Source organism: Gambusia affinis, linkage group LG24 (assembly GCF_019740435.1).
Source record: "Gambusia affinis linkage group LG24, SWU_Gaff_1.0, whole genome shotgun sequence".
Lineage (NCBI taxonomy): Eukaryota > Metazoa > Chordata > Actinopteri > Cyprinodontiformes > Poeciliidae > Gambusia > Gambusia affinis.
Genome location: NC_057891.1, coordinates 10,589,674 through 10,837,126, shown reverse-complemented (window position 1 = coordinate 10,837,126; position 247,453 = coordinate 10,589,674). Strand labels below are relative to the sequence as shown.

At 41.5% G+C, this 247,453-nt stretch overlaps 10 protein-coding genes across 22 annotated transcripts; 7 read left to right on the top strand and 3 right to left on the bottom strand.

Moving 5' to 3' along the window:
• Positions 1 to 20,257: 20,257 nt before the first annotated feature.
• Positions 20,258 to 25,461, top strand: igfbp5a (insulin-like growth factor binding protein 5a). The gene is made up of 4 exons (XM_044110388.1): positions 20,258 to 20,977; positions 24,642 to 24,805; positions 24,912 to 25,022; positions 25,112 to 25,461. Exons 1-4 carry the CDS (start codon positions 20,644 to 20,646, stop codon positions 25,247 to 25,249), a joined length of 747 nt encoding a protein of 248 aa, XP_043966323.1. The 5' UTR covers positions 20,258 to 20,643; the 3' UTR covers positions 25,250 to 25,461.
• A 1,821-nt stretch (positions 25,462 to 27,282) lies between these two features.
• Positions 27,283 to 42,036, bottom strand: igfbp2a (insulin-like growth factor binding protein 2a). 2 transcript variants are annotated; one of them, XM_044110386.1, is made up of 4 exons: positions 41,532 to 42,036; positions 32,041 to 32,222; positions 30,358 to 30,498; positions 27,283 to 29,030 (listed from the first exon to the last, which is right to left on the bottom strand). In XM_044110386.1, the coding sequence occupies exons 1-4, from the start codon at positions 41,923 to 41,925 to the stop codon at positions 28,878 to 28,880; spliced, it is 870 nt and encodes a 289-aa protein (XP_043966321.1). In that variant the 5' UTR covers positions 41,926 to 42,036; the 3' UTR covers positions 27,283 to 28,877. The 2 variants fall into 2 exon arrangements, with proteins under 2 accessions (XP_043966321.1, XP_043966322.1); XM_044110387.1 differs by having other exon boundaries at positions 32,065 to 32,222; positions 41,532 to 41,995.
• A 5,280-nt stretch (positions 42,037 to 47,316) lies between these two features.
• Positions 47,317 to 69,042, top strand: LOC122827500 (serine/threonine kinase 11 interacting protein). The gene is made up of 26 exons (XM_044110507.1): positions 47,317 to 47,485; positions 47,736 to 47,803; positions 48,622 to 48,824; positions 49,483 to 49,557; positions 50,134 to 50,229; positions 50,302 to 50,409; positions 50,496 to 50,567; positions 50,651 to 50,780; positions 50,972 to 51,075; positions 51,148 to 51,237; positions 51,313 to 51,354; positions 51,545 to 51,715; positions 51,790 to 51,871; positions 51,950 to 52,393; positions 52,605 to 52,816; positions 53,242 to 53,352; positions 53,492 to 53,695; positions 54,349 to 54,564; positions 54,643 to 54,898; positions 57,871 to 57,980; positions 58,506 to 58,603; positions 59,651 to 59,829; positions 64,393 to 64,477; positions 65,503 to 65,585; positions 67,604 to 67,824; positions 68,017 to 69,042. Exons 2-26 carry the CDS (start codon positions 47,737 to 47,739, stop codon positions 68,155 to 68,157), a joined length of 3,600 nt encoding a protein of 1,199 aa, XP_043966442.1. The 5' UTR covers positions 47,317 to 47,485; position 47,736; the 3' UTR covers positions 68,158 to 69,042.
• A 6,033-nt stretch (positions 69,043 to 75,075) lies between these two features.
• LOC122827364 (gap junction gamma-1 protein-like) lies at positions 75,076 to 83,715 on the top strand. 2 transcript variants are annotated; one of them, XM_044110183.1, is made up of 5 exons: positions 75,076 to 75,568; positions 80,922 to 81,193; positions 81,275 to 81,500; positions 81,754 to 82,431; positions 82,655 to 83,715. In XM_044110183.1, exons 2-5 carry the CDS (start codon positions 80,954 to 80,956, stop codon positions 82,666 to 82,668), a joined length of 1,158 nt encoding a protein of 385 aa, XP_043966118.1. In that variant the 5' UTR covers positions 75,076 to 75,568; positions 80,922 to 80,953; the 3' UTR covers positions 82,669 to 83,715. The 2 variants fall into 2 exon arrangements, with proteins under 2 accessions (XP_043966118.1, XP_043966117.1); XM_044110182.1 differs by having other exon boundaries at positions 75,275 to 75,772.
• A 299-nt stretch (positions 83,716 to 84,014) lies between these two features.
• On the bottom strand, positions 84,015 to 89,382 carry inha (inhibin subunit alpha). 3 transcript variants are annotated; one of them, XM_044109493.1, is made up of 3 exons: positions 89,294 to 89,382; positions 85,399 to 85,653; positions 84,016 to 84,948 (listed from the first exon to the last, which is right to left on the bottom strand). In XM_044109493.1, the coding sequence occupies exons 2-3, from the start codon at positions 85,631 to 85,633 to the stop codon at positions 84,206 to 84,208; spliced, it is 978 nt and encodes a 325-aa protein (XP_043965428.1). In that variant the 5' UTR covers positions 85,634 to 85,653; positions 89,294 to 89,382; the 3' UTR covers positions 84,016 to 84,205. The 3 variants fall into 3 exon arrangements, with proteins under 3 accessions (XP_043965427.1, XP_043965428.1, XP_043965426.1); XM_044109492.1 differs by lacking the exon at positions 89,294 to 89,382 and having other exon boundaries at positions 84,015 to 84,945; positions 85,399 to 85,868; XM_044109491.1 differs by lacking the exon at positions 89,294 to 89,382 and having other exon boundaries at positions 84,017 to 84,948; positions 85,399 to 85,865.
• Positions 88,011 to 131,669, top strand: LOC122827018 (striated muscle preferentially expressed protein kinase-like). 9 transcript variants are annotated; one of them, XM_044109483.1, is made up of 43 exons: positions 88,011 to 88,377; positions 88,696 to 88,793; positions 89,894 to 90,439; positions 103,369 to 103,467; positions 104,763 to 104,913; positions 105,806 to 106,591; positions 107,163 to 107,608; positions 108,355 to 108,498; positions 108,668 to 108,850; positions 110,255 to 110,418; positions 110,915 to 111,003; positions 111,118 to 111,293; positions 111,395 to 111,578; positions 111,921 to 111,994; positions 112,097 to 112,255; positions 112,407 to 112,596; positions 113,556 to 113,785; positions 113,865 to 113,984; positions 114,060 to 114,164; positions 114,382 to 114,588; positions 114,668 to 114,791; positions 115,494 to 115,666; positions 115,748 to 115,860; positions 115,937 to 116,105; positions 116,399 to 116,498; positions 118,052 to 118,252; positions 118,590 to 118,647; positions 118,732 to 118,809; positions 119,208 to 119,380; positions 119,467 to 119,493; positions 119,574 to 119,726; positions 120,693 to 120,735; positions 120,827 to 120,892; positions 121,198 to 123,787; positions 123,878 to 124,048; positions 125,758 to 125,880; positions 127,267 to 127,431; positions 127,699 to 128,266; positions 128,599 to 128,838; positions 128,909 to 129,132; positions 129,216 to 129,291; positions 129,659 to 129,808; positions 129,901 to 131,669. In XM_044109483.1, exons 3-43 carry the CDS (start codon positions 90,058 to 90,060, stop codon positions 130,136 to 130,138), a joined length of 9,912 nt encoding a protein of 3,303 aa, XP_043965418.1. In that variant the 5' UTR covers positions 88,011 to 88,377; positions 88,696 to 88,793; positions 89,894 to 90,057; the 3' UTR covers positions 130,139 to 131,669. The 9 variants fall into 9 exon arrangements, with proteins under 9 accessions (XP_043965418.1, XP_043965416.1, XP_043965417.1 ...); XM_044109481.1 differs by having other exon boundaries at positions 111,921 to 112,255; XM_044109486.1 differs by lacking the exons at positions 88,011 to 88,377; positions 88,696 to 88,793; positions 89,894 to 90,439 and adding exons at positions 97,799 to 98,091; positions 100,405 to 100,447; positions 101,262 to 101,291 and having other exon boundaries at positions 111,921 to 112,255.
• Positions 131,670 to 133,088: 1,419 nt separating this feature from the next.
• Positions 133,089 to 145,495, top strand: ctdsp1 (CTD (carboxy-terminal domain, RNA polymerase II, polypeptide A) small phosphatase 1). The gene is made up of 7 exons (XM_044110186.1): positions 133,089 to 133,792; positions 141,133 to 141,281; positions 141,359 to 141,454; positions 142,364 to 142,420; positions 142,778 to 142,870; positions 143,831 to 144,016; positions 144,106 to 145,495. Exons 1-7 carry the CDS (start codon positions 133,582 to 133,584, stop codon positions 144,232 to 144,234), a joined length of 921 nt encoding a protein of 306 aa, XP_043966121.1. The 5' UTR covers positions 133,089 to 133,581; the 3' UTR covers positions 144,235 to 145,495.
• Positions 145,496 to 145,947: 452 nt separating this feature from the next.
• On the bottom strand, positions 145,948 to 162,255 carry obsl1a (obscurin like cytoskeletal adaptor 1a). Its single transcript, XM_044110185.1, has 25 exons — positions 161,938 to 162,255; positions 159,791 to 161,038; positions 158,424 to 158,693; positions 158,081 to 158,341; positions 156,623 to 156,928; positions 156,270 to 156,536; positions 155,925 to 156,200; positions 155,716 to 155,830; positions 154,618 to 154,778; positions 154,247 to 154,519; positions 153,887 to 154,162; positions 153,524 to 153,799; positions 153,174 to 153,449; positions 152,816 to 153,091; positions 152,455 to 152,724; positions 152,103 to 152,369; positions 151,759 to 152,028; positions 151,410 to 151,676; positions 150,447 to 150,713; positions 150,215 to 150,327; positions 149,985 to 150,138; positions 149,727 to 149,888; positions 149,552 to 149,656; positions 149,187 to 149,453; positions 145,948 to 149,079 (listed from the first exon to the last, which is right to left on the bottom strand). The coding sequence occupies exons 2-25, from the start codon at positions 160,950 to 160,952 to the stop codon at positions 148,802 to 148,804; spliced, it is 6,615 nt and encodes a 2,204-aa protein (XP_043966120.1). The 5' UTR covers positions 160,953 to 161,038; positions 161,938 to 162,255; the 3' UTR covers positions 145,948 to 148,801.
• Positions 162,256 to 182,722: 20,467 nt separating this feature from the next.
• On the top strand, positions 182,723 to 194,169 carry LOC122827368 (sodium/potassium-transporting ATPase subunit alpha-1). Its single transcript, XM_044110187.1, has 23 exons — positions 182,723 to 182,901; positions 183,152 to 183,265; positions 186,184 to 186,243; positions 186,853 to 186,954; positions 187,070 to 187,171; positions 187,256 to 187,369; positions 187,447 to 187,581; positions 187,740 to 187,857; positions 187,994 to 188,262; positions 188,349 to 188,657; positions 188,966 to 189,100; positions 189,373 to 189,565; positions 189,638 to 189,813; positions 189,898 to 190,034; positions 190,323 to 190,473; positions 190,557 to 190,725; positions 190,805 to 190,959; positions 191,041 to 191,164; positions 191,249 to 191,394; positions 191,490 to 191,620; positions 192,533 to 192,634; positions 193,138 to 193,229; positions 193,973 to 194,169. Exons 1-23 carry the CDS (start codon positions 182,890 to 182,892, stop codon positions 193,999 to 194,001), a joined length of 3,075 nt encoding a protein of 1,024 aa, XP_043966122.1. The 5' UTR covers positions 182,723 to 182,889; the 3' UTR covers positions 194,002 to 194,169.
• Positions 194,170 to 198,256: 4,087 nt separating this feature from the next.
• On the top strand, positions 198,257 to 218,986 carry LOC122827365 (sodium/potassium-transporting ATPase subunit alpha-1). Its single transcript, XM_044110184.1, has 22 exons — positions 198,257 to 198,485; positions 209,499 to 209,612; positions 209,975 to 210,034; positions 211,221 to 211,322; positions 211,399 to 211,500; positions 211,568 to 211,681; positions 211,758 to 211,892; positions 212,513 to 212,630; positions 212,710 to 212,978; positions 213,065 to 213,373; positions 214,479 to 214,613; positions 214,734 to 215,105; positions 215,186 to 215,322; positions 215,475 to 215,625; positions 216,249 to 216,417; positions 216,495 to 216,649; positions 216,731 to 216,854; positions 217,343 to 217,488; positions 217,580 to 217,710; positions 217,801 to 217,902; positions 218,448 to 218,539; positions 218,622 to 218,986. Exons 1-22 carry the CDS (start codon positions 198,474 to 198,476, stop codon positions 218,648 to 218,650), a joined length of 3,078 nt encoding a protein of 1,025 aa, XP_043966119.1. The 5' UTR covers positions 198,257 to 198,473; the 3' UTR covers positions 218,651 to 218,986.
• Positions 218,987 to 247,453: the final 28,467 nt, after the last annotated feature.

Genomic DNA, 247,453 nt, shown 5'->3' with positions numbered 1-247,453 from the left:
ACAGCCCCCAAACCTCAACCTGTGGGGTGATCTAAAGATTAGAGAGACTGTGCCAAAAGATCTGGTCAAAAGTCGCGCTTTTCAAGTTCTTAAATGTTTAGACAAAAATGTTTAGTTGGATGATATACAACTAAATTAAAGTATCCATTTCTGTGAGGACATACCAGAGGCTCCAGCAGTAGCTCTATCAAGACGTTGGGAATGTCCATCCTCAAGTGTTAGATATGGGTCTTCTTCTAACACCTGACGCTAATGATTGTGTTTTCTCTTCAGCCTATCACTGCATTTGGAAGACCTTACAAATAAATGTCCAAGAAATTAGACATCTTCATGCTAGGAGGTCCTTGACGACTGGAGTTGTCCGACCAGAAACCTTAGCTAGGCGCGGCGGCATCTGGATGTTAAGTAAGAGGTTTTGGAATTGAGCTTTGAGTGGGATATTATATTTTGACCAATATGGTGGCTTCCAAGTCTTCAACAATTAAAGTTAAAGCAAGAGGAATCCTTAAGACATTTTATTGCTGGCATAGGTGACAGCTCAGCACTTCTCTATCATTTAAAACACACCCGACTTCCGGTGAGCTTCACTGGCGTAGCTTCCTTCACACATCCCGTCCGCCACAGCCTCGTTAACGATTGGGTGAAAAGAAAAAAAAATCAAATGTTTAAAACTTCAATAGAGCCCACGCCTCCAGGAAGCAGTCATTTAAGTCCAGGTCGTCTGGACGAAGCAAAGTGAACAAGATAGGATAGACTGAAAGCATCTTAACTGAGCAGTTTGTCTGTTTTCATAAAAATCTAGGAATGCGTTTACTTAAAATCTGCCTTCCCCCACTTTTACTAAAGTTCACGAACCCACTAACTTTGTGAATACAAGGTGTATCCTATAAAAGAGAACACACCTCAGATTTGTTCCCTGTTTCGTAACACACCCGATGAACCATGACAGACTCCGTCACGGTTCGTCGGAGCCGAACAGTCTGCCGGAGGTCTCACCCAGGTATGACCTTCCCACACAGAGCAGACTCCTTCGTTTTGGAAAAACCTGACCCCTGAACAGTCGGATGTCACTGGACTGTAAACATTCAAACACGGGGAAAAATTCCCTTCGTCTGCTTATCAAATGGAAAATCAACCTGCCTGTTTAGGTTTGTGCTCCATCTCCGTCACTCACTTCCCAAAGAGACCTGACGACGTATTTGTTCAATAGATAGGAGTCACAGATGTAATCTCTCAGAACAGAACAGAAGGGGCTGGACACTTGTGAGCCTTGATGCTTTTTACACACTTACAGAGATTCTTGGGATTTTGATTTTTGTCTGTGCACTCCTGATGGAAAACAGAAGTCTTTTAGGAAATTATTCAAAGTCAATTAGTGATGCAACTGGGGCTGTTTGAGCCAGAGATAATCTTCTCAGGAGAAGTCCTGATTTAGCCCGTTTGCTTCGAGAGAAAAAAACAACAAAAAAAACACTCCCGCTTCCTGTCACATCCACATCTGACCAACTCACAACTCCTGAGGGTTTCCTTAGGTTAACAGAGCCGGGGTCAGGTTTGTTATGAGTGGAAACTGGGCTTCTCCACATGTCGGTCAGGAAGAAGCCGTCGACTCCTCGAGCCACCTGCTCTCCAGCCACAACAGGCTCTGCGAGGCTCGCCCAGTCCCCTGCAACAGCTCACCGACTCCCTTTTAGCTTCACGCTCGTGTGAAATCTCTCCACAACAGTGAATGTGCATTGGAGTTTCGTCAGCTCCTTTTGTGTGTGCGAGTCTGCTTGTCCAGACACATTTTCAGTTTGACATGCAGGGATTCAGATCTGATCCTACACCCAGCAGGACCAGGTTTGTGAGCCTGGGCAGAGTCGCCGAGGCTTCCCAGCCAAAGCGAAGACTCGGAGCTGGAAGGAAATGTTGAGGTTTCACTGCAGACCTCGACCCACAACAACAGTCCCAACACCAAACATGAATGTGAGTTGGTATGATGCAGATTTTGATACCATTTGTCTTGTGAGGAACAAGAAGTAAGGAGAAACATCTGAAAATGTTTTTCTTTACACAGGAGACCTGGCAGACTAGCACCCCATTCAGGGATTTTAAAGCACTCTGAAACAGGTCAGCATTCAGGTAGATGTTGTCATATCTTCTATGTGTGCTCTTATGTTTTCCTTTCTACGTTTGTAAACGGTAAGGTAGACACCAGGCTGGTTAATAGTTTTATCTTTTTAATTATTATTATAGTTTAGTTTTATTTCATTGTGATTTTTTGGTTTATCAAACTCAGTTGGGTTTAGATTTTAGAGTGGGTTTTTATTAGATATTATTAGTTAAATATTGCTTAGCTTTCGTTTAAGTTTCATTAGTTATAGTAGTAGTCAAATTAGAGTCACTCTGGGGTGAATATTTTCCTCTGTACAGTCTGAGTCACTTTAATTCCCTTCAGATGCTTGTAAGAACATCCTTTAAGAGATGAAATTCTTGCGGCACTTTTTGTCCTATAAATAATTTCCATCAACACAATTTGTAAAAATCCCTCCCAACGCATCAAGATTAAAAGAAAACCGTTCGCTCTTGCATTCAGGTGGACAGAAACTCTCGTTTGAGGCAAAACCCTGGATGTGAACCCGGACTAACCTCACTTCCGAGTCGAGTCGGTGAGCACACCTGACAAGCACAAGCAGTCATCGTTTTGGATCATCGCAACACAGTCCCTGCATTGTATTTCCAAAGTTAATAATTACTGTTCTTTGAAACGGGATTTGCTGGGGATTTTTTTTCTCAAAAAGAAGGCAGAGATAATTGCCATCATGAATGAATATGACCACCACGTTTAAGTCTCTCTGTTTAAGGCAGCCCAGATTCCATTACACAATCATTATTTAGTCTGCGAATTTTGCCAACGCCAATAAAAATCGAGACGATCTCATCCGAGGGTGGAACAAACACTTCTCGTTGCAATCACAGGGAAATGATGATGCCAGAGAATTGCGAACCGTCTGTCTTCACACACCTCCAGGTCTCCTCCGATTTCTGCTGTTTTAAAGGATCGCTTTTGAAATTAAAACCAGCTATCCCGTTTTTTTCATGAACTACGCCTGCTGTCTTATTCAAATTTTTCAAAAACAAATGAGAATCTCGTAAATCTTTTCATTTTAGAGAAGCTGTCTTGCAAAGGGCATGATATTTTTATTCCTAAGAAAATATAGCCTAAAACATTTTTGCTTTTTTTTTTTTTTGTCCTTTGCCAATTACATTTTTCACCTATTTGAACTAAAACAACACAAATCTGAAAAAGATACTAACATGAATCAGTGTAGAAAACTAGGTGGGGAAGCTAAAAATTCATTCAAGTTTAAAGGAGGCATCTCGAACAATAACTGCCATCTAGTGGTCAATTTGGAAATATCAATGCAAGATCTTCTAAGAATTTATCACATAAGTTGGGACTAAACTGCTTGTAAAGAGTACTATGTTTCTCTAAGGCAACATAGTGCTATGCACTGAATTCACCAGCAGAAATGATGAGAAACCAATTAAAAACTGAATGTCCAAAAACAAAAACAAAAAATGTATGTACAAATATGTTAACTCATTCTTTCAGTCAACTTTTAAGTGTCTAATAACTTAAGTAAACATTTTCTCATCCTGCCCATGTCACCTAGTTCAGTTCTAATTATAAACGGTCATAAATTACGCTTGCCTCGTGAACATGGGTTAGGGTTAGGGTTAGGGAAAATCTGACAATTTTCTATAAAGCTACAGATTTATAAAAGTGACATTAGGCTACCAGCTGTCAGTTATTTGACAGGGATGCAGCCATGTTGGGTGTTCAATTGTCTTGATTTTTGGCCCGAATACATTGCCATCGAATTCCAGTTTAATACCCAATTTGTGGTCTGAACTTACAGACACAGGGTTCATTCATTAAGCATGTTGCATTACTCAATGAAAATCACTTCTCTTTTGGAAAAAGCTTCCGCTAAACTAAAAACTGGCAAAAGCTCTTCAAGCCAGCGATCTCAGCAGCTGCCAAAGTCCCAGATGAATCAGCGCCGTTGGTCATCAAAGCCTGTCAGCGAAACAAACTCCTGCCGTGGCATGGAAACCAAACACACTCACAGAGGCTTGCGTCTGCAAAAATCAACACACTCACGCCCCAACTAGGCTTGGAAAGGAGGTATACGTATGTATATATATATATATAAAAAAAGCATAATTCAACTTTTCTCTCAACAGCAACTGTCAAGACATCCCCTTGAGGGAAACACTCAACCAACAACTGCACCTACAGGTGTCAACACTGAAAGAGTTTTATTCAGTAGCTCCCAGCTGCGAAAGATAATAAGCAGAAAGAAGTGAGAAGGGGAGGCACATTTCTATTTTTTTTCTTTTCTTTTTTTTTTTTAAAGCTGCTGGAGAAAAAGGAAAAATACAGTTGTTGCCCGTTGGATCCCAGTGGGCTTCGAAAAGCCAAACGCTGGAGGAAGATGGCTCAGTCGACTTAAAGTAAGAGCAGATGTAGCTTCGACAAAGAGAATATAAACAGCTAGAGAACCTGAGGTCGAATGCTGAAATAACAGAAAAGAAATGGATAGCAGGTGAACGTAGCATTGTGAGGAAAAGTGGACACAATCCCAAAACACAAAATCTTACAGAGCATTTCCGGTCTAGTTCCCGGTATCTTAGAAGAGTTGAAATAAGACAAAACTAACTCAGAACTTTTCAGGAAGATACAAGAAATTGCTTCAACTCTATAATTCCTTAATATTGGGTTGTCTTGGTAATATTAGCTTTATATAAGTCTATTGGGCTTTTTGCCTCTTCTTGTAGTGTTGTTATTTTTTAAATATCTGCGAGCTGTTTCACAGACATTTACTAAACTACACGCCTCTGTATTACTGAACATTTTCATATAAGTTCGTTTTGTCTTATTTCAAGTGTATTTAGATATTATCCCATAAACTGGACCAAAAACACTTTTTGTGATTTTTGTGTTTTCTCTGTATTTTGGTTATTTATTAAAGATAGACATCAAAAAATGCAAAAATGGTCTGAAAATAAACTGATTAAACGGATTAAGCATTGAAGTAAAAGTCTTGAAACCGGGTATAGATGAACATGGAAATATGAATGTGATCCTACATATCAATAGAACCAAATGGTGGTTCAGTTGGGAGTCTGAAAGCATTGATTTGTCGAGATGTGGCCTCAAGTTTAGCTCACATCTTCCTGATTTAAATAAGAAAGTTTGTGTCTTCTTTATTCTTTATTCCCGCTCCGTTCCATGTTGAATTTAGCCAGTGACGATGCCCAGACTGAGCTGCTAGCTCGCTCACGCAGCTGCTTATGGCCAATTCTGCAAAGTCACTTACGCACATAGTCTGTCTGCAATGTAAGCAAAGAAATCCGGTGTAAATAAAGGAGTCTTAACACATCTCCCCATGGAAGAGCTGGTATAAACAGGAGGTTAACACAATAATACATGAGAAAAAAAACAAAAACAAACAAACTGGCTTAAGGGACACGTTTGTTCTAAGAGCAGGCCAGGCGGAAAATATTTGGAACCAATTTCAAGTTTGTCATCATTTCCGAGGAATGTTCCGGGTGTCCAGTAAGCATCGTGTGAGGCGGGTGGAAATCACAGGCTTCAACGCATCAGCAGCTCCCTGACGGCTGGGTGGGAATGCTTTTTTTTTTTTTTGGTGTGTCTTCTCCAGAAGCATTTGGATAAAGTGGCTGCCAACGGAGACGTTGATGACGGAGACTGAAAAGTGCTTATGGCGGACACGAAAAGTCGGCACACCACTGTTAAATTAGAAGGATTTTTCTTTTCATATGTAAAAAAAAAATAATAATAAATTTATAATGCGACGTAACAATGTCAGGGTCTTCGGTTGTTTGAATTGTTTTGGGGTTTGTTAATTATTTCTGTGCTCCTATGTGTCTTTTCTTTCATTTCTGTTTTACCTTAGCTCAGTCCTTTATTTACTTCAGTTTTATTAAGTTTCATATGTCGAGTTTTTTGTTAATGTTAAATTCAACTAGTTACACATTTTGTGTACTCTACCTCGCCCGCTGGGCCGTTGTCTCTCTCTCCCTTCAGACCTGCAAACCGTTTCAAATCATCCATCTGTTCCTTGTTCAGTAATTAGCCTCCCCAGTATCTATACAGTATATGTAACTCTTTCTCAGTCACTCCTGTTGTGTTCTTGTCTTTGTGTTCACCTGGCTCTTTAGTTCCATTAAACCTTCACCATCATGTGGGTTCACTTCAACATGACCCATATATTGTTTTTACATTTTCTACTATTCAAATGTTCTATTTTTATTTATTTGTTTATTTATTTGTTTTACTGTAACAATCTATTTAACGATTAAAGTTTCTCGTTATGACGAGACGCTTCCGTTCACAAAAAACGTATTTTGTACCGTCGTAGTGAGAGCGCTGATCTTTTATCTCTGATCTGCTCTAACTGGATCTGTGGGCCTGTGTTAGGCGTGACAGTTCTACAAGGCATCTGTTTGCTTTGGATACTGGCGTTGGTGCAAACCTTTAGCACAAAGGATAATATTTCCTCGTAATTAATTGTATGTCGCTCCACCGCTCACCGGAGGAAGGAAGCTGTTTGGAGAGCAGAGAGCAGTGGAAACTCTGTTTCACTGGCCTGGTTGAGTGGAATCAGCTGGATGGATTTTGTCAGGAAGAAGTGCCGGGTGTTAGTGAGAGTTTGCGGCCACTAAAGAGATGCTTATTCAAAAGGAAGCTGCCATAAATCCACAGTATTTGTTTTCAAAATCCCGCTGATGTTCTGTTCTGGACCGTACAATCCCAATGCAGAACCCAAACCAATCAGATCTCCAGTCATGTTGATTGCTTAACATTACCAGCTTTAAATATCGGACAATGAGAAATTTCAGTCTCAGTAGATTTCAGAAAAAAGGAATTTAGCCAAACAAATCAGTGGAGAAACGACCTGTCCACATTTGAAATGATTGGATACGATCTTAAGCAATCGCTAAAGTTTAGCCGTGATGCACGTAATGCGCTAGCTTCACTATGAAGAAAGCTATTTTTGTTAGTTGCGACCTTAGTGCCGAGCTGAACATCATCTTTGCCAGCAGTAAAATATATTCAACATTCCTCCTGCTCTGACTTTAACCGGTCGATATTTTTAATCATTTCCAACGAAAACTGATTGTCTTTGCCGTTGCCAAACTACAAACGAAAATGGACGTTGTTGTTCACGACTCCTTCTGTTCAGTCAAAGTTCACCCTGAAAAACGGAGCACGGTGGCAGAAATCGATGTAGCTGTTGTAATTTGTACTCAGCTGTCCAGAAGAGTTTGATCGCTGATTTAAACAGGGCGCTAACGCATTTTGTACACGATTACCAGAGTTCTGCTGCCGTACTTTCTGTAATCCACTCCTGTTGTCAGAGGGTTGAATAATCTGACATCCTCTCCACGGTCAAGTGCGCCACTCGAATTGGCCCCAAAAATAGTGCCAGCAGCATAATCCCTGAGATATTACAGTGCCAAAAGCAGTAATCCCGGGAAGCTTTAAGGCTATTGCTTTCACATGTACAAAAACAGAAAAGATTAAAGTTTGACTCAAAGCGACTCCACGGCAAAACTGCAAACGTTCAGGCGTCTCCGTATGGTACTCGTCTTATGCAGGCCCAAAACCAGAGTCTGTGTGTTCACGCTGCAGCCATTTCCATCAACTCCTGAGTCTGATTAGAAGAGCTTCCTCTCTGTCAAGCAGTGTGGCTCAGACCCAACGTGTGGCGTGTTAAATCAGGACTACTGTGGGTAATAAGACATGCCACTGACAGCTTTGTGAAAGGTTCCAGTTCGCCTGAGGAAAGAGGCTGATTGTAACCTCTGTAACTCTATTTTTAAGAGTATTTGAAGTATTCACAAATTTCCTCTTCTACACAGTACGATTAATACGTACGCTCATCCTGGTCTTTGGGTCTGTGGTTGTGACTTTCTAGCACTCAAAATCACCAAGTTTTGTGGTGCTACTTTAGAGATATTTATAAGGAATTTTGCACTATTTTTTTTTCCAGGTACTTTTTTCGGCTCTAGTGGCATTTATTTGAAAGTGCTACGACAGGAAAGTAGGTAATGAGAGAGAGGGAAGACACGTGGCGAAGGTCACCAGCTCGGGTTTCGAACCTGCAACGGCCGCATCCAGGACTGAGAGACTTTATTCAATCGTACCTCACACAAGCAGCTTGTTAATTTTGGTTAATAGAAACTTGACTTGAAGAGAATAATGCACCCTTATCTTTTAAAACAAACTTCTTATTCACAGTGTTTGACCCAGTGCGAGTTGCTCTTCAAAATGAATAAATGACTTCCATATTGAATGCGTTATGTACAGAGGAAACAAAAAGTTGAGCTTGACATTTCTGCCAAATGTGGATCAATAAACTAAGATTCGTCTAATTGAACTTCAGACAAATTGCTGTGGGAGAGTTATAGGTCAATCTCCAAATATTAATCAGCAAAGTGATTAAAAAAGCAGTTATTTTAATGTTTCTATAGCTGCTTTACAACAACCAACTACGTTAATGTTTTTGCACTAGGTCGGACCATTTCCTCCAATTGCAATACTGCAATTTCGTATTGCTGAAATGTACTACACAAGTAGTAAAACGGCCTTTCCTCATGTAGCGCTCACGCTTCCTCACACAGCTAATGCCAAATACTGCAAAGAACAAAGTTTCTTCTATCCAGGACATTTGATGCCTCATGAGAAATCTAGAGCGGAGCTTTTTTCCAAGAACTAACCACGCCCACATTGAAGTTCTGACCAATCGCGCAAAACGTTGTTGGAAAACCTTCTGCCCAGATGATGATGTCAGGAACAAGCTGCAAGAACAAAATGATCATTCTGTTGTTTCAGGCGTGACGGAGAGAGAGAGGAAACGTCTTTCAGCATCAAGTTTCAATAGATGCAGACCGCCAGTAGTTGCCATGGAAATTTCTTCTTGATAATCACAACATTATCAGTGTAAACATTGAAATTGCTCCATCTTAGAATCTGAGACAAGTCCACTGACACCATCCATCCAATCTGACTGAAGTTGATGGGCAAATGAGCAAAACGCTTTCGGGTTGTATAGATGAGAAGGTAAATGGGATCGAACAGATACGAAGAGAGCAACACGTTTCTTTTGTTTGCATTCCAGCCAGGTGACTGCAGTCATTTTGCACATTTGGAAGAATTATCATCAGGGCGCAATCGCCGCATCTTGACGCCCAGAAAATGCAGAAGTGATGATCTCTGCATTTCTGATAGGAATCTGCGACGCTCGTGGAAACTTTTCCATTCGCCCACTTGTTGTGTTGCCCTGGGCTTCTCCTCTTCAAGGACAATAAGTGACGCAAATATGCTTTAGTTTGTGCTACCATCGCTTCTTCTATCGCCTTCTGGCACGGTATCATATAAAACCTTGAAGACGGGGTGCAAAACAAGAACTGGTGTTTATACAAGTTCGCACAAGAGCGCGAATGTAACATAATTGATGCTGGAAGACATGAAAAGGAAAGCTTGAAGGGTTTTTAGGAGGTATTAGAGGCGCGTGTGTGTCTGCCATGATGAGTCAGGGCAAAGTCTCGGCTTTATTTGCATCTTCAGCAAAAGCAATTTTACTGTGGGGCAGATTCTGTTTTCTGCGTAAACAAAATGAAACCCCTCTTTTAGTATTACAGCCCTTAAAAGGCAAAAGTATCAAAAGTGACATATTTCCTTCTTGATTAAAAGTTACAGAGAGGTGTGTGAGCAGGATTTCCACGAATGATTTTTGTCCTAGATTACAAAGGTTTAATTTAGACAAGAACGGAACTGAATGATTCCATTATATGCTTGTTTTATTGCTCTACAGCTCTGAGATCAAAAGTTGGAATTCTGCAAGGGAAAAAAAAGAAGAAAAAAAACATTCTGAGAAAGTAAAAATTTTGAAGAAAAAAACCGATACAAATTCTGGAAAGAGCAATTCTGAGAAGAAAAAAAAATTGTCAAAATCTTGAGAAAAATTCTGGAAAAAAAAAATGTCCAAATTCTGAGGAAACGGTCAAAAATTCTGACTTTTTGATCTCAGAAAATAAAAAATAAAACTTATTTTTTTAGTGGTCATAATCTTCTTCCACATTCTGCCAAATTCTATCAATGTGAAATAATACAGAGAGAGAGAGATTGCCAAGAAACCACTTCTGTATTGATGTATACAAAATACATTTGTCAGTTTGTGCAGCACTTTGTAAGTTTTGTGGAATGTCACTTAATATCTATTTGTATTCAAACTGGGTTGTTTGTTTTTTTGTCTGAATAGCACTTTGTAAGTTTTATAGAATTTTATGTAACTTTTCTTTGTATTAATATAATCTTAGAGCAGAGAGAGAGAGCACAGATGTACGTTCAAGGTCTTCCCTCGACTCTCAGTACGTCTGTTGCAATTAGTCACACGCCTGAAGCAAAACACATACACACTTTTCGCATCACATTCCGATGACTTCATGTGTACAGGAGGTGGCTGACCCACAGTATTAGCTGAAGGCCCCAGTAGATTGCGGTGTGTCCTGCCTAATGCTCGGGGTGTACATGTCCAAAACGGTGAAAATATAATTCTCCTCTTTCTGTGTTTACGCTGCAGGAAAGAGTCCCTGGTTTACTCGTGCAAGTGTTGCAATCTTTTGAACAATCATCTGTTCGCTTGTTGTTTACTTACCATGAAGGTTTCAGGCTTTCTTTCCAAAAAACAAACAAAAAAAAGAAAGTTTCTTTTGAAAAACAAGAGAGAATGAGGAGAGGAAGTGGAACTGCTGCGGAAGTAATCCCGCTAACAGGTCACACAGCATAAGGAATAACCAAAACCTCAACACGGACGCTGAACGTTATTCAAATTAAAGTTAACAAAACAGTCAAGTAAATTAGTGCTTTCAAATTTATCAGGAAAAATTGTTTAGGGGACGATGAGTGTGCTAAATATTTTAACAGCAATAAATACCAACAGAAAATTAGCTTTGCTATTAACTGTTTGTTCCAGTTGTTTCACCTTTTCCTGACATTATGTCTTTGATTTTGTGTGTGTGTGTGTGTGTGTGTGTGTGTGTGTGTGTGTGTGTGGTTTGGATAAACGCAATCCCTCTTCTTTGAGTCTTGCGACCCTCAAAGCACTAAAAGATCACGTGGAAGAAAAGTGGAATGATTTAAGCTGGTTTAAGTGATTTTTACGAGGGCTGGTATGAAAACTGTCAGGAAGAGAAAAACACACACAGGAACAACTAAAGGAGCGTTTTCCTAAAACAGTCTTATTTGACAAGTTTTCACATTTAAATCTCTGCAGAAATATTTTTGTATCTACAGGTGTGTATTTATGATCCATTAGTGGGGATTGTTATTTGTATTATTATTTATGTTTTTTTGAAGAATAAGAAGAAGTAAACGAGAGGAAGCAAGTCTCTGGCACCGCGTAGCTGCAGTTATACAAACGAAGGCGTTAGTTTAGTCTGCTGGAGTCACAGTAGCCCCAAAGACCACAGCGGGACTTATTCTGGGAAAGACCCTTTACAGAAGCTCAACCATCACTTATTGCATTGTGCTGCGACGCCAGCTGGACCGAAACAAAAGGGAAGCAGCTTAACCACAGCTTCGGCGTGTCCGGGCCCCGGACGAGGGCCCGAAGGCTCCAGGCTGTAAATCAGAGCGATTCCTCGGAGAGTGTGTGCGTCCCCCCCCCGCCCACCACTCCCCTCGCTCCAAATTCATCCATCGTTCCTCGGGAGATGTTCTGCATGCCGATCTCATACGAGCAGAAACCGCAGATTCTGAGAAAGCACTTTCGCATGAGTGATGACGGTGTCGCCGCTGCCAGGTCTCTTGTTTTCCTGGAAATGCTTTTTTTTTTCCCCGCTGTTTTTCCGGCGTAGCCACAATGGAGTTAAGGGCTAGTTTAAGCAAAGCCTGATTTTTATTTATTTATTGTAGTCGACATTTATCAGTAATCACTGTGCACGTTGAAGTGCGACCACAAATGTCATTGTTTTTGGATTTTTGGATTTTTTTGGGGGGGGGAGAGGGGGTTTCCTGGAAATGCAGGAGTTAAATTCCTGATGGGAGTTGGTGAAAACCCTCTCAAGGAAAAGTTCGGCTAAATCTGTCTGGCTGAGAGATGTCATTCTTTTTCATAAAAACTCAGCTATTGCCTCATGACTTGGGCTGCTTTTTTTATTTATATATTTATTTATTTAATTTTAATATTTCAGATCTACAGAAACATAAAAAGATGACAGAACCACCATAGCGGAGGAACGCCACGGCTTGTTCAGCATCTGATCCATCAAGCAAAGTCTGGAAAAATTGATTTGTTTTCCAGCTTTTCAGAAATTAGTGTCTGAAATGATTTATATTATATTTATATTATATTCGCTACTCTATTTTTACTAAATCTTAACAAAACATATCAAAAAAGTAGAAAAACAGCAAGTAAGTAGTATTGACGTTATTGACGTTTATCATTTGATAAACCAACACAAAGTGTGACCCAACTGCAAACCTGCCAGCCAATTTCTGTGGAGGTAGGAGAGCAGGACCTCTGGAGGAGCTGCATAGATCCATGACTCAGGTGGGAGAATTTATAGACAGTACAGGTCCATAAATCTAGGTTTGGTGGAAGAACAGCAGAAAGAAAGCCAGAGGAAGTCAGTATTGAAATCTAGGACGTCCTTTAGCTCCGCGTTGCCAGTAGAGACGTACAATAGAAGACCTGCAGGTGGAACGGCATTGAAAGGTGCTGCTAAAAGGTATTGACTCAGGCAGCGAAGATCAAACAGGATACAGATTCTCCACTTTTTATGTGTCAAATCTATCACTGGTGGATTTACAGCAAAAGCCCCAAGAATCCCCCGATTCTTAATAAATGTGTATGGACTTGATTTTTAGGCCTTTTGATGATTGATGAGCTCACGGCACAGTCACAGCTTACTGTAAGCAGCAAAGACGAGCAAACTGAAGAAAATGTGCTGATCCGGCAGGTTTTACCCTCCCCCAAAGTCAGACTCATTCATTTGGAGATAAAAAAAAAATCAATTCCCAGAATGCAGTCTGAGTTAAGGGAGAACAGCCGGGACAGACTGACTGAGTTTCTGAGTAATCCAAGAATGTCTGTCTTGGTGACAGCGACTGAAACTTGTATATGTTAACTTTTCCTCACATTGAAGGGGACGATCACTGAGGAAAATGTATGTTTCAGTTTGTTGCCTTACTGTCCCCCATGTTGTTATGTTACAACCATGAACTTCAGTATATCTTACAGCGATTCTACGGGATGGAACAACACGTAGAATTCTGTGGTAAAAAAGTAAGGGAAGTTAGGGATGGAAAACTTTTGCTAGTTTGACCTTTATGGTAGCATACCCTTGCTAGCTAGCTAGCAGCTGATGCTTGTTTTTAGTTAATGGTTGAAATGGGTAAATCCCAGGAGCTCAGGTCCACCTGCAGAAACTAAGGCTCTTTTAGGGGAAATTCCCAGGGGGGGAAAAAAGGATTTCATGGGTCATGACCAGACCGCCAGATTTCTACTGTATGTTCGGGAAGTGAAGTACTATCAAAGGAGATGAGTGGCTTTACGGCATCAATGATGCTATTGTGTGCAGGCTACAGTAAAGATAGGCAGCAAATCATTTGTCAGACAGAACTTCCCTCCACCAAAACTCCCCCGCTACTCGAAACCATCTGGCTGCGGTTCGTCTGATTCACCAAGTTGCTAAGATGACGCTGCACTTTTATTTCCACGATATGCACGTTTGGACTACAGAGGAAGATGAGGGTTGGAAAAAACTGCAGCAAAGGATGCATTTAATGAGGAGGGGGGAAGAGTGGGGAGTGATGGGAGGGGGGGTTACAGGAAGCAGAATGTGACGGGCCGTGTTGGTTAGGATCTGTGTGGTCCTGACAAAACCCAGGAATACAAGGCAAAATTCCAGAATTTTCCAGACTTCCATTTCTGAATTTCTCTAATTTTTTTTCCATTATATTCACTTCATTTTATAATAAAATGAATATAAAAATGACTATGAATTTAAATTACAATGACTCTACACTTTAAATATGAAACTGGATAAACGAAACAAAACAACAAAAACGGATTGACTGCCCCAACAGAGGGAAAGAAGGAAGGAGAGAAAGTGAAGAAAAAGTACACAAAGAAGCAAGAGAAGACGATGTTGACAGAATGAACAAAAGGAAAGAGACAATGAAGAATGAGGAAGGAATGAAGTAAAGATGGAAGGATGAAGGGACACAATGAGGCAGAAGGAGAGGAAGGAGGACAAGGAAGGAAAGCTAGAAGAAAACGAAAAGAACACAATGAAGGATAGTAGGACACAAGGAATGGTGGGAGGAAGCAAAGGACAAAAGGAAAGAAAAGAAGGACTTCAGTTATATATAACTTGAGTTATATTGGAAGTCAAAATATATTCAAAATTGCAATGTAGTTGCAAATTTCATTGGAAAGTACAAGAGTTTTGAATCCGAAGGTCCTAATCTAACAAGATAATGTATTACTTCCAACATAGAACATGTATGGTTCTGGTTGGTAAACCCGTGAAAGGACCGTACAACTTAATCTCCTCAGATATTCTCTTCACAAGGCCTATTTCCATGTCTGGATTACATTTCCCGTCATCTCTTCTCTTGTAATGTAGCACGTTGGCCCAACATCTAGGCAAATCAGAGAAATACGACACTTCTGAGCCGTTTCCCATAGATCGTATCGGTCCACCGAAGCATTTTGTGCTGAGCTTGCATCTCTTCTCTGCTTTTGATTAGCTGCACCGCTCAGGCGCCGTCCGAGTCGACTCGAGCTCCATTTCTCTCGCTGAGCAATTGTGACAGCGGCTTTAGCGTCTTTTGACAGATAATAAAGTAGGTCAGGAAATGAAAGCCAAGCTGCAGATAGAACAATGTCGGAGAACAGGGAGGGAATCAAAGACGAGAGGGCCGAGAGATTAAGGACTTGAAGATTATTGTTGGCATTAGAGCTCAGAGAAGAAAGTTTCCCATAAGAGTTTTTGAAACTTGATACAAACGCTCTTTTTATAGATTTGGATATTTCTCCCTGGAGGCTTTTTACTTTTCCTAAAACCCTGAGACTCTGACTGACTTTTCAAGCAATCAGCTGAAACTTGACGTACGCACACGTCTCTCAGCCCGTCGCATACATTCCATGCTTTTTTTTTTCTGGTGCCACAGAAGCTGAAACCAGCCCAGCCCCTGCAGGGTGGGGAGCGTGCAAGAAGCAGCAACATGACATCACTTGGCTGCTGGAAGTGTGTTTTAATTCACACTTTATTTCCTGGCTGTAAATCTTCTAACACTCTCCGCAGTCTATGGTGTTTACCTCAATAGTCCAGGGGAGTTGAGGCCATAATCAAAGAAGTTCTTGGAGTGTTTCCGGTAGTTGCTTGAGTTGTCTATGTCAGTAATGCTGGTAGCATTTCATTTCCCTTTTTCTCACAGTGTTGGAGGGACTTTCGAGAAACAACAACTAAAACATGACTTAACAAGTGTTGTAAAGGCGAATCTTACTCTTAAGGAGAGGAACTGTTGAGTAAATGTGGTAAGGTCTGTCCCTTTTTTGGAAGTATTTTGCGCAGTTTTTGCAGAAATGTGGAAATGTTAATCTTACGTACCTGCACTCACCTCTTGACTTTGACTTGCCTTTCCAGGAAGGATGCGGAACTTTGAGTTGGCATGACCCGTTAAAGAAATCAAGCTTAACTTTTCCTTGGCCCTCCAAGAAGTTTGACCTGACTTGGACTTGACCTTCAAAGATTCAACTGCTGACTTGGACTTTGAGCAATAGACTCAGAGCCTGATTTGGACTTTCCCCTTACAGACATAGGACTTTACTCTGGTTTGCCCCTAAGGGCCTTAAGATTTGAGTTAATGTCATGTTTACCTGCCCTTAAGCTAACACTCAGTGTTCCATTGAGGTTGCTCATATTTTCTGACAACAAAAGGAGCTGAACAGAAGAATGAACAAAAACTAGCGTGCATTGTAATGTAGGAAAGCCTTACCATTTCTACAAGAGTCTGTGTAGCTCAGGTCCAAACTAGACGATGAATCTCCAGCTGTTACCAGCTCAGCCACCCCCACACACACTGTATTGGCACATCCTCCAGGAAAACAGTAGACTGTAATAGATCATCTTGATGAGCCATCTTCTGGAGGTTCTCCAAGGGAAAGAAGTGGGAAATTTCTGCATAAAGTCCAAAGTGACTATCAGTGACATTTGTCCTTTTATTTAAAGCCCTTCTGGAAATTTTCAGGACAGCAAAACATGTCCTTAATCACTCCAAGCATAACAAGTGTGGCCCTTGACAGTATTAGCTATGTTGAAAAGAGTGATTGTGGAATAATCCAAGGCCTTTGTTCCTTAAGACCCAGGTGTTGCACCATTTGAAAGTTTGGTTCGGTTAAAGCAACAAAGTTATTTGGTTAACTTTTCCCACTCTGCAAACACACAGTGTTTATCTTCTTTGTTTGCATGTCACCATGTGAAATACTGGACTATCAATGAATAAATACAATATTTAACAAAGGCTGAGCTCAAACAACCTAGAAGTAAAAGTCAGGTTCTTATTTTTTAACGCCAAGATTTGAGCAAAAGCAAAACAATCTCAGTATTTTCTTAATGTCACACGTGACTCATTAGCACGCTAACGCTAGCAATGAAATTAGTTTGCTCAGCTGGGTGAGTCTAGAGAGCATTTTTGGCTATTTTGACAAAACTCACTGGACATCTGCTTGCTACTTTTGCTATATTCTCAACATATGGTGGACATAGTTACAATTACAAAGCACATTCACAACATAACTATAAATATGACTGTGAAGTGTGCTTTACAATGAAAGAAAGAAAGACAGAAAGAAAGAGTTACCTTCTCTGGTTATAGTGGGGTACAAAAAGAGAAGAAAGCATCCTTGAACTAAGGTTGAGCTCAGGTAACATTGGATTAAAATCTTGTGTTCAGAAGCGAAGATATTAGGTAACATTTCAACCCCGCAGCTAGCATATATGCACATATTAAATCTTAAGCTTGACTGCGGCAGAAATCCGAACCTTCCACACCTGCCTAGAGCAGCTTCCAGTACTTTAGCTGCATCTCTTCTGCTGGATGTAGTTAAAATATTTAGACCATAAATTCTCAGAGCAGCTGAGATCCAGATTAAAATTCCTGATTGGTTTGTTTCCAGGCTTTCTGAAGGCCTTTAAAATTCATTTCTCATACTTTCACTCTTTTATGTGAGCCTTTCCTCAACTTATTCTTGGTCTTTTAAAGATTTGTTATCATCGAATCTCGTCTTGTTTTTAATTCGTGCACACGAGAGCGGCGGAACAATCAGGTGTTAAACACCGAGCTTTTGTTTTTTCTTCTTTGTCACCTGTGACGTCCCTCGACACCCGATACGGCGTAAAGGTCAACGCCGAAGGCAAACAAGAGTTGAATGATCCGAAGAGAATTTGCCAACAAAATTTCAAAGAGGAAGCGAGGAAGAGAAACTTGAGTCGACAAAGGAATAAAAGCTTTAGTCTTGGTGGCTTTGAAAGGTCAGTTTCAGTGCTAATTGAAATTGCAAACACTGACTTCGGATTTTTACGCCAAGGTTAATTTACACAGCGATACAAGGTGCAGAACAATGTAAACAAACACAATTATAATCACGATTCTTTGTAGCAGAGTGAAGGACAGGTTCTAGACGGCCTGGGTCAACAGTTGAAGAAATGTGTTCTGGTCCGTGTAGAGACTGTTTGTTCGCAACACAAACAGGCTCATCATCTGAACCCCTCATATCTGCCAAAACACCAAGTGAATTACGAGCTCTCTCATGAGAGCGCGCCACTTATCTCACTGGACCTCACCAAGCCATAAAACCAGGTCAGTCTGAGTGCAGCTTGGGAGCCCGATCTGGAACTCCGAAGCGCGTCTTCAGAGAGCTCATTTGTTATCGTTGAGCTGGAATGTCTCAATGTTTAAAGCAGGAATACTTTGGCAGAACAGCGAACCAAATGATATCTGAGGGGAATTATAAAGCGCTCTTGTTTCCCAGGCAGGAACTCTCCCTCCACCCTGGAAGACACTGAGCATTTTTTAGTTAACCTTTACCAAACTGTAAGGACTGTTTGGGTTTTGTTTTTTTATGTTCACATAGTAGCCCACTGGAGCAAACCATCACAGGTGATATCAAGACTAATTCCAAACAGCATATTTTGAGAGCAAAGACTTGTGAAGATTGAGCTACAATAAAAGATGTATTGTAGAGGAGTTGAGGTGGCCATCTTGGTGAGGGACTGTTTCACCCCAAGTGTTCACCTTCAGTAAGCTTCAGTAGTGGGAATTCTAATCAGCTTATGCACTAGTAGTGGAGTTAATTTTTTGATTGGCACCTTAGATTTTTTTTTTTTGCAAACTTTGAAAACATTTAGCTTTCCCTTACTTGTGTTTTCGGGATAGATTCTGAAGCACTAATTGACTTGGCTTACTATTTTGTAGACTTGAGTTGCATGAATTTTGACATCTGTGTTTATGTTTTGATTATCGACTGTTAGGAATTCTACAAGTAGTCAAATGGATTCCTTCATACTCCTATACATTTCCTAAAATATATATAGAGGTCCTGTGAATGTAGCCCTAAGCATTCTGCTCTGCACCGTTTTCCTGGTTAAAATAGGTGGAGCTAAAATAGCAAAAGTGGCAAAAAGATTGAAGTTTTTGGCATCAGGGGAACAGCACTAGGTTGGTTTAAATCCTAGATTCTACTAAATCTTCTTTACACTCCAGAGTTACTTTCTGAGTACCTCAGGGCTCTGTGCTTGGCCCACTTTGCTTCCAGTTGGTACAATAATCATACAGAATGGGACACATTTGAACTATTATGCTGATTATGCATACTCAGCTGTATTTATCTGTAAATCCTGATTATCCTTGTCGTTTCGGTAGATTACTTGAAGACATAGAAATCTGGATGGCTTTTAAATACTGGCAAGACAGAAGCTGAGTTTTTGAAAAACAAACTTAGCCTGGCAATGATAAAGTTAAAGTCAGACTGGTTTTCTCTGCAATTTAGTTTGTTCCAACAAACTGTCTGTGTTATTTTTGGCCAGGACATGTCATTTAAATCCCACATTAAATAAGTTTTTAGGTTTTCCTTTTATTTTTTTTCCCACTCTCCTGAATATTCCCAAAGTTAGAAATATCCTGTCCAGGAAAGATGCTGATAAACTAGCTCATACTTTGTTACTTCAAGACTAAGCTACTGTAACTGTTTGCTACCAGGAAGTCCACGAAATGTGATTAAACACCTTCAGCTAATACATCAGAGATCTGATTGGTCAGAGCACTTCTCTGTTTACTGCTTTGCTAAATTATTATATCTAAATATTATTGCTGAAACAAGCAGGCTTTCTGACATACAGGTCAGAAATAAGAATAAAATAAAATAAAATAAAATAATAATTTAAACATGTTATCCAGTGGGTCCAAGAGGACTTTATTTTTAAATCTCTTTAATCTAAATCTGTTTTGATGCGCTTTGTCTTAATGTGTGGAGTTGCTAACTTGAGTTGCCTTTCACTGAAAAATAAAGTTGTCCATTCTTTATATCTGTCGGTGGAACCGACTCAGACTGTCTGTAGCGAACCGGGCATTTAGCAGAATGATAAAGTTAAAGTCAGACGTTTTCTCTGCATTTATGTGTTTTCCCCGCTATTGCAAGGACGATTATGAAAATATAAATAGAAACAGTTTTCCTAAAGTCAACAGCAGATTTTATTCACAAACCAGTGTATGAAAAAAAAAATTCTTGCCCATAATTTGTTAGTTAGGGGCAGCCAGACTAGTTTATTTTGCTAAATTATTATATTTGGCTAAATATTATTGCCGAGGGGCACAAGCAGGCTTTCTGACATACAGGTAGAAAAAATTAAATAAAATAAAACAAAATAAAATAATAATTTAAGGGCACTAGGGGCATCAAGGATAAAAGGGGCAGGGGCTCAAGTGCCCCCCCCGCCCCCCCAACCCCCTCTTGCACGTGCCTGGAAACACAGACAAGTCGCCTTCAGGAACATCATTCAGACCTGGAGGCGTGCCAGACCCCGCCCCGCTGAGAAATCAGCATCGCGAGCGCACGGAGTTGACAAGTGCGCCTCCCCCCTCTCTCCAAAACGTTGTTTGACAAGCCCATCTTTACAGGCTTCGCCGGAGGCAGTTTCTTAAAAAAAAAAAAAAAAAAGGCAAGCGCAAAGCCGCAGATTATACATTCTGCTCACAGTGCGGGTAAAACAACCTGCAGAGCCGCAGAGGGAGTCAGTGGGCTCCTCAGTTCAGGAGAGAAGCGGCGCTGGCTAAGCATCACTCTAAAGCTGTCTGGATAGTTTTGGAGGATTTTTATTTTCCATACTGACAGTTGGTTGTTGACGCATCAGGTGCACCTGCACCTTTCTCTCTGGATTCACAAAGGATTCCCTGCAACTCGCAGCTGATATTCTTCCACTCCACCAGCCTGCAGTTTTTTGTTTTTTGTTGTTTTTTTTAAATTTTATTTTCCTTCATAAGAGGAGAAGCGCACGATGCTGCTGGGAGTCCTCTTCCTGGCGGTTCCTCTGCTGAGCGTTGCCGCCGGCGGCGCGTCCTACGTGCCCTGCGAGCCGTGCGACCCGAAGGCCCTGTCCATGTGCCCGCCGGTGCCCGTGGGCTGCCAGCTGGTGAAAGAGCCCGGCTGCGGCTGCTGCCTGACGTGCGCCCTGGAGGAGGGCCGGGCGTGCGGTGTGTACACGGGGCCGTGCATGCGCGGGCTCCGCTGCCTGCCGAAGAGCGGAGAGGAGAAGCCGCTGCACGCGCTCCTGCACGGCCGGGGGGCGTGCGCCAACGAGAAGCTGTACAAGCTGCAGCATCCACCCAAAGGTACGAGACGTCACCGAGTCACGTTTTGCATTATAACTTAGAAAATAAAAAAAATTAATAAATGAAGGGATTACTACAGGGAAATTTAATTAACAACACAATTACATCATAATTGTGGATGGAGGGCTTGACATCTGTCATATTATCCAGAAGTCTATACTTATGTGACCTCATGAACTCTTTCAACAATCTGTGGCAAAGAGTGCAGATCACCTCGTCATCTTGGTCTAAAAGAGCTTATAGGGCTCCGAGCCGTAGAACAGAAGGTTTACATGACAGTGGCCCTCGCCCTGGGCAACATGGACGCCTTTAAAACAAGGGAGCAGATTACAGGTGGCGGCTCTTTCTCAATGGCAGAGTCATTGTGTCCGCAGGGGAGTGATGGGTGCAGCTTTTCATGCTGTAAAGTCATACTTTACTCAGCTCCCTTCCTTTCAGTTGTGTCCTCTCTTTCATCTAGCTTTTCCTCATCCACCAGCTGTGCCTTTCCTCACATCTGACCCCAACTTTTTTGTTCTCTCGGCATCAGAGCATCTTCTCCTCTTTCGCCTATCTGGCAACCGTCCCTCTTCATTCTTCCCCCGTCTTATTATTTTCCTCTTTCCATTCCCACGTCAACCTTCTCTGTTCTGGCTGATGGTTCTTGTTCCTGCACATTTTTTCTGGTTCTACACTGTACACTGTAAAAAAAAAAACCAACTAATTAAAATTAAAAAAAATTTAATTATAGCCAATAAAATCACCTCAGTTTTAATCAAGGGTATTATTTTACAAATCCAACGTCATAAAAGATGAACTCATTTATTTGTAACTCTGAAACCTTTGTTACATTTAAATGAATTTAGAAAATTTTTGTCTGGATTTCATTATTAATTCATATATCAAGTTATTAAAGGTTTAGAAATGCTAAATGTACGACATTAATTAGCTGAGAGACGAAGCAATTGCTAAATTGACATTGCTGGCAGGCTGAGCCTCTTAGGCAATCACCAATAAATGGCACATATTTGCTGCTGTTGTCAGTAAAAAGTATAAAGTACATAACTGAAATTTCTATTGAACTTTACCCAGTTTTGCGACAGGGCTAATGCTATTGTCAAACTCGCTAGCAGGCTAAACCTCGTTAGCTCCGGGGTAAGTCTTTAAACGGCACATCTTAACTTTAGTTGTCAGGTCAGAATCGATTTTAAAAGTTTGTATTAAGCTTGAACCAGTTCAGCAACAATGCTAAGGTCTAAAATCAAACTTGGTAACGAGCGAAGCCTATTAACGCTGAGGCAGCCATTGTAAGTTTATTCATAAAACCATGGCTGTATAAACTAACACAATATTTCATGACATTCTGTTCATTGTTGATTGAACCGACATCTTCAGTTTTCTGCTACTCTAAATATTGATCAAGGATTTGCTATCAGAATAAGTACAGCTTGATTGCAAGTTAAACATTAGCATTAAAACCATTGTTAAACTAGCTTAAGATATCAACCTTTTTTTTTTTTTTTTTTTTTTTAGGTTTTCATTCTTAATATACTTGAAAAAACTTATTGGCCTTAATGTTCTTTGCTGGACATGTTCAACATTTGACTAAACCAGCATCTTCAATTGTTTGCGAAGAATTGTGTTACCAACATGTCACATAACATCTAAACTAATATTCTTTATTGGATTTTTTTTTTAATTAATAATTAATATTAAACAACCTCCAAAAAAGATTTTCATAGTGCACAGTGGGAACATGAAGTAGCAAATGGACATTTTTTTGATTTTCTTTGAACCATTTTACCAGCTTTGCTGCCTTCCCCACACAATCCCCCTCCCTTCCTCTCACCGCTCTTTTGTTGGGCCTCGTCTTCTGTCATTCCACTCTTCTCCGTCCCTCCGCCCCTCTTCATATCAGGCTGTGCAGTGATTCAGCAGAACGCAGGCTGAGCGTGGGTTTACATATCCGCCGTCTGTCCGCCTGTAAGCCAGCTTTCCATTAGCTGCTGCAGTGCAGGGCTGTTGCTAAAAAACCCGAACCGGACCCAAATGAAGACTGAGGAATACTTCCTCAAACTAAAGGCACTTTAGGAGAAGTAGAAACCTAGCCAAAGTGCATGTTTGAAATTCAGATCATACACCAGCTGTCCTTTATTGCTCCAAACATGAATATTTAGTTGCATCTTTTAGTTGGATGGATTCCTTCCTATTTTCCAGATGTTAAATAAAAAACCTGAGCCAAAAATGGCCCCCCAAAAACCCCCAAAAAACTGGTTTTACGGCAGAAAGAGAGGGAAGAATGACAGATCAGTCAGTACAGGTCAGATTAAAGCAGCATGAGGATTAGCAAGTGAAGACTTGATTGGACTAACATTGGCTGATGACCTACCTCAGCAATTTCACCATGTGAAGGAAAAATGGGAATCATCACAGCAACGGGATGAATGACATCATTGGCCATTGTCATTGGCGGAGGGGGCTTGGTAGGTTTTAAGAGGCACATATTCAAGGAGGTCGTGGCCTTGTTTCATCACTCAGTTGGCTTAGTAGATTAGCGATAACGTCAGAGGTTGCCACATTGAAATGGAAGCGAGCGCGTGACACAGCAGTGGAAGTGGGCCAACCAGAGCTTAGGTCACCCTTCACAGCTAATGCTGGTGTCCAGGACTGTAAATCAAATGATGTGTCAGTTTTAAAAAGTCTCCGGGACAGAAAGCCACATCCACTCCGTCTGTGGTCGCCTGAATAGAGGGTGGGGACAATAAGGGAACGGGGCGAGTGCTGAGGTCTGTGTTCGACACCCCGACATTTTGAAAGAGGGATGAAAGAGGCAACGTATGCAAAGGTTTCTACGGGGGGGTGTGGGACCCAAAAATGGGTTATGGTTGCTTCTGGTGGTTTGCCACATGACAGGGGTAATAGTATGTTTGCACAGGCCTGGGTGCCCATCTGAGACTAAATGTCTAATTTAGGTCACTTGCTATAAAAGTTTTAAAAGCCCTGGTCTACATATACTCCAGACTGGCAGCCTGACTTGCCATAAATGTAGCCTCTGTCCTCTCTTATGTCAACACACTCAATCAGAAGCTGGCTTGTAGCCACTAACTGTGCTAAACAAGCATTTAGCTGCTGCAGTGAAATCGTCACCTTGTGTTGTGACGTTTCGAGATGGATACACTCCTGGCTCGTGGTTGCATGCATGACGTTTTGCTTTTTAATTTGAGTCTTTCTTAAGAGGTATAGCTCCAGATAGCAGGGCTCTAGATTTTCATCCGTCTTCAAGGTTGTCTTATGACCTAACGAATTTGAAGCCCAGGCTAATGACTAATATTACACCTCTGGGGGACAATTGGTGAAGGGTCTTTTAATCTTCATGAAGTCCCCTGACAAAATACCTGCCATTTTGGAGAAAACGTGTTTCTTTGTCGATATCAGTAATTCTGAGAAAATGAACCGTCAGCCAGACTGAAGCAGAGCTTTTGGCTAATATTATATTTCCTATTGTGTTCGCAAAACTACAACAGCAGGAATTTTTAAGCAACTTCTGTTTCAGTATCAGACTGTGACATATTTTAAAAGTGACAATGGATTTCATTGTAAACGTAGCTTCTAAGTTGATGAATGACTCCCCGTCTCTCTTGTGTGTCTTTCTTTCCAAACACAATATCACCGTGATGTGATACAGACCCAGTAGAAACGAAGGTGCCCCTATATGGAGATCACATCAGCAGTCGGAAGATTCACGCCATGAAGCTAGCCAAGGACCGTAAGAAGTATTTAGCCAGGCCTGGATCAAGCAACAACCGAGAGCTCCCGCCATCTGGCCTGGACAAGGCGGAGCCGGAATTCGTAAGTGGTGTGACGATGCAAAATATTATCGTGGCAAACTTGAACAGATTGTGAAGAATTTTAATGTAGTGTTTGGTTTTAACCTCCAAACGTTCTTTGCGTGCAGGGGCCTTGCAAAAGAGAACTTGATAATCTCATTCATGGAGCTTCTCGGGTCCTGAGCGTTTCTTTGTACGTACCCAACTGTGACAAAAAGGGATTCTTCAAGCGCAAGCAGGTTTGGATGCATCACTTAATGCTCTCAATTTCATTCAGTGACACAAAAGTGTGCAACCAGCCCAATCGGACTTCCTTTGTTTCTTGCAGTGTAAGCCGTCCCGCGGTCGGAAACGGGGCATCTGCTGGTGCGTGGACCGCTTTGGCAAAAAAATCCCAGGTAGCAACTCTGCGCGTGGAGAACTGCAGTGCAAAGACCTTGACGGTGTCAACAACAGCAACGAATGAGAGCAAAGCGCCTCCAGAGCCCAACTTCGTCTTCTTAAAACCTGCCAAACAAGCTAGCACACTTTATGACTGACAATCAGGAGAATATGGCACAAACACTTTTACTTTTTGTTGATTGTGATGGACTGCATTGTCTGTTGTAGAGAGGAGGCAAACTCTATATCCTATATCAAAGAGAAATATATATAGAGAGTTTTTATTTCGTTTATAAAGTCTGTTGCAGTTTTTTTTTTTTTTTTTTGAAATTATGAAAAAGGTGACAACACATATTCTAAATGTGGCTAACTATCAATATTTTTCAGCTGATTTTTCTGATATTGTTGAGAAGGGAGTGTGGTCACCGAAACTAGCAGACATCTGCTAAAATTGAATGAGTTTTGTTTTGATTAGCAGCTTTCCCGGGTGCAATATGATGAATATTTGGGAGTCACAAGATCCAGTTTTAAACGAGGGCAGAAAAACGTTCAAACAGAAAACATGCATACTTCAGTTTATACAGATGGCTCCTCTGGAGTGGTTTAAGTTGTGGTTAGATATTAGTTTCCCTAAAAACATACCAAACATAATCTGACTTAAACTCTACTTGATATTAACCATTATAGGAAAAGTGCTTCTGGAACATACCCTTAATTTGTTAGCTGTTTTTTTATATATATATGTAATTCAAGACATGCATCAATGAAAGATTTAGTGCTTTCGAGGCATAAGCAATATTTTGACTGATTATTATATAGATTGAATTCACACATTTTGGTTTGACAAGGTCGTTTAGGTCGTTTTAATTAGCATAAATGAAGTCTAGAGAATAGAAGCCGTTAGCATTAAACCGTCACCTCACTCTTTTCCATTTCTGTGCTAATTAGCTGACATATTGTAGAATTTTAGATTTTAATTCAACTGGCTTTCATAACTCAACAAATAATAATATTTAATTAGCTGTAACCCTTTTCTTATATTGTCTTTTAAAATTTCAACGCAAGAACTAGCAACCTGGTTGCCTAGCCTGGCATGATGACAGACAATAAACTGCTAGCTTGGTCTTGCTAATTAACAAATAGCCTGATATAAATTGTATGATCTTAAAATACATTAGCAACAGTTTAATTGATTGGCTGAGTTTCTTCATATCCTTCTTTCCCATGTGACCAAACTAGGGCTAGCAAGTCTTGGTGTTAGGCTAGCATGGAAACTGAAAAGAAACTGCCAACTGGGATTCAGTTTCAACACATAATTAACACATAAATAATTTGACTTTGTAGGAGAAAAAAAAATGTATTAGACTGAATGTCTTTAGCCAGGAAGTGAAATTTTAATACCCAAAGATTTGTTTTAAAAACTATCTTGGTCAGGTAATGAAATAGAACAGCATTAATACCTCTAAGCAGAGATGTGTGAACCTCTGCTTATGAAATATGCCTTTCGAAAAATAATACAAATAATTTTTTTAGATGATTCAATGCTTTGGCACATTAAAATATCACCCTATATAGTTTTTGAACTGAGCCATTCCATGACTAAGGCTACAGGCAGTCGTCATTCAGCGCCTTCAGTGTTAGGTTTCTATTTTAGAAGCATACCAAAATCACAACAAAATTCAGTAAATTATTGCAAAAATGCCCGAAAGCACAAACCAAGGGAAAATGTAGCTTGAATTAACCCGTTGTCTGGATAAATCTATTTGACTAATTTTACTTGCAATGTTGTGACTATTAATATTAGTCTGTTCAGTCTTTCAGTTTGACTTGGTGGCAGACCCAAGGACGCCGCTGCAACCATTAATTTCATGACTGGAGTGGTGAGCTGCACAGATCAACGCACTCACATGATATCAGGGAGGCCAGGACTGGGTTTGAAAAGAAGAAAAACTGCAGCGCTGGTACTGCATGAACCATAACATTCACTAATATCCTTTAGATAAAAACTCACCAGAAAATAAAGAAGAGCAAATAGTCGTAAGAGATGATACTTGCGGTCACTAGATGTTCTGTGCCACAATCAGGGAAAAGGTTGTTTTTTTTTCTTGTTTTTTTGTGTGTGTGTGTGTGTGTGTGTGTATGGGGGGGGGAAATAAGCAAAACGGACAAAACCTCAGTCATAAAAAAGCTCATTGTACTGTTAAACTTAGAATTCTTCCTATTTCAGGTTCTCGGAGCTGCATTCACTGTTTCTAAATGTATGTACAGAATGTTTGCATGCCCCATGAGTGTGTTTGTGTGTACTCCTCAACGTTAGGAAAAAAAAAAAAAAAAAAAAAAACATGCTCGCTCAGAGTGCATTTCCCATTAGAGCTCGCACACAAATTGTATGCAAAAGGCCCCGTCTCTCCATGTGGAGGGTCCGCACTGCCACCCCACATGCAAATCCGCAGGCGACTCGCTCCAAGGGTTCAACCGGGTCCCTCATCCCGCAGAGAGCAAGGTCGCAGGGTTTTTACGTAAATGAAGTGCCTTCTGCCCCAGACTGCTTTGAATCTAGATTTGCATGCGGAGCCATTGTGTGGTTGAATGAGGGAGGCCTGAGCAACATTTCCAAAAAGAAAATAATTTGTGGATGTGATTTGCTGACAAATTTGATCATCTTCCAGTCAAGTGCTGCTAAATATGTAATGACAAAGGACAGGATTGTGTTCTGTGGGTCCACTTTTATTCAAGTTCTTTCTTTTATTGTTGAAATTGCAATGTTTTAATATAGTTTCGGCTGTGTAGATAACTGAACAGAGTGGCACATCAGCCCATTTTTTCCTGATCAAACTTTTCTCTTTTGCAGTTGATTCAAGCTCATTTAAACGCAGAACGGTGACTTTATGAATACCACAGAAACTAAATAATTAATGTGAATTTTCTGATGGAGTATTTAACACACCTATAATTGATGTACTCATTTTTTTTCCCTTTTTTTTTTTAAAAAGTTAAATCACTATTTAATAAACTTCTTTTACTCACTAAAAAAAAAAAAAAAAAGCCTGGTTGCTCCTTCTGTGGGAAATTGTTAAGTCAGATGTTTAGTGTTTTGACAACAAAAATGTAATTTTCCATGTGGGCAGTATCCAGTTTCAACTGAAAAAGTCCCCAAAAAAAAAAAGAAAAGGGATCACTTTTTCTGGGTGTTGCAGAATTTCAAACAAACTCCACGCCAGAAACGTGAGTATTTTCTTCCACTCTTCAAACTTCAACAGCAGAGAATTACAGATTCAACAGGTTTCTACTTTATTTTTGCATTAGCACTCTATCACGCCAGATCCTTACTACTCGCTGTGCAATACAAATGAGGCATACCCAAAAACCTAGTCTGCAAAGCGAGAGCAACAGAAAGACACACGCTGAATGCTTCTCCATTCTTCCAAACAGTACAAAACACTGATAACAAAGCACTCTGAGCATTTGTTACAGATAGTACAGCACAACCACTGGCTCTAAAACACAACAAGAACGGGACAAACTTACTATAGTCTGCAGCAACAAGTTGATGACTATCATCTAAACCTTTTTTTATTTTTTAAGGAAGTTAAGATTTAAGATGTAACGGCCAATAAACACACTGCAGACACACACACACATATAGCTTATAGCTTACTCAGGTTGTTCCCAAGCACTTTACAGTTTAGTTTCTTTTTAAACTCTTGGCCACGTTAAATCTGGGTGGCGTCGGGCAGCTCCAGCTCGCTCAGGTACTGGCTGCAGTTGGGGTCACCCCTCACAGCCGGAGCTGACAGGATGCGTTGTCCGGTGTGGGGGTCCACGCACCAGCACTCTCCCCGCTGACCGTGGAGCGACATCTTGCACTGAAACAGAATTATTTATTCAGTTGGGGTTTTTTTGCAATTCTCTTTTATTGTTGTTAATCTTTTAATGAACCTGTTAAAAGCCACACTGACACCGCGTCCTCATAAATCCGCTGGCATACATGAAAAATTGTTTTAAGGTGACAGTTAAGAGGTTAAATAATATATATATATAAGAAACGGTTCTGAATATCCTAATATTATTTGAAAATGGCATCTGGAATCATTTTAGAATTACCAAATGAATTGAAATACTAAAAAGTTGTTTTATGTCCCCAATTTAATCCAAGAGGTGACACTTATATAGATGTATGAAATTCAATTATGCACATTTTTAATTACGTTACTGAAATGAATAAATCATTTTAAGTCAGAATCCAATTCAGTAAAAATACAGAACATGTATTTCGTTACATCATGTTGTTTTAAAATACTGGACAGCCCACAGCAGGAAAAATAAAATATGAAATGCTCTCAAAAGATGAATATGAATTTAAACTATAAAGAAATGACACATGAGTCACTAAATGTCCACTGTTTTACAAAATTCACTTTTGTTTTCTACAAAGAGTCCAAGAGCAAAATATAAGAAAGTAAATCTGAAAAACAGCCTGTTTCAAAAACCTCTAAATTGTTGCATCGCAATCTTGTTACCTAGCAACCCCCAAGGCCAAGGCCTACTTCATTAAGTTTATTCTGCTGGTTTTACCGCTACATAATGGCTGCTGGAACAGGAAAGAAAGCATCTTGCTGTCCATCGATTTTTTGATTTTTTTTCCCCCCCAGTCACATAGAACAGGACAGTGTTGCTTCATCTTATTATTGCTTACAATATACTTGCAGTATTGCCAAAGGAAGTTGTATTTGCACAAATCGGTTTCGGAAGGACCAACAAAACACGGCAAGATTTACCAAAATACTTTGACCGAAGAAAGGTTGTGTCCCTAATGTTCGTCACAAATGTCCAGATAATGTAAGTACTTCTGCGTTTTGTATTGTTGTTCAGCATCATCACTGCATGATCTGTTCCGGAGGTATGATCCATACCATCAGCTAATTTATGCATATGCTAACAGAAATACATCCATGGGGGGTATCCTTGTTCCTTTTCTTTAGTTCAATCTTTCTTGGCTTGTTTAAGGAAGCATAATAGTGGACCTTCAGTTTTCTTTCTACTATAAAATACATACACAATATTTAATAATTTATTATTTTTTCTCTTTTTTATTTCTGTTTATTTTATTTGATTCTTCTATGGGAAACCCCATCCACATAGGTTATTTCTTGTTAGCCCCTCTTATAGGCGGAAACCCAAAACATTAGTCACCTGTTTTGGGTTATACTGCCCCCTCTTGTCACAGTTGGGGATGTGCAGTGCATAGAGGTCCTCCAGAGGACCTCGGTTATCTCTGAAGGGCATCTTGGATATCCTCTCCAGGACCTGGTCGAGCTCCTGCTGACACTGAGTCTTAAGAATAAACAAGAACAGAGCAAAAACAAGAGTTTCAAGCCCAAACAGAGGCGTGCAGAGGTTTGTTGGTGCCACCAGCTTTCTGCGTTGTGGGGTTATAAAAGGTTTGCCTACAGGATGAAATGTTCAGAACAAAATGTTCAGTCAGCCCTAACCTCTGTGGTGTGTTCTGGCTTACTTTTAAATAATAATAATAATAATAATAATAATAACAAAAACAAACAAAATATGTTTTTCTTTTGTTTTTGTTTTTTAATTAAAATAGAAAACCTCATTAAAATAAATCCACCCCCATTCAAAACAAAGCTTATTCCAGGACACATCAACACCAGCCCAGGTTTGCCAAGCAATCTGAACACTTTTGACTATAAAAATCCCATATTAAACACACATCCACACAATATTGCTAAATGGCGTCCTGGTTTGCGCAAATTAAGTCTTAATTCTTGCCAGAAATTGTATAAAATCTTGCCAAAGACCTCTGCTTTACCTCCCACTCCCCTGCCAAGACTTGTTCTGTTCAAGATTTACCCTCTGAATTACTTTGTGATGGTGGAAAAATATAACATAGCTGGATGGAAGATTTAAAGAGTTGATTACAGAGCAGGTAGGCTGTGTGTATAATCAGTAAGTAGCTGCATTTAAATTAAAAGGAAGTCATTTGTATGAAATGTTGGCGAATTAGCAGGAATGCAATATAATTCCTGAAAGTTAAAGCATATTAAAATATATATATATTTTTTTTTTTACATGGAACAGTTTTTGTTTCCATATTCTTCTGTTTTGTAATATTTTCCAGTTCGTCATCAGCCCTAATTTGTTTTGTAAAGGAATGAAATACGATTGCTTTTGAAAGCCAGATGAATCATTTGTTGCTGCATCTGCAGCTTCCTCATTCTACCACCAGGTGGCGCAGCCTGTCCCTTTAACTTCAGACTTGTGAACTAACGCTTCCAGCTGGATATTAGGAAACATTGAGGGTGCATGCTATCTTTTTGTATCGGCTTTATTGAACTCTTGTGACCAGTGATTGGCTTTTGTTCAAGGGGTTGAATAATTTTGACGCTGGCGTATTAAACGTGAGATATATTGTTAGATTGGGACAAAATCCTAATATGAGTTTTATTTAACTGTAGTGTGTATCCACAGATACACCACCGTTTGAGGGGAAATTCACAGATTTCCTGCAAACAAGAAGTGTTATTGAAAGAAAAAATATGTAAATAAACAAATACTCATTTGTTAACTTTTTGTGCTAAGTTTATTTACAGTGAGTACTCTTATATAGTCCTATATTTTGCCAGTGAGCCTAAGTTTCTGTCAGGCTTCGCCGGTTTTGGGTGCAAATGTACACACACATGAAAAATAATGCCAAAATTATCTATGATTTCAAGTTACTTAAATAATTTTGATCAAATGATTACTAGTACTTAAGTAAAAGGAAACGTTCAAGAGCAGAAACACAATCATTTTTGTATATTGCCGACAGAAAGGTAAACGTAGCTCATCCCAGAGTCATCCTCCTCAGCAGACACTCACCTGTTTCGGACGAGTAGGTCTCACCTCTTCCACCTTGTTGGTCTTCATTTTCGTCTTCATCTCCTGCCTGTGCTGGCGTACGGCGCTCTCTTTGGGTCCCAGCCAGGCGGCGTCTTTGCTGGGCTTTCGGACGGTCGGGATCTCGCTCGCGTCCAGATCGGCCTGCAGCTCCAACGCCTCACCTTTGATCCAACACATCAGAACATGAGCACCTTCTGAATCTGAGATTTGTCTCTTATTACATTGTAATAAGCGATGCATAACCCTTTCTTCTCACTGTGTGACATTAAATCAGTTGCAAATGTCCTTTTTACTGAAAGGTTGAACTTTTCAATTGCAGAAGTTTACTGCTTACATTCCATCCTCAGCTGTTGCTGGCATTGCATCCGTTCAGTTGCTAAGCTACAGACACTCCAATGCCTTTGCAGCAATATCTGATGATTCTAATTATGCCTCACTCTCTGCTATACTTCCAGCGTTTCAACAGTTTCCCAGCTCAGGGAAAACAAGACGTTGTATTTGTTTTATGCAAATGTCTTGTATATCTCCAAAGCAAGAACTCCTCTGGGAAAATCCGATCACAATCTTGTTTGGGTTTTTTTTTCTGCTCTGAATATAACCCCCCCGAGTTTAGAGGCAACCTGTAACAAGGAAACATGAGAAAGTGTTGGCAGTAAGCTGAAGAAGTGGGATTTTCTGTGCCAGAAACTGATTTGACTGACTGACTGAACCCCCAAAAGCAGAAAAAAGGGCGAGTGTAGATATCAAGTTCTGCAGTATTAGAAGACAAATTCCACTGTGTTTTATTAACGAATAAGAAAGTATATTTGGAGGGAAGATAAGTGTTGGCATTGGAATATTCAAAAATTCAGGGCAATAGCATTCTTCGTTAGCACTAGCTTTCTTAGTGTTAGCATGATCACTGTAGCATTAGCGGGCCCCGTCGGCTCAACTAGCTAAATTCTGTTCTCTTTTCTTTCTTTGAAAGAATGTTCCACAGAAAACGCAGGTGGTGGTGTGGAACGGTATGGCACCTGCTAATGAGGACGTACTTACTTTTAGAGCTCAAACAAGTGACAATATTACTTTGAAACGCAGAACTACAAATAAGCTCTTATAATAAAAATATGCCTATGCAAGCAAAGAAGAGTAAATAATCATAAATTGATTTTAATTGATTAAGCCGTCTCCCCTTCCATAGTAATCAGCTGTGGATGTTAGTGTTAGCATGCTAATGTTGGCATTAGCATGCTAATGAGATCCACTGATCTCTGTGATTCTGTAGAACTGTATCTGCTCCAAGCTTCTCCAGATGTGTTTTCTTTCTTTCTCTCTTTTTTTTTTTTTTTTTGTCTTTTCAGGAAGAAGTTGCAAATTAAGTTAAAAGGTCGTCAGGTCAGATCCAGTTTGTTGTTTCTGACAACCAAGCAGACTTTGGCGTTCACAGAAAAAGGAGTGGAAGAGGAGGGTCTCCGTAAACCAGCTGATTTCATCAAGAAAGAAAAAAAAAAAATCCCAGTTGACACAAATTCTTCACATTGCCCGTTACAGCTCACTATAGCCGCGAGGAATAATATTTCAAAAAAGCAAATAAATGTGCCAGAACACCACTTGTTTTTGCTGAATCTTTGCAGGAGAGCATGCATTTTCGCCTACGCAGGGTTTCCCTGGGCACACAAACGGAAGATGGGAGGAAAGCCAGGACAGTAGAGAAGGTCAAACGTGAAGTGGATCGTTCAAAGCTATGTACGTCAAGTTCTAACATGCAGACTAGAGGGAGGAAAGTGAATGAAAACAAGTGTGTTTTAGCAGGAACGGTAGACTGGGGAGCCAATCTCCGAGCCCCGCAAGAGGTAAATGTGATGTCCGGTTTGGGATTAGGATTACAAAGCATCTAAGAGGGAATGGGAAAAAGGAAATTCCAAACTAAGCAATAACAAGGTGCTGGCGCCTTTCACCATCAAATTGATCTGGAGTTGTTGGACTTGAGTTCGCTCCATGACGCTCCACTGTGCTCTCTCTGGGATTTTTTGAAGACGTCTTGCAAAACAAAGAAAAGCGGGTGCAAAGGTCAATTGAAACCAAATGTGTCTTGACTTGCACATGTGCCTAGATCCACGTTTCGAGCAGATAAACACAAAGCATGCTCAAGCTGGGGTGCCTTTTGTTTTGCTAGCTTATGTAATCCTCGGAGTCACAAAGTGCACAACCTTCGACCCGTCTTTTCTGGGGAAACCCGACACGTCCAGTCAAGTGCGCACTTTCCAGACATGCTCACATGAACGCTTGGTGGCGAACAGCAACTAGCAACCATCCTGGGTGATTCTACGCAAACGGCACACAAACACAGAGGGTCAGGACCCCACGTTCAGGGGGCGTAAGGCCTCTGCAGAACAAGCTGCTTCACAGCAGTGGGCTGAGAATCAGCAAAGTCAACATAGCAGCAGGCCTACTGTCCAGTCTACTGCTTGACTTAATCCTCATACAAAGACCCGGAGAGACTTCCTTTCTGTATCTGATCCATTGTCGAATTCCCAGGTGGCACGTAGGCCAGAGGTGACACTGTCTGACTGTTCGGATTCTGGTCAACTTAGCAAATGGCAGACTTTCTTTTTCTCTAGACAATGTGACCGTTGGCATTCAGTTTCTAAGTCTTTGTGTCTGCCCATGACAACATAGAAATGGCTTGCAGAACATTTGTGCGTTAGAATTGTCTGTTAGAGTTGAGAGTTTATGGCTCCATCAGTTAGATTTCCGCCTCCTTTGCCTTCTTTTTGAAAGCAGAGGGGCTGGCTCCAGAACTCCCCCATTTTTTCACCCCATGTCTTTTTCTTGAATTATGAACATTGACCTTTACTGACTTAGGCAAGTGAGGTTTGCGGTGCTCTGGCTGTCATTCTTTTGTGATCTCCGGGATGGGTTATTGATGTGTTCCTGGAGTGATTTTAGTGGGGCAGCTTTGGGAAGGTCCACCACTGCTCCATGTATTTTGCATTTGCGGACAATGGCTCTCTATTATCATCACTGGAGAACTGCAAAACTGTAGAAATGTCTTTACAACGGTTTCCAGATAGATGACAACTGCTTTGATTCGCACATGTTACTGGATTTCTTTACATCAAGTCATGATGTGTTGCTTTTTGAGATCTCTCAGGCAACTTCATGTTGTCAAACAGGTCCAACTCAAGTGACAACTTCACTCTTCAGCTCAGGCAGCAATAAGACCTTGATGTGAAATTTCCCTAATAAATGAAATCGTAATTTTACGGGGTTTTTTAAACGTTTTTTGTTTAATTGGGTTATCTTTGTCCAACACTGGAATCTACTCTTGGATCTGAAATATTTAGGTGTCGCAAATAAGTAGCTTACTAGTCTTAGTGTTGCTAATGCTAATTTGCTAAAATAAGTAAAAATAAATCTATAAGGAGGCCAATAACTAGCATTCTCAATGAAATCTGCCTAAAAACCTTTGTATACTTGCATACTGGTAACTGGCCAAGTGAAAGAAAGTGGTGTCTGACCCCATCCGAGCCACTTTTTCTGACTCATAATCCTACTATAAATGCCATGATGGGACTTCATTTTTAAAAAATGATCATACGTCACAATTCCTCCAGCTTATGAGCATGCGATGAGAATAAAACCTGACTCCAAATTTCTTTTGTTCACAGTTTTCATAGATCACAAATTGTCTTTTATAGAACCTGCAGTGGCCATACAAGAAAGGTCCATGAAGGTGTGTTTAATTCTAATGCAGCCCAACCACCGTGAAAATACTGATAACATTCCCTTTTATGGGTGTCACCAACAAAATGAAGGTTTAATTCATATGAAAATTAATTCTCATGTATAGGTTTGATACATGTTTTACATTTTCAACTAGAGAGGAACAAATACAGCTCTACCTCAACAAAAATATTGAAATATTCTATAAGACTTGATCTCTTTTCCTTTGCAGCTGAGAGTTAAAGTGGATGGTAGGTCATGTTTTGGCGTGTTTGAGCTTGCTGCAAATGCTATGCTAATTTATGTCCTATACAATTGCCCTAGAGTTCATCTAGCGGTGCCTGCAGAGGTAGCTCAGCCCAGTCTTGGAAGCAGCTACAAAGATGCGTGCCAAAGCCTGCTTTTAGATGACGTTTGTGGGCCAAAAAGCCTTGGAGGTAAACATATTAGAACTCTGCTGTGCTTCTGTCTCTTGAAATAACTGCCAATAGGCCTTGTAAAAGGTTTGAAACCACAACAAATCAATGCAGCCATGCCTTGCAATGACACGTGACCTGTTTAACGCCTCAGAGGTGCTTAAAAACAGGAGTTAGATGATTCTCCAATGTTTGCTGGTTTCCATCCATCTACCAACTGACTTGGCCAGAGTCAAGTAGTCGTTTTAGCGTTGTACATTTCTGTTTTCTATGGATGTAAATTTAGAGTTTTATGAACTACTCATGTGCATAGAAAGGTTGATGGCGCTATATGTGATTAAATGCAGACTTTTAACTCTATAATTACTGAAATGGTTCATAAATAAATGGCAAACATTGCTTACTTTAGATTTGAAGCCAAAGCTAATTTTAGACACAGAGGGAAAATATTTTAGTTGTGTGTTAAAACAGCACACAACCCTAAAGAGAACATGGAATTAAGTCATAATTATTCATACACATTGATTAAAGTACTACATGGCATTTCTACAACATGAAGAAATGCTCAAACAGGCAACACTGGACAAATGAAATTGGTCCAAAATACACAGCAGGCGTGTAAAAATAATAACAAATGTCTCCAAAATAAAAAATGACACAAAACTAACAGGTGAAAGTGATATGTAAATAATAATTTTGTTTTAAACATAATGAAATATTATGTTTTAAAAGTTTAAAAGTCTTTTCTCAATAAAATAGGGGTGTGGGGGGAATCATCTTTTTAATGAAAAAACTAATAGATTTGTATTTTTTTCTTTAAAAACAAAATAAATACTTTTTTTAAAGAGGTCCTCTTTCTAAGTAGTATAACTCAACAAAGGTTTGACAAGTCTATTTACTTAATTTTGTTGTCTAACTCGAAGCTGGTTGTATAGCAAAAAGAAAAAAAAACATCAAAAATGTTTCTTTTTACTACAGTAATTCACAGTAATTCTGCCTAAAAAATAAAATAAAATAAAAAAAATAATTTTCCTGAACACTGCTGCTGGAGTTCTGACTAAAAACAGGAAACACTGGGTCCCTTTAAATTTAGACTAAAACCCCAGCTGTTTAGAGATGCTTTTGAACCAGACTAAATGAAATATTGACCAACATATTTGATGTGCGTGATTTTGGTTATGTTTGTTCAATTGTTGACTGTATGATATTTCCTTGAAACTCTGTCATTTTCGCTTTGAGCTGCCTTACTGCTGAAATGTGCTATTCAAATAAACTGGGTTGATTAAAGTTAGAAATGTCTGCTCATGTAGGTCGTGTCAGCTCACCTAGCAACTTGTTGCAACCACGTCAATATCAACAACTGAAACATAATCATTAGTGTTTTTGAATCTATTCTAACATTTTCAAGGTTGCCAGCCGACCCTTCCCGTCAGACTCTGTTTATTCGGTTTTAAGGAACCATCAAGCAACATGGACGGTGGGAAGTTATTTTGGTTCTCAATAGGACCGAGGAGATTCCTGGCGCAGAGGCGACTGTAGTCGACGCCTCGGGGGGAAGACGGCGCAAATACCCGTTTTTAGATGGGATTTTTGGGGATGGGTCAGGGGGATTATCCTGCTGCTATTTCAGGCCCGCCGGATCTGTCTGGACACCCTGCAGGTACACAGGAATGCCACATCTCAACGAGTGCGATACCAGTCGCTCAGGGCGCCGGTTGTTTTTAGCTCCCTTTTGTTTCTCCAGCTTTCCTTCTCCATGACAACTCTCTCCATAACAGCAAAACGTGGTGTTTTTCTTTCTCATTATCATCAACTCAAATGGACTCTAATCCCAGCTGGGCGAAAATGAACTCTGACAGAGGGCTGTTTTTAGGATCAGTCAGCAGTCGACATCAACTACACTGAGTTTTGGAAAATTTCAGTCTTTTTAAGTTGAAGTAATCTCTTCTGAAGTCTTGGTAAAGTTCTAGTCAAAACAACAGTTGGATCTGATAAAAAGCTAACCCTACTCGGATGTGGGTTTCCTTGGAAACCTAATATCAAACAATCTTTTGTATGAAGACAAAAAGCTGGTGTGAAACGTGTCTTTCTTTGCAAAGAAGGATGTTTCAGGATGAAAATTAATCCCAAACATTGTAACGAACCGACTTTTTATCCAAATGGGTTTAGTCATTTGTTGGTCCAAATTGAGGTATCAAAACAGAAAACATCTATTTCCTCACCTTAAATATAAGATCCTCCATAAATCTGAACAGTCATTTGTAAAGAGCCTAATCTATCCTGCAGTTTATTCAAACAAAATAGAGGCTATATAAAAATTGACTTTTTTTTTTTTTTTTTTGGCAAAACTGTGGGGAAATATTCAAAGAGGTACAGAAATATAAACCTCAGAAACTCTGCAGGAGAGCAGCATGTTGGCTTTCAACTCTTCCAATGACCGATGTAGTAAACATGAGCTTTTAAACTGTAATCTCTAATTGATAGCAGATATGCATATGAGTCAGAGGAACGTCATAAAATGCCTTATCAAGTAACAGCTCAAAGCAAAGTCAATACTAAATCCACAAAAATCTGACAAGTGTGGCACCAAAACCCGCTGCTTTTAGGCTAGTAGTGCGGTGGGTCTGGTTCCTTTAAAGTGTCAGATTTGCTGCATAACAGGAGAAAAGATTAAGACATTTTCCCTGCTGTCCAGTTGACCTGACTAAATGTCACGACAGCAGCTCTTCAAGAGAACTTGGGAAATGTGTTGCAACAACATTCACGTACCTTTAGGGATCAATAAGCTATTTTTAATTGAACCAATTGGAACTTTTGTTTTAAAGGTCGTCATCCTTTCCCAACGCGTGTCACACAATAGAGATTATTCACAGTGAGTAACGTTGGATCAATGCAAAACTAAGAAGAAAGACGATCTATGGCTGCTAAAAGAAATACGTCGATACAAAACCTATTATGTAAAAAGGATAAATTATTCAGTTTGAAACACAAAGTTCTTTACTTTCTAGAACTCTAAATCTAGTGCTCTGTATTTGCTTTCACTTGGTGGAAAAAGTAGCTGCTCTCTGTTCGGTTTTAGTTTTTAGAAACTACGTAGAACCTGTCTGACAACACAAAGCAGGCTAAAAGACCCAAAGCAATTTCTAATAAAGCTTCATATATTCCAATCACGGTGAAAGCTGCAATGCTCCGCTTGTGAAAGTAAATCTTGATAGGCCTCACCTTGACTCTCTGACAACAATTTTGAGTGCCACACCACCAGACAGGACATTTAAAAAAAAAAAAAAAAAAGCAGAGCAGCCTCTGGATGACCATAAAATCAAAAATGAAAGGTCTGCAGTAGGCTTTTTAAACAGGCTGTCCCTGCTGAAAAATCCCCCAGTGTGGCTGGATAAAACATTTCTGCCAGGAAGCGATTCGGTAATGTTCCTCCAGAGACTCATTACTTATTATTGCAAAGGCTTGACGGCAGACGTTCCTGCAAACGGCAGAGCCAGTTATTAAGTTTCAGGAGCTTTTTCCCCCTTGATAAGTACGACTGTCATTTGGAAACTTTGTCTATTTATTTACAGCATGGTAAGCGGACGCATAATATTTTGCAGAAATTCCTCATGTGGCCCACATATATGGATTAAACTATCACTTTGATCTTTTTTTTTTTTTATTTTTTAAATTTTTATTTTGAGCATCATCAGTCCAGGATCAGGGAAATTCTTAAATTCTTACATTGACTTCTTTCTTCAAGGAAATACTACACTGTATCACAGTGATCCAAACATCCACTAACCACTTATTTGTTACTGTTTGGGGATCGATAGAAGGGGAAGATGACTGATTATAGTTTTCTGTTGCTTTTATGGCATTTGCATGTGCCGTTAATCTCACAACTGAGAATACAAAGACTATTTTAAATGCATTCTATGGGACAGTGCTGCATTTTACCCTGCCCTAATGGCTTGACGATCTCCTGTGTTTTGATTGGTTGGCAGGGCGGTAGAAGGAGGCATCGTTCAGCTAAGAACCGCCACACTGGCTGCGTTGCGCTGGATTTTATTTTGTGGTATCAGACTAAATTAGCCTCAGTAATTTTAATATTTTGAATCATATTTCTCTTTTTTTTCTTTCCTGCCTTATTTATTGTTGGTCTAGAATAAAATGTGATGCACTGAAAATTTTCATAGCAACGTTACAAAATGTCAAAAAACGTTTAAGCGGTGTGAAGACTTTCTTAAGGCATTTTGAGCTACAATGCGACAATATGAAAGTTCTGTTTGCTTTCCTCTTTTATTTGATAGTCACTGAGAACTGTATAGATTAATTGAACTTTAGCAGAAGCTAATATTTATGGTCTTCCTTCTCTCGGCCAATCAGCAGCAAGAAAAATAAACGCCGCTCTTGGATTGGCTGCTTTTCAAGTATCGAGTAGCATTGCTAGCTAGCTATTTAAGCTGCATTTTCTTCAAATATTTTAGATATGCTAGACCAAAAAAAAATATAGATATAAAAAATCTGTGAATTAGCATATTTTTCTGCAACTAATTTGGGGTCATATTCCACTGAAAAATCTGAGAATGATTCCTTAGCAACATATATTTTTTTATCCATAATCTCGGGCCAGGTTGTGGTTCGCGGACAAACTGAAGGCTTCAAACCGTCGTTCCAAAGGTTTTTACTTCGGTGCGTCAAAGTAAATTTTGTTTTTCTATCACAAACATTTTTAATAAATTACACTTTCGTATTTTTTTGTACTATGTTCCAAGCTAGTTTTTCAGGTTTAGACCAGCATCTATAGATTAATGCAGTCACTGTCAACGGCTTCATCCGGCCAAAACTTAAGGTCCAGCTTTGCAAGCCTTGCAGCATTCCTGTTGCTGTCCCCTCCCTGTTCTCCCCCGTGGAAACATCAATATTTCAATGTTTTCTGTTTCGATCCAAGTACAACTTCAGAGAGTTTTTTTTCTTTCCTTCTCTCTTTCTTTAGCAAGCGACTTGTTCTCTGTTGTTGGGAGGGGAAAGGCTGGAGATCCAGCTGTTTTGGAGAACAGCTGAGATGACCTGGCTGAAGTGAACTCAACACATAATGGCATCTATTACATGGGTCCACAAACTAAAATGCATGCGACTAAACAGAAGTAGCTCTCCAAAACAGTTCTTAATTCATCATTTTAGTCATAAAACCGTGTTTTTATGTACAATATTGAACATTTATGAGTTATTATGCACTAACAGACATGAGCATGGTCACTGCACCTTATTATTGGACGGTTCATGACAGTGCAATCTGTCAATAGGCTGCAGTCTAGACAGTGTCATTAAAAATTGATTGAGGTTTTCAGTGAACTGACTGACCGCTGCTGTGCTCCCGCTGCTCCGGGCTGTAAGTGACCGTCTCCGTGTCCACTTTGCGCCGACACTGGCCCTGGCCTTGCACCAGTTGCTCCAGGGGAAGCTCCGAGTCGGGCGTCGGGTAGCACCGCAGACCGGTGGAGCACCTCGGGGTGTAGACGCCGCACGCCTCGCCCTCCTGCCGGGCGCACACAGGGCAGCACCCGCACCCCGGCTCCCGCACCATCTCCGCGCACGGCTCGGCGAGCTGCGGGCAGAGCGCCTGGCGCTCCGCGGTGCAGCCCGGGCAGCGGAACACCATCTCGGACAGGGAGGCGCCGGCGAAGGGCGCAGAGAGGAGCAGCAGGCTGCAGCCGGTGAACCACAGCATGGTTGGAAGCGTGCGGAGTTTGGACATGGTGTCGGGGCTGATCGGAGACAATCCCGACTGGAAAAAAAAAAAAGAGGCAAGAAATGTGAATGCGAACAGGTGAAGCCATGAATGGGAGGGCTGCTGGGTCCTACAAGTTCCCAGGTTTGGGATCTGCACACAAGTGGATGTTATTAGAGGGAACATTTCTCTTTATAGTTGGGATGATGGATAAAATGGTGGGGTTTTTAAATTTAGTTTAATATAGTTTTTTTTTTTTTTTTTTTTAAAGAGCAAACTATTTGAACTTGAATTTCAGTGAGGAGGATTCATCTGATACACCTACAGGAAATGGTGGCCAGTTTTACAGTTGAAGGAAACTGATGGAAGATTCACAAATTTTTGAAAAGTGTGGCATACCTTAGTATTCACCTGCTCTGAGTCAATAGTTTAAAGTTCCAGTCGAACATATACTGACTGAAATCGTTACCTGCTCCTCAAGAGCTTGACTTTGACTAGACCATTCCATCACACAACTTACACCACTTGAGCTTTCAGCGTTGGTGTTCCCATCATCAAGTCTTTTGCGTCTCCATCAATCTTCCCATCACTTCTTAGCATCTTCGACGCTGCCACTTCCACACGACTTAGGGGAAACTGTAAATATGAGTTTCTTTCAATTCTAATTGCTGCAGATTTGTGGCGTAAAATGATGCTGCCTCTACCGTGTTGGTCTCATCTGGTCAGTTGTTAGTCAGTGTTCCCTACGTATGAGCACACCACACATTTCAGATTTTTTATTTGTAAAAAGTTGCACATTTTCTTTCCGTTCCTATTTTTGCACCATGAATAGCTGGACTGGAGTAAAAAAAGAAAGAAAATGGTTTAAAAATAAGTATGATACATACCAGTAAGTATCTAGTGACATTTCATTTGGTGAAAGATATGAATTTTCTGACAAATATCCTAGGATCCCTTCCTGCAAATTTTAAACTGTCAGTACAGATTTGATGAAAAAAGAGGTGCAAAGTTGGCACCTCTTGAGTTTCAGTTTCATGCTGAAACTGAAACTGTCCAGCTCGCACGGTGCGCCCTGTTTGTCTCAATCAGCACCGCCCGCCTGCGCCGGCGCTGAGGACGCATAAGCAAACTAACAGGCTGAACAAAAAGACTGTGTCTGGCGCATTCCCTGTGTGGAAAGAACCCAAGGAGGCTCAAATGTCCATTCACGTTCAATTAAAAGCTGCCAGATTTCTCACACCTTTGTACAGTGATGCTACTGTGGACGTCCACAGTCACTTTTCCTATCGATCGGTGGGGCCAAGCCTCGAGGTTGTCGTGCCTGGCCACAAAACAAGCCCGTGTTAACCCCGTCCAGTGCCTGCACACTAATAGGTGTTTATCCGTGGGACCCAGGAATAGCTCTGGTATGTGAAACCTAACACCGCAGGTATAAATGCTGATTATTTGGTGTCGTGGCTGCACCCTGAGTTAACGTTATTTGGCCCAGCTCACATCTGCAGCTCACCTTGGGGGCCTTGGAGAGGGAGAAAGGTGTGAGTCAGGAGGATGCCTAGAGGGCTGTTTGCTCCTAAGAACCTCATATGTCATTTTGTGAAACCGTGGATGGAAAAGATGCAGGAGAGAAGGCCTGCTGTTTTATAAGTGTGAGCTGGAGGGGCGGTGAGGATTTGTGTCCAGGTTGGTCACTGGCTAATTAGACCCAACAGGCTGCGGGGTCTGTCAGTATATGCAGAGTAATTCCCACCAAGGTCATTTACTTAAATTCCTCCCAGTGGAATTGTTGAACAAACACAAACTCTGGATAAACTCCGCATTGATAGAGGAAGAGCGGAGGATTAGTGATGAATGGGGAACACTCACGGCACGTTTCCCGCATCATTCATAAAGGAAGCTTTTTATACGCAAGAGATTTTCAGTCTTCAAGATCACAATGTGTCATTTATGCGATGGATAAATTTTTTTTTTTGTAACATTTTTTTAATGCTTGTCAATGGTAAGGTTTAGACAAAGGGCTGTTCCATCTGTTCCCCTCCTAGTACTTAAGTCTTGGAATGTGGAGACATTGGGTTGCCACTGATGGAGGAATCTTCTTAAGGTGGATGTTTTTTGGTAGAAGAAAATCAATGTCCAGATCTAAGAATTTAAAAAACAAAATTACCCTCAAAGATTAGGTGGTAGTAAATTAAATAATAGCTACATTTAAATTCAATGAAGCTTGGCTAAAGTCATGCTAGGCTAAACATCTGTAGCTCATGGTTTGCTCTTTTTACACATTAGCAAAGTGGGCTTCTTTTCTTGTTGATTTTAATAATGAGACATGGACTCCACAAGACAGAACTAAAGAAAAAAAAATAATTATGAAAATTATTAAATCTAGCAAAAAAAATTGTTTTTAAGCAAAAAAAGGCTGGTTGTAGAAACTAGGTTACTGCAATTGAAAACTGGATTGTAATTCACAGTACACCTTAAAAACAAAACCACAGATCTTTTTGACATTACTTCTGCATTCACACAGGGCCTGTTGTCAAGAGCTGGAGTTGTCTTTAGATTTTCTCCCCGCTCTACATCGAAAACATCCGTCGCCATAGAAACCCACAACTCTGTATTTGATGAGTATCTTCCTTGTCTTCCCATATTAATCCACCTTCAGTTGATGGCAAGTTGTCAGCTAATTGCTAAACACTAACAGGGAGAACAGACTGACTCTGGCATTCAGTGTTGTCATAACATTTGTCTTCAATAGCACTAATACTTTATCAATGTGTTTATTAATGTTCACATTGAAATGCTACATTTATCCTGTGCCAGAGAAAGATAAACCAGGAGGGATTTATGAACAATTTAAATGCGTTTTAACCGGCTGCTTCCTGTAACAGCTAGCTGCACTCCAACAGTAATGCTAGCTTATGGAAATATGAAACGGACGTTAAAACTCGGTTTCAGTTGTATTCACTTTATGAAGGTATTAAATTAGCATTTTTTTTCATTTGGTCAGCAACAGTACAGGTTAGTCTGAATATTAAATATTTTTTATTTGAAAAGTGGACCACTGTCTATTATGGTTTCCATTGTGTGTATTAATCCTTATTCAGGCATATTTGCTATTTGAACTATTAAAATAGGTATTTGCAAGCCTTTGTAGCAGATTTAAAACTCATACTGTAGTTAAAACAAGAGTATTTCTAAATGACTATTTAATAAGTGCTTTATAAGGAATTATTACACCAACAACACACTAATTAGCATCTAACGAATGCTTTGCTATAAGGTAAAACAGCTATTTGACATAAATAAATTGCTTTTGACACTTCTCAGCCAAAAATACCCTCTCAGCTGAATTCCTCTGGGTGTGATCCAAACCACGGCAATTATTTTTTGACTTCTTTCTAGCCCTTGCCCTCTCAGTGGGCATTCCAAGGGTCAAAAATAGACCTTATTATCAGGACCAATTGGCATGGATTTGCTATGCTGCCTGACGTTGCAGCTTTGTCGTGATTCAAGATGCACATGAACCAATACAATCAAATATAATACAAACATCGCTAGCTCTTATCAAATGAGCTTGGGTCCAACAAACACTCATGTGCTCAGTCTGCCAAAGAATACGGTTCGTCTTTGTAGGCAGAGTCAAGGTTATGAATATTATTTGATTAGTGGGACACGATGAAACAAAGTTACAGACACAGCTGGACTGTCTGACTGTTTTGCGACTAAGTTGCTGTCAAAGCAAGTTTTCACATTTGCAAGCTGAATCCGGCAAAACCCGAGTCTCTTGAGTGACTTCATTGTGCTGCATCTCACTGGATGGAAATGTTTACCAAATTGCAGCGCATAAATCCTTACATGGAAATGTTCACTTCACAAGTCCCAAATGGAAACGCATGTGTATATACCCAAGTGTTTGTTTTCTGCCAAGCAACGGAGGCATGCGTAGAGCAGGAGACTTTATTTAGCTTTTTTCTTGCTGATGTTGATCACTGTGAGGTGTCCGTTATGAAACCACATTGTTACGTTTCAACCAATAAAAGTGAAATGAAGGCCTGTGGAAACAACTCTCTTAATGAGTTTGCTTAATGCATAAGTCTGCAGATTTGGAGCGCAGACGTTTGAAACATGGTGGATTCCAGATTTTTATTCCCCCAATTACTATTACCCATGCTGAAAATGGTAGAGAACCCAAATTTACATTTTTCAGTCCAAGGAGGGGAGAAAGGCTAGGAATGATTGTAAATTTTTAGAATAATTGTTTTAGCAAGAATTAATGACATCCCTCTTGTAAAAAAAAGACCTTAAGTTATATTTTTGAAACCTTTAAATCAGTCATCATTAGGTTGTTCAGATTTAAATCCTGGCATATGACTGATGATTGAGCTTCTTTGCTCTTTGGATGGATGACTAAAGACATGTATGTGGATAAAGGAGAGGACGTCCATTGTTAAATATTGTGGAAGACCTGTGATGCTGTTTCTCTTTGGGGGATTTTGTTTAAAACAATTATTCTTTCATAGGTTTCCTTTCCCCACAAAGTAAACAGTTTATTTTATTATGTTCATATTTTTGGTGTGATGTTTTGCTTTTGAAATTAAAGAAGACTGCACAGCCCACTGTTAATAATGATGATGATGATGATAATGATGATGATGATGATTATTATTATTATTATTATTATTATTATTATTATTATTATTATTATTATTATTATTATTATTATTATTATTATTATTATTATTATTAAGTGTGTAGCCTTGTTGCTTAAGAAGACCCTCTGAATTTGAGAATTTGCATTAGCAAGTTGTGTTGATAGTTCGTCACTAGAGAGCGCCCCCAAATGGTCAATTTTGGAATGTCTTTTCATATTCGCCGGAAGAATATACTTTCATTCATCATGACATAAAAACAGTCATATTTATTTACCATTATTTTTTTAATCATTCATAAGATTGTACACATTCATTTCATGCTTCATATTCTCTGTTGACATTATTACATCGTGTCTAAGACTATTTCTGGATAGACGCTATTGTGGTCATGAAATAGATCATTATAATAAGTGATCGTGATACGAAATGTCAAGAAGTCTTTTTCCTGTTTGTTTGTTTTTTTCTAAATAATTTTGAACAAGTGCAACCATAATGCTTTGCAAAATTTGCAGAATCTGTTTTGTCGACTCAGAGAAGTTTCAGATCGTCCAACATTGTAAGGAAGTTAATTAAATAATTACTAAACAGACACTTTTTTGTAAATAATAATCCAGAGCAAATGTGCTTTGGTCTTGGCCATAGAAACTGGCACCAAAAAACAACTTCCAACTTCCGCCAGATTCTCGCGTAAAAGTTTTAAATCGTGGTATTTAGTAAATAAACGAAAATATATGGCGAGACTTTTGATACATCGGGGCCACCGTAGAAACTGTCTGCCTCCTAGTCATGTGATGTAGGGAGAAAAATATCAACATGACTGAGCTCTGTTTGTGAAAACGAGCATTAACAGCTGTGGCGTTTACGTGAAATATTATGAATTAGAGTCCACAACACTAAGTAACAACCGGATGTTAGCTCTTTGTTTTTCCGGTGTCACTGCACAGGTAAGCTATTTAGCTTAACTTCCGGAGAAAATAAATCAGCGGAGGTAACACAGTGTTAGCTCCTGAAGAAGTATGAATTGTTGAATATAGAATATTGAAGGTTACAGGTTTTTTAAAAAACAGATAGCGTTGTCAGTATGTACATTTACCGCTAAAACGTTATTAAGCAGCTACGAGGAAACAAACAGCAGGCTTGTTCTTGTCTGGGAGTTGTAGTCCTGATTTAAAAAGCTTGTTTAACATTTTACAGGATGTCTGTGGCTCCCCCAGGCCAGTACTCACTTGTGCACAGTTTGGCCACACTTCTTCGCAATAATGGTATGTTCAAATATTCAGTTTTGTATTTATTTTGTAATATTTTACAAAGCAGAGATAAAAATAATTTCACTTCAGCTCAGGTTATTTAAATCGACTCAATTCAGGCTGTGAGTCCAATCAAAACCATATGTTATAAGAAACTTCCTGCCGTGACGAGCTCACTTTAAAAGGTGGTTCGAAGCTTTGGCGAAACCTTTTACTTTTTATGAGAAAGATTTCAAAGTTGGGAACAAAACTAGCTCAGTCAATGGCTTCGCCCAAGAAAAGGGCAGACTAACAAAAGCAAAGCATAAAACCAGTAGTCCTTTCTGAGGGGGAAAACAAATAGAGTTGAGACAAAAGTGCAGCAGAAGCTTCTCACCGACTAGAGAAGAGACGGCTTAACACAACACTTGATAAGGGGTCCTTTCTGTGGAAAAGAACAAAACAAAAAAGAAACGTTTAACAGCTATTATAGTATCAGGACTACTTTCTATTGAAAAGCAAAACAGAGTAGACAATGTTAAGAGCAACAATTAAAAACACTAAGAAGCTCTGGGCCAGGAGTACTTTCTACAGCGACGAAGAACAAGGAGAATATACAAAGTTCTTAACAGAACTAGCTGCCATTTATGGCTCCATTCAGGAAAGAGACTCCACTGCAGCTATAGAAGCCCTGGTGCTGGGCGTACTTTCAACCCTGAACCCTACAGCTACGGAGATAGCTGAAGATTGATGATGCTGATTGTCGATTTCTTTACGCTTTAGTCAACACTTGTCATGAAGTTGTGATGATCTCTCTCTCCCTTTTCCTCTTTTCAATCACTTTTCCTCTGTAGGTGATGTTGTCCTGGATGGCAGCAGCACGCTGACCCTCCCCGCCTGCACCCTGCAGCAGCTCACCAGGCTCTTTGAGCAGTATTTGTTGTCCAGGAGCCAGCAGCATGGCTTCCTGGCGCTTCCTTCCCATCCGGCCGACACGTCCTCTCTGTTACAGCTGCAGTTCCTGTTCGATGTGTTGCAGAAGACGCTCTCTCTCAAGGTGAAGCCTTGAGCACAGTGGAGCATCTCTGAGGCCAGCCAGCTTCCATAAACTCTATATTTAACTTGGCCTTTGACTGGACCAAGTTACTATGAGACTGACTACAGCTGGGGTGAATTTATGAGGAAAAGCTCCCAAATCTGTCATGCTGTGGGCCAGCATATTAATGGTGTTTATTGATATTTAAGGGTTGAAATTAAATTTCGGGAATTTTATTTGACTTTTTACAGTTGAAAATGTTCTTTTGATATAGTATGCAAATTACTGTTTGCAGCCTTTTGTCAGATAAAGGTGTTTTATCTTTTTTAAAGTAACGAAGTGAGTTAATCCTGACTAATATTACTTCATCTGGTTGGGTCAAAGCACAGTCTGTCAATAGGCATGAGTGGGTCAGTGCTGTGCTGCCCCCTGGTGTTCAGTAAAATGTGACGATTTCAAGTGTTTGCTTTATTGAAAGTATAAGAACATAAACAAGCAGATATTTTTGCAAAAACATTTTTTCTGCAAGTAAAAGCAAACCTTCACCTCTTCTCTTGCTCATGTGGTTGAAGAACTAGATTCTTTTGATTTTTGTCTAAATTCTTGATTCTAGAGTAAAAGTCTGACATTAAGATGTAGATATTACCCTGTTGCTCACTTTATATTTCTGGAATTGCAGCTCATCCATCCGCCTGGAGTGAGGCTGGAGTCGGCAGTGAAAATCTTCCCTTTCAAGTCTCTCAAGTGTTTAGAGGTACAATCTGAGCTTTATTTTTTTTTTACACTTGCATGTAGTTCTTGTGCAAAAAGTTTACACACGCTTAATATGAATATTAAGAACAAAAAAAAAAAAACATCCAGATTGCGATTTGTAACTCGGGGAGGAAGCCCTTCATTTCTGGGACGCGTGAAGTAAAAATCGGAAGAGTTTATTAAATTTATGACGTCAGGTTTTGGTGTAAAGGAAACGAGCTTGAGCTTGAGAACGCCATCCCAACAGTGATGGTGTTGGAGGGTGGCACCGTCAAGTTGTGATGGCTCCCCGTTGGCGATTTACACAATAGTTGGCAAGAGGACTGAACATGATGTGGAGTTGTTGAAGTCAGATCAGCCAAATAAATTATAAATTGTAAAGTACCTTAACGGCAACAAAGTTAACGTTTCAGAACCAGTTCTGTCAGGAGGAATGGAGCAGAACTCCAGCAAACTGTTGTTTATAGAAGGAGGCAGCTGACCCAATTTAATTTATAGTATGATGTATAAGCCTTAAGAATTTAAGTAGAACTCTTGAAAGTTGTAGATGTATTTTTTTTTCCTTGTTCTCCTCCAGCTGAAGAGAATCCCAGCACACCTCCTTGAGGGACTCCGAGGAGTTTATTCCCAGCTTGAGGTCTTCACCTGCTCAAAGAGCCTCAACTCCCTGGAGGTACGTGGAGTTTGGATGGTCAGCTTCCCGTGTCCGTGTCCGTAGCAACTGTGTGTTTTGGCCTTTTCCCAGGAGCTGCTCTCTCTGTGTGGAGGTGACCTGAGCTCTGCGCTGACCTGGCTGGAGCTCCACACCCTGAACTTCAGCTACAACTCCATCGTCTGCCTCGACCAGTCACTAGTGAGAGCAAGCCGCCCTCACCTCTCTGTCCTTACTACTGCCAGCATCCTCGGTCACACTCCAACTGTTCCCCCTTTTTCTTGTAGAGTTTACTAAACGTCCTGAAATCCTTGGATCTGAGCCATAACAAGATTCAAGAGTGTGGAGAATTCCTAAAGGTAGAATTTTCTTTTCATTTTAGCATTTCTCCATTCCTTTTTAGAAGCTAATATATAATTGGGTTTTTTTGGGGTTTTTTTAGCCTCTGAGTGAGTTGGAACACTTAAACCTGGGATACAACTGCCTGCAGAGGGCGCCAACACTCGGGCCCAGCGCCAGGGCCAAGCTGCACACGCTCATCCTCAGGAACAACGAACTGGAAACCATTAACGGTAAAGAGTGCTGGCGTTACTCGTGGAGTCTCTTATCTAGCCCTGAAACTCAGGCGGCTCCGGCCAGACTGAGAGGCTGGCTGATGAGGTCACAGAGCCCATTCAGGGCGGTGATGTCATACGAGAAATAAAAATAAACCACCTTGTTTTTCAGCTCTTCAGTTTTGTTTCTGTTCCCTGTTTTCGTGCAGGTGTGGAGCAGTTGTCCTCTCTCCGGCATTTAGACCTGGCCTACAACCTGCTGCTGGAGCACGCCCAGCTCGCCCCTCTCTCCCTGCTGCACGGCCTCACCAGCGTAAGGCGCTACTTTTATCCCCACAGCCTCATCCAGCCCCATGTCGGCTCATGCGATGAGGTGTCGTTGCAGCTAAACCTGGAGGGAAACCCGCTGTACTACCAGAAGAGCCACCGCACCTGCACCGTGCCACACCTGTCCCCGAAGGCTGTCAGCCTCAGAGTGAGACGCTGCCTGAAACTGAACCGTTTTTATTTTGCCGCATCATAAAAACTCATTTTTTGTGTCTGTTTCTAGATGAGGCTGGATGGAACCCCGCTGTCCTCCTCCGAGTTATCAGTAAGTCTGGGTGTTTGGCTGCAGCCGCAACATGTGCTTTTCAGGGATGGATTCTGTTTCCCTCTTGTTTTCTCTGGAGAGCAGTGGGACAGGACAGAATAGATATGTCCAAACGAACGGAGCAGAGGGCATTGTGTAGAAGAGAGTCAGAGTTCAGTGTGTTTCTGAGCAACGTTTCTCTGTTCTCCAGGTTCTACCCAAAGCAGGTCAGCTGATCATCCAGGTCCAGACGTCTGTGGCTCCAGCCAGCGATCCACCTGAACGCAGCAACCAGGAGCCGTCAAGTGGGGCGGGGGATTTGAGTGACAGCCTGACCACCGCCGAAGTTGGGATGTCCCGGTTTAGGAAGAAGAAGTCCAGAGTAAGAGTGAATCCAGGAGCCATTTTGAAAAGAAACAAACCCAACGACGATTGAAACTGTGTTTGGTGTTTCAGAGTAAGGTCAAAGTTCGGAGAGCCAGCATCTCGGAACCAAGTGATACTGATCACGAGCCCAGACCCTTCTCCTCTGCGCAGGGTTTGTAACTACCGTCTCTTCAGCAGCTACTGGAGAAATGTCTAACCCTCCCACTGTTTTCCGATGTCTCTCCACCAGACATCATTCTTCCTCACCAGCAGGAGATCGAGCGCATGTCCAGCTTCAGAGATCAGCTGGGGGAAGACTGGCTGAGATACCAGCACCATCTAGATGGAGGGGCTCCCACCACCATCAGCAGCCCATCCATCCCTCAGACTCTAACCAACGGCGTCAGCACCTCCATTACACCCAGTCATCCTGGGCCTGCTGTGGAGACCCCAGAGGTTCTCCCACCAGAGGAGACCAGCGTTTCTCTGCTGACCCCGGAGCCAAACGATCCGGAGACAGACTCCACGCTGCAATGGCTGAGTCTGAGCGCCCAGCAAACCGATTCCACTCTGGAGGCCAACACCGTGGACGGCCCGGTGAGGAAGCAGGAGCACCAGTCCAGCCCCGACTCCCAAAGGTCTGCCAGGGCGTTGAGTGGCGGTACCAACCCAGAAGAAGAAGATGAAATCGGAGGTAGGGAGAGAAACTCATTCGGGAATCTCTTCCACTTTCCACTGGGGTTTGTCTCTGACTCCTTTGTACTTTTTGAGACTAAAAGTCTTCTTCCAGCAGTGGCCTGTACAAGTTCACCAATATTGGAGTACAGCATCCTTCCAGCTTTATTCTAATTTGACAGAAAGTCTAATATTCAGCGGCTGTCTGGTTCTTCCCATCGTCTCTCCAGTTGACCTGTGTCGCCCCCTGTTGGTCGGCATCCTCCCCACCGGAGAGGAGGGTGACGGAGAAGGTCGGGAGGGGAAGAGGATGGAAGTGTTTCTGCGAGTGAAACAGGGCGTCCTGGTAGAGGTGGACCCGCAGCGCGGTGTGGAGATGTCCCGGCTGGAGCTGGACAGCCTGGCCCGGGTCCAGACCACACAGGCCATCTGGACCCCACAGGTGAGCCCACCACCGCTCCCACTCCGCCAATCCATCCTGAACCTCTGCTTCCCTCCAACGCCGTGCCGCGCGTCGCTTTGGTTTCCTCCATTATGACAAAACACTTTAACTCTCTCTGTTTTACAACTGTCTGAAGACTGGGATGATCTGGGAATGTCATCCCAGATCATTGCTACTTTCTACACGTGGAGAAATATGAAAAAAGAAAACAGAAGAACATTTGATTCTACACACCTTTGTGATAACCTTTAGAAAGACCTGATTTTTTTTGTAATATTTGTGTCTAATATTCAATGAATCAGGATGTTTAACTGAAACATCCAACCTTCAGAGTGATGTCCAATCACACGCCACCATCTCTGCAAACTTCTGTTGTCTTTCCTACCCGGCGTGGTCCCAACACGGCTCTGCTTTCGCCTCCTCAGGACGCCGCCGAGCTGTTTCCTGCTGTGGAGCTTCACTTCGACTATATTGCCAAGTCCAAACGGAGGCGGACCTACGTCCTGCTAGATGACGACCCCCATCAGGCAGCACAGGTTAATGCTCCTTACTCACGTGATCTGGATTTGTTTCTCTGACTCGTGTTTATGACCACATGTTCCAGAAGAGAAAATATGAGCTATTTGCGTTGTGCTCGGTGTACAGGCAGGAGTTTGATGAATCGTGTCCCTGCAGGTTTTGAGCGACATCCTGTCCGCTGTGCTGGAGGAGAACCAGCGGCGTGACTCTAAATCGGGTTCCGCCTCCTCCCGCCTGCAGTGCCTCCGCTGCAGGTCAGAGTTCAGCTCTCATCTGGCAGCTGGTGAAGAGGAGGACGGTGGGAGTAGAGTGGGAGTGATGCTGCTGAAACAACAACCTATAGCCAGTCCCTATCCCGAGGTCAGGCCAAAACAGGAAAAAACATTTAAAAAAACATGACGAACTGGCATAAAAGTCTTCAAGAAATTAAAGTAGTTGATAAAAGGTGTCCAGATCTGAGAAAAACTCATCAGCAACTTGTTGTCCAAGTTCATGCTGGATCTGGACATGGCAACCGTTGCTCTTGAACGTCTCTAAATCTGTCAGAAACAGTCAGGTTTTAATGTCCCCCCTCCCTCCCTCCCCCCGGTCCAGAAGCATCATGGGAAACTGTGGGATTTCAACTGTGTGTCTGTTGAAATCCCTGACAGCAGGCTTTGTGGTTCCAGCTGGAGATAAAGCCAAAGTCAAGGTCAGCGTGTGCGCCACAGTTCCGCTAAACAAAAAGCGTTGGAGCGAAGAATGCCTTCTACTGGCGGAATTCAAGGTTTCTCTTACAAAAGCTGGATTCTTACTCTTTTATAATATTTTCCTCAAACTAATGGGCAGAAACACTGCAAACAAATCTACTGAACAGAACAATAATAACTAAGGGTGGACCGGTTGGAGTTTACCGTTCTTTAAAAAGCCTGACCTGCCAATTGCGATTTTGGCTGACACCAATTCTTTTGTCTGAAATGTTGCTCAGAGTACATTTCAGTTCCACTTCTCAGTGGGACGCTGCTGATTGTTAGTGTTTGCCATGTCTCCAACGGGTTGCTCTGCTGTGTGTGTGTGTGTGTGTGTGTGCAGGAGCAGTGTGTGTTTGTCCAGAGTGTGGCAGTGACCATGTGGTCCAGGTGGCCCATCAGGCGGCGCCCTGCAGCAGTACGCCCATCAGCGGCTCGCCGCTTCTCGGACACGAACTACAGCCTCTGGATTTCCCACAGAGCGCCGGCAGTGCAGAGCAGGTCCTCCTCTCTAACACGCTACTCTCCTGTTCCACTTCCTGCTCTGATCTCTGTTTTTTTTTTTTTTTGTTTCTGCAGCTCGGTGAAGTGCAGCGCGTCGGCAGCAGCCTCCTCCTGCAGTCCGCCGCCGCCTCGCCGGAGCAGAGCTTCGTCACGGCCCAGGGAACCTCCTTTTTCATCGGCGACGCCCCGGACCGCACCGCCAGCCTCTGCTGCCACCCCGACAGCCAGGGAAAGGAGGAGCTGGCAGGAAGCTACCAGTACTCCGTCAGCGGCGCTACGCCCCCGCAAGCCCGATTTCCTGCCGAACCTGCGCCTCCGTCCGTCCCAAAGGGTCAGCCCTGATTTCACCTTTTAAGGAACCCTACTTTATCCATTTCGCTTCAAAAACGAAATTCTTTTGCAGGAAATAACGGTGCTTTTATTTTACTTATTTTTTTCATCTGTTAAACATGGAATCACTTTGATGTTTGAGAAAACATCTGGAATCATGAGTTAGTATGTTGTAGCATTCCTTCCTTCTCTAATGGAACCAATTCTTTAAGGAATAATCTCTGCCTGATGAACAGACAGACCTGAAAAATAATATTTTCTCAATTTCTGCTCAATTTTGAGGGGTTTTTTTTGTCCTTCCAGATTAGGTGGTACTTAATGTTGTTTCACAACATCAACTGATTCTGTAACATTTTTTCCAATATTAAGCAGTTCCAAATTCTCCTCAATAAATGACTCCTAATATTTTCTAATTCAAGAATCTTTTTTTTTTTTTTCTGAAAATTCCGCGACTCCATATTTTCGTCAATATTAAATTATTAAATGATTCCATATTTTCCTCAACAATGATTTCATTTTTACAGATTTTTTTTTGTTGTTCCCTAAACATTACATGATTTCATATTCTGTGTGCAGGTTACTCTTTTTACAACTTTATATTTTTTCTTAAGTAACAGCAGTATGACGGTTATTTCGGTGTTTATTTGGGGATTTAGAGAACCAGAATGTCCAGCTGTAGTTCGGTTGTTTGTTTTATTGCGGCTGTTGGAGCTGTTAAGGAAGCTGTGTAAGTTTTGCCAACTTTAATTATCCCCCCCCCAAAAAAAAGCAATTAAAGCTGCAAATGAAACGCGATAAAGCCAAAGTGCCAAACTCCTGGAGTTTGGCACTTTGGCACCGTCTTATCTCGCAAAACGAACAGCGGTGGGAAAGGCAATTAGACTTCAGACAAAGAAGCGTCTCGACGAGCAAATGGCTTCCATCAGGAACGACACAGATGTAAACAAACAAAAAAAAAAAACACATTTCTGAGGCTTGGAGAAACAACCAAAGCAGGTAATTGTTGCTTTGTGGGTCACATTCCTGCGTGATATTCCAGGGGGTTTTATTGGGGGTGAGCGCTGCTGTTCCTCCCTGAACGCTGGAGGACAGGATCCAAACGACACTGGAGGCGAGCGGGGCCGCATAGGGATCCTCAGAGGGTTCCGCCGCGTCGGACTCCCCGACATCTGTCTGCCATTTCTGGGACGAACCACACGGTAAATTCGCAACAAGACAGATTGGAGTCATTACTGAAAGTGATGGGGGGGAGGGATGAAAGCCGAGGAGTCCTAATGATAGCTTCTTTATCTTTTTTTGTTTTTAATTTGTAGTGCTGTAGTACAAGCAGTACCATATAATTTGTCCTTGTGAAGCCGCAGAGTCACTCTGAAGACGACTCATCACGCAGCCTCAATGAACTGTTTTATTGTGACTCAGAAAAGCCTGATTTCGTTCTTTCTTTTTTTTTCTTTTTTCTTTTTCGTGTTCTTTAGGTGGAGGTTTGCTCCTCCACCTTTAGAGGAACAGCTCTCTCCAGGTTCAAAAGGCCTTTTACGTCTGATCTTTCTGTGCTGTTTAAATCAAAGACTGCTGGCTTATTTTGGCCTCTGTGGGTCCCTGCCCTGTCATTTCTGATCAGCTGGAATCATTCATCACCGCTCAGATAACTTCTCTTGCCGATTTATTGCTCTTATATGCCTCTGGCTAATGCGGCGGCCTGCTGCAGTAAAATCTGGCTACAGTTTCACACACACACACACACACACACGCAAAAAAAAAATGAAATATGTAAGTAAGTGCTCCCAAACTGCAGCCCCAAATCTCTGCCTCAACTATTAATGGAAGATATCATTTGAGGGATTGGAGAAAAAGCGGTAAAAATCTGCTCATTCATTAGTCTTCTAGTTTATGGCTGGCTAAAAATACAAACCAGACGGCAGTTTTTAATAAAAAAAAAAAATTCCAGGATTTCTTTTGTATTTTTGATGGAAATTGAAGATGATTATAAAAATATGAGCTCGATTTTTTTTTTTTTTTTTTTTTTTTTTTTTTTTTTATGGCAAGTAGCAAAAATGATTCACCTGGATCATAGAAAACTGAAACTGTGCCTAGTTTGCTTCAGAAATCAAACATTTTGCTTCAGAAATCAAACATTTTGATTTCTGAAGCAAAATGTTCACATCTAAGGGTGCACTGATAAATCGGGCCCAATTTCCTTAATTTTGGGAGATCAGTGATCAGCCGATACTTCCATGTGAAGCCGATCTCATCTACCTCAACTAAGGTTCAGAAATCAGAATGTCTTCTATTGCTGTGCTGTCGGAGAGCACCCATATTTAGATTCTTTTTTTCCCCCAGATGTTCATTTGCGAGGTTAGACACTGATGTGGGACAAACTGAGCTGCTTTGCAGTCTCGGGTCTAATTCATCCCAAAGGTGTTAAGTTAGATTGAGATCAGGACTCAGTGAAATTTTTACCAAACCAAATTCGCAGAGGGCAACCCGTTCCCGACAGGTGTGATCATGTTTTGAGGATGGCAGTGGGAGGGTATTTAACGCAACAGAAAATGACCACGCTTCACTACAGCTTACAACAGCCTAATTAGTATTTTATGCCTCTCAGATAAGCCTATAGTCTAGGTATGTGATGAACTGTTTGATTTGTTGGTCAAGAACAAAGCGATTGTGCATAGGAAGAAAAAAAAAATGACTGGGCCTAACCCAGAGCCCTGTGGAACTCCATCCTTCCATTTAAGCCGTAATTAGAAGAATATGGCATTACTTTCACAGGTGGGAACCGCTAGCTAAAAAGTTAGTCATGGTAACCCTAGAGCGCTAACCATATGCATTACTTCAGCTAATGCTAAAGCGCTAAATTTCATCATTGCTGACATCCACCATGTGTCAGTGATGAGAGAAATATGCGTTTATTGGGAATGAATAAAAATCAAATATGATCAGATATTTACTTTTCTCCTGTCGTGTCTGTAGATGACTTGGATCTGTTGTCCGAGGACTACGAGTCCGTGGACCACCGGCTGAAGCTGTTCTTGGATGTGGAGGTCTTTGAAGAGGAAGAGGAGCTTCACTCTTTTCTCAAGGTCTGTGGGAGAACACACAGACAGGGAGCTTTCCTCTTTGAAAAGACGTTTTGTGTGAAAAAGGAAGAGTCGTAAGACATTGTCTTGAAGTTTCTTTTTAAATCCTCGCCACAGAACCCAAATGACTTCCAGACATCTGAAGCAGAAATATGGCAGCTCTGACTTTGAAAAGTCCTATTAATTATCTCTCAAATAGCTCAAAAGGTTCAGTTATAAAGCATGTTGGTCTGCCAGTCAGACAGCCTCTTTATAGCGACGAGGAACAAATCAGCAGATCTGGCCTCTGACAGCGACTGCGGTTTGTGTTATTTGGGGGAAACGGATGAAATAGCTTTTGAGAAAGCGGTGTCATCCGAAAATACAGATGTTAATAGTTTAGTGTTGAAATTATGGCTCAATGAGCCTTATTATGATGCTATCAGAAAAACAATATTCACCCAGAAAACAGCTGTCATTTATTGCCCTTTTTTTCCCCTCAAATATCCAATAACATCATGTTCCTCTTTAATTTCTTTGGATCCACAGATGTCGGCTGTAAAATATGGGGAACCAGGGGAGGTTCCCTCGCTGTTGGTTGTTTCCAACCAGCGGTTCTACTTTCTGGAAATGACATCAGACATGCAGTAAGTAAAGCAAAGTTTCTGCTTTGTTCTTTTTTTAAAACATGAAATGAGTAGAGCTCTGTTATTCCAAACATTCACCCCACTGTGAATTTTTAGGCCCGTTTTGCTGAGAATGCCAAACTTTCTATATGCTCCCTATTATTTGGGTAAATACTTGATTTGTAAATTGCATAGAGGACACATTTTTGGTAGTCATTAGCAAAGTTGGAGTTTATTAATTCACTTTTTCATTTCTAACTTTTTGTGGAACGTAACTCCGACTTGCATATCAGTATCTGAAAAAACAATTGTGGATTGCAAATCTGAAATATTGAGGAACGATGGTACCTAACCAATCGATAAATTGGCTCAACTTACTTAATATTGAGAAATCGGCGATCGGTTGATTCTCACATGAGAAGCAGATCTTACCTACTTCTACAAATGTCTGAAAATTATATCAAATGGGTTTCGGCCAAAATCGGAATCGGCAAGTTGGGTTTTCCGAATATTGGCGATCGGCCACAAAAGTGCAATCGGTGCACCCGTAATGAAAAGAAGCGCATTTTTTGCAGGCGGTCTCATGTGTTCACGGTTTGTCGCTAACCTGAACCTCTGCGAGAATATGGGGTCCAAGTTTAGAGATGACTTTTGTCTCATAAAGACAAAATGAATTCAAAAATGAGCAATCATTCATAAGGGGGCGCCACACTGCAGTTTACTTCAGTGACTTTCAGAGGGGAGAATCTTCCCACCCTCCATTCAGGATGAACACAGCGCAGCCTGGCCAGGTTTCTGGGTCACATCTTGAAAGCACATTGATCTCAAAACTCTCTCTCCCGCTCCTGTCTTTTCTTTTCTTCTGCGTCACAACAATAAGAAATGAATCCCTCGGATTTCAACACTTGATCCGATGCTTTTTTTTTCAGGATTTTCTCAGAATTACCCTCCCGTGTTCTTTAACAACAAATCCACACCTTAAAGTGTCAGATATTACATAAGGCTTTTTAATCGGCTCATCGGTTTGTTTCTTGCCCTGTCTGAAAGCGTGGTGTTTCCTCCCAGCAGAGGTCCGCTCACCGATTGGCTGCAGAAGAAGGACAGCTACCCAATCATGGAGCTCAGCTACCTGGAGGTGGGCCTGGGCTCCCAGAGCATCCACATGGAGTTCGCAGATGGAGGCGTGGCCTATACTCTCCTCGTCAGGGACAGCGTGCGCTGCAAGCGTTTCTTTGGCCTCCTAACAGGTAAAACCAAACGCTAATTCCAAAACCCGTGTTCTGCTGCTGTTAGAACAGCTTGTTCCCGCTGCAGAGACCCAACCTGCTCCGACGGCAGACTACCGCTGCAGCAAATGTGCTTCATGACGCAGGCGTCTGCCCCCGGCCCCTCGGCAGCAGTGGCATCACGCACACTGAGCCCGTCCTGCCCAGACTGGATTGTCTGGAGAGGGAGGAAAACTTTTTATTAGACAGTAGCGGGGGGAAGGACTCGGGCTTGGAATGTCTGTGGAAATATGGAAAGTTAGTGTGAAGGTTGGGGACAAAACAGGAAATCTCTGGAACCTATGGAAAAGTAATCTGACGTTTCTGAACGAAGCAAACATGGAAAACACAAACATACCGTGGGTTTCAAAAGTACACACACCCCTGTTAAGAGGTTAGAACTTTTTTTCCACCTTAAATGTAAAAAAATAAATAAATAAAACTCCGTCCAAGAATGAAAAACACTTCTAAGAAGAAATGTGTCACCAAGTGTAAAACTTGTGTTTAATAGGAGTCAGTAAACTTAAGTTGAGTTGAACAGGTTAGAGGTTACAACCTGTGCAACCTGAAATTATATTATACTGTATAATATTAATATAATTTTACCAACTTGATTGCTTTCCTTGATAAGTTGCAGTATAGAGTACAAAAAGTAGCAAAATATATTTTACACATTCTTTCTAAAAAAAAAAAAAGTAAAATGCATTTGAGGGGGGAAAAAAAAACAAAAAACCTCTAATAATTATGATTACATCACCATGAAACTTAATATACCGAAGATGAAAAAAAAAAAAAAAAATGGAGCAAACCGATTAATTAAGTAAAACAAAATAACAAAATCTACATGTTTTGGCAACCTTCTTTTACATTCAGGTGAAAAATGTATTTCAATTCAAACTTTTGTAATGAACTACTATTCAAAGAACTGAATGTTAATCTTTTTATATAAATACCCTGAAAAATAATTTAACTCCAGGTAAACATCAGTCACTTTATTAAGCTCTTTAAGCCCTTTTAAGTATTGCTAAACATGAGGGTGTTGCAGTGGCCTGTCTGTCTGTCTGTCTGTCTGTCTGAAAGCTTTTTAATATGCTGCCTCTCTGCCCAAGCAGAGACCAGAAGTCTCTGTCACTGAGGCTGATTACTAGCAGGCTGAATGTGATGGATGTCACTGAGGAGGTAGAGCGTGGCCTAAATGAAGGTAACATTAAGTCTGCAAGCCTATCCGGTTTTGCTTCCCACTTCCAACAAAACCAACTTTTCTTTTCTTCCCCTCCCTCTCTGCTGTGAGAGTCTAAATCCATAAACAGCTCATTTAGTTTCTTGTATTTCATTGTGGCTGAAAATGCTTCCAGATTGCCTTCAACAAGACCACAGAGGCTCTTGTTGAATTCTTGGTTACAAAAAAAAAAATCTCTAAGAGAATCACAGAGAAATCAGATGTTTCCGGTTCAAACGTCAGCTATATGTTGGTTTCTGAGATAGCCAAGTTGTTGTTACGGCGACGACTCTCTGTTCTGTCAGCCAGACGGACCCGAAATACAGCTGGTGAAAGGTTTCGCCAGAGGAAGTACAGAAACGCTTAACCAAAACAAGCCCCTGTCCCGTCGCCTAAATCAGCGGGCAAAGTTTGAGACCACAACTGGAATGACGGTGGACTCGCTGGCTAGAGAGGACGGAAAGGATGTGGTCGCAACCAGGACGGCTTTTTGGAGCCGGCAGCTCTGACGCAGCTTCAGCTGAAACCTGAGAGATAACACGTGGCACATGGGAGCTGCCGCCCAAAGAGAGCGGTTCATTATCGTTTATTTTTCTCTCATTTGGGGCAGTTTATTGCTCTTCACTCGAGTTTGTCTTGAGAGATTTGATGGATTCGTCCCATCAGAAACAGGCTTTCGGAGACCAGCTGACGTACAGAGTGGTGGTGTGATGTTTACTTTCCTGTGAAAATCATCAGGGGTGTTGGTGTTGATGCTGGAGGCAGCCGAGGGAGTCTGCAGCGTGACGCTCACCAGAGCCCCATCCAGACTCCAGTTGTTTGCCAGCTTGCTTCTAAACACTTTGTCCGCCTGTCGCCTTTGCTTATGCGTGATCCCAGTCTTGGATGGCACCTCGCTAACTGTCTGCGTGAACATGTTGTTCAATCTTCTAGTCAGTCCATCACTCGCTGCGTCATGTCAGCAGTGTGGGAGACTCTTCAAGTTGGAATCTTCAAGTGATTATATTTAGCCTGTCCACTGCCTTCCCTGTGAGATTCCTCTTGGGAACAAAAGTTCTCTCTTTCAGCACAGTCTGGTCTTTCTCCCCTTGATTCGGATTGTCTCCCATTCATTTTGACCTGGCCAATCAGTGAACAGAAAGAGAAGTTGTGAATGATGACGTTGGTTTTCTGAAGTAGCTGTAGTTTTAGCAAAGTCTGCGGAGGAAGTGAAGTCCCTGTTCGCCACTCTTCCAAATATTGAATTTACCTTTTCAGCTGCATCGTTTGGATCAGCTCTCCCTACTTCTGTCCTTGTTTTTCATTTTTACAATCATAAAATGTAAGAAAACAATAGCACACTATAATAGACCATAAAAACACATGTAAACATCTGACGCAAAACGGAACATGATATAGCATCTATGCTACATTATGATAAAATATAATAGTGCAGTATGATATAGTATTGTACAACACAACAGAATTATGCAATATATATATTTAAAAGTCCTTTTCTACTACAAAAATGACTCTTTCCTTCAGATCGTCGTCAGAAGATTAAAGCAGACCATGTTTTGCCACCGTCCCACTCCCCATCTCTCCCCCTTCATGCCCCTATACATTCCTTTTAAAATCTCATCCATTCAGCCTCTCTGCTGGAGATATCTCCTCCGCCCCGTATTGTTGATTCTTGTCACCCTTAATCTCACACCAACATTTGACGCCTGCTCGACGCGACCCAGCGGATCCTATTCGCCGCCGCATTTTTTTCCCACCCACGGACTCAATGGAGCCGAAACCCTACACCTGCAACTAGAGTTGGCTTTCTTGTTGGAGTTACAATAGCAGAAGGTCTGTGAGTCGGAGTGCCGCTTCTGTCTGCAGGCTCCCCCCGCCCTGTAAATGATGGGGTATGACGTTCCTTGATCTGCTTTCACACTCTGGTTTCGTTTCCTTGGCTTGTTCCCTCTTGCCGGGTTGGTGAATGTAAGCAGAGCTGAAATCTCTCACCTTAACCCGAATATCTCTTGAACATTAGTAGAGAGGTGTGTGTGACGTCAGTTGTTTGAGCTGCTCACTTTTCTGGCAAATCCATGAACCTTTAGATCTTTTCCAAAAGGAATGTGGGGCATTTTCTTTAAATTTCCTGTGGTTATTTAATAAATCTTTTGGTTTCTAGATACGTCCTTGGAGATCTCATACTTCAGGCCTTCCATTCTTTGGTTTTGGAATTGTTTTGGAATATTTGGTTGAGTGATGAATGCTCCATTGAGGACACAAAAGCACACACTCCGCTTTTCCACAATATTTAGAGAAGAATGTAAGTTTGATTTAGGGCTGCAGTTCATTACAGAGGATGGAAAATGAAATGAGGTCCAGATAGTGGCTGATCGCACAACAACAAACCCGATTGGCTTCAGAAGGCTACCAAATCCGGACATCTGAGTTCAGGCAGCTGAATGAGTTGGAAAGGAAAATCTGGGATGTCTTTGGAATTCTGGACAGAAAGCGATGTCACACAAATGCAAATATACATGTCTGCACATCTCTGAAACAGAACTTTATTTGTTATGTGGTGAGTTCTGCACACGATAACGAGACGTTGTACTGCATGTTTGAGTGTATGACCGTTGCTTTGTTTTTCTCAAAACGTCAAATCCTCAGAACCAAAGCCGTGTTGTTCTTGAAGCACAATGTGCAAACAGTAAAGGAATAGATTCCACTGACCTTTGAGCCTAAAAAAACATCATAATGATGAGAAGGTTGGTTGGTTGGGATGAATGGGTGGTCTGTGTAGGCATTGGTAGATCAGGCGTTACACTTAAATTAAGATTAATTCTAGTGGATCTAACCAGGAGGTGTTGCAAATACAAGTTCATAAGTTGCTTTGTGGCAGAAAGTTCTGGATGTAAATCTTGGTATGGGGTCAGACCAAGGTTCTAACTCTAACCCTTACATGGATTTAGCATGTCGATGTTCTCTCTGGGTACTCCCATATCTTCCCATAGTCCAACAGGAAATGGGGGGCTAGTCTGGGCAGAGAACTTCTTGACAACTACTGGTCCTGTCAAGACACCAGTAGTCTAACACTCCATAAATCTGTTCTCTGAAGAAAGCCGTTGTGGCAATAAATCAAATATGAAGTCTGGCTCGTGGTTTTCCATAAGCCAAGTCACTGTCATGATGCTTTTCTTCAATGGGAAAAGCAGAAGACGACGTCCCAGGACAGGACCAGGAGGAATGTCTTCAACGTTACATGAACTGGTTGAAATAGTTAAGGTTTGTAGCAAAGTGTGGATCTTCTTTTCAGGACCATGACAACTTTTTCTCGTTCTTCCCTCCAGGAATGGTCCGTGAGATGGCCCACAAATCTGAGAGCAGGCTGCAGTCCATCTCCACCACCAGGCTGTCCGCCCAGCACCACCTCTGGTATGCGTTTGCCAGCGCCGCCGTCTCTCGACTCTTATTTGTGTCAACGCCGAAAGATGTGGTGTGAACAGTGTCGCGCACATTTGTATGCGGTCAAGCCATGAAGGTTAAGGGGAGAAGTTCCAAAGCTGCGCATTTCTGACACATCTTTACTTGATTACAATCAGCTTTCTCAGACTCTGTTTGGTGAAACAGGCTCACTAAATTAGCTGGTAAACCACATCTTAATTGGTAACATGTGCCTCCCCTTGCAAATTACGCAGCATTTGCGTACCCTCCCCCCCACCGCCACCCCCGCGAGTAGTTTGTAATCGCCACCAATAATTTTTTTTACGCCTTTTAATTGTGGAGGGTTTTTTTTTTTTCCCCTCTGAAGCTTTTCTTGCCGTTCCTGTTTTTCCAAGAAGTGGGGGGGGGGGGTTTTATTTTAATCATAAAAGTATGATTTCAGGGAAGAAAAGTTCAACATCTCGTGACAATCGAAGGTTTTATTCCTGCTGACAGATTGTGTATACTCACAAAGCAGGCTTGACGGAAAGGTGTTTCATTTGATTCGAACACCCCCCTGACCCGTCTAGAGTTTCTGACAGGCGAGTTCCAGGCCCCGGTCCCGAGGAGCCCGTTGGAGCGTCCGCGTACAAACACACAACGGATGCCGGACATTTTTTTTTTCAGCTTCTCATCTGGTTTTAGCTCCTCGACTCAATAATCAAAAGGCGAAGTAAAAAAAAAAAAAAAAAAAAAAAAAAATGAAATAAGCCCAACCCAAACGTCTCCTTCATGTGTTCCCGAGGCAGCAAACCACAATGTCAAAACACACTTCCCAGTGTTTGCGCAACACACGTCCCGTCAGCCGTTATTATGTCAATTATCCCCTCTGTTCTGCAGTTAATGCGGAATTCATGCCGCGCCGCTTTGGTGCTGACATCTTCCTGACGTAGCAGCACCTGCCAGCTCCTCATCTTAGAACAGGAATCTGTGGGATGTGTGTGAATATTTATGATGCACTTCTTTTGATCTGTCAGGCCTCTGGTGTGCGAAGACATCCAGGCAGATGTGGAGGACGGACAGCTGCAGTTCTTCTACATCCTGGCTTTTGTCTGCCGAGGTGACTCCCCCCCTTCCCCTCTATCCTCCCCCCTCCAAACCTTTAACAATCTTCAGACAAAGCGCTCTGTCTCTGCCAGATATCTCCTCTGTTATCACTCAGAAAAATCTGCTTTCATCAGTGGCTTTTTTTTGTTGTACTTTTTCTGTTTCTGAGGCCCATTTGCAAGATGTTGGTTTGTTATGGGAACAGTGAGATTTCAGGACGCACGTCAAGTGCATCGACATGCAAGGTTTGCCTCTGGGTAAACCCCGTTGAATTAACTGCAGACGAGTACACAGTCCTGCCTCAACCGTCACAGGCATACATATATGCATTTTGGGCTCTTAATGATTTATTTGAACTGTTCTTTTTCCACGTTGCAACAATTCTATGACATAAACTGATCGGTCGGGTCGATAATGTGTGGGTGTGATGGATCCATCCAACACAGCCCTCTCATTCGTTCTCTCCATCCTCCCAGTCTCCAGGTTCCATAATTTAAATCCTGCCCACTGCAGAAATCCCTACCATAAACTCATAGTGAACTTTTCTATTTAATCTTTTGAACTCGGCTTCAAAACTCGTTAGAACTCTGGAAATTTGAGAGTGGAAACGTTGCGGAGCTTTGTCGTGAAAAATGCGTGGGAACCCAAAGGAACACGGAGAGGGGAAGAAAAAGTCCAGCTGGATGCACGCTGCGGTGATCCTTTGTAATCCTAAAATTGACTCAATAAAGAGGCTTACGAACCAAAAAAGGGTACATTATTTTATTTCCCTCCAACTTATGGCAGACAGAGCCAAAAAATATGGAAAACAGGAGGTGATTTGTGGCCAGCCGCTGACGTGAGCCGCCTGTCAGCAAGCCCCGCTGACCTTTGCCAATAAATGAGGCAGAAATACACTGTTTAGACTCAGCGGCTTGACAGATGACTGTATTTGCATGCATGTGGTTAGGGACCAAATGTGTCAGGGCTGTAGGGTGCACGGCAGCCCGCCGCACTCTGCCTGTCCGTGGAATTTCAGCTGGCTCCTGACACATCCCGACCTGCCTATTCCCAACACTGACATGCAACGCTAAAACTACGAGAGGAAGCTCTTGACGTCACCGACCCGTAACTGTTACTTCTAAAGAGGCTCGGGTATTCAAAGTTCCAATTTGGTTTTGCGTCTTGACACTCAAAATATGGCAGCAAGTGGAAGAGTAAGATTAAGAACTCCAACCGAAGAGAAAACATGGTAGATTTACACGTTTACTGTAATAAATATGCACGACTAGATGCTCTGATTCCTACTTAAGAGTAAAACACAACTTATTAGAATTGAAAATTGTAAATTCTCAAATTTTTCCATTTTGATTAGAAAGAAACCCTCAATTGTCAATTTTACACATTCTTTATTTGTTCGATATAGAGATTCGCAATTTTCCCTTTATCAACTGCATAGCGATCAAATACTGAAAAATCGCATTTTCCTTCTCCGTTAAATGCAGCAAAGGCTAAATCTCACACTACAGCAGATGTGCAAGTTCTTCCATGGACTTTAATGCACTTAAAGGTTGAATAAGCATTTGATTGTTAGAAATATGTGCTTGAAAGTTTTAGTTTAACTTTCTGCTGGATTTAAAACGTAATAAAACCCGGCTACGTGAATGCTTTGTACCAAATGAAATGTGATGTAACGATAAAATGTTGAATCTGGAAGGCCCATGCACTTTTGTTCAGTTGTTTAATTGGTATTCAAAAAAAATAAAAATGAAAAAAGTTCATTTTTAGTCAATGTAATATGCCTATTTTTTTGTATTCTTGACTTTATTCTGACGCTTCACAACCTTATTTGACTTTGATATTTGTTTTGTAGCAACTAGCGCAAAATTCTGTAAGCAAATAAGTTTTCTATTTCACATGAAGACTAATAGTAATTTTTAAAAAAATTTTCCATTTTTAATAATCAGTTAAAACAACCGAACAAAAGGTACAGGAATGGAAAATCTTTGCTTAACGCATCACTCCTACTTTGTTTAAAACTGTTTTCCGTAGAGGAGCTGTGGCTGCCTCAGACTGTGCTGGCCACCAGGGAAACCCTCTACCTGCTGGACGAAGATCACCAATGGAGGAAAAGCGTCTCGGCGGCTCCTGAGGACAGCCGGGCGCGCAGCGGGAGCGCCGCTGTCCTGGAAACTCTTCCGATCAGCTGCGTGAGCTCGGTGCTGCTGTGGGCCTCGGACCCGCTCAGGATGGACTTTAAGCTTTACGACGAGGTTAGTTCATCCTGAGAAGAAGACGACGGCCGCCGCTCTGACAGAGAGAAACGAGCATCCTCGCTTTAACTCTCAGTTCTTTCTCTTTTTTTTTATTTGGGTCGCCTTTCCGATTCGGTCGCTAATTTTCTTGAATTCTGGATGTTCTGAAAGCTCAAAGTCTGTGTTGTGTTCTCACGTGTCTCTCTGCAGACTGTGAAGCAGGAGAAGACGTGGTGCGTGCGCGCCGAGAGCGCCGAGCTCCTCCAGGGCCTGCTGTCCTGGGTCAGGGCGCAGTGGGAGGCCATGTTCGGAGTCAAGCTGCACATGAGTCTGCAAGACGAGCCGCCGTAATGGATCCAAACAAACGAAACAACAAAAAGCCAGAGTTTTTAGGCTTCAGTCCTGTGCGGGTTATCCAGCGAGTCTGCGTCTTTTGTTTTCTCTGCACTCTAGTCTGCTCCCATTACGCTTGTTGCTTCAAGCCAAGAGCTTGGAAATGATTGCACTCATTCATGTGGCACACAAGCCTGTAAAAAAAAAAAAAAAAAAAGGGAAAAAAAAAGCTGTGCTTGCATAATAATTTTTCCTCCAGGAAAACAAACAAACAAACAAAAACAAAAAAACCCCATCCCCAGTGGAGTTTTCTCCAGCTGAAATGAAGTGTGCCTTGTTTCTTTGTGAAGATGAGACGTCCTCGTTTCGGCGATGCGCCTAAATGCACGTCGTGTTTTCTGGATCACCTGTAGCGCTTCGCCAATATAGGTCAGGCTCCTCCGACTGGGATGAACGGCATTAAGGCTTTAAACGTGTCCAGCCGTCACGCGCTCAACACGGGGAACGGCTAAGGCTCTCGTCAAGCGAAACCTTTGACCCCAATTAGGGTCTTATAGTTGGTCTAAGTATAAATGGTCTTGTATACTGTTTAAAATGTAATCCACAGGTTTTCCAGATGTGTGAATTAAGAGTTTCTATAAAATAGATCAGCAGGAGAAATCTAACCTAGCTAAAATCTAACTTAATTTATGTTGATGATGCAGAATGCCCATTTATATTTTTGTATAAATGTATGATAAATGTGTTTACTTGGATATATAAAAAAGAAAAAAGTTGTCTTTGTGCGTGTTGTTGCAATTTTGATGAGTTCCTGTTGCAAATTTACAAAACAGACGCATTTTATTTATTGATGATCCTGCTGATGGACTCATGATGGCCAGATTGGGAAAAAAAAAAAAAAGATACCTGAAGCTGAAATTTCTCCAAAATTAAGTTCCTTTTATCGTCCTTCAACCGCAGATAAATCATCCCATGTTTTACATTTTAATAGGTTTACTCTTCGTTATTTGCATGTCTGCTCTTGCTTGCTGCGGTGTCTCAAAATATTAAGGAAGCCGAATTCCAAACTGGAATTTTTGTCTTCACTTGATACAACTTGTAAAGGTGGAGTTACTTTTGCCTGGTTGATGATGCTGAAACATTGAAGAGAGACCAAGACAACAAGAACCTTTCACTAGCCATTTTCCTCATATTCGATGCAACCTTCGTTTTTCGTTTGTTGCCTTTCCGCTAAGGTTTGGGATAAATTAGGGCAAGTAAGACTACGTTACCAAGACAGCAGGTCTTGATGTGAACGATTTATGACCCCTAAGTGACCCAGAGGTGAAGAACAACAACATGGACATCAAACAGTAGCGCTCTGTTTACAGAAGTGATAATAGATGCAGTCGATTTTTTTTGTTTTTGTTTTTTTTTCCCTGCGGAACATTGACAGGACCCTTCGTCTAGAAGTCTGTTTGTGTGTGTAGTCTAAACCAGAAGTGGTGAGACTTCAGCGACAGACTTTCTTCACAATTATCAGAATTGTGATAATATTTACGCCACATGTGGAAGTGGCACAAATCAGATTTTTTTTTTTTTGGGAAACACCGTGAAAACACCATAATTGGGCCATTCATACTGCCATAAAAATGTTTGATACGGGTGACTTTAGGCAAAACTTAAATTGGACTTGGGCTGCATTTGCCTTCTGTGTGAAAGTGGCAAGTTTGCATGTGACGCTAGGCCTTCCAGCTTTGGATAGGAAGCTAATAAACCTGAATGTATTCAATATCCTCTTAAATTTTCTACCAGTTGAACAACTGCAATAATTGTTTGAGAAAGTGACATTCAAACCTGGTTATTGCTAAAACTCAAGTCGTTAAACTCCTGGATCTTTTTTCAGGCGAGTTATCGCCACCAACTCAGTATGAGTTTATATGGTTTTGTAATTTTAAAAAAAAATATTTTTTTTGCTTTCCTCTGCTAAACTAAAAAATAAAAAAAATCCCTACACCCTAAAAGTTTTGGGGGAAACAATGAGTAACTAAAGGATCCACGAAACAGATCTTGGTTTCTGAGGTCAAAACACAACAAAGATGTTCTCTTTGGTCATTTAGTACAAAATGTTTTCCTTTTTACCAAGTTCAGTCCAGGCTCAGCTGTTTGAAGGCCATATTTGCCCAGTCTGTCGGTGTAAATATTTCTTAGGCTGAGCAGATGCCGCACACATGTTCCAGAAGACCAGGATCACCTTCAGTTCCAACCACGTGGTCGAGGACCCCCGTCCCCCCAGACCCCCGACCCCCCTTCCCCTCCTCGCTCCCACTCTCACCGTCCCTCCACAAACCAGTGAGCAGCAACACACAAATGACTGGTCGTTACTTACCCGCGACCGGCCTGGTTTCAATGTTCCCGGAGGTTTGATGCGCGCAATTAACAAGCGGCTCATTTTGCGGTCGATTTTTATCTCCGTGCAGGACCGAAGGTCGTCCACAGTTGAAGAACGCCGCTCTCCCCGCAGATGTGGATGTGTGCAGAAGACCAACACATTTCCACACCATAGTTGTTCTCCCAGGTTTCGCAGTGTTTCCTTTCACACCAGCGCTTTCATAAAACATTTCAACGTTTTTCCGCAATATTGGGTTTATGTTCTGGCGTACCAACAGGAAATGAAGGAAACCAAGAGGCTGCTATTGAGAGCTCTAGATTGTAATTGTTAGGAACATTTTTGTGTTATGATGTTTTGATTTTAACATTTGTGTTGTAGTTACAATATTTAGGCTTGAATTAGTTCCCATAGTTTATTCAGTGTTGTTCTTAGTCTCCTTCTTGAAGGCTAGACTTTGTGCATAAATGATCCTGTGTTCATTGTTAACTAGTCTTAGTGTAACCAGGTTGTATTTCTCTTTCGTTATAATTACACAAAATGTCTATTTTTGGTTATTTGTATTGTTCCTTACCAGACTGAAACACCTCTAAGACACTGTCATTGTTTTAACGGTGTTACTTCAAGATGGAAGCCCCTCCTTTTTCTTTCTTCTTCTGTGGTATTGTCTTTAAAATGTTAGTAAAACTAACATTTGTAAAACTAAGAGAAAATGTCACTGTAATGAGAAAAAAGCTTTAATAGTTCACCAGCTCAGTGAGTCCTTGTGGTTTTTTTCTTCAAAATAGACACACAATTGTTTTGAAGTCCTTCTGATAATAGTTTGAAAAAAGTGATATATAACTTCATAAAATGCTGGACATCCCTCATTTTTTGATTGCTGTGTGTAGCATTTCTCATAAAGTTACTACATCATTCTCCTATTATTACTACCTTGTTCAGGTAATATTTTGATTTTATTCTGAAAGTAGTACATCTTCATGTAGTACATCTTTCTCAAATTATGACTGTTCTCATTTCATGACTTAGTAGTAGTACGACAACTTTATTCTCGTATTATTATTACGACATTAACCTCATAATGTTATGACTTTATTCTCATACAACTTTTTGTCTTGATATGGCTATATTAAAGTGATTAGCTTGTCCCGATACGCCGTGATAGGTATCGGCGTATCGGGATACGCCGATACGCGTATCCCGATACGTTCTCTTTACCAAAATTTTTTTTCGTGCCCTTGTTGCCAGGTTTATGAGATATTTGCTTTTCGATGGATTATTTTTTTTTTTTTAACTCTTTTTGGACAAAATAGTATTTTTTTTCTTTGCATTTTTATTCTTGTGTCTCACTGTTCGACACACCAATTGAGAAGCAGACTGAGATCACTGAACCGTCCGAGTTGATTTGTAGCGTCTTCCAAATCAACACTGCAGAGCTCGTGCAAGCTTTGGCGAAAAACATCAGACACAGCAATGATCGTTTTCCTTCTTTGTTGAGAAAGTGTGTGAAGAGTGGAAATTACAGCCGTCTAACTGTGTTATTTTCCTACCTGAAAGAGAAAAAATAGCTCACATAAAACCAAGTTAATGGTGAAGCATACTGTACATCATTAATTCCGCTTTATGGCTCTGAACTGGCACCACTTTGTTCTCCCGCATGCCCACACTAAGCCATGCATTTCACAGTTTTATTGTCTTTCTCCATGTGGTAAGTGTTTCTTTTGTGTTTTCTGCTTTTTTTTTTATTGTTTTTGATTATCTAAATAACCGTTCCCGGGCCTCCGTCATCCGCCCAGGAACAAAGTGCAAGTGAGGAAATGCTGCATGGTTTTTTTGTTGTATTTTTTATTTATTTTTATTTATTTATTTTTTGATTTGGCTGGCTCTGGTGGAATTAACGATCCTAAAAACTCAGCATTGAAAAATCCATGAGTCAGACTGATTGCATGCTCCGAATTTGTCATTCACTTTTATGTTTTTAGGAGGAAATAAGCAATCTGGGCCGATACTAAATCATTACCGCAACGTGTGTTTGCTGTAAGGAGAGGCCGTGTACTGCACGGGTGGGCAAAAATCAAAAGTACCTCATATCAGTCAGTCCTGCCCTTAATGATGCAGCTAATATTCTCTCTGCAGGAGTGTAAGGAGGAATTTTTAAGCCCTTACAGAGCCTCACACGACCCTGTCAAGATCCCACAACCAATTTGTGGGCCTGTCGGCTCACAATTTCCCCCCTTTTTATTTTTTTTCCTTCTTCCATAGCTCTCAGCGTACTGATCCAAAGCCAAGGTCTGCAAACACAAAAGAGATGCAGGTGAATAAGTTCATGTCTCACTCAGAACTTATCAGAGAACAGAAGGATTGATGGCCCGACAGGAAGCGGGGCTGCTTGGCCCGGTGCAGACATCTGGCCTGGTTTGACTCCTTGCCCCCCTCCTCCAAACATTTCAGGTTCTTTTTCTCGGTCTGGAGCACTACAGCTGCGCCGTGCATGACAGTGAGAAATCTGTTGTTTTTGTTGAATGCCAGACTCAACCAGATTGTTGGACGGTGGAGCCTCCGCGTGTAAAAGCTGCAGTCACGCAGTCCTCCGTCAGACCGGTGGGCTGCCAAGCTGTGGTCCAACATCGGCTCCTCCGCATTCAGACTGATCAAATGTTACAGTATACAGCTGTTGTTCTCTGTGGAAAATTTTCTTATATGACGACTTTGGTTATCAATAGAAACAAATAGGCCTTATTAATCAAGGTCTGGCTGAACTTGATTAAAGCTTGTCTGGAGGAATTCTGACCCACTCTGCTGTTCAATTTGGCATGTTAAAGTTCATGTGACAGGATTGGACTTAAGTCTGGACTTTGACTGGGCTCATTTCTTTATTGAACATTGTCCTGCATGAGCTTGAAGTCGTGAACCGGTTCTTTTTCGCAGCCCTGTGTCACGATCTGTAGAGCTGGATGTAGAAGCTGTAAAGTTTTGATTAGTAAAACTGTAACGGGAGGTCCTGAACTCAACACTTCGTTGCTCAGACGGCATTGCACCATCACCGTTGTCTCATACGAGTCCCTGAATGAACTGTTGAAGGTTATGATATTTACGCTTTGAGTCAACTCCCCAAGCAATTTGGAAGCTGCAGTTTGTTGAATATTTTGTGCAGGCCATTAAAGCTGGAGGACAGATTGAATATTATACACAACTCTCACTGTGTGTAACTCTTTAAACACAGCAAAGCAACTCAACAGCCTCCACAGTTGCTATAAAGTTGAATCATAAATCCAAAAGTGAACATTACAACCTTCATAAAACCTGGATTTATTGGAGTGCTATTGCAGCCTGTGGATCCACGATGACGGCAATTAAGTGTATGTATTCGGACATTTTTTAAATAATAAAGCATAAGAGCAGTCTGTTCGGCATGCGCGGCGTTTCATTGGACAATTAATGTTGAGCTCAGGAACCTGCAGAAAAGAAAAAAAAACAAAAAACAGTGTGACAAAGCAAATGTAAAAATGACCACGGGAAGGGAAACCAAGGATTGTTAGCGAGAATTAGAAGTGGTGTTAAAAACAGGCCAAACTGCTATAAAATTAAAGGAATTTTATTTATTTTTTTAAAACCCAAAACAAAACATGAGACTCGAACTGAAAATATTTATTTACCAAAATCAAAGAACAAATACACTTAAAACCACCACAAATAAAACTTTTACAAGGAGATGGGCAGGAACAATAAATCAAGAAAAACGAGTTAAATTAGACAACCGAACATTAATAAAAACCAATAAATTACATGTAGTATTCTTTAAAGGAAGCTAGATATGAATAACTAAAACAAGACATCAACAATATGGTGAAGACTGTATTCTCTTGACAAACAAAATGAAAGAAAAATATTTGTGAAATCAATGAGACAACGAGGAATCTAACGTGGTAAAACGTTGCAGGACAGAAAAATTTAATAAATACAATTACAAAATTATGCAGCAGTAATGAGCAGACTGTTAAAAGAAAATGAAGTTGCTGGTTGTTGTCCATTTACAGAACCAAAAATATAGAAATGAGGTCATGTAGCTGCCTGTTTATAGCAGTGATGCTAGGAAAAAACCGTATTAGCTGTAGTGCTGTAGCAACATATGGGTAATAGCTAACTCGAAATCACAACTTTACATACAAGCTAGCATTAGCACTGCACCAGCTATTGGAAGTCAGAAAAGGTAAAACGCTATTGGGTGGCTGAGTCAAATAAAAAAATAATAATAAATAATAAATCTTCCGACTTTAAGTTAGCTTTAGCAGCATCACACAGCTAGTTGCTACAGAAACAAAGTGACTGTTTAAAATGAACTGTTGCTTTAAAACACAATCTATTTATTATTTATTGAAATTTGGATTAGGGCAAACATTTCGAAAAATAATGAATGCACTGCAGTTTATTTTCTGGGGGGGGGGGTTTATTTGGTCTTTTCCACCTATGTCCTACTTATAAGAAAAAAAAATATGTGTGGTTTATTTAGAAACCACAAATATTATTCAAAAATTTAAATTAATAAAGTTCTCTTGAATGCGTGTTTGTGGCGGTTTGGAAGCAAAAATGTTTGTCCTGCAGTTTGAAGCTTTTCAAACCCTCCAGTGTCCCAGATTGGAGACCTAAAGTGACACGGTGACACTTGCACTGCATCTTATGAAATATGTAATGGGATTCTGATGGTCCTTTTGTCACGAGGGCAGAACGGTAGTCAGTGTCGCGGATCTCAGGTTTCACTGGAGGGGCCTCCTCCTTCTTGAATGGGGCCGAGTTAGGTGGAGGAGGGAGAAGGAGGGCAGCGAGGAGCCTCGAGGAATCAAAAATCTCCCTTTTTGTCCTCTCGTTCGGGACCCCGACACATGGGGTCAGCGCGGGCCGCATGGGTTCTTAGTTTAGGCTGGCTCGGACGTCAATGAGAGAGAGAGAGAGGGAGAAAGAGAGAGAGAGAGCGAGAGTGAGCGCGAGCGAGCGTTAATTAGAAAAACCTGGTGAGGCAATTAAGTGAGAGGAGAGAAGTCGCGCGGAGCTGGGGCGCACACGGTGAGTGTTTGGCACCAACAAACTGTTTAGTTTCCTCCACTGCTCAAGTTGAAGCTCGCTGTGGCGTTTTAAGGTGTCGAAAGTTGACTTTTCACAGTTTGGATAGTTTTTAGTGGGATCGTATCACGTTTTTAGGGGTTTTATTAATTATTCTTCTTTTTTTTTTCGCGTGGCGAGTTCTGGAGCTACGCGTGTCGTAGAGCGGTGAGTGTATTCCAGTCTCAATGGAAAAAAAACGTACTGAATATTTTTCTTAGGTGACTGCGTGTCTAATTGGGGTGTATAATTACAAAAAACAACAACTATTTTTCTAAGTAGTGGCTTAAGCCAGCCTGGTACTTATGGTTGACTTTCCTCTTTTATGTCTGATTTTTTTTTCTTTTCTTTTTTGTTTCTCCCACTAAAGCTTGGCAGAACTTTGTTTTTCTCCTGGAATGCCACAATTTCCAAAACATCTAAGTCTGACTCAGCAAAGCGTGTTCATGCTTCTTGGAAGTTTTTTTTTTTCTCTCTCTTTTGTGCTTTTCAACTATTTTTTTTATTTTTATCGTGGCGTCTTTAAAACAGAGCAGTCACGAGAAGCTTAAAAAACTGTCTTTAGGATGAGTTTTGTGGATTTAAACGGAAAGTCGTGATGGCCATAGATTCCTGGGTTGCTGCTCAGACTGCATGAAAGGGATTTAAAGTGTCCTCTCTCTGCTCTGTGAACCCTAAGAATTCAAGCTTTCTGGTTTTGGTTAAGCAGGAATGTTAACTCGCCTTTTGCTTTGTCCAGATCTTTTGCCCAAATTTCTCCAGTCCGACCCCCACCCTTCTTGCATACCCACAATCTCCTGGAGCTGAGAGACTCCTGAAGCAGAAAAGCCATTAAATCACTGCCCACACTGGCAAATGAGCCACTCTGTGAGAAGTTTAGTTTGTGCTGGTGGGAGGCGGCTGCGTTTGCATTTACTCGAGACTTTTAGTCCTGTATTTTGGTGGATGGTGAGCTGCTGATGCTTCTGGAGGTAAGGGGGCTTTTTGCTCTTTTGGAGGGTAAACGTTAAGTGCGACACTTCTAAACAGACAAATATATTTATGAATCCAATGATTCTCCAGATGCAAGATGAAATCTCTCAAAAGAAAATGAACACATCCTTATCATCCAGCTTGTATCAAACTCAGACGGTTGAGTTCAAGGACTCCTAATTGATTTGCTTGACGGAACTGAGGTGAAAACTTCTGTTTCGTTGTAGATGACCTCAGTCATAAGGGTCATTGGAGTTGCTGAGATCCTCTAAAATCGACTTAAGTCTGAATATATTCATGCCCACGGTGTTGGACGTCCTGGACTGTTTTGATGTTGAGTAAACCTAGATTTTTGAATTAGTCTCGAGGTTTTGTGAGAGATCTAAACTCAAATCATTTGTTCCCCTATAAACTGCTGCCTTTGGCATGTGGTTTGTTTTTTTGTTTTTGTTTTTTGTGTGTGTGTGTTTTTATTGGAGGTGATTTGTGGGGAAGGTCACTGAGCCCCTGTTCTGTCTGAAGCTTCTGTTCTTTGGAAGTCTTGATGTGATATTTCATCAACCATTAGCTTGTTCTCTTGGCATATTCTCCTCTTAATCAGAAAACTACTTGTCCGTTTAATCTGCATCTCAAACTTTCTTTTTTTTTTTAGGTTCCAATATGTAGAAATTCTGCAGGTTCTCTCTGAGTTTTTTGCATGACAGAAATAAAGTGCAAGCCTCTGTGCACTCATTTGTCACCTTTTAGCTCTTGCTTTTGGCATGCTTTCCCTTTTTAATTGTATGGGTCACTAGAGGTGACAGGCTTTGGGGCTGTTCAAAACCTTTAAAAAAAAAAGATGCTTTTGGTCGGCATATTCTCCAAATAAAAATAGGCTTAATATCTGAGGTGTTTTTTTTTTTTTTCTTAAATGGAGGTTTAAAGAGAGGAGCTGTTTTGGTTGCTGCCAGAAAGGCTTTTAAATTTTATCCCTTACTAGCTGTGAGTAACCCAGCCATTCACAGTGAGTCAGATCAGGTCATTTGAGGCTAAATGCATGAACCACATGATTTTTTATTTATTTTTTTTTAAGTTTTTTTGACCAGTTTTAGGACAAGACAGCTACATATGTAGGATATAATCATATAGTCTGGGGAGCAAAGCAGATGGTGCTGTGCTTGTTTCTGTCTCCAAATTTTCTTTCAAGGTCATCAAGGTGCTGTTTGGTCAAACATCTATGCACGTTCCCACAAGCAAGACCCGGTATTTACTGGGGGCTTGTTTGACTTAATGACATGATGTCTCTGCAAGTAGGAGGCTTGTAGGTCTGGGCTTCAGAAGCCATAATTTCCACAGACTGTTTTCATTGCTTTAGTCTCCTGGAAGCTCAAGATTTTTTCAGCGTGCACCTCAGGTTCAGGCAAGTTGGTTTGGTCAATTCGTCATCTGAAGGTGGGAGTTTGTTACAGGGTGAACTTGACGAATGAAGCCTTTGTAGCTTGGCTTTTTTTGCAGTGACTCATTGAAACGTGGATATATTTTTTTTCTTTTTCTGAAAGGAAATCTTCATCCATGTTGGTGCCATTCATCTTGCATGGGAAGAGACATTGAACAAATTTTAGTTATTTTGAGAAGTTGTCTTCCACTAAACATGAATCACTCTTTCTGTAAAGTGAAGTATAAAAGTCCAAGCTGTTGTAGATCCTGGCCATGTTTAGGGTAATTTAATGACATCATTACAGAGCTGTGAGGTGGTAAATAAATTCCTGAGCGTGTTCATTGTTTCAGTACAATAATTCCTGCCGTCCAAATCCACAGCAGGTCTCCTGGCTGCAGTTTACTGGTGGGCTCTTGGATTTCTTTTGGGATTAAGCTTCGTATGCCAGTTAGTAGTGAGAATGTAGGTTTACCAAACTGCTACCAGAGGTTTTTATGCCCTAACCGACAAGATTAATCTGTTCAGTTTTATAGAACTTTGAGGAAAACAAAGCACTTGGCTTAATCTCTTATCAGTCATTGTTGTTCACTCCATGTACATTCTCTTTAAAAAAAAGAAAAAAAAGTGTTCAGACATGTAAAGCTCAAAGTTTGATGTTGTTTGGGGTATTTTATAACCCCAATTAAGGGTGTTTGAGTAATGGCATTGCTTATAAATCTAGCTGAGTAATGGTTGGGAACAAATTCTTTGCTCTGTTATTCATGTGGTCTATAAAGTGTTAGAAAATGGGGAGGGAAAACAACAATTTGTTTCCAAGTACTTCTGTTGTCCAACAAGACGATTAAAACCCCCAAATATTCAGATTTAAGTTTTATAGGCTGGCAAAACAAAGCCAGATTTCTCAGTTAAGGATCTTAAAAAATGTGTAGACAAATGGATTTTATTAGAATAATTTCCCAAGGCGTAATTTAGAAAAGCAACTTAAAACCAAAGACTGGGTGAAAATAACTCTCTCTCATAAACTTCAGGGGTTTCTCAAACTGAAAACTATCTGGAAACCTTCTGAAGCCAAGTTTTAGAAACTAACAATCTAAGTATAAGATCAGAGGTGAGCAGTAACCTCCAAAAACAAAAAGAATATACTAATGTATCAAAGCTATGTACACATTTCTAATTGGTTTCAGATTTGGAGTCTGGTCAGAACTGGAAATGAAATTATTGGGACTAAATTTAGTGACCAACTGCAATTGGTCCCTTGCAATTGAACCCCTTTTGATTCCAAGTAACTCGTGTCATAGGGCATGTGTAATGCTTAAAACCCAATACTCTTTTTCTGAGAATTAAACTATTGGGTGGCTTTTAACTTTTAAAACAAAATTCCTTGTTTTCTTTGTACAGTTCATACTTTAGTCTGAGCTGTTCTTCAAAGTATAAGGGGTGACAGTTTGGTAGAGAATGCATGGGTGGGGATGAGGCGTTAATTATGTAACTGAAAGGTTGTCATTGTCTTATTTACTCAAACTTCCATTATCCAATCGTACAAAACTGCAGACTTGTATAACCGCAGTCACCATTTTTATTATTTTTTTTTCAAAAGGTTTTATTGGCTCTGGGGGCCTTTATTCGATAATTAATTGACAAGAAAGTGGGTGAGGAGAGAAGGGGGAAGACATGCAGCAAAGGTTGCCAGGCCGGGAATCAAACCTGCGACGGCCACGTTGAGGACTAAGGCCTCCTTATGTGGGTTGTGCTTAACCCCTGCGCCACCACAGCACATCCCATAACTGCAGTCACCATTTTATTCTTTAACCTGAAAGTTAAAGAAACACTTTCAAGCTGAACTCAAATTATATTAATAGGGTTGAGAAGTCAGGGCTATGAGCTGGTCATGAGGCTCTCTTTTGGAATTCTGTACTGTGAGAATAGGCATTGTCCTCTTGGAGGACAGAATTCCTTCCCTAAGATATGAGATTATCATGTTGGGGAAATCTGTCTTGATCTTGCTGCAGTGAGTTCTTTGAATGATGAGCCTTGTGGTGTTTCCGACCGACGGGGATGCTCCAGATCATCATCCAGCCTACCAGCAATAGTGGCAAGTTCTTCATGGCTGGAAACCACAAGTGTTTAGCTCCATCTATGGTGCAATTGCAGTAGAAATAAACAGTGGTTCCAATGGTCTGAAATTTATTTTTCAATAACTGTTACAAATAGACTACAATAACACAATTTTCCTCTTATTTAAATTTATAGATACTTGCTCCTAATGTGAAATTAAGTATTGGCAACAAATTTGCTGAAGTGGTAGTTCTACATACTGGGCTAAAGAATACTTGAGTCTTATGGCCAGTTTCTCTACACCAGGCTGCTTTCATTAACGCTACCAAACTGCTTTATTAAGCCACTGGTGTCAGTGGTCTCACTTCCTTTGTGCTCAACAAATCTGGCACATGAAGTTTGGCTGCTTACCTCTGACTTGGAATTTCCAGTTTTATTAGAATATGAGCAATTTTCAGAATTTATCCAGCTCTGTTGCTAAGTAGACAAGTAGTATCAGGTCTGTTGAAATCCTAGCAATCCATCATTGTAGCAAAGGGGGGGGAGAGAGTCCAATTGCATGCTTTTTACTTTGAGAACCTTGGTATAAGTTCCCCTCATTTTTTTTTTTTGCATGGAAGTAATCAGATGAGTGAACATCTGTTAGGCATGTTAAATCTTGAGGTGTTGATACAAAGGTTTGACTTCAGAAAGAACAGTATGAATTAATTGCAGGAAGCATGTTGCATCAGCTCTATATGGGTTCATACTCTGTTCTCTCTTGCAATGTTATACACCTAAAGAAGGAAGCAGAACCTGCACAAAGCATGCTAAACATAGTTTTTTGTTAGAAAAGACCTGAATATTCTCATTAAAGCATTGTTTCTCCTTCAGATCTGACTTAGTGCTCTGGTTTCCTTGGCACCATGAGTTGGAGCTTCTTGACACGTCTGCTGGATGAAATCTCAAACCACTCCACCTTTGTGGGGAAGATCTGGCTGACTGTACTGATCATTTTCCGCATCGTGCTGACAGCCGTTGGTGGCGAAACCATCTACTATGATGAACAGAGCAAATTTGTTTGCAACACCCAACAGCCTGGATGTGAGAACGTTTGCTATGACGCATTTGCTCCGCTCTCACATGTCAGATTCTGGATCTTTCAGGTACCCTGTCAAATATAAAGGAGTTTTACTTGCTGCCGCCCCCCCACCCCCAACCCCCCTGATCTGTGCCTTTTCTTTCAGGTGATAATGATCACCACTCCCACAATCATGTACCTTGGCTTTGCCATGCACAAAATCGCTCGCATGGATGACATGGAGTACCGTCCCATTCGGAACAAGAAGAAGAGGATGCCTATAGTCAGCCGTGGAGCGGTTCGGGACTATGAAGAAGCAGAGGACAACGGAGAGGAGGATCCGATGATTGCTGAGGAAATTGAACCGGATAAGCCAGAAAAAAAAGAAAAAGGCAAGTCAAGAATGCATTTAAGGAGACTGAATACCTTCTTGATGGGAGGGAAGGTTTAGGGTAACTGGTTCGGCTGGTATAGTCGTCTTGCAATCCAAATGTTTGGGCTCAATTTTGATTTCCTCCTGGGCAACATCTTTGCAAATGTTTGAAGTTGGCTCCAGTGTGAAGTGCTTGGAGTTAACTAGAAAAGCATCAAATAAATTCAGTCTATTTACCATTTCTCTGCTTTTTTTTTTCTGTCACGGTGCAGAAACAAAGCACGATGGTCGACGACAGATTCTGCGTGATGGACTTATGAAAGTCTACGTATGCCAGTTGCTGTGGCGTTCTGCCTTTGAGATTGCATTCCTCTTTGGCCAGTACTTTCTCTATGGCTTTGAGGTGATCCCCTCCTACATCTGCACTCGCTCCCCATGTCCACACACGGTGGACTGCTTTGTGTCCCGACCTACTGAGAAAACCATCTTCCTGCTGGTGATGTACGTCGTGTCCTTCCTCTGCCTTTTCCTCACTGTCCTGGAAATCCTCCATTTGGGCGTCGGTGGCATCCGTGACACATTCCGCAGGCGTGCCATTCTTAATTCCCGGCGCACTCCACGTCCGCCTTCGACCCGCTCCTTACCCACAGCCCCGCCAGGATACCATGCCACCATGAAAAAGGAGAAGCTAAAAGGAGAGCTGAGGGACTTGCCAATGGGCGACTCGGGCAGAGAAAGCTTTGGAGACGAGGGTCCATCATCCAGGGAACTGGAGCGGCTGAGGAGGCATCTGAAGATGGCGCAGCAGCATCTGGATCTTGCATACCAGGCAGATGAAGGAAGCCCCTCACGCAGCAGCAGCCCTGAGGTGAATACAGCTGTACAGACAGCTGCTGAGCAGAACCGCCTTAACTTCGCACAAGAAAAGCAAGGAGAGTCGAGCGAGAAAGGTAATGATCACATGTTGAGCTGGATGAGTTGGACCAAGATCAGTTCTAAGACTGAGCACAATTGGCAAATGTATCGGGATAATTGTAAGACATTTTTATGTGCATAATTTCTATTCATAGAGTGAACACTGATTCAGAGGATGTAGCTTAGAAGAGCTAACTCTGAGTCCAGATTTGATGAAACTTAGTTACTGACTGTTTCTGTTTCTGTTCCTTCTCCCAGGAATACATGCCTGAGCGTGCTTCCTGCCTCAGATGTCTTGTCCTTCCATTCCTACTGGCCTTAAATGTTGGAACGGGAGGGAAGCACACATGAGGAAAGCAGTCGTACCACTGAGGGAGACCTAAGTGTGCGTTTGTGTGTGAATGTGTTTGTGTGAATGAAAGATTTGTGCCTTTCAGTATTGGTGGTCAGTGCAAAGCAAAGGAACTGCTGACAGAATCTGTGTGACGGTAAACTTGAAAGCCTGCCACTTGTGGAGTTTTTCTGCTTGCCAAACCTAGACTGTGCCTTCAATTAAGCCCTGATCTTTACACATATCCTGTTTATTTGTAGCCATGCAATAATCCTCATCCAGCTAAGACTTTAAAGTTCCAAACTCCTCTGGCTGAGCCAATAGTTTGTGCTTTCTTTTTCTCTCGTAAACTGCCACTGAATGTTGAGGCTTGTTGTTCTTGGATTCCTTAACGGCACAGCCTCAGGCTATGTCAATTGGACTCTGCAGTATCTTTTTTTCTCTTTGCAAGATTTTCTTAACCCATCCTGGCCAAGTCAACAGAACTGGTACATAGATGTGTGTGAAAGTCCAGTTGACCAAAATGTATACCTGGGCAATGCTTGAATCCTTAATTAATGGGAAATGTTTTTCATCTAAAATTTCATTTTAACAGCTTTACAAGTAGAACGTAGAAGAGTTCCTCCAGTGTGTTCAGAGAAGATGGATGTTTTCCTTTAAAGCTGCCAAACGGTCATCCTGATGAAACCGCTCTGAATGGACCAGAGTCATTTAACATGTTCAGTTCAATAAATTTCTGATCTGTAGCTTTAAGACTTCAAACCTTTCCATAGCTTCATAGTTACCTTCACAACCCTCGGCTGCAGACTGATTGTTCCTGTATGAAATCACTTCCCCTTTTTGCAAGAAACATTCCAATTTTGAATATGGTACTCCTTCTATGATTTATTCTTTGACTTTTTTCCTAATGCAAGTTTTGTAGATTTTTTTTTTCCTTTTGTAACTGTAGAGATTATTTTGTCAGAGTAAATAAATATATTTGAGTCAATTCTCTTGTCCCATAGTGTCCGTTTTTCTCTGGATAAACATCCAAATGTGTAAGTGGACCAGCTCACTTGTTGTGTTAAGTAGTTAAGTGAACTTTGGCCAACAAATTTTTTTTGACTGTTTTTAAAATTTGAAATGAAGCAAATAATGCCCTACAGTGACATCTAGTGGGCAGACGGGAGGAAAGCCACACAATTTACTTCTATTTGAATCAGGTAGTCAATATCCACAACCAAACTTCAGTAAAAATCACCATTATGAAATCATGTAAGCTATAAATAGGCCTGACAAATTTACTGTCCATGGAAAAAGACAGAAGTCTAAACATGGCATAAGCATTTTTTTGATTGACACCCATAAAAACTGAGAAACCTAAATATTTTGTTTATAAAGTACTTTTAATATTATCTTGTTCTGTCCAACCGGCCACTTTCCCCTTATAAAGTGACCGGCCAGACAAACCCCCATTCAGCCCGTCCTTCCCCTCATGTTCAGAAACAGGTACACTCCTCAGGTATGATGTTGGGCAGGGTCTCGTATTTGAACGAGTACCCGCCGTCAGACGTAGTGGTGATCCTTAGGGACCTCATGGTCCCCGGAACCGGCGCGCAGCACTGCGCCATGCCCAGCAGGGCGGCCGTCCGGCCCAAGGTCGAGCAGTTCCCGTGGCAGTAGAAGAAGGTGAGCACCTTGGGGTGAACAATCCAGCTGTCCCAGCCCAGCTCCTGGAAGCTGATCTCCACCTGCTCCCTGCGGCAGTCCCCGAGCTGGAGCTCTTCATGGGAGGGCCGCTGGAGGAGGCGGAGGGCAGCGGGGGACCAGGGGATGTTGACGGGGGCCGCTCTGGGGGAACGGACAGGCACTCTGGGCTGAAAGTGGAGATGGAGAAAAGGCGTCTTATCTGGGTTCGTCAGGTGGTGTTGACCTGCTGAGCTCTGGAGCTGCAGCAGAAAGGGGCCCTCAGCCATAAGAGCTAGTACGCTCTCGTCCAGGTCAAAGGTGGTCCAGCCGTCGGGGCTGAGCGCTGTGGGAGCCTGGGCCGCCTGGAGTCGCCGCTGCGCCAAAGTGAGCATGAACAGCAGCGAGGCGTTCACTGCTGGGCCGGCGTAGAACCAGAAGTGAGCTGACGATACTACGGTGTCCTGGAAGGGAATGGACGGCTGGAAGCGATACGACGGTGTACTGCTGCAGTTTCCTCTCGCTTCTGCATCAGCCAGGACGCAGGAGGCATCTGCTGGAGGAACGGAGGGAAGAAATCAAATAAATATCAGGCTTTTACTGACATCTGGTGGCCTGGTGTGGCATAACGGGTCTGAATACAAATCAGGCCTGTCTGAAAGTTTCATTCTTTCTACAAACATGGGAATATATCTGCTTTTCTGTTGAGACTTGATAGAAATGAACATAAAGCCACTGGATGCATGCAGCTGCCCACATGAACAAGCTCAAAGCCTTCTGGGAAAAGGAAAAACGGATCACTAAACACCAAATGATATAAATTTATACCCAATATTTATATCTGATTAAGCACAACCAAGATATCACAGAAAAGCTGTGAAGTTAGCAAATATTTAACATATTGATGAATTATTTTCTTCTGTATTTTAAAACTTCTGTTTCTTAACACTAAACTCAACATTTTGAGCTGGTAAATGTTTTCTAATAGAACATAAATAATTATCACCTGGACTTGGAAAGAGAATCACTTCGGATCTGTCTTGACCCGGTCTGAGTTGCTGACTGACCCGGACCACTCTGCTAGTCCTGGGGACCCTCGCCTGCCAATGCCTGGTCTCTGGCTTTGCTCCTTCCCGATTTGCTCTCTGTACAGCAAGTACCGGAGGCTCCAACAGGCCCAGACCTTCCAGAACCCGCTCCCTGAACCAGGACACCACCACCTCTCTTGGCAGCTTCTCCATACTGCAGACCTGGAGCAGACCTGGGATACAGAAAGCCCCCAGAATGAGGACAGACCAAGACACCATGTTGAATCTGTGAGACCGTCTCTGTTCACACGCTGTTGTTTGGGCTCCGATGCTATCTGTCTGCAGGCAGGAGCTTTCTGTCGCTAAATAGCAAAGAGTGGCCTTGAGCGATGAGAGGTTACACTGTGTTTACTTTTCAGCTGAGTTATTTCTTTTTAGATGTCTTCATCATCCTTTTACTGTATAATATTAGTAAGACTATTGCTTTAAGTATACATTTGATCACTTTTTAAAAAGTAAAAAAAAACAGATCCTATGTAGGTATTGTACAAAGGCTTTTCATTCCATTATCAGCTTTTTGAAATTCAGATTTCTTGCAATCTGGTTCAGGACACAATCTGCTGATAGAACATATTTTGTTTTTTGAACGTGAAACTATAATTTTTAGCGTCAATTTTAACATAATGTGCATTATAATTACAAAAAGTATCTGAGACAAAGTTCAAGTATATGGAAATGCTGGGAATAAGAGCTGTGAGTAAAATGTCCTTTGATGTGAGAATTAGTTAATGTTGCTGAACAGCGACCTTTGTGGTCATATTTGGAGTTGCACTCTGTCTCATATTCTTCCTTGACCTTTCACACCGGTCAGAAAAGAATGCAAAATACATATATATAATTAGATATATAAATAGATTAATGCTAAATTAGCGTCCTTTATCTGATACGGTGACATGGTTTTGTTTTAATTTTGAGAGGGTATTTTTTTTATCTTGGTGACGTTTGAACAAATCGCAAACCATGTCATTGGAGGATGGACACCAAATGAAGGTAATGCAAATTTGAAGTTTTCAAATTTTATATTACATACTGAAAGAATACTTATAGCCTTTCAAATACAGTTTTTTCTCTTAGTGTACAACAGGGATGCTTAGTGGCGGTGTCACTGATCTGGTGACAACCGCAACGTACTTTGTTTTGCATTACAAAATTGCGGTAATTTTCTATTATTTCTGAAAATAACCAGAAAGGTGGTTCGCCCAGGGCACCAAAGAGGCTAGGACTGCCTCTGGGTGGGTATGCTAATGGCTAAAATTGTAGTAATTTATGGTTAAAGCCCAACAAAACTACATGGGTTTTGCCAAAAATGAAAAAATAAAAAAATAAAAAAATGGTACTCTTAAAAACTACTATCCCCCATAAAGTCCAAAGACAAATCATGTCATTGTGGTTTTATTATTATCAATTATTATCAGGTGATTTTAGCTGTGGAAACTGAGCATAGCATAACTAATCAGAGGATATTTATTCTCAAGAAATGTCACACTGAAAACTATCGGAAATGCAATTTTTAACCCACACTCGTTGAAACATAATTTAAACATTCCTTAATGTTGAAATTTCATTTTGAACTTCGTGCCAACAATTATTTCTTCTGCTTACCCACCAGATGGCGCTACTTGTTCCTGTTCAGAGCGTGCAATATTTCTCACTTTTTACTTTTCTGTAAAGGTTCTTTACTACTGCAATAAATGTATAATGCTAAATAAAGCTATGCGTGGGCACATCACACACAAGTTTTTGTAAATTTTCTTAGTTTTTATTTAGTTATTCACAAAAGTAGTGAGGATACGTTAAGATACATTTAAAGGGTCCAACTCACCTAAACAAATGTAATATTTGGATGTATTTTTCATGCTGATGTTGCTTTGAAAGGCCAAACTGTATAAAGTGGGGGAAAAATATCTATAACACATTTACTGAGAAGGTGATGTTTGTGTCTATAGACACTTACCGGTAAGTGTGATTTTTCTAAATTTTAATATCTGATGATGGAAAAAAAAAAAATCCAACAAGATAACTAATAATAAGAGTTCAAATACTAAAAAATAATGGAAGTTTGTGGTTGGAATGCAATGAAACGTGAAAAAGTTGCAGTACTAACTGGTTGCTAATAATGGCTGTATCATAAATTATTGAGTGTTGTCCATTTATGTATCAAACTAGAAATGACAATTTTAATGGCAAGGAGGGAAAAACCATCCTAAGCTAAGTTATATCATTGTCCTACAGGATGAATCCCAAAGTCCTGTCTTTATTCTTAGGTTTTCTTTTTATAGAAACTCCAACTGTCCCACTTTGACTCTCTCCGCCTTCCACACACACACACGCACACACACACACACACACACACAGACCCCACATGTACTGTACATTGCCTGATAGTATTATCTAAAGGGCTTGGAAGTGTGTGTGTGTGTGCGTGTGTGTGTGTGTGTATGAGTGTGAGAATAGGTCATAAAAGGCAGTCCAAGAAATGTGACCTATATGTGCAGCTGTCGCCCCCAACCCAACGGAGGTTGGTGGGGGTGAAGAAGTAACACTGGAGGGAGATGGTTAACATGAGCTTATTTAACTACCTGGAAGCCTAAAAAGATTAAAAGTGTTGCTTTCAGGAAGCACTTAAAGGTGGAACAACATAAAGGCCTGAGCAGACTGACATTTAGTGAAAATGACCTCCCTCCCTTTCTGGGAGTTCTTCAGCAGGGTTAAAGCTGCTGAAGGGAACCATGGCAGTGGCTGCTAATGCTTCATGATCTAGGGTGGACTTACGCCGAAAGTCTGGGCTTGCTGAAGGACAAATGCTTTGAGATGAAATATTTGGCTCTTGTTACCCTAACTTGGACTTTGTGGGGATGTCCAAAGGAATTTCTTACAGCCTTTGTAGCAAAACGAAGGTAAGATTACTTTCTGATTACCATATTAGTAGAATGAGTATCTTTTGAACATGTCCGTATAATTTGCTGATAGTTGTTCTGTTCAGTTGTTGTCCTTGTGTTCTTCATTTTGACACAAACATAATATAGGATGGTTAATGTAAGGCTGCAAATAAAATAACTTTATTTCAATCGAGATATGTTTGTCGTAAACTATCACAGCAAACACTAAATGGGTTTCCAGTTTCCTCTAACCAAACAAGTTTACGCTAAAGGTTAAAAGGTTGAAAATCCACCTGTCAGGAGCTTGGACACCAGTCAGCCTATGTCTATTTGCAGTTTGCTACAGATCCTGTGCTGAAAGCCTGGAGGATGTTTGGAAAATGCAGAATGAAGATTAAATCACATGTTCAATGAGCTGAGCTTACTGTACTGAGGTCTGTATTCCATTGTAGACCTTTTCATAATTCCCTCCTTAGTTTGTGAGTTTACATTGTTACTGCTGTTGTAAAAGCAAGTTGGCTAACATTAGCAAGTTAGCTACAAGGCAAATAAACATACTTTATACTAAAACTAGTGTAAATGTCTAATGTCAAATCGGATAACACAACCTGCTTGCTGCTATTATTTCCAGCCGCATATTATTAACAAATTAAAACACACCTGGTTCGTTAAAATGTCAACATTAGCTAACCTGTTCAACTTAGCATGTTGCCAAGTGAACTATTATTTAATAACTCAATGTACGAGGCTAAAAGCATCATATATGCTCAAAAATTCTTGTGAATTATCTTTGAAGTCTGTTCCCCGAAATTCTGTGTTAAGAGAAGCATAAGTTTAAAAAAAAATGCTGCCAATGTCGGAAGGGCTAACACAAGCTGCTTGCTTGCTATTATTTCTAGCTACAGAATAACAAATTTTAATAGGTAATACTTACTAAAATGTCAACATTATCTAACCTTTTTACATTAGCATGTTGGCTAACAGTAGTAAGTTGGTTTGTATTTAAATACTTCATGTACAAGCTAAAAGCATTTTATATGCAAAAACTAGCAAAAATATTAACCTTAGCTAATCTAACATTATGTTGGCTCACCATAGCAACTTGCTGCTAAGTATTTACATATTACATTTACATTACTTATAGCATTTTGTGGTATGTTTCTATATTGCCAACACTAGCAAGTTGGCTAATTATTCAAACCTGGCTAAAAAGTTTGCTAAAATCATCTTGCATGCTAAAATTACCTAAAATCTCTATGTTAGCTAAAAGAAAATTTCCTAATGGCATCAGGAAAATAAAAAAAATGTAAAAAGAAATTTATAAATAATAATACAAAAAGTTAAATATAATAGTCAGACAAAAAAATAATCTACCAAACACAAACTTCCTTAGATCACTTGTAAATAATTTTGATTGTCAGGACTCAGAAGGAAGTTCACTTATTTAGACTGCGTGAGTAACCAGTCTCAGTTGACAAGTAATGTTGATTTATTACACAGTAAAGCCTGTGTATGTGTGTTTTGGTCATTGCAGCATCCGGTGTGTTGGTCCACGTTGAACACCTATAAAGACAAGCAGATGCCTAAAGCAGTGAAGTCTTCCAGAGGAGATGTTTAATAAATGCAGCTCATTTTTATGCCTCTGTCAATAACCAGAGAAGCGGGAAAGTTTGGAAGGAAGTTCCAAGGGAAATCAAAATGGCAGGCCGCTCACAGTCGAGTCCCTGTTCCACCATACCCTCCAAGAAGGCCAAAACCAAAGGCGCACAAAATCTCCAGAATCATGAAGGTGAATCTCAAGAAACGTCAGCTCCAGTTTTCATCCGCAAGCTCCGTAAGGCTGCAGTGGGAACAGGTTGTGATATCCGTCTCAGGGTGTCAGTGTCAGGACATCCTAAACCTTCGTTGACATGGTACCACAACGATGAGCTGATCTCCCCCGCAGAAGCTCATGATTCAGGTGGACTGTGGATCCGGGACTGCCGCACCAACGATGCTGGCCTGTACACCTGCGTGGCGTCCAATGACCTGGGAGAGGCAAGCTGTAGTGCAGTGTTGGCTGTTATGGACCTAGGTGAAGGTAAGCACTTTTTATTCTTAAGTAACAAATATTCCATAAAGATCTTTTTTTTAAAAAAAAAAACCCAACATAATCGCAGTTTGTAAAAGCAGACCTGGGTAAAATAAAAGGTAATTCAGGAGGGGATTTTAAAGCATATCGTCTGTGGCTCTGCCAGTAAGAGCTGACACACACACGGTCCAACTGGTCTACCACTCAACATCTCCACCTCTTTCTCTTTCATTCGACTCATTTGAATTTGGTACTAACAATCACCCCTTACATTCTGTCTTTAGCTGCCATTTTTAAGTACAGTAAAGCATTTAGACTCTTTCTTTTTTCCGCATTTTGTCAAACAACTTCAATGTATTTAATTGTAGAGACCTCAATAAGAGTCAAAGTATTTTGAGCATTTTGACAATCGCAGATTGGCAATCTCCGTCACAGATTGTCAATTAGGTTTATGCCTAGACTTTGACTAGGCCATTTAATGAAGTTTTCTTTCAGAAATGACGTATATGATCCACATTCCATCTTCCCATTAACTCAAACCAGGTTCCTTATGCTGAAGAAAAGCATCACAGCATGAGCCTGCCACCACCATGTTTATCTATGTGGATAAAATGCAGTGTTTTGCCCATGAAAGTGTGTTTTCCTACTTTGTGTTTGCCTGTTAAATGAAATCCTAATTTAATATAACTTTCATCTGAGTTCTGTTCTCTCAAAGGCAGTTTATTAAGTCTGTCCGTTTTCTCTTGTTGCTCTGAGCATTTTGGATAAAACTCTACCTTTTAATTTAACAGCCGGGGGACAGCTAAATCAATTTCCGAGGCTTTAGCTGTTTTCTTATCGTTCCAACCCCTGCCTGCCTCGTACTTCTCGCTCTTCTCCTTCTGCCTGTGGTTATTTATAGACTGGTATTTGCCGTGGCAGCTCCCGACGCTTGTGCTGTGGTGATATGTGTGGCCGCCGCCGTCCCCCCCTTCTCCGATGGCACGGAGGGACATAATTATAGCCTCCGTCACACTCCGTCACTATCAGCGTGACGAAAAAGAGACGGTGATGTTTGTTAGTGTATCTGCTGGGGTCGGGTTTGAAGAGCCGAGCATCGCTCACCGAGTCAGTCTGGGGATGAATGAGAGGTCATCTGTCAGTCTGGAAAAGTCTGGATGCTATTTTCCAGATTTAGACAGAAGATTCATACTTTCCTCTTTAGCTCTTAACCCTTCTCTTTCTATCCTGATCTCTATTTTTCACCCTTAAGTCCTTTCTTCATTATTTAATTCACTCTCTATTTCCTCGTGTCCTTCAAACCTCAAGCCATTCCTGCTCTTCCCCCTGTTCTTGTGACTTCCTTGAGTTCTTCTTACTGTCTTCCCTTTTATCCTTGTGTCCTTCTTTCTTCCTTAATTCTCTCCTACTTCCTTCTCTTGTGGCCTTCTTTTTTCCATTTCTTCCTACTGTCCTTCTTTTAGCCCTTTGTTTCTCAAGTCCACTGTTTTTGTGTCTTTCCTTCTCCCTTAAGGTATACTTACTGTTTTTGGTTCTGTCCTTGTGTTGTTTCTTCCTCAGTTCATTCCAACTGTCTTCCCTTATGTCCTTTCTTCCTTTTTTGAGCTCTTGTCTTTCCATCTTCTCCCTTCTTGAATCCCTCCTGCTGTCTTCTCTTGCCTTCTGACAAATTCCTAGAATTCTTTCTTCTTTTTGCACTCAGTCACTCCTTCCTTCTTTATTTCCGCCTGTCTTCCCTTCACATATATCACATATATTGTTAATAAATCGTAATCATTTACTATTTTAAAACTGGTGCATAGGATTAACATTTTGGAGCTGACAAAAGAAAGTTGAGAAATAGGAATGGGTACATGTGATATTAGTTTGCGCTGTCTTGACTACAGCAGTGTTGGAATCCCCACCAGGCCTTTGCCTTTTCACTCACCGTCGGACTTGAAGTCGACTCTTGAATCTATTTTCTGATAAGATGTGTGAATTCTTGAAGGGTGGCAGAGAGGGCTTGTTTCTGACGCGTCCAAGTCAGTAGGTTTCTGTGTGTCAACTTTTTGTTCTAGTAGCCGTCTCTGACAACGGCCCGAGGAGTTTCCCCCTGTCCTCACATTCAGCTGTAGATGTTTGAGGGGTTTATTGGCTGTGCAATCCACAGTATCTCATTGAGATCAAGAACTGTACGCTGATGTTTAATTTCTTCATTTTTAGCCAGTCTTTTGGCTCCCGGTCATGTTGGACGGTCCAGTTCTGCTTCAGTATTTACTTTCTCATATGAGACGGTAGATCGATGTGTCATCACACATCCTACCGCGAATCCTCAAGGTCACACAGGAATCTCTTTTTGTTAGTCTACTTGATTGGTCGCTCTCCAATCATTGGAGATGTGAAGAATGTGCCATTTGTAATTAAACCATGACTCTTCCAGCTCTATGCTTCACAGTTGGCTTGAGGCTTATGAATATCTAAACTACATACTGAATTATCACTCGTGTATTTGTCAATGTATCAAGAAATGTCTTCATCACTAGTTTTAATTCGACCAGCTATCACAGATTTGTTCATGAACTGCTTTAAGGCTTCTGTGCCACTCTTCATTTCTCTCAGCTTTCAGCTAAGGAGGACAGCAAACGGTTTGTGGGTCTAATCTGTGTGTGGGTGGGGGGTGTGCAGCCGGAGGGGTTGTACTACATCGGACCTGAAATAGACCGCTAACGCTTGCTGTGGGAGATGGGTCTTCAGGTGAGGGCAAGAAAAGAAGTCATGGAGGACAGCTTGAAGGAAAAACGGCCTTGAAGTAATTTGTAAAGGAAGTCACCAATGGACATAGCGGTTATTGTGGCGAGAAGGAGACAGAAGGTTTTGTCCTGTATGAGAAAAAGATGAGTCATGTTGCGGAAGGAGCTGCTAGATGCACGGAAGTCTTTGAGGAGCTCTGGTGAAGGCTTGAGTGGGCCAAGAAGCAAGAAACAGAGAGGTGAGTGGGATAGCAGTCAGATATTACCTCAGAGTTTTGGTTACTGGATACTATCAGAAAGTCTATTTACTTGTGAACTTTAGGAGCAATGGAAACGACTTGGAAATTCAGTCTTGGTCTGTTGTCCAAATTTGATTCAGGAAACACCATTTGTAGCTAGCAACAGCAGCACTTGAATGTGAGTATTTCCCTTCAATTACAGTTATGTGAAATGAAAAGTTTCAAGTTATTTGACTTTTCTTCCCCCAAAAAACATTCATTTTATTGAATCTCTCTTAGGATGCTAGAAATTATTATTTGCTACCAGCCTTGCTTACAAAGTCACCTTCGATTCTGGCATAGAAATGACCAATAGATGATTTTACATTCTGCAGACATTAAAGTAAAGTGGATTAAGGGCTGCAGCATGCCGAATAAGATCCTCAGCTGGGGTGAGGCAGCTGAGGCAACATCTGAAGCAAACGGTGTGTTTGTGTTGTGTTCTGGCGGTATATAGCCATCCACAGGAATCCTGGGGGATTGGATCAGGATTAGGTGGTAGCATCGGGTTGCACTGTCGCTGTCAACAGCAGCCTCCGTCATTCTGAGCTTCAAAGTTAGCTTTCACTTTATGTTGAGCTGAAGAACAGCGCTGGGTTTTCAGGGGTTGCGCTAAAAGAGTCCGCTTGATTGAAGGCAACAAATATGCGTTTGAATAATTGACCTTTCTTGAATATAAAAAGACTGCATCACTAAGTTACTTGTTTGCCCCAAACTCCTCCAAGCCAGCAGCAGCAATGAGCAGACACCCAGTCGAAGGGCACAACAGCCGAGCTCCTACGTGTGGCTGTGATCGCATAAAAGAGTGGGAGGTTCTTAAAGAGACAGAAGCCCAATTTTAAGGCGTCAAATTTCTCTTAAGTCATGTTTGATACATTCAGCATTTTCATAACTGAAGGTAACATAGTTACTTTTTTGTGTTCTAAAATTGAAAATACATAAAAGCTCCCCTTTCATTACTAATATATTTAATAGAAAGCAGAAAAAGCTGAAATACTTTGGCAAAATGCGATTTGATACGTTACTTCTAAGGCCACCAATCCAGGTGGATCGTTTATTTTCCTTAGCGCTGATTGGCTGGAAATAAGGAAGACTATGGATGCTAGTTTCTGTGGTAGAGCTAAGACTCTTATATTTATATATATTTAGTGTTTGAACTAAAAAAAAGAAAAGAAAAAAAAAACGCAGTCATGAAAGTGTTTAGAGGGAGTCCCAGGTATTCAGCTCTTCACCTGACCCCTCACCCCTCGACTGCACTGTAAACCTGATATGAATCAAACTATAAAAGCATTTTATTTGAAGGTGTGTGCATAAGACTGACGTGACACTGTCATAAACCTGACATAACATGACGAACATGAAGGAGTCTTCATGAATGTTTATGACTTTCGGTAAATAATGGCACTTTTAATGCAAAGTTGGCTCTTTATTGACTTTTAATGTAACTTTTATTGCAACTTTGCATTAAAAGCGCAAAGGGAAAAGTGACATAACAGCATGTTCACGACAGCTGTTATGTCATGTTTATGACAGTGTAATGTCAGTCTTATGCACACGCCTTCAAATAAAGTGTTACCACATTACTCAGTTGTGACTTACAAGTTAATTAAAAGGGAGAGTTTTGCATTTTTTTCCATTCTGTTGTATATTAAAAAGTTGTTAGAGCATGATTTATGTCACTGTAATGAAGAGATCTTCATTACTGGGACTATTTTACATATATGGGTTTGGGAGAGGCCATTGAAAGGACTAGGGGGGGAATTGTTTATGGGTTTTGTGGTGTTTATTTAAGGTGTAATGATAAAATGGAAAATATTTATAAAAAGTAAATAGAAGTATTATATTTAATAAAATGTATTTTATGTAAATAGGTGGAGATTGATTAAGGGATTCCCCTGTGAATTTAATATGGTTTGGTCTGTCACAGCTGGGACTATTTAAGACTGCAGTTTCAGCTGTGAAGGGTGTTGATGCTGTGTGAAAAATAAACTGCTGCTGTTCTCCACCTGACTCTGGCTCAAGACTCATACTCACTGAACAAAAATCCAACCGCTAAAGGTCGTCTTGTCACAGTCACTCTGCATGATTGGTGAATGAAGGAAAACACTATGAAAGCCAAAGCCATCTTGAATTTACAACACCTGCTTCCATCGGACCAATCATATTTCTGCTCAGAGGCGGTGATGTAACAGCAGCAGAATGTGTTTTGTGTTGCAGCGATTATGGCAGGCCTGCTGCTGATGAAGCTGCGTGTCAGGAAAGCATCCATCACAGTCGCTCCTCACAAAGCAATCCCCGACACTAAATCGATGGCTTTCCGTGAAGTCTGTGCCCTCCTTGTTGTTTTAAGCAAATGAAAGCGTGGCACCTGTCCGGACCGCTTTCAGGCTCGGTGCGTCTCCCCGGCCGGTTCTGCCTCCAAACAGCAGGCTTAGGGCTCGGCCGTCTTAAGTGCTGCTCTCAGATTCAGGGGATAATAAATGACATGCACCACAGACATCAAATTATTTTCTCTTAATGGCTGCCATTCCATGATATAATGTCAGAAACTGGTTAAAACTGGCTTGTTGTGGCTCAGAATCCGCCCTTTGCCGGCACATTAGTCTTTTATTGGCCGATGCCTGTGTTATGATGGGCTTATTGATTCAGGGGCGTTGGAACTGCTACTTGGGGGTGTATCCCATATCACGCATAAAGCATTGCTATTGATCGCTTGACTTTCTGCTGGAGTGAGTGGCTCTGGCTGGTGATGGATGGAGGAGGACGGAGGTGAGCAGGAGGAGGTTGGTTAAAATAACATTTGGAGACTGCAGCACGCTCCATCTGCAGGAGGATTCGGTGAATCCTTCAAATGAAAATCTGTTTCCAGGGAAAAAAGAGGCAGACAGGATGGAGTTAACGACCGGAGCAAACATGCGGGTCGGCAGAACGGCTCTTGATTCACGGTGGTGGGGGTAAATCTCACATTGATCCTGTGTTTACAAGACCATAAACGGAAACAGAAATCACTTGATCACGGCGGGAAACAACTTTGTTCAGCAAAGTGAAGTGAGCAGCGAATGGTGGAAGTTCTGAGTCGATAAACGGAGGGAGTCGTGCGATCTGAGCTGATAGACGGAGAGCACGGTGGGACGACAACCGTTTGGAGCACATATGCTGCTCTTATTACAAAAACCAGTTTTAGAGAAAGCATGTGTAACAAGAAAGGCCAAATCATCAATTTTGTTCTTACTGGGCTATGGATCAGAATTTGTATACTTAAGTAATACAAATTCAGCTTGTTTTCCTCATTAACAACAAGCTATCAACAACAATTTGTTTTCCACTTGAGAAAAAAGTTTGCACACCCTTCCCTTCTAATACTTAGAATTACTTCCCCCACCTCTGCAGACTTTGATTAGCATCCTGCAGCCTGCTTTCAGGGTGAACACAAACCTCAAGGATTTTATTGCCACTTTGTTTGACATACAACACAAAGTGGTTCATAGTTCCGCCTCACTGTGAAACCGGACCATGTTTCTTCTACCGGTGTCTTACTGTATGGGACATCTAGAGGTACTGAACATCAATCTTTAAATCCTCCTAAAGATTCTTAGTTGGATTCAGGACTTTGTCGTTCAAACACTGCTATTTTTTTCATTTTGTACTAATAAATCTACGAATAACACTCCTTTGGTATTATTCTGCCATCGTCTTGTCTCAATGTGGAGATTGTGAGTCCAGGATGATTCACAGTACTAGTTTTCCTCCATGTTGATTTGAGATGAACCCTAGATTCTTCTGTTTCTCACAACAATCCACCAGGAGTTTGGGACGGAATCTGCTTGGAATAATTGCGCGCTCCTCCAGCTGCCTCAGACCATCATCTTGTCACTAGTTAAAACTTAACAGAGAGGAAACATAGTAGATACTTATTTTAATGACTTCTGCTTTTTGCTGGACAGCAAACCCAGAGGAGAAGAGGATTTCAGAGGGAGCTGGTGAAGCGGTTTCTTTTGAATCTGTGATTGCTCGTATTTAGAAGGAATCTGTTTATCCCCCTTGATTCTCTGGTAATTCCCTTTTCCCGTTTCTGCTCTTTATCCCCGTCGTTCCGCCCTGCCACCCCACAAAAACACACCCCCGCGCTCCGGTGAATCCCAGTGTTCTGTGTCTCTCCTCTCTTCCTCCTCACATTTTCCCTCTTTCGTCAATGCAATCAAGAGAAGACCCGTGCACACACCAGGCTCTGATTTCCGCCTCCCCTTGCCCCCCCCTTCTTGTTTTAAGTGCGCTCTCGAACGAGGGAGAGCAGGCAGAAAGTGGGGGTCGATGGAGAAAGCAGCCCCCTACGTCACAGAGAGACGCTCCTCACAGATAAACACTCGGACACAAAGACACCAGCATCTCTGCTCTCACCGCCTCGCCTCCAGATCGGAGCAGAAACACACCCACGCACAAACACGCAGCCGCATCCTCCTTTATTTCATACCCCCTCCTCAAATCTTGATCTCTGTCGTTGTCGACCCTTGTGCAACACGCCGCAGCTTCTGATTTTCTTATCGTTTCCGAGGGAAGGTTGTTTTTGTGAACTGGAGCCACAGGTAACCTGATTTTGCTCGAAACGAGGCGCCACTTGAAGATGAAGAAGATCTGGTCCAAGAAAAGATTTCAGGTGAGTTTGCTTCATTATTTTTGGAGCAGTATCAATCAATCAACGCCGTGTTTTATAGATATTTTTTGCATATCTCTTAAAAGACATGCCACACCCATTTTCCTTATACGTGTGCTTTTAATCGAAAACAGAAGATTAAAGTAAATATGAATGGAAAGATTGCTTTTCGGAAAAGTTGCGGGAGTAAACGTAGACAGTTCTGAAGGGGAAAAGAAAAGCACAAGCGCTGAAACAGTGGATAAATATTGTGATCAGAAACGTCTCAGTTTAGGAACTGAAATTCAAGGTGAAGGTAGTTAACACCCCGCGCCATCCCCTTCAAAAGGACAGTCTGTCTCCGTGGTCTTAATTCCAAATTTCCTGCTTTATATTTTCCAACATGACGATATAAGCAGTCCTCAGAGATTTCTGCTACAATAATAACTAATTCATTTGCTCAGGTTTCACAAATTTGGGGCAGATGAAAAAGTGTGTCAGTAGGCTACGCTCTGTGGAGACATGGGAACCAGGCCAGCGATGCACAAGGATGAAGTGAGCAAAAGCGGTGGCTCAGGATGGTGCCGAAGCTCGCTTTGCTTCTTTATCAAGACTAAATGTGCTTTCTAGCTCTTATACCTCTTACCAGAATCTGGATTGCTCCCCCTACAATCCAAATACAAATGTTACCAAATCCGAGGCTGGGTTTTGCTGATATGATCCCTTTGGGATCACAACAAAACGGAACCGTGACAAAGACAGAAGCTTATAGGAGGATGTGTCAAACGGCAGTTAATCGAATTACTTGAAATGACTCAAAAAGCAGCAATCATTGGGATTGGAGTTGGGGGGGGGGAGATAAGTGCAAAGTGAGTCATTTCACTTCTGCTACTTTTGCTTTCTGTCCACTGAAAAGCAGTGAGTCATTCCGAGGAGCTCTCTGTGGAGCTGATTGACAGTCTGGCCAGAAAGGAATCTTTTCAGCTGCTTTATCAGCATGGCTGCTCTTTAAAAAAAAAACACATACAGCCTGGAGGACTGGGTACGCGTCTGCTTTATAGGGGCTCGTCTGATCTTTTTACAGTCAAATATTGTCATTGCAAATGGTTAGAATTTGAAGCTGCTAATACAACAGAGCTTGGACAAAGTATACAAAAAAAATTGCTAAAGAATTGTACCAGAATTGAAAATACATACATGAAAATAAATACAATCTAGTGTACCTCTGAGATCAGATTCATCCTTTCCTGTTGTTGCAGCTCCTAGAGTTTTAACTTTAAAAATTAAGTCAAATGAATCGTGTCAAATAAAAACCACAGTGCTGAAAAAGATTACGAATAACCAATGCCAACATTTTGGCATTGGTAACAGTTGTTTTTTTTTCAACTTGGTGCATAACCAGTAATATTTGGAGTAAGCTCAGAATCCAAGTATTTAATTATCCCAAATATTCTTTCACACAACTCTATCTGTGTTTAATCTGTAATCAGTGTTGAGTAATCTAGTCCAGGAGTGCCGTGTCTGTTTATTAATGCTAGCTAATTCTGGTAATCCCGGCACCAAAAAACGCATTGAAAATGACTCCCTCTTCTGTACTATAAAGTTTTCACAAATTTCTAAATGTGTTCAGAGTAGAATTCTGAAATTGTGAACACATGATGATCAAATGCAGTCCAGAGACTTTAAAGACTGTTAAATGACCTTTAAATAAGTGCTTAGAAAAGCTACAAAGCCGAAATCAATTTCAGTGTCATTTGTGGCCAACAGCTAGCCACTTGCGTTACTTTAACTCTGCTTTACAATTTATTTGTCACTTGTCACAGTTTTGTTTTTCTATCAAATGTAAAAAAACAACAACTATGCTACCACACAAAGCAATTTAAAAGTGGCAGATTCTGTTGCTAGCTAATGGGACCAGACATCCTCTTTTTTTTGTTAATTCTGTCAACACAAGCGAACAACAACAAGAACTACTTCTTTTGTGTCTTTAAAGTAATAGTTACGAACAAAGATAAAACACGGTGTTAATGTTAAATCACTCATTTTCACATTTAGTGCTTATAGTGCTAGCATACTTGTTAGCTAGCTTACTCTTGTAAGTTATAATGCTCGCTATAGTGCTAGCTTACCTGTAAGTACAAACACCTCATAGCTGACAGTGAGGAGTGGGGGAAAATTTTCCTCAGAGAGATGTCAAAAATGGTATACAGCTATATAAAAATAGAAATAACTGAATATTTCATGGTTTCTTCTTGTTTTCCACTACTGTAAATGGCAACATATTTTGTTCCAAGTAATTTGCTGAATAATACATTATGGTTTTGTGTGTTATTTCAGAGAACTGGGCATTCCACTCGGACATTTGGCAGATTCACCCATGGTGTGTTGTCAGTATGAGCTTATTCTCAGCACCTACAGTTTCTTTTCTTTTCCTTGAATATTTTTCTTTTGTTCTATTGGAAAACTGCTGTAGACCTTTGTTCTTCTCGGTTTAGCCTTCATCAGCATGTGTTTCCACTGATATTTACTCCAGCAATTATTATTTGGTATATGTAACTTGTTATTGCCTAAGTTTATTTGTACGTTTTGCTGTTTAACTGCACACAAGTGGGTTTTGTTATTGTACATCCACCCCCACAAAGTGGTATTTTTGTATCGCACTGCTGCCTCTTTGCAAAAGCACAATCCTCAAGTGGAAAACATCTATCCCTTCTGATTTGTGCCATAATATTTGGGAATGTTTGTGCAACTGATGACCCAAACCAAAAGCAGATACTTTATCTCCAAATCTCATTTAGAATCCAATCCAAGCTTTACAAATTTCCTTGTGTACTCAACGCTCTCTCTGCAATGTGTTTGACTTCATGATATTCAGACGGGTGGATCTACATACCCGGAGCCACAAAAGGCACACTCTCTAATGGTGATTGTTCTTTTCTTGTAGTCGTGCAGTGATCTAATCTGTATTTTGAGGCGCAATGAGGTGCAACCCATTTTGTGGTTGTCGTCCTCCTCCTCTCCCGCAGACTCTCTAACCAGTAAACATATCTGTCAGCCACCCAGCAGTTTGGCTGGTGATTTTTAGACTCTAATGGGTACGAAGAGGATTGGTCGTGTGGGTGAGAGAGATGCTGGTTTCCATAGTAACGGTGCTCTCCCGTCTGCCCTCTCTTGCTGCCACTATGGAAGCGAAGTTTTCCGCTCCTGCCGAAAGCAAAGCTATGGTAAACCTTACTGCCTCTAAATGTCTGCTGCTGCATCCATCCATCCATCCATTCATCCATCCATCCAGCCATCTATCCAGTTCTTTAGACCTTCTCTCTTTCTGCCTAGTCTGAATTCATACATTTTTATTTCTTTACTGTAGGCATGGGCCGGTTTGAGCAATAACAGTATAATTTTGCAGACTTATGGTCTGAAAACAAGTATTTTGAAAGCTATTCTAATTTCTTTTTTGGGGGTGGGGGAAAATGAAACAGTACCAGAATGTAGCTAAAATATTGCCAGTAATAGTTGTAATCCTTAATTGTTTATTGTACTGACAGACTAACTAACCTGTAACTTGTGGACAAAGTTTTTTTCTTACCATGGTTACCTACTATTATGGTATGTTTTCTTTATATCGTGGACTTAAAGAGCTTTATTATCACTGCTGATAAAGTATGAGCACATGTTGTTGCCATGAATATTTATCGATAATCTGCCATTCTGTTTTATGGAAAATCCCATTGGATGCCAGAGGAATTCATTTTTGCTTATTGACGTGCTCCTTTGTTACTTCAATAGAAATCAGCTGTCTTCAGTCAGTTGTCTTCAATAAGCCGTTTACTGCACTGACAGATGTGCTAATTATCGCAACTTGCAATTTGCTTTTTGTTGTAAAATAACATTAAGTATCTAAGAAGCTGATTGGCTAGTCAAGCTTGTCAGATCCTGGGCTGTTTTGGTGTTTTGATTATTTGTTTCTAGTTTTATTATTATTCTGTGTTACTTTGTCTCAAATCAGTTTGGTTTCTGTTTAACCTTAGTTCAGTTTTTCTTAATGATTCTGGTTTATTATGTTTATTTCTTGTGTCTAGTTATTCCTTGTTACTCGTGTGCTCTCTCTCGCCCCCTGTTCCACTTTCTCTCTCTCTCCTCTCACACATGCAAACTGTTAGCTAGTATTTAAGCCTTTCTCCTGCCAACAATCCTGGCCTGGCTGGTTCCGCCTGTCGAATCCTGTTCTGTCCCGTTTTCTTCCCTGTCAGTACTCTGCTTGCTTTCTGTTCCTGTTTTTGTTCTGCTGTGGCTCCCTACATTCCCTGTGAATTTTTTTTTGGTAAGTTTTCAGTTTTATCTTTAAAGAAAACTCAACATGAGCCATGCCGTCATTTTCTCTCTGCATTATCATCCACTTATCACACTTTGGTTCTACTCTAGTATGTAGTGTAATATTTTATCAATAGCTTTGTACTACTTTTCTTCAATGTTGTATAAAATAAAATAAAACACAGCAATGGAAGTCGAGGAAATTGATTTTAGTATGTTTATTTGTCGTTGCGGTTTCACTAATGAATCTGCAGTCAGATATTTCCTGTACCAACAGAATTGAACATCCTCACAATGCTAAGGTATTAGCAGATATTATTGAGAAACTGAATATCTGCAGCCATAGTTAACTGTATTTAGCTGAACATTTCAGCTATTTGCTGTTTAACTGTATTTAGTTGAATAGCTCTACTTATTTATTTGGGGTTTCTTTTGTAAAGTGAAATTCTGAGTAGCTGTTTTTAGCTAGTTAATTAAGCTAGCCTCCACTCCAGCAGCTAGCCTGCATTTAACTTTTTCAAATGTATTATTAGTGTTGCTAAAATGTTGGCACATAGTTAAATACTGAATATTTTTTCAGACTATGTTTACCACCCTGTCGGCTTTTAAACATTACAAGCCTGAAAAGTGACCTTAGCTGCTTTGATGTAGCCCTTCATTAAGCAGTTTATTTCAAATTTGATGATAGAACTTTCATTCTACCATCAGTTTAAAATCGTCAACATTTCACTTCTCAACTTTATGCTTTTTCTTCACATCTAATAAAATTCCAGTCTGTTTCACATTTACATGCATATATAAAATGTGAAGGCAAAACAAGTGTAATCTCTGCGTCTCGTCACTTCATGGTTACATCTGTTTATGGAGTCGTTACACAGTTTGGTACTCTTTCGAAGGAGCCATAAAAAACCCCAAGTGCTGCGATTTGTACTTTTTATTTCTAAGTTATTACCTGTGTGTAATGTTCTTGTTTTCGTCACACAATTTCAGACTCTGAGACGACAGAAGATGAAACCACTGAACCTCAGATGGAAACCAAGGAAGGGCCAGGGAGGCACCAAGACAAAGCCGGACGGAAAGGACCATCGGGTATTAAGTTGCTTTTAGCTCACTCTGACACTTTTGTTGATTTCCAACACTTTTTGAAATCAGACATCCAACATTTCAGCTTCCTTTCGGCGCTGCACGCTTAAATATTTATGGCTTCGATCCGCCATTGTTCGCAAAACGTTGCTCCAGACTGCAGTCTTTGATAATTTAACATCTCTGGGAACATTTTTTTATAGTCACATTCCTGAGGATTTATTGCCCTGCCAGAAGAGCAGCCAAAAGCACACTTGTACCAAATCATGCTTGAGTGTGGATTGATAGATTTAATGGAGGTTGTCACTGACATCTGTCGGGTGAAATCCGATATGCACTAATCCCTCGTGATGTGATGCAATGGTGTGGCACACTGCCCCAGTTTCCAACAGGCAGCAGCACTGTGTACGCATGTGTTCCTGCTGTAAGGAAAGTATGGTGATAAGGCAAAATGCAATTAGATAACAGATATTTGAAACCAACACTGTGCTGGTGTTCCTAAATTTGTATAAATCGCCACAAAATCTCTTGCAAAGATGAAAACACTCTCAGGAAGACGATTCGGTAATTTGCGAAAACTCAAAAAACACCTACAGTCCACTTCCGTCCAGGAAATTCAACGTCTGAATAGATTGGAGGTATTGACAGACTTAAAAATATTTCTCCCTCTTTCCCTGTGGGCCCCTTTCAAAAACAAGATGTGTGATTCATCTGACAGGAGAACTAAACGGATTTAAGCAGGTTTCTCATGCAGAAAAACCAAACAGTTTTGGCGATACGGTACTATTGCATTTCTGTCTCCGTTGCTCATCACTAAGCTGCCAATCCTCTCTTGATTTGTGACAGGGAGGCCATCTTTACACAAGGCCTTCCAGTTTCATTTGTTTTTTTAAAAATAAATCAATTGTTTGTTGCAGCCGGCCCGAATTAGTGTGTCAGTTTTGCACTGCAGCAGCACAACTCAGTTTATTAGAATTATTTTTGTATTGGACATTACAAAACATGTAATTCTTGAAAACTGTCCGCCTCAATAATAACACTAAGAGAGATTTTCAGCTCTGATTCTGAATAGCTATAACAAACAAAACAGCTAAATATGAAATTTAATCAGAGCAAACACTACCGCTTAATTATTTCTGATGATTGAATCCTTTAATTTATAACTAAGATCAACACGGAATGATTGGATTTAATGATTCCATTGGCCTGATTTTATATTCCTGTTTGTTGAGGACAATAATATTGATCTGAATTAAACCCAGACCTCAGTTTCCATCCAGTTTCTCGCTCTCTGACTGCAGGTGAAGGAGGACGGATGATGGACTATAACCCGGATGCTTCGGATCGCCGGGCCACGCTTCCCGGCACCTTCGACCCCGTGGTGGAGCGGGAGCTCCGGGCTTTGGGTTCCCGCCCGCCGGGGCCGCATTTGGACCCCACAAACCCAGCAAGGCAAGCCTTTGGCGGGGGCCCCGCCGAGGGTGTGGCCCCCGTCCGTCACCTGGGCGTGGAACCTCTAATCCGGGCGTCTCATGCTAACCTGGCCCGGCCCGTGCAGGGGTCAGAGGAAAGTGTCTCTGTCGGAAGCGACTACTATGGGAGCATGTTCAGCCTCTACAGAGGGAGAACATTTTCCATGCCTTTATAGCACATGGCTCTGTTTCCAAGATTCCACCAAAGGACTGGCCTCCAATCCCAAATTGACACTTTGCACAGTATTCTATCCTCCATCGATCCATTTGTTCCTTTCATTTCATTCTCTTGCCTTCATTTCGTTCTGATCACACTTTCCTTTGACTTGTCTGATTTGTGGTTTGATTTCATCTCATTTGAAGCTTATATCTCTGCTCATGCTGTACATATTAATCCAAGCCTTTAGGGAGGAAATGTTGTGCAACATTCGTGCTACTTGACTCATTTCTAACAGGTTAGGGCTTTTTAAAAACTGTGATTTTGCATGTTTTCTTGAGCAGCAGCTCACTTTTGGATTCTCTCTGGGTTTGCAGTGACATGCATGGTTTGCTGATATTAGCATGAATGTTTTCACGAGTCATCAGGCTCTTTCTCGGCATGATTTCAATCGTTTTTCTTGCTTTTTGGATGAGTTTAGGCTTAAAAATGTGTTTTTCTTTCTGGATTACTGTAAACACGTAGAAAGTCTGGTCTATCGTTTACTTCTTTTAAAATCTCACATTGCCGTGTTTTGACCGTGACATAAGACACATGGGACTTGAAATACTCAAACAGACATTTACCAGCATCGTCTCTGCTCCAACAAATCCGTAAAAACTGCTTGATCTCTAACTCCACAACTTCGTCTCCCCCCAAATCCTCACTCCTGTAGGAACAAAACTCCAGAGGAACCCTGGGAGTTCTCCTCTCATGTCCTCCCATCCTCTACCCAGCCAGCGTTAATCAAAAACCTTGACAAAGACAAAACTGAAGACCCCGAAGCATCTAAGACTTCTGGCACTGGCAACGTTATCATGACTCCGAAGCTGGCTCGTGCCGGACCCAAGATCTTTGACAAGGTGCGGGCCTTTGAGGAGCGAAGGAGTGTGGATCTGCCAGGAGGGGCGGCGTCCGTGGACTCGGATGACAGCGGAAAGAAGACAGGAGGCCCCAGCAAGGAGGAGGGGAAAGTCTTGCAGGGAGTAGCCCAAAAGAGAGCAGCATTCCAGCAGCGGGCCTCCTCGCTGGAGGACAAGACCACCTACTCCCAGAGGGTTCAGAGCTACCAGAACAAGTTTGCCGAGGAGCTCCAGAGGATCAAGAAACTTGTGGGGAAATCCAGCCTGAAGAAGGCGTACTCCACTGAGCAGCTGTCGCAGAAGGAAAGGATCCACTTGGGGAAAATAGAGCCCATTCCTCAGCATGTGGTGCGGAAGCTGGAGGCCAGGGAGCGGGCTCTGGAGGGGGAACGGGATGGGACACCCCAGGTCGCTGCACCGCTCCCCGGCGGACCTCTAGGCCATCGGAGGGAGAATCCTCGTTGGGACAATGTGGCTCAGACGGCTGGAGGCTCATCCCACGAAAGCTTTGGGAAAAGCTTGGTTACCAAGGAAACGGAAGCAGTTCACCAGTTGCCAGGACAACCACTGGCAACAGCAGCCAGGAAAAATCTAAACAGGTTAGAGCAGATTTAATGTTTTAATTATTATGCGTTTGTCTAATTACACTGTCCCTACCAAAAGTTTTCAAACCCTCTTTTGTCACAAACATCAGTTTATTTTGAGGTTATTTACTATGATCAACAGACAAAGACTATATTGGGTTTACGTCCGGGCTTTGTCTAGGCCTTTCCTACATATGCTTTGATCTAAACCGTTCTGTTGTAACTCTGACTACATATTTGTGGTCTGAAGAAGCTTCAAACAGGAAGACATGAATCCCCACAGGATGTTACTGCCAGCACCTTGTTTCATTACCTTGTTTCATAGTGGCAGCAATGTGTTCAGGGTTTTAGTTTTCCACCATATTTAATCTTTTGATTTCCTCACATTTTAAACCTTTTGTGTTTTTACAAACACAATTGTGTCCCGTGTTTGTAATTTGATCAACTGTGAGAAGTTAAAAGAATGGTACACTTTTGCGAGGCACTGAAGATGTTTTCTTTATAAAATCTCTCAAGCTGTAGTCGTGGGTATTGTTCTTCACGGTAGTAAGTGTTATGCAACCGTTTCTTCTTTCCATCCGCCCAGTGAAACTCTTCGGAGCTCACCAGCAGATGACAAGCACACACTTCTTCCCACTTCCTTCAAGTCTTCATCCTCCTCCAGAGATCCGGGAACACATTCGAGCACAGACACCAAGATGGAAAACAAATCACATCATGGATCCTCAAACCCAACTGGGAAGAGATCATCCCCTGTGCCGTCGGGGGAACCGCCATCCCAACATCCGCCCAAATGTAACCGGCCTTCGCTGGCGCTCCCTCCTGCAGTTAGCCCCTTATTGAAGAAGAGGAGGGCTGAGGCGGGACGGGTCTCTCTGGCTTTGAAAGTCACCATCCCCAACATCCTGGTGGAGGACGAGCCCATGGAGGAGGAAGGTCCAACAGACGACAACAAAGGCAAACACCGAACCGGACGAAGGGAAGGTCGAGTACGCAAAAACAAGCAAGGCCAGACAACGTCTGCAGAGGAAGGTAGGTCTTAATGAGACAGTTTAGTGTTTATCCAAATCCAGAACAGAAGTGTTTAAAATAAAAAAATCTCATTGGTATTGTCTCCCGAATATTCCAGTACAGAAATGGTAATGTTAGCCTCCTTTTCAAACACCAGGCCCATGACTGCAGAGGCTAGATTTTTAATGCCAATCCAAAAAAAACCTTCTTACCCTCTTCAGCTTAAATCTGGGATGTTTGTAGTTTCAAATGCCAACCTTGTCACTGCTGGTTAGATTTAGTGGTGGCCCCAACATGTTCCAACATCAAATAATGACGTAACTGGGTTTTAAAGAGCTCCAGTATGTCCCAAAGGAAGACGAGATGTCAAACCACTCCAGGTCAAGCAAATCAGAGCTTGAATGAGGTGTGAAGTTACTGGTACAGTCTCTAAAGTAATCCTGTGCTACTGCAGGTCTGAAGAGGTCAAAGTGTCAATAATTATAGAAATAGACAGTGGAATTGTCTCATGGTTGTGGTTTTGTTCACTAAGTCACAGAACGTAAGTGATAGAAAGGTGTAATTGGTGGAAGTAAATGTTGATGAAAAAGGATGAATGTGCATCTCTTGGGATGGACATGATCAAAATAGTGGTGTAGGTAAAGAGGCTGGGTATAATCTATTTTACTTAAAGGCCTCAAAACCCAAACTGCAACCAATTGAAAAAAAAAACAAAAACAAAACATTGACTCATTTTGGGACCAAATCTTCCTCTTTGTCTTCATGAGGCTCATCTGATGACTCCTACATGTCTGCTGATGAAGAACCAGGAGAGGGACCAAGGTTTGTTAAGCCTCTCCAGGACACCACGGCAACAGCTGGTTCAGAGGTCAAACTGGACTGCATCATCACTGGGAAGCCACCAATTACAGGTACCTCATGCTAACCCCAAACAACCATTCATCCACGTCATGTCATTTCTGCAAACAGAACAGGAAGATCATGAATATTCAAAAAAGTGTTTGCAAACGACAAAATGAGCCTCATTCATTGCACATTTCTGCAGATTCGATCACCCTGTTCATCACTTTTTCCCTTCAGTGACATGGAGGAAGAACAGCGTAGAGCTGCGCAGCAATGCTTTTCATACGCTCCAGACAGAAGGCGAGACGCACTCTCTGCTGATAAAGGAGCTAAGGGCGCATAACGCCGGATCGTACTGTGTCACAGCTGCCAACACGGCGGGCACCTCCTCCTGCAGAGCGACCCTCTCCATCCATCCGGGTGAGAACATAACAAAACAAAACAAAACAAAACAACAACAAAAACAAGGAACAGAAAGAGTGAGCACTCCTCTCTCTCTAAACATCCTGCCTTTTAAAAAAAACCCAAAAAAAAAAACCCTGACTTCGCCTCCTGCTCTGAATTTAAGAACACACCAAAGCTGTTCAGACGCTTTAAGGCAGCCTTGGCATTCAGAGTCACGATCAAACAAAACTTAATTCCTCTCAAGAAAGGATTTCTGCTGTAAATGTGCTGTCGGTAGACAATGTGTTCATGTTGTGAAGAGCTCGCACTGAGCGTTGATTGGGCTCATGAAAACGCAGCGTTTTGTCAACAAATGGAAGCGGCTCCAGGCCTCGGCTGCCATATTAGGCCAGTGGAGCCTGGCTTGCGGGGGTATTTATAGCCGGGCTCTTGTTCTCCCGGGTGATTGCCGTCTACTTCATGTCCCTCTGTGAGATCGCCGCTGAGATCAGGGAAGGTTTTCGCCACCTCAGATTTCACACTGCAGGCTTTGGTGTTGATGGAGCAGACGGACTATTTGCGGGGTTGTGCATCACCTTAGCTTGATGTCATATGAATTTTTTTTGGGGGGGGGGTTTTGTCTCGTCAAAATCCAGACCTAAATTGAAAATCTTGAATCGCAGAAGATCTAAAACGTTTTTGAAGTAGTATTCTATTTTTGTCCACTCTGCCCTGATTTCAGTGGGTTGGGTAACTTGGATGTGACAGAGCTGGGAAATAAAGGACAGAACAGATGATGAATGTGCAAAGGGATTGTTACAGTTGTATAAGAGATGGCAGCTTTACATAAATACTTGTGGGATTTATTCCCCGGTGCACAGACGCCTCTCAAACATCTGAGTCTAGGTAGGTAGTTTTATTCTTTCCTTTGTAATATTAACAATTCGACAGAATGCCCAACTACAGCATTTCACATCTAGAACCATCTCCTTTCAGGTTTAGGTGTGAATTTGTTTCTCGTCTAGCCTGAGCCAGCAGATCGTCCTGTTTTAGTCGTATTTTCCAGCTGTCACAATCCTGTCTTCCCCTTCGTTTCTCAATACGAAACCAACTGAGGGCGAAACTGAAATGGAATGTGTTGATGTCTCCAGGGAATCATTTCTGACAGCAGCAAAGCCCAAATAGAAAGGCGCTTGAAAACACGTTTTCAAGCCTTCGGAAGCAGAGGGAGTAAGGGAACGACTGGGTCAGGCATCGAGGGATTTATTGGTTTTCTGTTCAGCTTTTCCCATTTCCTAAGTGTGATGTTCATGCTCGCATCGTCTCAACAATGTCAGACTCAGCAGTTAAATGACGTAACCGTCTCCTGTAGAATTAATTGTCTAAATGTTTTCATTATATTTTCCATGTCACTTTATGACTATTATGTTTGTTTACCAGAACCCGGTCATGTGCAGCGTGGGAAATCACCTTCAGCGGTGGTGGTCAGCAGTCCAGTGCAGCCGGTTGACGAATATCTTAGTCCTCAGGAGGAGAAGATGGAGGTTGGAGACTCACCGTCCTTGAATAAAGGCATCTCCTCCAGGGAACCTCCCTCATTTCAGGTAAGAATTTGCATAAAAGTAAATCAACCCAAATCTTTCCAGTTTGTGGTTGGATGTAGAGCACAGAGAGTTGGGGGGGGAAAGGGTTCTCATGGGCAAGCAGCTGCAACCCAGACTTGCATCATCAACTCCGAGTATCAGATGCAGAGGTGTTGAGGACATCTCTGGCCTCTAGAGTAATGGAGATGAGTTTCTGCAGGGATGAATCATGTCTCTGTCTGGCTTTCCCAATGGATGAGTCTGGGGTTTGGCAGTCATCAGAAGAACAGAGCTGTCCTGACTGCATTGTGTCACATATCAAGTTTGGGGAAGGGGGTGGTGGGTGTGAATCTTTTTCAGGGCATTCTGGGTAAAGACAACCAAAATAGTGTCTACCTGCTTATCCTCGCTTCTCCCTCGTGTTGCCAAATGCATTCTTTTGTATTTGTGTCCTTCAATTCTGGGATGGAGTGGTTCTGAGCAGCCGTTCAGTTAACCATGGTCTGATCATTTAAAGGTGCCCCCTTGTGACCAGGCAGTGACCGAGGGTCAAGAGGTCGTTATAGCCGCAAAAATCCGAGGGCATCCCAAACCCATGGTGTTATGGTGAGACCCCTGCGTGATTTCTTCTGTCCAAACAAGGTCACGTCCATGTCATACACACACTCCTCCAAACACCGCCACATAAATGATTGTGGGAGCTGCTTTATGTTGACCCAGGCTGAAGGACAGAGCGGTGGTGAAGGCAGGGGGCCGCTTTGCTGTGCGAGAGATGGCAGACGGCACTTGTGAAATGAGAATCAGCGCCGCTCACAGGTCAGACACAGGACTGTATGTTTGTAAGCTCCACAGTGAGTGTGGCACCAAGCAGGTGGAGTGCAGAGTAGAAGTCAAGGGTGAGTAATAAAGCACTTTTTGATTCGGATTAGGTTGTGTGGATGTTTTCTTCCTACTGCTACATGCTTTTTTTTTCTTTTCTTTTTTTCTGAACGAGCAGCAGCTGCTCCGACAGAGCTCAGAATCACCAGAGCAGCTGAAGACGTAGCCGTAAAGGCTGGGGAGTCGGCCATCTTTGAGTGCCACATCGCCGGGCCACCAGATGTGGAGGTGGACTGGCTGTCTGATGGAAAGCTCATCCAGCCAGCGCTTCTCAACTGCAAGATGCATTTCGATGGAAAGCGGTGAGCTTGAATTTGGTGGAGACTTTTCTATGTTTGTTAAACTCTAGAAATAACGTAGCATATAACAGACTCTGCTGTTTCTGTGCTCTGATGAGCTGGTGCCAGAAAGGTGCCATTAAATTGATGAATATATTTGCGTGCAAAGTCACTATGGAGGATTAAATACGTCCATGGGTCAACAAAGCCAATCCTGTAGCCTTCTCAAAGCACAACTAACCCTGTAGCCATGCTAACAGGGGAAAAAAAAAAAGACAAAGTTGGTGTTCCCCCTGCTTTTGTCTCTGCCTTTTGAATTTTACAATTGGTCCAACACCCCCTGCCCTCCTCCCGGGGGATTTTTAGGTGTCGCCTAATGCTGAATTCAGTGCATGAGGATGACAGTGGGACGTACACCTGCAAACTGAGCACTGCCAAAGGTAAATCCCAAATGCTGATGAGGAGAGAGGAACTTAAAGAAGTACTTTTAGGAAAAAAACAAAAACAAAAAAAACATTTACCAAAACAACGTTTGCCTCCAGAGGAGCTGACCTCAAATGCAAACCTGAGAGTCGCTCCGTCCAGAGAACCTCTGTTCACTCGCAAACTGGACATCCTGGAGGTCATCGAAGGACGCACTGCACGCTTTGACTGTAAGGTGAGCGGATCACCTGCCCCGCGAGTCACATGGAGGCATTTTGGTAAGGAGCTTCAGATCGGTTGTGTGTTGTTGGAATTCCAAAATCCTGAACACTAAACAAGAAAAAAAGAAAGAACGAAAGAAAAAAACACCAACTTCTCATCAAAGGAAATGCTTTTTAAATGTTCTGTTTCTCTGCTAACTTCTGTCAGAGAAGCGAGTGGAAGAGAATGATAACATTCGCATCCTTCAAGAAGGAGGTCGCCACTCACTTGTCATCTCCCACGTTAGCAGCGACACGGAGGGTTTCTACACCGCAGTCGCTCAGAACGTTTACGGAAAGTCCGAATGCACTGCAGAGCTGTATGTGCTGGAATCACGGGCTGCCATCTCCTCCCACATGTAAGAGAAGTTACTCCCATATAATGCCTTATGCTACTGTACACACCCATTGAACTCCACAATTTCCAATGTATTTTTTTGGAATTTGCAATTTTAATAGATAGGAGCAATACATCGGTGGTTTCAATCGAAGCAGCGGTGGATACACTTCCACTAATCCACTAATAGCGGAGCTCATTCTTTTGTTTAGCGCGTTAGCGGTTTTGCTAACTTTGATAGCATTTTGCATTCTTAGCGTCTCCTAAATAAAAATTTTCCGGATAAATTCTAAAACGCTAACTTACTTGGCTATTTTGAAAACAAAAAAATGTTTTTGAAAAATAGTTTATATGAACAACCAGCACAATTAATTAAATCTTTCATGCAAAAACTCACATATATGAATTGCTTTGGGATGTGGTGGATAGCAACATTTTATAGCTTTAGCATTAGCTTATGCTAAATACCATGTTGTTATATGGCTTTAGCATTAGCTAAGCTAATGTTTATGACTACTGCTTTAAGGTTAGCAAAACTAACACTTCTGGTTAGCAGTGCCCACCACTGGATTAAATCATATATATGTGTTTGAATGGCCTAGTCAAAGCCATCACCTGAGAATCAGTTGCAAGCCGCTCTCCATCCGATCCAACTGAGGTTGAATTACTTTGCAGAGAGGAATGGGCAAAATGTAAAGTTTCTCAATTTAGAATAGAATAGAATACAATACAACTTTATTGTCATTGCACAACGAAGAGTAGTAAATCAATTGTGAATCAGGCAGAGATAAAATCCAGAAGAACTGCAGAGAAATGTGGTTTCATGTATTGTTTTCTCTTCCTCCTCACAATCAGAAAGTACCTCACATAAAATCCTCTAAATATACGTTGTAGCTATTACGTGAATAGCTAAATTGTTACGTCAGCTTTTTTGTTTTCGACTAAAGCAGTGAATTCATGTGATTTACAATCGTTCTCAAGGGCCAAGTTGGAGAAGATGCCATCCATCCCTGAGGAGCCTGAGGTTCTAGAAAACGAGTTGGAAAGGAGAACCATGCCGGATTTTGTCAAGCCTCTGGCGGATGTGGAAGTAATCGAAGGGAAGGAAGCCGTGCTGAAATGCAAAGTGTCCGGCCTGCCCTACCCAACCATCGCCTGGTACCACAATGGCAAACGCCTTGAGAGCAGCGAGGAGCGCAAAATGACTCAGCGTAAGCAGGCAACCAGATCACAAATCAATCAAAGGCCTCCATGAAGGAAGTAAGGAAGAAATTTGCTTGTGTTCTCCAGACAGGGATGTCCACAGTCTGGTCATCCAGGGCGCCTGCCACGCTCACGGGGGCGTCTATAAGGCGGTCATATCCAACAAAGTGGGCAAGTCGGCCTGCTACGCTCACCTATACGTTACGGGTAGGGAGGGTTCTGAAGTTCTGCTTGAAAGGTTTTCAGGATTTTTTTTCCTGATGTTTTGTTTATTTCGATCAGATATTGTTCCTGACCCTCCGGATGGTCCTCCGGTTATTGAGGCCATCACAGGGAAAACCATAACCCTCAGCTGGAAGCGACCAAAGAGGCTTGACCCTTCACTGGGTAGGTTCTTTACTCAGCATATTTCTAAGAACCGTTTTATCCAGGGAAGGAATGCCTATAAATATTTTACTACCACAAGTTTAGGTTTAAATTTAAGCTAGCTTCAGATTTCCAATTATATCCTGCATGTGTTTGATGTCTATATCTGGATCTTAAGCCCCTCACTGTCTTTGCCTGTCACCCAGATGACGTACATAAACAGCATTTGTGCTTGCAGATGCCAGCTCGTTGCTGTTCATGGTCCAGCAGCAGCCTCTGGGATCCATCCAGTGGTCTGTTGCGGCAACTAACCTGAAGGAGACAAATTACACTGTCACCTCCCTGTCCAAGGGAGTCCGTTACGCCTTCAGGGTCCTGACATCGACCGGGAAGACTCTGAGCAAACCATCCCCCTCCACTGATCTGGTCCAGCTGCTGGACAAAGGTACTACATCTGTTCCTGCTGCTGTCAAATCAGCTCTGAGAAGAAATACAACATGTTGTTCAACCCTCTCCTTCTCCAGGGCCATATTTGAGGAAGGCGCCAGTTATTCTGGACAAACCCGACATTGTGTTTGTGGTGGAGAACCAACCTGCTAACATCACTGTCACGCTGAACCACGTACATGCAGTGGTGACCTGGAAAAGGTTGGTTAAAACATAACCATGTGTTTCGTTAATGACGTTATGTATTAAATATATATCTGAGTTATTAGAAAACCCCTCCCGACCTCACTAATGACAAGGGTGTAAAGAAAATGGAAGGATAGATGGAGTTGTTAGAGAATGAGAGGTAGTTTCTTCATTTATTTTTCTATTGTCAGTTAAATATGTCTATTTTTAATAAAAGTTACATACCCCAGCTTTAACATGTTACAAGACATTTGGCTTCTTTGACATTGTGGACTAGTCATAGCAAATAGTTTTTTTTAATTATCATTTCTACCAGTGGCGGGTACCGCTAACTCAAATGTTAGCTGCGTTAATCCTAAAGCCCTATTCCTAAGAGCTAGCTCTGCTAATGCTAAAGCAAAACACGAGCTAAATTCTGTTCAAAGAATATCTGCCCTGGAGTTAATCTGAAACTTTTGATTCGGTTAATTTTGATATAACTCACATGTTCTAACTACAGTCTTAACTATAATCAACACAAATGTTGAACTTTATTTTCTGGATACAAAACCGTCAAGTGCTGTAAGATTTATATGGAAAAAAAAATTCAAGAGAGGTTTGGAAATGAGCAAAAGCCCTGAGGGAAACGTTTGTGCTAACAAGCTAATAGCTTTGCTAGCATCTCTTTGCGTCTTAGCGAAAGTAGAGGCGCTAAGAAAGCATCTCTGCTTCCTTCAGGAGGGGAGTTGCGTTGATTAACAGACTAGGTGTGTATGAGATGAGCATGCCAGACGACGATCAGCACACCCTGAGGATCCAGCGGGTCAGGACCTCTGACATTGGCCATCTGGTTGTCACCGCTAGCAACCAGTTTGGCAGCGACCTCTGCACAGTGCAGCTGGCCATGGCAGGTCAGCTACCTCCAGCATTTAATCAAGAAGTCAGAAAACATCCTGCACTGCAGCTGTTTACCTCTTTGTCTTCTTCCGTAGTTCTTCCTAAATTTGAATCTATCATGGAGGACGTGGATGTGCACGTGGGGGAAACTTTACGTCTGGCTGTGGTGGTGGAGGGGAAACCAGATCCAGATGTTCTGTGGTTTAAGGTAATATTTTTCCAAACCTTTCAATACATTTTGGCATCATCAACTCCAGTTCATCTTCCTTGTTGCTCTGCTGCAGGATGATCTCCTTCTCGCTGAGAGCAGCCACTTCACGTTTGTGTATGACGACCCGGAATGCTCCCTGGTCATCTTGAGCGCCAAGCAGGAGCACTCAGGCGTGTACACCTGCACCGCCAAGAACGTGGCCGGCTCCGTGTCCTGCAAGGCCGAGCTCACGGTTCACACAGGTGCACAGTCCCACGCTGAAACATGCTTGAAAACAAAACGGCATGATTTAAAAGCACAGAGATGCGTGAGATTTACAGCTTAGACGAGAGCCTGTCTTTGTGCTGCAGCAGATTCTACCCGTGTCAGCTAGTTGTTGTTGGAAATTGCTCTGTAAATCTGCTCCATATGGGAGAAAACCACAAGGTGTTCTGCAGCTATAATATGAAACCATCTGTCACTGCTCTGACACACACACACACACACTCGCATCCACACACACTGTATTAAACGCCTGTGTCTGTGCTTCACGCAGAGCGAAAAGCGGCAGCCGAGCCAGTGGAGGACGAGGGGACCATTCTGAGGAAGATGAGGCGTTTGACGGATTATTATGATGTTCACAAGGAGATAGGGAGGTGTGTGTGTGCGTATGTGTGTGTGTGCGTGTGTGTGGAGGTGCATAGCTCCCCTCAGACATGGCACTGGCATTAATAGTTGTGTGAGCGCTCAGGGTCGGCCTGAAGGGAGTGGGGGCTACATATGATGGTCGGAGAGGGGATGGGTTTGAACCTGCTTAACAACAGCAGACAGAAAGGGACATGACTCATCATCCTGTGTGGAGCGAATGCATTAGCTGGCAGATGATTTGTTTTGGTTCGTCTCGGTGGAGACGACTGTTTGCTGAGATTGGTGAGGCCTTTGAAAACGGAGAGCAGAACAAAGCCGATTTTCGACTAGCAAAAAAGGAGCAATGGCAACAAATTCAGGCAGTTTCTTACAAACAAATGAAATACAAAACAAAACATGATACTCTTTATGTTCCTTGAAAGGAAGAAAATATTTAAACATATATAGAAAAAGAGAAAAACTATGGATAGAATGAGCAAATTCTGTTGACAAAACCAGTTGAAATATCATAGCAAGGTGAAATGCATTACAATTCAGAACAAAGTTTATTAAATACCTTCTGAATTCTCAGCCGTAAGCTCCAGCTCCCTAAGCACTGCTGGGGTAAAAAAAAAATCAATAAAAATCATGTTCAAGATGCAACTGGCAAAAAAGATGCATTTGTCGATTCTCCCTTTCTAATGCCACCCTGGGCAACTGCCCATATAGCCTGAATCACAACCGACCATCACGTATCCAGTCAGCCTTCTCTCTTTGCCTCTTTGTATTTCCTAAATCCCAATTGCTGCCAAAATCAAGAAGTCACGTTGGAAAAACTCGGATTGACCTAATTGCTTTCAGGTTGTGATGTAATCAGCTGTTCTGCTTATGAAAGCCTTTGATTGGTCGGTTCTCAGCAAGCGGTTCCTCCTCCAGGTAGGAAGTTATATTTTGTAGAAGTTTATTGCTATAAAATTGATACGTCATGTCATTGTCTTTTTAAACAACATTTAGCTACTGTTAAAATTATTTATTTATTTCTTATTAGTAATAATCACATTGTCAAACATATTTAATGATTTTTTATCTTGAAACATTTGAAACGACAAGTGTAGAGAAAGCAAAGGAACATGTGGAGGTTGACAGTGTTTACATGTAGAAAAAGTAGTTTTTTTAATAAGAAAAACTGAACGTTAAATTCTACTTCAGTCACAAATAGTAAGAAAATGGGAAGTTAGTATCGATTCAACCAACATGTCGTCTTGAAAGAAGTTTAAGAAGTGTGAACAGTGGTGGAAAACTGAGGCAAAATATGGAACAAATACCAACTGAATCTATTACCAGTTTTTATGGGCTAGCCTGCACTCTGCTGCTTTACACACTGCAATCGTAGCATCTTAGCTTGCTAACTTTACACAGCAGAACTACTCTGACAGCAATTAGGAGTTAAAAGCTCCCATAGTTTTCAAGCCCTGAATTTTCAAGTTATTGCTCTTTTCTTGTGAGGAAGAGTGTAAGAGAGGTGCCAGCTCTGAGCGACTCTGTCCATCATCCGTCTCTAACTGATTCACCTCTGTAACAGGGGCGCCTTCTCCTATGTGAAGAGAGCGACGCTGAAGTCGGAAAAGGCGGATTTTGCGGCTAAATTCATCTCCGCCCGAGGAAAGAGGAAAGCTTTGGCCCTCAGGGAGATGGATCTGCTTTCTGAGCTGGACGACAACCACATCCTTTACTTCCATGATGCTTTTGAGAAGAAGAACATGGTGGTGCTCATCACAGAATTGTATCCTTTAATTACGACTTTGCGGCTCTTAATGTTGAGCTGCGTTTGGGGAGAACGTATTGAACATAGCTTCCATTTTACCTTTCAGAATCTTTCTGATTCACTCCAAAATAAAAGTGTGCTTAAATAATTCTGAAAAGGTTGGAGAGCATTGATTCTGATGCTCTCTGCAGTTCCCTGGAGGCATGAATGAAGCAGCCCAGCTTCTCTTCTCTGACTCATGGCTGCTGGGCGGAATTAGCAATAGATAGCAATGTGTGGGAGTGTTGCTCATTTGTAATTCTGCTCTCACAAAGTCGGCTCTCGGCTCAGGTTTTCCCTCAACTGTTGTTTGAAGATGTCACGAAGAAATGTTGGACAGGATGGCCAAGAAATCGACCGTCATGGAGAAGCTGGTTGGTGCTCCTCTGCTTGATGCACTGCAGGGACATTATGTAACACGACTTTACAGATGATCCCTTTTATCCTCCAACCTGCAGATTCGCAGCTGTGTCCAGCAGATTTTGGAGGGGCTTAGATATCTTCACCAAAAAAACATAGCTCACCTTGATGTGAAGGTATTGCGTCCCAAATGCTATTTATTGAGTCAGAAGTGTGGCACTCAGAATTGTTGTCTGAGGGCCAAGGCCAAGATTTACTTTCAGAAGTGGAGCATTACAGCTTTCATCATTGATATTTACATGTAAAACTTTATTAGAAATTCCTTTGTTTTTTGTATTTTTTTTTCAAATGGGGAAAAAAAAGGAGAAAAGAAATGTATAAGGGTGGGGAAAGGCTCAAAAGGAAAGAATAAGAAAAGCGTAGAGAGAAGACAATTCAGCACCATAGAAGTCTGCCTGTACGCCTGTAGAAAGAGAAAACAAAACCAAGAAACCACAGCAACAAATAATGTATACATATAGAATTTAGATAGCACTAACTGATCATAATATGTCTGCATTTAAATCCTCTTTAGCCTGAAAATATTTTAATGGCCAGTCCAGGTAGTGACCTCATCCGCATATGTGACTTTGGGAATGCCATCAAATTGGACACTTCAGAGGACTATTACTGCAAATACGGCACACCGGAGTATGTTGCTCCAGAGATCATTAACCAAACTCCAGTTTCCATGGCCACAGACATATGGTAAGCCAGCTGTCTCCGAATCCAGATAAATTACTCCTCACTCTGTTAGCATGATTAACATGTAATCCGCCTCCTGTTCCCCCTAGGCCTGTCGGAGTCATCACTTATCTCTGGTATGTTCTGGAGCTTCCAGTTTAGTCGTGAAATATGACAAATTCAGAGTAAAAGATCACCAAACGTCTTCTGATTCTAGTCTGACTGGGGTGTCTCCGTTTGCCGGTGAGAATGACAGAGCCACCGCGCTGAACATCAGGAACTACAACGTGGCGTTCGAGGAGGGCATGTTTTCAGAGCTCTGCAAAGAGGCCAAAGGATTCGTCATCAAGCTTCTGGTGGTGGACAGGCTGTGAGCATCTTGTAGCTCCAATCAGAGCCATCATAGAATTTGAGCCTTTACTATGCCGTTAAAGTCATACCTTGTATAATAGACTGTATAATACCGGTACAGTGGGCCCCTGTTTATTCACAGTATATTAATCGCAGACGTTTTGGTGGAAGCTAACTCCAAATCATTCGTGGAAATTTCACCTAGATTTGTTTTTGTCCACCATATCTAATATATTCAAAAGATAATGTTATCTGACATGCTATTGGCTGGTGTTTGCAAAACAACCAATCCAGGAGTGCACTGACTGGCTGTACCTCCAAGAGCAAATCAGAGAAGATATTAGCTTTTATTCTGTGCTGAGATTGTTTGCACAATTAATATCTTAGGCTGTATTTAGTGTTTGAACTATTAAAACAGGCAGTTAGAAGCGTCTTTAGAAGCGGGGGTTTGAACTGTTTGTGAAACTTTAGTTGTCTGCGGGGGCTGTTGTTAATAACCCCCACAAATATCAAGAGTCCTTCATATATACCTCTGATTTGCATGTAAAATAATACATGGTTTTAATTTTTTTTACATTAAAAGTGTGGTGTTCGTTTATATTCAGCCCCCTTTATTTGAATACTCTTAAATGAAATCCAGTACAAACAATTGCCTTCAAAAGTCAGCAAGTAAAAAGAGTCCAGCTGTTGGTGCTAAATCGATTGGATTGAACTAGTGCAATGGCCGAGTCAAAGTCCAAGCCAAAATCAATTTGAGAGTTTGTGGACATACTTGTTCACCGAAATCTTAATGTGTTGTGTCCATTTTACAATGGCTGGGCACTCAGTTTGTAAAGGTATGGCCCAAAAGATACACTCTGTTGATTCTGGTGGTCTGCAAGTGTGTATGATGCACTTTTCAGATTTTTTTGGAAACCTAAAATCATGCCCATTTTTCATTGCACCACAGTGTAAATAAACTCTGTCTTTATCATTCCTCTCTCAGGAGGCCAAATGCCATAGAGTGCCTTCGTCATCCTTGGTTCAAGGTGAGCCATTATTTTTAAAAATAATTCCTTTTATAAGACTTATTTATATTTTTGCTGAAAGTCAGTTACAATCCCCCTGTTTGCCTTGCAGTCACCTACAAATAAGAGCATTAGCACGGCTATGCTAAAGCAGGTTATTGCTAGAAGACGCTGGCAGGTAAGATGAATGTCAGATTGTTACATTTGTAAATCAATAATCCGGACATAAAGGTGGAATTGACATTAAAAAGAAACTTTTCTCTTCATTGAAGTTACTAGAATAATCACAACAAAGCCATGAATACTTCAGTGTCTCCACTAAGTTGTTTGTTTCACCCACAAATGCATTGTCCTTACGAATTTGAAGGGATATAAACTGTCCATTAGTATATGAGATTTATTTCCACAAAGACCAAACAGATGTGTTGTTGTTTAAAAACCAGATGTAATGATTCCAGATATTTTGTGTTGATTTTTTTCCAGCGTTCCCTTATCAGCTATAAATCCAAAATGGCATTACGGTCCATCCCAGAGCTCCTCAGCGACTCCTCCAGCCATGTTTCAATCGCTGTTGCTCGTCATTTGAAGGAAGGCTCCCCGCCTCCTTCTTCCTCGTCCGATTCAGACGCAGATGTGGACGAGCTTCCGTTTATTCCGATGCCGCTGTCCATGGTTTTCTCTGGATCCAGAGTCTCACTTAATGAGATCCCAGGGGACGAGGATGTCAGATGGCCAACCGTCTATGTTAATAGTATAAGGACAAAGGAAAATATGGATGTTGATGGTTCTACAGCAGAGGGGAATAAAAATATTACAGATGAAGTGGAAACTCAAAATGAGGAGAGAACAGGAAAGGCTAAACAAGAAGACCTGAAGAAAGGATCAAGCACAGAGTCTAATGAAGCACAGACAAGAGCTAGGAGGGCTACCATGAGGAGAGGCAGCTCTGCTGATTCAGCTCTGCTTCTCCACATAGACCCAGAGGAAGGAAATGCAAATGAAGACTCAGAGGCAGGTACGAAGAACCTAAAAAAGGCTGTTTCTATGGAACTGCCCAATCGCAGCCCAAGCCCAGGGGCTACAAAGTTAAGTCAGGAGGATTATACCTTAAAACTAGAGCTAATGAGGCAACGGCTGCTCAGGGGAGGAAGCGTTGATAAAAAAATGAGTGGCCTACGGGGGCCGCTGTTTGAAACCCTTGGCATAGATGAGGAAAGGCGGACGGGGTCCCTTGAGAGAAGTTTGAGAAGATCCAGAGCAGGACCCTCAACACTTACCAGAGCAGCATCTTCTGAAAGCTCAGGAGAAGACACACCAAATACCAAAGTTTTTTGTAAAAGTGTTTCCTTCTCACAGGGGGATTCAGAGCCCATGTCCCTGCACCGTAGGTTTGGAGCCCCCTTAGAGATCCCATCTGCTTCCACTGCTCAGACAGAAGGGAAGAAACTGCAGGAGGCAATTTCAATGTCTGCGCTGACTGAACAAGCAACACTGGAGTCTGAATCAACCTCACCTAAAGAAAAAGCTTCCTTCTCTCTCCCAGCAGCAGAAAAAATGGACCAAGAGCAAAACAATTGCAATGTGAAAGGTTCAGATATAGATGAAGCAACAGAGAAAAGGACCAAAGCAGATTCTGAAACATCCATTATTACTCCTAAAATTGTTATAGAAGAGAAAGAGAAAGAAAACAGCATGAATGAAAAGGTTGGAGTTTCTACACTATCTCAAACATCAACCAAGGGCCAATCAAAATCCCTCTCTGCTGCACACAAACCAAATGACTCAAAATCCTCAGATACATCTTCCTTACCTGAGCATCCAGCTGTATTTGCCAAAGTAGCAACAGAAGACAGACTTGCTGGTTCTCCTTCCTCGTCTTCAAACCCCGATCTTACCATCATCCCTCGCAAACCCGTTCTCAGAACAGACATCAAGGACATTGATTCAGTGGAAGTCTTTGAGGCCAAGTTTAAGAAGCGTGAGTCATCCTTAACCCGTGGCCTCCGCAAACTGACCAGAAACAAGTCTGAGGAGAAATCCCCAGTGTTGAGCCGAAAGACAGTTGAAGGGGGTGAGGACATTTACAGGCCAGGGCCGAGAGGGGCGCCACTTGAAATAGCATCCAAGGGAATTCCAGAGAAATCTAAATCTGTCCAAGACTTAAGAGAGGTAGATCAGGAAACAGGCCTTGGTCTGATTGGGAGGTTTTCATTGAAAGGCGAGAGGTCGACATCTACTGAGAAAAAGGAGGAAAAGCAACCAAATGTACAAGAAACTGCTGTAAGTAAGAGGGTTTCATGGGCTGTTGGTCGCAGTAAGTCTCTGGACACAAAGGATCTGGATGCTTCTGGAACAAGGAAGCAGTCTGAAGAGCGACAATCCGGGAAAGCTGAGGAGTCCTCGGTTTCTGCCATGAGACGAAAGTTTGAGTCCAAAGTGGCGGGAATCTCTGCAAAATTTAGGAGCCAATCTGAGGAGAGAAAGGCTAAAGAGGCCAGAGGTAGTCAGAAAGACCTTGAGCAAAAGGATCTCAACAAGGTCTCAGAATCCCCTGTTCTTGCAATACGTCACAAGTTTGAGAACAAAGTGGTGGGAATATCCTCAAAAATCCGCAGTCAGTCAGAAGAAAGGAAAGTAGATGGAGAGGGTAGGAACACACCTCTGTTTGCTCGGCACCGTCATTCCCACTCTGAAGGTCGTGGACTCAAAGGGATGGGTATCCCTGAAAATCAGCTGGCAAAACAAACCGGTGCTGCTGCATCGAAGGAATCCATTGAGTCCAACTCCAGCATCCATTCTGATAAAGCCTTGGAGAGTGACAGACGGTCGCGGTGGGACCGGTGGGGCTTAACCAGGACCAGGAGAGACAAAACTCCCTCCCAATCTGACTTACCCTCAACTGCACCCAAAGAGGAAGGTCTGACAAAAAGCCAGCAGTTCATCCGCTCTGCTTCAGACTTTGCTCCGGTGTTCCACATCAAACTAAAGGACCATGTCCTACTAGAGTGGGAAGCTGTGACTCTGAGTTGTCTTCCAGCTGGCAGTCCACTCCCACAGATTACCTGGATGAAGGGTAACCTTAACTCCAGAAGAGACCAATCTGTACAACTGAAATCCTTTCAAACAGTGAGACTGATTTCTTTCCCATTTTCCCACGTTCCAGATCGGAAACCGTTAGAGGTGACAGACAACCGGATCAAGCTGCTGAACCACCCAGATGGCAGGCAGCTTCTTACCATTCAGAAGTGCAGCCACAGAGACGCTGGGGTGTACGAATGCGTCGCTACCAACCCAATCGCTACCGTCACCACCTCCTGCACGCTTTCCATAGCTTGTAAGTGGTTCCTGTTTTCCCAAAGCTAGTGAAATACATTGTGTGGATATGCTACTAGGTTGGGGATTTGGAAATGCTAAAATGCATGCACGAGTTTGCAAATTACAACATGCTGAGCTTTCCTCACAGAGGAGCAATCCTCTCATTTACATTTCAAAGACATAGTCATTTTCCTAATGACACATTTTACATTATTGAATTTTAATTGCGCCGAGATTGGTATGAGTGCTAACAGCTGACAAGAATATTAATGGCAGCAGATTAGCTGTACGGAAGATTAACCTAATGGAGTTTTACTATTCCAATATTTAGCACCTAATTAGACCAAATCTGTTTTTGCTGTTGTATTGATGATGATTGAAATTATCTTCTGTGGCTCATATCCAAACAATAAACTACGGAAATTTGACTAAAACATAATGGTAGCATTTTAAGACAGGAAAATAATCAAGCTGATCAAAATACACTGTTGGCCTGATTACCATAAGTTAATGGTAATCATAACTTTTGTTTTCTTTTCTGATCCTACATAATCACTTAAGGATGATTTTATTGGGGAATTGGGCTGTTATATGAATTTTTTTTCCACAGATTTTTCTAACTTGTGCTGGATAAAGCAAATAACATAATTAATATGTCCGCAGAAGAAGAGGACAACAACAAGTAAAGCTTGATTTGCTCAGTGGCGGACGATAAAATTCCATCATTTCAGCAACCATACCTCTCCTCATGGCGTTCATGAACACCTCTGAAATTTCAGAACTACGTGGAAAAACATGGCAGATAAGCAAGAGCTCCTCTTGGTGGAGGTTCACAAAGACAAAACATCTTAATGATTTTGATATTATATATTACACACCTTTAGGTACACTAGGTGGTGTAACTTATGTTCCTGTTCTGACCAGCATTGGTACTCTAATGTGGCATTCTGATTCTTCTTTAGTTTCTCTGTTCCAGAGCAGAAGAAACTAAATACTGTCTCCACCTAGTCCTGAAAACTCTAAACAAGCAGCTCTCCGGTTAGCTGCAATCTTTATTGTCTCCAACAACTTTGAAATATATATTTGACTCACAAGTATTGATTGCCTTATAGTGATTCTTAAATATCCTTCATCTCTTTTATGTTCCTGCTGAGACCTGTTAACTTCATGTATAAATTTTGCTCTACAAATGAAATTGGCATCAGCCGAGGTTAAAGAACTTGCTAGCTCCTGAAATCTAGTAATTACTGCGGTACTTTTGAACTGTAGACTTATATTTATAAGGCTTATCTCTGAATAGTCTGTCCTTTGATGACTCATCAGGGTCTGCTTGTCTTAAATATTGACTGTTTTCACTATGTATGTGCCAGCAGAAAGAAAATAGGTTCCATTTAGAAATTGCAGAAAATGGCACTATTTTACTTTTTTTTTAAGGTCTTCTTGGCTCTAGTGGCCGTTATTTGAAAGTAGTTCAACAGAAAAGAGGGTAGTGAGAGAGGGGGAAGACATGCGGCAAACATTGCCAGGCAGAGAATCAAACCTGTGATCACCGACATTAGTGCTTTGCCCCTGCTCCACCACAGCACCCCAATATTGTCTGTTTTTATCACTCTTGCATAAAAGCTGCTAAAAATTAAGAAATGCTCATTGCCATTTTTAATAAATACTTGCCTGATTTGTCTGGTTTTTTATTTTTTCCTCCATCACTTCTCCCATTCTTCACTCAAGCTGTTCCAAAGCGACCCGGAACCCCTGAAGTAGCTCAGACTTACAACAACACGGCTCTGGTCCTGTGGAAGCCGTCGGACACAAACTCTCCCTGCAGCTACTCTCTGGAACGGAGAAGTGAAGGTGAGCGTGTCGGAAAAAAACCCTCCACGCAGCGTCTGGGATGAAACACCTGTTTTATTTGTGTCAGTAACATGGAGAGGGAGTAACGGTGAATCATTGGTGTTTGACAGGCTCTGAATATGAAGGATTCTGTTGGGAAATTAGCTCCCCGATCCATAAAGAGTATCTTAATGACATCCAATGAGTCAGCTTCCAAGTGGATAATGGTTTTAGCAGAGCTTTCTGCCTTCACTCTGCATCAGCGCTGGAGTGCACTCGTTACAGATACAGATACTTCATGGTTGCTAGGCAGAATGGAAGAGTCTGGAATGTGGTTTCAGCCTAATTTTATAAAATATTTCAAGTGGCATGTTTCTTCCCTTATGTCTCTTTATCTTCATGTTCTTTTCTTCTTTTTGACCTCCTGCCATCATCCTTGTGTACTTTCTTACTTCTTTGCTTATTTCATTACTCATGTTCTTACATCCTTCCATTTAAGTTGTCTCTTTTGTCCTCCCTTCTGTGTATCACTCCAACTTTATGTTATTTGACTTGTATTCCTCCTTTCTTCTTGTTTTGTTTCCTTCCATCCTTATCTTTGTGTCTCATTCAATTTTTCTCTCTTCTTATTCGCTGGCTTCCTTCTTCCTTGTTTCCTCCTCTCTTTCGTCTATGTTTTTTGATGCATTTCATTCTTGTTTCCTTTCCTTCCTTCCTTCCTTCCTTATTTTGTCCCTTCTGTCCTACCGTCCTTCTCAGTCGTTGCATTCTTTCCTTCTTTGTTTCATTTTCTTCCTCTTGTCTTTATGTCATTCTGTTGTTCCCTTTCATTTCGTCACTGTTTGTGTTCTCGTTTTCACGTCTTAGTATCATCCTTTCTATTTTTGTGTCCTTTCTTTCTTAATTTATTCTTTCCTTCCATCCTTTTCGTCCTTTTTGTCACCTATCTTCCTTCCGTTTTAGGTTCCATGTTTAAGCCCTGATGATTCTAAAAGTAGCTTCTGTAAATTCATACCAACTTTAGTATTTAATATTGTAAAATGTGCATAAATGTAAACACCTGAGAAGTCTGGAAATTAGTGTAAAAACATCTGGAATGTTTATGAACCCTGGATTCGGAGCAGAAGATGAAGTATTTAAACAGGTTTATTAAAAATGTCTTGGCCTCACAGTCATATTTGTGTTTAAAATGCTTTCATTTCATCTTAAGAGGAAATTAGACACTGTAACAGATGCTAAGCTAATTATTTACTTGCTAAGCATGCCAACGCTCCCACCTAGTGGCCATAATGCTAACTACAAGATGTTCTCCAAAACTTGATCTTCATTAATCTTTTGTTGAACTCATGCAGCTTGCTTTATTACTGCAAGTTTTTAAAAAAATTAATCTCTTGTGTTTTTCTGTAGCTGATTCTAACTGGGTAACTGTGGCCACTGGGATAGCTGATTGTTACTACAATGTCACGGACCTGCCACTAGGGGGGGCCATTAGGTTCAGAGTCTCCTGCGTCAGCAAGGCAGGACAAGGTCCTTACAGCAACTGCTCTGCTCCGGTCAGCCTGGACTCAACAGGTGGGTTTACGCCTTAATATAGGCAATCAATAATATAATTATTAATACAGGAATGATACAGGAATGAAAATGACAAATTAGAGTAATAACCATGACAACAGGTTATAATAAACAACTAAAGAAGGAACAATATGATGAAGTTATCCTCCATCTTCTCTCCTGTTTTATCAGTTTCCTGATGCAGACTGAGATATTAAATGCAGATGTAGTTTCCATAACATGAGGCCAATATCTCCCAGTGATGACTGTCTTGTATCTGTTGTGCAGACGAAGGAGCTTCACCTGCAGTCGCTGTAGTAAAAATAGTCCCAACTCCACCAGAACCAGCACTGAAACCTAACCCAGATGTCAAAGATACCTCCGCCTTCTCAACATCTCCTCCTCCTCCGTCTGGCCTGACCTCTGACCCTTCCACAGGTCCGCCATCACCGTCTGCTAGCATAACCCCAGAGGAAAAGCAAAGCAGCGCTCTGCCTTCCTCTAGCACAGTCAAAGCCTCTCCGTCCTTCATCTTGTTCAAGCCCCAGAGTCCGATAAACGTGGTGACCCCTATGACCCAGACCCCAACTCCTCTTGTAAGCCCGCCCTCTACCCCTACCAAACCTTTGGTTGCATCCGTACCCAGCTACGTCCCCACCACTGCCGCCACGGCACACGTGGCTCCCACCCCGGTGTCTTTTTCCCCACCAGTCCTCCAGGCCTCCAGCTTGAGCCCCATTGCAGAGGGCGCCAACACTCCGACCAGAAGCACCCCATCTGGACGCAACACGCCCTCTACTGCTCTGAGACAAGGAGTTCCACAGAAACCATACACCTTCCTGGATGAGAAGGCCAGGTTAGACAGAATCCAACGGCATCCAACTCTAATCAGGGGAAAAATTTGAATACTCCATGAAACACCCTCCAAATATTCATGTTTAATCTTATTTTTTATTTAGAAGTCAAATTTCTGTTCAGAAATACTTTATTTTTGTCAAATAGGAATTAAATGCGTTGTAACTCACATCGAAAGTTACAACACAACTCAAAGAGTTACAACTTTGAGTATGCCAAAGACATAAGAGTATGTCCAGAGAGTATGTCCAGTGGTATCTTAGGAGGACCACCTTTTGATCAGATTAGATTTGTAGCTCCTGTAGCTGAAGCTGCTGTGTTTCCTGTGTCCAGAGGTCGGTTTGGGGTAATCCGCGAGTGCAGGGAGAACGCCACCGGAAAGATCTACATGGCCAAAATCGTCCCCTATAGCCAGGAGAGCAAGCAGGAAGTGCTGAAGGAGTACGAAATCCTAAAGTCGCTTCACAATGAGAAGGTCATGGCTCTCCATGAGGCCTACATCACGCCACGGTACCTGGTGTTGGTGGCTGAATACTGCACTGGCAAAGAGCTGCTGTTCAGCCTCACTGACAGGTAGGAAGGAGAATATCAAGCTGAAGTTTCTAGACTCAGGCAGCTGTTGAAATGCTCCTTTCTTTTAAAGGTTTCGGTACTCAGAGGATGATGTAGTTGGCTACCTGGTTCAAATCCTCCAGGCGGTGGAGTACCTCCACAGCCGCAGAGTCCTTCATCTAGACCTCAGGCCTGAGAACATCCTGGTGACCAACCTTAACGTGGTTAGGATTGTAGACTTTGGCAGTGCTCAGAGTTTCAACCCCCTCAACCTGGAACCCCAGGGCACAAGAGCAGGAACCCTGGAATACATGGGTGAGGATCCATGTCACAACTCGTCTTCCACACTTCCAAACAAAAAGCACAGTTTGATTCTCAGACATCTTCCTCCTGTTAAGCTCCTGAGATGGTCAAAGGGGAAGTGGTCGGTCCTCCTGCTGACATTTGGACCGTTGGAGTCGTCACCTACATCATGTAAGTTTCATCACATCCTTAAAGTCATCATTTGCGTTCGGAAGGTCAGTCTGGATTCCTGATGTGCGAGATATGGAATAACTGTTTGTGGAGACGATCCACTGGACAGGTGGAACATTTTTTAATTCGGAATTTTCAAATCATCCATCAGCCCATCAATCTGTCCATCAGTTTGACTGACCATCTATTCATCCAACCATTTCATCCATTTTTAGACTGTCCCAGTACAGCTGTAGCTGTCCAGTGGCTTGCCACCATCAGTGTGTGAATGTTATTGACTCATTTCATTGTAAAGCTCATACGTACTTCACTGTTCTGTACTGTAGCTGCTGTCAAGCTTTTAATGTTGTTTGTTCTTTTCTCTCAGGCTTAGTGGTCGACTGCCCTTTGAAGATAAGGACCGTCGGCAGGTTGAATCTAAAATCCTCATGGCCAAGTTTGACCCTAGCAAACTCTACCCAAACGTTTCCCAAAGTGCCTCAGTTTTTCTCAAGAAGATGTTGAGCAGTTATCCATGGTGACTGCTCATTTATCCAACATAATGTGATGGGAAAAAAACAGTAGGATTTATGAGCATAAAGATCCTAAATTGCATTTGTGTGTTTTCAGGGCTCGACCAACCACGCGGGACTGCTTCACCCAGGCCTGGCTGCAGGACTCATACCTGATGAAGCTCCGGAGGCAGACGCTCACCTTCACCTCCAGCCGACTCAAGGAGTTCCTGGTGGAGCAGCAGAGCTGTCGCACAGAGCGCGCCACCAAGCACAAGGTGCTGCTGCGCACCTATCAGGGCTCGTCGCGCAGCCCGGCATCTGGCACCGCGCCACACCTACCCAGCCCCAAGTGAACACTGGGCAGGAGTCGCCCCAACAGAACCACTGCTGATACCAAGCACCGCGGGCAGACAGTTGGACCCTCACAGGGGTCCATGTGTTACAAATAAAAACTCAACAGGAGCTGCAGACCACAGAGAATACGTTCAACTCATAAACTCCTTGTAAACTGTTTTAAGACTTTTGGTTTTAGCTTCTTTGTCGTTTGTTAATTCTGACATTGCAGTTTAATTTGCCCTACATTTGATAACCAGTGGTGGGCACACTTCTACTAATGTGCTAACAGTGGAGCTCATTTTTCATTCAGCGATTTGCTAACCTAGAAAAGTGCACTTAGCTTTCCCTAAATTAATATTTACAAATCAGTTCTAAAGCACAAATTGATTTGGTTGTTGTGTAAACTTTCAGTGGAAAAGCGTTTGACCTCTGCTGCCAGTTCTGTTTCCTCTCCTAACATTCGTTTTCATTTTTGTTTTGCCAAATAACTTTAAAGCAAACGAGAAACATACAGGGACAAAATAATACGCAGCACAGAACAAGATAAAAGCATACATAAAAAATTTTAACTGAATTGTGGAACATGGAAATTATGTCCAAATTCCATTGGTTCTTGAGGATTGTCGTCTCTTGCTAACTTAAGTTGGTACTTTAGCATTAGCTTCCACTAAATACAATGTTGGTGTAGTGCATTAGCGGAACTAATCTTAATGATTAGGGCTATAGATTTAGCATAGCAAACTTTTCAGTTAGCGGTGCCCACCACTGTTGACTCCAAGATGCTTTCTTTTGTAGTTTTATCTTAAAAACACATTTTTGTCATGCAGTTTGGTGGTTATCGTCACGCTAGTCAATGTACCACTATTACAGCTGCTAACTTATTCTGCATTTTGTCTCATTTTAAAACACCAAAAATATATATAATTTTTCCCTTCTTTAAAATTATGTTTACTTTTTCCATGTTAATTTATTTGCATGTGTGTGCACATTTTTGAGTCACTTTTCGATGTAACTATAAGACGGAAAAGAAAAAAAAAACAAACTGAAATCAGGAAGATGCTTGTGGCTAACGTTGAGTCTAAAGGGAGACTGTTTATGGGGAATCTGTCGTACAGCTTCTTGCTCTGTGATCAACTCTAAATCGTGATCCAGCTTTGAACAGTAGATTTTCTATAAAGTGTAACGTGACTTTTAGTTGCCGTAGTTTGTCAGTATTACAAGTCAGTTGATCTGGTTGCTTCAATCTCGGTCGTCCAGGCAGTACCGCGGATAAGCGTCAAAAATGTTCATATTTCATGTGTGTCTTCATCAGCTGGTTGCAGTGTCTGGATATTACAAGAGGTAACTCATCCATACACACATTTTAGCAAATATACATGGAGTCATTGTCACATTAGAATGCCTCATGTATTGCTCTTATCAGTCCTTTTGTATGACTTTGGATGGTTCAAGATTTGTAAATGTACCCAATTGCGGTGTTTATATGTGGAAAAAGATGAAAATGTTTTTATGAGATCGTATGTAATAAAATATTCCTACATTTGAGAATATTATGTGTTTTGCTAAATGGGTTTGGGGTCTACGGAAGCCCAGAATGGCAAGGGAATATGATCTAAACGTTATTTTTCTCTGACCTTAGAAGTTATCCGGCAGTCATTTTCACATGCAGAAGCATAGAGTTAGCAATGCTATTAAGACACCACACAAATAACAAGGAGTAAAAATCATTCTCACTTACATTTGGTATGTTTTTCTACATTTTTTTTTTTGTCATTGGGTGCTGTAAGGAGGTGCGCATACTTGACTCCAATACCATGAATCTTAATACTAGTTTTCAGAAAATCTTTAGTGGCTTTTATGAGCATCTCTGTCCATAATTCATTCAAAAGACTGAACATCAGAGGTACTATGGTGGCCCATGGGTTAAGAACAACCCACATAAGGAGGCCTTAGTCCGCGTCATAGGTTCAATTCCTGGCTTGATGACCTTTGCTACATGCCTCTCCCCTTCTCTCTTTACCTACATTCCTGTCTTAGCACTTTCAAATAAAGGCCACTAGAGAGCCAAAAAAATCTTTAAAAAAAAAACAAAAACAAAAAAAAGACTAAACATCAACCAATAATGGCAATCTGCAGTGGTTTTAATGGTAAAGAAATGGATTTGTAAATAGATTGTGTAAAGGTAAGGGTGAAATTGGAATGCGTTGATATCGATGATTAGGGAAATTTGACTGCGAATACGCCATGAACTCAGCCGTGGGTGCCTTCTTGTGCCTGTCCAAAAACAAGTTTTTCTTCCTCGTTTGCCCCTCAGGACTGGATTGTTATTTTTAGAAAAATGCACAAGGTCAGTTGATAGGATTTTGTACAGCTATTGTATTTTATTTTTATTTTTATATATATATATATATATATATATATATATATATATATATATATATATATATATATATATATATATGTATATATATATATATATATATATATATATATATATATATATATATATATATATATGGATCAAAATCTAAATCTCCGAGGACTGTTATTTTATATATCTGAATTAGACTTGAGGAAGTTATGTGAAGAAAAGAGGTGTACCTGATATTGTGGCTAGTGCATGTATGTATATATTTTTTTTATTATTTCGCAGTTAAGTTTTTTTTCCCCCACAACATTATTAATCGTAAAGGGTACAAAGAAATTGTTATTTTTGCTCAAACATAACAAAAATATATATTGTTTTGCATACAATTTCTTTTTATTTATAAAAAAATACGGAAACTGTCTTTGTTGATGGTAAAGAAACTTTTTTATGACGCTCCCTTACTGCAGGCAGTTTCAAGGAGACCCGAGCTGGGCGTTCCTTAGCTGCTGCCACTTCAAAGGAAAAAAAAAAAGTTTTAAAACGTTTTGCTCTTGAGGCTGTTTTTAGAACCCATCTATAAAGTTGCAGCCTACAGCATCCTAAACATCAAAAAACCACTAGTCGTAACAACTGAACAGTGAACAAATTAGCTGCCTTTGAATACTTATCCTTTAGTTTCGACTTTTTACGTCACATTCACACTGTAACCTTCTGTCCCGAGCGCATTCTGCGCACTTTAACAAGTTTACACGGTAAATCATAGGCATATTATGAAGGCACATAGAGTATTTTGAATTTAAAAGAACACGGTGTTAACTTTTGGAGCAACTTTGTCCTGTTCAGGTTAAGGGACCGAGGCTAAATGTGTCGACGCGTCGAGGCGGAGTGTCGGTGACGGCGGTTCCCTCTTCCTGCGCCACTTTAAGTGGAAGAGGGGCGCCTTGAAACCTCCATGTTTGTATCTTGAAATTGCGAACGGAGTTGAGCACCATATTGAATCAAAGTTACCAACTCTTTAAAACAAATGTTTGGTAACTTTCTAACTTTCTACGTCAGCGGCTTAGCGAGTGGATCCTCCGGCAGTGCTAATGGATGCGCTTTAGGCGACTGCTTTGCCACTTTTCCGGCGCCTTTCAGTTTTGTTTTCGTACATGTTCAGTTCATGCAACGGCACCGGAGTCGGCGAAACAACCCATAAGTTTAAAGCGTGAGGTCCGGGACTCGGACGTGATGGACAATCCGTCCTCAGTAATCACCCAAGTGAGCCGGGATGAAGAGGGAAATAAAGCCGCATCAGAAAGGGGTGAGTGTCTTCATTTTTGTCCTCTGCTGTCATGTCAGGAAAAGTTTTTTTTTCCTTTTTTTTTTTTTTTTCTATTGCAGCTGCGTGGTCAGACTTCAACTTCCAAAACTGCCGTAATCTGCTTACGGCTCATTACAGACGGCTCTACTGCTCTCATTTCCCACGGAAAGAATAAAAAAAATAACTTGACGCAGTTGAACTGTGAAAGTTTGGTGGTTGTGTGGACAGAGATGATCGTTGCGGCCCTTTGGCCTCTGCTAAAAATGAAGGAAGTGACGTTCCCCACAGCTTGATCATACACATCAACCCAACCTGTCAAATGTTTTGCATCGGTATAATACTCTCTTTACAAAACAAATGCAGTAAAAAATAAAAAAAGTAAGAGTGCTGAAAAATATTATGAATAATAAGGAAAACAGTCAAATAAAAGTCATTATAACGCCATATTACTTTAAATAAATATAATGTTAATTACACACCATTAAAAATGCTTACTTCAGACCGCAAATAAATTCTGAAATACCATTAAATTCAATTTAATAAAAAAAATAAATAAAAATCTTGTGAAAGTTTTATAGCATATTGCCCTAACATTGTTGTTTAAACATGCAAATACTCTAGTTCATTTTAGTTCTGCAGTCTGATTTGACACATTTTATAATATGTATCATATTATCATAGACTTTTGCTCAACATTTCTGATCTCAAACGTTTTTAGTGAAACTACAGATATTCCAGATTTTTCTTTTCATTTCTACTTAAATTAAAGAGGTTTAAAAGTAATAAAAAAGTATTAAAATTCAGCATTTTTTTTTTCTGTTTTTGATGAGCAGTAATTATTTATATATAGTTTTAAGGTCTTATGCTAATGATTGGTATGGTTTCCATTAGTAACCATAAACATCAGTTTCTATGTGTAAGCTATTGCAGACTGAGACGAAGAAGAGTGGAAAATACAGTTTTCTCTTGTGGATATTTTTGTGGTTACAAAATTCAGATAAACCACATATTTCAATAATAGATATTCTTTTCTGCTTAATTCTATTTATTGTATTGTCAGATGAGCCGCTACATGCAATGCTGCCATGAAATGATACAGGTGCTAGCATCTCTGCTAACTTCTAGCCTTTCTTTATTTTTTTTTAATATTCCCACAACTGACCAGCCTGCTGAACTCTGTCTATAATGAGCAGACTTCTTCTGGGTATGAACTAGACTGGACAACATGTACATACACTGCTATGTAGTGTTTGTTACCTATGTGAAGTTACATACTCTACATGTAGCCACTATTGGTACATTGGTTAATCCATATATATTGGATTAACCATCCAAAAGTATTGAATTCAAGTTTTCCAATCACTTCCATACCTTCAATTAAGCTGGTTACCATCTTTAAAAAGCCTTACTTGCCAATTCCGATTTTGTCTGATGTTGATATTGAGCAGTGATGTTCATCAGGGCATTTGTCATTTTTGAACATTGCTGACCACCGTTTCAAAAAATTACGCTGTCATTTTTTGAATTACGCTGCATTAAAATACTCTAAATTCATTTTGGTACCCAGTCAAGTGTTTTAACACTATGATGGTAGAAAATGCCGCTATCAGTTTTAAAATGACCCATGTGGATTATGTCATTGGTCAATTGTGTTTCTACGACGATTAGAAAAATGGCTGATGAAGAAACAAATGTATTGCAATCAAACAAATCCATATTACTTTTAGCATACTTTTGATACTTGTACTTATTTCCATCATAAATATGCCTTTGCCTCTATCAAGGGGGCTAATAATTAGACGAATTTTATCTAATTATTCGTTGTATATGTTGATGTCACTAGCCGTAAAGCAGACGTTTCCTACACGCGTCATTGATCACGCCGAACAAATCATCCCACTTGTCCGACAGGACACGGACGCTTCCGATTTTCAGAATAAAACGTCCTCTTCATCGAGAATGACCGCACCAGCCCGTCGTTGGTTTCGGGCCCCGGTGTCGGCATTTGACCTGGTGGTTGTCTTAAAGGGTACAGTGGTGTGGAATGCAGCAGAAAATGTCTGGAGAGTACAATGTGCACATGAGAACTTTGTTTTTATTTGTAAATTTGAATGAAATTGCTCTAGTTTTATGTATTTAGTGACTGAAAAAAAAAGAGGGAGTTTTCATTTTCAAATTGTACCAATTTGGATCTTCACAACGTCAATCTTTTCAGGTAAACAGGAACACATAGACTTGCACGCCTGGATGAGTAGCGATGAGATAAACTCCCAGCAGAACAAAACGGCGTACTGTACCGCTCCAGTTGTCCCAGTTGAACATTAACTCCCGTCTGGGACAAGAAACTGTGCAGGTTACTGGATAACCCTACAGTCCCACAACAACGCTGGCATTTCAGCAGCAGATCAGACCTCCACCACAGAAGAAGAAGAGCATGTTTTGGCAATAAAGGACCAGGTGAAACATGAGCAGATGTTTAGTGGTGGTGTTTGCATGTGTGTGTGTGTGTGTGTGTGTGTGTGTGTGTGTGTGTGTGTGTGTGTGTGTGTGTGTTTCTTGTACATGTGGAGCAGCTGAATCTGTTATGTAACTTTTGCCCTGATGCATGTTGGGGAATGTTGGCTCGATGGCTTCCAGCCACTGGATGAAGCTTCATGTTGATATTTGAGCCTGAAATCCGAAGGAGACTTTTTATTTTTTTTACCCAGTTGACTGACATAAAGTTGACTGTTTGGAGAAATAAAATGACATTCTTGATAAACGGCTATACAGGAAATGCATCGTCGTTTTTAAAGAGCCACTCGTTGATTTGTGTTTTTTGGTTTCCCAATAAATCTCCGTCTTGCTGATATTTGTGGAGAATGAGTTTTCTAAAATAAAACTGTTGCTTTTAGTGCCATTTTGTTGCATAAAGATCTAGTTGTCTATTTTCTTTTCTTTTTTTTTTTCTTTTTTTTTTTTTTTTTTTTAAATACAACTTTGTGAGATCAAAGCAGTTCTGTCAGCATTTTAAAGCCTTCGCTGATGTTTTTAGCAGCTCACGTTGGGAAGATTAGATGAGCTGCAGGACTCAGCTGAAGTATCTGATGTCTGAAGTCGAGCATGAAGAGGCAGAAATATATATATAAAAATTAAATCATGAGGGGAAGACGTGGGTTATTACAGGGAAATGATGAGAGGCTTCAGTTATGCCGGGCTGAGGAAACCATTTAATCCAACCGAGAATTTTAATAACCAGAACACAATAACTGACTTCATAAAACAGATTTTGCGTTTAATGCACTGCTGTTAGTTAGTTACCCCTCGATAAAATCCATGTGCCTGCTCTTACAGGGCAACTAGTTTTATAAAAAAAAAAAAAGTGTACAAAGCATAAAAGTGAGCTCCTATGTAATTACTGAGTTTAGCTGCAGCAGGAGGCAGCTGATTAGCTTATCTGATGTATTGAAGTTTTTCTTGAATCAGATGTGAGATTATCTGTTAGCTCAAGCTGGATGAGAGGAAAAAAAAAAAAAAGTGTTGCAACGGCCCAGTCAAAGTCCAGGTCTCTGCATAGATGTAGTTTAGGTTATATTTATTTTTATTAATTGATTTATTTTTGGTTTTTTTTAAAAAAAAGGTAATTTATTAAGTAGGGATGCGGGGATATATCGACACTAACATATCGATGTTTGTCATTGATTAACATATCGGTTTTGCTGTGATAAGTAGTCAATAACATTTTTTTCCCACCTTTTTTATACAGTGATGCAGTGTGGAATTGTGGGTATTTTATCTGAAGTAATGTAGGCGATGTCATGAAATGTAGCAAAAATGTTCATAATACCGGTAAGCAGTAAGAGCAATATTCAGATATAGATATAGATGCATCCTCCGGTTGGCTGTTGGGATCCTTCCAGCCTCCTTGTCTCCTTGTCTCCTTGGCAGCAGCTCCATTTATTGTTCTGTAACCAGAGCGATTTTATTTTTTGTTTTAACTTGATTCTTTGATCTTTGTTGAAAACCACATGAGTTGTATTTTTTTAATTTTTTTTTTTAAGATTGTGTAAATGCTACAACATTTTATTTATTTATTTATTTTTTTCAAATAACAATTAGGAGACTTTTACTAGAAGAATTAGAGCAATATAGATGCAAATAAAGCCTTTAGCTGTTCCATGGCCTCTTGAAGTGGTTGGAGCTCATTGAAAGAGCTGAAGGCGAAACAAAGGGGCTTCTGGGTGGCATGTTGGACTTAAATTTGATACTTAACTCTGTTATGCAACACCTTGCTTTATACCACAACTTTATGCTCTCATGTATACTTGTTGGATGTTCTTCTGGAGAAAAAAAAAGCCATCCTGCACTTTTCTGACTTTCACTCTCCATCTGGTTTACAGTAAAAATAATGATAGCTGTGATTATTTCCTTTATTAATATTTTTGTTATCGCTGTTATTAGCTGTTGTCGTTCCATTAGTGTTGGATGTTACTCTTTGCTACGACAATAACGGCAATAATAGAAACATTTACCTGCATGTCGAGGTATGATTCTAGAGAACAGTGTTTGCAATATCAGCCAATCAGAACCAGAGCTTCCTCTGGCTCGATCAAAGATGTGAAGAGGCGAAAATGGGAGTTCTGCCTCATCTGGCTGCGTAACATTCCTGCAGCCACCTTCCTAAAGGGCGTCCCTTTGGTTCCACCAGAAGAGCTGCTAAGTGTCTCTCTGTGCTGCACTGGAAATATGCGTGGAGTTTATTTTTGTTCTGCAGCCATCTCAAATTGCAACAAGCTGATAAGCTGAGCAGGATGAGAAAACAGAAAGTGCTGATTTGTTCAGAATCAATGGAATATGGACTTCCTGTTTGTGTTTCACTTTTAACACATCAAAAGAATTAGGCTTAGCATCTGAGTTGACATTTTTTTCCCTTATATTTAGCTTTTTTTTTTGTTTTGTTTTGTTTTTTTTGCAGGTGAGGTAGTAGAGCATAGTATTGCAAAAGAAAGCAACAGAAAACCTGTATGCTCTCCAGATTTTTTAAGACGCGGAACAATATCACTGACGCTTGAATTTCTTGACCTGAAACCTTTGCTTCAGGTTTACCCATCAGTCGGAGGGGACACATGTTTTTCTTCCTCGTTCAACGCCTCCTGTACGTTCCGCTTCGCTACATGTTAGCGCTCGCTTTGTCATCTTCACAGGCCCCCGTTTTGTTTGGTTTTCTTTGTGAGTTCATTCATGCTCTGTGTTTTGCAGTCAGCACCCAGTTGGACATTTTTCTTGCAGAAAGGCATGTGATGGTGGTGGTGGGCGGGTGAGGCTGGAACACTGAAGAGAATTAAGACTCCTGAGAGCAAATAAGGCCTTGGGAGTGAAGCTGAAATCCTGAGGATATGAAGGAGTGAAATAAGAAAACATGTCTTCCTCTGTGTTTTTCCTATGACATAAGATGCTTTATCTGTTGCAAATTACACCTTTAATTGCTGTTTGGGGTAAAGAGGAAGCCGAATTTGCAGAAACATAGAAGAAACTGTTCATGACAAGGAAAACAAACTCTGAAATCATAGGACAGTAGCAGCATCGCTCCCCTTAAAAGCCGCTGGCAAGGAGCTTCCTCCCAGTGATACCCGTCTGTTTCCCCTTCCTGTTTTGGCCTGCGCGCGGCAGAGGCCGGTGGAGGGTCACACCGTTGGTTTGAATCCACAAATGGAGGGGGTGGAGGAGGGAAAGAAAGAGGCGTGAGAGCGCCACAACAGAGGTTTGTGTGTTAGTAACGCGGTCACGTCCGGATGGAACGAGAGAACAGAGATGGAAGCAAAGTCTGGTGTGAGGAAGAAAAGATTTTGGAGAAGTGTTTAACTACAGGGATGACAGGAGGAGGAATGAACTTTGTAACTAAGATAAGCGATTGTGACTTGAGACCGACAATACTCGGGCTTTAATTAGCGATAGATTCAATTAAAGACTTCCAAACTTTCTAACTTTGGGAGGGATGGAGGTCCGACTTTAGGCCCATAGACTTTTAACATGATACGAAGAAGAAACTACATTGGCATCTATTACATCTCCAGATTGTCCAGATTCCTGGGACTTCCATAGATCCCATGGGTCTTCTATTGGATTTAGGTCTGAGGTGGTCACAAGCGTCTGGAGAACCTGGTTTTAGCTTTTTATATTATAGAGTTCCAAACATTATTGATATTGGTTGTCTTGACTGTAGCAAGATGTCTTCACTGGGAGCTTGTTGGGAATGTAATTGCCATTCAGGGGCTACGTCCTTTTGAACGCCAACTATGTCACAGCAATGTGACGAAGGCTGTCTAAATTCAAAGTCTCCTTCCAATGTGTCCTCCTTTTTCCCCAGATGTGAAGGACCGGTCATATTCCAACTTATCCTAAGACTTATTGCAGGCCAAACAGAAGATTTGTGGGTGTGTGCTGGGTCTGAGAGAAAGGACTGTACCCTTCCCTTCCAAATTCAGGGAACTGTTCAGTGTCTGAATTTGGACAAAACCAAGAAATCTTCAGAGTGGAGGAAGCTAACAAGCTAGTCATATGGGCACTGATCATTTGGTCAATGGTTTGTCAAATCAACTGGTAAACAAACCTAGGCTGAAGACCAAGGTTTTACAATTGGGTTTGTGTTAATAATCCAATGAATATATTTTTTTAATCAAATAATGAAATTATGACATGTAGTTAAAACAGTGGACAAAATTCACCATTAAAGATCATGCACGTAATATCACTTAATGAATAATTTGTTGCTGATATTTAAGACTAAAGATTTTTGATTTGACATAAATCCAAGTCACGCCCCCAAAAGAGGGCGTGGTCTTGACGCGAGGGCTGAATCAATCCGTGGAAACTCAAGGCAGGTGTTTATTTGTGTCACAACTACCAAGTCTGTGAAGACAATTATTGAAATAAAAATTGAGCAATTTAACAATGGAACAACTATCATCACTGTCAGCCAAAAATAAGTTGCCTCAAACAAACAAGTCATGATGAGCGTCACATGACCTGAGGCCTACAAGAGGCAGCTTTTCTTTGTTTCTGCTTCCAGTTGGACAAAGGTTACCAGAGGGGAAGTTTTATTTTAGCCTAGAGTTGACTTCATAGTGGGCGTGTCTCTTGGTTTTTTCATCGAATACCCTAGTAACCGCAGCTCGCCTAACAATACCTCACTTATGACATTCACCACAAAGCATCAGAGAAGAATCAGACTTTTTATAATTTTTTTTAAGCAGAAAGTGGTTAAAATTAAGTAGTTGTGCCTCATTCCTTTTCAATGTGTTCATCTTCGTACAGTCCGGGAGGTTAAGACTGACTGTGTGAATTTCTATCTTTTCTTTCAGGCTCTTCTCCCTCCCTGTCATCTAAGAAGCCGCGAAGCAGAGGCCTGTTCTCCGGCCTGTTCTGCTGCCTCTGCCGGGACCAGCCTGAGCCCCCGCCCGTCAACAACAATGCCCCTCTCTTAGTGGAGGAGAATGGGACGGTCTCCAAGGTGTGCTTACTTCCTCCTTTGGTTGAACCAGAGAGGAAAGTGTTGGGTTTGCGGTCAACGTGTGTGTTTCTGTCCAGGTCAAGCCACTGCTGCCTCCGGTCAAGTCAAAAGACGCTGGGAAGATCTGTGTGGTGATAGACCTGGACGAGACGTTAGTTCACAGCTCTTTTAAGGTGAGTCACAGGTGGATTGTGGGTACAACCAAAATGTGACAATAACAAGGACTCTTGGGAAGAAATTGTTGCTGTCCATCAATGTGGGAATGGTTGTAAGGCCAAAATATCCCAAGTCCAAGGAACACATTTAACGTTTGCCAGTCTTCCCAGAAGTAGAACAAATCCACAAATCCACCCAAAGGTCTGACGGTGCAGAGCTCAGATCAGGTTCAAAGGTCAGACAGCAGGGTTAGAGACAGACCGGTGGAAACCTTCTGTTGCATAAACAAGTTGGACGTGAGACCTCTGTTCCACTTTAAGAGAAAACTAAATCTAACTACTCAGCAGAAATTTGTCATGTCAACTGCATCGTTCCTGCTTAGTCTGGAAAAGTCTGGAATTTGATTCAAGTGCTTTTTTTATGTGTGGATAACTGGAATAGGAATATTGAAAAATATTTGCTTTTGTAAACTTCTGTCTCTTCCCCTTTCTTTCTTCCTTATTCGTCTCCTTCCATGTGTCCTTCTTTCCTTCCCATGTCCTTTTCCTATGATTTTCATTCATTCATTTTTGTTGATTTGTTCCTTCTTTCCTTCCTTCCTGTCCCATCTCTTGACATATTCAGTCTTCTATTTTAGAGTGTTTGTATAAGCACCGTGACGTTTGCTAATTGCTTTTTTGCAATATCACAAAATGGCCTACAAAATGGAAACGTGAGTTTGGAAAAATAAACATGGGGACCATGTAGTGTGATGATCTTCCTGACTGTCGGTGAATTCCCATCGACTGACCGGCTGGTTCCTAAAAACCAGATCGACACCGTTCCATGCAAATATTTAGACAAAGTCTTTTTCATTCTCCAAAAGTCAATGCTATAGTCTTTACAGAGACGCTGGATGTTTAATTACTGTCTGTCTCTTTCGCCAGCCTGTGAACAATGCAGATTTCATCATTCCCGTGGAAATAGATGGAACCGTACACCAGGTAACGCCGCTCCGTCGTCTCCCCATGTCTCTGATTGGCTGAGTCTGCAGGTGTCGTCTTGAGTTCAAGTGACTGACGGAGCGGGATGCCGTGCCTCATGGCTCTGGGCCTGATTCAAGTAATCCAGGATAGGTTTGTTCAGACAAGCACAGCCTGTTCCGGATGACTTGGTTCAGGAACGCCGGCCTCAGACGCCGCCGACGCCGCCTTCAGGAGAACCTCACCGGCTCACATACGCTGTCTGACTGCCACCTATGCACATACCTCAATATTCAGCTTCAGATACAAGTCTGATGCTGCCCTCAGCTGCGTTTTCAGAGAAAAACGGGGCCGATTTGAGGATTCCTGTGTTTCCAGGTGTACGTCCTGAAGCGGCCGCACGTCGACGAGTTCCTGAAGAGGATGGGAGAGCTCTTCGAGTGCGTCCTGTTCACTGCCAGTTTAGCAAAGGTAACAGGAGGATCATCTGGTCATTTCTGCTCAGTAAATTAGAAGGTAATCCGTTGTGGAAAAGCCTGACCTTTGTCTGTTCTTGGAGTAAATAAAAACATGTCAGACTGTCAGGCGGTTGAACATTTGAAATTATGTTGTCAAACAAGAACAGGAAATATTTCTAAACGTTTGCAGGCAGAGGTGATGCAACATGGTGTAGAGTGACAGATTTCTAATCTGTGAAGACATCTGTGAAAACTCAAAACATTGCATGTTTTGAGTTTTCTTTCCACAGAATTTTGAGTTAACTTGTGACTATAATAAGGTAATGTACAAAAAAACTGCAGGGAGAAAGGATCTCCTGTAGCAGTCAGTCTTGCAATACATAACAAGAGGCCTCTGACTGAAGACTGTCATGATGTGTCCGTCATGACGTGCTATCAGCTATTCCAGACTAGCATGTCGTGTGTGACACTGCTAATTCCCCTCATTTGCTTTTGCCACACCTTTTTAAATCTGTCCGCTTGGACAGTTAGAGAGATGTCGGAGTAGGGGAAGTGATCCTCATCTGTCAAGATTTCTGCTTTGGCTTTTCATCTCATTCTTCAGTACAGTTTTGAAAAATAATTTGTTTACGCAAACATTTTGGAAAATGATTCTTTTCCCCTGGAGAGGTTAGCGTCTGCTGTAAATGTTTTTCCACTTTGCAGTTAGAGAGTGGGAACAGCTGAACATCGACCTTTGCTCCTGTCTTTCTGCCGTAGCGTTGTAAAATTCACTTTTCGGACAATAAGCAACTTCCACTTTGACGTCGTGTTAAATGACACGTTTGATTGTGGGAGAACTCACTCGGTTATATATTTAGTTTTATTGACACTTTTCCGAGATCACTGCCTGCTGCTCTGACGCGGGTTCATGCTAACACAAACCAAGCGTCGTTCAGCGGATCCTGTAAATCTGACCGTGTCGTTCCGACAGTACGCAGACCCCGTCTCTGACCTCCTGGACAAGTGGGGCGCGTTCCGCTGCCGCCTCTTTAGGGAGTCGTGCGTTTTCCACCGAGGCAATTACGTGAAGGACCTGAGTCGTCTGGGTCGGGATCTCAACAAAGTCATTATTGTGGACAACTCCCCCGCCTCCTACATCTTCCATCCCGACAACGCAGTGAGTGCACACACAGCCCTCGCTGTTCCTGGACATTTCATCCTGTTTTCCTACGACAGTTGCACATTCTCCATCTTCTCTCTGTAAAGGTTCCCGTTGCTTCTTGGTTCGACGACATGTCCGACACCGAGCTGCTGGACCTCATCCCGTTCTTCGAGAGGCTGAGCAAAGTGGACAACGTCTACACGGTCCTCAAGCAGCAAGGGACTCCGAGCTAACGCCGTTGAGGTCTTCAACTCGACGCCGTAGAACAAAACAGGAAGAGAGGAAAAAGCCGGACACACCAGCGAGGCCGGAGCTCCATCCATCACTGCCCACCAGAACACAACGCTGCTTCACAGCTGACAGAGCCTTCACCCTCCCAGTATCCGACCAGCTTCCTGACCGGCGCTGCCATCTTCTGGTCAAACACAGACAGGATGAATGAATGTTTAATGACGTTTCCACAGTGTAGACCACGAATCCTCCGGATTCCACCTGGGTACTGGACGCTGATTTCTCCATGGGATGCTCCTTTAAACTGATTTGAAAGGAATTTTTTTTTTTTTTTTTTGAAAGGTTTACATGAAAGCACACGTGTCCCATCCCAAGCAATGCATGTCGTTCACGTCTTCTAAGCACGTTGGACCAGTGTTCATTTGAACCACGTTTTTAGCGCTGTTTTGGAGTCACCAAGGCAGTGTTATAAAATAATCTCGTTCAAATTAGCTACAGTTTCAAATATTAAAACATAAGTAATTGGACAGCACTTTACTGTTTGATGTGTAGTCTATAGTGCAAACTGATGATTTTTGTGCGCAAATATTGTTTAGAAAATGGCATAAAAGTCCAAATTTGATATCTTTACGGTGTAATTCCCCACCGCTTCATGCTCTTAAACAGGCTAGAATTGTTCTGATTGAACCGGAGAAATAGCAGCTCTCATTGGTGGTCAGGTCGCTAAACGCCATGACCAATTGAGTTCAGAGGACCAGAACTGTCTTCCAAACCCCAACCCCGGGAAACCAGTCACTGTTAATGGTGCATCACAACTGTGTCGGGATTTGTTCCTTCGCTTTAAAGCCACGCACAAATCGTGAACTTTTTTTTTTTTTTTCCCTTCTTCTTTTTAACTTGGGTTTAACAGACTGTATTTAAAGTTCTGTTGTAGTGAAACAGTAGGCTTGAGATATTTACTTCCCTAAGCGGTACTTTGTAGCCTGGAGGCGAGTTTGTGACGTTGTCAGAAGATGCTTGTTTGGGGAGCGTAACGCCATCTGTTGCAACAAATGGTTTGGTTCAGTCCAGATTTAAGGCATAAATCCACCTTGACGCCGTTCAACACTATTGGTTCTGTTACTTGGCTGAAGTTCTTCATCTTCCGGACGTGAATGGATGTAATATTAACTGTATTAATGTAGCGCAGCCATGTTAACATTCTTTGAATTTGAAATATAATCACAGAAAATAACAACACCCACTCCTTAAGGTTTTCTTTTTTTTTTTTATATATATATATACATTATTGAGCGTTGCTAAAGGCATTGTGGGAAGTGTAGGAAATCACGATGTATACAATTGCTGACAAGGTAGAGCTGATTTAAGGCTGGAGTGTGTACCTTTTTCCCCCAATCTCAGCTTCTTGGAGATCAGTTTCCTGGTCTGTTGAGGTGAAGAGCAACACGGTCTCCAACAATCCACAGTTCCACGCTTGCGATGACAATGGCCTGTATTGACACTGATGAATGAAAACGGTGGGTTAGACTATGAGCCTGGGGTAGCAGGCTTTGGACGGGGGCAGGGAGATTTAAGAGCTATTGAATTATTTTTATATGTAATTAAAAACAAAAAAAACTTTTCAATCAAGTTAGCTTGTTGTTTTTTGAATACTTACCTATTTTTATTGCTTATTTCACCAAGGAGTGGTCATGTGATACAATATTTATAGTGTGTTTTCCAATCAACTCTTTTTCTTTTTTTTTTTTCTATGCAAGACTTGGTTGGATACCTTGTATATTGGTAGAATATGGATCAGAATCGTCCACAGATAACTGAAAATATAGTACCTTACTGTTTTAGGCACATAACAGGGTAACTGTTTTAAGATGTGTTTTTCCGTGTAAGCCATTGTCACGTGTGTTAGATTCAGAAATGACGCTGTTTTCAATTCATTGGCAAAGTATTTATAGGAACATGAAGTCGTTTGGTCATCTGATTACATTTGTGAGTATTGCATCACTATGGGGCCCATTTGCTGATACTGTACTTCTTACACATTAATAGATATGTATATGTTGTTTTGCACAGTAATAAAGCAAACAAATTTCATTAATATATATGGAATATTCATTTTACTGTACTCATGATTTAATAGATGTAACCTAATTTTTGACTTTTGTTGGTTTTCTCATGCCAAATAATGTATGACTGTATGTAATATTGCCATCTTTTTCTCTCTCTTCCATAAATGCTGATTGCAAGATGGTCCAAGTGCTACTTTGTAAAGCATTTTCTGTTCAAGAGGATCAGAGGATCAAAGAAATGTGTTTTAAAAATGGGATTCTGACGGTTTTCCAGCCTGAAATCTTTGCTTTTTCAGTCAGCTTTTCTTTCGATCTCTAAATACAAATATATACTGAAAATCAATCAGACGTCTACAGTTGTTGGGATTTATTGTCTGCATTAAAAACTACAGTTCTGGGTCGCAGTGTTCTGCACAATACAAGCAAAAAGCAATATGATGGCTAAAATGTCCAATAAAGGCAATTTTGTGGTAAATGAGCCAAATGTTTCATCAGTGTAGTTTTAGAAATGGCAATTCTGACAATATTGTTTAAAATAAGGATGAACTAAATTCCCTACTTTTCTATGTCTATGCTGTGTAACATAACTTTAAAAACACACACGCGGATATATATACATATATATCTGCGTGTGTGTGTGTTTATATATATTTCCTAAAATGAGAAAATTACTTGTTCTAACGATATAACGTTCCGTGAATTTATGTATTTGCTATAGTAGTTACTCGTCTGCATAAAGGGCGCGAGGAGTTACAGAAGCAGTGGTCAGGAAGGCAAACCTCTACTGAAGAAAGTTTTCAAATGTAATATAGTGAATATGTTATATAAATTGGGATGTTTTGTTTCAGACACGGATCTTGCGAGGTTGACCATTAACTGTCGGTGAAATTCTGCTCAAATAAATAAATAAATAAAAGTTCTGGCATCAAGCAGTCTGGGCTTTCTCCCCTTGACTAGGATTGTTTCCGGTCGATTTTTGGCAGGGCCACTCAGCGAACAGAAGGACAATGACGCAAATTTGTTGCGCCGTATTAGAATGTACTTTTAGAAATGGCAGCGGCCGAAGGGAACAAAGTTGTTCGGTCTGTTTTGGCCACGCTTCCAAATACTGAATTGACACGAACAGTTGCCTCCCTCGGATAGGCACTCTCTCTTTGCAGATGATGTTGGTTTACAGCTGGTAAGCTTCTTGGCGCCGAATTGGCGCATGCATCGGTCATGTTAGCAATTGGGTACAATTTCAAACCTCAACAGATTTTTCATTTGCAGCGTCGAGCAAAACCCCCTCCCCCCAGAACTTCTGGAGGAGAACCTCTGCAGGAAGCAAAGTGTAGTACAAGGGCTTGGTTTTCACCAGGCTAGGATCTTGGAAACCAGTAAGTGTTTTTTGCTTTAGTAAATATTTCAGCGCCCAAAACATCTGGTTTTAGCAGGTCAAATGAGTTAAATGCCGAAAACTATGAAGGCTGGAAGTTTAAATTCTCAGCTGGTAAACGGACGTTAGCAGTATCCCTGCACGCAACAAGTTTTAATGCTCTTTCTAATACATGCTTATTTCTTGAATCGTTATCTGAAAATCCAAATGAAAAATTAGGCTTCATTTTGACTCCATTTTAGTCCTCCAAAATACTAGAAATACTGCACATTCAGATATTAAATCTTAATTAAGAGTATGATTAGCATCTGTTTTGTCAAACTAGCAACTCTGATCTGTCAGCACTGAATAGAGACCAAGCAAGTCACAGTGGGACAGATGCATATTCATGCTAGTCAACATCCAAAACTATTAGATCAGTTGGTCTTGCATGGAAATGGATGTCAATGATATATTTTGTACAAATCCATTAACATGGCCCCAGGTTACCCTATGTGGATATAAACGTTTCAACTCTTCTGGAAGGGGTTCACAAGCTTTTTGGGAACGCATTAATGGGAGTATTGGGTGTGTTGTACTGATAAGGGATGTCCGGAGTTGGGAGTCCTTACAGAATTTGATCACTCATGTCTTCTGGCCTTGCTTTTTGCACTGGTATGCAGTCATGTCGGAAGCAAAGACTTTGAGTTCCAAACAGTTCCTAAAGAAGACATTTCTCTTAATGTTTTGGTAAGCATTAGTCTAAACAGTTCCTTTTGAAAAACAGGCAGTCAACGTTTTTACAATGTAGGCTTTAAAAACAGAGTAACTGCTTCAACGTTACATTAGGACTTTGGTGGTATTAGAAAGTGGCACTGGTGGAAAAACAATACTTATTGAGTTGCACCATCACCTTTTAACCTAATTGTTTTTCATTGAAATGTAATAATTTATTGTAAAATCAGCTAAAAATATTGAAATGTAAGTATTCTATTATAAAAATTGTATAATTACTGGCATAACTGTCTATTCTGTCTAGCCTCTCACCATTTGATAAAAACAGACGGAATAAGTGAGGGCCATCCAGTTATGCAGGGTTAGTTTGATTCCTGTTTGCTTTCTGCTTTCAAGAGACACTTTGTAGTCCTTCTACTTTCCAATCACAGTCAACGTGGCACTGCTTTTGACTTTGCCCAATGTGAACTTGACCGTCCCACTCATGTCCACGCTCGTGTCCCTCAGAGTGAGTTTGTGGACTGTCCCGTGGGCTTCCAGACGGACAGTAGGGCATGATTGAAGGGTCACTCCATTTAAAGTCCAAACCGGAGGTTTGTCGATGTCAACGGAGATTTCACACTGGAAAGAAGCTGACTCCGGCTCTGTGACCTGGACATTCTCAAGGTCTTTCACCATCACAAGAGCCTTGGCTGAAGCAGCGTAAACCATGTTACAGAAAAAAAAAAAATAATTATTCGGATGAAATTTGAGTGAAGAAAACCTGCCAAAAATGTATCTTGCTTTTCATCCAGCTTACCTTCAACCATCAGTTTTGCTTTGGATGTATGCTCTCCAACCTCAATACTGTAAATTCCCTCATCCTCCACAGCAACCTGGTGGATTACTAGTTTATGGGAACAGTCTTCTGTTATAATCTCCATCCTATCTGAAGAATGTAGTTCCTGTTTGCCTTTGTACCAGGTTGCACTGCAGCGAGGGGAGGAAACGGTGCATTCAAGGATCACTCGGTGGGTCTCCAGGGCTGTTCTGTCTCGCAGTGGTTTTACAATGGAAACTGGGAGCTCTGAAAATTGCAAAAAAAAAAAAAATTCAGATTTATAATGGGGAAAATATAAAGTTGGTGGCTTGAAGAAAGTAGGACGTTAATTGAAAAAAACTCACCTTCTACCTCAAGGTAGGCGGTTGACTTGACATCCCTTGCTACAAACTGAATATCTCCAGCATCCTCAGCTTTAACATTGCATATCAGCAGGAAGTGTTTGGGCCCTGGAAGGTGACACGTTTTAATTTCAGCTGGTGTAAAGCGAAAAAGTCAAATTGTAGTTTGATTTCTGACCTTCTGTGCGGATCTTTGTGGTGCTACTGGGCCTGATCTTGTGACCATTCTTGTACCACTCCCCAGCCACATCCTCCAGGGAGACCTCGCACATAAACACAGCGTTCTGGTCTTCCTGGATGTAAAGGTCCTCAAGATCCTGTACTATCTCCAACTTGTGCTCTGAGGGCAGTGATGAAATTGAAAAGAATGACCACTAGATGGAGACATTTGATTTTAAATGATTGAAGTGCTTCTACTGTTGGGAGTTAAATATACCATAAACTTCCAAAGAGCAGAAGGTGCTTATTTCGCCTGTGTCACATGTATAGGAACCAGAGTCAGCAACAGAGCATTGAAGGATCTGGCAGAACCGTTTTCGACCCATGGAATAGATTCGATGGTTCTTCCCTGGCTTCAGCTCGTCTCCGTTCTAAGTTGCAGAGGAAAGAAGACAATTATTTGCATACATAAATGATTCAAGTTGCTGTAAATTTGCCATTCTTTACCTTAAGCCATCTGACTTCAACGTTTTGTCTGGAAAATTCACACTCAAGAGTGACTGGAAATTCTTCTTCCACGCGAACATCAGCCAGTGGTTTCAGGATGGCCACAGGGGTCTCTGTCAATCAACATAATCTAATTAGCCTGTTGGCACCGAACCGTAGTAATTCCAAATAATTCTTTTGCAATTGTCACCTACTAAAAATAATAACCCAGACCTCTTTAGCTTGTATTTACCTTTAACTGTGAGCCTTGCAGTCGATCGCACTCCTTCAGCCGAGAAGGCGATGGTGCCTGTGTCCTCCAGAGTTAAGTTTGTCAGGGTAAGGCTGTGGACCAGCCCATTGATGCTCACCCTAAACTGATTGTTTGGCTTTACGCGGATGCCATCTTTCTGCCAGATGCCTTCCACGTCTGTATGGGAGAGCTCCACCTCAAAGGAGGCAGTCTCCCGTTCAAATGTTTCTTGATCCGTTAGGCCTTTACAGATGGAAATCTTTCGGGCTGGATTAGCGATACAGAGATGCAGCAAAAGGACAATGTTTTGTGGAATCATGTTAAGGAAATATAATAACGTTGAAATTGGGAATTTGAACTAACGTTTTGGCAAAGCGAACACGTGTTGCATCTTAAAAGCACTTAGCGTGTCACAGTCAACAATAGGGGTCTAAATTTAGACATTGTTGGGATTACAAAAATGCCTCTCCCAGCAGGAGTTTATTTTGATAGTGTTGCTCTGTACACACTGACATAATAGTCCGTCTGTGTTTTCACACTTGGAAGTCTGGCTGAGCTATTCTTAGTATCTTTTTGCTCTGTGACACACTGTAAAAAAAAACACCTTGCAATATGTGTGAAGAGACACCATTTCCAGAGAAGTGCAGTGAATATCAATATAAATAAATCCTGTCTAGTGTAATGGTTTCATTTCAGAGGAAAATTCTGCAACAAACATTTCTTTTGTGGCTTTTGTTTCCACTTTTCCAAGGTTAGCTCCTTATTGAATTACTAGTTTAAGTCAGGGATAGATAACTATAAGTAACAGCTGCATATCTAACAGTTATGGTTGCACTTTAGATATAATGTGTGCTTAAGAATCTATCTGGGTCTTTTATTTAAGGAGACTTTTTAGCCAAAGGCTAGGTAGGTTGGTAAGACAAATGGTAATTAGGTTTCCACATCTTGAAAATAACTACTTACGTTCTACATTCAGTTTGACCTGTGTCCGATCATGCAGGGTCTCACAGCGGTATGTTCCTCGGTCCGACAGGTTCAGGTTGTGAATAGTTAGGCTTCTTTTACAGCCATTCTGGGCCAGGGTATAACGAGGACCAGACTGGATGACCACCCCTTGCCTCATCCACTGAACCTCACCAGTCTCCAGGTTGATTTCTGTCTCTAGGGTAGCCTCTTCAAACTCTTCTGCTGTCACAGGTTCCATTTTCTTGGTGAACGTGATTTGAGCTTCTAAAACATTGTGAGAAGAAGCAAAACTGAAACTCACATTCAGCCTTTTTTAACATTTTATATAGGTTTCCTTTAGTCTTACCCTGAACTTTGAGACTAGCCTTGCTCACTTTTCCTTCAGCTTCTGCTGTGATCCTGGAACAGTCTATCATCTGGCACTTTTTAATCAGCAAGGTGTGGCACAATCCATTTTGACTTGCTTGGAAGCGATCCCCTAAAGTCATTGGTTCGTTGTCCATAAGCCAAAGCAAGGAAACATCCTCAGGAGAAACAACACATTTAAAGGTGGCATCTTCTCCTTCTAGCACAGTTGTGTTGTGAAGTTCGGTAAGAAACTCAACAACTCGAGGCACTGAAGAGAGAGTAGGCAGTGAATGACGCTGCTAACTTGCATGGGAAAGTCAGAAACACAAATTGAATACTTACTCTCCACTCTTAGCATTGCGGCGGTCCGATCATCTCTGGATTCACAGGCATACTGCCCCGCATCCTCATGAGTTAAACGATGGATGGTCAAGCTTCTCTCAACACCATCAGCTCGAATGGAGAATCTCCTGCTTCCAACTACTTCTATGCCATTCTTAAGCCATTGGACATCTGCTTTTGGTTTGCACACTTCACAGTGCAGTGTCACCATGCCGTCAGCATGAGCCACGGTGTCATGGAGAGGACGCACAAATTTTATCCTCATTTCTATGATGAAGAACATTTTATATATTTTTGGCTTTTTGGTTAATTTGAAGTTCTCTTCATATATTTTTTAAGTATTGACTGTTACCTTTCACTAGTAGACTGAAGTGCATCTGGTCAGTGTTGACATCACAGGTGTATTCACCAGCATCAGACCGCCTTAAAGGTTGGATGGTAAGACTCCGTTTATGGCCGTCCATGAGTTCTCGAAAGCGTTCCCCTTCAACTGGTGTCCAGTCTTTGAGCCAGCGTACAACCGCGCTTTCTTTGGACACATAGCTCATTAAAGTCACGCTCTCAGCTTCGTAACCTATGACAACCACATCATCTTCCTTGTTGACAAAAGTAACCGGAGGTTCTTTTTTGGGAAAGACGACACAAAGTCAGTTACTTTTGAAGATTTTTGCTATTCCCATAGACCCTAATAAGCTATGATCTGCAGTTTTTACCTTGAACACGGATTATGTTGACCATCTTGTCATTCACCGCATCACACACATACTTTCCAGAATCCGAGGGCTGGATGTTTGAAATAATAAGTTTTCTCAGACTTCCATAGCATTCAATGGTGGTACGGGAATCGCTGGTGAGAAGCCTGTCATTACAGTACCACTGGACTGGGGCATTAGCACGGGACAACTCACAGGCCAATATCAGGTCATCACCTCCCATCAATTCCTGGTAATCAGGGTCGCATGAGTTTCCTACAATGCTTACGGGAGGTTCTAAGGGCAAAAGAGTTTTCATATTGTGGATTTTTGCTATCTAATAATAGGGAAAAAAAGGCAATGGCTATTTGAATTTTACCTTCTACTTTAACGTGGAAGCTGATACTGTCATCCCCAACATCTAGGAAATATTCCCCTGAATCTTTAAGTTCTGCATTAAGGATTACCAGCGACCGGAATGCACCTTCCTCCTCTTCACAGAACCTTTCATCACCCTGAACTTGACAACCATCCTTGTACCATTTGCCGTTTCCATTAGCTGGAGAGAGCTCGCACTCAAGAACAATGTCATCTGAAACTAGAAACTTTAGATCTGTCTTGATCTCACACTTTCTCAAGATTTTCACAGGCGGCTCTGTGGAAATACAGACACAGTGGTTTAAAATAGTTTCATGGGTCGTAAAATATCAGTCAGTTTTTGCTTCTCACCTGAAACTTTCACCTGGAAATCAATTTTATCATCTGTAGCGTCACAAGTGTATTTCCCAGAATCGTTTGGAGTGGGAGAGTTGATGGTCAAACGACGAAAGATCCCATCTTCTGTGATTGCGATATTACTCCTTTGCTCTATTTCTTTGCCATTGAGTAGCCACTTGACATCTGCTGTTAGACGTGACACCTCAGTCTCTAGAACGATTGGTTTACCAGCAAAACATTCCAGTTTGTCTGGCAAGTTTTTGGGTCGACTTAGCATCACTGGTGGCTCTAAATAAATGTGACATAGTAAAAATAGGTTAAAAACGATTACCTCCAAGGTAGTACTTGCTTTGGACTAAGTATCTTTATGCTTACCTGTGATATTAACAAGAAAGGCAACTGAGTCATTTTCAGTGTCGCATATATACTCTCCTGTGTCACTGACAGTTGTTAAAGGTATAACTAGTCGTCGTTGGGCCCCATCTACTTCCAGTATCAAGTTGGGGCTCTCTTCTACCTCTAAACTATCTTTGTACCATCGAACTGGAGCATCTGCCTGGGACACTTCACAGCACAGTTCCAGTCTCTCTGGTGCAACGTGGGTGAGTTCCACCTCGGGTTCACAATGAGAGATGATTCTTACAGGAGGCTCTAAAGCGGGAAAGACATATTTAAAATATACTACTCAGATCTTTTTATTGGAATCTTTTTAATATATATTAATCACGGTTTTACCTGTAACAGTTATCTGGAAGAAGATAGAGTCTCCATCTGTTTCACAGACATACTCTCCACTATCCACTGCTGAGCCACAGTGAATGGTCAGCCTCCTGTAAGGACCCTCCGATCTTAGCTGCATATTGTCGCTTTCCTGCACCTCCTGACCATCCTTAAACCAACGGACCTTCCCATTGGACCGAGATAACTCGCACTGCAAGTTGATCTCCTCTGATAGGTAACATGTCATCACAACGTCATCTTTAGGTTCCACAATTGTCACTGGAGGCTCTGGGTTTTTGAAATAGACAAACGCACAAATTCAGTTTTCTCATCGGAGTGAACCAATTAATTTCATGTACAAAGGAAAGCAGCAGAAGTTGCCTTACCTCTGACATTGACTGTAAATTCTAAGCTGTTGTTCCCAGACTTGCAGGTGTAATGTCCAGCATCTGAAGCCTCTGCAGATCGGATGATTAGCCTCCTCATGGTACCCTCCACCTGCAGGGTAATGTTGTCACTAGCCCGAATCTCACAGCCATCTTTATACCTGGGAAATACATATGAAGCCAGATTTTACTAGACACACAACTTATTTTTGGTTGTTGGAAGTAAAATCAAATAAATGGTTTCTCGATTGTTTAAATTAGAAATGTTCTTGGATTTCAAAATTATTTTATATGCTATCTCTCTCCCTCTAGGAATTCTCCGATCAGATCACCGGTCGTACACCTTTTCCCAGAAATCGACCGATTATGATAGGTGGCTGATCAATTGGCACACCTCTAATGTAAAGTAATATATACATATATATTAGGGCTGTTGTAAAGAAATATTTTAGTAATCGCGTAATCTATTGATTATTCTTACGATTAATCGAGTAATTGGATAAAAAAACATTTTATAAAATAAAATATTGGTAAGTCTGGCATATCACCAGTGTTGCTATAGGATATCAATATCAGTCCAATTTTTCAGTTTTGAGCTTCCCTAATAGTTACTTTTTTTGTAGCTTAGAAAACTAACCTGTAACAATAATAGCTCACTTTCTAAGTTAACTTAAAGAAAAGTTATACAAAGATCTGAAATTATATTCAATTTAATAATAAAGAGGCAGGCTCACAAATACGCTTATAAAAAATGTCTGTCATCCAGCTTTTAGTTTATGTATTCATCTTGAATCTCAATGAGGTTTTTGCTTTCATTCTGTTCCCACAAAAACGCGTACAGAGAACTTCCCTTCTTCTTGAATGATATGATAGCTGTAGATGGTTATTATAGTTCTATATGATTGTTTGAACAGATGAATGTGATACTATCAGGCACTTGGAAATTGTACCCACAGATGAACCGAACTCTTGGAGGTACATAAGTATTTTCCTCAGTATGTTCAGATAATATTTTAACAACATTTTCTTGATGATGCACAATACAGACCACTAGCTGGGACTATATTATTGCAAGAGTTTACATTTTCAGTGACCTACCAAGCAGCTTCAGCGTCATCTCTGGAGACGTGGCAAAGCAGAACCACAGGGTCTAATTCCATGCTGTTCTTGTGAAGTTCCTCCTGAGAGGCTGGACTGAACTCTACTGGAGGTCCTGAGCAACATGAGATTAATGGATGAATTGTTACCGCTGCTGCAACAAAAAGGCAACTTGCTTCCTGAAAAACATTTGCTAGAAAGTAGACAACCTTCAACGTCCACGTTGAATTTGATGACATCCCCTGAAGTTTGACATGTGTAAACTCCGGAGTCAGATGCTTCAGCAGACTGTATCACAATCCTTCTCATCTTCCCGTCTGATTGGATGTTTAGCCCATCTCTCACTTGGAGTTTCTCACCATCTTTAAACCAGGTTACCTTAGCGAAAGGATGGGTGACCTCACAGTAGAGCACAATGGCGTCACCGGTTTCCACTCTCTTACTGCTTTCCAGGTCTGACAGAGGGATGAACTTGAATACAGCGGCTGCAGAGAAATGAACACATGAATTGGGAACCAACATGATGAATGAATATTACAGCCTTTTACACCTACGTTTAACCTTCAGCACAGCTGAATCCCTCACTCCATTGGCGATGAATGTGATTTCTGCTGCGTCATCAGCGGTTCCGGCTTCATGGATCACCAAAGAGTGCTTTGCTTGGTTCAACTGCACCGAATATCTTCCACCATGCTGCAGCTGGGAGCTGTTCAGAAACCAGGTTCCAACCATCGGTGCGGACAGTTCGATGGAGAATTGAGCGTCCTCTCCTTCCATCACCTCACACCCGTGGAGATGTTTATGAATCTTGGGCCCTGGGACTTAAAGTGTAACAATATATCAGCAATGCTATTCATTTATCTTTTTTACTGAAATATGTTACTACATTTTTAGGTATGCTGCTCACCCAGATGGACTACATTGGGGAACTCCACGTGGCCACTGCGTCCGTACTTATTGACGCAACACACCCGAAAACGATAGTCGCCTTCACACGGAACGCTGTCACCGGAAACTTCAGCAGAGGTGACGGTCTCCGAGGTGAAGCATTTCTGCCACTCCTGAGAACCAATCTCCTTTCTCTCAAGGACAAACATGGAGCGAGTGGTAGTCTGGCTGTTGGGCGCAGGCTCCCAGGAGAAGAGAGCACTGTTGGGTCGGTCTATGTCCATTTTGACACCCACAGGACAGATTGGCGGGCTGTGTCTGGTTGCTGTAGGACAGAGGAAAAACAGTACATTGTCTAGTGTTATAGTTCTGTACAGCAGGAACGGCATCCGTCGTTTTATTTTGCATACATAGATACCAGTTCCTCCCGTCTGTACGTCGCCAATAAATTGGTTATAAACATTTAATCATTTCATAATTCAGCGCATTTATATAACATACAGTGTTTTTTTTGTCACAAACTGTGTGTGTAGTATGATTCGTGTGCTCAGGAGCGATCATAAACGGCAGAGAACAGATTTGAGGTGAAACAGGGAGTTTTCTTGCGTCATGGCAGGAGGCACTCATGAGTAGTCATAGTTTTGTGACTCCTCAACTGCAGAGTAAGAGAGAGTAACAGCGAGCTAGCCACAGATTTATAAGTAAAGGTAAGACGGAAATAAAAAATTTTTTACTTAGTTTTTTTAATGAAATGTGTGTGTTGTGGGCAATAGTTTGTATGTGTAAAGAATTCAGTAAGGAAACAATCCACAAACTACTGTTAGATTAGCTAATAGCAGTAGCAGCTAATCTACGTATTAATTAATTACTTCTTAATTTCTTATTAATAAACAGTAAGCCTTAAACATACTACTGCATTAGACTGAATCTTCTGTTCTTTGTGCAAACTATTTGAATGTTTTTTAGTGTTTAATCCTAAAACAAAGTGGCATTGTTGTCAGTTGCTATGGCAATGAGTCTGTGTGTAGCTTGGCCTGTGCAGAGGGCAAGAAAGAAGTGGTTTTGAGTAGTACTTTGGTTTTTCCCCTTTGCTGTGGAGCATAGTACTAAATTAATACCTGTGTTTCCAAGTTTCATTGAGTTAACAAAATTGTGCTACGGCGGCAGCTTGGCTACGGATAACATGTAAAAGAATTGTCTTCTTGCCCTCCAGCTTCGTGCACACGCGCAGAATTTCCTTAGGTAAACCACACATGCAAAGTGTCTACATCTGTAAATCTGATTAAGTTAGTGCCTCACCAGCTATGAACCTCACCGCACGTCACTGATACATACTTGGCACAAATGGCAGAATATTTCTTCATAAAGTAAATATGCAAATTAAGGTTAAGATCTACATTAAGTTGATTTTTCCTTTAGTTCTTCATAAGTTCATTCCAACAGCAGGTCTAGCTAATTTTGCACGTGTAGACTGTACCTTTGACTTTGAGTCGTGAGGAGCTTTTAGATCTTCCTGCGACAAACGTCACAATCCCCGAGTCATGATAGGCCACGTTGACAAAAACCAGGATGTGGGTCTTGCCAAAAGCCTTGAGGATGGTCTGGTGTGTCTCGTGTAGCATCAGACCATCTTTGAACCAGTGGACCTCCATTTCATCATTCTCAACCTCGACGCAGAACGCTGCGTTCTCGCCTTCCAGCACCTCCAGTTTCCGAGGTAGTTTACGAACAATTGTGCCTGTACGTTCGAAAATGTCTTATTGTCCTTTCTTTGCTCATTTCATTCAAAAACAATGTGAATAACAATGTTTACATCCTACCTTTTACTGCTAGCTCGGCAATGCTCTTTGCTCCATCTGGCATCTCGCAAAGATAAACCCCATCGTCATCCATTCCAACATCATGGATGGTGAGTCTTCGCCTAGTCCCTTTCTGTTCCATCCCATACTTACTGCTAGGCATCAACCTCTGGTCCTCCAGGTACCAGGCAGTTGGGATCATCTCATCAGGCACCTCGCACTCCAGCACAGCGACATCCCTCTCTTTTACCTCCACGTCTTTTAATGGCCGTCTAAACCGCACTGCAGGCCCTGAGGAACAAAAGTAGTTTGTTCTGATTTTAGAATTTACATTATGGCGTCACATACAGTTTGGAAAAGTTGCAAACTGATAATATTTTTTGTCTGGATAAGAATGGAAAAAAAAAGAGATTGACCACCTAAATAATACAAATCAGAATTTTTACCAATGTAATGACTTTTTCCTGTGGCTTTGTACACCATGCCTTTATTTATTTGCAAAGTTTCCAGATGTAAGCAGTAACATGCAACTTGACTATAGTTTCAACTTAGGCACGTTGTCACTACATTTATATTTTCACACAAAAAAGTTGGAGTCACTAAGTCCGGCTTATTAAACATCAGTTATTGGCCAGAAAACTGGAATAGGTGCATTCCTTTTTCCAATTTTTATTATATAGATAAACCACTTTAATTTAAAACAGGTAATATCGGATCAATTCCTGACTGCTCCAGTAAATAGTTTTTATTTTTGATTTCATTGCAGCATGATTTAGTTTAATTCATTTGATTCCCTCCTAAATGGTTCTAAAAAAGCTACTCGGTTTATGGCTGTTTACTGTGTTGGGACTAACATTTTCCACTTACAATTTTTTTTTCTCTCTAAAGATCTCTTTCTGAAAAAATGCTAAAAATTGGGGAAGTTTCAAATTTGGACTATTCATGAACTCCAGTTTGGTTTGGTAATACAAAATTACCAAACCAAACTTTGGACTCCCCTGCTTTAGGTGTTTGAGGAATCAAATTGGTCATGTTTCTTAACATGTGTTTGCTAAATTCCCTCCCTGCAGATGTAATGCTGAGTGTTTTTTCATGTATGTAATTATTTTATATTTTAAAAATATCACTGTGTCCATGGTGTGTGCTATGTTTTCTCTTTTGGCCAATGGGCATAGAGCATGGCTTTGCCATCTTTCCAGTGATTCTTGTTTTAGGTTGTCTATACTTTCTCGGATGGTTTCATAGATTCAAATAAGATGACGTCTGAAATCCATTGAGTTGAGGGAAACGGTACCCACTTCAAATTAAATCCAGTGCATTTCCTTTTTAATCCCTCAAAGTTGTGACAATATGCAACACTATCCTAAATCCAAAAATATTTTACTCACCTTTCACAGTCAGGTGAACAGCACTCAGGGTGTTTCCCAGAGTGTTTGATGCGCCACATACATATAGCCCTGTATCCTGCATCTTACAGTAGAGAACCTTCAGCGTGTAGTAGCCTTCCCGATCCTCAAATACCAAGTGTCGTCTGTCGGGTTCCAAAGGAACCCCGTCTTTCTTCCAGATGATCTCTGGTTTGGGCTTGCCTGTTACAAAGCACCGAAACTTGGCATGCTTCCCCTCTGTCACTACAAACTTTTTGACTTTGGACGGGTTGATGGGCGGCTCCTCGACGAGTTTTGACAAACTGAACCGCCCGCCTCTTTGCTTGGGTGACCTCTGGCTGCCGACACAACTGTTGGATGACGTTTTACTCTCTTCTCGCTCTGGAATGGGCTCGACAAGAAGGACAGCTCCCGCCAAGGCCTCGCCATAAGAGTTCACGGCCTTGCAGGTGTACACGCCTTTGTCCGGCATGCGCGTTCTGTATATCTTGAGCTGAAACCAGCGCCCGTCTTGAATGCTCACACTGAAGTGAGAGTTCTCAAAGATATCATTGAGCTTCTTCCCATCTTTCTCCCAAGTCACCTCAGGCAAAGGTGTGCCCCAGATTTTACATGAGAAGGCGGCATCCTCTCCACGATCCACACGCAGGGACAAAGGCTTGATGAGGAATCTTGGTTTATCATTTGATGTTAAATCAATCTCTTTCCATTGATCATTTGCTTGATTCTTCCACTTGCAGTCTCTGTTCTTGTCCTTCTCTTTCTGCACCATATTGTAGCCATTTAGGGTTTCCCCAAAGTCCCCATTTTCCTTTATGCCATTACTGTTTGGTTGTGTCGATTCTCCATTATTGTCAAGAAGCTCTCCTTCCACTTTGAGTGAGGCTGCTGCGTAGGTTTCTCCTACGCTGTTTCTAGCCTTGCATATGTACTGACCAGCATCTTGTTGGGTAACTCCAGTAATGGTCAACAAGTATGAGTTTCCCTCCTCTGAGATTTTGTACCGGCCCTCAGACAGAATTTTAATGTTTTTACGTTCCCAGATGACATCCGGATGAGGGTCTCCACCAATTTGGCACCGTAGGGTTGCATCTGCCCCAAACTGCGCCACAACAGGGCGAGGATAGCCCAAAACACGAGGTGCACCTCCAAGAATATCCATGATAACGTCAACTGTTATGAAAGAGGTCTTGTCCAATTTTTTTGGGTTTTTGTCCCAGAAATTGTATCCTTATCTTCTGTGAGAAGCTGTTGGATAAACAAAACATACATTTTAGTAGAAAATCTACTTTTGTGAATGGAGCATAATTAAGGTTTTGTCACAAATCTAGGGAATGCCTTTTAGAAATGTGCTTCACAAAGAATAAAAGATATCCATAGCGGTTTACAAAAGGCTGAGTGCACCTAATGTAGCTAGTCGTCTTAAGTATTTTGAGTTGCATCACTTTTTAGTGGATTAGACTTTGTGGAAACGCAGTCGGCCCTTGGTTCTCCCACAGTTGGTGCTGTAGCTCATTGACGGTGTATTTATAAAGTACTCCAAAATAAGAAGCATGAGACCATGTGTCACAGTAAAAAAAAGGAAAAAAAAAAAAAGAGAAACTGTGGGGATCACATCTGCAGTGACTAGCTGAGTTATTGGTGTACTGATCATTAAAAACAGCTGGATGGGTTGGGTTGTTCATGTCCGTGTTTTCTAAGTTGTTGGGTGGTTTCTGTGTTGACTGCAAGGTTATTCCTCAACAGTGTCACTCTTTCCTAATGAAAATATCAATACATCTTTTCACAATTTTTGTTTTATTGAAATAGCATCACACTAAAAAAAAAAAAAAAAATCCAACATTTAATGCGAGTATATTTATTCAATGCTGTCTTGAGGGGGTTTTTTGTGTCTGTAAAGCAAACAATATTTAGTTCGTTCTTGAATAGTGGTTGAAAGCTGCACAAAATTGCTCAGATTGCTGCAAATTGCCTTATGGACACTCCTGCACTAAAGCACCAGTAGGCAGTGCTTTAGTGGGGTTTTTTTGTGTGACTGTAACACTTGTAAAGATTACAGCTAGCAATGTGAAATTTGTTACCTTTTTATTGGCAGACCAGAGTTCAACTGTTTCTTTTTGAACTGACAAAGAACATCCAAAACTTACCTGTCTCCAGTAGCTTCTTTCTGCTGTTTGCCTCCTGTTGAAAGCTTTTGCTCGTCTTTGGTCCTCGCTCAGCACACCTTCAGGTCACTTTAGCTTCTACATAAGAGACAAAAATAAACCTTCCATACACATATGTTGGGTCAAAGTCACAGTTGTCATTTCCCGCTCGCTTTTGTCTTTGTTGGTATGAGGTTGGAGGTGGCATAAAGGAAAATAAGCCTCTTTTCTTGTCTTATGTCGTGCACGCCTCAGCTCTGATTCAATCATTGTCCAACAGCTAAAGTGACAGAGGGATGGCCAGAATGGAAAGGGCCGTTAAATGCTTTTGCAGCTGCTGCCACTTGCAGGCCTCCCTCCTAAAAATAACAAACAGCTTTCATGACGCAGGGTCAGATAAAGTTAGGCTCTCCATTCAGAGACAACAGCCCACTAAAGATAGAGTCCTGCTTCGGATCACTCAGTTCAAAAGATATCCTTAGCTAAACATCAGAAGAGAAAGGACACCCCGCCTGCTGGACTTCCTTGTGACAGTAATCATAGATACACAGTCATTCGAAATCAATGAAGAAGAAGTTATGTTAAATACTGCTATGTTTATGAATGCTTGTTTTAATTCTAAACTATGTTTAGACATAGCTGCTTTTTCACTCATTTTCAATTTTCTGACTGTTTTCTGAAATGGTGATTGAATGTAAGTGTAAGTATTGCTTGTGGCCAAACCTGGCATTTGTCCCTAAGGTGTTTTCTCATTCTCATTGTAACCAACCATTGAGATTGACACGTTTTCAGGCTTCATCAGAGGGAAGGGTACATTCAGTGCTATCATCACTTGTGGTGGGATTCATACAACCGTAGTTACACATGTAACTTTCGTTTTAGACTGTGGGATAAAGCCAGAGTGCCTGGAGAGATGCCACGTATGTGAAGGGAGAACATGTGAAACTGCGGTCATACAGGAAGACCACAGGCTGAGGACATTCATTGATCAATTACAGGAATCCAAATGAGATCAGTTCAAAAACAGGTGAGGGAAACCAGATAAGATCAAATGAGTTTGGAAAATCGTTTTTGTCTTGGTGCAAGTTATCTATCTCTCCGTTTTCGCTGCAAGTGTCAGTACTTAAGCAGTTACCGTTTGTGTTCCTGGTGTTGATTAGTTCCTGCCTGCATTCTCAGACCATAGCTCTTTAGGCTATCGCTTCAAGAGTGTTTCAGACAGCGAAGCTGCTGATACGCACAGCAAACTGTCCATGGAGATCTTCAACCTTCAGTACAGGTCACATAACTTTACTCCATCTGGAAACATCCACTTAATCTAGTTGTCTTTAAAAAAAAAAAAACTTTTCAATGTTTTATTTTTTTTTAGGTTCTGTTTTATCTGTGGTGTTTAGATCAGCCGTTTGATGAACTACAATACAATACTAGCTCCATTTATGGTTTCTCTGTCATTCTCGGTCATGTCATGACTGTTTGCAGCTGTTCTGAGTGATGACTGCGTCATCGACAGATTGCGCTTTGTCCTGGGGTTGGCTTTCAGTTCGAAGAACTGAAGGGGATTAATAGACTATAGCATTCATGACTCACTTGTCAGTCAACTGGATCCCATTCATACAACAGCTAAAAATGAGACACATACAGTACAGACCAAAAGTTTGGACACAACTGTGTGTACTGCAAGTCATAGCACAAATAGTTGATTCTGAAAGGATTTCAGTTTTTTAAAAAAAATATTATTATTATTTTCAAGGTGCAAGTTTCAGATACACACAGGTTACAATCTTAGCATGGTTCATATCCCATAAAATAATTCTAAACCAATAAAAAAGAAAACAACTGACCCAAAACAATGCATGTCATTGTTTAGTTTTACAGTAGGATATCGCTTTAAGAAACAGACAAATTTAGCTTACTGAGAAAAGTCAAATTTTTGTGGCATGTTGTTACTTAAGTTTTGTCCTAAAGGGGCAACTAAATTTGGTTTGCCGTTCAAAAAAATAAAAATATGGGCAAATTCAAATCTCTGTAAATTGGAAAATGTAAATATTCATCTTTCATTTGCCATGTTTCTTTCCTTTTGATTTAACTTAGTAGTAAATAGCATCACAATCATCCACTGACTTTTACTCTTGGCAGACTGAAGCAAGGATGAGACACATCCTGTTTTTGTTGCTGAAAGAACACAAAAATATCTAGAGAAAAATGACCAGCCCAAAAAAGTTTAAATATTTTTCTTTTATTTAGCTGGGTGAACTTGTAAGTTTTTAAAATCTACAGTGATTTATAAAATCCATGTCGTACATTAAAACATTACATGTTTTGTTTATTGTTGAGCAGGGTTAAAAAATGAAATAGTTTTAGCAATTCTTCCTAAAATACAAATCTAACCTGTGCTGCTGTCGACCCAAGTTGACATTTTGGCCCATCTGGCAAGGTTGGAATTTTTAAAGAAAAAAAAAAAACTTCTAAAAAATTTGGACATTTGCCCTTTTCCTATATGCTCCATTAGATGGCGCTAAAGATTCACCATGGCTGAATCACTGAACCACAGATAACCAAACTAAGCTTGAGTGTTTGACCTCACAGCTTTATAATTCTGATATCACTGAAGGGGCAGCATGTACCAGTAAAACATTACACAGCCTAGACACTTAAATCTTTCTGTTGTGTAAAGTTAAAATGTTCCACAGCCAATTTTGAGAAATCCATTTATGGATTAATATTTAGAAGCCAAAATAAATCTGCGCTGAGAACATTAGTGTAGTTGAGGAACCTTTTCACAACTGGAGATAATCAGAGCTTCGTTTCTAAACTAAAATCCTTCGCAGCACCCCTACTGATCTGATGAGCTGTGAAAACGTTGTGGTCCTAGAACAAAGCCCCCCCCCAGGCCCCCCTGGGACCATTTTTGGCGTGTTCTGCTTCACGTACACTCAGGGACCGCCGGGCCCCGTTACTAAACGGAACTGGGATCACATGGCAGGAATCAAAGAGAATGGGGGGCCGGGGAACATGAAAAGCTACAGTGATAGAAGGACACAGAGATGGGAGACCAAAGAGCAAAATAAATTTTGTGGAGCGACCTCTGACATTTTAGCTCCGCAGGAGGAGGGCTTTGTTTTTTACAACATCTGTGTGGATGTGTGTGAAACACACTGGACTGTATGTGTTTATGTTGGGGGTTTTTTTCCTAAAAGTGATTTTTAGCTCAGATTCAACTTCCCCCTCACCCCAAGATTAAATTGGATTGTGTGATGCTCAAATAACTCTTTTACTAGGAAAAAAAGGGGTTTTTTGTCTATTTTTCTGACAGAATTGCTTAGATTTTTATTTTTTGGAAAATTTCCATTGTATGTGACCTTTTAGCAGTTGATTAATAACAATAAAGCATCCTCTAAGGATGTCAAAAAAATTGCTTTATTTATACAGGATTTCAATGCACCCTTTACTCCGTTAGCATAATTGTGAGGTTTGTTTCCTAATTTGGTCAAAAGTTTAATTAGTAGAAAAAGACGTACTGTAAAACGTGCTTGGTTTTGATTCTGCTGACATTCTGGACAGCTATAGCCATTTTCTTGTACAGTAATAGAAATAAAAAGACAAAACGGCTGGGCCCACAGTAGGTAATATCAAATGCTGTTCCAGGACCAGATTGCTATTCCCAAATTAGCTGCCTTACAGTCCTCGACTGTTTTATAAAAGATCTCTGCAGAGGGAGAAAGTCTACATCACAGCGCTGTATTAGCTAACAAACATGTTGCCCATCTGGAGAACAACTCTCAAATACAAACCCCCCCCCCAGCAAATACTTTGAAATTGTTTCTCAACATTTTGGGTGTTCTGTAGAAAATGAAAGCTTTTTAAGCGAAACCCCCCCCCCCAAAAAACAGCGTGAAGTACTTAACCACTTAGCAGCTAGTAATGCTAAAGCTAACATCAGTTTCAGAGATTTTGCCACAAGATGTCTTTGTGTATCGTCTTGTGTTGTGAAATGAATAGAGTACTGCACACCACGACAATACTGTGTAATCATCCAATTTTTTGTAGGCTCAACTTTTTAAGCTAACGTTTCATTAAAGCTAGCTTTTCTAGATTTGGCTCTTGTTGAAGGCATTTACTTTGAACCCCTCCACATTTCAAGCTTATACTGAGTATAAATCCAGGCCTGTATTTTTATAGTTGGTTGCTTCAAGCTGATAACAGTCCTGATCCTGGGCTTGGCCTCTAAGTCTGCTTCATATTGTGTTTTTAAAAATGTGAGTGAGAAGCTGAGTTGGTTAATATTGCAGCAGTTTTCATCATCAGAAGCAGATGTGAAGAAACGCACCCTGATGAGAAGATGGACAGACTTGCTGCTTTTAGAATGTGTTGTAGCTTCTGACACCTTTAAGTATATTAAAATACGATTAGTTTTATATCTGCTTAGAGTAGTGGGATAAAGCTGATGTCATGTAAGGTACACAGTAAACATGAAGGCGCTCTGATCAAATGATAACTTGATCAAACTTTGTTGCCTACCTGCATAACACTAAAGCTTCACACCACGTTAAAAACAACAGATTGTGGCATCACATCCAATCTAGAAGAATTAATTATAAGTAACTAGAACGGGGCCTGCCAAAGTGTGCCTGTCGGTTGGCACACTTCGTGGGCGTTCTTGATGCTGCAAATTAGCATCAATGCTAAAGTAAGCTACAATGTACTTGATAGCATGTGGAGAGTCACAAACATGTTGAGTAACATGGACCTATGCCATGTTGAAATTAGTGTACAAGTTAAAAAGAGCCAAATTGCTAACATTAGCCAAAATGCTGTCAGTAGCATGTGGAGCATCACTCCATTCAGTGTACTAAGCGTGGCTAATAAATAAGAAAAATAGCTAAAAGCTTTTTTTTAGGGAAAAGGCTTGTGCTAATGGGGGGAAGTGAAATGCTAAGGTTTGTGCTAATGTTAATTCACTATCTTGCGCAGCAGGGCAGTGCAATAACCTGAGAGAAAAAGATAGTTAAGGCTAATATTAGTTAGACTTTTGTTTTGAGTTGAATTTGGCTCGTGTTTTGTTAATTATGTCACCACAGTTACTTGAAATACCAACAAAACCAATAGCTCCCCTCACGGGATTGAACTGACTTTATATTACTAAGAGTAATATATGACTGTTTTAGGTCTCAGTGACGTATTTGTCTCAGTTGATGATGATATGCCAATTCACTCTGAGCGTTGTAGTTCAACACGACAGGATTTGTTGCAGCTCGCATGCGCAATGTGACGGAAAGAGTGGATTAGCTGCAGAGGCAGGCTGTGAAGAGAGATACAAGAGCCAGTGATCGGCTATCACCGATCATACACTTTTCACGGAAATCAGTCGATTATGATCGGCACACCTCTAATTTGTGTCTTTCATTCTCTATATTATTGTTTTTAACCTCGGCCTCTATTCTGCACCCACCCAGCCCCCCACGTTTGCCTCTACCTACTCCCTTCCCTAGCTGCATCCACTCATCTGTAATTATCTTTCTGTTAAGACAATCCATTTTTGGTTTGCACCAATAATAAAAATAAATAAATAAATAAAAATCCTCTCTGCCAAAACAGCTTGTTCTGCTGTTGACTCCTGCTTGGTGTAATTTGTCAAATTTCTCAACTGAAATCCGAACATACTTGACGGGAATTTCTTTCTCAAACATGGGCCTCAGGGTTGCATCGGCGGGAGCCCCACACAATTTTTTTTTTTTTTGCACTGATATTTTTATAGCTTTATAGCACCACATTTCATGTTCCTGTAAATAAGCCTGTGTTTATGCGTAGACGCGCTCATTGGGGAAGTGAAGTGCAGCACAGCGCTATCTGCTGTAAAGTGAAGTCCCATCACTGCCATATCGCTGATGAAAAGGGCTTCAGGGGCAGATGTGCATGTAAGTGACATGCGATCACATGATGTGCGACATAAGGGGCAGATGTGAGGCGATCCGTGGAAACTGTCACGCCATTCAGCTGCCGCTGGCGACCCATCTGCTGCACACTGAGACGTTTCCTGCTACCGCTCAGCCTCTTCATCGTCCATCATTTATCTAGGGAATAGTTACAGAAATTGAAGCATACGGATTGAATTTGTGTTGTGATAAATATATGCTTGGATCCCCACTGCTATACCTCATCCTGTCAGTCACATGCTTTTCAATTCACATACAGCTGCACCTTGTGCGTGTTGTCATTTAGCCCTAATTAACCCAGGCTTCTAATTGGAGTGTGTGGAAAAAGCGGGGGGTAAGTGTGTAATTGACATAGTCAAAGAGAAGTGTGTTGTCTTTTTTTTTTTAGATAGATTTCACATTCACAGAATAGATTGAAGTCGATGCTCACCTCTCCGCTGATAAGACAGACGCACAGATATACAGGAGGGTTATTTAAAGCCTGCTTCCCGATGCCAGGGAGACAGTAACCATGACTTCCGTTTTGTGAGTGCGTGCACACACACACACACACACACACACACACACACACACACACGTCCTCCACATGAACCCTTGTCAGACACCTTCTGCTTCGAAGGCAGAGGAAGTTCGGAGAACTTGTTGCTGCTTCACTTTAACCTTCCGGTTCTTTCTACTGAACGCCAGTGTAAAATATTCATAGACAATCTTCCACCTTGAGCTTTTTCACACCATGTGTGAAAAAAGTGTCTTTCACAATGTTGCACCACTTTCGTTTTGGTGTAAGCACGTGAAGGTCCAATCAAATTGCGTGGCTGTGACAAGTTGTAGGAATTATTTTACAAGCGTTTCCCATCAAAACAACAACAAAAAAAACCTCATTCATCACTACTTCAAAATCTTCACGAATGTTTAACCAAACTTTCTAGAAGATTAAAGGTTTTATTTCTTTCTTTTATTTATTTTTTTGGAACTATCTTTAATAACTCTTCTTTGGGGAAATGGTTAAACATGACATTTTAGTCTGGACATGTTAAATATGGCTACACAAATAGAACAACTGTCATCTGTTTCTAGAAACAAAAAGGAACCTGGAAGTATTTTTTTTTTAAAACCACCTAAACTTAAAAGAAACTCGACTGTTTAATTGGTTAACGAGTTTATGATGTGGCCTGCTTTCATTTCTTGAGCTAATTATACTAACTTAGTTGGCTCACAATAGCATGCTGGCTGAGGAAAATACAGAACAATTTTGAACAGGAGCGAATCGCGTAACGTGGTTTGCTGCTGGGTGTTAGCTGGACTACTAACTCGCTTCCTCGGGACACACCAGGTATTGTTTTTACGAAGAGTGAGACAACAGAGAACAGACGGTTAAAAGCTGAAGTACCAGTGAATGTTTGGAGAGCAGTAGGGGAACGTAGTGATAGAGGAAAGGTAGTAATTATGTCCTCTAAGTACAGAGATATCTCAGGATAACATAAGCTTTCTCAGAAAGGAGAGTTTTAAGCCCAGTCTTTAAGAACCAGCACCGATATAACACTTTGTTTTGATTGGACGGAAAATATCTAATAATCATCCGTAATTAGAGTAATTGTCTTATTATAGAATCTAATTGGGGGGGAAAAAAGAATGCAAAAAAATCCCTCTCTGTGTTTTTGTCATGCTTCTCCTTTCCTTCCCTCCTCTTGTTGTTGTTCATAAAAAAGCAACTCTGCCCCACTTTCCAGTAAGTTGCAGCTCCAGTTTGGAGAGATAATGAGGGTGTGAAACCCTGACTTCCCTCAGGCTGGGCGCACACACCGACAGGGCAATGCCTTCATTACTCCTCTTAGCAGTGGAAAACACATGCACACTTGGAGGAAGTGCGCTGATGCAATCTAACTGTAAGTTTGGTCCTTCAGCAACAACAACGACGAAAAAACTGGAGACATCCAACAAGACAGGAGCTCCTCTTTCACTTCATCGTCTGACGTGCAAACACATTCTTGCATTCTGAATTCGTAACTGGTTCGGTGGAACAAAAAAAAGCTCGAAATGTTGATCGGTTGCTCCACCAGCAGCAGGCAACAACATGTATGTTTCCTCCAGCAACATGCCAGCACTTAGCTCTGCATGATGCACCTTGTGTTTGTAAAATTCTGCACATTAGCATATAATTTATAGTACCAGTTTCCTTCCTTTTCACTTATTGCTGGCTGTAGCATCACTCATTGTTTTGAAGTGTGTGTTGAGGCGTGCTATCCAGCAACTGTTCCAACATGTTCTTTCCTAGAGGACTGATAAGTGGATGCAGAGATTAGAAAAGTGAATGTCAGGAAAGAATTAAAGCCTTTGTGCGGCTGAACAACATACTAATTCCTGCTTGAACTTTTGCTAAGCTCCATTAAATATCTTAAGCCTACATTAACCGCGAGGTTCGATGTAACATGGACAGACAGCGACACCTGCTTTTCCTGTATCCGTTCTGCAAAGGTTCAGGCGGTGAGCAGTTTTAAGAGCACGACGGCTGCATTAACAGAACCAGACAACCTGCTCCGGTTACGTCAGGACTTGCATTCTGAATTGAAAAGGGTGAAACGAAAGTCCGTTTAAAAAAAAAAAAAAAAGATCTTTTTGCCGTTTCAGTCATAAGGCAGCAAGTTCGTACCGCTGTTAAATAATTTTAAGTCACTCAGATTCGTTTTTGTCGGTTTTGTTTATGGCCCCTGAAGATGGCGCTCATATCCCTACGTCTGAAGCAGTGGCGTCACATTCCAAAGTCAAATTCCACTTCATCTCAGTGTAGACAGGTTAAATAATAATAAATAAAAAAAAATAAAAAAAATCTTTTTACTTCTAATGAGGAAATTGAAGACATTTCTATCTTTTATTATGCTGCCAGTCAGTAGGAATGCATTCAGTTCCATTGATAAAACTGCAATATTTGTCGTAACTCCTTTAACGATCAGTTCTTTTCTTGACTGAAATCAGAATAAATCTATACCTAGCCCACCTCCCTGACAGAAGATATGCTCCACGCTGTAACATTAGTTGGATCAGTGATGAGACCACCTCTGCCAGTTTACAAGATGGTTGCATAACGCCTTTCACGAGCGCACTGCATTAAATCCGAGGCTGCTCCACGATTCACTGCGCACGCGGAAAACTAAACGTCTGCAAGTCGGCAGAGGGAATAAATCGTTGCCTAACAGGGACGCCAGCACACATATGTACCTGGCCGAGAGAGAATGAGGCGAAAGATGAAAGATTTCCGCGCTCTGTACGGTTTGTGTACCACAACCCAGATTCCCCCCTGGACCCAGAGCTGGCGTTAATCTAGCGCCGCGGAGAAACGCCAGCAGCACACTGCGGCTGTTTACGACGACGAGGCTTCATTCACAAGAGGAGTGAGAGGCAGACAGGCGGGGAGGTGTGGGGGGGGGAGAGACGGGAATGTGACAAGATGCTCATTTTTCATCATGGAACTGATACTTTTGAGTAGGAACTAATGAGATGTGACAGAACTAGTCACTATTGACAGTGGTTGCCTTCTTTCAGCAGTGAAACCAGAACCCAGAGCTTCACAGTGTCGTCCTGTAAATCCTGCTTTGATCAGATTGAGTGAAATAGAGGCTTTAGTGAATCAGCAGCCGGCTGTAATCCACCAGATACATGTTTTATTTCAATTCACGGCTGAGAAGACGAGTACCAAAAGTTCTCTAGTAATATTATAAATAGTTTAGATTCCTATAATCCACTCAAGTATGTAGATCTCGCACTAAAACTCCAGATGCTTAAAGCAGGAGATCTTCATTCTACCTCCGTCAGAATGATTAAACTGCCTTTTAAACAGTTTTTTTTGTTTTGTTTTGTTTTGTTGTGAACTTTTGGTCTTTTGCGAGACGACCTGAAAATTATTTTGTCACAGTAGATAAATTAAAAGAAATAAGTGAAAGGGATCATTTTATATTCTATGTGTGAAAGATGGAAAGAAAGGGGGGGGGAATGCGAAAAGTAAGGACAAGAAGGGATGCAGCGGACCCCCACCTATTCACAGAAAGTCTACCGGCTTGTAGGTTTTTCCAGAAAGCATATTTAAAGTGTTGGAAAGCAACTGCAGCTTGTTAACGGGACATTCCATAGATTATCATTGTTTTTTTGTTTTTTTAAAAAAAAGCCAGATCTACTGGGGTTTCAGAATTAAAGACTCTGCAGATGAAAATGGGCCACACTTTTCAGATTTCTACATGTAAAGAGAAAAAAAAAACCCTTTCCAAACATGTTCCATTTCCCTTTGTTTTCATTTCGAAGCTCTGCATCTCCAATCTCATCATTATCAGGACGCCATGATCCCCCCCCAACACACCCACACCCACACACCAACACGTGCTGGCTGATCGTTTTGACGTTTGCAGACATGTTCACCGTTATCTGCAACATGAAGAGGTCTGCCGAAGGAGCTGACCCACTTCTTAGACGGACTTCTTCTCTTTCCAGAATCACAAAAGTATCAAAAGCAGAGAAGCAGGTAGTCGGCGCATCAGACAGACATGCGTTGATTTGAGCAGGCCGTTTCTGCTGAGTGTGTTTGCATGCAGTGAGCGTGTCCATCAAGGCCGGCCCACCGCAGTAAATCCATCGCTCTGCCTCTGTCATCATTAAGAGGCTAAGATCGCTCCCTCAGGCCCCAGAGAGAGAGAGAGATCCATGCCGCTCAGTCTCTCTGTTTGTGTGTGTGTGTGTACACGTGTGTCCAGCACCATGACCCAGCAAAGCAGTAAGTCGAATCCAAATCTAAATTCAGCTTCTTTTCCTGGGCAGAAGCTCAGAGGGGATCTGGAATCATTTTTACTCTGCAGCCAGCCTCATTTTGGCCCCAAGAGGATCCCAGAGCAAACCTATTTCTATTCCATTCCTGTATGCGTGCGTGTGTGTGTGTGTGTGTGTGTTTGTTTCAGTGCACTCAAGAAATTCATCTACAGTTTGGTTGTTAAAAAGGGCCCCAGGGCCTCCTTGGGCTTAAATCCTCATCATCTTTTAACTCTTCCCGTCAGACGGCGTGGAATGTGACACCATCACATCTCCCGCCATTTGTGGCTTCTCCAAGAAGCTGTTATAGCTGAACTCAGCCTGTAGGTGTCAGAATAAATGGTTATTCTAAATATTTTAGTGCTGTGTGGCAAAAAGAAGAGAATTAGGACGGCGGTAGTTAGAAATATTAGAAAACTTGTTCCGTGTTGCAGGGGAAGAGAAAAAAAAACCATTTGTGGAGAACTGCTGGACTGTTAGTGAAACCTTTCTTCTGTTTTATCATTGCAACCAATGAGGTTTGTGATCCAATATATCAGATCAGTGTTAATGTTCCTCTAAACTGAGTTTTGAGTTTCTGCACTGTTCGCCTTGTAAAATTTTACAATTGAGACGTTGATAGAACTTTTGATGAAAAAATAACTTTTTGATGGATAGAACTTTGGCTTTGTTGGAAACATTTTGTTTGCTCGTCTTGCTATCAATGCCAAAGGTTTTGTGAGCTTGTCTGAGGCAAAAGGTGCATTTCCACTACAGCAAACCTTTTCAGGAAAAGGTTTTCTCTCTTTGGGTTTTTCCATCAATGCTCTGGCAGCGGACACGGGCGGCACAGGAGCGCAGGGCGTCTGCCATCTTACTATCATGCTCTTCTTCCATGTTGCACTTGGTTGCAAAAATGGATGGAAACAGGTGTCAGTTCTCGACTAAACACCAAATTTGGGAGGTTCCGGCGAACCAAACCTCTTGTAGAACGAGAGTTCTTCATGTGGAAACAAACGGCGGGAACCAATGCTTGATCAGAACACCAGAGTAGAAATGAAACTGAGACGCAACAGTTCTCTTGTGTGTTCCCTAACATGCTGGAGTTTTGTTTTTGTTTTTTCTTATAACGATGTGCTTTTAAGCTGACAGAGACAGATGTGTAACTTTCTCATTGTGAATGTGAGATTACATAACTCGACGCTGAAACAGTTCGCCGGGATCATAAATGTATGATGCACAGCAAACGCCGTCATCCTGTGTAATGCTCATACTAAGCTGCATTGTTGAGCTCAAAGTACCACGTGTCTACACATCTGGAGTCCAGAGCAGGTGTAAAAAAAAACAAAAAAAAAAAACTAAACATGGCTGGAAGAATCGGTCAGTCTCTCTGACCTGAAGGAGACCTGAACTACATTGAGTCAGGAGGGACGTTTCCACCACGTTTCGGTTTCTAATTTGCTGACGGTGAGGTTGTACAGCTGAGTGACGATGTGGAATTGCTCCGTCGTGGAAACACGTGTGTGCCCACATGAGCAAAGAGCTGAATCTTTGTTTATAGAAAACAAAACCACAAGCTGAGCAGTTCCTGTTTGTAGGTGGGAGCCTTCAACTAAGACACATGGGCTACACTATCTGTGGTAGTGTATTTTGACTGTAGTGAGGATCTGTGGTTATGAGTTTGATCTTTATATGACCTTCACTTGAGAGTTGTGAACCATAAACAGAAAAATCTGTTGTAAAGAATCAAGAGGAATAATTATTAGAGGTGTGGGGGATACATAGAACTCATGAGACAGGATACGACATTGAGTTCACAAGTACAAGATTGGATGAGATTATAATACTACTGCACAGCATTCTGGGGCATGTAGGCACAAGAAAGGCTTTAATCTCTCACAGCTAGCTAAACAAGGTTGTGAGCATCAACTTACTCTTTGGTTACCTAGCAACAACCTGTCGAGTAACTTTCACAGCAGCAGTTTCAGATTTTGACATCGTGCCTCATAACTGCTTGGAAATAATAATAATTCTGAATACACAACAAACATCAAGGGTGGAGAACATGAGGAGAACAGTTTATATTTGTGGATTTTTGCATGAATTTGTTCAATTAACTCCCCTTGTGTAAGTGGTGTATTCTACTGTAAACCTCATGTTGTGTATACTTCCCATCAGCTCAACAAGGTTTTATGGAAAAAAAAAGAGAAGATGAGAAGAGGAAATGGAACTGCCACATAAGCAGTCTTTACCCTCTTCAAAATAAGAGCATAAATATAAACGTCTAGCTACTTGAGCAATTCCTAGCAGTCGAAAACCAAACTGCTAGCGCAGATGTCGAACTTTGTCCAATTGAAAATGGACAAAAGAGCTAAACGTTTTCAAAGTTAGCCAAAATGGTAACGCACCACTCGAAAAATTAGCTCAGCTATTAGCGGATTAGCATAAGTGTGCCCACCGCTGTAGGTCAGATTACAGGCTGGGCTAATAGGTTAGCATTTTCACAAAACAGATGTTTCCGCTGTCTTCAGCTGTCTGCAGCTGGTAGCACTTCATGAATATGTGAGGGTGAAATATCCGAAAAACAAACAATAAGTAACGTTTCTGTGGCTAGGTTACATGACATTTCTCTCTATGGGATGTCACTCATGTTCACATGGCGAACCAACACTGGACACATGGTGGATTTAGCAAACAGCATGGATAGTCATGCACACAGGCCCTGTCGGCAACGGAGAACAGGAAGGCTTTGAGTCCGCTTTTGGATGATTGACCTCGGGTCAGTTTGTTTCAGTGAGCACAAACATAGAAAATGAGAGCAGTTGGACTACAGAGGGGGCGGGGCTTGGGGTGGGGTGTAACTCTGGGAAGAACTGAAACCCTTCATCTGAAGGCCAGATCTGATCACAGGCAAGGAGGAACCGTGGTAATGTTTACCTCTGAGCGAACACGCTAACCGCAGCTCACTGATCATGTTAATCACTGTTTAATAGAGACTCAAGGGAGATTTTGATAACAGATCCATTAAAATAATCAGAGACCCTCTCTTGTTCTCTGTCCTCATGTCTTCCACTGTGAAACACAAACCTTGTTGTTTGCCAGCGATGTGTGCACTGGTAGTTTTCCATGAGGGAAGGTGGTAACGGCCCCAGAGGAGAGACCTCACGGGGGGGAGGAGTCGACGGAGGAATTCTGCGACGGTCTGTGTGTGTACTGGAGCAGAACTATGGTAACGAGGGGGGGGTGTAGGGGTGGGAGCATGTGTGTGAATGAACTCTTGGAGAAACGTGCAAAGAACTCCAGCGTAGGAAGTGGCTGCGAGTGTGTGACGCTTTGCTAGGGTGAAAAAGTGAGCATGGAAAGGTAGAAAGTTGAGGGCGAAGGACGGAGAGAGGGAGACGGAGACAAAGAGAGTGTTTGTCGAGACACCGGTGTCCCTTCCAAGGACAAACAGACTTTGCCACCACCGTCATGTGAGGAGTCTCCTCCTCCGCGGTTTGTCCAACTCCTCCCTCCAGGACTTCCTCATGTCCCCAATTTGACTCTCTCCCTCTGGTCCGGACTCCTCTCAGCTTGTCAACTTGGCGTGGTGAAGCTCAGGCGAACGCCAGGGTGAGGCAGCAGCAAGCTAAAGCTTTAAATGAAATACATTCATATGGCAGAATATTCCAGTATGACAGCAACAAAGCACCGTTCTTTCAACAAATCCATGCAATTCTGAAGACTTTATGAACATAACGTCACAGGTTTCTGCGAATAACACTGAGGATCATTGTTAGTTTATCGGTGTTTACAGTAATTTAGCAATTACTGTAATTGGATTAAGTGACGGGATTAAATCCGATTTAATCCTGTCGTGTGAAAAACGGGAGTGGGAGCTCTTTAGCGCACATTTTCAGAGAAAATGCTTTTGGCAGTCGATACGAAAACAAAAATCAGAAGTCAACTCCACTTCTGCCTCCTGCGCTTCCACACCCGTTGGCTGTTAGATTCAGTCCCATCTGTTTCCTCCTCACAAAAACCAAGCAAACCAACGTACTTTAAAGATGAGTTCAAGTCAGAGGTTAAAGATAGTTTTTTTTTTAAAAAAAAAGGTCTGAAATCTGATGGACATCTTATTTTTTTTTTTTAATTTATGACCAAACATCCATGGAATAGCATCTGACGGCCGTTCTGAAGCGCTGAGGTCAGCGATTTCCACATCCTCCATCATGCATCATGCGCCGCCTCCAGACGGATTCTCCTCCGCAACTCCTCCGTGTTTCAGTTTGTGACTGTGGCGAACAGCACACGGCTGGACAGCGTCGGCAGAAATGAACGATTAAAACGCAAACCAGACTGCATGCAGCATGTTCTCCTGAACATGTATCACTGTTATGTTATTGTTGTGTGAAAGGACTATTGTTCTGTTGAGTTTCAAATGCCTTTTATCTTGTGAAGACATAAAAAAAAAAAAAAAACTCCAAGCACATTTTTAATAACTCCCAACTTCCAGCTACTGGAAGCTTTTTTTTTTTTTCTTTTTTTTTTTTACAGCAGTGACCTTCTGAACCCTTTGTTTCTGAGAACCGAACAAAGCCGGACACAAAGCCTAACTTGTAGCTGCAGGCGAAGCTTTTATTTTGAAATCCCTTCTCGGAAAAAGCCCTTAACTAACATGAAAAGCTCCGGGCCTGATGAGGGAAAACCTGCTGTTTGAGGCAAAGTGAAGTCCCGGCTTCGGCTTTTCACAATGGCTGTGCTGGATAGGTGTTGATAGACGTCACCTCCTGGAAACCTCCGGACCTTCTGGGTCTTCTGACTTTACAGTTTATTCTTCACAAAAATGCAGTAAAAGCAGATTTATTTATTTATTTTTTTCTTTAGAGAAAAATATATTTAAAATATGCCAATAATTCACAATCAAATAGCTAGAACACCCTTAAGCAACTTTTGTACCATTTTACTGTCAGTAAATGTTCCTTCGTTCACATTGAGGCTGCTGCCTGAGTAAGAGTGAACAGAGACAGTGGCTCTTTGTTGCCTTTGCCAGGAGTTTGGACTGGCTTGGGTGACTCTTTCTTCTTCTTTTTTTTTTTCTCTCCCTTCACCTCCCGTCTTTCCTTCATTGTTTTAAATTTCATGTGAGTAAAAATATGTAACCGCGACAACCTAAGCAGAAGCTGGTGAGATCAGCTCTGAAGCTAAAATGTTGGCATTCTGTTAAGTCGGGAGAAAAGCGATGGCTACGTTTTCACCTCTGAGCTCCACGGCTGGATTTGGGAAGAAGAGTCACTTTAATTCAATGTGACATCTTTTGTCAAACAGCTTCCAAATGAACCTAATCTGAATGAGTAAAGAAAATGGAGTAGAAAACGCTGCATGGACGTGTATTTAAATTGGAAGTGGAATCCATGAGTGAGAACCCATCTCTTCCTCTCACCGTCTCTCTTTCTCATTCCTCTAATTGCAGCCTTAATCCCGGGCCAGATTAGAGCGATGTGTTGGCTCCGGTCGCGTGTTCGTGCGGACTGAATGAACGATACACAGATCCCGCAGAGATTACTCGATCTGTGTCATCGTCTCACGGGGCTGGAACCGACCAGAGTCCAAATCCAATTTGAACTCTCCACCAGCATCTCCAGCCGGCAGCAATGTGGCTTCGGAAGCGTCGACACCAAACCCGTTGAGGATTTCTGTCACGTCAGAGGGTTTAGCACCCTTTTTGCTGCCCGGTTTGATTACACGTTGATCCGTCGGCTGGTTCGCTCTGGAATATATGAAGCAGTTTTTTCCCCCCTTGTGATATTAGACTGATTTCATGCTGACCCAGTAAGAACCGGGCTTCTGGCGAATGTTTGCGCCTATAAATAGACGGGAGGGTTCTCTCTGTTTCCTGCATCCTCTAACCTGGTTGAGTGATGAGGGATTCATTAGTAATTCATTTCTGTTCATCAGTGTTTTCAAGCTGGCACAGATGAGATATCTAGTAAAAAAAATATGCATATATTTAGGATATGATCCATATTGTTTCGGTGTAAAAGACTTTGAGGATAGAATCAACAATGACGTCCCGTTTCAATCAGATATGGCCTTTAGCAGCATGTGTTGAAGGATGTAATTAGGGAGAGTTAGTGTGATCAACGAGTGGGAACTAGAAGTGTTACCACACACAAGCAGCACAAACAGACAGCCATACTCACCGTTTGTTGTCAGGGAAATTGTGATGTGTAAGACATTTTTCTCTCGCCGCACAAACGCCACAAATATGTGCAACCCAAGCCTTCCCCCCCCCCTCTGTTTTTGGCTGCTGTGCTCACTTCTGGCAAGCGGGAACAGTACGGCGCGTTTACGGGGATTTGAAACCAGAGAAACTGAAAATGCAACAAAACCTGCTCCTAATTGTGCTCCGCTTTCAGGAGTTCCTCTGGATACAGAATGTACAGAATGTTCCAGTGGAGTGAAAAAGTGGAGGACGATGAGAAATGCAATGGTTTCAACTTTATTCTGGCCTCAAAGTTTAGATAAATGGTAGGGAGCTGATGCAGTGGATGTTAATGAAGCTTCTCGGCTTCCAGCTGGTGTGAACAGAATCCTAAGATCAAATCTACAAAGCAAAAAAAATACAAAAATACTCTGACTGGATTTTTGTTCAGAATTGTTCACGGTGAGCATGTCACAGTTTTAGTTGCAACCTCATGATGGCTGATCAGCAAACAGTTGCTCTTTGTTTTTTTTGTTGTTGTTTTTTGTTTTTTGTTGTTGTTTTTTTCAGGCTCGTCCCGAGCCGGAGGGGGAGGGAGAACATTACAAGGCAAATTGTCACAGTGTGAACTCAAGTTTCACTGTCAGGTTCCACCTAAATCTCCACAATCACTGGTATGTACATGGACTTTTGTTTTGTTTGGATTAAAGGTTAGGTGACAGAACAGGCATTGTTGATTGATCTAGATGTAAGCTATGTTCTTTTCAAGCTAACATGCGTTGTTTTGTAATTATTTTGTGACGTTTCGGAGAGTGAAACATTATGCAGTGTTTTTGTTGTGATCATGGCTGCTTCACTATATATTTTTTGCTGTTCAGTGGTGTTGGTGTCGATTTTTGTAAGGTGAAGATCTGTGAAGTTGTTATTGGAGTATCTCCCTTCCATCCAGTAAAAGATGTCAGATCATTTATAGATGTCTTTTAAATGATCGCCTACATTATATCGATGATTCTTTGTCACTATTTCCATCCGTCTATCCATTTTCTTGTCTCTAGTGGGGTGAGGAGGGCTGCTGGTGCCTCTGTCCAGCGGGACATTTCACCCTGGACAGGTCGCCAGTCTATCGTAGGACACTTTGTTTTCCAGTAACGTGAACCAGAGATGGTTCTGGTAATGGTAGGACTTTCGTTCTGTCACCTACAGGACCAATCACACAGCAGAAAATCAGTCAGGCACAACGGACGACAAATAGTCTCCCTATTCTAAATGGTAAGTAGCCGACATCAACTCTGTATTGACTCTGTAGGCAGGAAAGCAATAGAGAACTTTCTATTTCGTTGCTTATACAGTACATCCTTTTTCTAATGCTACCCTGGGCATCTGCCCAAATGGCAAAGTGGTTCAGTTGCTCAGGATGACGGAATATGTTGTTATAAAGTTAATTTCCTTTTAAGTGGTGCTACATGTGTGAGGTGCATCCCCATATGGTCATGCTAATTAAAAGCTAGCAAAACCCTTTCTGCCTCTGCCAGCCAGCTTTTGCTTTTGGTGGTGGCAGTGTTATGGTGTGGGATGGCATCTCACTTTCTGGAGGAAGAAAAAAAAAAGGCTGGTCATCATTAAATTTGTGGCGCATGCTGGTTGAGGAATGGGATGTCTTCCCACAGCAGTGTGATGATTAGGTGCCATGTATTTATGGCGGAGCATTAATAAGCCATTAATATGGTATTTGTATCTTCAAACATCCAACGCAGTAATCAACACAGATAACTTCTCCATTATCATTCGTTTACCACACAGCTTATCAGAATCAGGCTGCTCATGGAATTACATAATGGTTTTTGAGAGAACCATTTAAAGAAGAGGGCTTTTGTGACTCTTCTTTCGGTTTGATTATGAAACATTTTCAATGCCTCAGGCGTCACTCTGGGTCCAAAGTTCCTGACAGTTAGAGGACTACAAGTCCAGCCCACCAGGCGGTGAAACATTTACAATGTACCCTTTTTATGGACTTGTTTAAAAGGCGATGGAAACTTCAGATGTTGCTGTTTGAAAGGGTAGCGTACCGACTCATTCAGAGACATATTTCAAATGTCCATTGGAGATGAACAGGTTTCTGTTGTAGCTGCTGTCCTGGTGTTCAGTCTTTCCCGTTTATGCCAGCGAAGTGACATCAGCGCCATGTTGCTAGCGTAATGTTTCCCCTAACAACACCACTGCGACTCCTTGTTTCGGCTTCTGCTGTGACATTGCAAAGGCCACATTTTACGTCCTCAGCTCCCACGTTGTTTATACACAGCAGAACTCTGTTTTGGGTCAAACAAGCACCTATACCACCTTCATTATAGAACTTAAACCCTCGTAAGCCGCATGAGAGCTCCGAGGGAACCACTTAGGCTCAATCATAATTTGCTCTTTTGGTTTGATTGATTGCGTAAAATGCTCCGACTCTGCGTGGGAGGCCAAATTCCCAAAGACTTCCACCGTTCTCTGGAATGAATCCAACAAACAAAAGTGCAAACAGGAATTCTTAAAGATTGAGATTCCCACGCTGCGTTTCTTTGGAGTATCTTAGATATCCTCCATATAGGCGACTTTTCTGCATATGATTTGGAGTTACATGCCGTTGAAAAAACTTAGCAGTCAACTGCACATGGGTTACAGTGAACCAGTAAGTGTCCACATCTACCTCCATTTCAGAATCTATCGTGAGACTTGATATTTTACATGTTTGTGTCCAAATGTGAAATATTCTTTTGGTCAGAGGGATAAAAAGCACATCAAGCTCTTTACCTTCACCCTTCTGTTGCAGTTGTTCCTCCCCATCATCTGTCCATTTCACTACATTTCCTTTATTCACTCCATCTCCCTCAGCATTTTTTTTTTCATCCTCCCCCGACTCCTCCTTACTCTCCCCCCCCTGCATAGCTGAAAGAGTACAAACAGTTCGGAAGTTTACTCCAAAACACACCGGCGTCCTCCGCCGCGCTGCCATCAAGGGTAACTCTCCTGCCTCGCCAGTTTCGGCGAGCAGGAAGAGAGCGTACCTTCAAGGTCACCCGTGTCAGCTGGGACACGTGCGACAACATCCTGCCTTCGCGTTGAGCCTCGTCGGAGACGTATCTGAAGCGCTGCATTCCCAAACCAAGCAATGCCTCCAGCCTGATTGGCAGCTGATTGACCTTTGACCTGTTCAAGGGCACTGAAACCTGCTCTGTTAAACTTTAAGGTTTATTGCCTGGAGCGACAGCTGAAATGATACACTTTTTATGATGAAAATAAAGAAATCCTCAAGCAAATAGAGATTTTCTTGGCTGTGTGTGTGTGTGTGTGTGTGTGTGTGTGTTCTCTCCCCAACAGGACACACTGACCTTAGAGAGGCAGCGCTAACCGATCTGTGGTTTACTCCCTCTGCATTCCTCATGTTATCTCTGCTGTGTGCAACAGTTTATCTTAAACTAGGTTTCTTTTCTATCTTTAGTGTTTTGCGAGAAAGCCTTTTAGTCTATAAAATGCACCAGTCAGTCACCTCCTGAGGTGGACTTTCACATCTCTTGCTGCTGTTTTATCTTCTTGACTCCCATTTTGTGAATGTGTGTGTGTGTGTGTGTGTGTGTGCTTCGCTCCCCTGATTGTTCTTGTCTGCAGAGTAAACGGACAGACGGCTGCGCCGGTTTTTCTGCGGCTGTGGGGAGAAAAACTGCGAAGCAGCTTCATGAAAAGTGTAATTGAATCAGAGAGGGAGGGAGAACTGAGGGAGAACAGAACAGGGAAGTTGAGAAATATATTTGAGTTGGATCCACTCCCCCTCCCTCTCGCTGCAACTCACCTGTCAAGTTTTGCCTCCCATCCCCCCCCCCAAAAAAAAACTCCTCCCCCTACAGGGCAGGTAGGGCTCCAGCTGCAGATATAAAGGTATGCTAACGCCAAGCAGACCATCTTCTCCGCCCTGGGAGTGAGGAAGACAGCAGGGCCGAGAGCAGCGGCGTGGGAAAACGGAAAGAGGCGGAGTGGGGAAGTTCAGAAAAAGAGAATTGGATTGACCGCTCTCAGAGCTACTCTGCAATCATGGGGCTTGGAGTGAGTATTCCAACTTTTATTCCTCCTCTGGTGCGTCCGTTAGAAAACTTTTGGATTCTGAGGTGATTTTGTAATCTGCTTCTTCTTCTTTCTTTTTTTTTTGTGGCAAGTCAATGATTAACACACGAGCTTGTTTGCACGGCAAAGAGGAATGCTTTCTGCGCTTCCTCGTGAAAAACCAAGAGCCGTCTTCCCGCATGTGCTCGGTCTTATTCTGGGACTTGTTTCTGTCTCACTTTCTCCAATCCAGAAAGGGAAGGATGACTACCAGCCGGCCGCGACGTCAGAACACGGTGACAAGAAGCATAAGAAGAAGGAGAAGCAGAAGAAGGATATGGACGAACTGAAGAAAGAAGTGGATCTGGTGAGTACGCCAACCTTTCTGCCGGAGCGAGCGGTCGCTGGGAAGAACTGTTACGGCTGACACAAACCTCACAGAGAGTCACATGAGACGTCCGTCTGCTTCATACAGACTGCTGCTTACACTTGCACACATGCAGTCACATGTTATTAAAGAGTTCCCAGCTATAATCAGCCTCTAACACATGCTTGAAAATCTTCCTTTCCAGTCGCGGACAAAGTAAGGTTAAGAAGGGCGGATAGGTCAGAGGACGGTTGGACGGTTTCCACTGGTGTCAGCTTTCCCCACCCCCCCTCAAGTCCTTTCACCAAGGTCAAAGAGGAAGTCAAATGTTTAGGAGAGAGTGATTGATTTCACAAAATCATGATACATTTAAATCATGATACTTTAAAGAGCAGCGGGGAAATTGTTTTGCCAATTCGAGGCATTTCGCCCAAAAAGACCCGCCTGTGGTGTCCTTCACAAGGTCAGCGCACAAGGAGAAACGGTCACAGTCAGACCGCCTGACGCCTCACTCTGTCTCAGTATGTCTCACGTCTTTTGCAGAATTATCAGCACACCTTCAGGGTTTCCAACAATACTCAGAATTCAATAGATTCATCACCGCAATGGTCAAAAGTTTGTACATCATCAGGCAAGTTCGTCCCTTTTAGCTTCACCCAGTGATTGGAGCAATTTGCAAAAAACACTGAAGCTCAGTACGCACATATCAATATCATCGCAGTGAAAACCATAGTCCATGATCAATATACCTTGATATGTTACGTTTAGTTAGAATGGATTTATTTTTTTCCGTTCCATGATATTTTTCTGTTTCCTACTGGATGATAATCTGGTTTATGATACTTTAATGCTTTTTGAACAGATTGTTGAGAATCAATCAATTAATCAAACCAAAACGTATTAGATATCAACAGTCGACTCAGTGAAGTAGACCGTTAGTCACTTCTAAACGTTCTCAAACGTCAAAAGTTGTCCACAGAAATAAGTTGATGTTTAACGTTAATGTATTCAATGTGTTCAGTTTTTAAAAGCCATTTTGGGTTAGATCGTTTAACATTAGACATATTTTAATTTAAAATCAAATCTAAATGGAAGTCGCCGTCATGTCAGTCTATTTTACGACGTGTCCAACACTAATACTTGCCCAGTGTCTTTCTGCAGGCATCATTCTGCATTATAAGGTAATAAAACTCTCATCTTGGTGACATATTAATGGTTATCGTCCTTTGAACATCTTAACTAGATCTCAAAGTCCTGCCGCAAGCTGAAGGACATCTTAATGTCATGGCAACGCTATCGCCGATCTCCTCGGATCGTTCCAATCCAGCATATCATTCGCCGCAATTAACGCCAAGGCCCAGCTTTAATGTTCCCCTGGAGATGCAGAAATTCTTTCAGAAAAAAATAAACGCTTTAGAAGGATTTATCGTCATTCATTCAGATCTGATCCACGGTGAAATAATGGCGGCTCGCGGAGCAGCAGTAAAAGCACAGACGGGTCTCTGGAGAAGCACATCCAGCTGACATGTTAATGATTATTGCCCAGTCATACAATTAACTAGAGGTATCAAAGTCCAGTAAAGACAATAGAGGCTATTCCCATAGCAACATTATGCAGCCTTTGATTTGACTGCATGTGGCAAAGTCTGAGCAGAAATGGCTGATTGCTAAAAATAGAGTGGCTTCATTTATTTAAATAGCAGCAGGAATTTCCAACCCAGGATTTATCTGAGAGCTTGTGGTCGGCCGTCCAAAAAAAAAAAAAACATCAAAAAGGAAGCCGAAACATGAAAGAAGGCGAGGCGAGAGATGTCCTCAGCCGGCCCGTTGAGAAGGGAACAAAATGCAGCGCTACTTCTGGAGCATGTGAAAACATATTATCCATGGCACATTTGGCACGCTTGCTTACATAATGCTAATTGTTAATGAGAGTACAACTGTTGAAGAAAGTGGTCACCGCTCACTTTCTCTGCAGAGGTTTGTGTATTTTTGCCATATGAGCAGCTAGCGCAGAAGTTGTTGCCTACATTTAGAGCTTCATATGTGGTATCAGGTTGTTTCTTATAATTTTGAAAAACAACTGCCATAAGAAATGTGCTCTCATTGTGGGTTTTGAGGCATGAAGCGTTTGCGAAACGTAGATGAATCTTATGTGGGATTTATGTGAAAATTTGTGTTAAAAATACATAGCTTCCAACTAGGCTTTGACACTTGTATGATGTCATCGTATCGCCACAGAAAGCAGTGGGGGCATCTCAACTCGGGGCGTTTCATGAAGACAACAAAACCCGGCTTTTGTTTCACAGTGCAACAGAGACGAAAGACGGAAGTCAGATATGATTGCTGTTGATCCAAATTACATCGGAGGAATTTCTTTTCAGTCACCCGCTGTGGGCGTTATTGAACAAAAGCAAGAAGAAGAAAAAAGAAAAAAAAAAACTCAGTGTGGGCACATGAATGTGTCAGCCTCTCTGGCTGTTCATTTGCAGAAACACTTTTTGCTTTTTCAATTAGAGACACCGCAGCTACATAAAACTTTTTTTCCACATGTTGGTTTAAAATGGAAGATGAGCTGCTAGATATAAGCCAACATGATTTGAATGTTCTGTTGGGTTGTGTGCGGTTCATGTTTGACTGTAAGTTCACAATCCTCTGCACACTAGTTTTACTCAAATGTTTGGCTAATCTTAAAAATCACTGTACGTACCCCCATGCATCCATAATCCGGATCAGCTGGGCGACTCTGTTTTGTCGTCTTTGCGTTCCCTGGAGGCCACGTCAACACGTTCTTTAATCCTCAGAGGAGATAATATCTGCGCTTTTAAAATGACAGGGATTTCAGCCTGTTTGACGCAATGTCTGTCAATCTCATTCTCTCTTCTTTGTGGGTTTTTTTCCCCCTTCCTTTCCCTCCATAGGATGATCACAAGCTGACATTGGATGAACTTCACAGAAAATACGGCACGGACCTATCAAGGGTGAGCTCTCTACACACAGGATTTATCAGGATTCACAGAGGTAGATAAGGCCAGAGTACAAGCTCCATGCAGACAAACACTGCGTGGAGCCTGTGTTTGAAAGCAGACTTTCATATAATTATCCTGCAGAGTAGCAATGTGGTGCATGGGCAGAAGATTTACCAAAGTGTCTATTAACCCAAACAATAAAGGCTGTTTTGCAGTGGGGTTGTGGCATTGCACAAAAAAAAAAAGGGAATCCTGCATTTTGTTTTTGTGGTATTCATTGTGCAATGCCTGATCATCTGGTAAAACTTGGTCTGTGTGAGTTTTCCCCAAAGCGAAGACTCAATCCATCAGGAACACTGTCCTTATTGACTGAGTCGACAATGTCTGCTTAGAGAAATGTCTGACTAGACGTCTTAACCTCACAAGGCTAAATGTGACTTTCGTCAAACCCGAATCTAAATCCACGGAATTCCTTTTATCAATCTGCCATAGAGACTTTAGAAGCTAATTTCACGCTATGCCTGTTTAGGGTCTTTCCGCCACCAGAGCAAAAGAGGTTCTAGCCCGAGATGGTCCGAATGCCCTGACACCTCCCCCGACCACACCTGAGTGCCTGTTTAGGGTCTTTCCGCCACCAGAGCAAAAGAGGTTCTAGCCCGAGATGGTCCGAATGCCCTGACACCTCCCCCGACCACACCTGAGTGGGTGAAATTCTGCAAGCAGGTAAGAGCTAAAAACAGGCTTGGCACAATTCAAATGGATGCAAATGTGTTTTTTAGATTAGCGTTTGCATGCGGTAGAGATGGTTATTTGAATGTTGTCTTGGTCTGTCTTACAGCTGTTTGGCGGTTTCTCCATGCTGCTGTGGATTGGGGCGATCCTCTGCTTCCTTGCTTATGGTATTCAGGCCGCTTCAGAAGACGAACCAGCAAACGATAACGTAAGACGATTTCTCTCACGTTATCGGCAGTCATTTTCTGGTCCTCCAGAGACTAAATGAAGACCCCTGTCTGTCCTCCTACAGTTGTATTTGGGTATTGTGCTGTCTGCTGTCGTCATCATCACTGGTTGCTTCTCCTATTACCAAGAAGCCAAGAGCTCCAAGATCATGGAGTCCTTTAAGAACCTGGTCCCACAGGTGAGACTTCCTGCTCCCATAGGCCTGCCACGTGGCCGACTCAGGGTCTTACTTCAAACCTTTTTTTGATGTCAAAGCAAGCCCTGGTTATCCGTGACGGGGAGAAGAAGAGCATCAATGCTGAGGAAGTGGTGGCCGGAGATTTGGTGGAAGTGAAGGGTGGAGACAGGATTCCTGCTGATCTCAGGATCATCTCTGCTCAAGGCTGCAAGGTCGGTATCATGGGTCTACGTGTAGATTACTGGTACAGCAATTGTAGGCAACGTTGGTGTATGTACAGCATACCTAAACTCCTTTTATAACAGGGATTTTCAGTTGTCCCAATAACCTGGCATAACAAAAACAACTTTATTCTTGTTTTATTTTTCAGGTGGACAACTCCTCACTTACTGGTGAATCAGAGCCCCAGACCCGATCCCCAGATTTCACCAACGACAACCCACTGGAGACCAGGAACATTGCTTTTTTCTCCACCAACTGTGTTGAAGGTACTCATGCCCTTGGAAATGTAACACGATATTTATGATGTAGGCGGGATATTTTGGGGGATGTCAAGTTTGGAGACATTCAAGAAACGTAGCTGGGCAACATTCTGAAACTGTAGTGGTCCTTCTTGATGTTCAGGAACTGCCAAAGGAATCGTCATCAACACCGGAGACCGAACCGTTATGGGTCGCATTGCCACGTTGGCTTCCAGTCTGGAGGGAGGGAAAACTCCCATTGCCATTGAGATCGAACACTTTATCCACATCATCACCGGCGTGGCCGTCTTCCTGGGTGTGTCTTTCTTCATCCTCTCCCTCATCCTTGGCTATGGATGGCTGGAGGCCGTCATCTTCCTCATTGGTATCATTGTGGCCAACGTTCCAGAAGGTCTCCTGGCTACCGTCACTGTGAGTCTACAAGCCTCTTCGTCCTCTTATCCGATAATCGTCAAGAATATTCCATCAGTTTTGATGGATCTGCTTTTTGTTTCCAGGTGTGTCTGACTCTGACTGCCAAGCGTATGGCCAAGAAGAACTGTCTGGTGAAGAACCTGGAAGCTGTGGAGACTCTGGGCTCCACCTCCACCATCTGCTCCGACAAGACCGGCACCCTGACCCAGAACAGGATGACCGTGGCCCACATGTGGTTCGACAACCAGATCCACGAAGCCGACACCACCGAGAACCAGAGTGGCACCTCGTTTGACCGGAGCTCGGCCACCTGGGCTTCTCTGGCCAGGATCGCCGGACTCTGCAACCGAGCCGTCTTCCTGGCCGAGCAGAGCAACATTCCCATCCTCAAGGTGAAGAGCTGGTGTAGCATGTACACATCTCTGAGTCTTGGTTGTTAAGCTGAGTGGCTTTTGTTGAATTATCGTTTTCAGCATTATCAGAAATAGTATGACCATGTGGAAAGCATGGCAGAGTTATGACTTGGCAAGGAGCATCTAGGATCCAACAAACTGGTAGCGCAGCCAGACTTACAACAGATTGACATTGGAAGCACTTACTATTATTAAAAAATTTACATTCTACTATGTATGGACACTTATGACCCACCCTGTATTTCAAATGTACCATTCTTGTCTCGTTCTTGTACTTCAACCCACAGAGAGATGTGGCTGGTGACGCCTCTGAAGCTGCCTTGCTCAAGTGTATTGAGCTGTGCTGCGGTTCTGTTAAGGACATGAGAGAGAAGTACCCCAAGGTCGCCGAGATTCCATTCAACTCAACCAACAAATACCAGGTAAACCATCCATCAGGTCTAAATGATCTACCTGTTTCACTTCCTTCATTCTTCCTATCCACCGTTCCTTATTTTGTGTTGGTCTATGAGCCAAATAAAATATATTACTGCATGACAGAATGTGTAAAAGTTTAAGTTCATGTGGTTCACTTACGCTTCCTAGTGGTTCAGTCTTTTTATTGTCATCATCCTGTTTCTGAACATTTTATTTTATAGGCTTTTACATTAAACGCTGGTGGCTCTTGGGTTCAGCTTTTTTTCTTCTCCATCAGCTGTCCATCCACAAGAACACGACTCCCGGAGAAACCAAGCACCTGCTGGTGATGAAGGGAGCCCCAGAGAGGATTCTGGACCGCTGCTCCTCCATCGTGCTGCAGGGCAAGGAGCAGCCTCTGGACGACGAGATGAAGGACGCTTTCCAGAACGCCTACGTGGAGCTGGGAGGCCTAGGAGAGAGAGTTCTCGGTAAAGATCGATTCTGTTGGAACCACACGAAACAAAAAGGAAAGGAAACCTGAAGGTTTTTGTTTCCTTCAGGTTTCTGCCACTTCCATATGCCTGACGACCAGTTCCCAGACGGCTTTGCTTTTGATACTGAGGAAGTGAACTTCCCGACTGAGAACCTGTGCTTCATCGGCCTCATGGCCATGATTGACCCGCCGCGTGCCGCCGTGCCGGACGCTGTGGGCAAATGCAGGAGTGCAGGAATCAAGGTGCTTTAAGTTCTCTTGTTTGACTCGGTTAGGCTGGAAAAAGAGAAAAAGCTTCAACTTTTCCTTCAATCTCCTTCCTTTCAGGTAATCATGGTGACAGGTGACCATCCAATCACAGCCAAGGCCATCGCTAAAGGCGTTGGTATCATCTCTGAAGGCAATGAGACTGTTGAGGACATCGCCGCCCGCCTGAACGTTCCCATTTCAGAAGTCAACCCCAGGTCAATCCTCTTTTTAATCAATATTCCACTTGCAGCAATAATAATCATGAAGTTTAGCACAGCTGGCTATCAAAGCTGCACAAAATGCTGAGCCAAAAAGGCTTTTACAATTAATTCACTGCAAGCCAGATGGTTCTGAGGTTGCTGTTTTGCTACTTTGTCAGCAACTTTAGCTTGAGAGACCATCAGTGAAGCTTGAAGGCACTTTTCCAATGTTCAACAGTTCTTTGAACTGTGAGTTTTAAATCTTAAGAAATCAGCTAAGCCTGGTTGTGATTTCTCCAACAGGGATGCCAAAGCTTCCGTCGTTCACGGCGGTGAGCTCAAAGAGTTGACGGCAGACCAGCTGGACGAGATCTTAAAGCACCACACAGAAATCGTCTTTGCCAGAACATCACCCCAGCAGAAGCTGATCATCGTTGAGGGTTGCCAGAGGCAGGTGAGCGTCAGCGGGCCGGAGGTGACGGAGATTTCATTGCGGATGTTTGGGCGTGTTACCATGGGACTCTGCTTCCTCTGCAGGGAGCCATCGTGGCGGTGACGGGCGACGGCGTCAACGACTCTCCAGCTCTGAAGAAAGCCGACATCGGCGTCGCCATGGGAATCGCTGGCTCCGACGTGTCCAAGCAGGCGGCCGACATGATCCTGCTGGACGACAACTTTGCCTCCATCGTTACCGGAGTGGAAGAGGGTAAGATGAGCGAAAACGTGTAAATTTAGGTTTTGCTTGTTCCAGCCTGAGAATATTAACCAGGATGTTGGCTGGTCAGGCCGTCTGATCTTTGACAACCTGAAGAAATCCATCGCCTACACTCTGACCAGTAACATCCCTGAGATCTCACCCTTCCTCCTCTTCATCATCGCCAACATCCCTCTGCCTCTGGGCACCGTCACCATCCTCTGTATCGACCTGGGAACCGACATGGTGAGTTCTTTAGGAACTTTGTAGGTTTGATGAGATCAAGATGATTGCTTTTGAAGCTACAAGTTTCTCTGTCTCTTCCAGGTTCCCGCCATCTCCCTGGCTTATGAAGCAGCTGAGAGCGACATCATGAAGAGACAGCCCCGAAACCCCAAAACAGACAAACTGGTGAACGAGAGGCTCATCAGCATGGCCTATGGACAAATTGGTAATAACCTGAGTCACCTTGACATATTTGTGAATCTTTATCTACTGAAGGCGAGATTTTAATAGCCGTTTTCCTTCTCATCAGGTATGATGCAGGCCACAGCTGGGTTCTTCGCATACTTTGTGATCTTGGCTGAAAATGGCTTCCTCCCCATGGACCTGATTGGAATCAGAGTCCTCTGGGATGACAAATTTGTAAATGACCTGGAAGACAGCTATGGACAGCAATGGGTCAGTCTCCCTGATCATGTCTGTCTGTCTGAATAGCCACGGTTTGAGCTCACATTCATGAACTCATTTTTTTGTTCCTCGTTTGTGTGCTCCAGACATACGAGAGAAGAAAGATCGTTGAGTTCACCTGCCACACAGCTTTCTTCACCAGTATTGTGATTGTCCAGTGGGCCGATCTGATCATCTGTAAGACCAGGAGGAACTCTATTATGCAGCAAGGAATGAAGTACGTAGATACTTGAGGGATCCCCCAAGCCTCATTATTGGCCCTTCGCCGTTTGACCTCCATAAATACTTACTGGCAGTCATTGTAAGGGAACACAATACTGTACAGATGACATGTTAGGTGTTTGCTTTACTGTGTAGATGTTAGAAAGGTGTGTTGGTATTTTTTTTACAGCTAAAAAAGACAAAACAGAGATTACAGCACTGATGGGTACACTTCTGCTGATGCGTTAATGTGCTATTAGCAAAGCTTCTACTAAATTTAAAAATGTACTGAGCTTACCGGCAGTTAATTTTTCCTGATAACTTCTAATGCCCTAATTTACTGTATCTGGCAAATGGCTAGTAGACAACAAATAAACAAATGAGGTATACAAAAGTTACACGGACAAACTGCCGGAGGTTTTAATTAAACAAATCTGATAAAAAAATGTTTTGAGAGCTTCCTCTCATTCTCCTTGAGGTGGGTGCGCATCAAGCATTAGCTTCCCCTAATTACTGTGTTGGTTTACTGATTTAGCATTTTAAAAAAGATTTTTTGTTTTGAGGGGGGTGTATATAGTTAGCGTCCCGATCCACACTCCACACTCCATTCCAGTAGATGGCGGTAAAGTTGCTTGCTAACCGCCATAAAAAAGAAGATGATGATGAAGATGATTTAGCATTAGCTTCTCCAAATGCCATGCTGGTAGAGTGCTATAGGGTTAGCGCAGCTAAGTTAGCAGTGCCCACCACTGGGTTGAATTTATTTCTTATTTTAAAAGTAGCATCAGGTATGTAAGAGCTTTAGACGGGATATTGCATACATTTAATAATTATCCACCCAGAAAACATGCTAAGTGGACAAAGCATTTGATATAAAACTTTAAAAAATGGAATAAAACCTTTGGATATGCTGTTTTTCTCCCAACAGGAACCGCATCCTGATCTTCGGACTCTTTGAGGAGACAGCTCTGGCTGCTTTCCTGTCATACTGTCCAGGCATGGATGTGGCCCTCAGAATGTACCCTCTTAAGTGAGCAAAACACACACCCACACTTTGTTTCAAGCAAACATTCTTCTGTCTTTATGGCTTCAACCGGTTCCCTGTTCGTAATTGCAATTTGTTATGAAGTGTAATCCCTAATAATGCCGTTTTTCTGCTAATTTCTGCTTTCAGAAGTTTTCTTATTTTCTAATCCTCTATGGAAGCACTTCCAGGTGCTTGTTTTCCAGGGCTGGCTTTTAACTAAGAATAGTTATACTGTTTTTCTTTGATATGTTCCATAAAGAGTAGTGGCTATTATGTCTTGGCTCCAGTAATTTCCACTTCCACTTAGTTCTATGAGATTCTTTGAGGAAAAACAGAAAGCAGGGAGAACACGTCAGGCTCAATAACTCATGACTCCTTCAGATTATTTAACATCTTTCTTCACTCCTCTTATCTTTCCGCTGGAACAAACTCTGATCTGTGTTTGGTTGTTTTTTTTTGTCACATTCTGGTTTTAATTCTCTCTCGCCGTCTGTCTAATACCTCAGGCCTGCTTGGTGGTTCTGCGCCTTCCCATACTCCTTCCTCATCTTCCTCTATGATGAAGTGAGAAGATATATCCTCAGACGCAACCCAGGAGGTAAGACTTTTAGTTTTTATACCCTCACAAACACTCAGTATGAGGAGAAACCGGCTCCCTTCTAGTCCTGGCTCTAGCCGCGTCTAATATTGCAGCCATAATGGCGAAAACCCAAATAAACTGCAGCAGATGGCAACAGAACCCACAACCCGGCCATTGTTAGTGCCCGTCTTCCACCCAAAAGGCTCAACAGGGCCTGGTTCTGATTCAGCTGCTTCTTTTACTGCTTTCTTTGTTTGTTTGACAGAGGCGCTACATCTGAGCCCCACGGCTCTGATCACTGAGCGCCGCCGGCCTCTCGCGTCGGCACATCAAAATAAGTCCAGCCGACGGAGCGTCCTGCTGCAGCTGTGGCTGTTTAGTCCTGCAGGACCTTTAGCTTTAACGATCCTTCCTGTTTCTGCTGAAGAGACGCATCCCCACAGTATGACACTGCCACCACCTGGCAGCCAGAAAGTTCCATGTTCTTCTTCCTTTGCAATTGTTTTCTTCAGAAGGCTGTACTCTATTTTATTTCAGGATTTCAGAGTAGAAGGGTAGGAGAGCATCCTTCTAAAATTATCTCTACATTGCCTCTAATTTAGGATACATTTTTCTTCCTAGTCAGGTTTTTTATTCTTTAACTCACTGACATCCCACATCAAGGATTTTAGACTGGCCCCATTGGTCAGCATCTGACTGTAAAACTTGTTTGATGTAAAGGCCAAACAAAGTTTAGTTAATTGTCTTTACTCTATTTGTAGGTTGGGTGGAGCAGGAGACATACTACTGAGTCGGGCCAGAAGCAAAAGAAGACTCATATTTCATCATTTATTTGCTGCCATGTTACATATTTGTTTGAAATGCCACAGCCAACAAGCACAAAGACAAAACCAAGCATGGATAAATTAAGAGTCTCTTAATTTATTTGTTGTTCCAATAAAACGTGTCCTTAACATTTTCTCTGAAGCCACTCGTCTTTTTGTTCCATCCATCCGTCCATTGATTTATCCATCTGTCCATATTTATCGTTTCAAAGTTTCAGAGTCTGCATATTTGAGATTCTTTTCACAAACGTGTTCAAAATGAACTTTCTTCTGCCCGTTTATCTTTCTCCTCCTCAGCCTGTCGGCAGAGACAGCGTGTCTGTTTGTGTCCATTATCTGAACGATAGTGTTTGCAATGGATTGCTCATTTGACCGCGGATGCAAAGAGGACCCTGGGTGAAAATGAAGTGAGCCCGCTGTTGGCTAGCTCCTGTGTGTTTGCCATGCTCATTATGAATGCCCCTCTCCTCCTCTTCACCTACACAGATAGTATTCCATCATCCTGCCAACCTGCCAGCAGATGGCTGGCCTCACTGTTCACACATACTTGAGGGGGAAAACACTTGAGCCATTACGATGATTAGCCCTCGAAACCGTTCAGATTTCCATTTGTGGGAGACGGAAGATTCCCGGCAGCCAATCAGATTTCTCTCTCTCGCTGGAGAGGGAGCTGCTGCAAAGACGGGCAAGAAGAATCTGCAGACAAAAGGATGGAGGGATGCGGAGGGAAACAGACGGAAGGGAGAGAGTGAGGTTGATGGATGGGGAAGGAAGCAAGTCGATGTGATAAAGAGGAAGGGGAGAAGTGGGAGCGGGAGATCAGCAGATTTATTGGCTTCTCTAGCTTCCTCAATTAATTTTCTCAATGCGTAGTGAAATCACAAAACGCGGCTCTTAGATTCATCTTCTCTCATTTTGAAGGAAGACGATAGCAAACAGACACCAACATTATCATGCCTCCACCCCAACTCCCCCCCCACCACCACCACCATCACCACCACCACTCCCCGCTCCTCATAATCCTCCCCTCCCCCCACTGAACGTGCTTGTTGCCATCGCAACCCTATTTGAGAGTTCACTCTCTCTCCTCTCTTGAACATCTAAATAAAATCTGGGCCATTTATAGAAGAACGCCGGCGACACGTGAGCTACAGTTACGGCACATGCTTGACTACCCAAAAACAAAACGGTTTCCTTACGTCTGCATGCAGATGCATGTAGATGAGCCTGAACACACAATGCAGTCGCATCTCTGCTGCGTGTCCATCTGTCCTTCAGGCCCGCCCGTTGTTTTATGCTTTTATTTCTGCGCAGAACCAAAGAAAACATGCATCAGACGCAGTGAAGTCTTCCTTTGCTCGCTTGATCCATCTTGGGTTTATCTTGTCAGGCTCTTCAAGGCTACCTGATTACATGTGAGAGAGGCTGATGGCTGAGTGGCACGTCTACCGATCAGAAGACAATAGCGCTGTGGCAGTGGGCTCAACCTGTACAAGAAGGTCACTTGTCAGAAGCTGCAGGCAGGAGATGATGCAAGATTTCCTTGGCGATTTCAAAAAATAACCGTAGAGTTCAAGAAGTTCGCCGCTGGCCGTGCAAAATGCAACAAGTGACATAGTGCGTCTTGTTTCAGGCTTACAGCAGATCCAGGGATGAAAGCCTAAATCTCTCATTTGTACTGAGGGATCAAAGGGTTTAAGAGCTCCTGGAACACATGCAAATAGCCACAAGGGCATTGCTGCTGCCTTGCTGTGCCATACTACAGAACAAACCAGTTGATTATCAATGTGGCCCCTCAGCATGGATCCTTTAACCACTGCAGAGATGGTCTTCGGGTTAGGGAGTATACTAGAGCTATTTGCATTTTGTTAAAGGAACACAAAGAGAAGGACACTTTCAGGGGACTCTAGAGCTAATAGGAGCCTATAGAAAGGAATATTACCTACTGGCTAAGGAAGTGGTGTATCTTCTGCGTTTCAGGGCTAAGTCTTCCTTACCCGCTCTGGATTTAGAAGCTGAGAGGTTGCAGAAGTTAGTTGCCCGCTATCGGCACACAACAACCTTGTCAAAGCAGCAGGGGGAAGGAGGTGTCTGCGCACCCAGCTGTTCGGCCGGGAGAGGTGTAGATGCATAGCGACAGTGTTTTTGGCTGAACTGTCTTCCTGGCATTTTTTTTTTTTTTTACCTATTCCAGTTTAAATATAATCCTGAGCGCATTTTGTTGTCAGCAGAAGACAACCAGTTGTTCTGTTTGAGAAACGGCAACCATAACCCACCTTTAGACCAATCGCATTCATTGGCCATTCTGAAATGTCTTTGTGGCATTGTGTCTGCGTGGTCTGTAAGAATTCCTGAGAGATTCCTGTCCTTATCGCCATAATAACAGCTCTTCCAGCTACATATTCAGAATTCTCTCCATTTTCCATTCCTCCACATTGCAAAGATGCTCTGGTGGCTCAAGACCTGCAGACCGTGGAGGCCACTGATGCATGTAGTTTGAGATGATCACACATTAAGGGATGGATATAGGTAGTAACTACACTCAGACAGGCTTTGGCATTCAAAAAATACTCTGCTGGTACCAAGTGGCCTGAAGTGTACCAAAGAAAACATTCCCCTCACCATCACACCACCGCCACCTGCTGAATTCAAGACTCATGGACTGACACAACATTTTTTTCAATCAGAGATTGTCCAGTTTTGGTGCAAATTTGAGCCTCAGTTGACAGAAGGGGGAGTGGAGAAGGTCTTCTGCTGCTGTAGCCCGTCTGCTTCAAGGTTCTACATGTTACTTATCACATCTTGGTTTGAACAAGCTGTTATTTTAGCTCTTGTTGGCTCTGACCTATTGGTATTATCCAAGGATTTTTAGTCACACAAATGTTCCCCTGGTCTGATGCACAGTTTTTGACTCCTCATCTTTACCACATTTAGATGGTGGAACATGTGGAGTTGCTTCGGTGTGGTTGATTGATATGATAACTTTGCTAACAAGAAATTAGATTGGCTTACCTACTTAAGAGACTGGTGAGTGTAGATCTAATGAAATTTGAGGTTCTGAAACATCTTATGACCAGACCATTAAGGTTAGCAAAAAACACTCAATTTCTGCTCAATAAAACAAAGCAAAACAATAATGAATGTTTAACCTACTTGAGCTTAGAATATTTAGAATGTCTTTACTATTAAAGAAATGCCATTGTTTTAGGTACAACACTTTTGGGCAAGTTCATGCTCTCATCTTTGTGGAAACAGATTGTAGATGGCCACTTCCTGTTCCAAGACGTCTGGAACGGGAAAGACCAGACGTCCATTTATGTTTTTTTCTTAAATTACATATATAGTGTTTATGAAAACACCATAGTGAATGCTTAGTACTTGAACCTTCTTATTTAAAACTACAGATCTAAATCAAAAATTTAGAAAAGTTTTGCATGTTTTAAAAGTTACGTATTAAATTGAAATGCAGGTCATTGTTTAAAATTTTTGTCGTGAAAGTCATTGGTATAAATATGGATATATAAAAATGGTTTCATTCACCTTTTATGGGTAAAATACTATAAACAAAGCCATTTATTGTCATGTTAAAACACATCAGCTAAGCTCTTTAGTTTGAAGGTTTTAGATTTTTTTTTTTTTTTTTTTTTACAACCAATTAGCAAAACATGCATACACCCAAAAGCAATCTATGGGTTATTAGAGGTTATCAGATGGTAAAAGGGTCTCTTTTGTCAAATTAATGTAGTCACTTTGGCTTCAAATCACTTTGTCCACTGTTCTTTGTTTGAAAACGCTGTAAAAATAGTCACAAATATTGAAATCTCATAGGTAGAGCTTGGACCAATCGGCAACAATCTTCTACTCCTTTTGCTCAGACCTTCCCTTGAATCTTGGACAGGATTTGCTTCTTCTCATGTCTGTGATTACCCCTGTCCTTTGAACAGCTTTGTCTAACCCAGTTTTTTCTTCCACTCAACTTTCCAATCACATATTTGAATTCAGATCTCTGAACAATCAGCTATTTCAACCCCGGACCTGTATTTTTCTCTGATATTCGTGGCATGAATGTTACGCGTATCATGTGCATGTGTTGCATGGTTTTAATGAAAAAAAAAAAAAAATAGAAAAGAAATGGAGGAAGCCCCGCCTCTTTCCGTGGGGGTTACCATGGCAAATGGTGTCGACGTCATAAAGGAAGGAACGCCAACTATAAGAGGTTCTGCCGCCGCGGTTCGCGAGCTCGGATGTGTGCTCAGAAGGAGTGACACGTGCTGAAGATTAAATAACAATAATAATAAAAAAAAATTAAAACAAATACCGAGCGCATCCAAGAGTTCATTTTATTTTGATAGATTTATTTTTTATTGTATATATTTTTTAAGGCGGAGTTTTATTTGACCAATTTTACTTGAAGAGGGGAAAATTAATCTTTGCAACCATGGGAAGAGGGGTGAGTGTATATATTTTTTCTTTTTAAGAAAAACGAGGCGGATCTGTTCATAAACAGGCGGTTTAAAAGTTTAGACAACATTCTAACAAGTGTCTGTAAATCGATGTTGATAGCAAAGAAGGCGGAGACCAACGTGTTGAAAGATAAGCCACATTTTGTGTCAAAATGCCGCTGTTTCCGTGTTTTAAACCTCGCTGAACAGAAGCTCGTCAAACTGAGCACATTTGGGGCTGTCTGAGGCGATGCCTGCTGGAGATGTTTGAGAAGTTTTCGCGTTTTCCCGAAATGGAGGAGAGATGGTCCTTAGGAAAACTGCTCGGTGTCGGGTTACATAACGGGATGTTCTCCGCCGCCTTTGGTTGTCAAAGTTTGTCTGCTTTAGTGGCAATAAAAGCTGCTAGAATTGAGAAAATAACGGGCGTAAATCGTGGAAGGCAGAACTTTTAGTGCTCCTTTTAAGTGAAAAATGATGAAAGGAGCTGCCAAACCTGGAAGATGACGCCTAACATGTAGCAAGTCTTACTTCTAGAAGTTTTTTTCTTTTGCTTCTCTGAAACATTGAGGTGATTTAGTTTGTGTGTTCCGGTTGCAGCTTTTTTTGTCTGTTCTGCTTTATGTCAGGCTTGTCTGGAGTCCTCTCCTTGTGAGGAGGCTGATTATGGCTGCTTTATTTATATTAAACACAGTCATAAAAACGTTATCTAAATTTATTTTACTGAAATGTCCCACCAGCAGTTTAGTGTTTCTCCTAGACTTAAATTTCTTTTTAGGTGTAATTTCCATCCTTTATAGATAGGTTCTCTCACCATCGTGCTACATCAAAACCGACTCCTGTCCGTTTTCCATAAACTTGACTCGCCAAATTGATCTTTGCCACCACACCCTGCCATTCTGCGGAATTCAAATTTACCCCCGGTGGGGATGAAGAGACAGGGAAGCGGGCGGGGACGGGGGACGGGATCCAGCCCGTGTCTTCACATCTCCCTCGGTCTGGCGGGAGATGTGAAGACGGAATTCCTCGTTCTGGGCTACATCGTCAGGCTTTCTCGTCCTGAGTTTTTTTTTTGGCTTCTGCTGCTTGCTCCCAAATGAGACCAAAGCCATGCCCTGCCCCCATCCAACATCCTCCTTCTTCCCCACGGCACCCCCTTCTTCTCCTTCTCTGCTTCCCCTCCTTTTCTTCTCTGGTAAATACAGCCAAATGTGAAGGAGGTGGTCGTCTTGCTGCAGGGAAGGATGAGAACTTGCCTGGCTATAATTGAGGAGATCTGGGCTATTGGGTGCACATTTATGACGAGACTCCCGACCTTCTTGCTTTTTCAGACTTGTACTTTGTTTTAAATATGAGATTTCCCTCTTTGCTGCCCTTTTAGCGGTTTCCTCAACCTCTCCACAACACAGGGCGATAAAAACACTGAACCAAGTGAGCTAGGAGGGGGCTTTAGAAAGGGAGGTGTGAAGCAGATGGGTGGAGGGGGTTGAGACATAAGGCACCAGTTGCCGCATTGCCACTGTTGAGGAACTTGACTGCAGATGGGTATAAGGGGAAACGGCTAATAGTTCTGCCCATCAACCCTCCCAAGTCCCAAGATGCTGATTAAACGTAATATTTTCAGCTGGACGTCTCGGTTAATCAACTGCATTTTTCAGTTAGGAAGATGTGAAGTGGATCGCTGATAAGATCTGAAAGAAAATGAGGGCACAAGCTGCAGACCTAGTGCTCAGCAGTCTGAGTGGGTGTGTGTGTGTGTGTGTGGGGGGGGGGGTGTTACTGAATAATTCATACATCACAACTTAATTCAAACGTACTTAAATCTCATAGATTTTTCAGTCCTTTCTACTCTTTTTGTGAAGTTTGTTGTTTTTTCCTACAGTATGTGTTAAATTCATTCAACCAACCTGGGAATTCGAAGTCGCACTTCTTAGGTTAGATTTGGCTTCAGTGGAAAAGACTGCTATGGAGGATGGAAATGTGTTAGTACTAATCAGTCACCTGATTGAGCTACCTAAGCTAAGTACTGATGCTAGTACTCCAAACCTGCGTTCCCATCAGCCCTGCTTACTCTGTTTTAATCCAACTTTAGCTCACTTGCCTAGAAAGTCTTATTCGTTTGGAGACGTGTGAATCTTTAAGAGAACTCTTAACGCAGACCAAAAAAGCGAACTCTGGTCCACCTGCAAACCTTGGTCTTGGTTTGGTTTAGTTGAATTCTGGTGTGATTCGAATGCATTTGTGAATGGCAAGTAGACCAGAGATCGCTCCAAAAGCAGGAAGCGGACTATAGCGCAGGGCATTGTGAGTAAATACAACCAAAGCAAACACAAGAGTCCAGAACAAGTGGGAGAAATGACTCGTGGTCTTTTTCATAAAAGATAAATCCTACAACCTCAAAAATTTTATGCCACTCTATTTTTGTTTACGTTTCATGAAAAACTTCTTCTGACTTCTTCTGACGTTTCCATGTGGTTCTTGGTGCAGCGCCCCCACAGGAAAGGGGTAGAAAAGCTTTTTCAAAGGGTTTGTGTGATGTGTAAGAGAACCACAGCAGCTGGAAATGGAACAAATGTTGTTACTTTGGTTCATAATAAACCCAAGGGTAGTGGACTTTCAGGTGGGAAAACCTGACAAACTAAAGCAAAGAGCTTGGCATGTTTCTGGTTTTATTTCCATTTAGAGTTATGCTCATTGAGATGCTCTTTGATGGTGCCTTGTACTTTGAGATGTTTGCTCTTGGAGCCTGTTATGAAACTTGATTGAGCTGCTCCAGACTAGTTAAAGGTAATGGAAGTGGTATCTTGGCTGTATGGGAATTCTGAACCAGATAACACTATCTTTATATTTTTACGGGCGCTTCTTTGGTTGCTTGAAACAAGGCCAAGTCTCTGAACCTGCTAACGTAGCTGGTAAAGCTAACTTTCCAGGTAAAAAAACCAAAAACCTTTCTTGTGTAATTTTTCTCAGCCATTTGAAAGAACTTGTGTGACTTGCCTGAACTAGTCAACAGAACTCTTGGTGCTATCCTAATGGTTAGTAGAACTTCCCAACTGTCACCGCGTCAAACCATTTGAGCTTCTGGGATCTCACCAAACTAATTACAGGAGCAGGTGCCTGGTTGAATGATGTATATTGTAAAGCAAACCATAAAAAAATATTATTCTGGAATTTGTAGAGAATCCAAACTATGCTGCAGTGACCCTGATCGCTGTAGTATTTTTCATGATTCAGTCTGGATTTAGAAAAGAGATGTCCTTGGCTTCTTCATAAAGTTGTATTTTTGTACATTTGAAAGCTGATGAGAAATGTCCTTGTGTGTAGTTTCTGAGTTGCAGAGTTGACTAAGAACAAATAAATCCACAGTAGAACAATCTGCTAGATAAACAGAGAAAGGGAACTTTAGGACAACAACACGTTCCAGATTAAAGCCCTTCAGCTGCTTATTTCTTTGGGTTTTGTTTTTTTTTCCCAGTGTAAACTAACAGACCGTCAGCCCGCTGGCCACCTCTAATCTCAGCCAAAGGCGCTTCGGACTGGACCTTCACATTTATTTGTTTTCAGTCCATTTCCCCCCTTGTTCGCTCTCTACCTGTTTTCCTTCCCCTTTCTAAAGGATTTAACATTCTTTCCGCTCGGCAGTCATCGTGTATTAACGGGATTTTGTCGCACACTGCCCCTTGTCTGTTTCAGAACACAGTGTACTTCTTTCCTTTTTCTCCCACCTTCATCTGTAGCTCCCGCTGCCTTACTGTTGTGTTTTCATTCATCTGATTATTCCATCGCTAGTCATTGCTTCCTCCTTTTTCCTAATCTCTGCCCCTTTCCTCACACAATCTGAGTTGGAAGGTTTTGTTTAGTTAAACTCTTTTTTTTTTTTTTTTCCACAAGCCTGTTGCTCAGCAGAAAGTGGAACATTTCCTTTCAGAATGTCCGAACTACATGCTTCCTCTTCCTCTACTCTTCTGCTGACTGAAAAGCTTAAATGTTCCATGACGAATCCAAGAGGTGATAAAATCCAGATCCTAAATGCTTGAGCCGTTATGGCAGAGTGATGTATAGTATGAGATGCTAATCCTAACCCTTACTCAGCTATAGTGTCTGACTTCAGTAATGCCAGTAGGGCAACTAGAAGAGGTAGAAAAAAGTGTTTGTTTTAGATATTTCCAATTTAAGTGCCTTTAAAACGTTTTCTTTCTTTAACTTGTTTTTAAAAATAAAATGTATTTGAAATGTAGTTTTCAATTGAGAGTGCTTGCATTTAGATTTAGAATGTAGGAATTACTATGTTAACTATGTTACCAGTCATCAATCCAGGCGAATTCAGTTTGCCAATTTGGGAAATTTGACCTTGTGCACCCTTTCCACATATAAATTTACCAAGAAATCTCCAAGATTGGTTTGGAGACGGGGTGTTTCAACAAATGTGTGCATCTTTCTCTAAATCAAACCTGTTCAGATGCTTGTGACTACATTCCTAGCTGTTGCTAGATCTGCTTCTTGACCTTTTCCAAGATGAACTTGACCAGGGAACCTCAACAGAAAACTCTTCCAGTGACCGCCAGTCTGTCCCTCCTTGCGTCAAGCTGACTTTCTGAAAACATTCTAGCAATCAATACTTTCAAGCTTCTTGACACACCTGATGTTATTCCCAGATTAGATTGGTTCCCCACTAATGGTTGACTCTTGAATTTCCCTTTCAAGTAATCTGTCTAACTACCATGGTTCTGCCATTCATTCTTCAGTACTTCCAATTAAAGCTTCCTAAATCTTGGTCCAGATTGAGTAGGCATCCACTTTGTCTGCCTCTTGATCTTTCTAACTGGAGTTGTCAAGGAAATCTCAATGGGACTCCCACCTCAGGAGGAGTCTCTGTAAATTAGTTTGTTCTTAAAAGCAAAGTGGCTGGGTTACATTAAGAACTTCATATTCCAACCAATCTAACTTTGTAACTCCTTTTTTGGTAATTTGTACGGTGTTTTCAGTTTGGATTGGCGAGACAACCAGTAGGGGTGCACCAATTGCAGTTTTCTGGCCAATCATCGATCTATTAAAAAAAAAAATTCTGACTGACCTTTTGGTCAGATGTGACCTGGTGACAGAGGTCAGTCGGCTGTCTCTCATGGCAGAGCTAAAGGACAGAAGGTCTTATATTCGGACCTTTGTGGAGGTAGATGAGATTGGTTGATAAGATCGATTTCATGCCTGAGTACTGAACAATTGATAATCTTTCAAATTTAAAGAAATTAAGGAGCTGATTTTTTTTAGTGCATCCCTAGTTTTTCTTGTGGATGTTTTCACCTGACTGATTTTGCCTAGAAACCCACAACAACAAGAAACCCAGTTCAGGAGGTCTGTCCGTTCTTTAAAGTTTATTTGCAAAGTGCTTACTCTCAGTACCTCATGTTTTTCAGCACAAGCAAAGTTTTTAAGAATCTTTTTTGCAGTCCTAACGGTCTTCCCATTCTGGATTTTCTAGAAAACAACTTCTTTGCTTTGCCTCGTTGGGATTTCTATAGAAAACCTCAACAGGAATCTCCCTCAGAATGAATCCTTTACTACCTACACTTTTAGCAGTACAAACAGACAATGGTTCATTCTTCAAAGACCAAATTCATCCATTGATCTCTCCACACATCCTGAAAATGTAGGAGGCGGTTTAAGACTTTGAGGTCAAGAACTTGATTAGTCTGTATTGCTCTTTCTGTTTACGGATATTTGGTTGATAAAATTCAAGGCTTTCAACTCTTGGAGGAAAACTTGGGAATAGTAGATTTCAAAATTATAATGGAAAAGGACAAGTTGACATGGAAAACTCGCCAAATATTGTGGCAAAGTTTCTTTTGAAGGACTTGTAGAACAGTCAACTCTGTTAAAGTCATAAAGGTAGAGTGAGCTTGGGTTCTTGGCGATTTGCAGGAGTTTAGTTTCCCAAGAGGTTTCCAGAAAGCTGTCCAACTCATTCATTCATTCATTCATTCATTCATTCATTCATTCACTTTAGTTCCGCTTGGTGAAAATTGGAAGCTGCAGAGGATGTGAAAAGAGTTCTAAACAATGTAAATGAACACTCTCCTTTTTCAGTTTGAACAGAAAAGATTTGTTGGAGGAAGTGGGAGAATAATGGAGGGATAGATGTGGGAGAGTGGACTTGGGAAGAAAGAAGAGGAGGAGGAGGAGGAGGTGGAGAATTCTGTCCATTCATGTATCCAGAGAGGAGGGGTAATCGTTGTTGGTAGCAACCGGGTGAAGTCCCAGAGTTGGTGTGTGTTGGAAGTGAGCGGGATACAGTTCAATGAGCAGCTTGTGTATCTGGCTGAACACCCTGGCACCAGAAAGGCCCGCTAACAGGAATCCTGCCTGGAAAACGTGAGGCGCTTTGACAACACCGAGCAGATGCTTTCTTCTGACTCTCGGTGTTCAGCAGGTTGATCTTCCAGACCCGAATCGTTCCCGTCTTTCTGTCCAAAGCTGGATGTTTTGCATGCAGCAAAACATTCCAGATTATAACGTTGTTGCAATAATGTTAAACGTCTTCATTTTTGCAACACGATCCAGTTATTGGAGAAGTTAACATTGTTATGAAGGATTTCTGACTGTAATCTCCGCTAAGAGCATCATGAGACCAGAGTGGCTGGAAATGGCAGATCTCCAGTAATAAATGGCTTGTTGGTGTTTGGATGAAGCGGCCCCACATGCCTGGGGTCTTAACTGTCACATGAACTGGGTTCTGAGCCTGGTGCCTGTGCTGTAACTGCAGGAAGCTAGACAAAGAGCCATTGTTGGGTGTACAGTAGGCTTCACCAGAAGATACAACACTTTTTAATGCTTTTTTCCCCTTTCCATCCTTTTACTCTTTTCATCCGACACTGTCACCATCTCAACTTTCAACTTTTCTCATTACTACCATGACTGCTGCTGTGCTTTATTGTGACAGACCAACTTCAGGTTGTGCAGGTTTATGAAATTAGAGGAAAAGTGTTTCCTATGTAGTGTTAAGCTGTGATTGGTCCATGTTTAAATGGTTCATGATGTGAAGATTTTGGAAAATCTGCTGTTGGCTGTTTGCACCTTTTGGTCTAAATTTGTATTCATACATTTCAACACCAACATGCACCTGTTGTCTTACTCACAGGGACTGTCCCTGTAACTAGGACTGCGTCACATGCTACAGGTCTGCTTTACACCCAGGATTTGAGGGGATTTCTGTGGTCGTGGTTCCTGGAAGGTGATTGGTTAACATAAATATGAGTTTTATTCTGACTGCAGTTTGGCGGATCTTTATCTAAGGAGTGATGATGCAATGTTTCCATGATGGAAGCCACTGAGCAGAAAGCATGCCTGCTCTGCTTCTGCTGGTTGAATGTGGAGCTCAGCCGTTTTTTTACTATTTACATCCGTTTTAGTGACGGAGGCTCTGATTGGTTCAAAAGCCACCTCTTGTCTCCTCATGGGAAAGCTGGAGGACGGTGACTTTTTCACTGCAGAAACACAAAATCATACCAAGAACATTTGGTCCACTTTGTAGTGCAAATATCTTTGATCTTTTTTCAATTGTACTAGCTTACAAATAAATTTTCAGCAATTCTTAAGTCAATAATTAATTAATAGGGTTTCTCTCAGTATATTATAAGCCTACCAGGCTAAGCATTGCTTATTTATTTAAGTGTTTTTTTTTTTTAAATGTTTGCATTTTTTTAAGACTTTATAGTTGGTGTTCAGATATTAATCTTCAATCTTTGAATAACACATAATTATCAAGTGACATTTTCAAATCTCCTGCCATCTTTAAACATTTTGTAACTCAAAAACATGTCAATATTAAAGACTGGACTTAAAGCAAGCTCTTATATCTTGATGAAATGTTATTTGTAAGTTAGTTTGATCTTATTTCAAGTGTACTAAGATATTTGCAGTAGAAACTGGAGTAAATTTACTTCGATTGGTTTTGTGATTTTGCAGTGTAAAAAAAACAAACTGCTTCTATAAGTGTTTGAGGGATTTTACTGAAGTTTTCGGAGCTAATCAGTAACATGACTGGACTGATTGCATTTAAGAAATAACTGAGAAATAATAGAAGTTTTAACAATGTCCATCCATCCATTTGTCCACCATCCCTGTGCTTGTCCACGGTTTGCCCATCAGCCATCCCTCTGGGCATAAATATGAATTATTAAACCTTTTAAGGGACAGCAAGTGGACAGCAAGGTGTAAACCAGAGAGCACTGCAACAGATGTAGAATCATCCGAATGTTTGATCCAGTCAACATGTGGATGATTGGCCCCATGTCATGGGGCCCCAGGGGCTCACAGCGGTCCCAAGCCAAAGATCAGGCCCAGTGTTTTCCCAGCTTGGCCTGCCGGGGTGTTTGTGAGTGAGCTTGGATCACACACGGCGCTCTGGGAAACTCCGTCATCTGAAGCCCTAGAGAAACAATATTAGTTAGCATTTTCCATGACTGGGCTGAGGACAGGATGTCCATATTTGGTAATTTTGTCGCCCAAATAAGCCCAGTCCACTGGTGTTCCGCTAGCCCTGTCCCCCTTCTACCAGCCTCACGCCCATTAGCCGCTGATTTATTGATCAGTCTTAACTCCTGATCGATGTTAGCATCTGCTGCTTCTGGCTCCCATCAGCCTCTGGCTACACTGGCTCTGCTCGGACCCAGACCCTGACACCAATAGAACAGAGAAAGTTCTAGTTTATAACATCAAAGTCTGAGGTTGACTAAAGAGCTGGTGTAAGCAGGATGAGTCTCCAGTAGCCGTCCCCCTCGTAGACGTCTGATGCGACTGAAGAAGTCAAAGTTAAAGGTGATGATTAGACAAGAACTCGGAGGTCAGGATTTTGTAATGAATTGTGTTTTTGGATCAGAATTCTTGGTGTTGGCAATACATGAGACATTATTGTAATATCTAGGGTCCCAACGCAGGCATTAAACGTATATTTGCTTTCATCATTTTCCAAGTCAACAGAAGTATGAAAAGAAGTATAAAATGGGGATTTTTGTTCTAATTTCTTTCTTTTATTTTTTTTAGTTGATTTGACATTTCTTCCTCAGCATTTGGTGTTTCCCTCTCAAACTCACACTAACATGAGAACGACTTCACTTCCCCTTGGCCTGTAAACTAAACGTAGATTAATTTAGTCCTAAATTTAGTCTGAAATTCCAAACAAAGCCCTAAATCTGCTGGATTTAGTCATTTTTACAAACTAATCTGAATCTGGAATAGAATACTCTACTCCAGTGGACTTGCCCTCCAGGGTTTCACAATTGTTTTTGCAACTTTTTTTTTCTCTCTTTTTTTTTTTTTGCGATTGTGGTGTAATTGTACACATACATTTTTATTCTTTACAGAAGCTAAACCCCCCCCGCCCCCCGATTTTAGTTCCTATATCTACAATCATAGATATAGCTGAAGATCAACTCGGGCTGAGGCAGTTGGGTAGTAGAAATACGAAACACTGCCCCCGGCAGGTGGGAGTTAGCATAGCTTCAACAAAATAGTTTTGAGCATTTTTGTGAAAATTTTGCAATAAATTCTATTATGCATTAGTATGAAAAAAGGCAGGATTCTGTTGGAGAAATAAAGGTTCTTTTAAATAGGCCAGGGGTCAGTTTCAAGCCGTCGAAGCAAGGTTTACTAAAAAATGTTTCTTTTTCTTCCTCACAGCTGCTTGGAAGGAGGATCTGTGTTGGAGGCTTTGTTGCTTTGTCAGCTGCAGGGACGGCGGGTGATAAGGAAGGACGTCTACAGGGAGACAGCAGGGGGGACAGGGACAGACAAGAGGCCGAGTGTTGCTTTGTGTTGCTCTGATTGTGTGATGGTGGACATCAAGTGCTCAGATAGTCACAAACCAGCCGGAGGCTTTCAGTGTTGAAGGAATACGGTTTAATTTAAAGCTCCACCACCTTCTGTCAATATGAAGCATTGATGTTCTAGACTCATCATCACTCTGAGACTTTGAGCTGGCTTGGTCAATGCCTGCTTAACATCCTACAAGAATCAGGGTTTCCCCCCAAAAAAACCTGCTGAGCCTGGAGGTAGGGGGCGCTAGAGCGGTCCGTCAGCAGCCCACTGTGTTTTGTGTTTAAAATTGTTAAAAGGTACAAAAACGAACAGGTATCCTAATTTGGAATTATGATTTGGATGTGGTTCTGGCACCCCATTGTCCTGGACATCAACTATAAACCTAGCTTAATCTGTCTTCACTGATGTGAAGAAAAAAAACTTGTTTAAAATAAACCATAAACCCACAATGTTCAGTCTGGTGCGTAGGCAATTAAACCCTGGAGGGAAACCCAGTTTCTATTTATTTATTTTTCTGTTCAAGTGTATTTCGTGTTTCTGTATTTTATGGAAGACCTTACTTAAAATATTAAATAAACTCAAAGGACTCTGATGGTTCCTCTATCAGGCTTCTTTTCAGCAGAACTTAAGGCTTAGATTGCAAAATAATTTTGCTGATGTTCAAAAACTAAACAGCTGATTCTCTTGTGAATATGTATATATATATATATATATATATATATATATATATATATATATATTCAAAAGGTTTTTCTTGGTGCGAACACAAAGTGAATGACGGCAATAACTATTAAAAACTGTTTCAGAGGAGACGCGCAATGAAAAACAAAAGCTCGTGGCCAGCAGTACTTTCTATATGGAAAAACACAGAATTCAAAGTGTTCTCAAAGGGTAATATTATAATAATATAAACCCTAACCCAGCACTTAACACTTTTAGGTATCGGAATGATGATGTGACACAACAGCTGAGGATCATTCAAGACCAATATCTATAATCACATTCTTTCAGATATTCAGTAAAACCCTGTGAGTTTCCAAAGCTCCACCAGAGTCCCAGCTGAAACCTGAGCCGGACGTCCATCTTTGCTGCTGCTGCAGGTCACGCAGTAGTGGCTGCCCTTGTCTTGTACTCAATGCCGTGATGCGCATCCTCGACAAAACCAGGTGTGACCCCAACTGATTGGTCTTTTTCCTCCGTGTCGCCAGGAAGGACGAGAGCAGTATGAGCTGGCCGCCACCTCGGAGCAGACCGGCAAGAAGAAGGGGAAAGGGAAGAAGAAGGAGAAGGATATGGACGAGCTGAAGAAGGAAGTGGACATGGTGAGTGTCCCGCCTCGGGACAGGCTTTTTTTTTTTTTGTTTGTTTGTTTGTTCTTTTCAGTTTACACGTCACATCCTTTATGTTAGCTTTTCTGTTCCTGCTAACTTTCTCTCTTGAGGTCAGAGAAAATAACACTGTTTAACATTTAATGTATTTTTTCTACCTCAATTATATTTAACCACATCTTGGTGGACTGCATGTGGAAGGTGTTCCCTCTCCTGTCCTTTTAAACCAGTAAATGTTGTTATAGCTTCTGTTTGAAAGGTGCTTACCGGAGAAGGGAAAGGTCAGCCCCCCAACGGGCTGCAAATGTCGTCGGCCATATTGGACCCAGGCATGAACGCTTTGTCTCTCGTTGCAGGACGATCACAAGCTGAACCTGGATGAGCTCCAGCGCAAGTATGGGACAGACCTCAGCAATGTGAGTGAGACAAAATGTCCCACACATGGACACCTATCACTGAGATTAGCGAAAGACTTGGTATCCGTTTTCTGCGCTTTTTTAAATTTATTTTTTATTTATTTATTTTTTTTTTAGTTTGATAGCTGACATTTGGTTGAATGTCTTCTGTATGTTTATAGCGTTGAAATAATAAAATGTTTCTTTTTAATACTTGAGGTTTTGCAACAAAAGTTGGAAGAAACCAAAACTTTTCTTTCTGGAAAAACTACATTAAGAGTGCTTGGTGAATGGTTAAAACTAAAGAATATTCCGAGTTTAGAGGAAAACTTAAGATAGTGAAGTTAGGATGCACTGAGTTCTAGAAAGGTCACAAATTGTTAAATCTTAAGGATGATAAAGACAAAGTTCAGCCTGTTCTTTTAACTCAACAGTTTCATAAATTTGCGATTTAGCATTAGCTTCTGCTAAATACTGTGTTGGCACAGTGCTTTAGCTGTAGCAGGACAAATGTTTATGATTAGCAGTTTAGAGTTAGTGGAGCTAATGATTATTGTTAGCAGTTTAACATTAGCACTGCTAACTTTTTAATTAGCTTTTACTACCCAGAAACATTTAATGACTTTTTGTGCCAAGGCTACTAGGTTGTGAATCTGACCTCCTGGTCTTGTTCCATGAACTACTTTGATGAATAGTAGTGGTGAATAGAATAGTATAGTATTGATATTGGAATCTGATCAAAATTAGCATTTCTATATAGAAGCTAATCAAATATGTAACCTGTTCAGTGTTTGATTCACAGAGGGAATGGACCTTTCCTTGTAGAACACGGACCTTTTCCCAGTTCATCTTCATGTAGAAGTTTTTCCACGTCTTGCTGCTGAAATCCCCCTGACTTAGCTGTGCTGCTGGTCATGCAGGGCAGATAGAGGAGAATAGTTGATTAGTGGCTCTAGTTGGGGTCTCTGCAGGCTCAGCATGCCCCCCTCCAGCCCATCCTAACCTCCTCTTCCTTCAAGAATCTTCCCCTCTCTGCAGATGAACCCTTCTCCTGTTTGTGATGTGTTGCTAGGTGACAGCAGCACCTGCCGTCCCCTCTGGACCTAACAATGTTTCGTTGTATTGTAAAGAGTGATGATGAAGCTTACTAAGAATGTGAGTCCGGGGGTTTTCCCGCCATGCGTGACGTGACTCTGCTGCCTTCCAGGGTCTGACTGGAGCCAGAGCTGCTGAGATTCTGGCCCGGGACGGACCCAACGCCCTCACCCCTCCTCCCACCACCCCAGAGTGGGTCAAGTTCTGTAAACAGGTGAAACTAAATCCCCCTGGTCGGAGACTTTAGAGCGGATTCCATTTATTGGCTCTAATCCTGTGACTTCCTGTAGATGTTTGGCGGTTTCTCCATGCTGCTGTGGACCGGAGCCGTCCTGTGCTTCCTGGCCTACGGGATCCAGGCCGCCATGGAGGACGAACCCGCAAACGACAACGTAGGAAAACCTCCTTCAAATCCTGGAAGGATCCCTCTCAAGAGCTAACAGCTGTGTCTGTCTGCAGCTGTACTTGGGGGTCGTGCTGTCTGCTGTCGTCATCATCACTGGTTGCTTCTCCTACTACCAAGAGGCCAAGAGCTCCAAGATCATGGATTCCTTCAAGAACCTGGTCCCTCAGGTGCGCCTCTGTTAGCATAGCATTCATCCATGCGCTCCTGTTGGGAATGTGCCAGCTAAAGCGTGTGGTCTTGCAGCAAGCTCTGGTGGTCCGCAACGGAGAGAAGAAAAGCATCAACGCCGAGGAAGTGGTGGTCGGGGATCTGGTGGAGGTGAAGGGTGGCGACCGGATCCCAGCTGACCTCAGGATCATCTCTGCTAACGGCTGCAAGGTTGATGTTCCCCGTCTCTCTCTCAAAACCTTTGAGGCAACATTTGACTGAACCTGTAGCTTCATAACCCCAAAGCAGAGAAACGTCGGTTTGAAATAATTGTGAACTTTGAAGTTGAGCTTGAAATATCAAGTCTGGCTTTGATTTTTACTCTTTGAAGCAGCTGGAGACTTGGTGTGTAAAGCAGCATCCAGAGGATTTCATCTTTTAGTGTGTCCATCCAGAAAACACGTCTGGGCCAAACTCCACACTCTTCCATGAGCTCTGAGTCCTGGTTAACGCTTTTAAATGGAAAATTACAAAAGTGTCCAAATTTAAAGCAGATAATTCTGTAGGTAGAACCTGGAACAATGGCTTGATGTGAAGAGAAGAATAGATGCATGAAGGATGCTTGTATGCAGAAAGGAGAGTTGGGAGGACGACACAAAAGATAAAAAAGATTATACATATCCAGACTTTACAAATGCTTAAATAAAATTCCATATTTTTCAGACTAAATTGGAACTCTGAAGGTCGCTGATTAGTTTCCTTCCTGATTTGGTCAAACAGGAAGTTGATTCCGTCTCTGAAAGTTTCTTGTTTCTTGTTGTTCAATCTAAATGTGTGTTCTGGTTGCTCAGGTGGACAATTCGTCCCTGACGGGTGAATCAGAACCGCAAACCCGTACTCCAGACTTCTCCAATGAGAACCCGCTGGAGACCCGGAACATCGCTTTCTTTTCCACCAACTGTGTTGAAGGTACGAGGCCAGAAGTGTTCCAAGCACTTCACCAACTTTTATCGGTCAGCTTAAGTCAAAGATGTTACCCTGGTTGCAGGAACGGCTCGCGGCATTGTGATCAGCACCGGAGACGGGACCGTCATGGGCCGGATCGCCACGCTGGCCTCTGGACTGGAGGTGGGACGCACACCCATCTCCATTGAGATCGAACACTTTATCCAAATCATCACCGGCGTGGCCGTCTTCCTGGGTGTGTCTTTCTTCATCCTTTCCCTCATCCTTGGCTACACCTGGCTGGAGGCCGTCATCTTCCTCATTGGTATCATTGTGGCCAACGTTCCAGAAGGTCTCCTGGCTACCGTCACTGTGAGTCTACAAGCCTCTTCGTCCTCTTATCCGATAATCGTCAAGAATATTCCATCAGTTTTGATGGATCTGCTTTTTGTTTCCAGGTGTGTCTGACTCTGACTGCCAAGCGTATGGCCAAGAAGAACTGCCTGGTGAAGAACCTGGAAGCTGTGGAGACTCTGGGCTCCACCTCCACCATCTGCTCCGACAAGACCGGCACCCTGACCCAGAACAGGATGACCGTGGCCCACATGTGGTTCGACAACCAGATCCACGAAGCCGACACCACCGAGAACCAGAGTGGCACCTCGTTTGACCGGAGCTCGGCCACCTGGGCTTCTCTTGCCAGGATCGCCGGACTCTGCAACCGAGCCGTCTTCCTGGCCGAGCAGAGCAACCTTCCCATCCTCAAGGTACAGTCCTCGTCTACTTGATAGACTTCTATTCTCTGTAAATAGTGACCTTGTATACTGATTAATGTTTTTGAAATTCAAATGGATGAAAATAACATGGAGTCGGTCTGCTTCTAAACATTGAAGTAGAAGAAAAACAGTTTTTTCTTACACACAGATGTGAAAAGTGTGGGTTTCTGTTCCACCTTGATTCAGATTTCATTGTGTAGATCTAGAAGTGAAGCCCAAAAGTTCTGCAGGGAAAGGAACTTCTGCAGAGGTTAACACTTACTTACATTGCAAAATTATGTAAATTGTGTCAAAATTAAATTGGTGCTTGAGAATTGTAGCGTTTTAAAAACTGATGTCATTTGAATTGAAATCTGCACTGTAGCATTAGCTTCTGCCAAATACTGTGTTGGTGTAGTGCTTTAGTATTAGCTTCCTCTCAATGCCACATTGGAAAAGCGCTTAGAATTGGTGGAGGTAACTTTTTGACGTTGCCTACCAGCAGATAACGGGACAAATGTAGTCTTGGAAATGATGAATCTTTAAACAGAAAATCAGTACATTGTGGTAGTCACAAATAAAACACAACTTCCTAATAAAATACCCTTATGGATTACAAATTGTGTTGTGTTTTAATCAAACATTGAACAGGGAATTTATTTTGTTTTTTCAATTTAACTAGAGGTTTCAACTTTGTGGTTAAAAACAAGTTTGCTACTTTCTTTCCTGTGTGTCTGAACTCCTTCCCTAATAGCACAAACACAAATATCTATCTCTCTTGGCTCTGAGTCTCTTGAGTCTGCTTTTTTTTGTAACTTGTTTTTATACCGTGTGTGTGTGTGCGTGTGTGTGTGTGAGATAATCACAAGTAAATGTCTGTCTGCCATTATAATTAGCCCTGTGTCTGTCACGGCTCATTGTTTTTCTTTAAGTCTCTGTTGCATAATGTATGGAGGGTAAACACTGTATTTTTATCAAGGACTGTAATTATGCAAAAAAACCTAAAAAAATATATATATATTTTCCCTGAAACCTGTTATACAGTGTAGATGGAGACTTCATGTCGCTGATGTTTCTGATGATGTTTATTTATTTTTTTATTTTTTTTGTCAAAAAGCGAGATGTGGCGGGCGACGCCTCGGAGTCTGCTCTGCTGAAGTGCATCGAGCTCTGCTGTGGATCGGTGGCGGAAATGAGAGACAAAACCCCCAAAATAGCCGAGATCCCGTTCAACTCCACCAACAAGTACCAGGTGTGACATAAAAAAAAAACCCAAAACACACAAAAACAACAATCTTTCAAGAACCTTCAAAGCTTTAAAAACGAAACACGGAAAACGTGACGTTCTCGATCTGTCTTCTGTCACGATCAGCTCTCCATTCATAAGAACTCTGGAGCTGAAGCAGAGTCCAAGCACCTGTTGGTGATGAAGGGAGCCCCAGAGAGGATTCTGGACCGCTGCGCCACCATCATGATCCAGGGCAAGGAGCAGCCTCTGGACGACGAGATGAAGGACGCTTTCCAGAACGCCTACCTGGAGCTGGGAGGCCTAGGAGAGAGAGTTCTCGGGTTCTGTCATTACAACCTGCCCGATGAGCAGTTCCCAGACGACTTTGCTTTTAACACGGAGGAGGTGAACTTCCCCATCGAGGGCCTGTGCTTTGTCGGCCTCATGTCCATGATCGACCCGCCCCGGGCCGCCGTGCCGGACGCTGTGGGCAAATGCAGGAGCGCAGGAATCAAGGTCTGCGACATTTTAAAACCCAAGTGGAGACATTACACGTTCAGAGCATAAATAATGATTAAAAACTGACCTTCCTACAGGTAATCATGGTAACGGGTGATCATCCAATCACAGCGAAGGCCATCGCTAAAGGTGTTGGCATCATCTCTGAAGGCAACGAGACTGTTGAGGACATCGCTGCACGTCTGAATATTCCAATCAATGAAGTTAATCCAAGGTACTTTTATTGGAAACTGCAACTAGCATGTGGAGTCAAAACCTGTGGAAAACCTCAGGGTTGTCGTCTTGGCCCCGGTTTGTTTTCAATTTGGCTTCAACTTTGCTGAAATCGGATCGTAAACGACCCGACGCAATAATGTTTCCATCCAGGGACGCCAAGGCTTGTGTTGTGCATGGAGGCGACCTGAAGGACCTGGCCCCCGAGCAGCTGGACGACATCCTGAAGTACCACACGGAGATCGTTTTTGCCAGGACCTCCCCGCAGCAGAAGCTCATCATTGTTGAGGGCTGCCAGAGACAGGTAGGAGTCTGGCTGTTTTTGTTTTTTTTTTCCAAAACAGATATGCAATATTTATTATTGGCCAAGATAGTTTTATTTAATTAGAAAAAAATTGAAAGTTAAAAACGGGAGTGTAGTAAGAGAAATGGAATGGAAGACAGCATAACTACATTCTGCTTTAATTCAAGATAAACTAATCTGCTCTATGAATATTGGACATAATATTCAAGTTTAAACAGCAGTTTTCCATATAAGGGATTTCCTATTGTACTCTTTGAGGACAAATGATTTTTGAAAAAATGGACACATATTGGCGATCAGAGACAAAACTTTTATAATGCATATCAATCTTTCTCAATTAAAATAGAACATTGTTTCTATTATTATCTCTAAAATTACTGTAAACCAAACAGGGGGGGTTGGGTTGAAGGATTTTCTTCAGATTTTGGTGTTGCTGAAAATATTGTCTGCTTGAGTTGCTCCTTTTCCTGTTTTAAGAGATGAATTAGTTTCTGATGATCTGACGAGCTTCCAGTAGAGTAAATATATATATATATATATATTTTTTTTTTTTCTAACTCTCAAGTGATTTAGCAGCTGCAGCTGAATTATTCTGAAACTGCAGGACTCTGCTTCCTCTGCAGGGAGCCATCGTGGCGGTGACGGGCGACGGCGTCAACGACTCTCCAGCTCTGAAGAAAGCCGACATCGGCGTCGCCATGGGAATCGCTGGCTCCGACGTGTCCAAGCAGGCGGCCGACATGATCCTGCTGGACGACAACTTTGCCTCCATCGTTACCGGAGTGGAAGAAGGTTAAAACATGCCCTTCAGGTGAATCTTTCACCAGGCTAGCAGAGGGCTTTAGTCGGTGTTTTCTCTTCTCCATCAGGCCGTCTGATCTTTGACAACCTGAAGAAATCCATCGCCTACACTCTGACCAGTAACATCCCCGAGATCACCCCCTTCCTCTTCTTCATCATCGCCAACATCCCTCTGCCTCTGGGCACCGTCACCATCCTCTGTATCGACCTGGGAACCGACATGGTGAGTTCTTTAGGAACTTTGTAGGTTTGATGAGATCAAGATGATTGCTTTTGAAGCTACAAGTTTCTCTGTCTCCTCCAGGTTCCCGCCATCTCCCTGGCTTATGAAGCAGCAGAGAGCGACATCATGAAGAGACAGCCCCGAAACCCCAAAACAGACAAACTGGTGAACGAGAGGCTCATCAGCATCGCATATGGACAAATTGGTAAATGGACGCTTCTGAAACCGAGTTATCTGGAGAGTTTATCTGTCTGGGCTGAGATAACAAGAAGAGACACACAGCACTGATACAGACGTCTGCTTCTAATGTGCATTTAAATAAAGCCAAGAAGAACTTGCGGACTGACATTTTCAGCTATATTGTAAAACATATTTTTGTTTCCCTTTTCAACAGTGTTCTGATCACATCTAACGCTTTAAAAATAGTAACATTTCAGACATCATTTAAACTTTAGATATATATTTTTTTAATTTTGTTTAATTGGAGACATATGTAGTTTTTGAAAATCGTTGTTATTGGTTATTTCAATTTGGTCATTTAAAGTGTATATTATTGAATTAGACATTTCATGGCACATTCATTTATTGCATGACAATTTACCTTAAGATTCACATTTCTATGATTCTGGAAGCCATTTCACAAGCTTGTGGACAGAGTGTCTGAGCAGCTTGTGGTGACCTCTGACCCTGCAGGAATGATCCAGGCACTGGCCGGGTTCTTTACCTACTTTGTGATCTTGGCTGAGAACGGCTTCCTGCCCTCCACCCTGGTGGGGATCCGGGTCAACTGGGACAACAAGTACATCAACGATCTGGAGGACAGCTATGGACAACAGTGGGTCAGTGGCTTCTCTCTGATGGGACGAGCCAGGGGGGACAGTCCGGCTGCATGTCTTTCTTAAATCTGGACTCTGCTTTTTGTGGTTCCAGACCTACGAGCAGAGGAAGATTGTGGAGTTCACCTGCCACACGGCGTTCTTCGTCAGCATCGTCATCGTCCAGTGGGCCGACCTGATCATCTGCAAGACCAGGAGGAACTCTGTGTTCCAGCAGGGCATGAAGTGAGGAAGAGCACTGAACTCTGGGTAATCCCAGAGCCGAGCTGGGGCCACGTGTCAGGATGTCTTGACTTTTCGATTTCTGCATTTCAGGAACAAGATCCTGATCTTCGGCCTGTTTGAGGAGACCGCCCTCGCTGCCTTCCTCTCCTACTGCCCCGGCATGGACGTGGCCCTCAGAATGTACCCTCTAAAGTGAGTAGTTTGTGTTTTCATTTAGAGTTCATCCAGGATTCCTACAGCGAGAAAGTCTGGAATCTGACTGCAATATATTTCAGGTCTGGAACATTACAGAAGAATACTTTTCCAGTCTAATATTTATCCTACTATTCCTTCTTTCTTTCTTCTTGGTCTTTTTTCCCCTTTCTTTTCCTCCCCTCAACTCCTTTTTTTAAATTTTATTTTTCTTTTCTTCTTCCTTACTCATTTCTCTCTCCTTTTTCCATCCTTTTTTAAAATTCTTCCTTATTTTATCTTTCCTTTCTCCTTTTTCTCGTTCCTTCCTCTTCTTTCTCCTTCCACCCTTCCCCATGTTTTTCAAGGCTTCCACTGTAGAAATCCATGGAAAAAAAAAAAAAAAAGAATTTCCAAATGTTGCTCTGAACAGAATGAGTGAGTGGTCCAACAGGTTAAGTCTGGACCGTCGTGTAGCAGCGCCGTCACCCAGAGCTGCAGCTCCGTGTGTTTTCCGTATTAAACACACAGAATATTCATATTCATATATTCCGTGTGTTTTCCAGACCCAACTGGTGGTTCTGCGCCTTCCCGTACTCCCTACTCATCTTCTTCTACGATGAAATCCGTAAACTGATCCTCAGACGCAGCCCAGGAGGCGAGTCTCTAACCTTTATTCAGTTTTTCTTGATTCCTTCTTTGGTTTCTAACCTGAACTTCCTGTTTCCTGTCTTCTCCAGGCTGGGTGGAACGAGAGACCTACTATTAAAGGCCCTCCAGTCCAGTCCGCTCGCATCTTGTCCTCCACTCCTTCTGTCTTTGCATGAATATTGTCTTGCTGGTCGGAATACAAATTTTAACCTCTGTGACAAATAAATTGGAACGTGTTTTTATATTAGGGAATGCTTGATACTACTATTAGATCAATACTGAGATGAAAAATGATGACGATGATAATAATGTTGATGATAATGCTAATGATGACATGAACACTGAACATTGACATGACTATGCGTGCCTTGTTTCTGAAACAGGACCAATTTTCTACATGTTTTTAACAATTATGAACGTTCAATAAAAATGCACTCGAGTCAGGTCCCAGAAATGCCTCCTGTCCTTTTTTTTTTAAATTATGTTTACTTATGAATTTCTTAATGCTTTGCCTGCTGTGTTTCCTAAGAAAGTTTCACAAATCCCAAACATGGTTCTAAATATTCTGCTATGAGAGCGGAGTAATCCAATCCAGGTTTGAAGAGTCTAGGTATTGCAGTTTTTAAACTAGAGCCGATTAAAGATGCGGAAGGTAGTGGAAAAATTAGGTGGAATCACACTTTAGCCATTTCCCGAATCGGAAGCCGGAATCGGGAAACCAACTTCAGCTTCGTGTAAAACATCTGATACGCACTCCACTCTGGAAGGTGGCGGTAATGCACCTTAAGTTGTTTGCAAAAATAGATGATGAAGATGCTTCAGATGAGCAACATCTAAAGTGTTGGGGGCGGGGCAGAAAAGTTGCAAGGACAAAAATCAAAAAAGCATCTAAAAATGATTGTGGATGTGTTTACCACACAAACTAAGACCGCTGAAAAAGCAGCGGAAGGAGAGAATTAGTCATTTTGTTTTATTTTCACCCCTGATGGTAAAAAGCTGTTCCATAACTTTTTCCTCATAGACCACTGGACCATTTCATTTTGAATCCAAATTCTTTGCATCTCTGGTTGTGGTCTTCATAGGCATTTAGTCAGTAGAATGTAGCTCAACTTTAAAAATCCTAATCTACGTGGAAATGGAACTGAAGAGTAGGGATCCACGATATATCTACAATAACATCGGCATTGGCCGATGTTTAAAACATATTGGTATCGTTCCTATAAATAAAACTGGGCCAATATGAACAGCCAATATTTACTTTTATGTTGTCATTTGTGTCTGGTCTTTTTTTTTTTCTTCAAAAGTGTTGAAAGATTATATGTAACATTGGTAATTTGCTATAACAGCAATATTACCGTCGGATATCGTATCAGCCCAAATTTTCATATCGGTTCATTTCTAATGAAAAGAAAGTAAATTGTCTTTTCAATGAGTAGGATCCGACCACAGCAGGTCGCAGAGAAGGCCTGTATCTGAGATGATCCTGCGAATGATATACGCAACTGCCCAAAAATATGAGAATGAACAAGGTATAGAAGTTTTGATGCAAATTTCGACATAGGAAGCCTTTCAGTAATCAGAATTTCACATTTTTATTTTTTGCGTCATGAAATCAGAAATAAAAACTGGAAAACCACACACTTTACAATGAAATTCTTCATCGTTTCCACCGATTCTCATCCAGACTTTTCATGGAACACTAATACTCAAAATATGTCTTGCTTTGTTTTTATCTTGATCCTGATAGTTTTGCGTCTCATTCCCAAGGTTTTCTCCGATGAACATGGTCCTTTTGGTCCTGGAGGAAAGTCTGATTAAAGCTGTGAGCAAACTGGAGTTTCATGACTAACATGTTGATGATTCCACATGTCCAATACGGAGCTCAGCACCGTGATGTGAAAATAGATGTAATCAACATTAGATTGTTGTCTTTAAGTGTCAAAAGCTCTTAAAAGATGAAACGCGACTCATCTAATTACCTCCTCGATAATGACAAGTGATTTTGGAACATTTAGCAAATCCAGTAGATTCTGTTGCGTTTGACTGCTGACTGGCTGCTTTCAGAACGTAGATGAAACTGGGACACATTTCAAACAGAATGATGAACAACGCAGCGATTGGAGGCCGTCTCGCCTCTGTTGAAGTCAAAGTGTTTGGGCGTGTTTACGCCACCAGAAACTAGGTCACTCAAGATGCTGGCAGAAGCTGCAAACTCAACTCTGGAATGGATAGAGCTCCGTTCTGCTTCTCAGATCTGTTCAAAAGCTGCAACTTAAAAGTGTCAGAGGTAATTTTAATGATATATTATAAAACGTGAAAAATCTGACAACAATATTAATTTATTTAGGAATAATCCTTCTAAACATCTACAGTGGACTGCTTACTAGTCGATTTTTTTGTGGAACGCAACTCCAAATTATTTTCAGACAGTTCTCCAATTTGCTGAATTTTTCTCTAAAACATTCTAAAAGAAAAGCTGAAATACCTAAATATAATGTTATCTGACACACTATTGCCAGTCCAGGACCACCATTAATTTTCCTTGGCTTTGATTGGCGATTATTCCTAATCGCCAAAGAGTGGCGACCAGGAAGTATGGGGATGTTAGCTTCTTTGTTAGCTTAATGCATATTTGGTGTTTTAACTATTAAAGTGGCAGATGAAATTTTTTTTAGAGGAAGTCTGAATCTCTTAGCTATTTTTTTAGCAGTTGTGGTCCCAAACTCCTGCAGGTATATGTTAATATTAAACGGTATATTAAAATGACCAATATGAGGAGGTTTTATTAAACACACAGCTGATTTCTGTGACAGCAGGATGAGGGCAGACTGCGAGTCTCTGCAGCTGATTTCTGTGTCAGCGAACACTTCAGCTCTGTCAAGATATTGCATGTCTCCCGACTGACCCCGTGACAGCTCTGATGCTGTCACTGGGTGTGTGTGTGTGTGTGTGTGTGTGGGTGTGTGTGTGTGTGTATCCAGGGACCGGCATGCTGGATTTGCAGAGTTAACTCTGCTCCCATTCTTTTTGTCTCTGAGGATTTTGTCTTGGTCAGACAGGGTCAGTGTGGGATGACAGATGTCACAAAAGATGGAAAAAAAAAAAGGCAGCATGATAAAAACCGACAGCTCTCAGGAAGCTTTTGTTTGGTCAGAATGTGGAAATTGTACTTTCACAATTGAAAAAGTATCGCAAATTAAATTCTTGATTTCCAACGAAAAATATGCCAAAAAAGCAGTGGTGGGCACCGCTAACTAAAATGTTAGCGCTGCTAGCCCTTAGGGGCTAGGGGTGCCCAAACTTTTTGAGACCAAGATCTACTTGTTCTCTCACCAGCCGGCTGAGATCTACCTCATAACACAAAGATATAAAAATTGTAAATGAAGCTCTATTGACTTATTTTAAGCGCACCCTCTTTTTTTTCGTGGCAACCGCCTTGCGCCCCGCAAGCCGAGCAGAGATTACATTAAAAACAAAACATTCAGTACGTTACGATATCAGATTTTCAGGCTTGATATTTATTTCGCAATTATTAATAAGCGCTCCTCTGAACACAGCGGTGGTTGATTAGCTCATTTAAACTGCTGCTCTGCTGGTCAGAGTCGATATTTGAGTCGCCTTTTTTCTTTCTTTCGTAATTGAACCGAAACGCACTGAACTGCGCAACACCTGGTTGAAACAATAATTTCTGAGATCATTAATTTGAACACGTTTTGTTGATTAAAAAAAAAAAAGAAATTATTATTCTTTAATAAAGTCACAAACGTTTTGGATCTTTGAATATTTTCAGCGGCGTTCAGTTTGTCACCTGCTGCCGAGATCGACTCCAAACCTTGCTCTGTCATAATTTGCGTGTATGAGGTGGTGAGGTAGACGCTAGATATCCAGGTACGGTTAAATGATGGTTTAATGGTGACAAAAATAGTCCAAAATGTCCACGAACACGGGCAGCACGTGAGAGCGTTGTATTCTTCTTTGTACCTAGTTTGTTGAGATGTTTTTGTTTTTTTGTTGTTGTGGGAAAGAGACTGCTGTTGTTGGGAACCAGTGCACTTTTTAAACTACACTTTTTAAATTATAGTTTATGGAATTTAAAACATTTATAGAATTTCCATGTTTCCACAAGGTGAGAGAATCTGTACATGAAGGCACGCATTATGACGATTGAATAAACTGGACGTAAAAATATCAAATATTAATACTTCTACTGCTGGCTAATATAACCAGCGTAGAGGAGCTACAGGTTGGTATATGGTTCTGTTTTCTGTCATGTTCCAGTAATTTGGAGATTATGGAAGTCCTGCAGACTTGGTTAATATTATCATGCGCAGATTATGAGATTAGCCTGGCTATAAAGCTTTAAAACCTAAAGGAATCATGAATGATATTCAAGCAAACTCTTCGTACATATCAGCTGAGGCTGAAAAAAGAACTTAAATATTCTCAAATATTAAAAATGTAGTTTCTTGGGGGAAAAAAAATAAATCAACATTTACTTCATTGGTGGAAAAATAATCTGCTTGACAGACTTTATATAACGCTCTGTGCAATAGAAAGCACAAGTGGACATAAAGCAAATGAACAGCGACTGCAAAGACGTTTTTCTGAGCTTATTGGCCTCGTTGTCGCTTCAGCTGGAGGCCAAGTCTTGAAACGACTGCTGCCAGCCGTCTCTAAAACAACCCAATGAGCCAGAAAATGTGTCCTAAAGCGACGAAGGAGCCGCTTTACATGTTTGTCCAGAAATAGATGGCTGGGTCTATTCTAAATCAGGTTGTTCCAACATGGACCTCTGTCTGGGAGAAAAATGAACTGCTCTGGGCCAAACATTTCTTCTTTACGAGCTCACTCGTGAAGATGTAGTTGACCAGACCCTTTCATCGCAACCATGTTCAAGGAAAACCCTCTGCAGGGGTTGTCATTTTGTGTGTCTAACAGCCGTTTGTGTGTGTAAGTGGTATGATAAATACCAGAGGCAAAGGTACCTCACCTCCGGCCGAGACCCTCGGGCGAAAACATGCTGCAGCGCCATTTTATCATTTGAATTGTTGACATCTGATAGCCAGGAGCTAAAAACGGAGAGGCAGGAGAGAAAACTCTGGGGCACAAAATGGAAGAAGGAAAGAGATAAAGATGGATGTAAAAAAAAAGTATAGGGCAGATATATTATTTACACTGTAAATGCATCTTCCTGCTGCATCCTGTGCCATTATAATCTAATGTTGATATGGTGATGACAACTGTGATTTAATATATTTTGCAGCTCTGCTACATATGACAGTATGGATTGTTTTTAAAGCTAATTAGAATGTCTCAGATAGCAAAACTGTTGTGGGTCATGTGGAGTAAAACAAGCAATCTTCAACAAAGCATGAGCAAAACAAAGGAAATGATCACCGACTTTATGAAAAGATAGACCAAACATCAGCTGCACTCTGTGTGGAGAGATTGAACAGTACCAAACTTCTATTGGACCGGAATTCTGGAACAACGTTATTCAGGAGGGACAAGAGCCTAGTCAAGAAGTCTGGCCAAACAACACAAACATCTTCTAGTAGCTGCTAACGATGAGTGAAGACCTGGGCTTATTTTGCTGTCATGTGATGAACAGATCCATGAGCCGAAACACAGCAGCAAATCACAAATATTATTGCTTTTATGAAAGTCAAGTCAGTTGCTCCTTAAAAAATGTGAAACGTTTTTCATGGCTGGTCACCAGAGCCACGGTGATTTTCTTGCTTCTGTCAAAAGGAAAGTTGCTCTCAACTCAAAAACATGATGTGAAATTAAATTCATTTCAGTCATCATCTCTAATTATCAGAACTACAGAACTAATCATCATCATCAGCGTCATAACACGGCAAAAGTGTGCAGTCATTTTCTCACAGTTCTTAATTTAATTGCAACCTCATTGACTACCAGCACACAAACACAAATCTGCTCTGGGTGCAACTGATTGTTTTGTATTTTTTGTTGTTGTTGCCCCTCAGACGTTGCAGCTCTGGATGGAGAGCCACGTACAAAAAACAAACGTTCTGTTAAGGAATACGCAAAAATTGGCCTTGAACATTCAGAAGGCAAATTTGGCAAATTGAGGCAAATTTCCAAAGAGCTTGGAAAGTTTTTTGGAGAAAGTCCATCTGTGTCGAGATATTCCCTGTTCGCAGCATCAGAGACAGGAATGCAGGAACTGCAGGTCCAAACTCAGTTCTCCAGAGCAATGCAAATTGCTGAAAGACTACAAAGCAAATATTAAATGATCTGGCATTATTTTTATTTAACATAATAATGTAGCCATGACACAGACGAAGTCAATATTCCAACCATAACGCCACAATGAGTAAGACAGTCTAATAATTACACAGTGCTGCACATTGGTACATTTAGATCAAATTTAATACCTTATAAAAACAGCAAAGTGGAAATGTACAAGACTCTCAAGTGGAAGTGAAGCAGTCAGCAGTAAAACCAAACCAAATCAAAATCCTAACCCTACAGCTCACAAGTGCTCTACTTCCTGCGGGGTTTCCAAGTTATGCTGCTATTAGCAACGCAAGCTAACACAAATTTGTTCTGTACAGCGGAGGATGTGAATGAAGCCGTTCAGTCCGCGATGGCGCTTCTAAATCTTGAATTGACATTAACAGCTCGACTCTTCTCTCTTCATCATTGTCGTTTACAGTGTAGGTAATTTCCGCTAAGCTTCGTAGCATCGTACTACCCTAACCCATTACATGGGCAAACGTTGGCAATTTTGTAAATTTGCTTCCACATCTCAGATTCTTAAAAGTGCGAAGTGAAGTGTAAAATGTTTTAATTTAAAAGTACGTTAAATTATGTTAAATTTTGTCTCAGCAGGAATATCCTGTTTTATTTATAGACTTTTTTCCAGCGCGACTTTTCTGTCAGACAATGGTTTGAGTCTCATGCGGATATCTCGGTTGTATTCTGGGACTCAAGGAAAACAAACCCTTACTACCTAACTACGGGAGCTAGTTAGCTTTTTTTGGCGTCTATAGTTGCTGGTAAGTTCAAATGTTTCGATTGGAATCTGCATGTTTCTGGAGGTAAAGATCTTAAAACCCACCATTTGCTTTTAGGAATTTTAGAAAACTAAAACGGGAATAAAGGCAGAGAGTTGGAGTGCTGAACTCCTGCTCATTCTTGAATAGGTTTTCAGGAAGTAGTTTGTTCTTCTCTGCTCGGCAACGTCACCGTCCCTGGCTCGCAAATTTTCCACTGCCTCCGCCAGCGCGCTCTCTCTCTTTCTTTTTCTCTCTCTCTCTTTCTTCTCTCTCTCTCTTTCTCTTCCCCTCTCATCCAAACACACAGACGCCGGCAACAGAAGACATGAGCAGACACAAACGAGCAAACTCCCTCCCAGCACGCTCTGTCCTCTCTTTAAACACACATTTATGCGCAGTAAAGTTGCAAACCTTCTGTTGGCTGAAGCTGGCGGTCCAGTTTTGTGGGGAAGCCAAGCGTGATGCTCGCGGCACCAAAAACAATGCAGCCATTATTGGAGTGGACCGCGGAGCTGGAACGTGGAAACGAAACTCAAAACACAACGCACAATGGCTGGGCCTGTTCACAAATGGGAACCCAGCGTATCAAATGCTCCCTTTTTTGAAGTGACACATTAATAATTTACATTTCCATCAAAAAGCGACTTGGTTCAATACCTTCATGTATCTTCTTCAAAAAGAAGACTCCTTTTTGATTGGTTCTCATCACTTAACAAGCATTTATGTATTTGTAAAAATAGAATAGGATTCAAACTCTGGCAAATTAGTAAAATAACCCCTTGTACATTTGATACACAATCATATTAAATAAAAACTATAATTAAGATGCTGAAAAAAAAAAATCAGAGGTTTTTGCAGAAATATCACAATTTGACCAAACCTTCATGATTTGTCAATTTTCAACCTGTCACCATTTCTGATGGTTTTATCATTGTAACAAGAAATTGTTTCTATAGAATCATATCAAAATAATGAGGAATTTGATTCTAGATCAAACTTCACAACTATCATTTACCACTGGAACATGCAAGAGAATTTTTTTTGTTTTGTTTCTGAACTCATTAGCAAAAACATCAATAATATTGAGAAGGAATAAACAAAAACTAAATCTGCTAATTGCTACTTAATGTTAGCCTGGTAAACCCAGCTGCTGCTTCTATGCTGCGCTTTGTCCAGAGTCTGGTCAGACAAATGATCACTTCCTGGAGGCGTGGCTAAGTTGAAGCTACAAATGACTGGATCTGATTTTTACCCAATCAATAACATTAAAATTTGATTGTGAAGAAAGCTACGCTAAGAAGCTAACCAGAAACTCAATCCAGTTTACTTATATAGCGCCAAATTACAAAAAATGTCTCAAAGCACTTTCCAAAAAAGAACAATAATTTTCTATTTTAAATACATTCTATTAAACCTGGTTATCAAAAGGTTCCTACTTACGGAAAAAGTAGAAGCTGGAACGTATCGGGCCGCTGCATCATCAAAATGTCTGACTTTAATTACTCAATATGTGGAAGAGTGGCTAACACGGACAGAGAGGCTTTGTACACATCCTCTGAACCGGCTCAGAAAACCCACAGTCACTCACAACTCCTCCACCTGTTCACTGATCGGCACGGAGGAAACTCAAACTGACAACCGGAGCTCAGTGGAACAAATCCCAGATGAGCAGAAAATCCTGATGAGGAAAATCAGGATTCAGGAAGGCCGTGGCCATGCCAACTCAACAATTAGCTCAGGGGCAAAATGACTTGCAGCCTTTTTTTTTTTTTTTTTTCAATGCCTTTTCTGAATTATTATAAAACCAACCAATTTACATTCTTAAAAGACATCTTTCTCGCTTGTGCCAAATGCCCAAAGAATCTGTCTAGAGTAAAAGTTCAAAGAGTTGTAAAGTTTTGTATGTTTTTAATTCATCATTTACGCTAAATACTTCAACATTAAAGTAGCTTTTTTTCCTATTGTGCCTTTTACTACATATATTATGGTAAAAAAAAAAAAAAAAGTCACTCTAGGCGGTGTATTTCTATCTGGGTAACTGGGTTGTGTGTTTTCAGCTCAGTGTGTGTTCCTGGAAGGTGCAAACACACTTATCTTCCTGTGGAGGTGGAATGAGATTTAGGGACATTTCTAAAAATGGACCAAGACCCTCACCAGCTGGGTTCCATCTAACAATATTTCTCTAACCATTTCTCCCTAATTTATTTGAGCACAATTATAGCTTCTCAAATTTTGTGTGTTTTCTGTAAATAAATAAATAAAAAAGTGTTACGTTTACTTGCTGCCTCTTTTGGGGTTTTGATTCTGGGGAAAATCAAAACAAAACACCCCATTCCAGGAATTAGATCGTAAACTTCATTAGCAGCCACCAGGGCCTGAGAAAACAGGATTTGCTGGCCGTTTGGGGCAGAGGTAACGTCCTGTTGATACCAACCAAAAAAGCCAAAGTGAAACAATAGCTACAAAACAAAACTGACACCAGTTACCCACGAGGATTTAATGTTAGTGTTTTGAAACCACGGAATGAGAAACTAGTAAGTTTGCAAACAATTGTCTTGTTTAGGACTGGCTATTTTATTAGTTCAAACAGCAAATATTCTTTAATGTACACACTAACATACCCAGGGGAAAAGGCATTGCCTTCCATGTTTTGATTTACTATCTGTTACAATCCTTTCAGAAATAAAATGTGCAAAGTGAATATTCCGTCCTGCAACATTTAGAGTATGAAATCAATTTATTTTTGCCCTTTTTCGCGCAGCGGTGACATCCAACAGTTGCTATTCATTCGAGCGGATTGAGCTCAGTTCATGAAATCATGAAATCAATTCTTTTGTGAAGATTTTAAGACGTTTTTGTTAAAAGAGAAGATGCGACTTAATAGACGCAGTTTGCAAATAGAGAGGCTAATCGCGCTAATATTCAGTTTTGTGTCATTCTCTAAATTGTTGCTCATTTATTTCATTAGCATATCAATGATTCTTTTTTAAAAATTTGCATATGATGCGTTAAACAGATTTCCTCAATAAGCATGATATTTGCATATATTTATTTTAATATATAGAAGCTGCAGAAAGAATTAATCTTGAGTAAAATCTTTTCATCCAAAGCTAGAATCGACACTTAAATCTGTGCAATTAAGAGAAACCCTTTCTCTCTCCTGGGATCGTTCGCTTCACGCCGTGACAGCTTCATTAAATTTGAAAGCATAAGAAATAGCATAATTTCTTACGCTTAATTGTGAAATCTAGCCTTATTAATCGTTGTAGCTTTAGGGGGGAAAAAACGGAGGAGGTGGGAGAAATTAGAGCACAAAAAAAAAGCAACAGGAGACTCAGACTAAAATGGAAAAGAACAGGTATTATTACGCTTATTATATCGCATTTCTTTATCGTAAAAGCTAACTGGATTCAAATTACTGTAAAATCCTGCAGGTCAAATACCAGGTCAGGATTTCCTAGAGTGTCATGGCTGCCAGTGAGCTTGTCTGCACTGAAATAAAACTAAAATAACCAACATTCGTTACATTAAAGATTTCTTGATATGTAGCTATTTTTAGCACGTTTGCCGCCTTTCAGTTGCTTCAGCATTTCAAACTTTAGCGGAACAACTAAAAGGCAAAAATGTCCAAGAGTATTGGGTTACACGTTCTAAATGTGATGATTTTACTTCTATTTATTGTTTATTTATTCTAGGGAGTCTGGGAACGATGCAGTTTGGTTTTATGGACCACTTTTAAATGAAACCTTTTGAACTAATTTGAATAATGAACCGGAAACATACTGTTTGATAACTAAGACTAACTAGAGTAAAGGTTTTAATTCGAGATGAATTTTAGGCAGCCTGATTGGTTCCCTGTTGTATCCAAAATGTAGGACATTATTGCACCTGAGGGCAGCATGAGAGAGCGAGGGGAAAAAGAAGAGATCTGGAGAACATGCCAGGTTTATCGTTGGAGAAACTCACGTTTCATTGAGTCAGTGCATGTACACAACTCCATCATCAATTCATAATGCTAGCTGTGCACACATTGCTTTTTCTTCTCCTAAACTCAGAAGTTAGAACGTCTGAATTATATTAAAAAAACAAAAAACAACAACATATGTCTTGCAGCCACAGAGAGGGCACGTTCACTTACTGTTTAGTCCGCCTGCTAATTATCATATCCACCATCTGTTAGAGAGCATATGATAAGTAGGAGAAGCAGCAGAACTGCCAAGGGGAGATGGAGGGAACGAGAAACAAAGAGGGAGCAGGAAGAAAAGAGTGTCCCTGTCAAAGCCTAGATCGTCGCGTGTTTTAGTGGCTGCTTGCGTGCGTCCGTCGCCGCGTAGGTTTCTGCATGAATGTGTGCGATTGTGTGGGAAGCAGTGAGCACAAGGAGAGGCTATTTATAGGAGCCGCCTCACCTCGCCGCCGGCCGCGGGTTTGCCAGGAACCCAGAGGCATCATGGATGTCCCAGCGGACAGAGTTGTGCCTCGCGGCGTTGTGTCACATCTCACCCACCACCACCACCTCCACCTCCCTCTGGCTCCTCCTGACATCCTGCCTGAACCGGCTTTCAGACTTGCCCTTATGGAGTCCGGATCTCTCTGTGATCAGCGGCACAAACCCCCCCACGATTCCCCTCCAAACAGAACCGCCGTGCCGCCATTAGAAAACGCCGTTCACAGAGCTGTCATCGAAAGGAATGACGTTTCTGGAAAGATAAATGGAAACAGATTAGAATGGACAAAAATCAAGCCCCTTTTATTTGGACAAATTTTGCAAAAAAAAATTAAAATTAAAATATTACTTTGTTTAACTTGGAATAAGGTCAGATTTGACCCATTCGAGTTAAACTTGTCTCAGTTTCTGTGGCACCTTCTGCAACACTTTGAGACTATTTCAAAAAAGAAAAACCTCCAGAGCATCTTGACGTCTGATCTGCAAGATGGATCAGCGTAAAACACCTGGATGTTCCTATTGACCTACTAAAAAACAAGATCAGTTCACCTGTTACAGTCCTTTCCCTTTCCTTGGAAACTTAATCACACGTAACTATAGCGTTTTTAATGGTTTTATTGTGCTGATAGTTCATGTAAATCAGATGCTTTTGAAGTCAAACCTTAGCTAAAATTGAAGATATCCTTTTCATTCCCTCAGAAATGACACTATAAATAATTCTGCTCATATTCGGTTTAACAGCTTGGATCTAATCTGACCCAGATGGTTCACTTCAAATTTAAAAAAATAAAAATAAAAATCCCTTCTAGTTTTAATAATAAAGGAAATTAGCTTTAGCTGTTGGAAGGTTGATTTCTGGAATCTTGTACCAAGACTCTTAAGGAGGAAATCCTTGGCCGGAATATTAAGAAAATTAGGAATTGCGAGGAGACTGACTCTAGAGTGAGTAAAATAACTTCTTTAAAAACTTTAATCTAAGAAACTGCTTGGAAAAGAAAAATGAAACATCTTTTCTGTAAAAGCTTGTATGTTCACTTGGAGAAAATAAAATAAATTAAAAAAAGAATCACTTTGGAAATCACAAAGTGGTTTTGTGTTTCACTTTGAAGTAATCTGATTTATATTCCGGCCTAAACTCTTTGAGGAGGAAAACAGAAAACAGGTGTCATAACACAAATAATATCATATCTACTGGAGATATACGCTTAGTTTAATCCTTGATTTCCTACTGAGAGATACACATTCATGGTTTTCCAATACTTTCAACCAAATCTTGCTCGCCTAGCAACAGAGTGATAGAACATCTTGATCTATCTCTTAAGGTATGTTTGTCGTATATAGCTAGTCTGAGTGAGCACAACAGAAACCCACTCACTGGCTGAGGGCTCTCTTCATGCAGCAGATGCATCTTTTTCCTCCCTGAGCCGGGTTCATAAATTATGAACGGCAACGGATGGAGAGCCGGGTAGATGGTGTGTGATCTGTAGGAGGAGAGACGGGATGAAAGCGAGGGATTACAGAGGAACAAAAAAAAAAAGAGTGGAAGACGGTCAGGGAGACTGGGGAAAATGGAACACTTGGGAAAGAGAAGGAAGACGATGAAACTAAGATGAAAGTGAGCGGCGAACCAAGGGATTGTTGCAGATTAGGAGCATCAGGAGGAGGACGATGCAGAGGAGGAGAAAACAGGAGAAGACGAGATTTAATTGGTGGAAATTTAAAATAAATGGTCATTTTTCGAAAAGTTGTGGTTTGGATTTTACGACAAAAAAAAAAAAAAATCTATTTAGGTTTTAAAATTTCCCAAAGACTGAGAAGGATGAGCTTAAATTTAAATTAGAGGCTCTCCACTTAGACATGTTGCATTGTTCACCATAAACAAAGAGAAATGAGAAAATTTTACATAAAACTTTCAACTGAATTATTGATAATTGAAACAAACCAGGCTGATTGATGCAAGAGTACAAAGAGTTTTACTCAGTTTTCTTAACAAATTGGCATAATTACGTTTAAAAATAATAAGAATGTGGAACATGTTAACCTGATTGGCTGAGACGGGTTCTGTGATCCGGCTTAATTTGGGAAGGCTTCAAACACACACCTCGGTAAAACGAATGAAAAAACACACACACACATCCACAGCAGTACACTGTTTGTTACTCACAGGCGTTGAGGAAAGCATTGGAGCAACTTCACGCAGATAAAGTGAATTAATTCCTTTGTCGTTATTGAGCAGTGAGACAGAAACCATAACAATCCCTGGGAAAAGAGATTCACCTTGTGAAAGTCCTCCTACTCCTCTCACTCTGTCTTCCTGGAGATTTCGTGTCGACGTCTTCATAGTGCAGCCTCATAAAAGAACAGAAGGTATTATGTCCATGTCTATCCATGCATCCATCTGTCTTTTGATTCCATGAAACATTCCAAAACCAACATGCCACCACAAACACTGATTGTGGATGATTTTATCCTTTTTCTTATCAGATCAGAGATCATGGGGGAGATTGTGGGGCCAAAGGGGCACAAGATTCGCAGATAATACTGTCATATTATACTGTGACAATTATGACAAACTTGTATAAATATATATATATATATATATATATATATATATATATATATATATATATATATATATATATATATATATATATATATATATATATATATATATATATATATATATAAATATATATGTAAAAATGTTGCATAAATCCAACTTTCTCAGTCCTCTTTCTCTGTTTATTCTGAGAACCGAATTAGCCGAAGACAAACAACTGTAAATAAACCCCCCAGCGAGTCGGTTCAGCCTCACGTCGGCTCTAATCAGTGGAAGCCGCTTGACAGCGTGGAAGAACAGATCCTTTGTGACGGAACGCGAAGCGCTTCACCTCCTGTGCCAGGTGTACTCAGCGTCGGCCGCACGCTGGAAACCTGAAACCTGAATGTCGGATTGAACGGACGCGGACGGCCTGGACGAGGCCTCCTTCCCGAGCGCTGATGTTTGAGGCGCTTCCCTCCCCCAGCTCAGCTGATCCCTGGATGCGTGTGGGCTACATTAGAGATGCCTAAAAAAAAAAAATATAATAATAATAATAAAATGAAGGATGCAGCTGAGACATTCGAGAACACACACACACAGACACACACAAGCGTTTACTCATGTTCACACATGGTTGCCCACATAGGCAGATTTTACGCCTAAATGCATGCACACATAATAAATAAGGAACATTTTAAAAAAAGGATTTCTCGTAAACTCCACGTGTAATATGTGTGTATGGATGCATATAGTTATGAATGTGACGTGGATCAATATGCAGAGCATTGATTTTTCTGAAGAATTACCAGCTGCTGAAGCTCCAATCGATCATGCCGTGTTGCTTGTGTTCCAGATAAAGACAGATTTCTTCTCATGACCTACACTATCAATTTCTAGTATATGTTTGTTTTCGTTGCACTTTGAAACGTGTGCTGGTTCCATCAGGTTTTCTCAGCTAGTCGCCGTCTTTAGCCTGGAACACGTCGCTCCGGTTCAGGGTTTCTGTAATGGAAATCTTGAAGGTAGCATGTCGCACACTTACGATGTGAGATTTATTGGGTGCCAGTTGTTAGGGCGCCATCATGGGGATTTTTATGCTTCTGCCGTAGAGATTTAGTTAAAGTCTGCCTTTCCTCTTAGCGGAGAGCCACAGGCAGGCAACATGAGTTGTTGTTCAAAATTACATTTAACATAAATTTAAAGCATTGTTAATTATTTAATATAGATTACTATAATAAGTTTCTGTTTGTGTCAGCTGATCTTTTTGCGTAATTAGTCAGATTCTCAACACCAGACACCCTCCAGACCGCGTCTCTGAGTCTTTGGCACATCGTCCACTTTCAGGAGCCTTTCCCCGCTCTGCTGCAGGGTGTGTCGTTTCTCTCCTCCTCGGTCTGTCTGCAGTGGAGGAAATTTCCCACGAGGCCCACAGACGCAGACCAAGAGTGAGAGGAAGCACTCTGCAGGAGCTGCAGCTGCGAGGAGGGGATCCATTAGGAGGATTTTTATTGGCGCAAAAGAAGGATGCTCTGGCTAACAGGCAATGCTCTGCACAAGCAGGCAGCGTTGCTCGACAAGAAAATGAATTCAAGCTGCAAGCAGCCTCGTGCGGCCCTCGCAGCAAGCGCTGCTCCCCCATCGCGGAAGCTCTCGCACCGTTTCCAGAGCCGGCGCCTGCTCGCCACAGCAGGAGCTGTCACGAATCTTCCCCGCCCGATCGCCCGCCAGACGACACACATGAATGCGTTTGGAAGCGCTCCCCGACGACTCACAAAAAATCTGGTGCAGATCGGTCCATTTACGGCGGAGATATAGCTGATGGATTAACCTAGGGGGCGCAGTGGAGTCAAATTACATTTCAAAATATTTGAGCTCTTTAAAGGTTACCACAGGTCTTACATTTCAAGTTTGGTTGCAATCGGATCATCCATGTGTGATTTAAAGACAATTGTATGAATATGGCGAGGGTCTGACATTCGCCATTTGGCCACGCCCACACGGTTCAGACAGCATTGACAGATGTCATCACCTTATCATTTTAAGTGAGTAAATAACAGAGAAAAGTAAGACATACAGCAGGAAAAAAAGGTCACTTCCTGTCGGAAGTGGGTGGGGCTAATGACCTAATCATTCTATCCAGGTGGTGCAGCAGCGGCACATCTAAAAGTTGCAGGACAGCGGCCCTTGAGGACTGGAGTTTGACACCTCTTGTGTAAGAAAATGGTTGGATAAATAATTTTAATATTAAATAATATGATTTCTTCAATAGCTTCCAAATCGTGTGCTCCATTAACTCAAAATCAGTGTGAAATTGTTCTACTAGACTGTATAGATGAAGCATATTCATCTTTATTACATTTGACCCCTTTTTTATTTGAACTAATTTTGTATTTAAAAAATATACTGTAAATAAAAAAATGTTCATAAAATGTATTACCTCAGACGATCATCCCATTCGTCAGCTGTAATGTTCAATTACATAAAATTGGAGGACAGGATCTATTTCATTACATGTTCACTTCTCACCTGAAATATGTTAAATACAACAAATATTTACTTAAAGTCGTTTTCATCAACCGTGATATTTCAAACATTGATGGAAACACGACTACTGCTGGGATTCTGGAACTTTCCTCGTCCATCTTGGCAGCTTCAGTGATCGCAGCATCTGTCCTCTTTCTTTGACGCGTTCAGGAAGTGGGAAGATGATATTTCAGAGCGGTGCTCAGAGTGAGATGTTTCTGTTGCACTGCGCTGCAGAGCGGGAGTCCAAATCATCCAGTCCTAATGTTGTTGCCTCTAATAGAACCAGAAATGTTAAACCGAGTAGCTTTCATTTGATCTACCATAAATACAGAGTGCTGGGAGTGGCTGATTAGACAAAGAAGAAAAGTCCCTCATCAGCAGGAAACTTCCAGCCTGTCCATTACTCTGTTGTTGCAGTGTGTGTGTGTGTGTGTTTGGTGCATTGGGACGCTCTGATGTAATCCGTTTACTGATGGTCTGATGTCCTGTTGTAAATGGGTTCTGCTGAGAAAACACAGAAATCTTAGCTTGGTGTCAGAGCTGGCAGACATGAAGACATGAACCTTAACTTAATAACATGGTTTTTGCTTTCCTCTAAAAACAAGACATCTAAAAACTTCATGTCTTTTGCGTCCTTCTTCCTTCATTGTCTCTGCCCAGACACGCAGAATTAGCGATGTTCTTCGAAAGCAACGATATAAAGAAGACAAATCTGCTTGGCTTCAGGCGGTGTCTCCATGTTCCAGCCCAAGCAGATTGATGAAGTCGTAAATCGGCGCTTTGCCTGTCTGCTTTTATGGCTGCAGTAAAACCCACAGAGGCAACGGCTGAGCCACGGCGAACGCTGGGATTTCTGACCCGCGCTATGCTAAATGAAACAAATGCTCAGTCAGCTGGATTCCTAATACTGTTGGACGTTGCTGCATTGCAGCTCGAACATATGTGGGAACTTCACAGGAAGCAAAGCGAAGGTTTTTGTTTTTAGCGTGTTGCTGTCAGACAGCATGGTTTTAAATGTCTTAAATGTTTTAAATGCACCAGTGGCAGGACACCAGAATCCCTAACATGTATCTAGAACTTACGTTCCAATGTTCGTTCAATTAAATGTTTTTAATTTACTTTGAATAGTCCATTCTGTTCTTCCTATACTGCTTCCCCTACATGTCTGGTTGGATTGTTGATGTGTCGTCCAATCGGATGTCAGTTTCCATGTGTTGCCAGGGCCTTCGGAATTGGATCTTAGAGACTCAAGTACACCTGCTCCAAGGCCCATGTATGGTCATAAATTTTCCATACTCTGATTGGATGATAAGAGCGACTGTATCATTTTAGTTAGCAAAACTGCAAACAAAACCAAAACAGGACGTGTTCAGTTGTCTGTTCTGCGCATAATCATTTTTTGCACACTTGTTTTTTATTTTGTGGGGGAGAAATTGGTTTGGTCACATTTTTGTCTAAAACAGAATCCTTTCTAACATTAGACTAAGCCGTCATTTTGGTGAGTTACTTGATTCCTTGTAGTATTTCTGTTCAGTGGCAATGTGTTGGAGTGGTGTGACGTTCTCTGCAGCTGCCTCTTCACATTCTGTCTTCCTTCATGTGTTTGCTGGTTTTACAGTGAGGGAAACCAGATGCAGCTGTTGGTTCTAGTCCAGTGCAGATAGTTGGTGCTTGGGGGCTAACTGATGAGATATCTGATGGTTTCACATCTTTGTTTTTGTCTTTATTACATCATCAGTTAATGTCATGTATGCTTATAGATGTCCTTCACATAAGGAAGGGTTATGTTTGTGAAGTACATCAGAGTAATATGTTGTGATAAGATGCTGTTTGTGATTCATTTCTCTCTTCCTTTCCTTCCGGGCCTCATTTTTCTTTACTTTCTGCCTCATAACTTAAAAAGCCACTGGAGTGTCTCACACAGATTTCTCCTGCTTGTCTCAGCCATTAACATTGAATTATTAATGGAGAAAGCAGCCATGATGCTGCTGCTGCTTTTAACTGGAGGCTTAAGCTGTCAAACACCACCTTTACGTACGTTTTAACCATTTTCTTTCTTGCGTTTTTACGACTTTGCCCTCATCATGTCTCCAAAGTTTCTCCTAGAGATCAAGACACATCCTGAACAGTTTTATTTCTAGACCTACGCCTACGGCTTAAGGACAAGAGGATTTTTCCTCACTCTGCTACATTCTCCTACTACTCTCCATTTTCATGTTGCCTTTCTTTATTTCAGCTTTTAACTTTAAGTCAAGTTTATTTATATAGCACGTATCAGATACAAGGTAGCTTTACATGATCAAAACATACTACAATAAACACAACAATGGCAATGTAAAGAGACTACAGATAAACAAAAGGATAGGTTTCTCTAGTTTTTTCTGCAATATTAATCCTTTAACCCTGGAAATGTTCTCCATGTGATAGAAGGCTGACTTTGCAATTATCTTTATGTGTCTCTGCATTTTCAGCTCTGGGTTTCCAGATGTGAGAACTGAATTTGTATGCTGACTTTTGATTGTTCCTCTTGAGATCCAAAAATAATTCAGTTCTGTTTCTGCTCAGCTAAATAAAATAATTACGAGATCAAGAGAATCAGGCAAATATGACCTGGTTTTTCCACAACAATGTGACATTTGGAAAACTACAAAAACCAGCACTGTAATTTAGAGAAAGAAGGCCCAGATGTTTCTGGCTGTTGGACATTACGGAGGAACCGTTGCATTGATTGACGTTGGGAAAAATAGGCTGGTTGCTCTTAGCAGATCGACTTCATCCTGGTGCTCTTATTTAGTGGCAGAATCATCGTGGAAATGCATAAGAACACATTTAAGACATTAGTCTGTGGTTCAGAGCGTTTGCAGATCATATTTCTTAATTTTCCTAATTCAAGAGATTTATGGGGCAATAAAAATCTAAACAGCATTAAAAAAAACCTCCATGTTTGTTTTTATGTAGTGAACATGTTTAAAGCAGACAAATCATTATGCCTATTTAAAAATCTCGTTTTTGTATTTTTGGCTGCAGTGCCTGCTTTTAAAATGATGGTTGCCCGGGGCGATATTAGAGAAGATTGTGCACCAGCACAAGATCAAAAACATACATTGTCTCTGTTTTTACCCATGTGCATACTGAGAGCTGTAAAACTACCACTTCATTAACTCACCTATGAGATATGTTTTCTAAACTGACATCTCAATTTGACAAGTGCAAATCATGAAATGATCAGACGAAAAACATCAAAATTAGGAAGAATTCACTTCCTTATTTCCAATCCAGACTTTCCAATTTCATCCCATTTTAAACCCTTAAGCAACATTTTGTATCAGTTTACACAAAATATAAACTGACACAGCTTCCTGAGAAAGGAATTTTTCTCAAGAAAATTTGTTTTCCGAGATTTTTTTGTGTTGCACTCTATTTCTAATTATTTTTGGTTCGCCCAGAATGCAGCAGAACAAACATACCTGCCTTGTTTTAAAAGTCACACTGCATAAAACAGAATTGTTAAATGTCACCCAAACTGTTCTATGGTTTTCAGAGAACCGTCGTCCAAACTTGACAATGGATAATCACTGGCATTAATCCATAGAGAAGATGATCATTTGCTGCATCCCTTTATTGTGTCTTCACAATAGTAATTACTTGTAGAGTGAAGATAGTGAATTTTCATAGCAACTGAATCAACTTATCATCATTTGATCACGTTTAGGCTACTTCTCTATTCGGCCCTTCAGGATTCTCATCCAGCGCGGCGCAAAATCAAACTGTAATTTATTTTGGGGGATAATAAATGGTACAGGATTTATCTGGACTCACTTCTCCACACTCTGGAGACTTAATAGTCATTTAAATACTCATCAATCAAGCTGTAATGATCATAATACATGGTGTCAGAGTGGTCCTTTAGTTTAAATCCACTGAACAGAACACACTTGCGTGTTACTAATCAAATACTGGCTTACTTGTTTTGCCGGATTGATGGTCAGAGGCATAAAGTTATGGAAAAAGATAACACCAAGTTGGGAAGACACCTCCAGCGACCTCAGAGAAACAAATGTTACCCATCAATCTGGGAAGAGTTACGAAGTCATTTCAGAACAAAATGCAGTCCACAGTTTGAAACACATGCCAATCCTTCCTAGGGTTCTGCTCAAATTAGTTACAAACACTGGAGCTCTAGGGCCTTTTCTAAGGGTGTATTCACACCAGCCCTGTTAATCAAACTCTAGTTTGTACTCAAACACTTATGTGGAGAAAAATAGCAAACTCTAGTCTGCTTAAAAACTTCGGTCTGGGCTCAGTTGAAGTTAACTCTTGTGCATCTCAAGTGCATATCCAAATGTCAAATGGACCGGAGACCACCTGTGGGGGAAATGTCTCATGGTACTTTGCTAAAGAGGAGAAATCTGACAGCTGAAAATTGGCCCAAACCAGGCTATCAGTAGGCATTGATCCCAAACACAGTACCAAATCTACAACACAGTGGTTATAAAATAAAATAATTGACTCACTGCAGCGACGCAATCAAAGTTCAGACCTCAACCATTTCAACTTTACTGAAATGGAAGTCTGTAAAATGAAATAAATGTAAGCATTGTTTGAAAGAAATTTCAAACAAACTTTATCATGTTGTCAACTTTTTCCTTTTTCCATCTTTAATAATCCTCAGCAGTCAAAAGGCATTAATCATGCTCAGCGCACGCGCTGCCTCCTGGAAGCCGCGGCTGTAACTTTCCAAATAACCTCTAAACAGAGCTGCCACGACTGGGTGACATTATGCAGAAATAACTCCAGCATCCGCTCACAGCTGACTGTGAATAACAAGACGGATCTGTTTTCCCGCAAATGTAGCTGAGTGAGAAGAGACTACTGACGCCCCCTGGTGGTTCACTTATTTATTCCTCTTCTGCTCTTGCAGAGCAGAAAAAAAAATTATTTGTCTAATGCTAAAAAGATTGATACCAAACAAATTTAGATGTTTTTAAAATCTTTTTTTGGTGTGACAACTAACTTTTCTTAGTTGGTCCTGCAGAGCAGAAGAGGAATAGAGAATCGTTTCCTCAGTTTTTCTGTTGCTACATAAGCTGTTAAATCAGTCACAGATCAATAATACATTTATTTATACTAATATAAATGAATAGTTCTAGTACTGTACTATAAAAACTACAAAGAAAATATAGAAATGTACACGGTGTAACTGACCCTGCAAGCATATTTGCCTTTATGTCGAATAATTAAGCTGTGAGGACATCTAGTGGACAGTACCTGAAACTACAAACAAGCAAACGTAAATTACACAGTGAATCAATCAAATCCATCAAAAAATGTGATTTGTATAGCACATTTCAGCAGCAAGGCATTTCAAAGTGCTTCACATCATAACAAACACAAAAACACAAAGTCATGCACCATAGATTCAACAATCAAAACATTACATTAAGTCAAGTGCCATAGTTAAATTCGTAATGCATTAGGTTTCAGATACAACTCTAAACAGGCGGGTTTTTAAGTGAGCTGTGTCAAATGCATAGAAGATGGAATCTTCTATTTTAACAGTACTTTGTGTTGGCCTGACACATGAGAATCTCAGTTTGTGTTTGTAATGTGAAAGAATTAAAGTTTCTGTTGTAGTGCAGCCATTGTAGGCCAGGAAATGACTTGGAGCCATTCGGAACTAAAGAAAGTAAAAATAACATAATGTGGATGTTTGCGTATTCATGGCACAGACGACTTGAAAAGAACCCTGCAGTTCAGGGTCTAATACTCTCCACCATGATGGAGTTTTAGTAACATATTTGAGGTACCATTTGCCTCTTTGGCCTACCCTCTTGTTCATAAAGAAAACAGCACTAATAATGTATAGGTGCAAGTTTAAGCAAGTCTAATTAATGGTTTTGGGTTCTACTATACTGTGACTTTCTGACACTTATACTGGGAATAGAAGTTCTTAGATGGTGCATATTGATGTGGGAGTCAGTGCTGACGTCCTGGGGGCCTTATGGAGCTGCTGACTTAATTTGGATTAAACAGTTGTGCAAATAATTGATATTCAGTTTAATTGTATTTTTCGATTTGTTGTTTTTAAAACTAGTTGTGAGTTTAAATAGCGTTTCACTGGCGATGTTTTCCAGTAACTTATAATTACCCAGCAATATTTTTACATTTCCTGTCTACTTAACAGAAACGGTATTAAAAGATGTTAATTGATTCCAAACACAGTGCCAAATCTACAGCACAGTGGTTATAAAGTTGTTGGACTGCTGGTGGACCGCTGGTGGACCACCTTGGCACCCCGACCACCGGGCTTAGCAAGTTTTCTGGGGTAAATCCTCTTACTGTTGTTAGTTTATAAATGACTGAACTGCTTAGCACCACAATACATTAAAGATCTGCTGTTGTAGCAACGTTACAGAACTTCTCAGGTCTTCTGGTTCTCCAAACATGGAGAAGCATTTCTTCCATGCACCACACAAATCTGGAACAAACTTTCAGAAAATTGGAACATTGATCAATATATCTGATGAATATTTGATGATTTTTGTTGATTTTGATGATGGCATTTGATTAAAATGTAATGTTTGTTGATTTTATTTCTGTCTCTTTGTTTATGTTATCACAGAATCCGTCATGATAAAAACGAAATAATAGAAATGTTTTATTTTAAACATTTGAAATGGAAATAATTTCATTCCAAATTCCGGACCGCTAAATTGCGGAATCTAATTTGTTCAGAAAATAAATATTCCTCCAGTTGCTTCCTGAGATTTATTGTAACAGACGACCTAACAGACGACCTTGCAGTACTCAGCTCCGACCACTAGAGGGTGCTACATATTCCCTAATGTATCTCCAGCAACCAAAAGTCTGTGAATTTCTAACACGTTTAGGTTTTTAAATGTACATTTAATTTTTTTTTTAATTTATATTGAAAATAATGTAAATGAAAAAGTAAAAAAATAAATAAATTACAAAATGTACGTTCAAAATTAAGGTGAAATAAAAAGCTATATATATATGTATATATATATATATATATATATATATATATATATATATATATATATATATATATATATATATATATATATATATATATATATATATATATATATATATATATATATATATATATATATATATATATATATATATATATATATATATATATATATATATATATATATATATATATATATATATATATATATATATATACATATATATATATATTTCTAAAATATAAGAAAGAAATTCCATTTCAGTTTTCTAGTTAGTATTTATTTATCCATCCATCCATTTTCTGTTCACCCTTGACCCTAGTGGGGTCTCTCTCTCTCTCTCTCTCTCTCTCTCTCTCCAGCGAAGGTTTGGGGCGAGAGGCGTGGTCACCCTGGACAGGTCGCCAGTCTGTCGCAGTAGTATTTCTTTTTTTCCACTTTAAATATATAACAATCCGGTGTTGCATCAGGACTGTCCGGATCACCACCAGCCCGCCCAAAGAGTAAAGGTCAAAGGTCACAGAAAGCGGAGCTGTCTAAGGATACAGTGATGAACAGGCTGGATGTGAAACGCTTCACATGATGAGCGGCCCTGCAGCTTTCCTCTCTGTTTCAGTGCTCAGGGCTTAAACTGATTGCTGGACTGGAGATTGAAAGGAAAGCTGAGCGCCCCGGCTGGTGCAGGTGTTGACCCAGACTTCTTATCCTCTCCTTTATCTGTGGGCTGCCCCCTCCTCCGTCAGCTCTTCCAGAGATTCCACATTTCATTTTTCATCATTCTCACTCCCGTCCTCCTCCTCCTCCTCCTCCTCCTCCTCCTCCACCTCTTCCTCCACTTCCTCCTCCACCCCCTCCTCCTCTTCCACTGCATCCAAGATGAAGATTTGGCTCTCACTCATCCATTCGGGCCCCCGTGTGGCTGGCGTAATTCAATTTTTCCAATCTTTCTAATCTAAAGATTTTCATTTTCATTTTTCTAATACGATCAAGGCAGAATGGATGGTTTTTTTTGGGGGGGGGGGGAGAGCTGCACTATTTCTGAATATTACAGCTTTATTCCTTGTTGGGACAAGACTTCTTTGATTGTGTCCCTCTGTAGCTTTGCCCTTGCGTTCCTTTTCTCTCTCTCTCTTGTCAGTTTTATTCAATTCCCGTGATTCTTTCACTCACTTCTTCTCGTCTCCGTCTCTCTATCCCCATTCAGCCCGACCCAAAGTCCTAAATCATCCCGAATATTTGGCTGTGGGCGGCGCAACGGGGCAGCCGGGCGCATGGGGAAATCCATGATGGATTACGACGTCCAGATTGTCGCTTTGAATTAAAGAAAACGATAAGGAATATATGAAAGATGAATTTAAAAACAATCGTAAGTAGATTTAGTTCTCAAGGAGAAGCTGTGGTCTAATGGCAACAGGCTGTTGTGTGCCACCTTAAAAATCTTCTGCTTACTCTGAACGGGACCAGCAAACACTCACTTCAGCCATTTTGGTTTTTGAGGAAAAGAAATTCTGGCCCCCTGAGTATTTTTAGCTTCTTGATAGAAAATCTGTGGACACCACTGAATTAAGATGTTAAAAATCCTTCTCATGGCCACAAACCTATAAAATCTATAAAATAACTGAAGCACGTCGATGGCTTCAACAAACATTTTTACATTTCCTCCTCATGACAAAGGCTCGCTGGAAACAAGGAATGAGCTCACTTGTCGTCAAACCTTGGAAAAAAAAGAGACCAAATCTTTAGAAGTGAGTAACAAACATTAAACTTTAATTTCTGGCTGTATAAACTGAATGACAATGTTCCATATACTCTGAAAACAGACGGGGGCCGAGGCAGCTGAGGATGAGAAAGAATCAGATTAGTGGAGGAAGACTTTGTGGTCTTTAGGGAGATTAAGGCCCGGGCCACCAAAAGCTCCAACTCAGATTATATTTATGAAAGATTTTTGTAATTCCTGCCATGTGCTCCTAGTTTCAGTTCATCTTTTCAGTTTGCTCACATCCCACTCCGCACTACCCAGTTCATGGCAAAATTTTTATCGTTTGGAGTAAAAAATTCTTTATGAAAAATATTTTTTTTCTTCTGTGGATGAAACTTGATTTTTACTTGCTCTGTATAAAGAAACATTTGACCTTTTTTCCCCTCTGGAGCCATTAAAGTGCTCTGCGATGAATACCTTCATTACTCAAAGACATGTTGTTGTGTCTGATGAAAGTAAAATTTCAGTGTCTGAACCATTTGGAAGAAAAGACGGACAACCTTCCAAACCCAACTTCATTCCAAACGGGAGGCATGGGAGTGACAGTGTCATGCTGTGGGAGTCTTTTGCTGCAGGAGAGACTGGCGCCTTTCATAACGTAGATGGTTAAAACATTACATGATAAAAATGAAAGTTACGGCTTGCGTGCGAATGGGTTTTCCATTTGCTGAGTGACAAAACGGTCACTGAGATCAAGGACACCAACTGACCAGAAAACAGGAGGAGTCCAATCTGATAGCGGACTGTGTGGGGGGAAAAAAAGTCTTTATTTATGTAAGTGGTAACAACATTTTATAGGATTGTAATATTTTTATGCTGAAATATTTCGGCATAAAAGTTTTTCATACCCAAAATTTAGATTGACATGTTTTTCATATTATTCCAATTACTACTCAGACCACACCACCTGCTCTGGGATATTGACAGTATTGCACACTTGCATATTGTATTTTTAATACTAACTACTAAAGCAGGTTGAAGCGGAGTGAATTTGATCACCACTGGCTCCAATGATCACTGTTCGCTTTTTGAACAGAATTTAATCAGCCTGCTCAGCAGGTTTTATTTGCATCTCTCCTTTAAGATGGCACCCAGATGAATGAAGGCAATTACTGTTTAGATAGCAGCTGCTCGCACCCTTTCCCACAGGCATGGCGTTCAGTGGTTCAGGATGTTGGTTTCTTTTTACTAAAAAGCCATTATTGTGTCCCTTCAATGTTATGTATATAAAAATGTCTTAAGTAAAATCAGTCAGTTGCATAAACATTTCTCACTCTAATCTATATTTCTGGACTCAAATTGGTGTTTTCATAGCGGACAGTCCAGTAGACTTGCTTCAATTGGGGACTAAAGGTTTCATTTCCAGCTTCACACTGGAGCAACCTGTTTATCCCTGCCTGACCTGTGGGGGCGCTGCACCAGAAATAGCTGAAGGAAATGACTCACAAACTTCTGAAGAAGACACTGAGCGCGACTTCCCTCTGCACAAAATGTAAACTTGTTTTTGACCCGCTGAGTTTGATTACGCATTCACTTCTCCACATACAAACCAAATTTTCCAAGTAAACTAACTGGAGTCCAGATAAAGTGAACTAAATGAGGCTGGTGTGAATACACCTGAAAACTTTACTATCCCACAGACAAGCTTGTAAGCTGCTTCACTTTAGTTAACTCACATTCCCATCCAGCGTTGATCAACACTGTTCAAGGCAATTTTGATCAGGCAAAATTTGAGACATTGTCCTGTTTGTCAATGGTGTGTGTTTTTTTCTGTGTTATGCTATGAGCTAACTTGCAGGACAGCAAAAGAATTAAAAAAATTTCTTTATGAATCTGCGGTTTTTGCTTTCGTCCATCTGTTTACGCCTTAGAGAAAGAGCCAGTTACTTTAGCTGTTGCTTTCTGTTGTGGGGAAATTTATATGCTTGACAAAAATGGACAACACAGCAAACTGCTGTACAAATACAACAGGTTTTTATGAAGCTAGAGCAAATATTCGCCTTACATGTCTCGAGCTTTAGACATAAAACCTGTGGAGACTGGTTGTAAGGAAGGAATATACAACAGAAGGATGGATGATGATGGATAGACAAATGGTCTATCCATTGCTATATTAATATATCACAGATGAATGGATGTGAAATGGCAAATTTTATCCAAATATTTTGCATACTCTACTTTCTTTTCCCTTACTAATCCATCCATCCACTCCTTACTCTCCTTCTGAAGCAACATCCATCCCTCCCTCCCTCGTTTGTCCCACCATATCTACTTCCATCAGCGGTCTGTTCGCTAATCAAACACCATCTGTCCATTCATCCCCAACCTGTCAGGAACAGCTGCCAGCCGCTCTCTTAACAACACTTTTAACAACCCTGTCGCATCTTCCACGGCCTGCCGCTCGCCACTTCCACCGGGCGGTCGTTGCCAGGGAGGGCCGGCGCCCCCTCCTCTGTACGGGCACCAAGACACAACTGCAGCACGCAGATGGATAAAATGCCAAATGATAGCTCGAATTGGAAAGGAAAAATGTCACTGACTTCAACTGGCCTCTTGTTGAACCCAAGAAAAAAAACATTATAATCCATTAGGCAAAGAAAATAAACTTCCAGAGGAGGAACAATTATGGAGAGATAGACCCAAGCAGAGCAGAAATCTAAATAGTAATCAAGGGAAGAATCAGCTGCCTGCTCGCAATCTCCCCCCGCCCAAAACCTACCACACACTTTCTTCCCAATCACCACTCACACAGGAACATAACACTATTAGTATAAATGCACTGTTACATTTCAATCCCCCTCACACACGCACATGCACTGCTGTTGTCGCGAACATGCCAAGACATTTTCAAGTGTTATATCCTGAGGAACTTCCCTAACCAATCATTGGCACACAGGCCAGATGTTCACTGGTGCTTCATTGCAATTTTCTGCTGGCAAACACACAGAGATCGCCAAACCGACTGGCGTCTCTGGCTCTGTGTTTTGATACGACAAAGTCACCGAGGCCTTTATTCTTGAATGGCTTACATCAAATCTTTATGGCCAGTGTCTGCACCCTAGTGTCAAAGGGACGAGGAGCTCTTTCTTTAAATCCATCATAACTATGCAATGCCTCTCAAAGGTATTGCTGTTAGTTGAAATTGTAGTTCGGTTATCAAATCTCACATTACTCCTTTGCATCTAAGAAAGAGTCATTGGCTTAATTTCTCTACCAAGAAACCATTAAACCTTTTTTTCTGGAAACCAGAAGGGACAGATGTTTGACGGACGCGTATGACCTGACTAACATGGAAGCTGTCTTCTGTCCTGGGTGTCAAAATATGAGCCTGTCATCCAGGTTGATGAAGCCATTTAACAAGACTTAACGAGAACCAGAACAAGCCTACCAGTACGATTTATTTCAATGATTGTCAGGTTGCTAGAGGACAATCATTGTTAGGTTGCTGTCTATAAAGTCAAGACCAAAGTGAGATTGTCAAAGGAAACACCAAAGTAAAGTAATAATTAAACAAATGAATTGACAGAAATGTAGTGCAGATTTTTGCTCAGAGACACTGTTAAAGACCAAATGTTGATCTTAGTAAAAGTGTGATAGCCACAGTGTAAGAGAGAAAAGCTG

Bases quoted from the DNA above. Each gene is read 5' to 3' on its own strand.
- igfbp5a (XM_044110388.1), top strand. From the start codon at position 20,644: ATGCTGCTGGGAGTCCTCTTCCTGGCGGTTCCTCTGCTGAGCGTTGCC. The intron at 24,806-24,911 runs GTAAGTGGTGTG...CTTTGCGTGCAG, and splicing joins ACAAGGCGGAGCCGGAATTC to GGGCCTTGCAAAAGAGAACT. The intron at 25,023-25,111 runs GTTTGGATGCAT...TGTTTCTTGCAG, and splicing joins GATTCTTCAAGCGCAAGCAG to TGTAAGCCGTCCCGCGGTCG.
- igfbp2a (XM_044110386.1), bottom strand. From the start codon at position 41,925: ATGTCCAAACTCCGCACGCTTCCAACCATGCTGTGGTTCACCGGCTGC. The intron at 30,499-32,040 runs GTGAGTGTCTGC...TTTATTCTTAAG, and splicing joins GACCTACTCGTCCGAAACAG to ACTCAGTGTCAGCAGGAGCT. The intron at 29,031-30,357 runs GTGACTAATGTT...ATTCTGTTTCAG, and splicing joins GGCAGTATAACCCAAAACAG to TGCAAGATGTCGCTCCACGG.
- LOC122827500 (XM_044110507.1), top strand. From the start codon at position 47,737: ATGTCTGTGGCTCCCCCAGGCCAGTACTCACTTGTGCACAGTTTGGCC. The intron at 47,804-48,621 runs GTATGTTCAAAT...TTTCCTCTGTAG, and splicing joins CACACTTCTTCGCAATAATG to GTGATGTTGTCCTGGATGGC. The intron at 52,394-52,604 runs GTAGGGAGAGAA...TCGTCTCTCCAG, and splicing joins AGAAGAAGATGAAATCGGAG to TTGACCTGTGTCGCCCCCTG.
- LOC122827364 (XM_044110183.1), top strand. From the start codon at position 80,954: ATGAGTTGGAGCTTCTTGACACGTCTGCTGGATGAAATCTCAAACCAC. The intron at 81,194-81,274 runs GTACCCTGTCAA...CTTTTCTTTCAG, and splicing joins TCAGATTCTGGATCTTTCAG to GTGATAATGATCACCACTCC. The intron at 81,501-81,753 runs GCAAGTCAAGAA...GTCACGGTGCAG, and splicing joins GCCAGAAAAAAAAGAAAAAG to AAACAAAGCACGATGGTCGA.
- inha (XM_044109491.1), bottom strand. From the start codon at position 85,699: ATGGTGTCTTGGTCTGTCCTCATTCTGGGGGCTTTCTGTATCCCAGGT. The intron at 84,949-85,398 runs GTGATAATTATT...CCGTTCCTCCAG, and splicing joins GATTCTCTTTCCAAGTCCAG to CAGATGCCTCCTGCGTCCTG.
- LOC122827018 (XM_044109482.1), top strand. From the start codon at position 90,058: ATGGCAGGCCGCTCACAGTCGAGTCCCTGTTCCACCATACCCTCCAAG. The intron at 118,810-119,207 runs GTATTGCGTCCC...AATCCTCTTTAG, and splicing joins TAGCTCACCTTGATGTGAAG to CCTGAAAATATTTTAATGGC. The intron at 119,494-119,573 runs GTATGTTCTGGA...TTCTGATTCTAG, and splicing joins GGAGTCATCACTTATCTCTG to TCTGACTGGGGTGTCTCCGT.
- ctdsp1 (XM_044110186.1), top strand. From the start codon at position 133,582: ATGCGCTTTAGGCGACTGCTTTGCCACTTTTCCGGCGCCTTTCAGTTT. The intron at 142,421-142,777 runs GTAACGCCGCTC...CTGTGTTTCCAG, and splicing joins TAGATGGAACCGTACACCAG to GTGTACGTCCTGAAGCGGCC. The intron at 144,017-144,105 runs GTGAGTGCACAC...CTCTCTGTAAAG, and splicing joins TCTTCCATCCCGACAACGCA to GTTCCCGTTGCTTCTTGGTT.
- obsl1a (XM_044110185.1), bottom strand. From the start codon at position 160,952: ATGGATATTCTTGGAGGTGCACCTCGTGTTTTGGGCTATCCTCGCCCT. The intron at 158,694-159,790 runs GTGAGTAAAATA...TTTGTTCCTCAG, and splicing joins TGTTCACCTGACTGTGAAAG to GGCCTGCAGTGCGGTTTAGA. The intron at 156,929-158,080 runs GTACAGTCTACA...TCTGTCCTACAG, and splicing joins CTCACGACTCAAAGTCAAAG to CAACCAGACACAGCCCGCCA.
- LOC122827368 (XM_044110187.1), top strand. The intron at 187,858-187,993 runs GTACTCATGCCC...CTTGATGTTCAG, and splicing joins CTCCACCAACTGTGTTGAAG to GAACTGCCAAAGGAATCGTC. The intron at 188,263-188,348 runs GTGAGTCTACAA...TTTTGTTTCCAG, and splicing joins GTCTCCTGGCTACCGTCACT to GTGTGTCTGACTCTGACTGC.
- LOC122827365 (XM_044110184.1), top strand. The intron at 212,631-212,709 runs GTACGAGGCCAG...CCCTGGTTGCAG, and splicing joins TTCCACCAACTGTGTTGAAG to GAACGGCTCGCGGCATTGTG. The intron at 216,650-216,730 runs GTGAGTTCTTTA...TGTCTCCTCCAG, and splicing joins TCGACCTGGGAACCGACATG to GTTCCCGCCATCTCCCTGGC.